Source organism: Callospermophilus lateralis, chromosome X (genome assembly GCF_048772815.1).
Source record: "Callospermophilus lateralis isolate mCalLat2 chromosome X, mCalLat2.hap1, whole genome shotgun sequence".
NCBI lineage: Eukaryota > Metazoa > Chordata > Mammalia > Rodentia > Sciuridae > Callospermophilus > Callospermophilus lateralis.
The window spans coordinates 30,204,662-30,493,019 of NC_135325.1; the positions used below are offsets into that span (position 1 = coordinate 30,204,662).

The 288,358-nt window shown below is 38.3% G+C and overlaps 1 protein-coding gene, 1 non-coding gene and 1 pseudogene across 2 annotated transcripts; 2 read left to right on the top strand and 1 right to left on the bottom strand.

The window, feature by feature from the left end:
• Nucleotides 1-3,959: 3,959 nt before the first annotated feature.
• On the bottom strand, nt 3,960-191,465 carry Efhc2 (EF-hand domain containing 2). Its single transcript, XM_077107530.1, has 17 exons — nt 191,342-191,465; nt 189,206-189,380; nt 187,099-187,222; nt 148,906-149,094; nt 112,699-112,849; nt 101,034-101,257; nt 97,846-98,097; nt 94,705-94,818; nt 94,193-94,331; nt 87,067-87,232; nt 79,336-79,478; nt 76,386-76,582; nt 72,866-72,996; nt 35,870-36,067; nt 34,041-34,133; nt 20,958-21,063; nt 3,960-4,067 (listed from the first exon to the last, which is right to left on the bottom strand). The coding sequence occupies exons 1-17, from the start codon at nt 191,463-191,465 to the stop codon at nt 3,960-3,962; spliced, it is 2,634 nt and encodes an 877-aa protein (XP_076963645.1).
• Nucleotides 123,777-126,341, top strand: LOC143639293 (3'-5' RNA nuclease TATDN2 pseudogene; annotated as a pseudogene).
• Nucleotides 191,466-232,268: 40,803 nt separating the features above from the next.
• On the top strand, nt 232,269-232,341 carry Trnaa-ugc (transfer RNA alanine (anticodon UGC)). The gene has a single exon. It is a non-coding gene; the product is annotated as a tRNA-Ala (tRNA).
• The last annotated feature ends 56,017 nt before the right edge of the window (nt 232,342-288,358 follow it).

Below are 288,358 nucleotides of genomic sequence, written 5' to 3' on the forward strand. Positions count from 1 at the left end.
TTGCAGAGCCACCGTGGAGTTTTTCATCAGTCACATTTTTTAGCCATTACCAGTTGCTTCTGAGCAGTAGTGCTGACCCCTGGATTCCTGTATATGTCACACATCAGACACATAATGGGTTCCCTTGGAAGGAATTTTACTGGGCACCAGGAACAGATGCAAAGAAGATGCACATTCTGGCCACTCTGTTGACAAAGGTGTCTCAGAACTGTTAGTTTTGGGGAAATGTAACTGACTTTGAGTGAAAAATGTATATATAAACCAATATGTAACCTGGTGGAAGGCAGCAGGTGGAGGTGAGCTGCAAAATTCTCTTAAACTAATCGCCCAGTCAGCACTGCCCTTTGTAATAATGATGTTTGCTCCAGGTTTATTATTTTGCTCAATAGCTTCATTGATCTTGCCTCAGTGGGCTTTCCATTTTTACACATTACATTCTCTTGGGAATTGAAAAGCACTGTGTCTCTGAAGATGCTCAGTCAACTTGAAAAGACTCATTTTTGCAAAGGTCTTAACCTGCCTTCAGCTTGAAGCAATTCAGACTTTGCCCAAGCAAACAGGAGGGCAGAGAAGTATTACTGGAGTATCTGTTTCTGCCATCATTTGGAAGCTGTTTTTCTGAAAGGTCATTTACAGACCAATCGTGAAGGGTGTTCAAAATTCAGGGATCTATACTCATAACTAAAGAGAATATACATATAATTGGGAACAGGGCAATTCATTATTTAATGGATTCTGCATTATTCAATGTCATAAATATTTTGTGGGAAGGCCTACTGTTCCATTAAATCTCCAACTATTAAACTTATAATGAGCAAAATCATAATGTGTGGAGGAAGGGAAAGTCGGGAGAGAAACACACAGAAAAGGCCATGAAATAACTCCCACTCAAATTAAGATAAATCCAAGTTGGAAAGGCAAGAATTACATGGCTTTTCTTTTTGAATTTGAGAGAATCTCATTTTATTCATCAATAATTCTCTGCTATTTGAAAGAAGGAAGGGCAAATTAAATATCTTAAACTCATGACTGAGGGATCCAGAAAGACGAGAAGCTTTTCAACCCCAAATAACAAAACTTCAAATAGCATAGCATTAAAAAAAATACCAAGAATGGTATATTTGACATTAATTGAATCAAAGGCAATACACAGAATAAAGTAGGCAAAATGTTCAAACTACTAGAAAGCATGAAATTTAAAGTGCTCTGCATTTCCTTTCTACTGTGTAAAAGTTTAACCATTTTGGTGAGTACTAAGTCAGCCAGTAGACTTCTCCACAGTACTTTTCAAATGGTTAGGTAACAGGTGAAAAAGGGAATAAAAGGGCAAATTAATACTGCAAATTAGTCATCTTCTGACAACATCCATATTTCACAACAGTGACTCAGCAAACTACTTAATGTGAACTTCAATGGCTTTTAATCTGTTTTGTAATGAAAAGACCTGACTTGATTTGGGCTTTCATATGACTTCATCAACCATTTCCACAGTTCGGAGAATACTAACAAACAATTAGTTCTTAGGACAAAAGTTTGCCTATATTAACCTTCAACCCACCCAGACAGCCATAGGCAGCACTTAACTTTTCCATTAAAATGAGAAAATGTCAGGAGCTAAAAATATAAGTCTATGCAAAGGTGTGAAACTTCTTTCCAAATTATTACCTTGGAACAATGACAATAGTTAAGGTTTTCTCTTTTTCAGAGGGAAGAGGCAGAGATCCCAGCCCTTCTCCCCACCTCCCCCAAAGATTTGAGTCACAGGATTTCTTTGTGCTGAAAACCAGTTATCTCTGCTTGAAACCTAAGCAGAATTGGGGGACCACCTGGAACCAAATGGGGCTGGGAGCTTTCCAGATGGATTATAAGACAATTCATTGATATTTACATAAGGAGAATAAATGTTTTTCCTAAGATAGCATGTCCCTTCAGTATCTTCAGACCACCAGCAAGAGAGGGAGGTACAGAAATTCTATTACATTAATAGTCTTTGTTTTTATGGCTTTGGCATTTATTAACTAGTGGGAGCTGTTTATTGGGTCATAAACTTTACTAATGGGGATATTATCTCTAAATTATAAATCTCCTTCAGTATATGGCTCCTTCAGTATATGGCTCCTTTACTAATGGGGATATTATCTCTAAATTATAAATCTCCTTCAGTATAAGAATAATTATTTAAAGTGTCTGTATGGCTGCAATGTATCATGTTTATTGGCATGATTCCTATAATGGCTATTTCATTGTTTTGTGGGCTTGAACTAGGAATGATCAGGGCAATAATACACATCTATGCAAGAGAATAAGTAAGTAGTTGTTACCCTCAAAACTCAGGAGTGTTCTCTTTCATTTCCTTCCCTTTCTTTTCTCCTTCTGCTTCTCAAATGAAGTAATTACAAGCTGGTATAAAGGCTAAATTATCTATATATCTCAACTCCTGAGGAAAAGATAACCAAGTAAAGAGTTGAATAGGTAAGTGACAAATGTGTCAGCTTGAAAAGTTCCAGGAAAGTGTCATCATTCTAAATGCTTGCTCTCTGGGGAATAGAAAATCTTAAAGTGACAAAATGGCTTGGCACTGTCAGTTGTCTTCGAAAAATATAAAAATCCTGGGACAGAACTCACATAGTCAAACTTAGGGTTTATGGGTAGATGCTTCTAGTATCTTGAATATACTGGTTTATTAGAAGTTCTGTGGAGTCTATTTTAACAATGGTACATGTATAATTAATTATCCTAGATGGCTTGTATAGAAAAGTCATCTATTGATTAGCTCAGTTTTAAAAAAAGATGAAAAATCCATTGTTGTTGAGCAAAATTGGTCCACCTGAGTGCCAAGAAACCAGCTCACTTCTAGGCAAGATGCTACAAATGTGGAATGAAAGAATAAGGAGACAGGCGGGGTCCCTGAAATGTCATCAGCATCTTGTCCTCTCAGAGCAGCTACTGAAAGGTGACTGGTGCAGTCCCTTCCTGACAGGGTTGTGCCATCTCTGAGAACACTGAGCAAATGGATTTATGATACCCAGCAGGCAACAATGAGGATTCAGGTAGACTGCAGAAGATTTCTAATACTAAGTTCCCAGAAGTCTATGGCCATGAGTTTTAATCAAATGTAGACTCTATCACAAGAATTCTGCTGAAGAAAAATAAACATAGAACCAGGGAGATGTAGTTTTAGAATACTTAAACGTCTGGGCCTGGGGGCTGTTGGTATGTATGTAAAATAAACCAAAACAGATTCTTGAAATCTTCAGCATTCACATCCTTAAATATTTTAGCATAATACACTTTTGGTCATACTATAATTATATACACATGCATATATTCCTAGGCTAACAAGCTGACTTTAGATTCAAAAAGGGCATTAAAAATACAAACACTGCATATGTTTCAATTTTTCACCCAAGTGTGTGTGTGCTGGCAGGGAGGAGGTTCCTTTTCTTCCCATAACTTTACTAATTTCAGAAAATAAATACATTCACTCTAGAGAGGTTTAAGACTTATTTTGATGAGGTGAGTTGCCATAAAACTTAATTATATAAGTAATAAACACATGTCAAAAAGATTTTAAAAATGTTTACTAGAATCACAACTTATTGCTCTGATATAATTTGATTTTAAATTGTCATATATAGCTGTCAAAAACTATTTTATTTTTATATTGCAATAAATCAAAATACATTGGATGGAAAAATTATCATAAGATTCTTTGGTATTCATAAATCATACATATGATAAAAATGTTCAACATTTCTTTAAATGGCATTTTTAATAGTGCTGGTACATTAGTAATATAATATGATGCTCTGAAAAACTAAGATGACAAAAGATTAATTGTGATTTATAGATTTCTATTCAATATGAACCTTGTTTCTTTTGCATTTAATAAAATTATATCTACTAAAATAAAATTGGCAAAATTAGAGAGGTACATCAAAGGAAGTTGATTCAAAGTGTCATGGTTCCTCCTCCTCTAAGCCAAACACATCCCTCAAAAGGTCTAAGTATCTAATGAATTTCACAGGAATAGGTGATGGCATTCCGAGCCAAACATCTTCACATTTCTAGGAAAAAACAAAGATGGATATAATTAGAGCCACATTTCAAAACACAGTTTTGAAAATTCAACATCAAATTGTTTCTTGCCATTTGGTAAACAGTTTATTTTCAAAACATAATTCTTTGCTGTCCACTTCAGGATCATGAGGACTTTGGTATATTAGATTCTTTCCTCTTTCTCTCTCTCTTTTTTTCTTCCAGTGCTGGGGTTGAATCCTGGATTTTGTGCATGCTAGGCAAATGCTCTACCACTCAGCTACATCCCCAATCCTAACTTCTGTATCTTGATCCTTCACTTGCTGCCTCTTTTAGAATTAAAAAGGTCCACACTCTGTCATGTGACTGCATACCCTCCCACAGAAGAGGAGGAATGTTTTCCTGTCCCTTTGATATGGGCTTGGCTACATGAATGGCTGTGGCTTGTGCACTGTTAGTGCTGGCCTGCTATACTTTTGCTACCACCATGAAAAGAGCATGGCCCTGGATACTGCTGGCTCTATAGAAAACCAGGCCTACTTGCAACCTGGAGCTCAGCCCAGTTATAGCCATCCAAGCTCACCTGACTTATAGGCCCATGGGCAAGAAAAATAAACATGTCTTGTGAACCACTAAAATTTTGGGAGTTGTTTGTTAGGCAGCACTACTGTAGTCATAGCTCCTGCTATACTTTATTAAGAACTCAACTTTTTTCCTGTTTATTTTTAAATGTTGCTGGGAATTGAGCCCAGGGCCTTGTGCATGCTAGGTGAACACTCTAAAACTGAGCTACATCCCCAGCCTTAAGAATTCAATTTTAAAAATTCAAACTGGTAGCTATACTGGGAGCTTGGGTCCCATTTCTTCAATAAGCTGTTAAAAGAGCACTGGATCACTCACAGTATCCTTTTAGGGATAGGCTACCTTATATATACAGTCATGTGCTACATAACAGTGTTTTTGCCAATGATGTACTGCATATCTGACAGTGATCCCATAAGATTATAATGGAGCTGAAAAACTCCTACTACATTGTAAAGTCATAGCTGTCATGATATTGTGACACAACACATTACTCATACATTTGTGATGCTTGTTTAAACAAACCTAGTTTGCTGCCAGTCAGATAAAGGTATAGCACATACACTAATGTACATAAGTATGTACAGTTAGTATATAGTGTTGGATAACGATAATAAATGACCATGTTGCTGGTTTATGCATTTACTAAAATTTTAATCATTAGAGTGTACTCCTTCTACTTAAAAGTTTACTGTAAAACAATGTACCATATGCTATGGTGGCCTCATATCTTGTGTTTACCATGCCTCTTGATTTCATTATTTTCTTTTGTGCTTGATTTAATCTCATATCACTTTATTCATTAGGGCTCTAGAGTAATAGGCTGTACTATATGTATACACACACATACACAAACAGCATATGGCCCAGGAATGTACTAGCAGTAACATCTAAGTTTGTGTAAAGCATACTCTTAGGATTCTCATACAACAGTAAAATCACCTAATGATGCATATCCCTATCATTAAGTGACATATAACTGTATGTGTATGTGTGTATATATGTGAAAACTTTTGCATATGCTACAATGGTCAATTAATATTAATATCAACAGAGGGAAAGTCCATAACTGCAGTTGCTTATATTTCTATTATCAAGGTTAATTGTATTATATAAAATGTTCTATTTCTTCTTTCGTTTTGTTTCTTGTAGTGCTAGGGATAGAACTGAGGGCCAGGTGCATGCTAGGCAAGTGCTCTACCACTGAGCCACACTCCTAGCCTACAAAACGGTTTTAAATCTCCACTGGTGTTACATTAGTATCCACAGTCACAAGGTGTCACAGAAACACAGGGAAAGGCTCAATAAGTCTATGTGATGGAATTCTGGAAGCACACTGAGTCAGCAAGGTTTCAGTTGGGCCTTATGGGATGAGGAGCATGTCTGCAGGGGGTTAAAGCACTGAAGGGTGCTCTAGGCATAGGGAATAAAATAAGCAAAGGCCTAAAGACCTCAATATCTATTTTCAAGAAAGAATGAGTAGCCCAGTGTGGTCTGTAAGGGCCTTTTGAGATAGTTCATACTTGAGACTGTGAAGAGAGGAAGCTACTGGTTGGTCTTTTCCAGAGGAACAGCAGGAATCTGATCAGAAACTGATTAGATAACTTGTTGGGTGTATGGCGAGTAAAATGAAATAGAGAAACCAATTTGATGGAGACTGTGACAGTCCTGAGGAAAGATGACTGCACCATAAACCAGAACAGGTGAATCTGGGCTGGAGAAGAGGGGCTATGTGTGAAATATTCTACTGCAGGAAAACACAGAATAATAAGAAGGTAAGATTTGAAATGGTGATAAAAGAAAGGGGTAGTAATATTGTTTGAATAATGTACCCCACAAAAAGATATGTTGAGGTCCTGACCCTCCATATCTTAGAGAGTGACTTTATTTGGAAATCAGGTTTTTGAAGATGTAATCAGGTAGATTAAGATGAGGAAGATGAGGTCATATTGGAGTAGGGTAGAGCATTACTGCAATAAGACTGGTATCCTTAAAAGAAGATGGCCACAAGACACAAGGGGAGAATGACATATGATGACAAAGGCAGAGATTGGGATTATGTAGCTGTAATCCAAGAAATACCACAGCTATGAGGAGGCAAGAAAGGATTGCCACACAGGTTTTCACCTGTTTTTAATTAAAAACCTACTCTGGAAAGGAACATAAAGATTCCCCAAAAAACTAGGAATGGAACCACTATTTGATCCAGTTATCCCACTCCTTGGTATATATGAAAAGGATTTAAAATAGCAACACAATTCACAATAGCTAAGCTATGGAACAGACTTAGGTGCCCTTCAACAGATGATTGGATAAATAAAATGTAATACATATACACAACAGAGTATTACTCAGCCATAAAGAAGAATGACTTTATGACATTTGCCAGTAAATGGATGGATCTGGAGACTATCATGCTAAGTGAAATAAACCAATCCCAAAAAACTAAAGGCTGAAACATTGCTCTGATATGTGGAAGCTAATGCACAATAAGTGGGGAGGGGCAAGAATAAAAGTTCAGTGGAGTAGACAAAGGGGAATGGAGGGAATGGAGGAGAATGAACCTGACATAACTTCCTATGTACATATATACCACCATGAACCTCACTATCATGTACATACATAAGAAATTAATTTAAAAATAACTGGATACATGACAGAACAATCAATAAATGGAAGGGAACGGAGTTATTGGAAAGGAAAGAGAATTAGACATACTAGGGACTAAATTAGAAGAATATGTATTCCATGCTTTTATAATTATGTCAAAATAGATTCTACTATCATGTATAACTAAAAAGAACCAACAAAAAATAATTCTAAATTTAGTAATAGTTGACAGTGTCCATATTAGTTTCCTAGGGCTGTGGTAATAAATTACAATAACCTGGGTGGCTTAAATCAACAGAAATTGATTCTTTCCCAGTTTAGGAGGCCAGTAATCTAAAACCAAGGTGTCAGCAGGATAGGCCCATGCCCCTCCCCTAGCTTGTAGAGGTTGTCAACCATCTTTGGAGTTCCTTGATTTGCTGAGACAGTTCTCTGCTTCTGTGTTCACATGGTGTTTTTTATATGTCTATATTCTTTATGTGGCTATCTTATGAGGACTCCAATCATTGGATTGACAGTCTAACCCAGTATAACCTCATTTTAATGGATGATATCTACAATGATCCTATTTCCAAATAAGGTCACATTCTGAGGGTAGATATGAATTTTGGGGCAGGGGAAATATGAAACCCAGAGCAATAGCATGAATAAAATAAGGAAAGCAGAAAGAAAAAGAGTTAAAAGAAATTTCAGTGGAGAAATAAGGATCAGAGGGAGGCAGTATGTTCAATTTTGGACATTTTTATTTCAAGTTCCTATAGGACGTCACAGTGAAGATTCTGGTAAACACCTGGAAATACAGTTCTCTAGAGTACACAGCTCACATCCAGACTATACAAAGATGTGGAAGTCACTGGAATATGAGTGATCTGTAAAATTATGGCAATTGATAAGATCAATGTGGAATCAGAACCCCAAGTACTGGCCTCTTTAAAGCCCCAAATCTTAATTTAAGAGATGATTTATGATGATGAACTAGTTGAATATTTTTGCAGGGTTATAGGAATCTTCTCAATATCTAGTACTAATAATAAGACATTTATTGGATATTTAGTATATGATAGAAGCTCTTTTAAGTGTTTTACATGAATCCCATTGTTTAATCGTCACAGAAAGTCCCCAAGAGGAAGATGATATTATGATGCCTATTTATAAAAGAGAGAAACAAGTCATAGAAGGACGAAATAGCTTATCTAAAACCAAACCATCAGTCAGTGGAGAAGCTTAGATCCTATCCCTGGCTGTAAGGCTCCAGAGCTATGCTTATCTACTAGGCTGCCCTCCAAGACAGCAATGGAGTGGGCCTGTTCAGAAGTAGCTAACCCCCATACCACATAGCTACATTTGGTTCTGTCATTTTCAGCAAGAAAAGTTAAGTAGAAAACAATATTCTTGAATTGAAACTTTTTTTTTTCCTCTCAAGAATGCCACCTCTCAGAGACTGAGCCCAGTCCAACAACTGGCGATGTAAAGAAGGAAATGACCCTTCTGAATTCTTTCTAAAGGGTGCTTTGTGTGATTCATATCATATGGAACTTAATGAAATGGGCTTCCTCACACCAAAAAGTAGTGAACCATTGTGAACATATTAAGCAATATATTTTAATCAATGAAGGCTGAGATCAAGACATTCAACTCCTATTGAACACATTCTCAAAAAGCTGATTACAAAATTTAGGGCAATTTTTGCTCTGAAGTGGTATTTTCTAGTTTAATCTTATTATAGGGGAATGGTACAAACATCCAGATTCAAAATTGCTATCTCCTGATAGGTATTTTATAAAGTTTTTAATATAAAATGAATAAAACACATATAACTCATTTAATTATGATGGGCTATTCAAGGAATGTATCCTCTTATGAAATAAGTCAGTACTAAAGGATCCTCCTCAGAACTTGTTAGTAAAAGTGGATTTTTTTAACATGGAATCATGATTTACATGCTAATAATAAAAGAGAAGAAATAGAAGAACTTATACTGGAATAATAACTCAGGAGTTGGAAATGAGAATCAAATTTATTAGCAATAATCAGACTTGGGCAAAATGAAACTCAAGTAAAGACCTAGGAGGTTTGAAATTAAGGGTAGCTTAAGATAATAGTTTATTTCTTTAAATCCTGACTGCTCCCTATAGCACCCTGAAAGCCTTCCTGACTACTCTAGCTCCACTATACTCTTTGTTTAGAATCAATATCACTTCACTTGATCATTTTTCCCTTTCTCACTGTTCTCCAGTTTCTAGATAAGAGTGACTTTTTTCTGTCTCAAATATTTGATAAATGCCATAGACACATTTATAGTGCTTCAGGAACCCAGGATCCATCCACTGCCAACCCCCAATTTTAGGGAGATGCCCTCAGGCTACCCAAAAATAGAGTAAAACAGGGAGTTTTCAGAGGCTCAGGCAATGGAGTAGGACATCAATAAAGTAGAAGGAAATGTACCTTTTTTCATAATTTTGCCTATAATTGGATCTACCTAAAGGAATTGCATGGCTGGTCCCTTTGTAAAAATAAAGAGGATTTGGGCAACATAATAAATCCCTGCTAGGAGTGGTGTGGTGGTACAAGCTACCTATTATCTCAGAGACTTGGGAAGCTGAGGCTGAAGGATCCCAGGTTCAAGGTCAGCCTTAACAACTTAGCAAGACCTCGTCTCAAGAATAAAATAAACAGGGAGATGTAGCTCAGAGATAGAGTTTAAGGATATAACTTAGAGGTAGAGCACCTGAGATCAATTCCCAGTCCTGTCAAATACACACACACACACACATATGTGTGTGTGTGTATCTATGTATGTATATATCCCCAAACTACCACCTATCAGTGTTGTTCTTTCTAATAAATCTGTAAGTGTTCCAAACATTATACAAGCCATATGAAAATCTAGGCAGTGAGTTAAAATACTGACCTTTTATTTATCCTACACTATAAAATACAAAGAAAACTCCAGATCACGTGGTTTTCCCAGAAGTGCATGTAAGATTTTATTTGTTTTTTTCATTGAGATTGAACCTGGACCTTGTGCATTCTAGGCAAGCACTCTACCACTGAGCTACATCCTAGCCCATGCATGTAAGTTAAGTGGGAATAACACTTAAGTGGGTAATTCTACAACAGGGGGATTCATCCACAGAAGTTGATCCCTCCCATTCCAGATGAAGATGAGCCTGCTTCCATCTCTGCAAGACAGGTCCTTGGTGATACGGTTTTGAAATCTATGTGTCATAGGCTCTGCCAGTGCTCCTTCCTACCCTCTTACACTTTCCACTTGGTCATACTCCAGTGTTCCTTTGGCGTTGAGATTCTACTTGGCCTCTGAGGCCCACTCTGACTGCCTCTGGGACAAGCCAAAAGTGCCAGGGAGTTATTTTCTTTCCCCCACTTTGAGAGCAGTCCTCAACCAATGACTGAAGTGAGTTGACAGATGAATACTGCAGCTCCTTTGCACTTTGGATGGGATAACTCTGAGGAATATGTTGGCTGCTGGATCCCAGCATTTCCTAGCAGCCCTAAACTCCAGTCATCCACACTTATACCTGGTTTGATAATGTGCTCTTTAAGTAGCTCCCTCCCTTCACTTTCTCAGTACTTCTAATCCCTTCCTAATGGTTCTTTCCTGCAAAACTGTATAAGCTCAAATCCTTGTCTTCAACATTGCTTCTAGAGGAAATCAGATGAAGACACTAAGCAATTTTGCATGTATCAAAATTAAGAGCATGTTGCCAGGCATGGTGTGCACACTTGTAATCCCAGTGACTTGATGGTGATTTACATGAGTACACACATGTGCAACTATTCCTCAGGCAACAGTTGCATATGCCTGTAATTCCAGTGGATCAGGAGGCTGAAGCAGGAGGACTGTGAGTTCAAAGCCAGACTCAGCAACTTATCAAGACTCTGTCTCAAAATAAAAAATAAAACAGGGATGGGAATGTGGCTCAGTGGTTAAGTGTCTCTGGGTTCAATCCCCGGTATCATAAATAAATAAACAAACAAATAAATAAATAAATATTTAAGGGCATGCCTTTGAAAGTTACAGCAGAGCTTGGAACAAAGCAACTTTCTGGCAAACTGACGGTGAATCCAGAGACTCCAATGTGACTTCCAGACAGTCCCCAAATCTCAGAACAAAATTTAATGTAATCTGGAGTATTGAATAATATGTGCCACATAGCATTTTCTAGAAGAGGGAAAAACTATGAAATACAGAATGACATTCAATGATATAAAATTGTGATTCTAAAATGACTGGGAATCATCATCTCTGAGAGGGTCCTATGACATATTCCAAGCTGGCTGTCACTAGAACCACTTAAGATGTCAAAGAAGTTGGCAATAAATTACTCGTTCATCAATGATAAAAAAAAAAAAAAACTGTAGCTGTCGATCTGTAAAAAATCATACACCCTTGAAATGGGAAGCAAAGATGGCACTGGATGAAAACCCAGTAAACAGCAGCTGCCCAGTGAGAATAGCAAAGCTGTGTGTGAGCTAATAGGCCCTGGATTTATTTGCTTTGACATTTTTAAAAGGAAATTTAATTGGATTATGTCTTCTTTTAGTTTCAAATTTTTCTACTGTAGTACTGGCCACCAGATGCATGAGGGGAAAAGATCGGGAGCCAATTAAATTCCACGCTTCACTGAAACAAGGTTATTTTTATTCTTCCCAACTGCAAGGCTGATAGAGTCATGTTAGTGACTTCATCATGTTACTCCCTTCTACTAGCTTGGAAAAGAATGTTTCTATGGAAAATATCTATGTATTGTAGAAAAGTCCAATAGTAGCATATATGAAATCAAAATTATGGTTTTCTTGGACTCCCTTCCTTCTAATAAGGGTGACATGACCTTAGAAATAATCAAATTAGGTACAAAAATATAAAAGCAATTAAATTTTAACAAAGCAAATTAAAATTCATTTTGGGAAGGGGATCTTGCAAATACTTCTTGAGATAATCAAGAGCATTCTGGTAACATAAGGAAAAGCTCATATATAAAACCAAAAGGTTGGGCTGGGGTATAGCTCAGTGGAAGAGTGCTTGCCTAGCACATGTGACGCACTGGGTTCAATCCTCAGCACCGCATTGAAATAAATAAAGTAAAGGTATTGTGTCAATCTACAGCTTAAAAAAAAGAAAGAAAATTTAAAACAACAAAAAATTTGCTAGTAATTTTCTGTCTTATTATGGGCAATAGCAATTTTTCACCTTCACTTCCCTATGCCCTAGACAAAGCTTCAATAGATGTAATTTACATGTAAGTGTAGCTAAGAAAGCTGTCAATTATAAACAGAAAAACCTTCCTTAGAAGTACATTACAGGTAAAGTAAGTTTTCAAGGAAACATGGAATTTTTGAACTTTAGCCTAATGTTCCAATGCTTCAGATCATATTAGATTCCAGAAACAGCATCTCCGACTAGGTTATTGCTCTATGTTAGGTAGTCAGCATGTGTTTACCAGTTACTTTTTTCAATCTAATGAAAATGGATAATAACCTTTTATTTCAATTCTTAAATTCAATCACAAATACTACAAATAACTTCTCATTTTAAAAGTTGGCACTAGCCCCTAACTATATATGCCTTACTTTTAGGAATGCCTCTTGAGTCTTAGCTTCCAATGTACAAATTAGGAATGATATTTATTTGGGCAAGATGTTAGGATAATAAAATGTCACAGGGCATTCTGTGCTCTAAATGCCAAAAGGAGATCCTCCATAAGTAGGATGTCCAAAGATTTATTCCAAGGTGTACCCAGTCACCCACTACTTTCCACTGCTAAGGCCATATATTATCCTGTTGTGAGAAAGAGGGAGCTTTAGAGCCAACTGCTAATACTTTTGCAGTTACAGTGCTTGTAAAATGAAGCCATGTCCAATTTTTCTCAGAAATGTCACAAGATAAGACACCAGTCATACAGTGCAAGTTATAAAGTTTATATGAGAACCAATTTAGTGTTATTTTTTAAAACGCGACTTCTGAGATTAACCAGACAGGCTCAAAACAGTGGGACCTATTCTGCCAGCTTTATAGCTACCATCTGCGAGCAAGCACAATAGAATGGGAATGGGGTCTCCAGGCTGTGATAGCACCAGGGCAACATGCTGACACCATAGATAGTCACATAATGGAGTGAGAGGTAAATTACAGACCCATGGGCTGTTGAGGGGCCAGACAGAGTGATGACCAAGGAATATCCCCCACCCCCAAGAATCCAGGCTATAGGCCACTGGATGTAGGCTACAGCCAATATCCATCTATGCAGGAAAAAAAAATCTGTTACCAAAGGGCAGCAGGACTAATCAAAGATAGATTAGCTATAACATAGTTCTCTTTACATTTTGTTTGTTTGCTATTGGAATCCACTTCTATTATCTGAGGCCACGTGACTATCACATGTAGGGAAGCTACATCTGAGCACTGGTCCTGACATCCAGTAGACCAAGCTCCAGGAGCTATTTATTAGTCTGGTCTGACTTTATACTCTGGCTAGGCTATGGGGCTTGTTCTCCTGAGATAAGGTCTTTATTCTGGTAACAGATTGAGCTGGGTAATTCTCCATTTATCACTCAAGAAACTTCACCCTGCTCCTTGCCCTGGGAGGATGACCTATGTGAATTACACCAGCTTCCTTAATTTCTGGCTTCTAGGGTTCAGCTAATGGGAGGTGGTATCAGGAGATGGGGGAAAAGGAGTGAGTAAGAGAAGAGAGATGTCACACTGACTTTCCTCCTCCTTGCCCTGCTCCTTCCCTTTTGGCCCTCGATTTGGTGGTGGCTACAGTAGCAGTAGTTCAATGATTATGTTCTCCAACTACTGCTCCAAATCCTTTGCTAGGCTCTAGTAATGCTGGTCCCTGCCTGCTTTCCCAGGCCTAAGCATGCTAAAAGCTTTCTACCATTGCTACTCTCTGAGTGTTCCACCCTCTTTCATCAAATCATCTCCATGACCCCTTTGAGCTGTGTGCATTTCCTGGTGTTACCTCACTGGAACAGGGACTCATCATGCTCAATCCTTGGTGAGGATGAAAGCTTGAGAGTCTATCGACTGGCTCCCTCTGATTGCTGAATGGTGCTAACTTCTAGATTCCTATCACTGTGCTATTTTGGAGATATGCCCTTCTGGAATTCCCTGATACCCAACTCCTTTTGATCCCATATCTGTGTACCAAACCACCTCTCAGCCTCAGGTTAGACAAAGCCCTGGTCCTGTTCCTGGTTTTTGTCCTCTCCTGGCCCACTCCATGTACTATGAAGGTGCTCTAGATCCTTACCTAAACATTAATCCTATCCATTAACACCTGATGCAGGCAGAATATGTTGAATCTAGCACTCAGGTTTCATCACTCAAGAAGTCCTTTTTCATTTCTCAGTGTGTTCTTTGGTACACAGAAGAGGTCATACTGAGAAAACATTCAGCCCATAAGTAAATCTATGAGTTCTGAGTGAAACTTCTAGAGAGCTGTCCATGTCATTTTTTATGTCATTTCTGGAACTTTAGCCACTGTCAGCCTGTCCATCTCATACAATGGACAAAGTGTGTGGCTTTCCAATCCCAGGCCTCCACCTACGTCCTGCTTCCACACAGAAACTCAGCTTGTTATTCCTTATTCTCAGAAGATCTTTAATCTCATCACTTTGTACTCAGTGCTAGGACACTGCCACAACCTGGTGAATCTTGCCTTGAAGCTCCACATGTCATTTTTGACTAGGGCAGACTCCCCAAATGTTGGTGATTCCTTAAAGTATAAGTGAGAGATTTTTTTTCTGCCCAACCAGGCCCAGGGACTGGCAAATCTGGTCTAATCCCTCCATGGCCTATTGTGGCATAATCACTCTCCTATTAGTTCCCTGCCATGCATGGAAGATCTGACAACAATGGAGGAGGCTGGCTCATACTACCAGGCTCCCAACTGACACCAAAAAACAACCAACAGGGGCTTCAAGAGTGGCTGGTTACTAAGCTGTGATGTGCCATCTAGAATCTCCTTGAGGAAGCACTTGGTGGCCTAAGTCCTGAGGAAGGACAGGGATTCCCCTGAAAGGATTACCTCAACTACAAAGATGTCTTGGTTGCAAAGAGCCATACTGTCTAAGGTTATTTCTTTTCTTGAACCAACTCACAGAATTTTTTTTAAAAGGCCAGGGGCTGGGGATATAGCTCAGTTGGTAGAGTACCCCCAGCACCACACACATGCAAAAAAAAAAAAAAAAAAAAAAAAAGACCAGGCTAGTTTGGCCCAACTCAGGATAACTCTGAAAGATGATTCTAGCTCCAGAGCTCTCTATGGGTCAGACAAGCTGTCTTTAGGTATATACTACACCTCAACTTCTCCCTCTGCTCACTCCTGATTCTTTCCCCTACTTTCCACAGGAGTTAATTCCAAGGATACTCTCAAGTAAACATCTGCATGTTAGGTTCCACCTGCTCTCTGGAGAACCCAACCTGTGACAAGATCTGATCCACAACTATCTGGAGGCATTATTAGATATTAACATTTAAGCATACATATATTCTTCACTACCAATTCTACTGTATGAACTATGTAACACTGTGCTTGACCCATTCATAACTAAGTATTTTTACATGAGATTATAGATTCACTCATAACATTCCCAAGCTATCTTATATCCTCCTGACGAAACAATGACAAGCTTAGCAATACCAGAGTGCTTCGGAATCTGATTAAGTTCTCATTATGGGTTATATTGATTGGGTAGCATTTGATACTTGTTTTCAGTTCTTTTTAATTGATCTAAAAAAAGTGGTTGGGCTGGGGTTGTGGCTCAGTGGTACAGCACTCACCTAGCACGTGCAAGACCCTGGGTTCAATCCTTAGCACCACATAAAAATAAATAAATAAAATAAAGGTATTGTGTCCAACTACAATTTTATACACACACACACACACACACACACACACACACACACACACAGTGTTCCCTTCCAAATGTCTCTGGCAGACTGATATCTTTCTAGGCTCAGTAAGCAGAACTGATGGGACCATATGAGTAAAATTCATCTCACCATAAATGAGTAATAATTAGGAAGAGCTTGCTGCTAAAGAACAGGCTCTTTCTAATGGGACATTTTCAGCCTATAACTGTTCTAACGCTTACTGTTAAGCACAGAAAACTCTCTATCTTAGCCTTGGAAGGGACTGCTCAGGGCCAACTACCCTGACTTGAGGAAGGTAAGGCATTTCCATTTTATAAACAATGACAGAACCTAATTTAAGCCCCACTATGGGAAAGGTATCACAATAAGTGCCTCATGTATATTGACTCAGTTCCTTACAACAACCTTATTGGAGAGATACTCTTATCTCCATTTTTGAGATGGGTAAACCTGAAAGGTTGACTAACTTGTACAAAGTCACCCAGTTAGTTGATGATGGAGTCAAGCATTTGAAATCAAATCCCTATGGTTCCAGACCTCTGCCCTACACTCTCTCTCTAAAGCACCTGAGGCTCAGTAACTGTCTCAGTTGACAGAGTTGGTAAGTCATAAAATGAGGAAGAAGTGACTGCAGGAGGAGTGAATCTTTGACCCTCCCATGCAAAGTGACTCCACCCCCAGTGTGGGTGGTGATCTTTTTGTGGGTCAGGAAATAAATTTAATGAGTCAGAAACAACATTCAAAAGAAAGAGGATGGGAGAGAGGAGAGAAAAAAACAATGGAAGAGATAAATGGAGGAAGAGAGAAAGGAAAAAAGAAAACAAATCTAACTATATATATAATGCCATAAGTAGTTACAACAGCATTCTTTCATGAAACTTTTGTTCATTATGTATGTGCATGCTGGGTTGTTGTGAAAAATACATGTAACTTACCCTGGGTTGTAGTATAGAAAATTGATTATATTTCATTCAAACTCAACAGTCATCAGGAAAATAAAAATTAAAGTAATAAGATACCACATTTTTGAGGCAAAAACATAAAAACAACAAAAATGCCTATTAATAGAGTGTTTAACAGATTACTGTATATCCATATATACCTAATAAACAATGGCTTAGGTCTATACATATTAAGCTAGAGGAATTTTCCATGATTAGGAAAAGCACACTACAGATAAATGTATGTGGTATGATACATTTTAGTGCAAAAAAAAAGATGAAATCTCAGAGGTGAATTGGATAGTGGATTGGGTGGAATGGAAGAAGAGAGAAGTAGAAAGCAAATCAAGGAACAACAAAGGCTTTTGCTAACTAGTGAAAATAAGTACATGTATCATTGAGGGTCCCAAGGGAAATAGAGGACAACACACAAACAGCGTAAATAGACAAGCTTAATAAATAAAGTGACTACAGTCATCATTCAGTATCTGAGGGGGATTTGTTACCAGACTCCCCACAGATACCAAAATCCACTAACAGCTCAAGTCTCTTACATAAAATGACACAGTATTTGTATCAGATCTTTGCACATCTTCCCACACACTTTAAATCATCTCTAGATGATTTATAGTGGTTAACACAATGTAAATAGTTGTTGTACTGTATTGTTTAGGGAATAATGACAAGGAAACAAGCCTGCATGCGTTCAGCACAAGCACAGTGTTTTTTTTTTTCTTGAATATTTTCTATCCATGGTTGTTTGAATCCATGAATGCAGAACCTATGGATACAGAGGGCTGACAATATTTTACAAAGTTGTGGGAAGTGTTTAGGAAAATCAACAGAGGATTCTCCAGTCCCCAAGAGTTGTAACAGCAGGGAGCCATTACAACTACCTGGGTCTAAAGGGGTACATAATGTTGGAACCTGGAGTGACAGCTATATGGACAGAATCTCCACACAGAATCTATGAATCTTGGTAGGAGGAGGATATAACTGGCAGGAAGGGAAATGATTTCCCTCTCTTCCCACCTTCAACTTTTCTGCTGGTGCATCCCATTGGTCAATCCAACTAGACGCTGAAAGCTAGGGAACACACTACTGTGGTCCATAATGGTCAGGCCCAGGACTGATTTGGGCAGGCTCAGAAAAGGGTAGAATGACCTAGACATGGAACTAATAGAATAAATGGATAACAACCAACATAGAATACTAGGATGTTAAATGAAAAGGTAGAACATCAACTGAATTCAACAGTTTATATATAAAATTTGCATTTCATAATTTTATACATAAAAATTTACTTTACAATTTTACATAATTTGTTCATATTTTAGTATTTTATATATACAAATAAAACAAATTCTATGTCTAAACATTTTTATATATAAAATTAAATATTCACATGGATAAGGTTTAAAAGATTACCAGGGAAAATGACAGTATTAATTTGCTTTTGTGGTGATATTTGGATATGGGTTCACTGAATCCAGTATCTTCAATAATAATTTAAAAGATATTTTTCTTCTTCTTCTACTTTGTTTTTTGGTGATGGGGATTGAATCCAGGGCTTCATGCATTCTGAATACACACTCTACCACTGAACTATACCCCCAGTCAATGTTTTTCTTTTATTGTTGGCAATAGACTAGACCTGAATTAAGAATCTGACTCTACCATATACTTGTTCTTTTTCTAACTTCCTCATCTCTACAATGGGAATAATAAAAGTACCTACCTCATAGGGTTTCTATGAGGGTTAAATAAGCAAAGAGTTTTTAAGATCTTAGGTCAATGGTTGGCACACAGTAAATGCTGTGTTTGCTGTGACATCAAAAGCCTCCTAATGGGTTCCCTGATGACAGAATAGCCAAAAATCTCACAATGGATCTGCCTGTCTTTACCTGTTTTCTCCAGTGTACCCACCACCTTGCCAGAGCAAGCTCCCTGTGAAGGGCACACCTGATCATGTCACTTTCTTTCTTAAAATTTGCCAATAATGCATATATAGACATATATATATATATATATATATATATATATATATATATATATATAATTTATTTATTTATTTATTTATTTATTTATTTATTTATTTATTTAAGCACCAGGGATGTAGTTCAGTGGTAGAGCTCTTGCCTAGCATGCACAAGGCCTGGGTTTGATTCCCAACACTGCAAAAATAAATGATTTATTTTAAAAAATGTTTAAGGACTTGGAAATGCTAACTGCCCTGACTGTCATTATATATTATATACATGTATCAAATTAATACAATGTACCCCATAAGTATGTATCATTTTAAAATAATTAATTTAAAAAATTAAAATGAAAAAATACATATTTGTTAGTGGTCTCCAGATAATATTCAGGACAACATTCAAACCTCACCAATTTGTAGGCAACTCCAGTCATCCTTCACTCCTCCCTATGTGCCTTCACTCCAGTCACACCAATTCCTCCTGGCTCTGTTCAAGTACCAGTCTGCCCCATGTCCCAGAGAGCTCTGTTGAGAATGCCTTTTCCATATCACATCACTTTCCTACCTTGCTACTGTTACTACTCATCACCTCCCCAAGAATACTTCCTGTCTGATTTAGAAGCGGCTTCTTGGGCTGGGGATGTATATCAATGGCAGAGCAGTTGCCAAGCATGCACAAGGCCCAGGGTTCCAACTCCCCACCCCCAGCAACACACATGTGCACACATGCACGCACACAGCTATATCAATCCATATTCCAAATCATGAGTGTACTGATTCCTCATCAGCAGTGGGTTCCTCAAGGATAGTAATGATGACCTTTATCTTTAGACACCAGCATAAAGCAGAGAACCTGCTAAGAGTGGACACTTAATTCTGATTTGTCTGAGGATTAAATCTATAAATGAATAAAATAAGTAACTTACCTGATTCGAAGTCACTCAGCTAAGTAAGTGACAGTGACAGAATTCAACTCCAGTTCTGTTCAACTCCAAAGGCCACCACTGTCCCTCAACCATCTGGAAGTTCTAAGGCTGCCCTTGAAACTCCAGAGTAGTTGCATGCCTGAAGGAACTCCCAGGGACACTAGATCAGCTCAGGCCAGAATGAACTGGTCAGCAGGAATAAATGCCTCCTTTCTGGCAGTATCAACCACATGACATTTGCTTTACCAAGGGCCTTTCCCAAGAAAATCAATTTCTGGAGCATGTTAAAATGTAAACAAACTACCACCCACTCACTCACTCCTTAAAGATAATTGGTCCAAAGCGGACTTAGAGAATTCAGACAATTCCACAATGTTGAGAGCACCATCTGATCACATGAACTTGTTTTCCATAACCAAGCAGTTTTCTACTGAGTTTTTATTTTAAATTTGACCCCGCCATAAAATGTGCACCTCCATCTTCTGTTGTTTCACATGGCAAACCTGTATGTACAGCCACAGTTATGCTGGGGATTCAAGACAGGCACCATTTGAGATTTGCTCTTGTGGCTTATAATGATGTTACCAGAATCCTCTGATAACAGTGTTTATATCTATTTATAACTGTAAACTATTATCCCTTTTTCTATATAATTGGATGCAACTGAGGTTAAAAAATTCAGCTGCATAAAAAAGTCATGCTCTTAGAGAACAGATGTTTGCTCAGCATGGAAAGTGAATTAGCCTTTAACATAAATACCAAGAAACACATAAACACTCTTTCCAAAAGCACTGATGTTGATATTTTACATTGAAAAATAATTTAAAGATACAGGATGTTAAAAATGCAAGATAGTGCCTATTAATAAATATTATTTGAGTTGTTTCTAATTTTGGCTATTATGAATAAAACTGCTATGAATTAAAAAAATGCAAAGGAGGTATCCACAGCTGGTTTTAAAAACAGGTGCTATTTACCTCTTTAAGGTACGATGGGGCCGACAATTCAGGCATTGGATTCATTCTCCAGTTCAGGGCAGAGAAAAATGACTCATAATTTATTTGATGTTCACTATCTTCAAACCTGCAAATAAATGACTTGACTTAGTCTGCAAAATTCAGGACTCAAATGCCAGTTTACATTCTCATGTATATTTCAGTATCTGATATTTTTTCTTATTTTTATTAGTTTATTATCTACTCACCATCTTCAAGAATATAAATTCTGTGGGAGCAGGGGTCTCACCTATCTAATTTGCCAAAGTATTCTTAGCACCTAGATCAATGCGGGTTCTTAGTAGTATTCAATAAACATGTGCTAGAGTTGTCAAAGAAACAAATTTCCATACTTAGTAACTAAGATCCTCATTATATTTTCTTAAGAATATTTGAAGGCCTTTTTAGTTTAATGATTGGCATCAAATGCTAGTAAAATAAAATGTCTTTATATTTCTTAATACCTTTTAAATCTTTAAAACAAGCCTAGATTAATTTTGTCTACTAGTATATTTTTGGGAAAAATAAAAGGTATCCTTATTATTTGTTATATAGCCATTAAAAGGGCTTATTTAGATCCGTATTTGCTATCACAGAAATATGTTTTGGGTATATTGTTGAACAGAAAGGAGGTTATAAAATGTACGTACAATTATGATCCTATTTTAAATTTATATTTATTTTAAAAGGCATAGAAAAAATCTGGTTCTAACAATAGGCTTACATAAGAACAGCTATCTCTGGAAAGAGAAATTATGATTTTGGCTTTTTCTTTACACTTTTATGTATCATGTGAATTGTTTTAAATTTATAATCAGAAAAAGTACATTTAAATTTTGAAAAAATTTAACAAATCATTATCATGCACCACAAATGTCTAGGTTCAAAATAACCAATATTTTTTAGACTACTTGCATGATTTATATATTTTTGTGACAACTATTTCTTAATTATGGACTCTGGCTAAAAATTCATCCTTAACTTTGTTTTTGCCATCAAGATACAATAATTTCAATTCAATTGCTATAATGACCTAAACATTGTCTAAATACTTCTTAGTACAATACCTCAATACCACTGATCCTAAACTTGAAAAAATTATGTCAGTTTTAAAAGCCAGTTATCTATTAATCATGTAATACCATTCTTGAAGGAAATGACATACATCACTAAGACATTCTTTTAAGCACTATGTTCCAGGCACCTGCCTTTAAAATAACACTCATAATAAGTCAGATTTTTCTTCGTTCTTCAAAACATGGTAAGAAAATAATAACTCACATTTATAAACTAATAAAAATCAGCACCAACAAATTAATGTTATAGTCTAATATAATAATATAACATAGACTCATCAAACTAAACAAAGTGGGATAAACAGAGTGATCTGAGGAGGGGAACAGAAATTCTGTAATTCTTTTCTGTACATTTCTTGGCCAAGGCTTCTGGGATACAACTCCAATTTGCCACCCCCTACCACTCTTTACCCTTTAAATTTTGTCTTACTCATCATTTCAACTCCTTAAAGGACATGCTCTGTTTATGGAAATATTTGTAGCCAAAATGTAGGACCATTATTTCTTTCATTTGTGTATATTTGGGGGGAAGAACTAAAACTCAATCAATTAAAGATATCTTCTGAGAAGCTTTCCTTTAGCAGGGAGCCTTAAAGAAAGCATTTGCTAACACTCTGAGTAGAAGCTGAAGTCAGAGAAGGAGATCATATAGAGCCTTTGACTTTTATTCTGAGGAAAACTAAGAGTCACTGGACCATACTGTACAGAACAGTTAGGGGACCTGCAATGTTCTGAAAGATCATGTCCCCTGGAAACTCATATGCTGAAATATAATCACCAATGTGATGATATTAGGAGATGGCATTTGGGGAGAGGTGTTCAGATCATGAAAACAGAGACCTCATGAATGAGGTTAGTGTCCTTATAGAAGAGACCACTGAGAGCTCCTTTGCACTTTTTGCCATGTGAAAACATAGCAAGAAGGAGCCATCTATAAGCTGGGAAGTGGTCCTTCTCTAAATACTTAATGTAAGAGCTCCTTGATCTTGGACTTCCCAGCCTCCTGTACTGTAACAAAATATATACTTCTACCCAGTTTATGGTATTCTGCTGTAGCAGCCTGAACAGACCAAGATAGGACCTAAGACATTTATAAAAGAGGACATTAACTGAAATACTAAGAGTAGAATAAAGCGGTCAAGGTGGAAGTGGAAGGACAGCTAGCAGTCTCTTGCACTAATCCACACAAGGAGTAATGGTAGCTTAGACTGAGGGTGGTGGCAATGGAAAGTGACAAACTCCGAATGTATTTAGAATGTGGAATTCCTAAAGGACTGTATATAGTATGTAGGAAAGGAAAAATTCAAGATGACTTCAAGGCTTTTGCTTGAGCAACTGAAAAGATAGAACTGCCTTAACTGAGATGAGAAAGATGCAGGATGTAAACATTGAGAATCAAGACCCCAAGTTCAGTTTGGGCTATGTTACACTTTGATGGGAAGTGAACAATTTGGGCTATGAGTCTGAAGTTCAAGGAAGAGGTCCATTTCAAGATTTAAGTGTGGAAGTCATTAGCTATATAGATGCTATTTAAAGGCACAAAACTGGGATACTGGGTGAGATCATCAATGAAATAATTGTTTCTATCTGTTTGTATTGTACAGAATTTAATTGTCAGTAAATTCCCACATGAGTTACTCACACAATCCTAGAGTTTAGAAGTGTACTATTTCAGTAATTGGGAAACCACTCAAAAGACTACCAACTAGAAATAGGATCACATCAGACTTCACTCCTCATATACAATCCAATAAGCAGTTCTTTGGGTTCTACTACCATAAGCATAGTACAGATCTATCTACTTCTTTCCATCTCTTTCACTTCTCCCAAATCCCAAGCCACTATCATCTCTCACCAGGATTTTAGCAACAGTTTACCATCTTGGTCTTGCTATTTCTATCTATATTGCAATAGACTATCCTTCACCAGAGTGATCTTTCTGTAACATAGATTTGCTCGATCACTTTCTTGCTTGAAGTCCTCCAATGACTTCCCAATATACTTAGAACACAAGCTGAACTCTCATCAGGGTTTACAAACTCAACTGAATCTGGCTTCTGCAGACTTCTCTGATCACATGTTCTCACCTGAAAACTCTCTTCTTGTTACAATGTTCCAGGTCTACTGGCCTTCTTCTGGTTCCCTGAACATGCCAAGATGGCTCCTAGAAATGTAAAGCAGTTGTGTCTTCTGGTCCCTTTGTCTGAACTCTCAATTCAAATTACAATTCCTAGCCAGGTGTGGTGGTGCATGCCTGTAATCCCAGTGGTTTGGGAGGCTGAGACAGTAGAATCATGAGTTCAAAGCCAGCCTTAGCAACTTAGCAAGGTCCTGAGCAACTCAGCAAAACCCTGTCTCTAAAGTACAAAAAAGGGCTGGGATGTGGCTCAATGGTTAAGTACCCCTGAGTTCAATCCCTGGTACCAAAAATAAAATTATAATTCCTTAGGAAGATCTTCCTGGAGTCCCTCTTATCTGAGTCTCTGTCTGAATTTGCACTTGTCCTGGATGACAGTGTTGGAACTCACAGAAAACTTCTGGAAGTCACCACAGGAAGTCCTATTATTTCTATTATTTGTTACCACTCACTGATATTTGTTCATATTTACCCAGCCCTTTTCCCTGTCTAGCTCATAATGTGTCAGACTCAATATGTCTAACCATTTGCCCATTTGGAAAGGATATTTCTGAATCAGATTACACTTGAGAAGGATCAAAAGCCATAAATAAAAACTGTATGTAGCTCACAAATGATGTATAAATTTTTTTTGACAAGAAATGAAAGATGTCATCTTACCCAAATCCCAGAGCTAGGCTTAAAGAAAGAGTTAGCTAATGTGGTAAAATGCTCCAAGTTTTTCTTTTCAGTTTTGTCTTAGAAGACCTTGATGTATGTGGGAATTTCCCCAAGGGGCAAAGGAGAGAAAAGAACAAAGAATATTTCAATAAAAGGGATAAAACCAGCTAGCTGATGTTTCTTGAAAAAAATTCTGTGCTTTTGGGAAGTGGACAGACTTGCAGTAAATCATAATGGATTGATCGCAAATATTTTTCTCCCTTTTCCACCAAATCCTACTTTTCACCTGAAAAGGAATAAAAGTGGGGATAAAAAGGAAGAAATACAATGATGAAGATAGCTGGAACAGATAAAAGTGGAAAAGAGATTTCAAAAATTTTTGCAAGATGAACTGGGTGCAGTGGTACATGCGTATGATCCCAGCTACTTGAAGGCTGAGGCAGGAGGATAACAAATTCAAGGCCAACCTGGGCAACTTAGCAAGTCTCTGTCTCAAAATATTTTAAAAAAGCCAAAAAGGCTGGGAATGTAAGTCAGTAGCAGGGTGCCCCTGGGTTCAATACCTAGTACCACTTAAAACAATTTTTTAAGGTGAAAAGCAGATCGAGGATTGGTAACTGACTTGGTAGAGCAGAGGAAAGGAAACTGAGCTCAAAGTGTCTATCTGGCAGGGGATGAAAGGGAAAGTATCATTGAGAGACCAATCCATGTGGCCTGCAAAATTCCTAAGAGACTCCTAAGTGCAACATTCAGGTGCCAATAAAGGCAGGGATAAAGCGTGGCATTGAAAACAAGGACTGTTGGGAATTCTAATTAAAGCAAGAGTGGAGGGACCCCCAAGTATCTTCTTCCACACTGTGTTTCTCCCTTTAGGAAGTAAAGGATAGCTCTATTTGACTAATTCTAAAGAGACTGCAGTCATGGAGAGATGGCATAATGGAGACAGAGAAGAACCTGAATTTGAGAGCACTCAGCCCCCTTCCTTCCCCTTTCCTCTTTCCAGAACATCAGTGGCCATGTTTAAACTCTCCTACCTTCTCTGATCCCACCCTCTTTTCTACTAGGGAAAGGAAAATATAAGATTCTTTTCTCAATACCGTAAATGTTTACAGAGAAATCTCCAGATTTCAGCTTCTGAGGATTCCCCAATGAAGAAGGAGCTTCAGAAGCTGATTGATTGTGCAATGAAACCCACCAATCAACAAGACTCCCCTGCCCAACCAAAGTGTCCAACATTAAGGACAGAAGTCAAAACAGTAATGGGGGGTGGGTGGGGGGAGAACAGGAGAACAAGAGAAACAGACAGTTCAGGGAGCAGAGGGCAAGATGTGAGCTAAAAGGATATATTATTCCCCTGAAAAGAGAACAGAGGACTACAAAAAAGGAAATATGTGGCCTAAAAACATGTGCTTGGAATTAAAAAATATGAGAGTGGTAGAATGATGCAGTTAGATGGTTTGGAACACAAAGTGGAGGAAATCCCCTGATAAATACATCTAATGAAAATGAGAAAATTTGAGACAGAAAATGTCCAAATGTGGGAGATATGAAATCTTAATAATAGGAGTTCTCATAAGATAAAAACGAAAATGGAACAGAGGAAATTATTAAATAATAAAAAAATTCTCAGAAACAAAGGGAAGAGCCTGCAAAGTAGAAGAGCCCATAAAGTGGTAACCACACTGAATTCACATATGAACACTTGAAGGCTGAGGCAGGAGGATAACAAATAAAAGGCCAGCCTGGGCAACTTAGCAAGCCTCTGTCTCCAAATATTAAAGTCCCTATCATGAAGTTCCAGAACATCAGAGATAAAGATCAGATCCTGAGAACATACAGAAAGAACAAGTAGTAATGAAAACCAAGATTATGCTAAATTCTCAATCATCACAACAGGAGATAGTATCTATAAATGATAAATCAAGAAAAAATATTATGCACATCCTAAATGCCTGCAAAAGCAGCTAGAGGGGTTAAAGGCAGCCATTGATATGGCCAGAGAATGCCATAGATGGAATAAGCTTATCAGAATGATTGGATTATTTTTATTATGTTTAAATTAAAAATGTAAGGGGTGTTAAAAGCAGGTGACAGATCCTAAAATGTGCTTTTCTAGGTAGTAAACATGGAAACATCCATCTTGGAAAGAAAGGAGTGCTACTAGTTGGGAGTTTGCTCACTTGGAATTAGTCTCTGAGTCTTCCTCCCTGCTCTCAAATTCTGCATTTAGCTTCTTCCATGGACCACTGATATGGTGAGATTTTTCCTGCCATCATTTGCTATTCTATACTCTGATACACACTATACCTGTAACATGAAGTTATGAGAGAGCCCTAGGATACAAGGGAGATCTCCTGTTCTAAAAACAGAGCAGGTTGGAAAAGAAATCAGGAGAAACAATTCAGAGATGGAGAAAGGTTTGAACATCAGGTAAATGAGGACAAGCAGGCTACTCAATGCCTATAGTTAGCCTCAAAGGTTATTACCCCTGTCACTCATCATGGAGGCCTCCCTCTGGCCCATGACTAAATACATCATTTGCCAAATCCCAGCCATCCTTTCAAAATAGTTTGGAAAAGCCTGTGAATTGTATAGAAAATATATTACCTTATTTCATTGTCATGTTGGGCTTTCACTAAAAAATATGATCCAGATTCTCCACCTGAGTTCCCTACTTTATTCCTCTCCAAAGAACATTTGGGTCTTGCTAAAACTCTGATCCACAGTCAAATAACAGAGATTTGCTACTCTGGAAGAAATTCATTTTAAAAGTCTTTGAAGGCAATTCCAAAGAAGAACTTTCTATGGCAACATTGTTGGAATCAGTGCAGAGCCTTCCAGGGTGACTGCCCTAAAGGGCAATGCTAATTCTGGCTTTTAAGTGTTTCTATGCTTGTTAAAAAGTCAGCCTCCTTACTTTCAAGTTCCAGTTCACAGTGCTAAAGTGTTTTCCTAAAGCCTCCATAAATTCTTCTTTCCCTTTGAAACTTCAGCAATCTACTATTACCTTCACTACACAAACCATGAGACATGTTTGTGCAAGAAGTGGGAGGGAAGGCAATTTCTCTGGTTCCTCTCTAAATAATAATGACCCCCAAACATGCTCCCTGATGCTTTGCTAGGTGGGAGTTCTTAGAAGTGAGTCTAATGGGACATTTGACTGATGTTCATGCTCCCCCTTCCAAAAATGATGAATGACTTGAAAACTGCAGAAGCCATCCATCTCCTTGCCACAGGGAATAATGCTGAGCTGCTTTATTTCTACCTTCTACAGAGGTTAAGAAAAAAGATTTAGTGGAGGCTATATTTTACTGAAGAGGAATCTGCTTCCTCTCTTTTGCAAAGGCTATCTCATTACTTTAGGGGAATGGGTTGGAAAGGAGAGAAGACAGAGAAAATCCATATTTGACTCACTTAGTTATGTTTGGTTTCAGATCATTACCAGCAAACCTGGAGGTGCACCCTGAGACACCTTGTAAAATTCTTCCAGGCCAGAAAACTTGAAAAAAAAAAAACTAGAGTTCTGGGCCACTGCATTGACTAGTCACAAAAAGTTTGGGCTGGCAAAATGGCATTGCTCAAGCTGCCAATGAGTAACTGGTTATCTCTAAATAGCTAGGCCTCTAAATTCCAATTGTGGATTCAACACAGAGCTCTTTGGCAAGGTGGGTTACAGCTGCCAAGTATGGACTGTGCATACTGTGCTCTGTTGGTCTACAGAGTTTGGGATTATGTAAAAGAACTACAAATTTGACTATAAAACACCTTACATCTGGAAGGACAAAATTCATCTGGGTGGGTAGGTATGCATGTGTGACACAAAGAAGAAGAAAGAAAGGGGGCATAGTGAAGAGAGAGAGAGAGAGAGAGAGAGAGAGAGAGAGAGAGAGAGAGAGAGAGAGAGAGACTGAGAAAGCAAGCACTCTTCTCTGAAAACTTTATCAGTACATCAGTCTGAAACATCAGCAGCCACATGGCTTAATGCTGTCCTTCAGCCTCATTGCCAGGTATTGTTGGGTGAAATTATATATGCGTCCAAACCCTGCTTCTGGGAGGGGTCGGGGGCAGGGCTGGGGAGAACATAATGAGATGATTTTAAAGCCCTGTTAACTTTTTCCATTTTAATAGATCTTTCTGGATGAGGCACCAACTCTCTTGGGAGGCCAGTTCTAAGGCATTCCATGGAACCCAAAGCCAGCTATAAAAGACTGGCTTGGGGCAGAGCTGATAGGGAAAGAGTTGCACTTGAATTTCTAGTTATTCCAAGTCTAGATTCAGAAGGCCTCAATTAGGGGAGGAAGCCACCTATTTATACTCCAGTCCCACAAGAAACTCAGGATGGAATGACCTCAGAACTCTCTTCATCTTTTATGGTTTGAGAGTCAGAATTTCTTGCCTATTAGTAGTGAGGAGCATTTACATTCAAATTAAGGCTCAGAGGGGTTGAGGAAATACACCAAGACCACATAACCAGAAGCAGCAGAACTAGACTTCAGAGTCAGGTCTGGTGGATCCCAAGCCCAGGGTTTTCTCCTCCATGAACAATATATCAGCACAGGATAAGTCTGTGAGGCTGCAAAGATGAATGAGACATAGTCCCTACCCCTAGGAGCTGAGATAGAAACAAAGATTGAGGGCATCTTAGGGAGTTTTTGTTCTAATTCCATTTGAGACTCACTTTGAACTTAAGCATGTTCTTGCAGTGAGAGACTCTCCTTAGACCTCCATGTTTGCATTTATGAAATGAGGAATAATGGCGACCATCAATTAAAATACACCTTTTAATATGCTCAAGAATGTACAAAATATTCTTAGGTCCTTAGCACTATCTCAAGGCAAAGTGTCACTCCTATTATTAATGGGTAATAGACACTGCTACAAAGAACATTTAAGTCTGATGTTCTGTGCATTAGTGAAATGAATTTGTGTAGTGTGTAAGGTGACCTCATACTAGCTCTCACCCATACAAACTGATGGGGACTGGAGCAACTGAAGGTGAAAGGATTTTGAGGTCCGGATCTTGGCTTGAATTGTGCTAATTAGGAAAGGGCCTAGCTGAATTACAATAACAATGGGAACGGAGCAGACAAGAAATCTTAGTACCAAAACACCAGGTCAGGAGAAACAATTGGGTAACAACCAGTGGGTGAAAGAAAGTACCCAAATCTTCAGTCATACAGTCTTTCATCTTGTGATCTGAATCCATGCAACAGTGCCACTTGACAACTGCCTGGGTTTATCACAAAGCAGGTAAATCTACCCTTGGGCAGAGTGTGCACTGAACAAAATCAACAAACTCCATGCCTGCCTCCCATGGGAGACTGCAGACGTCAGAGGGGGTTCTGGCTTAGCATGCCATGAGGAGGCTGTGCAGAAAGAGACTCTGGTCAAGGCTCTGTAAAGCTCTGTGGAGTCTGTGGGGAACAATAAGAATGCAGAATATAAATGTAAGCTGCAGGCTGATGGGCCCATTAGGAATTAGGGCAGTCTTTGAAAGGAATCTGAGGAGATGATGCAAAACACCAAGCATGTGACCCAAATCATGGCAGGGCATATTGGAAGGAGAAGGGAATGGGAATGAGACATTTTCTAATCTGATTAGTCTGAAGTTTCCCCTGAGTGTGGAGAAGGGTCACCGCACAATTAGAGGCAAAGTTAGACTGAACATGGTCTGCTTAGCAGCGGAGAGGGGTGAACTCCTCAAAGCTAAGCTGGGCAGGGAGGCAGATGTGTTTAGAGACAGAAACAACTTTGAAAGCAAGTTGCAGAATCTTTTTTTTTTTTTTGCATTTAATGTCAAATTGTAAAGGCAAAGACAAAACAGTCTGCTGAGAGAATGGGAGGATGATGACTTGGTGGCCTCAGCACTGGCTAAGAAACCTCTAGGTCCTCCAGAGGCCAGGCTCCCACATTACTGGACTTTCTAGGACAACTCGTCCTCAGGCCCATCAAGAGATAATCTAATAAACATCCCAGCTTCCTGACTAGAAGACAGCTTAATGTGTGAAAAGCATCCAGATCCAACTATTGAAAAACAAGGCTTCCTTCATAAAGAAGGACACAGGATTCTCCCAGTTCATTTCTAAGTCAGACTGTGTGGTCTATGGTCCCTGACTTCAACTTCTCTCTTGGACCCTAGTCAATAGTTAGCATCAGGTGCTGTGTTGGGTACTTTATATACATTATCTCAATTACTCCTTTGAATCAGTAGGAAGTAAATACTGTTGTCTGTTTGTGTTAGTCAACTTTTTTTGCTGTGACCAAAATACCTGACAAACAACTTAAAGGACGAAAAAGTTTATTTTGGCTTCCAGTTTCAGTCCATGGTTGGCCAGTCTATTGCTTTGGATCTGAAGTGAGGTAGCACATTGTGGTGAAAGGAGGTGGTAGAGGGAAGCTGCTCAACTCATGGCATTCAGGAAGGAAGGGTGGGGAAGAGGTCAGGGACAAGATGTCTTGTCCCCAAGGGCATACCTTCAGTGACCTACTTCCTTCAAAAATGCCCCTCTTGTCTTCAGTTTCCACCTCCTCCCAATAGTCCATTTAAATTATTCATCCCTCAGTGGACTAATCCACTGGTGAGGTCAGAGCCCTCATGATCCAGTCACTTCTTAAAAGCCCCACCTCTGGACATTACTACATTGGAGACCAAGACTTCAACACATGAGCTTTTGGGAGACATTCCGAACCAAATCATAACACTCTTTTTATTTTTATTTTATTTTTTTATTATTAGTTGTTCAAAACATTATAAAGCTCTTGACATATCGTATTTCATACATTTGATTCAAGTGGGTTATGAACTCCCATTTTTACCCCGTATACAGATTGCAGAATCACATCGGTTACACATCCACGTTTTTACATACTGCCATACTAGTGTCTGTTGTGTTCTGCTGCCTTTCCTATCCTCTACTATCCCCTCTCCCCTCCCCTCCCCTCCCATCTTCTCTCTCTACCCCATCTATTGTAATTCATTTCTCTCTCGGTTTTTTTCCCCTTTCCCCTCATTTCCTCTTATATGTAATTTTGTGTAACAATGAGGGTCTCCTTCCATTTCCAATAACACTCTTTTTAGAGGTAAGAAATCTGAGATTTAAGCAGGTCAAAACTCTTGCTCGAGATCACATAGCTAGTAAGTAAATTCAAAGAATATGAAAAACAAGGTAGGGGAGTAAAACTGCCAAGATGTGACAATTCATTGATTGTTTACTGGTGGTAAATTAAAGGGGTTAGAAGCAGGTGTTTGCATCTGAATGGATCAAAAGTCAAGTCACAACTCTTCATTATAAGGTAAGGGATAAAAAGAGAAACATAAATAGTGTTGTGAGAAATCTTAGGACACAATCACTTCAATCATCAACCAAGCAAATGTGAGAGGGATTCATGGATATGGTGGCATTTGAAATGGGTCTTGAAGGAAGAGCTGGCTTTCAGTAGGTGAAGAAAATTAGGAGCTATTTCCTATGAAAGAAATAGCCAGAGAAAAGGCAAAAAAGTAGGAAAACATGAGAAATATGTATAAAATGCTATATGGCCCAATTTCACTGGCATATCGGGAAAATGAATGAGTGCTTTGGGAATGTGATAACTACAGAGAATCCTTACTCCTAGGCATGCGTACTTCATCTCAGGTCTTTTACACCAGGATGACTTACTTATCCTTCATACTACTACTAGAAAATAAAAGAAAATGAGCTAAAACTAACAAACAAACAAAACAAATAGAACCGATAGTCTAGAAAATTACTCCAGGTCAATCTAATGCATATACACACACACATCCAACAGGCTTTGCCCTTCTCTTGATTCTCCTCCTGACGCTTGGACCCTAGTTCTCCAAATGGGAATTTGTTTTTATCTGTTCCTTTGGTTTCTCCTTTAGTCTCAGACAAAGGACACCCCACCTAATCCCTGCTTGAGAACAACACTCCAACTGGAAACCCTAAATCCCATGATGGAGAAGGAGGAAAAGTAGTTTAAAACTAAAGATTTGGGGCTTAGGAAGCAATGAGATACTACAAAAGGTTTGTGAGTAGAAGAGTGACACAATGATATTTTTGCTCTTAGAAGATATTTAGTTGTAGTCTGTAAAGGTAGATTTAAAAATTTAGACACTGGTGGAAGAAAGACCAAGGTGGAGGACCTGAAATAGTCAAGAAGAAATGTAGATCAGAACAAGTGTAATGATAATGATAATGAAGAGGACAGTGGGTATAGGCAGCAGGAAGGAGGTAGAACTCTTAAGACATCCTAATATATTGGCTATTGACAATTATTCAAAATTGATAGAAGTGGGCTAGGGTTTTAGCTCAGGGGTAGAGCACTTACATAGCATGTACAAGGTCCTGGGTTTGATCTCTAGTACAAAAGAAAATTTGTTAGAATCAAGGCATGTACATATAAAAGGTTCAGGAATCAAGTCACAATGCTGCTTCTTCTAGACTGTAAGACTAGGCAAAATACCTTATTTCTCTAAACCTCAACATCCTCATGTGTAAGACAGGAAGGATAATAGTTCTGACCACACTACGTTATTCTCAAAAAATAAATAAAATAATGCATCCAAAGCAATGATTACAATGCCTAGCATGAAGCCAAAAATGTCAAAATTATCTCTAAGTCAGTGGAGGAGCTGGAGCAATACCATAGGAAACATAAAAGATGACCAGAATCTGAGGAATGGGACAGGTGCTGCCAGAAAGTCAGAAGTCATGTTCAACAGAAGCAATGTGTTTTAGAAAGCAATTCATTATGCTTTCCTTTTATGGCATCATAATCTGTAAATTATTTTATATATAGTGCTCCAGCAAGTCCTATGCTAATAACCCTAGATCCTTTTACCACATGTTTTTAGTCATCAGGAACTACTGCTTTGAAAAACCTACCCCAAATTTTACATCTAATGTTCTCATAATCAATCAAGTTGTACATTTAATTTTGTCTCAGAAACCTATATATATGTAAGTGTGTGATAATGTCAAAATGATAATAATTCATAATAGGCTCTCTAACATTTAAAATCATGACGAACTTCTCCTTTTATAGTATTTAAATGGAAGTGGCTCTTCAATGATATAATCAAAATAGTTGTGGTCAATTGAAGGGTAATTAAAGGGAGATGTAAAAGCAGAAATTGTCTCTAAAACAATAATATGCAGAAGAATTCCATCATGGGGATATCTTACTTACCTGGATAGTAAGTTTCCTAGAAGATCATCACTCAAAGGTAATCTGGAGGACTTGCACAGCCTTTGGATGTCTCTGGTGGGTAATACATGTTTTCTGCATTAAAACAAAATGTATTGACTTTTACATACTTTGTGTCTCTCTGGTAAAATTGCATGTTATAAGAAAAAAATACAAATGTGATATGTCCTAAAAATATGCACATGAAAGTAAGTATGAGAACTTGTATTGGAGTTCATAGTAAGGAAAAACAGTCATATTGCATTTCACCAACTTTTTCCATTTTAGAGGTCACCAGATTCTGTCCTTTTGAAGGCCTCTCCTTCAAGATTCAGATTCTTGGTTGGTGATAGTACTGCCTATTAAGGCTGTAACCACGAGTGTTGCTCTTAGTAATCGATCTGCATTCTTGACCACTAGTCAAAAACAGTTTTGATATCTGAAAACATCTCCTAATTTGACAGGCATCTAGAGCCTCCAACACAAGTATGATATGACTTGAGGGCATTTTTCTGGTCTTTATTTTGGATCCAAACCCAGCTGGGGCCTTAACATTCACTTTGATTTTGTCCAATGCAAGTCAAAACGACTCTAGAGGAGGCCCAATGGTCATTTCAGTAGTCTCACTTGGCCGATGTTTTCCCAGGCACCATGCAAAATGAGAAACAACAAGAAAGAAAGTGGGCTCTTTTCTTTGCAATGAGAATGTTGATATCTCCAATCAGAGGTTGTTGGATCTATAAGAACCCCATGCTGTCTGATTAAGCAACCCCAATACTCCCAAGAAGTTTTCATTTAGCACAGGAGGGTCAGGTTCCTCACCCTGGGGAAGGGGCACCACCATGGTTGAAAGTAGAACCAGAATTATGCAAAGACCAGTCCAAAGATCTTCTGGGAGGTTCAAGGAAGCTTAAAGCTTTAATGAAAAATAATATTTCAGTAAGGATGCATTATAGATTAGAGAAACTATGGCACCTTCAAAGATACTTAGGGCATGTAGCTGGCCATTTGGGTGTAGACTTCAAGTCTGGGGATGAACAAGGGTCAGAGGGAAGAGAAATGGCAGTGGTATGTAGTAAAAGGGCTAGAAGCTAGAGTGAGAACTAAGATTTTTCTAACTCCAGATAAAATCAATAATTTTTACGTCTCCCCACTATATCAGATCTATGGATAAGATGAAATCCAAAACATAGTGAGATGTTTGGATCCATTTGTACATAACAATGGTTTAATAAAACTGTACACACACATGTTCAGTGTACTAGAAATAGATTGTGCTAAACATCATTACTTTTAAGAAGAAATAATTTATTTTAAATTTTATTTATTTATTCATTTTAGTTGTTGATGGACTTTTATTTTTTATTTACATGTGGTGCTGAGAATCGAACCCAGTGCCTCACACATTCGAGGCAAGCACTCTACCACTGAGCTACAAGCCAGCCCCAAGAAGAATAATTTCAAAGAAATTCTGTATAAAGTTTAATTATAAATTCCCTGCCCTGTGTATTATAAAAGTCACATTTATAAATCCCAATTAGTACTAAAACAATGTAAGAAGATATCTTGGAATTAAAGCTGCTAATGTCTTGATTTACTATGCTTCAGTTGAAAGCTTCTAGAAGCAAATGAAAATAAAAGGGGAGAGCCTATTCTTTTAAAGCATAGGGCCTCCCCTGTCCCCTAAGTATTTAAGGTGGCTTTACTAAAAGGTAGAGTATGATGAGACATATCAATTTTCTTTTTGCCCTTTTGGATGAATATAAATTCCTTCATTACTCAGGTTCACATAAATTTAAATGATTTATTAGAATCAATAAAACGAAGCTTACTTTTCTCGATCTTCATACACACAGTTAAAAATGAGTCTGTCAAAATTTTCAAACATATTTTTCTTGAGCTTTTCATGGGCCCGTGCAATTAAGATATTCACATCTGTACTCATGTCCTCAGGCACACGGTAGTGGCGTGCAATGGTGATAACCTCCTGGTCTATAAGCCTCCCAGATGTTACATTCATCAATAAATCTCTGTAAAGGAAATAGGAAAATGATATCTAAGAATATTTCACCTCTCCTTCTATTAAAAGGATCCAAATTTCATTTCATGAAACTTTTACCAACAGTATAGAGGTAAGAAAATTAACGTCTTTTAACTTAATTCTTATACTTCAGGAGCAGCAGGAAGGTACAAATGCTAGAATGAGAAATCATCAGTACTATGGTTTATAAGAAAAATGGCATTTTTTCCAGAGTCAAATTTCTTTCAGGTAACAGCCTACAACCAAGAAGTAAATTGTCCTTGAATGGTCAAAATACCTGTCACTAAGTTCATGACTTTAAAAATGTCTATTAAACTTCCTTACACAAAATAGTAACTGACTTAGGTTTCTGGTTTCCCAGGATACAAAATTTATGAATCAATAAATCAGAACTGTGTTTTGGGGATGGGGAAAGCAATTATGCACATTTCTGTAATAAAAAGTAAAAACTTAAAAATAAGAGGAAAGTTAAAAGAGTTATGTAAGGATACATTTGTCTGACTCTTTAGAAGGCAAATGGCATTGAGATTATTCGGCAGAGATAAAAAATAAATAACAACAACATATTAACAATGGAGGACCAAAGCATAACAAGACTATTTTATTTTCAGAGTGTCCTGTGTGAAGCTATAGACTATGTAGCACACATTAGGAAGAATTATATAAGTGATTAAAATGCAAAAATATTATGGTGGTTACATGAATTAGCTTCCATAAGAAAAACTTTCTTACTTGAAATAATTCAACTCCCAAAACTCCCAAATAATTCAACTCCCCAAAACCCCAAATAAAGGAAGAAAATAAAATTTTATTCTAGATTGGTTTTTCAGAAGAATGGCTTTTAGTTCTTTTAGATAATTCTGGCCATTATCACTATCATTTAAGAATTCTAGCTGGGTACAATGGCACATACCTGTCATCCCAGTGGCTCAGGAGGCCGAGGCAAGAGGATTAATTACAAATTCTATCCAGCCTCAGCAACTTAGTGAGGCCCTAAACAACTTACTGAGACCCTGTCTCTAAATGAAATACAAAAAAATAAAAAATAAAAGAATAAAAATGGCTGTGGGTCAGTGGTTAAGCACCCCTGGGTTCAATCTCCAGTACAAAAAAAAAAAAAAAAAAATCTAGGTTCCCCTAGAATTTCTTTAGATCGAGTCTAAGAAAGACCATAATGTTCTTTCCAAAGGAAATGCATTTTACCTATATCTACTTCTCAAGGTTTTGAGTTTTTTGGTTTGGTTTTATATTTTTAATGGGAAATGAGGGCCAAATTCAATCAAGGGGAGCCCACAATTTCAGAGAGTCAGGTCAGATAATCAATCAGGAAATCTGACAAGGGGATCATTCTATGGAAAACACTATAAAAGATACTCTGGCATCTGAACTTTTCAGTCCATACTCCAAGCATACAGATGAGATCTCAAAGCTGCAAGATTGTAGAGCCAATTGAATGAAATGAGTAATAGCAATAGCAACCTCTACCATTTACTGTGGTCTTGCTATATTGCCTGGTCATCTGCTGCCAGGTACATTTAGCATGGATTGTCTCATCTGACCTAAGAGGTAAGGTACTATTATCATCCCCATTTTACAGATGAGAACATTGAGACACAGAAATGTTAAGTTATCCACCCAATATCACAAAATCCAGAATGAAAATGCCATCTGGCTTCAAAGCCCATGCTTCTGTATATTCCTCTATCCCCCCGTCCTCCGTTGGGAAAGAAGATAGAATAGAAGTGGAGTGGAGCTCAGGTGAAACTTCCGAAAGGCAGTGGATTTTGAGCTGATTTTTTTTTAATGTCTCTCTCTTCCTTTTACTATCCATGCTATAGTTTGAATGTGTGTCCCCAAAGTTCATGGGTTGGAAATCTAATCCTCCAATTCATGTGTTAATGATTAAAAGATAGACTTTCAGGAGGTAATCAGGATTAGATGAGGTCATGAAGGTAAGGTAGGGCCCCTATGATGGCATTAGCAGCTTTATAAGAAGAGGAAGAGAGACCTGAGATAGTAAGCTTGCTGTTGTGCCATGTGATACCTCCCACCATATCATGATGTAGCAAGGCCTTCACAAAATGCCAAGCAGATGCCCACATCATGCTCTTGGACTTCACACACTCCAGAATCATGAGCCCAACATGTGTCTATTTATTGTAAATTCCTGTGTCTCAGGTATCTTGTAATAGCAACAGAAAATGGAATAAGACAATTCATTACCTCTCCTTTGAGGACTATCCTTAGCCAGCACAAAAAAGTAAGAGAAAATAATTTCAGAAACACTGAGTCACCAGCCATCTCTGACAAGGTGGGTAACTGATCATAGAAGAGGTGCTACAAGGAAAGCCCTGGCTCATTTGCAGAATTGGACATGGAATAATCAGTCATGATCATACATAAAACGAAACACTTTACAACTATTAATGCTATGTTGATTGGTATTTGTTTGTATAAGATGTCTAGGCAGGGACTGGGGTTATGGCTCAGTGTTAGAGCACCTGCCTAGCATGTGAGGCAATGGGTTCAATCCTCAGCACCACATAAAAATAAATAGATAAAATAAAGGTATTGTGTCCATCTACAACTGGAAAAAAAAAGAGATGTTTGCGCTATGTTGATATAACATGATCCCAGTGAAACTCAATATATAGGTGCATATAGAGTCATAAGGAGAAAGAAACACAGGGAAGAGATGGACCAAAACATCAATAGCAATATCCTTCATTGCCAAGATTTCTTTTTTTAAAAGGTATTTTCATTTTTCTCAGCTTTTGTAACAATCAAATATTACTTTCATTATCAGAAATAAAACCTTTTAAACAGCTTTTTCCTTTTGCAAGTAGACTAGTGTGTGAAGAGGAGCAAGCGGCACACACCCAAGGACAAGGAAAAAAAATGTGCAGCAATAACTAGAAACTTTCCACGCACCTTTAACTAAACTTATTATAGTACCACCAGATCATAAAAGTTTATTTTCCTTTTCATTGGATAAACTGAAATTATCCTGGCTTCACTGCAGTTAAAATTTATATCTGCTGGGATTTTGTATGCTTGGATTTTAAACAGCTCAGTATTCCACAGCATTACATGGCATTATGTGAGAGCTTCTAACAAGCTATGCCATACTTAAAACTGTCATCAGTCCTGCAGGGCATCAGAGGACTTGCAACAGCTACCCCTGTGGCTGCAATACCCACAGGAGGCAGATTGCTGAACCAGGGATCTCAACCATGGCATCTTAGTCTCGCTTTGCAGATCTCAACAGGCTGCCACTACTTTGCCCTGCATTTGCCATGTGTGCCTTTTTTAGGACTTACTCCATTTTATCTAGCTGGGCATGGTGGCGCACACCTATAATCCAAGCCACTTGGGATCCTGAGGCAGGAGGATCATGAGTTCAAAGCCAGCCTCAGCAACTTAGCAAGGCCCTAAGGGAGACCCTATCTCTAGACAAAATATTAAAAAGGGCTGGGGATGTGGCTCAGCGGTTAAGCACCCCTGAGTTCAATCCCTGGTACCAAAAAAAAACAAAACAAAACAAAACAAAAAAAAAACCTTTTAATAGGCCTCAAAGAATTAGGATCTTTTTAAAAGTAGTACACTCCATTTTTATTGTGACAAAGTACACATGGCATGAAATTCACCATTTGTGACATTTATGACATTGGCAATGTTGTGCAACCACCACTTTTATCTAGTTCCAAAACATCATCTCAAAGAAACCCCATGCCCATTAAGCAGTTACTCTCCTTTCCTTCCTCCCCACAGTCCTCTCTCCTACCCAGCAACCACCAATTTGTTTTCTACCTCTGGATTTGACAATTCTGGATATTTCATATAAATGGAATCATATGTGGTCTTTAGTGACTTGCTTTTCTTCCTTAATACATGTTTTCAGGGTTCATTCATGCTGTAACATGCTTAGGTATTTCACTCTTTTTTATGACTGAAAAATATACCATTATATGAATGCACTACATTTGGCTTATCCATTTGCTCTGATGGATATTTGGGTTGTTTCTACCCTTTTTTTTTTGGGGGGGGGTGGTACTAGGGATTGAACTCAGGGGCACTCAACCACTGAGCCACATCTCTAGCCCTATTTTGTATTTTATTTAGAGACAGGGTCTCACTGAGTTGCTTAGTACCTCACTTTTGCTGAAGCTGGCTTTGAACTCGTGATCCTCCTGCCTCAGCCTCCCAAGCCACTGGGATTATAGGCGTGCACCACTGAACCCAGCACTTCTACCTTTTGACTATTGTCAATAGTACTGCTATGAACGTGTGTAAAAGATTTTGTTTGAACATCTGTCTTCAGTTCTTTTGGGTATATGTACTCTGGAGTAGGATTGCTGGGTCATACAGTAACTCTACATTTAACCCGTTGGGAAAATACCAAACATTTTTTTGCACACTTCACTTTTGCTTTGTAGCAATTGCAAAAACAAAGGTCCAAATTCCATCAAGCATAGACATTCCTCACTTATAACTTCAGAGTGAACTGAAATAAGATCTGATGCCATCATCTGATCTCAGTACTTCTTGCTCACTCATTTAAGGGGAATAAAAATGCATTTAAAAAGTGGTTATGAATTGTATTGATCATGTGCTTGCTGGTTGATATTAGCTAATATTAAGGATTCAAAGGTCAATTTACCTTTGTCTTTACCCAACATATTTTATACAGTATAATACTGTATTATAGCACTATTAGTTACTTTCATAAGGGATACTGCCATGATTTTCTCTGTTTTTGTAATTAAAGTCATAAAACTGAAAAAAATGCCAAACTGCTCTAGGTTATTGAGGTAACTATGCAGAATTTTGAAACATGAAATGTTAAACAGTTTTATAAGACATAATTCCATTAAAGTCATCCAGTCAAGTAATAGTGAATCAAAACTTCCTTTTAAAGCTCTGAATCTCACGGTATTTTCTTACATATTGAATCATTCAAAGTCTAAGCAATGTCTTTCAAATAAACTTTAAAAATTAGTTTTGGCACAAACAAGACCTCAAGAGCCTAAACCTAGGCCCAAAGGCTTACAAGAAAATCTGGTTGAGCCTAAATTAAACCAAGCAGCAGTTTTGATCACAACTAGGTAGCACTCTTTCTCATTCCGTTCCATTTGATATTCATTGAATAAAATGTGTTTTCCTTCCTCTAATCAGAAGCCACACACACCTGCTCACATCCTACACTCCCTCAGGCTTTCTCTTACACCTGTGGCCTAATCTGAAACTGCTGCCTTACTGTCACTACATCCTAGTATGGCATACTATTTGATTTGTGCACTGCCAGAGAGCTGTGTTGGAGGAAGGAGAGATGGAAAGATGCATCCAAGTGGGGCCAATACAAATGTCTAACCAAACAGACTTTGTTAAGGGTTCAAAACTGGACTCCAACTGGAGTTCAAAGCCGTTTACAAATTCTTCAGCTTCATCAGAGAACAGTGCCATTACATATAGCCATTTGAACTGTGCAATGTCCATCTTTAGAAAGTGCATTTATAGACTTTTTGTATAAGTGGTTTTCTCTGGAGTTGTGTAACATAGTGGCCTTGCCAGAGAGTCCAAGGAACTCCAGAGGAAAGGAGGCAAAGGGGGTCACTGTAGACCATAAGAAAATCATCCATTCCAGCCAAGACTGAAAACCTGTTTTCAATTGGGAGGTGATGTGGTCTAGTGAGGAAAGTGTGAACTTTCAAATTACACAGTCCTGGATTAAAAGTCCAGTTTCATTATTTCACTAGTAAATGGAAACTATGGTAAATTACTTAACTTCTCTGTGCCTTAGTTCCTTATTGGTAAAATTGGTAATCATCATATGTGTCACAGAATTTTCTTTTGCCATTGGAGCCAGGATGATCCTACTAAACATCATGCCATTATCCTGTTCAAAACCCCCTGAGGGCTTGCCATCTCTCTCAAAGCAGAACCCAAAAGCCTCATGATGGCCCCTCCTCTTCTGTCTCTCAAAACTCATCCACTCTGACCCTCCCATCTTTCCCCTCTGAATGCACCTCACTGCTCTCCTTGCTTTTCCTCAAACAAGCCAGGCATGTTCCAACCTCAGGGTCTCTGCACTTGCCATTCCTTCTAGCTGGATGAAACATTCTTCGGTCATTTACCTCTTATAGGGTGTCTTCTCACCTGCTTGGATATCAGTTTCTCCATAAAGCCTTTTGTTCAACTCCTTCCTCTACAACTTTAGCCCCTTCCCTGCTTTCTTCTCCTCAATGCCATTCATTATACTTTAACCTGGTCTAGAATGTCCTTATTTTACATATCATCTTCATTATTTCTCCACAACTAGAATGTAAATTCCACAGAGGGCAGGGCTATTGATTTATTTTGTTCATTGCTAAATCCATAATACCTTAAATGGCTCCTGGCACACAGTAAGGCCTGTATAATAAATAGTTTTCTGAACAGATCAAAATTGAGGATGAAGTTATCAAGATATGAAAAGCATTTAGCATAGTGCCTGGAACTACAAATGCTCACTAAATGCGAGCATTTCTCTATAATTCTCATCATCTCACAATGAAGTTAATTTCAACTGAAGCTACTTAAAGCGTAGCTTCTCTTAATTAAGTTTATCTTAGAGGAATGTGAAATGTTTTTGATGACTCTGAAATATTTGAATTTATCTTCAACATATAAAGGGAAAATGGTCCACTTGTTTTAAACAGTCATATTCAGGAGTAAGTCTGAAGTGATAAAGTATCAAGCTCCAGGTGGGCATTACTTTATACACTGGATCAGTCTCAAAAGCTCCACAAATACTCAATTTTTAGAAATCAAATGTAATGCCCTCTTTCACTCTCTGTTACATATAAAGAGATGCTGTCTTCATTTGGGTCATATTTAATTGGCAAAGGAGCCAAACATCTTAGCAGCAAATTCCTCTAATTTTTATCAAGTTCTTAATGACAAACAAACACAAAGAACCTTGAAATAAATCCTTTTGAAATGAAAGAAGCTTATGATAGTATAAGTAATTACTGCCAAATTCATCTATTTTGAAAAATGACTTTTTGATAAATTTTCTAAAACAGAAGTACAGTCACATTGAAAATCATTGACCCTGTTCTCTTACTCCAAATAAATGTACACAGTTCTTGTTTTCTGTATTACTACTCTCATCCTCATTTCACATCAAATACTACAACTTTTCCTGTTTTGACATGTAGTGGAATGTATATGGTAATTTTAATTTATTTAGTTTGAAATTCAGTATGTCTTGGTACACTCAACTTCAGGGCTGTTTAAAGGTAGCCAAACAAAAAGATATTCTCATGCCATTAAGAGTGATTGCTATAAAACATTAACAGTCTTTTCTTCATAGAGGCAAAATTTTAGACATCCTTCAAAACATGCATCTATAATTACTCTGCAATTTGGTATAGTATGCATTTAAATGAACTAAAGCAATAATGAATTGTTTTTTAATTTTAAATTGTGTCAACACTTCTTGGTAAAGCAAATGCAAGTCTGGATAATGGTGACTAACTTGCAATGTGGGCAGGAAAGAGTAAATATTCATTTTGTTTTCAAGCAAAGTTCCTCATTTTCTATCACCTTCCTTTTCATTAACACCTACGCTGTGTTCAGGGATCATCTGTCTCCAAGCAAATTACACTTGTTTGGCTTTTTGTGTTTAACTGTTTCTTGCTTGGTTACCAGATGTTTTAGAGGCCTACAAGACCAAGTGGAGCACTGCAACGATAAAGGGTCCTTATGTGCAGGGTGACTCCATACAAACCCACCAGTACTTACTGATCACAAATGGGCTAAATACCAGATGGGCCCTGTGCCCTCTGGGAGCTTATAATCAACTTAGTAATTCAAGACTTAACTCATTTCAAACAATTATGAATAATATAATCAGATTCTTCATACTTTTGAAACACATTTTAAAATATCAAATTTATTGGCTTTACTGTATTATAAAAGTAATACATTTCCAATTATGGAAAATTTGGATAATTCATAAAAGTGAGATAAAAAAGGAAAGAGGAGCTGGGGGTGCTGCTCTGTGGTTGAGCTCCTTCTTTGCATGTCAGAGGTTCTAATTCCATATCAGCATCACACATAAAAAAAGAGAGAGAAAGAAAGAATGAAAGAAAATGAAAAGAAAAACCATACACACTTCTGACACTCCAAGTATAACTAAATAAATACCCTGATACCTTTCTTTGAGTTCTATTTTCTATACAGGGGTTTTAGCCATTTTTTTTAATAGTTGTGAACTTATTTTATAATCGACTTTTTTCACTTAATACAATATTTTCATGTTGCACATATTCTTCTGAAACCAAAATACCAAACCGTACTTCTATTATTGGATATTTCAAGGTTTTATTTCAAATTTTTATATAAATAATGTCATAATTAGCATCCATTTACATAAACATTTGTCTGTATTTACAATTATTCCCTTTAGGCCATGTTTCAGATGTACAATTAGTAGAGCAAAAGAAAAATTCTTTTTGGGGGCCAGTAATTATTTATTAATTTTTAAATTTTTAATTAATGTATAGTAAGTATACACACACACATAATATAGCAATATAACTTGGTCAGTATCATTCCCCAGTTTCTCTTTCCCTGCCCTCCTTACTCCCTCTGGTCCCCTTGCTCTATTCTATAGGTCTCCCTTCCATTTTTGTGAAATCTCCCCACCTTATTTTCCCCTTTTCTCCCTCTAGCTTCTACATATGAAAGAAAACATATGACCCTTGAATTTCTGAGTTTGGCTTATTTCCCTTAATATAACACTCTCAAGTTTCATTCATTTTCCTACAAATGACATAATTTCATTCAACTTTATGGCTGAGTAAAACTCAAGTGTGCATATATGCTACATTTTTTTAAATCCATTCATCCATTGATGGACACCTAGGCTGGTTCCATAGTTTGGATGTCATGTATTCCACTGCTATATATATGACTATGCATATATTATTGTAGTATGCTGGCTTCAGTTCTCATGGTGCTAAGTTACCTTTACCCTCCCATATGCAATGGATATTACCCATATTCAAAGTGTTTCCCAATTTGACAGGTAAAAGTGATGGTTTGTTTTAATCACTAATGATTTGATAACTAATAAACATCTCTTCACCTTATTTGTTAAGACATTATATTTCTTCTAGTGTGTTCTGTCTACATGGGTCCCTTACCCATGTATCTATTTATCCATCCAACAAACATTGAGTATTAAATTCCAGGTCAGTTGATGGAGTAATAAGACAGCAATGGAATAGATTTGATCTTCAGCCATCAATCCCTGTATCCTAGAGTTAATGACAGACAAGAAGGAAAGCAAACTCAACAGAACAGAAAAAGGGGCTACAATAAAGATCTGGCTATAAATTCAGAGAGAGGACCTGTCATCCAGTCAAGCACATGTCTATGCCATGTAGGATGCACTGCAGAGGTGGTAGTGGAGCAGACCTTGAAGATGAATGATAATCTGTTAATCAGAGAAGTGGAAAACAAGATGGGAAGGAGGAAGACGGGAGGAATAGGAGAAAGAACCATATCCTTGAATACTAAAGAAGGCAAGAAGATGGTACATTGTAGGGAGTGGAGGCTGCACAGAGTATTAATAACAGAAGCTATTGTTATTAAGTGTTCAGTGTATGCCAGACATTGAACTGTTTCACATGTATGAACTTATTTAATCCTTATGATAATTCTTTCATGATTATATTTATATTATTATTTTATATCATTATTTTTATCTGTGTGCTCAAGGGCACATCAATAGTGAGAAGATGAAGCCAAGATTTGAACTGAGATCTCTGGGATTCTTAGGATGACTAGAACTTAGCAAAAACAAAGCAAGAGATAAATAGGGAGCTGGCAGGTGGGACCCAATCATGACAGGCACACATGTGGCCCATGCCCCCCCTAGTTTTCTTTTACTGATGAAGGGAATATCTTGAAGGATGTTGAGCAAAAGAGCAATAGGAACAGAGTTTGACATCAGACAGAGCCCTAAGGAGGAAATGGGAAGGTGGGTCTGCCATTGAGGGCTCACTGGGACGATGGAAAGAACAGGACAAGAACTAAGAGCTGAGAGTCATCAACTAGGTCTCTTGTTGAGTTTCTAGGAAACAATGCCATCATGGAAGCTAGCTTTGGACAGTGGAAGAAACACCCTTCTACTGAGATGAAAAAGGAAGAGTGTAATGTTATAGGTGTAGGGGCAGGTTGGAAGTTTATATCTCAGGATCTCTCTATTCTCTGCTTATCTGGAGATGAGGTTTTTTATTATGAATGGGAGGGAAATGATGAGGTTCAGAGCTTAAGAGTGAGAAAAGTTTGAGACATCCATGTGGGGGATGGGAAAAGGCCTTGCTGAGTCTTGACTCCATCCGTAACTATTTCTTCATTCTTTTTTTTTTTTAAGAGATAGATAGAATTTTTTTTAGTATTTATTTTTTTAGTTTTCGGTGGACACAACATCTTTATTTTATTTTTTATGTGGTTCTAAGGATCGAATCCAGGGCCCCCCACATGCCAAGCGAGCGCGCTACCGCTTGAGCCACATCCACAGCCCCTATTTCTTCATTCTTAACTACATGCTAATTCATCAACTGTTCATCTGAGAGTAAAATCATGTTTCATCCTTATCTTTGATAATTAGGTAAATAGAGGTTTATAATATTTTAAGGCAATTTCAAGTTAATCCACATAAAATTCCAAATGGAATTGCAGAACCTAGGAGCAAACCACATTTTACTGCCATCTGTGTCCTTGATTTCTTGTTCCCTGGTGATCCTTTCCTTTCAGCATATAGCCAAGTTCATGTCACCCAACTTAAAGGGGCATCAAATCCTAATCTTTGACCTTCTGACCTGCAAAGTCATCCCAGTGGTGATCCATCAGCCTGGCAGACCCTGTCTTTCACAGAAGCTTTATGACATCAAAGAGTCACAATGGTGGTATTTGGCAGTTGTCTAACCCTCTCTTGGCAAAGTAAAATCCCTAGGGTTCCTGAGCAAGTAAGGAAGAAGGGGAAGAGAAGAGGTCTCAAGAAAAATTTAACAGAAACTATACAAGAATAATTCCTGATCCAGGCTGAGCATCCCTAATTGGAAAACCCCAAATCCAAAATGCTCTGAAATCCATTTCACATTTGGGTGTTTTTTTTTTTTAATTAGGGATTCTCAACTGGTAAAGTCTATACAAATATTCAAAAATCCCCAAAACTCTGAAATCTGAAACACTTCTAGTCTAAAGCATTTTGGGTAAGGTATGTTTCACCTGTAAGATGGCAATTGAGACTCAAGGAATTAAATGAAAAAGCAAAACAGGGGATCACATGTCAACATGGAGCAGATAGATTCTGTCATAATAGTTCCAGGGGCAATCAGGGAAATTACATTTATGGTCAAAACTTCTCCTAGGCCTCTCCCCAGCCAGGCCATCTTGTTTTATGTTTCAATTTTTTACGTATTGATGTTGTTATTTTCTATTTTTCCTTTGCAATTAAGACTATATACTTGGATTGCTCCTAGATTCTGCAATTCCATCTGGAATTCTAGGAAGATTAACTTGAAAATGTCTTAAAATATTATAAATCCTTATATACCTAATTATCAAAGATAAGAATGAAATATGATTTTACTCTCAGTTGAAATATGAGGAATTCAGCTCCTTATTCCCCTACTGTCTCTTCCTAAGTCTTGGTTACTTATCTGTGGTATAAACCATGTCATTTGTCTTTAAAATTTTTTTTAACACGCCAGGTGGTGATGGCACATGCTTATAATTCCAGTGGCTCAGGAGGCTGAGACAGAAGGATCAGAGTTCAAAGTCAGCCTCAGCAAAAGTGAAGCACTAAGCAACTCAGTGAGAACATGTCTCTAAATAAAATAAAAAATAGGGCTGGGGATGTGGCTCAGCAGTCAAGTGCCCCCGAGTTCAATCCCTAGTACAGCCTCCCCCTCCCCAATTTTAACAATATCATTCACCACTTTGAAATGTTTTACCTTGGAATTTACATGTGTGTGTATATGTGTATCAAATCTGCTTAAATGTTCAATGTTGTTCTAACTTTTTAAGATTAGTTGCCCCCCTTGAGTTCTTCATTTTGATTTTTTTTCTTGATGTTCTAAAGTGATGCATTACTTTGGGCAATTTACGAAAGAAACTATTTTCAGTTTTTCTGAAGATTTTAGAACATTTCTATTGACCCATGTACAAAAAAACATCTTGTCCCCAGTTTGTTTACCCTCAAAGCACTGAAGATTTAATCCAGTGCCTCCTTGCATTACCTGCGGTCATAGCTTTTTGGTTTTTAGGTCACTGGTTCTTCTGCTGCTGCTGGTGTTTTTAAGCTTTGTTTTGTAAGAGTCTCTTCTATGTTCCTCTACAATTTTACCAAGCTCTATTTTGTGATCTCTTTTCATATATTTTGCTTTGAATAGTGAACCCTCTCAATTTACAGACACTTTTCTTTCACAATTAGAAAATAATTTTTTAGTTGGCCATGGGCACAGTTCAGTAGTAGAGGGCATGCCAAGCACAGACAAGACCCTGGGTTCTAGCACCTCCCCAAAAGAGAAAAGGAAAAAAAGAATTACTTAGAAAATGACCTTTGAATGTCACTTTAGCTTCATTTGTTCAGTTTCCTCTCTAGCTGTATTTCTGTTCTCTTCTAGCTCATTGTTGCAATCCCTTTCTTATTTTGTTCTATTTGGGAGTGTTTCTAAAGATAGTTCTCTGGTTTACTATTGAGTCTTCTCTGGTGTCCAGTCTCCTATTAGTGCCTTCTGCTTTCAAGTTTTGATTCAGAAAATATGTGTTTTATAGGTTTTAATACACATTTTCCCTGTTTTGGTCTGTTTGTTTCTCAAAATGGCCTGCTCTTGCTGAAACTATGATACATTTTGCTGGAATCATAACATAACTAGTTTCTAAGAATAAACAAACAAAAACCAATTTTCATCCAACAAATCACTCTTGGAATCTGCATGAGAATTCACGTTTAGTTTTTCACTGTTCATTCAACTTTACAAAGAGGTCCCTAGAGCAGTCTGGCTCGGTGTGTGGCTGTGGATCACAAATCCCACAGTCTCTGTCACAGATGGGGGACAAAAACACATGTGCCTGTGTATATGCAGAGAACAGTTAAGGAAAGGGAGGATTTAACACATTTATCTTAAATAAATGTGCCAATATGAAAAGATGGCACATTTATTTGCAAAGGGGAGAGAGAGAGAGAGAGAGAGAGAGAGAGAGAGAGAGAGAGAGAGAGAGAGAGGGAGGGAGGGAGGGAGGGAGGGAGGGAGGGAGAGAGAGAGAGAGAGAGAGAGAGAGAGAGAGAGAGGGAGGGAGAGGGAGGGAGAGAGAGAGAGAGAGAGAGAGAGAGAGAGAGAGAGAGAGAGAGAGAGAGAGACTTGATTTGAAGAATAAGAAGTCACATTTGGGTTGGAAGTTTGGTAAGGAAAGAAGAGGATAGGTGGCAGAGTGAAAGTGAGATTTTTGTCACAATTCACTAACCAGTGATAGGAAAATCCCAAAAAAGACTCTCAATGCACAGTGTCCCCAGAGTTGTATAGTTCATAATAAGCAAGACCTAAGCAGTGGCCCTTTCCTGAGACCACTTTGTAGTTTCTTGGGCTTATACTTAATAACAACTTGTCATTAAGGCAACTGTGTCTTCTACATGAAGATACAATTCAGAAAAGGAAAAAGTATAAGTCCATCAATGAGTAAAATGATTTACTTCCATACCAGAATATGAAGTAGAAAATTTTCTGACATTTTCATCATGGTTTATTTTTGGATTTGTTCTGGGTCTTCTATGAAGAATTCTGAGCTTGGGGGAAGGCAGCTCTGGGCTGAGGATTAAATCACTTATCTGAATTAGAAGTCACAGACACAACCTAGGCAAACCACCCAAATGACCAAATTTTGACAGTGGCTGGAACTTTTTAAACTTTGCAATGTCAGTAAGAAATCATTTTCAGTCCAGATAATATAATGGGAACTTGTTCCTGGCTCCTTGTTTTAAACACTGTGTGCCTGAAATCTATGTAATGAATCCTAGCGTGTAACCACAGAGCGTCAGCCCTAAATATAGCAGTTTTAAAAGTAATAAAAGAAATCCATATGCTGATAGCTTCCTCTGTAAAGCATATATGGCTCTAAATCAAAAAATAAAGTAAATATGCCCATCTATTAAGTGTTTTACATTTCTACTTATAAAAATTAAAGAAAAAAATGAGCATGAGTCAATTAAGATAAAACAAAATGAGGAAGCTGCTTGTGAATCACAACCCTAACTTCCCTGCCACTTCAGGTCCCAGCCATATTCCCTGCTCAGGGAGGGAGTGAGCAGCTCTGGCAGGTGCTGGTGCACAGTTCCTTCCAGGTCACAGAATTGTCACTCACAGGCTTCAATTTGCACCACACTGATTTTCTGCAACAGCAACTAGCCACAGCCATGGCCATGTCATGTCTAAGCCTGCTACAGGAGCAAATTAAACCTGCCTGGCAGCAGCAGGGAACCTCAGGACACAGTGAGCTTTGTCCACAGTGAATTCTACCCCCTCTGTGGAATACTGCATCACTCCTTTCCATACTCTCCCCATATCTGGACCTTTTCCCAGGTGACTCTGTTGTTCCAAACTCTAAAGAGGTACATTTTCTTTTCTGTTCCTTGACAATGGGGTCAGCCACAAGACTTATTTTGGCCAATAGAAGGATGCAGAACTCTAAGCATGTAGATTTCAAGGTCTTCCATGTTTTTCATTCCCTGTCTGTACTTTTGCCATACTGTAAGAATAACATTTCTGGGTTTTAGCCTGCTGCTCTTTGGAGGAGAAAGACAGTACAAGGATTCAGCTTGACCTGACTGTAGCCATTTTGAGGCATAACCACCATGATCATCCTGAGTAATCTTAGTCTGTTTTCTGTACATAGTTTCCCAGCATACTATAAATAGACAAAATCATTAGAGTGCTATGTGGGAGCTTTACCATGGGATGGTGGTGCTGAATATGCCTGACATCCTTGATATTAGCTTGAGATAAACCAGGTACATTCCAACTTGGATGAAGTCACTTTTGTTGTGACCATTATATAAACTTCCCTCCTCCTGATCCACATTGCAGGGATCCACCTATTTTGCTGCCACCCAAGACTGTATGTAACTCTCCAATAAATTGCACTCAGTGCAACCCTGAGTCTCTCTTCCTCTTTGGTCTCATGGTACCCAACAACTGGTTCCACCACACTGGAACCAGGTTGTTCTGGAATAGATAGACATGTAGAACAGAACAGCCCCATCTAGGCCCAGGCCAGATCAAATGACCCCTAGCCAACTTCTGGACCTGTGAGCTAAGTAAATGCTTCTTTTGTACAATACTAGGATTCTGAGACCATTTATTAAACATTGAAACTATGCCAACCAGTGATTAATCCACTCTCCCAAATCCCACCCTTGCATTCTTCTTCATTCAGAAGTCAGCAAGAAGCATATTCACACCCCAGATGAAGCTGAACTTCAGGAAGCTGGGCACCTTCATGTTCCTAGCACAATTGTTTTGACTAAACAGTATTCTGGTGGGAAGTTAACATTTTTCTTCTAAGTAATACTATCAGGAATAGCCATCTGAGGCTCATCCCTGGGTATCAGGGGCCCAAGATGCTGAGACCACCTACCATAGGGTCATCTTTGTGAGCAGCCAGAGAAGAATGTCTTTATTGGGCTCTGCATTAGGATTCCTTCTTGGCAAAAGGATTAGTGTTGCAGTTAAAACACCATGAATCCTGTAAGTGATCCTGGTTTCCTATTTTTTAAAATAGTATTTACTTTTAAAAAATATTTATTTATTTATATGTGTTGCTGAGAATCAAACCCAGTGCCTCACACATGCTAGGCAAGCACTCTGCCACTGAGCTACAACCCCAGCCCATGGTTTCCTATTTTGTGCTGAATCCTTGGAAGCTCAGAGCCAGGCCTGTGGCTCACTGCTAGTAAATACCCCTGACTTTAGAGCCTGTAAATACACTGTCAGCCCCACTTTTAGGCCCACCATTCTTTTCTACTTTTATGTTTTCTTTTACTTTTGTTATTTATCTGTTGTATGTTATAGAATTGTCCATGTCTTTGTAACACATCTCAAATTCATTTCTGAAATAAGGCAAAATAGCAATAAATAAAAAATTAATTGAAGGAGTATATACCCCAGGAAGTTTTTTTTTCAAACCTACCCCAACTGTCCCCACCCCAGAAGTCATCTTTCCAGAAAGGTAGACTAAAGGAAGACAATTTTGAGAAGAAAAAAGGTATCACAATTGGTGGAGGCAACTGCTAGGCCATCCAGGGAATACACATGCTTTCTAGACCCAGAGTGTAACTTTCCTGTGGCCAGTGGAAAGGGAAAGTGAATAAAACAAGTGTCCCTGGTATGTTCTGGCTTGGTGTTTCACATATGTTAATTTATTTAATGTCCCCAGTAACATCCTCAGTTATTCTCATTTTACAGATGAAGAATCTGAGAATTACAAAGCAAGTTCAAGCTAGTTAGAATCTAAATCTTGAATTTATATAATGAAATTGTTAGACTGCCTAGTGTAAATCCCAGGTCTGCAACTTAATACCTGGTCCTGGGTAGTTTCCTTGACCTCTCTATTCTTCAGTTTCCTCACCTGCAAAACGAATTATGATAGTATTCACTTTTTAAGACTGCTATGTGGAATAAATAAGTTAATATACAGTGGCATTTTCTGCAGCATTTGCCACATAGTAAGCAACATATAAGTGTTAGTTATTATTATAATTATTAGTAAATGGTAGAATGAATTGCCCTTTGAGAAAGGCCAAAGTAAGTCTAGGAATGCCCTATTAATTGGATCCTAACTATTGAGTGAAAATTGAATCCAAACAAAGGGCACTGCCTTTGATCATTCATTTATTCTTTAATTAATATGCATATGGAAATAAAAAGATATGCTGAGTGGTACCAAGTAAAATGCAATGAGTTCAAAGAGTCAAAGATTTCTGTGAGCTGGGGGTGGTCAGAACATCTTAAGAGAAGAAATGTAATCTGGACCATATCTGTAGAAGTAGGCAGGAGAAAACTGGATAGCAAAGGAGACCATCTCCAAAATGGTATAGGAAGCAAGTGACTCATCTTTGAACCTCTTGCCTACCATGAGACCTGTCACAGAATAGGTATCGAATATATGTTGACTGAATGAATGAATAGTGAACTTACATGGTTCGACACCATAATGAGGCACACCTTCTACACATAGAACCTTGGGTTGCAAAATTTACTTGAATGAAAATCAGTAAGGCAAGGTCTGCCTGTGGGAGCCTAAATGTCATCCCTCCTGCCCCAAAGTGTCCTCTTATTTTATATCCTACTTTATACATCATAATTCTCCCTTGGAGGAACTACAAATTAGCATTTACTTACTGTTCCCAATTTATTAAACAAACTTTGAGATTTAATTAAAGAAGAAGGCACAGGTGGCACTAATGGGGTCATTTGTTAGCATCTATGTAGCCACATAGCTGCTTGATTTTATTCATAGAAACTTCCTGTAGAAAACAGACCATTAGCACATTGTATTCTGGATGAAATAGTAGTTTCACTGTTAATGATTACCCACTCCCACAAGAATATAATCACGGAAAAAGAAATAAAATAAATACAATATAAATATATATGTATATATAAAACCTCCAAAAAGACTTGGTCCTTTTTCCACTCTTTAGAAACATAAGAAATACTCTATCTGTTTTGGCACAATATTATATGGTTTATTTATTCTTAAATGCCAAGAATTTTTTCTAGCATCCCATAAAACTCAAGGTTATAAGAATGGATATGCTTCAAAAATAGAAAGAGAAAAGCCTGAGAGTGATTAAGATTTTTAAATAGTGGAGCCGATTTTAACTAGGCCTACATGATCACAGCCAAATCCACTTCAGCATAAGTGTTAATAATAATGTGACATTCCCTAATAATAATGTGTCTAGTCAGTACTTTCCCCAATGTAATTTTAGAGAGTCTTATGGCATGGTAGAGAGATTGTGTGTGGCAAAATGGCAGACGAGGTGGCAATTAAAACTCAAACTCCTGGCTGAGCTTGCAAAAAAGGAGAGAAATTTCCCCAGGTTTTCAGGCAAAGGAGGAGCTGACAGCCAGACGGGAAGGTGTGCAAGCTAATAGGGAGCAGCTGTGGGGACATGGGGATCAGCCCTTTAACAGGTAGGAACTTAAACTTTAATGCTCTCTCAGGCACAAGGCTAAGGCCACCGACAGGAGCAATTTGGAACTCCTACATGTGAAATCTGTGCCAGAAGCTAGAACTGTAAAAGGCTGCAACTGATGTGAAAGAAGGATTAGTAAACTCTACCCATTGGCCAAGAGAAATGACAATGAGGCTTTTTAGAGCTTTGTCTCGAGGTATGAAAAATATTATCTGAGAGAACTCTAAGCCAACATTTTACATAATATGAATTTGAAGTACAAATTTATTTTACCCACACACTATATAAAGCTCCAAAGCAACAAATTAACATCAAAATTAAATGAAATTTGGCCAGTTTATAAACCAGGCTAGAGAGGCAAAAACAAAACTACTCTGAAAGTTCTACTTCTGGATGCTAAAATTAGTGGGTGAAAGTTTGAGGAAAATTAGGATGTGCATAGTCTCAAAATACCTCTCTCAAGTTATTTATTAATTACAAAAGGACTTTACAATTGAGAAACCTGATAGTTACCACATTAATCAAAGGATCAAGGTAAACATCACCAGCAGTAAAACACTGACATTAAGAACCCTTTAGTGTGACCCACAAAGAAGAACAAAACATCATTTCTGTGGTATTCCTTCCAAAAACGCATTATCTCAGGCTAACCATGAGAAAATATCAGAAAGCTCCAAATTGAAGGACATTCTACAAAATAAATGATCACTACTCTTTTTAAAGTATCAAGGTTATAAAAACAAGGAAAGGCTGAGGAACTGTTACAGATTACAGAAGACTAAGAAGAAACAATGACTAATGCACTATGTGATCCTGGGTAGGATTCTGGAACAGAAAAAGAACCTTAGTGTATAATGGTAACTGCCGGCAAGGATGTAGGGGAAAAGGTACGCTTGTACATTGCTGGTAGAATTGCACATTAGTACAACTACTCTGGAAAGCAGTATAGAGATTCCTCAAAAGACTTAGGAATGGAAACACCATATGACCCAACTATTCCATTCTTTGGTATTTATCCAAAAGAACCAAAATCAGTATACTATAGTGATACATGCATATCAATATTTACAACAGCAAAATCCACAATATTCGAGTTATAATGTCTAGCCACAGATGAATGGACAAAGAAAATATAGTCCACAATGGAGTTCTACCCAGCCATAAAAAATAATGAAATTATGGCATTTTCTGGTAAATGGATAGAACTGGAGAACATCATGCTAAGTGAAATAAGCCAGACTCAGAAAGTCAAGGGTTGAATGTTTTCTCTCTATGTGGAAGCTAGAGAACAAAAGGGGAGGGGGTCTTGTGAAAACAGAAGAGAGAGCAGTAGAGTAGAAGCAGAGGACCAAGGGTAAAGGAAGAGGGGAGGCAAAGGGGAAGAATTGGGGAATAAAGTTGGCCACATTATGCTATGTGCATATACAAATATATCACAATGCATTCCAATTTTTTATGTAACTATAATGCATCAATTAAAAAAATAAATAGAAAGACAACCAATAGAGTAGGGAAGGGGCTTGGGGAGAGGGAAGAGGGGAGGTAAGGGGATAGTACCAGAGATTGAAATGGAGAAAACTACTGTATATGCTTTTTTTTTTTTTTTAGTTGTTGATGGACCTTTATTTTATTTATTTACATGCAGTGCTGATAATCAAACCCACTACCTCACACATGCTAGGCAAGTGCTCTGCCCCCGAGCCACAACCCCAGCCCTGTATATGCTTTTATGAATATGTCAAAAGAAACCAAAAAACCCCACTATTATGTATAACTATAATGTACTAAAATAAAAAATAAAATTTAAATTTAAAAAAATCAGAAAACTTCAAAAAAGGTTTTTATGTTACAATATTGTCCAAAGTTAATTTTCTTCTTTTGATAATTATGCTATGGTAAGATATTAATATGAGGATATGCTGGGGGAGGGGTATATGGAACTCTATGTACTACTTTGAAAACTTTGCTGTAAGTTCACAATTAGTTCAAAATTGTAAAAAAAAAGTTTATAAAAATAACTACTCTAAAGGGCCAACCCAAGCAACAAAGGAACACTGCAATGAAAAAAGAAAGTACAATTTAAGATGAGCTCATAAAACATAAAAGGAAATAATCCTCCATGAATGAGAATCAGCAGATGTAATAGAGGGTTACTGGTACCCCTTGAATTTGGGACAACAGAACAAAAATCAGTAATAAACCATGACATTATTGTGTTTAAAATTATTAAAGAGATAAAACAGAGAAGCCATTAGAAGAGTATGTGATGCCATGGAAAAGCACAGAAACATACCAGTAAATATAACAGTAAAGTTATTGAATCAATTAACTAGATGAAAGACTTAAGGAAAATGTCAAGAACACAGCAAATAATGGAAAACAAATAAGAACAAATGAGAGATGAGAGAGACAATGAGAAAAAGTGAGAGTTTAAGAAGGAAAACAGAAAATGGAAGAGATATATGACTCAGAATATTCTCAAACTCAAGAATTACAAATAGTCCCAAGATATATTATAATACAACTGCAGAAAGCCAAACACAGGAAAATGCAACCAAGAGGGAAAATGGCATAAGATTACAAAGGAATAATTATATTAATAAGAGACTTATGATGTCCATAATGGAGGATAAAATAGAATAATGTCTTCAAAAGCTCAAAGGAAAATAAGTATAATTCTAGAATTATTTACCCATTTAAACTTCAAAAGAGAAAAATAAATTCATTTCAAAAAATAATTTTATTCCCAGAATTATAAAGCAAGTCTCAATAAATATCAAAGAATCAATATCATGCAAACCATGTTTTATACCTAAATGTAATGAAAAGTGAAGAACTAAAAGAAAGCCAACCTGTACACATTTAGAAATTTCAAAACAAACTTTTATATAATTATTTCTCCCAAAAGAAATTATAATAATACTAGAAAATATTTTATATGGAGGATAACAAACACACTAAAGGTAAAAATAGTACTTGGAAGGCACATTCAAGCCTTAACGTACATTTCTTAGAAAAGAAAGACTGAAATCAGTGAAACAAATGTCCAATTTAAGAAGTTAGAAAATAAAATAAACACAAAGAAAGTATGAAGAAGGAGGTAGTAAAAACAAGAGTACGAATTAATAAAATAGAAAACAAAGTTTTAAAAAAGGGTTAACATGTTGAAATCCATTGCTCTAAAAAATTAGCAGAATAAACAATTGTAGTAAAATTGATTTTTAAAAAACACACAAACTATAGTAAATTTTAAATCAGATTAAATGGAAATTCTAAAAACTATATAAATTTTAACAGCAACTTGAAAATAAATAGGGAGTTGGAATAAAATGTAATACCCTTACATAAAGTGAGTCATTAATCTACCCACTAAAGACAGGAAGGATCATATGGTTTGACAGGCAATTTATGCAAACCTTCAAAGTATCGACAATACCTACCTATTACAAACTGCCATAAGAAACACAGAGTGAATGTTGTGAAAATCGTTTAAAGAGCTATTATAAAACACTGCTATTTAAAGTAGATGAACACGGTAGGAGAAAGAAAAAGTACAGGCCCATCTCCTTTACGAACAAAGATGTGAAAATCCTAAAGAAAATATGCGTCTACCAAAAATCTATGACAAGCGAAGTACTTAATAGTGAAATATTATAAACATTCCTTTGAAAGTCAGAAAAAAGATAAGAATACCTCCAAATGTTATTTATCTTATATGTTGCATTGCAAGTGCTAGCCAATATAATAACAGGGGAAAAAATGTCATAAGAATCAGAAAAGAAGATGCAAATCTGTTATTTTTATAGTTTTTATAATATGGACCAAAATAAAATTTAAGAGAATTTATGGGCTCTAAGAACTCAAAGAGAAAATGAGATCAACATAAAAGAAACACTAAAAAAAATCAATAGTATTCAGACACACCATCAACAATCAACTAAAAATGTAATTTTTAGGTAAAAAAAAACCATTATTTACACTAGCAACAAAACAACAAAGTATTATAAAACAAGATATACTATATTCATAGATGAGAAGTCTCTATGTCAGAGTGACAGAAATTCTGCCCCCAAATTAACCTATAAATTCAACATTATTTTAGTCATAATTCAACTTTTTATAGAGCTAGAAAAAGTAGTAATAAAATTGATATGAATGATTAAAAGTCTAGAAAGTCAGAGAAGATTTGAAGAAGAAAAATTAGAATTCACCCTGCTATCTATGATCATGAACTAATCATGATGTTATAGTAACAAATCAAAAGAGGTGGCATGGTCCCAATAGAAAACAGACAAAATTAACAACAAGATATGACCTTCTTTCCCAAGACCATGGTTGATTTATTTTATTTTAATTTATTTTTAAGTGTACATGCAGTAAGTTTCACTCCTTGGTTCTATAATTGTGATGGAAAAGTCATCTAAACTCATAAAACCTTCTGCCTCTATTTGGCTCAATTCAGGTGAAAGAAGGAAAGTTTCCTACTATACTTCCAGATGAAAGGTCTAAATACAAAGAATATTTTTGCATGTTCTGCATTATAATTAGATGTATGAAAACAGATCTTTTCACAACAGCAACTTCCAAGGTGTGGCACAGGATTTTAAAGGATATCAAATTGTCCCCTAAAAATCAAAGATTAAATACTTAGTTTATTTTAATTCCTTGGAATGCATTGATGAACTGCTCCAGTTAATATTGCTGTTAAACAAATTACCCTAAAAATAAAAGGCTAAAACCTTGTTCTGTTCATGGATTCTGTGGGTCAGGAATTCAGACAGAGCACAGAAGAATGTCTGAGGCTTTAACTTGGAAAATTCTGCAACTGGGGACTTGAATCATTCATGGCAAGGGCCATCAACAGATCTCAGCTGAGTCTACCAATTAAATTACCATCTATATATGTTTTATTTTTTAATATAGACTGAACTTCTTCATAGCATGATAGCCTCAAAGTGGTAGGACTTTCTATATGGTAGTTCAGGGTTCCAAAAGCAAGTGTCACAGCACACGATACATAATTATCTACATCTTTTCTGACCTGACCTCAGAAGTCACACAGCATTACCTGTCCCATTCTATTGGTTACATATGAGTGACAAACTCACTCAAGATTCAAGGGGAAAATGTCCCACCTTTCAGTAGAAGGAGCATCAAGTTAACATTATAAGTGAGTATAATGAATGAGAAATACTGTTGCAACCATCTTTGGAAACTACAATCCACCATTTGTACATGGTACACAGTTTCCTTTAGTTAACAATATCATTAGCATTCACCTGTTAACTGGGATAATAGTGAGGATTCTTCTGGTCTCAAGATATGGGAATGTATTGCATATGGAAATTGCTGGAAATTAATAGGAAAAATATTTTTTAAAAAGCAGTCTTTCATGGGGCTTGGTCTATGGCTCAGCAGTAGAGTGCTCACCTAGAGCATGTGAGGCCCTGGGTTCAATCCTCAGCACTACATAAAAATAAATAAATAAAGGCATTGTGTTCAACTACAACTAAAAAATAAATATACTAAAAAAAATTTCAGCTTCCTTTGCAAGGAGAATTTATAATTTTAATAGTCAAAACTATACTACAGAAGAAAAAGAATGGTAAGACATTGTCACTAATTTACTAAGAATCTGAAAGTTATAAAAACTCTTCCATTTCAAAATTATATTTTAAAGCTTTAGGGTTTTTTTAATATATTCTGGACCATAATATGAGTATTTCAAATATGTGTTTTAAGAATATAAGATAAACCTCAATCCTACTTCACTTCACCTACAGAATAATTTGAGATGAATCATATACTTAAAGAGGAAAACCAAAATTATAAAACAGAAAAAAACACAGAAAATATCTTGGTGACTCTCAGGTAGCCAAAAGCTTCTTAAACAGATTACAGAAAACAAAGATTGACAATTTGGACTTGGAAATATAAACTAGTACAACCACTTTGGTAAATGGTCTGGAAGATTTTTTTAAAAACAAAACATATACTTATTCTATGGTCCAACAATTCCATTCCTAGGTATGTAATTAGGAGAAACAAAAATGAATAAAAGATGCCACAAAATGTACATACTGACTAATTTTATTTGTATGAAATCCTAGAACAGGAAAATAAATCTATGGAGAAAAAAATCAGAATGCTAGGTTCTTTTTTTTCTTCCTTCTGGTATTGGGAATTGAACCCAGTGGTGCTCTACCACTGATCTACATCCCCAGTCCTTTTCATTTTATGAGATGGAAGTCACTTTAAGTTGCTTGGTGCCTCACTAAGTTTCTGAGACTGGCCTAGGACTTTCGATACACCTGCCTCAGCCTCCTAAATTGGTGAGATTATATTTGTGCACAACCACATCTAGCTCAGTTGCTGCTTCTTGAATGGGAGATGTGGGCAGTGATTGACTGGGATGGAGAGTGTTCAAATTTTGTTTGGTGATGGTGATGTTCTATGTTTTAATAGAAAGTTGGGTTGTACAGATATATGCATTTGTAAAACTCAGCAAATGTATACTTAATGTTTGTGTGTTTTATTGAAAATAAAAAAAATAGTTGTAGATGGACACAATACCTTTATTTATTTTTATGTGGTGCTGAGGATCGAACCCAGGGTCTCACACGTGCTAGGCAAGCACTCTACCACTGAGCTATATATCAAAGGAAAAAAACTATAAATAAGTGGCAAGTGCACTGAAATATTTAGAGGGAAGTAACTATCTGTGATTTTCTTTGAAATGTACCAAAATTAAGATAAATTAATGGAAGGATGAAGGGATGTATAAATGGAGAGATGTGTGAAAAAGTAAAGGGAAAAAAAAGCTGGGCATGGTGGTGCATACTTGTAATCCAAGTGATTTGGGAGGCTGAGGCAAGAGGATTGCAAGTTTAAAGCCAGCCTCAGCAACTTAGCAAGAATGAAGGTATAGAGCAGTGGTACAGTACCCCTGGGTTCAATCCTCAGTAACTAACACACACACACACACACACACACACACACACACACACACACAGAGCAAATAAAGTAAGATGTAAATCTTACATGGTACAAGTAGATATATGGGTGTTCATTGTTTGATCCTTTCAATTTTTTTTTTTAACTTCAATTTTATTTTTTTATTGGTTATTCAAGACATTACAAAGATTGCAGAATCACATCGGTTACACATCCATATTTTTACATAATACCATAATAGTAACTGTTGTATTTTGCTACCTTTCCTATCCTCTACTATCCCCCCTCCCCTCCCCTCCCATCTTCTCTCTCTACCCCATCTACTATAATTCATTTCTCTCCTTATTTTTTCCCCATTCCCCTCACAAACTCTTATATGTAATTTTGTATAACAATGAGGGTCTCCTTCCATTTCCAAGCAATTTCCCTTTTCTCTCCCTTTCCCTCCCACTTCATGACTCTGCTTAATGTTAACCCTAACCCTTTCAATTTTTTTTGACATTTAAAAATCTTCATGAATTACTGGGCTAAAATGAATGAACAAGATTTTGGGTCTAATCTCATTAGAATCTGAAAATTATAAAAATTCCTCTATCTCAACATTTAAAGTTCCAGAATTTTATAATTACATATTATAAAACATTTGGACCCACAATGTAGAAATTCTAAGAAAATATATTTAAAAAATTACTTGACTCTCATGAATAATTAGAGTAGAACATCAACTGCAACAATCCATAAAGTGCTCTATTATGATTCTGAGCCTCTTGACTTTTGCCCAGAACATTCTGCCAGCATCTGCCATTAGCTCTTTATGAAAATTGAAGAAAGAAATAAAAATGTTATTTTTGAAAAATGTTCAGAAAGCTCTTTGCCCAGGCTTTTTGGTTTTATTTGTTTGGGTTTTATTTCATTTTAATTTATTTTTGTTTGTTTGTTTGTTTATTTCTACAATTGCTCATTGTCAAAAACAAAAACAAAAATGAGGCCCAATCTTAAGTGTGTTGCCCCCGAGAATTTCTTTAATATATGTACATTCCTTGAAATAATTATACAAATATACATGCACATACAACCTTTAAACTTTTGGCATAAATAGGATCATATTATACTTAGTTCTGAATTTTGATTTATCTAGAAAACAGCATGAAATATAATGTGGTAACTGTCAGTGGTGTTTACCAAAATTTGATTTCCCTTTTTCTTCTGAGCACAGTGTGGGGTCCTGTTACTAGTACTGGCCAGTAAACTGAGGGTATAAATAATATGTATTTCTTCCCAGGTGAGAATTTGCTGTACTTAACCCTCTGAAGTTCTCTCCTTTCTCTGGCAAAGTAACTGGCAACATTCAAGGTAGTGACTATTCTCAGCTTCAGTCCCTGAGGAGATACTATGAACAAAATTCCTTTGACAAACACAATGGCTACATAGATTGAGCAAGAAATAATCTTTTGTTGATTTAATTCCCTGGGATTTTGGAATTGCCTGTTACTGCAGCATTAAGTAGCCAATCCTGACTGATACAATGAACATTTCTTCAGGTATGCATATTTGTTCACTTCAGGTTTTCTAATGGCTAAAGAATAATGATGCAGTAGACTATATCCAACTATTTCCCAACTGTTGGGCATTTGATTTGTCCATTTGCTATATTTGCTATTACAAAGTTTGCTGCAGTAAATATCATGTATGTATCTGCATGCAGCCATGCTTTTGCACCCCTTTGCAACACACATACGTCAATCCATTTGTCACAATTTTCCCAATAAAAATTTTTTAAAGTTCAAGTACTAAGTAAAAGTGTTTCAGTACTAGATGCTGGCAATTGCCCTCCCAAATGCTGAATAATTTAAATTCTATCAATAGAAAATGAGAGTATTACCTCACACACTCACCTGGAGTCAGTTACATTATTATCTTAAAATTGTACCAATATAATATGTATAAATAATGTTTTATTGTTGTTTCAGCTTGCATCATTATTGAGCAGGTTTTCATTTAAAAACCATTTGTATTTCTTCAGTGAACTATCTATTCTTATCTTTGACTCATTTTTATCTGTAGATTTTATAGGAGGATTTTTTAAGTCCTTATGTTAATCCCCCAGAGTTCTTATGTTGGTTGCAAATATCTTCTCTCAGTCTGTCCCTTGTTTATTTTTTTTTGGTGGGGGGGGTACCACAGATTGAACTCAGGGGCACATAACCACTGAGCCACATCCTCAGCCCTATTTTGTATTTTATTTACAGACGGGGTCTGAATTACTTAGCAACTCACCATTGTGGAGGTTGGCAATCCTCCTTCCTTAGCCTCTGAGCTGCTCTGATTACAGGCATACACCTGGCTGTCCCTTATATTTTAAAGGTTGTTTATAGCATCTTTTGCTTTAGGGAAATATAAAATTTTTCTGCAGGCAATCTTTCCCTTATGGTTTTTGGAAACTGCTCCATCAAAAATAAAAATATATAAAACATTTTCAAATTAATTGTCAACAAAATCTCTGTTAATAACCCATTCTTTATTCAGTGATTTGAAATGTTCTCCGTATCTTAAAGTTCATAAAAAGGGACCTTCATACTCAATGGGCCTACTTCTCTCCTCAACCCTGAGAAACAAAACCAAATCTAACAACAGCAATAACAAAAACCTACTTTGTAATATTGATTGCAATTGTTTCAAATCTACAAATTAATTTGGACAGATTAGAATTTTTACAATATTGTCTTCCCATCCAGAGAAATCATAAAGTTTTAAAATTGTATTCATTTCAATCTTACACATCTCTGTCCAATTTATTACCAGGGCTTTCCTAATTTTGTAATACAGTGAATAATATCCCCTTCTGCAATACATTTCCTAATTGGTTACTGCTGTGTATATAATTTTATTCTATTTAGCTACTTTTCCAAATACTTTTTAAGAATATAACCTTTATTTTTTATTTATTTATTTTTTTTAATGTGGACTGAGGATCCAACCCAGTGCCTCCCCTGTGCTAGGCAATTGCTCTATCACTGAGCTACAAACCCAGCCCCCAAATATTCTTAATAGTTATATTTTTAAATTGGTTATTGTGAATTTTCTAGGCACACAGTCATGTTTGGTTTCTAATTTTAAAAAATCAGCCTTTAGTTCTATTCGGGGTTATTTATGCAGTGATTCCTACATGCTTATTTCCATAATACCTAGGGTAACAAAATAATAAAATTTTATGGCTAAAAGAGGGTTTTATAATGATCTAAGCCCTGGATAAAACAATAAAGATTATAGAGACTGGGAAGAAATGCAAAGTGGTTCTATTGAATGAAGACAGGTGCCACTCACCTGCAACTGATTACTGTCATGGGAAAATATAGCTCCATTTCTATTTTCCAAGAGGTACTAGATATATAAATTTTCATGTTTGAACTCCTAACTTTAAAACACTAAACAAAATAAACAACAACAAGAAAAAAAAAACAATTGCCAGTTTTCAATCTTTAATCTTGTATCTTATCCAACACCTTCATTTAAAGCAATTTATAGGGCTGGGGCTGGGCTCAGTGGTAGAGTGCCTGCCTGGCATGTGTGAGGCACTGGGTTCGACCCTCAGCAACACACAAAAATAAATAAATTAATTAAAGCAATTTATACTCAGAAAGTAGCCAAGTGTAGGGAAGGGCTTTGAATCTTGTTTAGCTGCTTGGTAAGTCAAAACAGCATTTTCAATTACTAAAACTAGGTAGGTGTGTTGCTTGGTTAGGTCGCAAACAAGGAGTTTAATCCTTAATGTCAATATACATTTGTGTTCCCTGTTTAGCTCATATTGGTTTGGATTTACTGTCTCTAAAACATTCACAGCAAATGAAAACGGTCTCATTTATTTTAGTTTTTCCCAGTTTTATTAAAGTATGATTACAAAGTAAAAGTTGTGGGGCTGGGCCTGTGACTCAGTGGTAGAGCAATTGCCCAGCATGTGTGAGACACTGGATTCGAACTCCAGCACCACATAAAAAACTAAAAAAAAAAAAAAACAAAGGTATAAAAAAGTAAAAATTATATATATTTACATTGTACATTGTTTTGATGTATGTATGCATTGTACAGTGGTTAAATCAAGCTAATTAACAGATCCCTCATCTCACTAATTACCTTTGTGTGTGTGTGTAAGATTCACTCAGCAATTTTCAAGAATACAGTATTATTAACTATATTCACTATGCTGTACAAATAAATAGATCTCCAGACCTTAATCAACCTAACTGAAACTTTTGTACAAATGGTACCTTTAAAGTAGCCTTTCTATATTTAGGTAAATTCCCATACTATGTTCCCTGCCACCCCAAGAGGGACATCAGCTCAATTTCCTGGCCTTCCATGCAATTAGAAACATGCACATGACCCAGAATCCACTAATCATGAAGTTTTCAGAAAATGTTGATTGAGAAGGCAATAACAGGAGAAAACCAACTCAATAGGGTCCATGTTTGGTGTCAGAGGGGTTCAGCTCTCAGAGGTGGCAAGAGGCAAAAGTGGCCAAAAGTGGTGGTAGTGATGGTTGCAAAAAAAAAAAAAAGGGAGTTCTTAGCAATAATGCAAGTGTAGCAAGGACTCATGGGTAGGGACAGTGGTAACAGAGGTCATTTTTTCATCAGATATTTCTACAGCCCAGTTCTGGGCTTTGTTCCTAAAATTCAGTCTCAAGCTTATTTCTCTGGTCTTTCCAAAGATACTGTGAACCACCCAGAATCCTTTTTTTTTTAAAGAGAGAGTGAGAGAGGAAAGAGAGAGAGAGAGAATTTTTTGATATTTATTTTTTAGTTATCGGCGGACACAACATCTTTGTTTGTACGTGGTGCTAAGAATTGAACCCGGGCCGCAAGCATGCCAGGCGAGCGCGCTACCACTTGAGCCACATCCCCAGCCCCCAGAATCCTTTTAATAAATTCCTTTTCTGCCTAACTAGCCAGAGAAGATTTTGCTTTTCTAAAACTAAGCCCTCACCACTACAAACAACACCACCAGGCAGTGATAGAAGTAAATAAAAAACCTTCATCTTTTTTGATTCCCAGGCCAGCTTTCTTTCTACCACATCACATTATTTATATTTAATGCTTTTAGGAAGGCTCAAAATGCTGTTCTCAAAGATATGCTATGAGTACTGACAAAGCAGATGCTTTGATTCATGATAAGAACCTATGTTTGAGTGTGTTTAGAATTTATGTGTTTGTTTATCTTTGTTTTTGCTTCTGTTCATACAGATTCATAGACTAGTGGCTTCCTTAAAAGATGTTAGCCTACAATAAAAACACCAACAGCAATGTACACAGAGTACTCCAAATAAAGATAGAGCAGAGCCATTCAAAGGGAGAGATAACCATCCTAGATAAATCAGAATGAGATCACTACCATGTTCTAAACACTAAATTTACAATCTGCTTCCTTGAAGTAAGGACAGTAACATGTTAGATTATATTAATGTTTCCCAACCTGGATCCACAAATGATGTTTATTATTTTCCATGTTCATGGCCTCAAAGTTTTTAAGAGATTCTTTTCCAACTTCATTTATTAATGTTTTAGATGACTCCATCACAGGTAAAAATATAGCTTACTGAAATACTGAAAATGGCATGTAGATTCATATAACTATTCTTGATGACACCAGGTTACCAAATTGGGATAAAGTGTTTTCTTTGTTTTTCTTTCTTTCTTTTTTGAGTATCTACCATGCACTAGTCAGTGGACTACAATAAGAATTTTACAAACTGTATCAAATTTATTATTCATCACAACAGCTCTATGTAGTAGGCATTATTATCATTATTTTCTAAATGAAAAAAATTGTTCAACAACTTACCCAAGGCTACCAAGCTGGTAAATGAGAGAGCTGAGATTTAGATCTGGGTTTGCCGACTACAAAACCAGTGATCTGATCTATTTATAGTACACTACCTCCCTCAGGAAGAATTTCAGTTTTATAAGTGAGAACATTTCCCGAGGCTCTAAATCTTAGAAGGAATTTATTATATGGATGTTCATAGAAGAACTACTGACCCATGATTAATAATAGAGGTCTGAGGAAGAACTGTGTAATAATTCACTGAAGCCTGATACACTTCGTTCTGGAGGGATCTGGGAAAGACACAAGGGTGAAATGATTATGGCCACTGCCCTCTAAGAATTTTGTCCAAGTAGGGAGAAGAGATGAGCACTCAGAGGACCAAAATATGCACAAGTTACATGGGGTCAAATGTCAACTCTGATGGGCAGATCAAGGCTCAGAAAGGTGGCCAGAGGGGGGGACAGGCCATGTCTTCCCTGGCATTGGGCCTTCACTGCTGAAGCTACATGTAATTTAGAGTCCATTCAGAGCCTGCTCTGGAAAGCCCCACCTACCCATGTTCCCAATTTTGTGAAATACTAACCCTGCCAAACCTAGACCCTGCCCTGCTCCCTGATGAAATGTGCCCTCGCTCTGAGAAAGACCCTCTGCTCTCTTTTGATAAATCAGAAGCTCTCATAGGTAAATCTCAGACTGTAAAGAAAGGGTTGCAGAGAAACAGATCTAGGTAGAGGCAGAGTGGGTGACCTCACAAAGCCAAAGAAAAATTTTCTCTGCCCACGTGAACAAAGCAGAACCACTCTCTACTGTTTCTTGACCTATCCCTGCATCCATCAAGTCCTAAGACCAATGTCTCTGAGAGGCCTATCTGTTAATCCATTGTGCAGAGGTAGTTTACTGGCTCCTATCTTTGAGGTTTTACTGAGAGAAGAAAGCGAAATGCCAGGGCTTGGACAACACAGCAGGTCTGGGCTCTGAGGCACCAAGAATATACTGAGAGGGCCAGGTAGCTACACTGGACAGAAGCCTAACAATCCACCTTTGCCTGTCTCTACTCTTCTCTATGATTTCAACACACAAATTTGAAAAGGGAACACTTTATAAGTGTATTATAAACCTATAATTTAAGAGTTTCAGAACAGCAAAATATAGAAAGGCCCACAGGGACTAATAATACAGATCAAAGAATGAGATGCATGGTGGTGAATGTGGCTTACCCAAGTCACTTGACTGGTGAGGGTCAGGTCTATCTTTCCCTGACTCCAGTAAGCCAGAGACAGATGGCCCTTCTCTGACGCAAGATAATCAATTATTTATTTGTTTGCTGCAAGCTGTAGACTGAATGTTCCTTGAGAAATAGAATCATTCATTAAATTATTCAACAAACATCTATTGTACTTGGCAGGATCATGGAGGCAGGGAAATAAACAAGTAACAACTCAACAGGGGGCTTCCAGTGGATGGTAGATATAAAACATTTTGGCACATTGCTTGGCCCATAGTAAGTGCTCAATAAATGGTGGCTTCTACAGACGTATCCTTCTAGCAAGATATAAATAAGGAGGAAGAGGTAGACAAGGACCAGATCTCACATGATATGCTGAGAAGCTGGAATTAGTCCTGCAAGCAATGGGGAGCTGATGCAGAGTTCAGAGCACAAGAATGACCTAATCAGACTTCAGGAAGGTCACTATAACAAAACTTTGCAGGATGAGAGTTAAGAAAAGATCAGTTCTGCAGCTCTCCAGAGAGTCAGAAGAAACTGTGTTGCAAATGAAGCTGGGAATGGATGGTAAGCAAAGTTTCCAAAGGGTTCAATTCCATATGATGGATGGGAGAGGTGGAGATAGGAGGGAGGGGAGAGACAAGCTGAACCCAGGCCCGGGTTCTGGGAACACATATAGTAAACTTTACCAAGATACCATCCCAAGCTGCAATTATCTGAAAGAAGAAAATGAGGTCAATTTAAGGGAAGTTATTTCAGGATACCTAAGGAATATTCAAAGGGGAGAGATCCCAGAGATGTCAGTATTTTCAAGTCTATCATTCTGGATAAGGGTCTGAGAATGAGGAACTAAAATGGAGACATCAACCTATTGGTGAGAGCCAAAGCAGTCAAGCTAAACAAAATGTAGCCACTCAACTAACATTTATTAACACTGCGATAAGATTAAAGCAGAAAACAAGAGACAGAAGGTCTCCACTCTCCAAGAGATTACCTTCTGATGAGAGGAGCCCCCCCCCACACACACAAATAAAAGAAAGAAAAATATTAGCTAGAGCAAAGGATAAGATTAGAATATGATATGAAAAGTAACTAGATATGTAGTTCCTTTGTCTTTGTATAGGCAAGGGTGTGGGGAGCAAAAGAGAGGTCTGAAGACAATGTGCAGGGACCCACACTTGTGGGCCAAACACAGTGGCAGACCCAAGCCCAGAGAACTCAGTGAGTATCCAACCCCAAACATGTTATATGATCCAGGACATCTTGACTCCTGGTCTATACTCCCATTTGGAGACTGCTACAGTTTATATGTGATTTGCCCCTCAAGTGCAGATGTATTTAGAACCCTGGTTTCCAGTATGGTAATGTGAGAGGTGGTAGGACCTTTACCAGGTAAGGCCTAATGGGAGGTGATTTGGTCTCTGGGGGCACTGCCCTAGGAAGTGATTAATGTAGCTCTCATCATGAGATGGGGCAAAGAACTGGTAGCTGATTATCAAAGAAAAGGAAATGGGTAAAAGGACTTAAAATCAGCATACTTACAGTGACCAGTGACGCAGCCACATCAATGTTTATTTATAGCAGCTCAGTTCACAATAGGTAAACCAACTTAGATGCCCTTCAACAGATGAATGGATCAAGAAAATGTGGTATATATACACAATGGAATATTACTCAGCCTTAATCAAGAATGAAATTATGGCATTTGCAGGTAAATGGATGGAGCTGGAGAATATCATGCTAAGTAAAATAAGCCAATCCCCCAAAACCAAAGGCCAAATATTTTCTCTAATATGTGATGCTAATTCACAATGGGGGCGGAGGGGGGCTAGGGGAAAATAGAGGTACTTTGGATTAGACAGAGGGGAGTGAAGGGAGGAGAGGGAGTATGGGGGTAAGAAGGATAGCAGGATGAATCAGACATTCTTACCCTATGTGCATGTATGACTACAGGACCAGTGTGATTCTACATCATGTACAACCAGAAGAATGAAAAGTTATACTCCATTTATGTATGATGTGTCAAATGCATTCTACTGTCATGTATATATAACTAATTAGAACAAATTTTTAAAAAGAAAAGGAAATGGGTAGACAGCAATAGCCTGGGGGGTGGGAGAGGATCACACTTATATAATACAGCAATCACCCCCTGGATGGATCTCTTCCTGCCTTTTGGTCATGTAAGCATGAGAAGAAAGGAAACCTAGGGAACCTGAAATCTATAAAGGGACAAGATATCCCCACTCCCTTAGGTATCATCTCTGGGCTCCCTCCTCTCTGGAGGAGTGTGTGTGTGTGTGTGGGTGGGTGGGTGTGTGTGGGTGTGTGTGTGTGTGTGTTGTGTGTCTGTCTCTCTCTCTCTCTCTCTCTCTCTCTCTCTCTGTTCTCAGGTATTTAATCTTTAACAACAGGGGAATGAGGGCCTGATCCTGAGATCCTGATTTTCAAGACCAGTATCAATTGGACCTGGTTAGTTCTCATGAGAGGGTTATTATGAAAGAGAAAAGACTGGTCCCTTCCCACTCTATGGCTTTCTATTTTTCCATGTGATCTCTCCTACATGTGCTCCACCATGATGCTGTATCTGATATGAGATCCTCACCAGAGCTGAAATGATACTGGTACCATGCCTTTGAACCTCCCAAATTGTGAGCTACATAAATCTCTTTTCTTGATTACTTTAGATAGGATAGAGAAAAAAAAAAAGCCCCTCTGGGGATGAGTCCTAGGATTAACATGGAAAGGATGATGATGGGGACCTTCCCAGCAGAGGGAAGTGCACATGCACAGGCATGGATGCAGAAAAAGAGCTGAATGTGCTTGAGAAACTGAAAAGCAACCAAGGAGGCCAAAGAACAGGGCTGGAGAAAAAGAAGTGTCGATGCTGGAACTATAAACAGAATCCTATTGGCTGCAGTCAAATATTCGGATCTTATTGTAAGGACAATGGCAAGCCACTGGAGGATTTCTTCAGGCCAGGCATAACCTAAGGTGATTTTAGTCTTAAGGAATTTCTGGGATGGGGCGCTTTTTCTTTCTGAGCATGCAGTGCCTTCAGGCCACCCCTCCAATAGCAATGTGGTAGTCCTTTATCCCACCCACAATTAAGGTCAGGCCTCCATCTGCAGAGCAATTTCTCCTGGTTGGAGATCCTGCCTGGCCTAAATGCTTCCCCCAAAGCCCCCATGAACTCACTAAAACGTTTCCAATAGACTTTGCAAGAGTACTGGGAGAATGGATGCTTTTGTAAAAGGACACAAAATAATAAAACCGCTCCCTCATTTCTGATGGAAATTTCTTGTTTTCTCCTCCACTGCTTTCCATTAGTCCATGGCCTGAGTAATTAATTATCTTTGCTCTTTACTCTGCCTCCATTTATTTTCCAAAACACCATGAATATGTGTATGTGACTATGAACAATAACAAAGGACTATAAATTCTTATTGATCCCAGAAGGTTGGGAATTCTAAACAATAAAAATATGTCCTCTGACTGCTTCTCTCCAAAGAACATTTTAGAGACACAAAAGAGCTTTGTTAAAACAACAAATGAGCTCTTGGGGCACAGTGGGCCTCCTGGTGGCTCCAGGCCACCAGGTAGTGATGCAACAGGCAACTGTAGACACAAAGTTGGAAAGACCTCCCTGCTACCCTTGCCTGGGCTCGCTTCCTCATTTCTCAGTGCACATCTTGACTGCATCAAGCCCAGTTTACTATATAGCTTTCAGCCACTATTGTTTTAAGAAGCCAGAATTCTCAGCCTAAAGAGAATGTCCCCTTTGTCCTCCATCCATGATTTAATTTACATTCTCCTGAAGGCTCTGTTCACTTTGTTTTCAAGCTAAGAAGTCCCACAATTGTACTTAGACCCTGAATTTGAATTTCTTTGTGTTTCTGCTGTTTGGAAGTTTGCCTAGGTCAGTCACTGACTGAACAATCATGGGATTCAGCTTTACCTTAGAGAAAACCTTTATTGTTCATGATTTTTTTTTTTATGAAACGTCCAACTACGGTCAGATTTTCCCCTTCAATTCCTATGTTTTTGTCTTTTAGAATCTATATATGAGAAAACATATACACAGATACATACACATCACCTTTTCTCTTGCTAATCAGTAAAGTTTTCATTATCTTTTCCAACTTTATTGCATTCCTAGGGATATAGCCCTTCTCTGTCTCCCAGATTTTGGAGGGAACTCTTAGCTGAACGTTTTTCTACATTTATCATTCAGATGCACCATTCCCAGCATTCCTTGGATCTTTCAACACCATGATTTACAAGACAATGTGAGCATCTGACTTCCTAGTCTTTCTTCAGTCTCCGTTCCTACCTAAAAACTTATAATATAAAGCTTACTAGAATATTAATAGCCCAAATTTGACCACAAAGTAATACAAATGCAAAATGCCAATTTCTAATAAAAAGCCTATAGTCAACTGACTAGGAGACACTAAGAAAGCAACTGTTCTTTGTGCTCTTCAGACAATCTTGAGCTGGAAACAGATTGTTGTTAGCAGAATATTGCTTACCTGAATGTATTATAATCCAAAACCTTTGTGTGTCTAGGGTCAGCAGCTGCAAATACCTGCTTGATATCTTTTGATTTCGATTCTAAGTCTTTCAGTTTTTGTAGGGCAAATTCGATGCTGCTAAATGGAAACTAGAAGAGAAAAATGAAAGGAAAAAGACATATTTAAATATACCTGAAACTTCAGGAGCCCAATATTTATGATGGCCAGCAAAGATACTGTACATGGTAAACCCAAAATTAGCTAGAAATGCCTTTCTATAGAGACCAACACAGAGAAGAGATGGCTAGCTTTGTTATCTCTTGAGCTATGCCTTTAAGACAACAAGTGTCATTAGCCTAGGCCCCAAATCTGAGAGAAATTAGCTTAAGAGACAGCAGGCTACAGAGATAAGAAAACAATCTGCTTCTACCTCAGCCTCCTCCCTATAACCTTGGACATGGGCCCAATATTTTGGCAAACCCTAATGCAGAGAATGGGGATTCAAAATTGGATAAGTAGAACCTCATTTTCTCCAAATATTTAGAATGCCCCCCTACAACCCCAGAAACTTCTGGCTACCCAGGCAATGCACTGATCAGAGCACAGCTAGTTGTCAAAGATCCATACAGGCAGTGTAATACTCATGCAGAAAGCCTACTGTTCCTGTCTCCTACCCTATGATTAGCCTTTTGACTTAGGAAGAATATTTCTTATTCAATTCAGTAAAGCACAAGGTTATAAATAATTACAGCTAAAAGATCAAAAATGAGAAGATGAAATTTTAGAATAAAAACATTGGTGGTAATTTAGAATAAAGCTCCCTCTCTTCCACCACAAAATGATCCAGGTGGTTTGGCACCTACTGCAGGCCCCCACTCCCTCTCCTTTTTTGCATTTCCTTTCATCTATTTCCATGATAGGATCTATTAGCTCTTTTGAAAAGACTCCTCTCCTCGGACTGGTATTAAAGAGTATATTAATCTTCCTCTGCCTAGTATGCCCTTGTTAAGAGTAGTTTTAAAATAATGTAATTTTCACTTGAGATGCTGATACTAGATAATGTCCTATCATGCTTTTATCATTCTGAAAGAAGAAAAGCTCTTTATTCCTTAAAACTATATATGTTTTGACTAAGAGTGCAACTCAGTGGTAGAACACTTGCCTAGCATGCCTGAAACCCCAGGTTCAATCTCTAGCATGAGGAAAAAAGAAAAAAGAGGGAAAAAAAAACTATACCTACCTTTTTACATACAGGTAAACTTTCAATGGGGTTATGCTCCAATAAACCCAATATAATTTGGAAACATCGTAAGTAAAAAATACACTGAATAACCCAGGCACACACCTGTAATCCCAGTGGCTCAGGAGGCTGAGGCAGGAGGATTGCAAGTACAAAGCCAGCCTCAGCAATGGCAAGGCGCTAAGCAATTTAGTGAAACTCTAACTCTAAATAAGATACAAAATAGGGCTGGGGATGTGGCTCAGTGCTTGAGTGCCCAAGTTCAATCCCTGGTACCCTAAAATAAAAATGTGCACTGAATATACCTAGCCCAGCAAATATCCTGGCTTAGTAACACAGCACACTATAGAGAATGGGTTGTTTCCCCTAGTGATCAGAGTTGACTGGGAACTGTGGCTTATGGCTACTGCCCAGCATTGCCAAGAGAGGATAGGACTGCACAGTATTAGCTCAGGGAAAGAGAAAAACTCAAAATTTGAAGTACAGTCTCTACTGAATGTATATTGCTTTTATGCCACGATAAAGTCAAAAAACCCTAAGTTGAACAATCATAAATTGGGAACTGTCTGTATATTTTAAATTAAGGCATAGGTTCACCCTCTATTTTGAAATAGAATGCTAATTTATAATAGTTACAACAACTGAACTTTCTATAGGCCACATAAAGTTAAGCATGTCACACATTATCATCACATCTAATCTTTCTAGCAAATTTATGAAACAGGCATTCTTGTTACTCTTATTTCAAAGATGAGGAAAATGAAGGTCAGGGAAGATACATGGCTTAGGTCTCTCAGCTACAAAGTATGGGGTCTGATTTCCAATCCAGGCCTGCTGGTCTCCAGAAATTTAACTCCCCAATTATAGAGTTTCTTACCTGAGTTCAGTATTTTATATAGCTGATGGTTCATGCTTTTATGGTAACCCAAATCTCTAATATCACAAATGGAGAGATGATGTGGCAGCCAGGCTGCTCAGGCCTCCTATCAAGAGAGACCCCATGGAGAAGAGCATCACAAGCCAACAGCCTCCAGCTGCCACAACTTCTAGATCTACACACGGTCCAAATGCAGTATCCCTAATGATGCCACAGTCTCCCTTGGCTGTCTCACTCAGTAATGGAACACAGCAGGGGGAGCAGAGCTGGGCACTCCTGCCTGACTCTGAGTGTCTCAAATGGGCAGTCTTTGCTCTGGGCTCTCCCTCTGCCTGGCTGAGACTGTTTCAAAGCTGCATGGCCCAGATGAGGTTCTTCCCATCCACCCTTCCTTCCTAACCTCAACAGGAATTAGACCTGAATTCTGGTCTGAAGACTCCATCCACCCACTGTCTCCTTCTGCTCCCTCACTTTGTCCTTCAGAGGTCTTCCCCCCAATACACCTCTTGCATTTATAACTCTGTCTTCTGCTTCTCAGAAGTCCCAAATTGATATGGAAGATTGGATACACATGTATTATAAGGAAAGACTGATGCTAACAACTTAACCTTGAGCATTTTATATGTAAATAAGACAAAACTGGTACTGTAGTATATAAATGGCACATAAATATTGTTATGTAACAGGTGAACTTTTAAAATAAAAAATTTCCAGACAGATTTTTTTCAATATTAGGCAATGATTCCCAAATACACGTTTGCACACTGAATAAGTCCACATTCAAAATTAAGATTTTTTTCCCAAATGTTATTTTTACTGAACAGAACTGCCATAATAGCACTTTTAAGAATGGTAACCATCTGCCACCTTAATTCAAATTAAAAAAAAAAAAAAACTTTTTGAGCTCACTAGGGCCAATTCCTCCTTAAATTCTTTTTTAGGCCTCAGGTGGCCACAGTTATAGGAAGTTGCAACCCCAGAAGCTATTGAGTTCCCTTGGGGTTTCTGTTTGTTCCGGTCTTGGCCTTCTCTGTTGGCCTGTGCCAATTAACTGGGATGGCACAGTGTGTGGCACCGGATTGTCTTCCTTTCCTATACTTGCTGAATTTCTTTCTGAAAACATTGTTAGTGTCAGCAGAAAATGCAGGAAACTTGATTCAACCCTGGGCCAGCCTCCTGCCTCTTCCTGGAATCTGTGATGCTGGGCAGTGGAGAGCCAAGCGTGTAAACAGAGGAGACAAGGACCTGGCCTCTGTGATGGGACCTGTGGCCAAGTTGCACGGATCCATTATTCATGCCCACATGTGTGAATGCACAATGTAAAACAGTGGCAAGATGAAGAAGAAAAGCCCCTAGAGAAAGAAAAACACACATTGCAGAGGGCTGAGAGGCAAGTGAAGAATTATACAAAGTAAATTCACCCTGTTTGTATTATTCTCCATGTAGTTTAAGGTGTACTCATCAGCGTTGAGCAAAAGAAATAGGTAGCCATTCACGTTCAGTTTGGCTCCAACATGCAGCTCCTCAGACTTGATATAGTCTGATAGTTCACTTTTAAAGATTTCTTGTCCAGGCCTCTTAACACGAATTCTTTTCAAAAACATCCCACCAGTGAGCCCTAGAGAAAGAGAGAAAAGTTCATGGGTAGTCTTTATTCTTAAAAGAACCATGTGGTTTGCCTTTAGAGTTGCTTCATCCTCAAACACAGACTACACAACTTACCTGTGAACTCATATTGTCTATTATTTTCAGACTAAAGGGAGGAATGAGGCAGTGGACAAAGAAATAAGACTTCCTAGGTGAGTGTGTTAAAGAAAAACATGGGATAGTATTCTAGCCTTTTTCTTCTTTCTCCCTTCCTAATCAAATAAACACATAGCAAAGACCTGCTACATAAATATTCCTGCAGCATACTGGGAGTGTGTAACATCAGAAGGTTACTCATCTTTGGAGCACATTTGAATAGTACCATTTAGAAAATGCTCACTTGTGCTTATTTCTACTTATTTATCTTGCACTTATTCTGACATGCAGATTAAGGGTAAATTGTCCCATCTCTGTGAAGGAGATTTTTTAAGTATTTGAATACAACTGTGGGGGTCCCTTTAACTTTTTTTACATATTTTTTAAAATTTAATTTAATTTATTTTGAAGTACTAGGGATGGAATCTAGGGCCTCAAGTGTGCTGGGCAAACACTCTACCACTATATCCCTAACCTCCCCCCGCTTTTTTTTACAGGTAAAGTATCTTTGCTTCTTTGAGTAATTCATCATGTGTTTTACTTCCCAGAATTCTCAACAACTCATGTGTTCTCTTCCAGGCATTGGTTTTTGACCTCTTGGAAAGTAGCAAGTGGAGTTGCACAGGAAACTCTGATACAGAACTGAAATATACAGACCTGTGAATACAGTCTGAGACTAGATGAGATTTTGTGGTCACTACTACATCACTATCAGATCCTCCTACCACATTCTGACAACACAAGTGGTGGACAGACACAGGCCTTGAAGCCAAGTAGAGCAACATCACATCCTGGTTCTGTCACTTGCCTGCTGGATGATCTTTAAGAGTTATTTAACCTCTCTGAACTTCTGTAAATTCTCATTGGTAAAATGGAAACAAAATTTGTGGGGGCCCAGGAAAGTATACCTCTCAAATTACCTATTGTAGGGAACATGACTGGTAGAAGACCCCAGCTGTCATGTTCTGAAATCCATCCTCGAGTGTATGCCGAGGTCATACTTCCCACAGGCTTCTGCCAACAAATGACTACACAAGGCAGAGATGCTAAGATTGGCCCATTCCTATAAAGACAAGGGCTCTTCCAACTAGCAGCTTTGGCTCAGCCTTGCAGAAACCTTCTTAGAATTCCACTGCAGTCTAAGACCTCCCTTCTTCTTTCCCTTGGTCCTTTACCAGAGTCAGAACTGTACTACAGTCTGATGAGACTCCCAGTCTCCTCTGGCTCTCTCCACATTTTTCCTCACTAGCATTTCCCCTAAATGAATATCTTGGAGATAATCCTGTCTCAATATTTGTTTCTTGGAGAACTACTACTAAACTTAACCTCTTAGAATTCTTAAAGGACAATAGCAGGTACTGAGTGATGGCCACTACTATTATAAGCTTTTCATTGACTAGTATCACCCTTTCTGTTTTATACATGCTGCAATTTACTTGCCACATTTTCCCCACTCTAGATGCATACAATTGATTTTTTGACTATTCAGAGTATGACTTATATTCATCCCTATTCAATTTCATATCGTAAGATTTTCTACTATTCAAATCACTGTGGAGTCTTGATTTAGTTATACAAATTATTCATTACTCGTTGGTGCGCTAAGGGCTCATACCAGCTCACAAGAGCCAATTGTTGAATTTTCAAAGATTTTGCAAGCCAGTTTTTTAAACTGTTGGCTTCTTAAAACTGGCTATGATTGGGGTATTCACATCAAGGAAACTGACAAACAGTACAAATCAGGACTTTCAAATTTTTTTTCAGAGTCAGTTAACCAGCACATCACTGATTATTCTTCCCAAATGTGTGTTTTCAGCACAGATAAATGATGTAAACATGTTGAGACAAAAAACAGAGTCCTGGGCTGGAGCTGGGGCTCAGTGGCAGAGTGTTTGCTTCACACATGTGAGGCACTGCGTTCAATCCTCAGCACCATATAAATAATATGTGTGTGTATGTATATATATGTATATATATGTGTGTGTGTGTGTACGTGTGTGTGTGTATATATGTATGTGTGTGTATGTGTATGTATGTATATATATATATATATATGAGAGAGAGAGTGTCTTTCAGTTCCATAGTTTGGTAAATCAACAGCTCTCCTCAGCAATGGCCATATAATCAGCACAGTGTGGAGAGCAGTCCATTAGGCCCGAGTGCAAATAGCATTAATAGACAGAAGGGCCAGAGAAAGATGGATCCTGAAGATTAAATTTATATATCTGGAATTCTTGTCAGAGCATCAACAAAAATCTGTTAGGCAGTTCAAGAGTATATACTTTCTCTTGGCTTGCTGGCTGAGAGTGGCACTGGTGGCAGCCAGACCTTGATTTTGAAACATTTGGGTTCCATAGAACTACCTCATGAAAAAGAGGGAATAGTGGCAAAAGGGACTTATCCCAGGCCCCCCATCTCTGAGACAACCATAATTGCTCCTTGTTTATCATTTTGTATATTTCAGCTACCATTTTAAACATTTTTTGCCAAAAGAAACCTATTGATTTTTTAAAAAAACCTACTACCAGGGATCATATAGGCTACAGACTTGAATCATATTCCCTAATCTTCAAAATGAAGAGGCAATTAAATGTTCTTAGGAAAATACTCTGAGAGTGTGTCTCTTACCTGAATTCCTCTCTATAGGTTCAAACACTGAAAGTGTATCATCACTGAGAAAATATGAAATAACAAACATCCTGTCCACATCAGCACATTTGTCTGTGATTAGTTTTGCAAAAAACCGGAGTATATTGCTTACATTGCCATAGCTAAACAGAAGAGAAATAAGAGAGCATTATACAAGTAGTCTTCTACATATCATGTTGGTTGGGGGGTGGGCAGCAACAGGCATGCTATGGTTTTAAAAATAGGAGGTTAAACTGTGCAGAGAGTCCAACCATCTTATTAAGGTTCTCAATCTAAATACAGAGAGATTGCCTCAGTATATTAAAACACATCTTATTCATTACATGTCGTGGGTAAATGGATCCAACACACATGTTGTAAACATGCTGCTCAAACCAATCACATTCATCAGTTGTTCTGTAATGACATGCCTGTCACCAATCACAGTAATCATGTCAAACAGAACGGCAAGCACCTGGCTCCATTGCCTGAGCTAGTCCAGAAGGTGTGCTCTGTCCATGCCTGGGACAACCTCCATTTTTTTACTACTCACTATCTGGCACCCATGGCCCTTCTGCCTTGTATTCTATATCCCCAACCCTCCCTGACTTCTCCTCCTATCTCCCCAGCATCACTCCTGATTCTATTGGGAGCAAAATTAACTTTTCCCTTTCAAATGCTACAACAAATAGCAGTCATGCCTCTTCCTTTTTTAAAAAATATTTTTTAGTTATAGATGGACACAACATCTTCATTTTATTTATTTATTTTTAGGTGGTGCTGAGGATTGAACCCAGGGCCTCATACGTGCAAGGCAAGCATTTTACCACAGAGCCACAACCCCAGCCCAGCCTCTTCTTTTTTTATAGCTTATCACCTGCATTGCAAGTAACCACTGCAGGTCTATTTTCCAAGGGAAAGCAATGTGTCTCATTAACGACTACCTAATATAGCACTTTTTACATTATAAGTACTATACTCAATAAATGGTTAAAGAAAGTTATACCCATACAGACTAGGGGTTGAACTTAAAACTTTGTGCATGAATAAAATAGTAGGCTGAACATGGGATCAAACTGTAGAATTAAAAGTTCCCAGAGGTGATTTGTTGGTCACTGAAGAAGTTAATTTATGGTTTCTAAGCAGAAGCATGTCTGTGCACCTTTGCTAGTGAAAGGTGGACCTCGTAACAAACAGTAAGCCTTGGGGAGGTCTTCAAAAATCAAAATCACTGCCTGAAGGAGCACAAAGTCAAATCAAGCCTTTGTCGTTTCCCTGTCATGACTCTAATCAGAGAGGTCCTTACTTGAAGAGTCTCCTATGCCAAAATGCACTCTTTGTAATCACAGTGATAAAAAGCATAGTAATATTGGTTCATTGAGGCAGAAAGTGCTTTTCTCTGTGCCTTTCTCAAATTATCCAAGAACCTGGGCTGAGAAAGCATGGAGCCAAGATTCTCTGCTTGGGGCCTCAAGTGAGACAGAGTGCAGCCATTTGTAAAGCTAGTTCCAAGGCAGCCTGGGCAAAACATCCCAGAGGCCATTGATATTTTCTTAGTGCCTAGTTCTCAGGCCTCAGGAGGACCTCACATAGTGCTGGGGCCAGTTATGCTTTGTCAACTATCTTCTCTGGCACATAATTGAACTTATAATTAACAAATACATTTACCAGCCCACTCTCATGAAAAACCCATAACTTTTCAGATACCTGAAATATTCAAATGAGGTCTAGTCACTGGGCAAATGAATACTACTGTTAATGTAACTTCATAGAACTTACATAAATTTACAAGTGTATATGTTAAGTGTGAACTTTTCAACATGCCCAATTTTCACTTAAATCTAGTGTTCTGGCGATCTCATCAATCAAGAATACAATCTCAATAAAATCTTAAGACTAGCGGTTCACAAAGTTTATTGTGTATAAAAGTCACCTGGGAAGCTTGTTAAGTATGTAGAATCCAGAGTCCCATCCCTAGAGATATGGACTCAGTATCCAGCTGACTCTGGAAACCTGAATTATTAGTACGCACCCCAGGAGATTCTGATGAGGTGGTCCCCAGAGTACACTGTAAGAACCACTGCAAGAGTCTTCATATACTTCCTTGACAAAGAAGCTAATTATCAAACTTCTCTGAACATTCTTTATCACAATATTCTGCCCTTCCAGCTAATCTTCTATTCAGACCCAATTTTGTGTTATATAGACTTGTACTTTTAGTTGGTTGTTTTCAAATTGTGTTTATTCCCTTTGTTCCAAATATATAAATTCCTAGATCCAAGAGTCATGTCTTAACTTTTACTATATAACACAATTTTCTATAATCACCACCTTGAATTTGTCTCCCATTTTCTTTTAAATACACTTCCATTAGGGCTGCTCTACCTAAACTGTTCTTATAGAGGCTAACAATGACCTCCATAATGCCAATTCCAATGCTTAATTTTTCCTTTGTCCACATCTAACTTGACCAATCAGCAGCAACTGGCACAAATGACCACTCCTTCTTCCATGATACTCTTGCTTCGCTTGACTTCTGGAATTTTTCATTCTCTTGGGTTTGCTCTCTCCTACCTCTTTGTTCCTTTTCTGTCTCCTTTGCTGGTTATTCTTCTTTTTCCCAATTAATTTGGGGTATCCCAAGTTTTATTCATGCACTTGTCTCTATGTATCTATTTTCTCCCTTGATGATCTCATCCAGTCTGAAGACTCTAGTACAACTTGGCATCATGACTTAAAATACTATGTACATACGGATGCCTTCCAAATTTCTATCTAGCTCAGACCTCTTTCTTGTACCTCATCCTCATACATCCAACTGCTTTTCAATATTTCCACTTGATAGCTAACAAACATCTCAAACTTGTTCTAAAACTGAACTTCTGCTCTTGCCCTCAAACTTACTCATCTACAGTCTTTCCTATCTCAGTGGCTGGCAACTCCACCCTTCCAGTTGCTCAGGACCAAACCCTGAGAGACAACATTAGCTCCTCACTCCTGTTATACCTCATATCTCATCTGTCAGGAAATCCTACTGGCTCTACCCTCAAAATATTTCCAGAATCCACTATTTAATTTCATCACTTCCACTGCATTCACCCAGATCTGAGCCACCATAACTTTTCTCTTAGACTACAGCAGTAGCCTTATAACTGGTCTCAATTCTACCATTATCTTCTACAGTCTACTCTCAACACTGTGTTTGAGGGATTCTTTCAATATGCAAGTCAGAACAAGTCACTTCTCTGCTAAAATGTCCCAGGGATTCCCTCCTTCTCATTCAAAGTCAAAAGATTCCTTATAAGGCCCTCTGTGATCCCATCCCATTACTTCTCTTACCTTATTTAGGTGTATTCTGCCTTTTACTCATCTACTCCATCCAGTCGACCTTCTGGATGGTTCTTGCACATCCCAAGCATGCTTTTTGCTCAGGACCTTTACACTGACTGTTTCTTTTGCCTGGAACACATTTTCTTCCCTCGGGTGCATCAGAACACACTATTTAAAACTACAACCAGGGATATTCATCAACCCCATACTCCCAAATTCCCTTTATTTTCTTCACAGCAACTTAATACTTTCTTTACTTTTCCATGGTATTGAATACATTATATATACTAAATAATGCCTTTATGTATTATTTATTATCTTTATCTTTTACGTACCTCTTTCAGCTAGAATGAAAGTTCTAGGCAGGCAGGGCTTTGTGTCTGTTTTTGTTGTCTTTTTAAAAATAATTTTTATGTTATTGAATTTTTTTATACCTTTATCTTATTTATTTTTATGTGGTGCTGAGGATCAAACCCAGTACCTCACACATGTTAGTAGGCAGTGCTCTACTGCTGAGCCACAACCCTAGATCTTTGTGTCTTTTTGTTCATAGAAGTATCACAACTATGGCAAATACCTAGATTGGTCTTTGGCATGCAGCAGGTGACAGGAAATATTTGCTGATCAAGAAAATGAATGGATCATCCCGAGCTACACATCTACTAAAAGCCTCAAAAGTAGCTAGAGCTATAGAGTCTTGTGGTTGGGAAACACATGAAGGCTTATTTTTATTGATGGGGAAAAAAATCTAAAGAGGGGGAAAATGGCTGATGGGGATAGCATATGGACAATATCTGGAACAAATGAGAAACTAATATTAAATCATGAGGGTTGGGGTTGTAGGTCAATGGTGGTATACTTGCCTCACACGAATGAGGCACTGGGATTGATCCTCAGTACCATATAAAAATAAATAAATAAAATAAAGGTATTTTGTCCATCTATACATTAAAATATTTTTAAAAAGATTAAATCATGAATTCTGGATGCTATATAGTCATGAATAGCATAAGTATGGGATATTAACCTTCCTGGTAGGAAGCCATCTGTCCCTTCCTTCCATCTTTAAGAAATGGATTAGTGGATATTTACTCTCTTACCCTGTCCACTTATTCATCCTCTCCTCTTTTTGTGGTGAGGAGGTAACTGGGGATTGAACCCAGAGGCATTCTACCACTGAGTTATACTCCAAGTCCTTTTTATTTTTTTTAATTTTGAGTCAGGGTCTCACTAAGTTACTTAGAGCTTCCCTAAGTTTCTGAGGCTGACCTCAAACTTAGGATCCTCCTGCCTCAGCCTCCTAAGCCACTGGGATTCCAGGCATGTGCCACCACACCTGGCTCCATTACTCTTCGTATTGAATAAAATATTGACCTGCCCCTAAGTATGCAGTCAGCATTGTTCTAACTCTTGGGGAAACAATGAAGCCAGTCCCTGACCTCAAGAAACAATTCTTGATTTGGGAGAGCCCATAAATTGCATAAATGAGTAGTCTTCACACCTGTAATAAGTACAGCTTTTGCAATAAGAAAGGCATACTCCAGAAAAGAGATTCAAATCCAAGCTCAACTAAAAATTAACTTTTTGAGTTTGGGCAAGTTGCAGAGCCTCTCTGAGCCTCAGTTCCCTCAAGTGGAGAATGAGTGCAGTAATTATCTACTTTCCAAGGCTGTTTTGAGGATAAAATGATACTAAGTATTATAAAGTATTTAGTAGACAGTAACCACTAATTGCTTAATGGTATAACAGAGTAGTAGTAATATTATTAGAGAAATAATCAGCATAATACTGTGGGCACACAGAGAACAAAGTTACTAAATCAGCCTGGTACAGTGACAAAGAAATTATTCTGGTTCTCCCAAGTCAGACTAGACAATGTGCCCTGCAGGTCATCACAGTGATGTTTACCTGGACAATAAAGATGATCTCCATGTCTATCAAAAACCTCATAGGCTTTAATTTGAAATGATATCCTCCAATGACTCATAGTAGATAGCATTAACCTCATAACAATAGCACCCAGTAAATTTGTTTGATAGCAATAAATAAATCAATATATGTCATGAATAATTTCATGTTCCAATTCACATTTTCTTTATTTGCATTAAGAAACTATCTTTATATGGTTTGTGAGATCATCTTCCTTAGGTTCTCACAGTTTTGAAACCTTGGGTCATTCAAACTCATGCATAAGTCTCCAGCCGAATGTGCCAGTTACTATGGAAACAAGGTCACTGTGTGGGAGGAGTTTGATAGAAGTGTATTCCTAGCACAGAACAAGCAGTGGACAGAAAGAAATGAAATTAGGGATATTTGTGCCTATACCACAATTCTCTAGCCACAATAAAGTGACACAAACAGAATGCTGTCTGCAGTCAGGGTTCTGTAGGCAACTGTACCCAGTGCAGACAGAAAGAGAGACTAAGTCAACTACCCACAAAGAACTGCTTTACCCCTGGGTTCCAGAAGCAACACCCTAGATAATATTTCATCATGTTTACTTATAATAAAACTTCTGTCTCTTTTTACAATAGGGACATTTTTCCTGCGCACCTCCTTTGGGTGGCAACCCTTAAAAACATCAGTTAGCGGGAAATGTCCATCAAATAGTCCTACCCTGGAACCTCATTGTACACACTGTTATCAATAAGAGAGGAAGGAGAATAAGTTAGTGTCTCTCTTACGTGATGATCAGTGGTTCTCAAACACTGATGTGCCTCAGAATCCCCTGGAGGGCTTGTGAAAACAGAGTGCTGGGCCCCACCTCCAGAGTTTTCCATCTCAACTGGTCTGGAGGGAGAGGCACAGAATTAGCAACTCTAACAAGTATGGGGACCACACTTTGAGAAGCACTGAGTTTAGAAAATAAAAACCTGGGTTGGGGCTGTGGCTCAGTGGTACAGCACTCGCCTGGCACGTGTGAGGCACTGGGTTCGATCCTCAACACCATATACAAATAAAATAAAGGTATTATGTCCACCTACAACTAAAATAAATAAAAATAAATAAATAAAACCCTAACTCCTTAAAAATAAAAGATTATTTCTTGAAAGACAAAACATCACATCATGGCAAGGGCATACTTTCCACCATTCTGTACAAGTCTCAAAAAGATTTCAACCATTTTTACAGATATAGCACAACTATTGTTCTCTCTCCTTCAAATGTTCAACAACAGCATCTGACCTCATTCAATTTGACCAAATTCAGGGTGCTGTCTTATTTCCTTCTCCTAATCTTAACTGCACATTCCCTTTATCATTGTTCTCCCCAGGATCTCCTGACCCATTATTTCCCTCATGCAGAACTTCAGCTTTTAGCCAGCATCCTATTGAAGCAGCTGCGGTATTTCCCCACCACTTTTCCCCCGAATTTCTTCTCCACAGTCTGCTCTCCCTGCAGAAGAAAAAAAGTAGCCCTAGGCAGTGCCTAGATTCTACATGCATGACTCAGGAGCAGATTTTACCTCATAGAATAGTAGGGATACTTTGAACATCCATCTTTTGAAATTATATGCAGCCATGTGAGCGATCTGTTGTTACTGAACTTACCCAAACCTCTCAAATCAAAACAACAACATTAATTATTTTTCAAAATAACATTTTGAAAAACACTTATATATCATTGAAATCTCTATAACAAGGGCTGGCAAACTATATAGTCCATGGGCCAGATCCAGCTAGCCACCTGTGTTGATATGATCTTTGAGCTAAGAGTGGTTTTTACATTTTTAAATGGTTGAAAAAATAAAAAGAAGAATATTTTGTGATATCTAAAAATTACATGAAATTCAAATGTCAATGTTCATAAAAACAGTTTTTTTGGAGCACAGTCACACATGTGTTTACATTGTGTCTATGGCTGCTTTCATGGCACATCTGGATAGTTGTGACAGGCCATATGGCCTACAAAGCCCAAAATATTTACACTGACTCTTTTTAAGTTTGCTGACCCCTTCCTCTACATCCTTTCCTAGGGATTATCTTCAGGAGAGAGACAGACAGGCAGATAGATAATAAAAGGCACCACAGATTGGGGATGATATGACTTTAGGATTCCCCAGATGATACTGTAAAATAAACATTCATGTAGGAACCTGGCAATACCTATAAGTTAATCAATTTCACTAAAAGACTACAACAACATGTCCTTGAACTTGAAATTAGATGAGCTTTTTTTTTCCTTTTTAAAAATTTTTTTAAATACTTTTATTTATTTATTTTTATGTGGTGCTAAGGATTAAACCCAGTGCCTCATGCATGCGAGTCATGTGCTTTACCACTAAGCTACAACCCCAGCGCTTAGATGAGCTTTGTGTCACCTCTTTTTATCATGAGGACTGTCATAAATCCCAAACAGATTTGGAAAAGATAGGACTCAAATCATGGTTCCCTCAAGCACCTGTCTTCTTCCATGAATTTCTTGAAGTTCCTCTGGTGAGGTGTGGGCACAAGGCCTATGCAGGAACGGAGAGAATCCTCTTCAGACCCAAAGCCCGTGTAAGGTGGAAATTTCCTTTCTATTTTTGGAAGAGGAGGAGCCTTGCACGAAATGGAGGTAAAGTTCTCTATAACAAAACAAAGGAAAACAAAACATCAAATATTTTCTTTTGCCCTGATTATGGTTGTTTTGAAAGGTTTGTTATGATTTCAAGATGAACATGGAGATCTTTGTAGACTATTTTAAACTCTTTCAAACAAAACACGGCAAAATCCTATGAGAGTAGGTTCCAATCATGTTTACAAAAACCACAGAAGTCACTTAATAATTGCCATTGGTTCAAAAGAAAAAATAAGAATCTGTGTCAAATAAGTAAACATTTATCTTTTGTCATCACATCCCCATTTGTGAATATTTTTGTTCTTCCCCTGATTTTTCCAATGATATGAAAATTCAAACTTGAAACTTTATGCCCCATTCCATATTTTAACCTGTAATTTATCCCTCTCCTATCTTCAAACAACACTCACTAATAAAATTCTTTTCCAAATAGGTCTGACTCTTGACTATTTTACCTTTCCCCTTTCCCACCCGTCAGTTCTTCCTCCTAGACCCACTTTTCCAGCCCCTTCCTTTGCCTCCAACAAACTCTAGGACATGACACTTCACAATCTAATTCAAAAATAAACACAAAATAAAACCTCTTTCTTCTCACCCACCAGTGCTCCAAGTTACTCTTGTTCCTGCCCAAGGAAAGACTATAATTTTATTCAAATGGTGAATAAAGTGTAAAGAAGCAACAAAATAAAACAACAAAAAACTTTTTAATGCCCAACTGCCTACTCTCTCAAAGGGAGTGCTGAGTGGTAAATACTGCTGGTTTTCTTCACTTATCATATGAGGAAAGAGACGTAGAGAGAAACCTGGGGACATATCTGTAAAAGTCTAGAAGCTCTTAGGTATTCATTTACACTGTTGTGCAATCTCCAAGAAGCAACTGTGCTTTCCAGAAAAATAGCATACTGACCAGATATCCCCAAGTCACTGTGTTTGCCCCATCACTAATGGCAAAGAAGATACCAGGATCTTTCCTCAAAACCAAACCACAGAACCTACTTTCCATTCTTTCCCAAACTTGAGTATGCCATAGGTATTTTGGTTGTATATGATAAGCAAAGATTTCCTTCTATTGTTCTAATAGAAGGAAAATTACATTTTAATGCACATAACCATAAGAGAAAATGTGCATCAATTTACTATCCAAGACAACCTAACTCTAAAATTTGAGGTGTTTTTGCTTTTGTTTTACTGAATTATCAAAAAACTAAGGATTTTGAGCCATTCCTAACTCTGATATGAAAACATTTTCAGCTTTCTCTTTTCCTCAGACTTGCTAGTAGTCTTTGTGTGAAATTTCCCGAAGCACAATCCCTGCAAAAGAATACCATTCCACCCTAATAGAAACTGTTCACAGCAGACATGTTGACAAAGAGAAAAGGTGCAGCCAGTCGGCCAATATGGGGGAAACTCTCCTGTTGTTATTTCTGTGATGACTAAAGCAAAGTCTTAGAAATAAAAAGGAAAGTTCAAGTCTCAGAATTAGATAGAACTATAGTAGACTCTACCATTGCTCACCATTACATCAAACACACCACCATCTGATATTTTCATTTCAAGGCAAGCACCATAGAGATAACAAAGAGCTCTATGTGATTATTAGAAAATTGGGACATAAGAGGTTTTATACAACAGGGGACATATACATACAACTTTACATACTAACCTAAGCGGTCTAAACCAGGAAGACACACACTTAATCGCAAAGTAATTAAGAATGTATTCAACAGCTACCTTCCCCCCACCCCAGGTTTTATAACACACTGTTGTTTTCTCAACTACATAGTTTTGGCAACAGATTTAAGTAACAAAAGAACCAATTTAGAGTTTTCCTCTGCACCCACAGTGCCATCTAGTGTATAAAAGCTGAGAACTGATCCACTCCATCACCCCTGACTTTTGTAACACCACATACATCAATTTTTGGAAACCATGGCTCAAGACCCAACTTTAAACCATATTTTTCTGGGTAACACGTATACATTCACAAAGCTGTGAACTTCTGCCTGAATGACGAGTTGGATGTCTCTGGTTTTGCAACATCCCAACCTCTTGCATGGTTCAGGTATTTAAAAATATTTGTTGAATAAATGTAAAGTATCCATTTTTATACAAAGTATCCCCAAATGTCTTCTGTAACTGGTACTTTACTAGATCCTGAGTCATTGCCTGTCTTTCAAATGTTCTGACTTCTCTGTTCCCAAATGACTTGCAAAAATACATAAGACTGAATGCCTATCCATGATTGATTGTATTCCAATAAACTGCAGAAAGATGAGGTATAAAAAGGAGTCTTACTGTTCCTTCATAATGATTTTCTATTCACCTTCTCAGTTGGAAGCACTTCTGAGAAAAGTCTTCAATTACCTCAAAGTTTATCTTATGTTCTTATAACCCAGAGATGGACCCAGGCTCTGGGAGACCTACAGCTTATTTGATTTGGAAGAAGCTCTTTAAGATAAAGAATATCGAGGCTGGGGCTATGGATCAGCGGCGGCGCATTTTCCTGGCATGTGTGAGGCACTGGGTTCAATTCTCAGCACTATGTATAAATAAATAAAATAAAGGTCTATCAACAACTAAAAAAAATTTTTTTTAAAAATGAAGAATGTCAGCTGCAAACAGTGGCATGAGCCAGCAGTCCCAGCCACTCTAAAGAGGAGGATTCAAAGTTCAAGGCCAGCCTGAGCAACTTAGCAAGACACTGTCTCAAAATAAAAAATAACAAGGGCTAGAGATGTAGCTCAGTGGTAGAGCATTTTCCTAGCATGGGTGAGGCTCTGGGTTTCATCCTCTGGTACTGCAGGAAAAAAATAAAAATTAAAAATGACAAATTATTGAGACAAAATTAGGCCAGGTCTTTGGGTTGGGACCCCCGTAAAGGAAGAACCTTGAAGATTTAGCTTCAATAGCTTCAAGGTAAATTCATCTCTCTTTTACTCAAGGCCTAGGTCAAAGTATTTCAGTGAAACATTTACTTAGGGGTCAAATGATCAGTGAATCACACAATGTTAGAGCTATAAAATCCTTAGAAACCCTCTAACCCTCAACCATCTTCTCTTCATAGGGAAGGTAAAAGAAGCAAAATTGTTAGGGTCCATCAAGGTCATCTGGTGAAATCACAAGCCAATTCTATCCCTGTTGCTACAAGTTAGGATGGCAAATTTGCTCAAGTGATCATTAAACATTTCATTTTAGATGTTCTGCTGCTTCTAGTGCCAAAAGCTCAGAGAGAGCTAGAAATGACTTACAAAATTAAAGATGCTTTAGGACTTTTGGTCAGCCTTAATCTGAGTATAGCCTACTAAGTGTTCAAAGGCAATAGGGATGAATGATCTTGTTACTAGTTGGGTGATATCAGCCACTAAGAATCAATGACAAGAAAATGCTCTTATAGAAAAATAAATAATAACCCAAGGCAGAAATTTCTAGGTAAGAATGATTTACTTTCAAATCCCTGTTCCTTTAGTGGAAGAAATACCTGCTGAAGCCACTGGAGCTTTTTCCAACCTTCAGACTATAAGACTGACATATTTCCACCAGCTTGTCTGTGTTCAACCACTTCAAACATTGAGGGAGTGACCTGCTATAACCCAGCAGGCAAGCCAGGACTAAAGGGATGACCACACTGCCTAATGGAGGAGTAACACTGGACTGTGATGGGCAAGAAATCAATGAAATCTCCTTCTCCTTAGAATCCTTAAAGTATGTAAGAATCTCATCTTTTCAAGAGTCAAATGTCTGTTGTTCTTCATTGAAATTATTTAATGCTTATGCCAACTGTTATGGCATTTGACTGCATTTATTAATCCTTAAAAATATTTTTACCAACATGTCACAGCCGCTAATGAAGAAAAATAAAGATCATTGATTCAATTTTTTTAAATGTCAGAAAGAACTATATCTAAATAACATTAAGTATATTAATTTAACTTTATCCCCCAAAATCAGGAAAAGCAAATGTAAAGATGATCAGAGAATATTGATCCATTCCCCTTATACTCAATCATAGATATAATTTCTAGTCATTAGTTACACTGAGTACACTGTTGTAACTCAAGAAATGTTGTATAATAATAATGTCTGTTAAGCAGGATATTTTAACATATGTTATGAGAAATATAAAAAAATCCGTGTGACTATGAAATGCATCATAATTTTGAGTTTGCATAATTTTGTGTTTAAATGCAAAATGCTCATGTTCGCTTTAAAGAAACAAACTACTTTTTTAACATAATAGAGTAAGTCTATAGTGAACAAAAGCTGTAGACACAAAGAAATTAAGCACTAAGACTCAACTGAACCAGACTACAGACATTTGAAGCTGATACATTTACCCAGGATAACTCGATTTGGAGCACACAAGGGATTTACAGGGCCTCTGAAAATTCCTGTAGAAGCTGCTAAGACACAAATGATGTACCAATTCTCTCCGGCATGATATTCATTTTCCCAGATGCAAATTTTATATTCTCAAAATCAAGCTGACAAATATCAACCAAATGCTGTGCTCTAAGTTTAAGGAATTATATGATGTTTTAGAATCTTTACCACATCCTTTATATTAGGGTAATCTTTCAATCTTTCACCATGACCTTTATATAAAAGTAATCTTCAGATGTAAGTTATAGATTTCAGTGGCCCATCATCAAATTTTCAACTTGCATTGAAGACTTATTGATTCTAAACAGGTATCTACATTTATCAAAGGCCAAATTCTTTTCCCCAATGATCTAAGGGTCACTAGCAGCTTCTACACTTGCACATTCCTGTCTTAACCAGTTGTTTTGACCCCAAAACAACTATGCTCAACCATTTCCACTAAAGAGGACCAATTTTAGAAAATAAGAGACCCCTAATTTGGTTCCTGTAGGAACCACACATTTGACTTACGTGGCATGCGGATGCAGCGGAACAAGCTCCCTTAATGAACCTAAGAGTAAAACTGAAAATCTTTTTTAATCTAACCCCATTGTATATTTTGTGTTCCTTCTCTTTCACTATAAAAATTCCCAGGAGGCCAGGAATGCTACACAATAGGGACACCAAGACACATAAGGTGGGCTTTTGTCTCTCTACAAACAAATCACCCAGTTTTTTTTTTTGTTTGTTTGTTTTTTGTTTCTTAGTTTTGTTTTTTGTTTTGTTTTTGGTTTTTTTGTACTGGGGATTGATCTCAGGGGCACTTGAAAACTGAGCCATATCCCCAGCCCTATTTTGTATTTTATTTAAGGACAGGGTCTCACAGAGTTACTTAGCACCTTGCTTTTGCTGAGGCTGGCTTTGAATTTGAGATCCTCCTGTCTTAGCCTCCCGAGCCACTGGGATTACAGGCATGAGCCACCACACGGGGCAGCACCCGATCTTTTAAGAAGCTGTGATTCCTTCTGGCTTCCATCTCACTCTTCAGGAAAGTGTGTTTATATGAATGCTCCAAGCTTCAGAGGGAAGCATGGTCACCCTTTCAAATCTGTGGCTTTTGCATGCTTGAACTAAACCAGCACAGATTGAAAATATTCAGGGAAAACTGTGTCTGTATTGAACATGTTCCGATATTTTTTTCTTATCACTGTTCCCCAAACAATATAGTATAACTACTACTTACATAGCATTTATGTTATATTAGATATCATCAGTAATCTAAAGATGATTTAAAGTAGCCCAACATGGTGACATGTAGTTGTAGTCCCAGCTCTTTAGAAGGCTGAGGCAGGAGAATTGCAAGTTCAAAATCAGCTGAAGCAATTTCACAACATCCAGTCTCAAAAATATCAACAAAATAAAATACATAGGAGGATATGTGTAGGTTCTATGCAAATACTATATGCCATTTCATATATAAGAAACTTGAGCATCTTGAGATATTGGTATGGGGGGAATTGGGACCAGTCCTCTGTGGATACTGAGGGATTACCTATAGGACTAAGCATCCCTATCCCAGCTCTAAACCCCGACCTGGGAGGTCAGAAACTCTCATCAGCTCCTAGCAGCATACTTGGAGCCTGGGTAGAGGGCCTAGGAAGGGGGCAGAGCTGGTCAGCATTCCTTCCTATTATTATTAAATTCCTAAAAGTAGGAGTTTAATAAATGAGGGCTTGGGTTTCGGATTTTACATCATATCCTCCACCTGTTTCTAGGACTCTCATAACACCATGTATCATACTGTAGGTCCCAACTTCCCTTCTAGCCTAGAAACCCCTTCTCAACCCTTCTCTATCTCCTGAGTCTATTGCACTGACCTGTATATAATAGGTGCTTAATAAATAACTACTTTTTATTCTGAACTGAACTAATATGATTGGAATGGAATTGATATCTATGAAGGGAGAAGCTAGAAACCTGGCTGAGCCTTATCAGGAAAGGTGAAACAAACTGGCACAAGAGAATTCCCTAGAGAATTCAAGGAAATGTTTCTATTGTAGTAAGCAAGAATTGAATAAAAAGCACTTAGATTTCCATTTTATTTGACCAACTTAAACATTTACCCCATATCACAGTGAGGCAGACAGCCATAAGGGAAAAAAATAGAAACCCCTGGGATCAGGAAGACAAGTTCAGATCTTGGTTCATTCTTTGCTTGCTATATGACTGGAAAAATGAGTCCCTTTAAGTCTCAATTTCTTTGCCTTTAAAAAATGGGGATAATGAGGGCTGGTTGTAGCTCAGTGATGGAGTGCTCACCTTGCATATGAAGGCACTGGCTTCAATCCTCAGCACCACATAAAAATAAAATAAAGGTCTTGTGTCCATCTACAACTAAAAATAATATTTTTTTAAAAATGAGGATGAGTCTACCCATGAAGGATTGTTGTTAGGAATATGTAATATAACAAATGCCCCAGAGATAGCAAATGCACAGTAAACAATAGCAATTATGAGCTTAACATCTGAAACTCAGAAGTAAAAGCATAGCTAGGAACAAAAAGTCAAAATTGGAAAATATTCTCTAGTTAGCATAAGTATCACTTACCAACTCCATATTTAGCCTTAAAATAAGACTTTGTAAATTCATCACAGTCGCAGAGGAGCACTTTCCTTCCCCACACATTGATGTAGGTTCCTATAGTCAGGTCACTATCTTTGTAATACTCTTGGTCTAGTTTTCCTAGCTAAGAAAAACAAAGGAACATAGCATTGGCACCATGGACCTTAAAAAGAACTAGGTACCCCTTCCCAAAGGGGGAAAAAACACTTCAATTATATTATTTATAATTTAAAAATCAAATCCAAAAGTAACCAATCAATGTTAACATTTGAAAGCATTATTTTAGCACTATAGTACTTGCAAAGAGCAATGCAATACATGTATTTCTGTATGCATGCAGGCTCATTATTTATATGATAAATGCCAGTACAATGTATTTATTTGTGTATTCATTGATTTCATTAATACTCTCACAGGGATGAATATGTAACTCACCCCACTGTTCAGGTTCCAGGGAAGACACACTGAAAACAGTAATAAAACATGAGGATCCTTACCTTGTATTTATCTAACAGGTAGCCATCCGCTCGCTTCTCTGCCAAGGCACCGTACACATTGAGAACTGTTCGGTCTGTTATCTGGCCTGGTTGATAGATCCCGGGTGGGCCATGCTGGAATACAAAATCAAAGCAAGGCGGATGGCTTCTGAACACAGAGACAGTGTACTTCAGGGACTCATGTAGGAAATATGCAGTATATGGTTCTTCTCTACCATCAGAGGAAGACACATAATCCACCACGCCTCCCTACACTGCCATAGCCCTTGTGGGCTGGCCTACACTCCATGCATTCTTTAAGGCCCTGATAAAGCCCTGTTTTGCCCTCAACCCTTCCCATTCTACAGGTAGCCATCTACACACTGAGAACTGTTCAATCCATTACTTGTCCTCAACCCAAACTTCACCAGCACCTACCACAGGGTTCTACCACTTTCTCTGGTTCTCTAATGTTTTAATCAGCAGACATCTTTTCTCTTCATTAAACTACAACCCTCCCCAAGGAAGAACCCCTGCCTCCTTGGCTTCTTTATTCTGATTAGCACCCTGCCTCATCCTGAGCTCAGTGAATAGAGTACCTGCTGGCCCACAGAGTTAGCATAGTGAAGTGGAAGGAGCAATAGACTTGGATCAGCCTCTAACAGAAAACCCGGCCTGTGGCAAGACAGGGAACTGCCCAGTCCTGCATTCTGGGCTCCAGGTGGTCCCAAGCAGTTGTGTGAGCTGCAGGAAACACCTTAATTAACTATGTGAATTGATCGAGATCAAAAGCATCACTTATGGACAAGAAATCTGAATCTTTCCTGATACATGTGACATAAAATGGAAGTCTAAATGTGTGAAATTTATGATGCATGTGGCATAAGTAGGTCACATAACGTAGAACAGTACACTTGGGTGCAAACTCTCTTTTTACCACTTACTAGCTACAGGACTTGGGACAATGTATTTATCTTTTCAGAACTTGAATTCCTTCATCTTTTTCACTACTTCCTTTCTGAAAAGAAGCTGTGAGTTTCAAGGGAATATCCATGTGTTTTGTATCTCTCCCCCCAGGAACCAAAACTCCATGAAGCAGGACTTAATCCATTTTCTTTCTCACTGTAACCTCCAAGGTAGCACACAGTCGGTCCTCAATAAATATGTGTTGAACAAATAAATGAAATGAAGTAACTGACCCAGCTATCCCTCTCCTCAGTCTATACCCAAAGGACTTAAAAACAGCATACTACAGGGACACTGCCACATCAATGTTTATAGCAGCGCAAGTCACAATAGCTAAACCGTGGAACCAACCTGCATGCCCGTCAGTAGATGAATGGATTAAGAAATGTGGCATATATATACAATGGAATATTACTCAGCAATAAAAGAGAATAAAATCATGGCATTTGCAGGTAAATGGATGGAGTTGGAGAAGATAATGTTAAGTAAAGTTAGCCAATCCCCAAAAAACAAATGCCGAATGTTTTCTCTAATATAAGGTGACTGACCCATAATGGGATAGGGAGAAGAAGCATGGGAGGAATAGATGAACTCTACATAGGGCAGAGGGGTGGGAGGGGAAGGGAGGGGGCAGGGGGTTAGCAATGATGGTGGAATGTGATGGTCATCATTATCCAAAGTACATGTATGAAGACATGAATTGGTGTGAACATACTTTATATACAACCAGAGATATGAAAAATTGTGCTCTCTATGTGTAATAAAAATTGTAATGCATTCTGCTGCCATGTATTTTAAAAAAATAAAATCAATTTTATAAATAAATAAATAAATAAAAGAAATGAAGTAACTGATGTCAAGGCATACTGCAAATGTCAGGTATATCATTATTATTTTATATTTAGCCTATCTGCAAAGTCATTCTAAAAATGGGCTTCCCTGGCTCCTCCTGGCCACCTACTGTGCATACCCCAGAGGCCCCCTCAGGAATGAATTCTGCCTCCCGCTGCCTCCAAGCAACGCAGCAGGACTTTCTGGCAGCAGGCTCACAGAATCTGGGAGAACCTTCTGTGAGGACCAAATGGCCAGCGGTTGTGTGCATAGGAAATGAGTGTTACAGTAACCTTTTCAGGAACACTAAGAACTAAGTTAAAAATACTTTATCTAAATTAGAAATAAAATATAACATGGAGGAGTGTTAACACCTTAAGTCTTAGATAGTGTTGTCTACTATCTTTTCTTATTCAATCCTTACATCTACCTCAGGAGGGAACCACTGTTAACTGCATTTTAGAGATGGGAAAATAAGCTCAGAGAGGTTAAGTGACTTGCCCAAGGTCACATAGCTATTAAGAGGCAGATCCCTAATTCTAATACAAACCTGCCTTTGTGCTGCTCCTGCTGCACCCAAGTTACAATAGCTCTCAAATGACCAAAAGTATTTGTAGAAAACAGTCTGACAATGCTTTTTTAACAAAATATCTTTTTAAAATTTTTTAGTTATAAATGGATACAATATCTTTATTTTGTTTATTTATTTTTATGTGGTGCTGAGGATCAAACTCAGTGCCTCACATGTGTGAGGCAAGCACTCTGCCTGAGCCACAACTCCAGCACTGAAAATGCTTTTTAATAGTAAATAAAATGCAAAAGCTGTTACTGACACTAACTAGTGGCTAGTTGGTAACTAGTCACTACACTTGGAAGAATCACTCACTTCTGTGCATATACTTATGTACGTGTGTGTGTGTGTGTACACATGTACACACAAACACGGGTACATTTGTATGAGTATTCACAACCCAGAACAACACCATGGGTTCGCCTCAGGAGAGCTTCAGGGGCCACACACACGATGCCCCATCCAAGGCCATGAGCAAATCTTTTACTAGGGAGTCCTTTACTTTCATTTGACTGATTGTGAACTCAATGGCAAATATGTGCTTTCTCTTAGATTTTACTTTTTCCCTTTACTTACCTTAAATCCAGAATGTTTCAATTCTAATGGGTCAGATTCTGTAGATTACTTTCATAGATGTATATTAACAGAGGACACAAGATGAAAATTTTCTAAATTGCACTATTATAAAAGGGTAACTGTCAATACACAGTCATAACACACAACATTCCCAATAGTGACTCAGATCTCTTGACCCACAAGCAAACTTAGAAAATGGTTGTGTATCCACTGCTGACCTTGGGTAGCTTACTCCTCCGGAGGAACCATGACATAGCATCTCGGCCTGAGTTGTGTGGTACCACTTCTTTGATTTCCACAGTATCGTCAGACAAGAAGTAATGCAGAATGAGTTCTCTCCGGTCCCCAAACAATGAGTCTGAGTCATCCCATAGGCAGAAGAATCGCAAAACCTTCCCATCATATTGGAGGAACTGTTTCAGAGTGTCAAAGGACTCATAAGGACGAAAGGGATCTACACAGTCTAGTTTCTGCAAATGGAGAAAATGTCAGAAATAGTTGCAGGTTTTGCATAGTCACTTCTGGGATGGAAGCAATAAATTGACATAAAGATACATTTTCTATTGACTATTCTATGATATTTTTAAAGATTTCAACTGGCTATGACTTACATATGTATGCATCTATAACAAGTTTTACCCTTAAGTATACTGACAAGCATCAGGAAGTTTTTCCTATTTTATTAAACATTATTTTAATACACCAAATTATCCTTCTGTAATGTTTTTTAAAACTGATTTTTCTCAAAGACTTAAAGCTTTTGTTTGAGAATGGACAAAATTAATCTATGGTGACAGGAATCAAAATAGAATTACTTCTAGATAGGGGATTTGATCAGAAAGGGGGACAAAGGAACTTTCTGGAGTGATAGAAATACTCTACATCTTTTTTTTTTTTTCATTGCAGTGCTGGAGACTGAACACATGACTCACATATGCTAGACAAATGTTCTACCACTCTACTACATCTCCAGTCCCAGTCCAATGGATTACTCAGTTGTATGCATTTTCCAGCACTCATTGACCTGTATGCTTTAATACTATGAATTTGATCCTAGGCTAATTATAACTCAACTAAATAAAATCATATGTCTTTTCACTGGAACTTCATATCTGTGAATGCTTCTGACTCATTCAGATTTTTATGAAAGTAAAAAAGAAGATATATTCATGATTGTATTTTGGAAATGGAAGAGGAGCAAATGGAGAACTTCTGTTCCACACAGAAGCCTATGTCACTTATCCTCAGCCCCAGAAACAGAGAGCTCTGCAGTATTCTTTGGTGTAGCTCTCCCCTCCATTTGCATGTTCTCAGCCCCATCTTGGAGCAAAACTGCCTCCATTCTAACTGATGAAGCTAAATAGGATTGTTATATAAGGAAGTATTCATTGGCAAGGGAAGTATTGTCCCAAATTGGGTTATGTAATCATTTTGGAAATTCTTGAAATGTTCTATTTGTCCAGGGCAGTCTAAGTACAATCTTACCCCCCAAGACAGGGGGGAGATACAATGACTTTCCAGAGAGTCTTCAGTCTTATCCTTGATATTTAAACAAAATTAGGGAACCACCACTTTCATAGATTAAAAAAAAATATTGCGGGGGAACTAGATGATCTCTTAGAAATGCAGTATTGATTATATACCATTGGGATCCTTTTCAGTTCAAGTTAAATTGTCTAATTTTACATTTCAAGGCAGCAAACACTAAAGAACTAAATGCATAAAAGTCAATATAAAAGGTTATATTGACTAATTGTCCAAGGTTTCTATATTCACTGAAGAGTTTTCTCCCTGAGGGAATAAATGCTAAAATGATCCTCCTAATCAGAAAGAAAATTATTTAAAACCATATCTTGGCTGTTCTTGGTATTTATTCTCAATTCCTGGCATAATACTTCTTTTTTCTTTATAAACTTATAAAATCCTACAGTGCTTTTTGAAATTTCATATAAGAGATCACCATTCAAAATTGCTATCATGTAATACCAACTGGTAGTGAATGAGTTGAGCCATTTGCAAGGGGTGGTAATTCCAATGAGTCCATTTCCTTCAGGATCTCTCTGGTGCTTCTAATGACTTTGTATTTATCTAGACTCCTTTGTCTAAGACATTTGGAAAAAATAAAAATGAACCTAAACCAAAAAAAAATCTCTTTATATGCTGATACACCTTCATTTTATCTTAGATATTGCAGAATCAGTTTTATATAAATTTTATTTATTCATATATATGTATATGTATGTATAATTCTCAGGAGGTTTGTATGCCTATAACATTAAAGGATAATTTGGCTAGTACTAGGAGACAGGTATAGATGAACAATCCTACATGCAGCTTTTAACAAGAAATCAAAGGAGAATTTGATTTTAAATTTTGTTATATTTCTGTAAGGAAATGAATTATAAGTTTTAAAACAATAAAAATCAGATGAAAGGAATCTATAGGAATAAAAATGAGACTAGTGGTTGTCCCTGGGTAGGGAGAGGAACGAATTAGAAAAATGTGTAAGAGAACTTTCTGGAGGGATGGAAATATTCAACATCCCAATTTGGGTGTAAGTTGTATGGGTATATGCATTTGTTAAGATTCATCCATTAGTATATTTAATGTCTGTATTTCACTGTGTATAATCATATGTCAATAAAAAAGAAAAGGGAAACAAATGATAATAACAAAAATCAAGGTAAGACTTAAGAGATTTGCATTCAGACCCAGCAAGAAGACTAGCTTGGTATGTGACTTCCAATGACACTTCCCCTTTTGGGTATTTAGATGCTTTTAGAAAACATAAAATTTGGGTCAAAGAATCATTTAAAATCTGCAGAAATATAACAATAATACTGAATCTTCACTCCCTATAGTAACTGGGATCAGACTTTGAAGAAAAGCATCTTTTCATAATAAGGAGACAATAGAATCATGGCCCTCTTCACTATTTCAGGACATTTCAGCATTCAATGTCACCATAAGAAGAGATGGGAATTCTAAGGAGGAAGAAAAAGGTAGACCCACAAGGACTGATATAGTAAGTAAGTAGCAGAGAAGCAAAGATTTTTCCAGCCAGTGTTAAGTAACTAAACCCAGGAGGGACAAGCCATAGAACTGTGGGCCCAACTTAAATTCTCTAAGTGATCACAAAGGGAATCGTGGGCTCCTAGAAACTGTTCACCTAAGCAGCTCACAGAATGCTCCTGCCTGGAAAAGAAACTCCACAAAAAAAACTGGGATGTGTGGTTAGTTAAACAATCATTCCTGTTCTGAGGCCAACTCTTAGCCTTCCCTTCAACCCAAAGGAGAACGGGACAACTCGAGTAATGATGACCCCAAAAGCTCTTTCACAGCTGCATCAGGAACACCCTTTACTAACCCTCCAAGACAAGAACTCACAGACGCATCAATTTCTTACCTCTCTCCGCACCTTCATGTAAGGATCTTCTGGACAATGTCCGGGGGGATTTAATTTCACTCCTATTTTCTTCAAAAAGTTTTTTGTGAATGCATCACATTCATAAATCTTGAATGTCCGGCCATAGAAGACAACATCTGTGTTGATATTGAAATGATATACAGTATAAAACTGATCATCATCAGGGGGTGGGAGAGAAATCCGATGACGGCGGATAAAAGTCCCTGTGGCATTAAATAAAAGACAACAGTTGTATCATGCAGCAGCTAACAAGAAGTTACAGTACATCTTAGCAAAAATTCTATATGCCTTCCAACAATAGGGCAAAGGGCTTGTCCTAGGAGGCATTTAGTACATTCAAACTCTAAGGGAGTCAGAGGAAGCTGAGACCTCAGAGGTCCAAAGTTCTTTTTTAAAAAAAAATTTTTAGTTGTAGATGGACACAATATCTTTATTTTATTTATTTATTTTTTTATGTGGTGCTGAGGATTGAACCCAGTGCTTCATGCATACGAGGCAAGTGTTCAATCACTGAGCCACAACCCCAGTGCAGGTCCAGAGTTCTTTGACCAGCCTGGCACGTCAGTAGAGGGGTCTGAATGGTGTCAGGGAAGATATTTTAATAAACCATAAATACTGGGGTGGGGCAGGGTATGAAAAAAGAAGACTATAAGAAGAGTGACCAAAAATGCCACATTGCCATCATGTCTTCATAGAACAAACAGGTTCAATTTCAGCCACTAACACTCAATGTACGCAACTAACCAAGGCATTAAGGCCCCAAAGCAGAGTGCTCATAAAAATACATATTCTTAGCTCAAAAAAAAAAAAAAAGTCAATAAGCTGAGTATGTTGGGTGCCAACATGGTGATTTACAGCTTCGATAAGTATGAATGACTTTAGGCTAATGTGAAGCTTCATGATTTCTTTTCCCTCTATCAATTTAATCTTTCTTCTTCCTCTACAGCCTCTGTCCACCTCCATCCAACCACTGCCATCAGGTGGAGGTCACAGGAGGCTTCATAGTTTTATCCAGCACTCTGGGTTAAATCTTGTTTTTGTTTAACCAGGGACTGAACTCAGGGGCACTCAACCACTGAGCCACATCCCCAGCCCTACTTTGTATTTTATTTAAAGACAGGGTCTCACTGAGTTGCTTAGAAAGGTTTTTAATCTCATCGCATCATCCCCTTCTTTCGGATGCCCACTTGCTTCTGAGTAGAGAAAAAGGGCAGTTTATTACTTAGTAGCAGTAACAGTAGCAATAGAACATCTGCATTTTTTGCACCAGCTTCCTAAGCCCCAATTCCCACTGGAGGACACAATATGAACCAGAGAACAGCAGCACACCCAGTAGGTTACAGGACAGGAGAGGATGCTAGAGCTTAGGGACCCCGAATCTGCTACAGTGAGCGATAAACAGCCTTATTAAACTGAACAGGCAGTAAGCACATTTGCCCTTTATTCTGGAGGGTGACACTACCTCTATCTTCTGAGGCTAAATGCAAACTAGCAAAATCTTCACTCTGCTCTACAGGGAGAGACTGTCTTTGTCTTCCAAAGCTGTTTGTATATATAAATGCCCCTGAAGAGAGTCCAGAACAAGGAGCAGTCAGTGCCTCAGCGAGAGGTATAAAAATGCAAGATACCCATGGAGAATTGTCTCTTAACATGTATAACTGACTTGGGCCTGAGAACCATCTCCAAGAGCGAGCAGAGCAACCTGAGAATCTCATGGTTCAATAATAGTTGGCTTGTGTAACCTCTGTATGGAGGTATTTTAATATAAAGATGTCAACCTATCTTCTTTGTATTTTATGTGGTACTGAGAATGGTGCCTTTTCTAAAATCTAGAAATACTTAGAAATTATTCATTCCTTATTCATTAAGGAACACTTAATTAATATCTTTATGTGCCAGGAACTGTGCTGGGCTCTGTTCCATTACTCCACTTATCATCTTTTCACTCTGTTGAGGGGAAATTAACTAAAATCATTTTCATCTTCTTTTCTTTGTAGCAATTTTTAATTACTTGGTACATTAAATTAAGATAATAAAACTATAAAATTAGAACTGGCCTAGAATATTTTTAAATGTACTACATAAAAGATGATATAATTTTACTGCAAAAATTATTCTTCAATTAGCCTTTAATTCATGCCACTGAAAACAGTATGCAAATTATTTAATCATTCAAGATTAGACATTTAGAACAAATTGCATACTTAAACATCTATAAAAGGATGGGCATTTCAGGTATTTTCAGGATCCATTACATACCTTTTTAAAAATACTTACATTGTGACAGTTTTTAAACTATATGAGATTAACTCAATAGTGAGGAGCTTCTTCAAAAATTCCATCTATCTTGCATTTGTAGTTCATTATAAAAATTCAAATAAGCAAGTCAGTGATGGTTTTTGTTCTGTAAGACTCTGAAGAGAAATCCTATATTTTTCTACATATGAAGAACTAGCCCACCCACTGGGCTTTTAAATAATAATAATCACAATCATCATCATAGCCCTAGGATAGAATTTCAGTTACATTTTCTCACTTAATCTTCAATAATCCCATGACACTTAATACATGAAATATGAATATTCAGTTTATGAATGAGAAAACCAAAGCTCAGAGCACTTTGAGTGCTTAAGTTGCCAAGGCCAAGGTCATGTCCTAACAAATGGCAGAAAAAGATCTTGAATTTGAGATTTCAGACATGAACTAAATACCATTACTTTCCATAATTTTCACTGAAATGTATATCACTGTACTGTAGCCATAAATTACTTAAGGGAAGGAAAGGAGCCATAGGCAAAACAGAATAAAAATGGGCAGAAGAGCCAGCTACCATGAAAAGGAGAGAGACAGATTATGGAGCTCTTTCAAAAGAACAGCCTATCTCTGTTCTAAGGGCAAATTTCCAGAGAGGGCCACTTGTCCAACAGCAATCCCCACTGTAAGGACAGCATCACAGCCTTACCTGCCCAGGAGGCTGCATATCTCAGGCTCCCATACTCCTCTCACCAGATGTTTCTTAGGAGAGGCCAGGGAAGTTATTTGTAATAACAAAAGAATCCTGACCATTCATGGGTTGGAGAGGAAAGGTAGGGGTAACACTACACAAGAAATTTTTTGTTAACCAGGATTCCAACATCACAATCGCATGTTAATCAGAAAACTGATGTGGGCCATTTGAAATGTACAGTTGCACATGAGAGCTTTCAATAATACATTCCTGGGATCTCTCAACTATGTCCTTTGAGGATTAAAAATTCTATTTATTGTAATTTGTGTGTTTTTAGTCTTCCATGATAAATGGCAGGAGTTTGTTCTGGAATGTCAAAGAAATGGGCAGGATGCCACGTCTTTGGCACACAACAAAAAGCAGCTGGATCATCAAGGTAGATAAGCCAAAATAATGTTACAAAATGGAAAAAACAACTAAAGCACTATGTCTGCCCTTTAAGTTTTCCGATGATGTCCATCTTCTTAAGTGCCCCTAATGACAACTGGGACACATGTCCAGGCATCAAGTGCCCCCTTTCCAGCTTGTCCTCATCTTCGTATTTTACATCTCTCTTCCTTTTTAAAAGCCCTGTTATTTGACTATATTCTGCAAGCTTTAACTTTCTTTTTTTTTTTTAATTAATTTTTATTGTAGGTTGTTCAAAACATTACATAGTTCTTGATAAGAGCATGAGAAGAAGATTAACATTAAACAGGGATGAGAGGTGGGAGGGAAAGGGAGAGAGAAGGGAAATTGCATGTAAAAGGAGGGAAAATATAAGCTTTAACTTTCTAACATTCCCCTATGATTTAGATCAAAGTGGCCATATAACCATTTCTGTTTAGTGTGTTTTCAAGTCATTCAATAGGGACCTGCCTTAGATTTGGCTCATAGCACTAAATTTAGTTTTTAGGAACTCACCTTCCAGAAGTAAGTTTCCAACCTCTTACGTCTATCTTAATTGTAAGTATGTTTATTTCATTTTTGTATCACTGCAGACCTTGGGTACATCCAAGACTAGAGGGAGGCATTTCTTAGGTGAATAAATATACAACTCGAATGTTCTCTTATCACCATGTCTACTAAATTTGTATCAAAAAAAAAAAACCCAAAAAAACTAAGAGCCTTAATAGTGATCAGCACAATAGGGTACCTTACCTCCCTTTGCCCTCACTATATTACTCCACTAAAATCACTATTCCAGTTTTTCTATTATTTTTCAAAAATGTTATCTTTAGAGTTTTGGTTTCACAAGAATAACTTTTTTAATATAGATAATCTAGCCCTTGCCTTTAAGCAAATAAATAAACATTTTAGAATTCCATATCTCTGATCATAATGAAAACTAATAACCCTATGCATTTCCCCCCTTAGCCACTGAATAAGCACCAAAATGATAGCTGGGCAGTTGCTCTAGTGTCCTCTTGCATTACCACCTTCTTGCCTAGTTTTCTTAATACAGACTCTATGATCTGCTCCCAAATATCTCCCAACTCCTTACCCCACCCTTTACCACATTTTTATCTTGTGTTCTACCTTTTTCTTGCATCTTTATCTGGGGAAACTGTGTGTGTGTGTGTGTGTGTGTGTGTGTGTGTGTGTGTGTCTGTGGTCCTGGGGATTGAACCCAGGTACGTTCTACCACTAAGCTACATCCCCAGCCCATTTTTGATTTTTGAGAAAGGGCCTTGAACTTGTGATCCACCTGCCTCAGCCTCCCAAATTGCTATTATTATAGACATGTACCACCATGCTTGACTCTGGAGAAACATTTTAGCTACCACTCAAATGCCATCTTCTCTAGTGAATATTGGTTTATCCTCCTCTGATCCCTCAAGTACCTGGTACCATTTATGATGCCTGCATTGTTTTATAGCCTTCTCCCTTCCCCCCTTCCTCCTTTCCTTCCTTCCACAAATATCCATTGAGCAGCCACCATGTACCGAATACCTATCTTCTCAGACTAGCAACTCACCTCCACTCTTAAATTCTACATTATTCCATTCCATTACTGCTCCAATGTTCACCCTCCACATTGCCAGATTTAGTTGATTGAAATATAGGATACTCAGTTAAATTTGAAATCCAGAAAAATAATGAATGCATTTTTAGTATAAGTATATCCCATGAAATCTTTGAGACATAGTTACATTAAAAGATTCTTCATTGCTTCTCTGAAATTAAAATATAACTGGGCGTCTTTTATTTTATCTGACAGTCCTACTGCAACCCTTCTTCTTTATGAGATATAGCACTTATATATGGTGTATACCTAATATGAATGAATGGTATACAAAGGGCTGATTTCTATTTTGTGATTACATTTGCTTCATTCAAGTAGAGTATCCCAGAGGATTAAAAAAAAAGAAATACTACATAATTGAGGAGCCCAAACAAATCATAAGTGAATTTATCCAAAGATGTACTAGGAACCATATAAAAGCCAGTTCTTGACCCCAAGACTCCAAAACAAAAAATTCTGGGGTGGGCTAGGATATTCTGATGATTGCTCCTAACTGAAAATTAACTGGTTTGGACCATGCTGGAAGTCATGGCATGTTTCTATTCATTATCTTTTCGTTAGCATAAATTAGTTTGGATTTAGTAGCATTAGACTGACATTTATTCTGTTAGACAGGTAGAAGTTAAACTACTGGGTTTACCTCTGACATTCCTGGCCTGACATAAAATTATTTTAACTACATTCCAGCAGAAGAGCAACATATTCTATAAATATAACATATCTACCCAAAAGAAAGTGATGTCCTGGCAAGAAATGAAAGCAAGCCTTGAATTGAAACAGTGACTTACTTGACTCATAACACACAAATCTCTTTGCCAACAAGAACTTGTGAATATTAAAAATATGTTTTTCTGATTAGAAGCTGCTTGTAACTAAATGCCTATTTTGGCACCATGCTAATGGATGCATCTTTTGTTTCTGGCCACCCTTTAAAAAAATTACATGGTAATAGAGACAATTAGTTGTTTTTTTTTAACATATTTATACAAACATGGAGTATATCTCCTACTGAATTGTGAGATTCACTGTGGTGTATTCATATATGTATATAGGAGAATTATATCAGATTCATTCCACTGTCTTTCCTATTCTTAGCACCCCATGTGGGGAGGGGCGCTATAATTCATCTATTTGCACTGATTTTGGAATGGTCAGGTCTATGAGAAACAGGTGCAACCAGCCTCCCAGTTCATTGGGAAAATAGCAAAACCCTGTGAAGTGACAGGAACACCATCAGTGCACAGCACCTAAACTTGACCCCTAGCCTCTTCCCAGAGCCCACAGGTACATGGAAGGAAGGCAGGTAAAGACCACTCAAACCACACACACACACACACACACACACACACACACACACACACACACACAAACTACCTAGCCCATCCCACCAAGGTCTGAACCCCAGGCTCATTAAATTTGTTTTCCCCTATTATTTAATTTAGGAAAGCATTTAAAGGCTTTTTCAAACTATTCACTGTCCAGACAGAACTTTTTTAGCAAGAATCATGGTATTAAATATTTCAAGAGATACTGGTTTCTTTCTAAACAAAGTTTGACGACAGAGTGGTTATTCGTGTTTGCTTTCGACAGGATTTGCTACAGCCCTCCAGGTTTCTCCACTCTGCTGACAAACTCAATGTCGTTACACAGTGTGATTACTGTGTATTCTGTCCACCACCCTTGAGCTGCAACTTCACACAGAGAAATGTCCTGATCACACACAGTAAACCGATGAGAAATTCTACAATTTTCTGCCAAGATTTTAAAGTAGTCTTTCTACTCAGGGTTCTTCTTTGTCTTTATGAATAACAATCTTTCTTTCTTACATAAAAATTATTTTCAAGTACATCATTATGACTATCTTCAACTTGTCTTTGGAATTTACCTTTGTGAGATTTGAAATTGAGGCTGAGAGAATTGAAAATCTTATTAAGAGCCTTTCCAAGATCATCCTAGAGGTTGTATTTCATATTTCTTCTTGGCTGGTTTAATAAAACAAAAAATGCACTGGACAGGGGCCAGTGAGCTATAGGAATATGAGTTTTCACTTAAAAAGGAATAATAATAAAAATATAATCCAGGTTTGGGATATATATAATGCAGGTTTGGGGTAGTGTGTGGCCTTCATTGTATCATTTGGGCAAATTTGGTGTTTTGACTGGGAAAGTAATCAGAAAATAAGCAGTTTGATCAGAAAAGATCAGAGCAGTGTCTAAATGAAAACCTTTAAGAAAAAAAGGTTAAAGCAATATTGTCATCCACCTAAACAAATACACTTGAGTAAAACAGATTCTCACAGAAATGAAAAGTTGTAAATTATCTCTTTCTGTACTTAAAAATAATTTTATAAACATTTTAATACATTCTTTACAAACTTTAAAAACTGCCTTATATATGTTAAAAATGACCCCAATGTCTAAAACTATAGTCCCTTAAAAAATAAAATGTCACATTTTAGCCTTAAATTATGTCAAAACCTTTTTAAATATGTTGGGCTGAGGTTGTAGCTCAGTGGTAGAGCACTTGCCTTACAGGTATGAGGCACTGGGTTCAATTCTCAGCACCGCATATAAATAAATAAATAAAGGTCCCTCAACAACTAAAAAAATATTTTTTAAAAAAATATTAAGGCATTTCCATATTTCCTAGACCATTCAGTCAGTTTTGGAACCAAAGAACAATGAGGACAACTTATATGGCCTTCTTCTCCCTCTACTAGAAAAACCAGCAGAGATACTAAATCAAATCCTCTTCCTCTTTGCACCACTTCGGCAGCAGTACTCCTTCAATACAGTGGAACAGACATGATCTGAGTACTCATGATTCCTAATTCACATTTTTAGTCTTTATTTTTATAAAAAATTCATCCTGAATTTCCACCTGCCTAGTGGATATCACACATAGATGTCCTAATTCCTTCAAAGGCCTCATGCCCCCAAACAAATGTACCAGAGCAACAAACCCCAATCCTGCCCCATACTCTGTGCTCCATACTCCTGGACTTTTTACAAAGGTATCATCATCCCTTTTACTAGAGATCTCTGAAGCAAACAGCTAGAATTCTGGTATAGCTCAGTGGTAAGAGTTCTTGCCTAGTAGTCACAAGGCCTTGGGCTCAATCCCCAGCAACACACACACACACAAGCAAATTACCCCCTAAGCCTGTTTTCTTTTTAGTAAATGTCACAATGGCAAAACCAACTTTAGATAGTCATTGGAGGATTGTACGAGATAATTATGGTAAAGTACTTACTTTATCATTAGATATTTCCCTTCCTCAATCTCTATATTTAGTCACCAAAGGTATATCAACTCTGCCAACCAAAGGTCTCTCAAATCTTTCCCCAGCTTTCTAATCCTACTTCCATTGTCTTGGTTTGGACACTTAGCATTTCTAGCCAGAACAACCATAAAACTCCTGGACTAGTCATTATGCTCCCTTTCCTCTTCAATCTGCTGGTCTGTAAACTCCATGAGATCAGAGCATGATGGGTCTTAATCATCTTGTCCTTTCTCCCAAAACCCAGAATAGTGCCTAGCACAGAACAGGTATTCAACAAACACTTCTTGGCAATGCCAACTGGCTTCAAATTCATCACCCCAAGCACCAGACACAATAAAGCCATGCTGTAAGAAAAGCCTCAGTCTTATGAGCATTGAGGAAAATCCTTTGCACACTGAAATAAGGCTATATGACAACCTTTTCTCAGAGGCCCCTGGCCTCCAAATTCCTGTTTCTGCTCCCTTGAACTCATTATAGTACACCACTGTGGAAGCATCAGGCTTAAATAAGTAGTTAGTAAGCAAAAACTTCATTCAGCACAGGCACAAATCATAAGATGTGTTAAGTAATGACAAAAAGGAAGTAAGTAGGATATGTATGTGTTAAAAACAGAAAGGAAGGGATGGAAGGACCAAGAGATAACTAATTTTCAGTAGGTATTAAATATACATGAGGCACCTGGGCTCTAAATATTCATGAGACACTAAATATACAAGAGACACTAAATATTCATGAATACTCAATATTCATGAGGCCTTAATTTGGCCACTCATTCATTAGCAACAACAATTCTGGCCCCATGGACCCTCTGTCCAAGAAATACAAACAAAACCCATGACTATTCATCACTCTTACTGGCGAGCTACAGCTGTGACCAAACACTCATCTCTCCAATAGAGCGATGATGTGCCCATGGACCAGGGCATTTTCTGTCTATGGTTCTCCTTGCTTGACCCTCAATTCTGGTCTCCAAACCACATTTTCCACAACTGAGGTTGTGAAGGAGAAGGGGTGGGGAACAAACTATTGCCTATCTCAGGATTAAGGCAGTGTAGTCATTCTACCCACTTGAACTTAGCCCACAGTATGTAAATCTACCCTTTCCCCTGTCTTCTCTCTGTGCAGTTTTATTGTGGGGTGGGGGTGGGGTGCTGCTGCTGGGAATGGAATCCAGGGCTTTGCCTATATTAGGCAAGTGTTCAACCACTGAGCTACATCCCCAGCCCTTGTTGTGCATTTTAAATTATGTAATCTATTGTATGATTCATGCATTTTAATTTCGCCCACAAGTTTCTGATCTGTGGCCTCTGGGGGAGCATGTATGCATGCTTTTTAGAGGCCACCGTTGCATCAATATAATATCCTAGGCAACACCATGGATGGATACCACATAGAGGACATGGTAGAAGATGCAGGGAAACCATGGTTGGCAGTTATTCCATCCTCCAATCAAGAGATGAGAGTAGCTCGGATTAGAATGGTAGTAAATAGGCCCAAAAGACATGGATAAGTTCAGAATACATTTTGCTAGGAGAATGAAGAACAGGAATGGTAGGTAAGTATGAACAAATGGAGAAAGTAAAAGAAGTAGAGATTGTAGTAAGAGAAAATAATTCAGAGTCTGAGATAATGGAGATGGGACTATTCCAAAAGACAAAGAAATGACACTGCACCCAAGGACTGTGGTTGTTCAAGGAACAAAGACCCTGGAAGAATATTTACATTAATGATCCAACCAACAAAGAACATTTACATCAATGATCAAACCAATACTCAACTCCCCTGCAATGCCTTGACTAAACCATCAGTGAAAAACAATACCTGACTGTTGAGAGCCAAGCCGAAGGGGCCCCAGCAAACTTTCAGACTGCCAGCTGATGAGCTGAAGGGGCCCCAGCAAACTTTCAGACTGCCAGCTGATGATTGGCTCACAGCGGCCCCAGCAACATCTAGCTGATTGGCTCCTCTGCGGTGATGCTCATTGGGCTGTTTCCCTGCCCTTTCAGACCACGGAGCTGCTCATTGGGGGACTTTTTTGGCTCCGCCCATGCGACCCAGCCAATCGGCCTCAAGAGCAGGAGGATTGTGGGAGGAAGAGGTTGTTGGGGTGTGTGGCTTGTGGGAAGCCGGTGGTGGCAGTTGGGCTCTGAGGGTTTTTTCCTGAGGAGCTGTTTTGTTTATCGTGTGTAGTTCTAAAAATAAAGTTAGTTTCTTTTGACAAGTGGCTCCTGAATTGTGCCCAGCCAGACTGCGGCACCTGACCCTTGCCCAGGGGCATCCATTTATAGCAATGAATGTGACTCTTTACTCCTCCACTCTACACCAAACCCCCACCCTTAATTCCATCCAAGGCCAACCAGGGCCATCCACTACAACTTCTGGCAGCTCTCTGCTTGTAAGTTCTTTCTCTTTCTGACCTCTAGCTTCCATCCTTGAGGATACAGAAAATGTGATCATCCTTCCTCCATATGATACTCCCTTAGATATCTAGAGACATTTATTAGACACACTTGTGTCCTCCTGTTACAGAAAAATATTGTTTTTCAGTATTCTGTCTTACACATGACAAACTTTCAGTCCTCACACCATCATGGTTAATTACTGTCCCCTGAAGGTATCCGGAATTCAACATCATCCCAAGGGATGGACCCATAGCACAACCAGAACTAATTGGTCACTTCCCTTGATATCTTCTTCCATACTCTAATAATGCAGCCTTGGATTAGTTCCTCTGGTGGTGGCCATGTCACAGAATTAAACACAAACATACACACACACACACACATACACACACACGTATCTGTAGCTGAAGTCGAGTACAGAAAAAGTGGATGCTATACACAGGGTGAAAGAACAAGGACTTTCTGTTAGGGTACCATCAATGTTTTGTTAATTACCATAAATGATGTTAGTTAACAGGAAGAAGAGAGGGTAGTTTAAACAAATGACAGCAAATTCAGGAAAGAATATCAATCTAAAAGTGGCAACAGAGAATAGCTTTCTCTTCTCCATTGATAATGTTGTGCAAAAAGCGATTGTGGCCGTGACAAAGAGACCAAAGGATTTGAGGACAAAGTCAAAGACATATGAGAATTTGCTCATACTGGAGCAGCACCTGAAAGGATACAATACGCCACATAGCAGTGAGAAAAATGATTGAAGTATGTGGGGTAGAAGGCTGATTAAGTCACTATGACTAATTAAACACTAATAGCATCCTTCTATCACCATTGCCAACAAGTTAGATACCTAAGGATTAGCATGAGCTTTTTAAAAAGCTAAAAGAATGACTGAATATAAAGGCAAGAGTTAGAAGTGAAAGAATCATAATGCTGCTTAAAATAGATACCTTGAGGCAGTCCGCTATTTTTCACCTCTGGTTCATTCACTTGAATTGTATCATCTTCAAGGTAGAAGTAGATTTTATAGTATCTTATTCTATAGTTTTCTTGGTTTTTATCAGGCACTTCATCTTCCACATAGGCATCAAAAGATAATACCTGTTGGAATCATAATTAAAAACCATGAAAGAAATCAGCAAACTTAAAAAATCAATAAAGCCCATAACTGTCAGTATTAAGAAAAGGGTTGAGGAGATTTTTTTCAAGATATTCCACACATCAGCAATGAGAATGGATATACAATCAAGGTTACAGTACATACAGATTATTTTATAATTTCATCACCATCTGGTTAGAACAAAGGAATGTTATTCAAGTAATAAATCCACCAATCAGCCCTACCATAAACTTAACTAGAGTTTGTCTTTGGAATTTCACAGTGGGATTCTAAATGTATGTGTTAGACAAAATATTCTTTCTCACATGATGAATATAAGTTTTGTGATTTTTCCCATCAAAAATAACACAAAGCTACTTTAGTTCTGGGCTAAAATTATCCTGACTCTTGCTCCTACTGACTGTTTATCCTGAGGTAATTCAAACAGGCAGATCCTAAATTCTTCCAAAGCAAGGAGACTTCACCTCACACTTTTCCAGGAGCCTCAAAGAGCCTAGTTCAATGCTGGATCCAGACTCATCTCATCTTACATTGTATGGCCGGGGGCAGGTGGATTCTAATGCTCTTATGGCAAAAATCAAAAGATAGTAAAAAAATATCTGGAATACCCTGGAAAACTGTGCCTTTCTGCAAGTGAAACAATCCTTTTCTCTCCTGTTGAAGCAGATATCTGTCTGCCTTTTCTTCAAGATCAGGTGAAAAAGTCTTTATGCTTAGGTGCCATGTGGTATAAATATGTATCTTTAACCTTTGGAATCACCCCCAACAGGGCGACCTGCTCACACATTGAGGAGGACATGGAAATCAAGGACACTTGTGGGAACAGTATTATTTACACTACCATTTCAAGTTTAACCTGGAACTCTCAAGGAGTCTGTGCTCCATTTAAATATTCCCATTGTGGGGCTGGGGTCATGGCTCAGTAGTAGAGTGCTTACCTAGCTTGTATGAGGCACTGGGTTTAATTCTCAGTGCCACATAAAAATAAATAATTAAATTAAAAGTATTGTGTCCATCTACAACTAAAAATATTTTTAAAAATATTCCCTTTGCCTCTCACTTTTGTTCAAATTTTATCATTGAACTTGTAAAAGTTAATTATGCATATAACTCCAAGGTTATTCAACATAGACAATATGTATATTAATTTACTTTCTAGGGGCACTCAGCTATCCTAAATAAGAATAAACATTCCAGGAGTAGTTAGCAAATTTCTATCAGAAGCAGCTAACAAAATGCCTGATCAACACAAGAAGCTTTGTTAGTCAGCATGTTAGAAATGAGTTTAGTTAGTAAACTGATCATATTCAAAACACACAGATCAGTTACCAGTGTTGACCAAGCCTGTCCTTATAGGAACAGGTTCTAAGAATCTAAGGATCTGGAGAGCCCAGGGGTCTATAACCTTCAACACAGCTCCTATAACTTCATTCAAATGGTCCTATATTCAGTGGCTTTCTTGGGGAATTCATCTGGCCTGATTACAATTAGTTTAGCAAAAACCCAGTGCTAGCAGGGTATCACATTTGTATTAAGAGAGAAGTTCAGGTAAGATGCTATTTGATGGGTACAGGATTTTTTCGTTCTGGGGTAATGAACATTTTGGAATTAGAGTTGATGGCTGTACAACATTGTAAATGGACTAAATGTCACTAATTGCACACTTTAATTTGGCTAATGGTTAATTTTATGTTATGTAAATTTTACCTTAATTACAAAAACAATGTTAGACACTGAATTGTGTTGGTCATTTTATATTATCTGAAATATATTTGGAACACCTAAAAAGACAGAGATCTGGGGCTTCATTGAGATTTCAGCACAGTAAGTATGAATAAATTTGAAACCTTTTTTTTCCTTTGTAATCAGGTAGGAAAGTGTGAAGAGAATATTCTTAGCTCTCATCCACCCCTACATATTGAATGCTACTGGTATAAATTTGTGAATGACTAAACAGGCATAGGCCAGTTGACAACAATTATCAAGTACATAATCATTAAAATATTTACCGATGAAATGATGCATAAAAAGAGAAGATATTTAAGGGGGAAATACAGAGAGAAAGACTGGGCTTCAATATGCCCAGAAGATGAAAACACTGATATTTCATTTTCTGGTACCATGAGAATACAGGGCTGCCAAACTCTAACATGAAAGAGAGAGAACAAATCTGAGAATGATGGAGATAAAAAAGGAAGAGGGAAAGGAAATTGTAAAATGTGGCAAAGTAGAATGTGAGAGAAGACACCAAATAGATTTAAAGTGATCTCGCAAAGATAAATGACCTAATTGCAATGGAACCTGCAAAGAATCCAGAAAAAGAACCTAAAATAAAAACTATTAGAAATGAAAATTTATAGAAACATAATTATAATACAAGGTTTTATCATAATTTATAAGTCAAGCAGAGACTAGATAAGAAAGGTTCTAGAAGATATAATTGGCTGCAATTTTCTTAAAAACAGAATGTCAATGCTCTTTGGCAGGGTGTGTGATCTTCAGTTCCCCACAGGCCTCCACAGGCCTTACAGTATTTATTAGACAAGGTTACCTGCCTGATCCCCAATGCACTTGGAATTTTGATCTTAGCCTAGAGGACATAAAATATGAAATTGGTTAGCTTTCAATAATAGGTACATGGTTTCCTCATTATAAAGGGGAAAACATTTTCACATACATATTTCTGAATTCAGAGTCTTTTTACAATTAAACCCAAAAGAAACTCAAAGCAGTCAGGAGTGCATTTTGATGGGCAAGTAGTTACAACTTAATGTATGGTACAAATTTAGCTTTTGCAGAGAAAGAATTAATCATATTTTCATGTCAATCATTTGCTTTGCACTGCATATCCCAAATAGCTGGATTTTAACATTAATTTAGATTTCTGGTTTTTATTTAAAATGTTGTAAAAAGATTCTTGTCCAGTGTGGCACTAACAACAACAGCAAAAAATAAAAACTGTGTGTAGAAAGTTTTCTGTTACAAGCTAGTCCACGCAATCATAAGGCTAAAGCAAAAGCCTAATGTCTCAGAATACATCACACAGTTTTTAAAGATGGGGAGGTTGGTGTGACCAATGCATGAATGATAAAGACTATTACTCAGAAGCCAAACATGTAAGTGTCAAAAACTCACAGCTGTATTTTTAGCAAAGTTGTTAGGAAAGAGGATGAAACATCAGTAATGTTAAATGAGTATTCACAATTTACAAAGAGTTCAACATCACAAATCTTGTTTAAAATGTTTAGGAAGCGAAGTTCAGTGACGTAGGCCTGTGCCTGTGCCTGTAGTCCCAGCTGTTCATGAGGCTGAGGCAGGAGGATCTCTTGAGCCCAGGAGTTGAGACTCAAAAAAAAAAAAAAAGAAGGAGGAGGAGGAGGAGGAGGAGGAGGAGGAGGAGGAGGAGGAGGAAGGGAGGAAGGGAAAAGAAACAAGGGTTGGGAAAGTAGCTCAGTGGTAGACTGCTTGACAGAGTGCTTGCTTAGCATGCAAGAAGCCCTGGATTTGATCTCAGTACCACAATAAACAAACAAACAAACAAACAGTTTAGGCTTTCTGTTAAAAAAAGGGCTCAGACTTAAATTATGAAGCACTCTTAGAAAAGATATGTAACAGTGAGAATAAATGCATGCTCTTCTAGGTTAGTAGATAACAAAATTTTGTGTACATTTAATTCAGTGTTATTTATTCTTTCTGAAAAAAGCTATCATTAAATCAATGGTTTCTCTCACGACTATAAACATCTTAGAATCAAGGAAATAAATGATAATAAATTTTGTGTTACATATAGAAGATGGCTCCTTTATACATGGCAATGGTAGATTTATAGAAATTTACTACATCAATTCACAAAAACAAGAAATTTTAAAAAACAGAAATTATGTAAATTGTCACTGGTCACAAAGTAATACAATTAGAAATGTACAATGTAACTGTTAACAAAACTTGTCACTTCTAATAACTGCAAGTGAAGATAAATTTAAAACCGCAAAAAGTACAAAATCTAATAAAATTTAAAATCTTATAAACTTATAGGATATAGGCAAGCCTGTAATCTGGGGATAAATTAATAAATTTATATTATTATACAAGAGAATTTACAGCTTGAGAGAGGAAAAATTGCTAACCTTGTTTCTTAGCTTTGGATGCATATTAGCAATTAAAATTAAAAGACCAGACCTAAGCCTAATTAAATTAAATCAGAATCATTGAGGAGAGGAAGGAATTAAATATTTTTAAAAGCTACTGATGGGGCTCAGGACATGCTGCCCCAAAATATGACACCTTGACATTTGAGAAGTCAGAAGAAACAGGATTGTTTCCTGATCTTCCCTGCTGTTCTCCCAAGAAGCAGGTCATAAAATCTGGGAAGGTCACTTTCTGACCTTTTCCCTCCCTCTTTTCCTGAAGACCCTCATGCCACAGGAGTCCTCCCTATATCCAGAAAAGAATGCCACACAGGGATACAGAAAAGATTCTGAACAAACAGGTCCTGCTAGGTTCCCCTCAATTTATTACCATTAGTTTATACCTTTTGTTCCCAATATACTTCTGCATGACTGTCCATAAAAAAATAGTTCTCTCATTTCTTTGGGTCTTCATCTGAAGGCTCCCATGTCAGATGAAATTTTATTAACTAGATTGCATGGTTTCTCTTTTTAATCTGTCTTTTGTTAGAGATTTCTCAGCCATGAACCATACATGGATAAGGAAAAGATACTATTTTTTCTCAACCATGCTCCCCAGGTAATTCTGAAGAGAAGCCAGAGTTCAGAACCAATAATTCAAAGAAAAACTTTTGAATATGCAAAAAATTGTTATAAAGATAACAAGTGGACCCAGCAGTTCTGGAGGTTAAGGCAAGAGGATCGCTAGTTCAAAGCCAGCCTCAGCAACTGCAAGGCGCTAAACAACTCAGTAAGACTCTGTCTCTAAATAAAATACAAAATAGGGATGGGGATGTGGCTCAGTGAACAAGTGCTCCTGAGTTCTATCCCCCATAACAAACAAAAAAAAGAAAACAAGTGGAAAGCAAAAAAAGCACAGATGAATTTGCAAGGAGAAAAACAACTACAATAAACAAATCCAGGATATTTTAAAATAATTTAGCTAAGATTCCAGGAAAGCTAATCAAGAAAGAAGATAAATAAAATCATAAATGAAACAGTGTGTGACACATATAATAAATTAGAGAAATTATCTTAAATTAAACCTGAAAGTAAATTTTAAATTCACAAATAAGTAATTTTCTATAATAATTATGACTCATCAAAAACAATGAATAAGCTAATAATGAAGGAAGATTGAAAAAATTATCAAAGAACTACTCTAACAAATGATCCAGCTGTGATGATTTGCTAATGAATTCTTTCAAACTTTTAAGGAAAAAAATCACCACATTATATAATTCCCCCTGGATACCAAAAAAGAAAGCCACAAGGTGAATTCTAATGCCTAATAGATGTGCCGTAAAAAAAAATAAACTCTATAGCAGCAGTTCTCACATTGGCTGTACATTAAAACCACCTGTAGAATTTTTTAAAAATCCTAATGCTTGGGCCACACCCATGTACACACACACACACACACACACACACACACACACACACACAAAATCAAGTCAGAATCTCTCTGGGTGGGTTCGGTATCAGTGATTTTTTATAGCTCCCCAGGTGATCACCAAGTGCAAGCCAGGGTTCAGAACTACTGCTACAGAGCAATTTCACTACTTGTGATTTTATAGAAGAACCTAACAAAAATACAAGCAAGCAGAATTAATAGTCCACAAGAGTTATAAACCACCTACACAAAAAGTAGCATTTTCCTCATATATGCAATGATGTTTCCAAGTTAGAAAATAAGAGCAAATATGTAATGATCTCATACCATTTCCTATCACATTTTAAAATGCAAGGGTAACTCTTGAACAAGATTACAAAGCATCTGCTTTAAAACAACATCTTAAAAAACCAACATTATATTTAATCAAATTATGTGTCTACCATAATCAGGGACAGAACAATAAAGCCCCTGCAATCATCAATACTTAATACTGTTTTTAGAAGTTCTGGACAATGTAAAAAGATACAAAGTAAAAATATTGGCAAGAAATAGACAAAAATTATCATTATAGGCAGATAAAATAATGGCACATGCAAACACTAAAAAATTAAAAATAAATGAAAAGATGTCAGTGTAACCACAACTAAGTCAAAAATATTCTTATGTACTAGACAGTTAGAAAATGCAATGGGTAGAGGAATACTTTCCCCATTGTATTTTTATAATAGAATAAAAAAATTATGAAACCACTTAAAAGTAGTTTTAATTAAAATTTTGTGACCCAGATAAAATATATATATATATATTCAGAAGACATAAAAGAACTTGACTAAAAATATAAGTGAAGTATATTCTGGATATGCAGACTAAAAAAATTCAAATTGATATATCACTGGTGTTTTCAAGGGACTTAAAACTAAGTCCACCTAATAAACATCAACAAGTCAGCCTATTAAAAATAACCATTAGGGCTAGGGATATAGCTCAGCTGGTAGAATGCTTGCCTTGCATGCACAAAGCCCTGGGTTCAATCCCCAGCATCACAACATAATAATAATAATTATTATTATTTAAATTAAGGGAAATGAAGTAGACCTAGTTACTTAAGATTTTATACCTTAGCATAATACTTCAATTATTAAAATAATTCAATGCCATTGTAACAAGAGACACACTAGTCTGGAATAGACTATTAAGTACAAGAATTTAACACACATTCAAAAATAAATCACATATCAGTAAGCAAAAAAGTATTAACTTGGAAAAATATAGAGATCCCCAACTAAATTACAACCCAAAACAAAATAGCAGGTGGGTTATCAGCTTCAATGTAACAAATCATCTACTTTCACTTCCCAAAAGAATATTCTAGGTTTAGGAGAAAGAGAAAAACAAGAAAGAAAAACTAAAATTCAAGTTAAAAAAAAGTTCCAACTTCACCATATTAAAATACAAACAAAAAAAACATAAGAACAAAAAATTGGAAAATATGACAAAAAGTTTCTTTTATAATTTGTACATGTGGTATTGACTGAACCCAGGGCACTCTATCACTGAGCTACATCTCCAGACCTTTTTTATTTTGAGACCAGATCTTGCTGAATTGCCCAGGCTGGTCTTGAACTTGCCATCTTCCAGCTACAGCTACAGCCCTTTTTATTTTGAGGCAGGATCTCAATAAGTTACCCAGGCTGGCCTGGAATTGGTGGCCCTCCTGTCACAGACTCCTGAGTCAATGGAATTATAGGTATGCCTCACAGCACCTGGTTACCTGGTTTATAATTTTTTTTTAAAAAAGAAAGAAACAAGAAATGAGCATAAACAAAACTCAAGAGAGGGTCAACAAAATGTTCACTCTAAGAAGTTATCAGGTAAGTACAAATTAAAAGTACAATGAAGCATCAAGTTTGGATTTCTCCCATTAAATGGACTATTTGTCATGGAGAAGCTCTCTCCCCACCCCTCTCTTTGGTGTTTCTTTTTTGAGACAGGCATCTCACTGTTACCTTGGCTGGCCTTGTACTCCTTGGGTTCAAGCAATTTTCCTGCTTCAGCACCACACCATGCTCAGCTTCAGATGGAATTTTAAATTACTGCAATCCTTCTGGGGCATTGTGGTGCTATGAGGAACCATTTAAAAATTCCTACACTTCCTCTCAGGAACTCCATTTCTGGGCATGTAGCCCAAAGAAATAAGCCAAACTGGTAAAACTTAAATGCGCAAAGATGTTCTTTGCGACATTTTTTTCACACTCTTATAGAAAAGACTTAGAATGAGAGGACCTGAAGCATTAACAAAAAAGGAAGGGTTTGGTTAATTTATGGCAACTGCAAGGACCCCTAAAATATAAAAGCACTAGTTTGATGTTTTTGAGAGCCACGCGGCAATAATACAGAAGATATGCACTAATGCTAAATGAAAATAACAGAGCTAAAAAATAATTATATATCACATTTATGTTTTTTAAAGTATGTATACTATGCTTTAGAAACTATAACTAAGATTTTTAAAAAGACTGTAGGTGTGGAAATGCCAGAAACAGTGGCAGTGATACCAGTTCAGGTGGAGTTCTGGCGGGAAGGTGGGATTCCAAGAGCCGAAGACAGAAAAGACAGGAAGTGGAAAGTAACGGAAGTAGGGGAGGGGCAGGTGGAGAGGGTACTGCCTGAGGGGAGTTTCCGACCTAGCAGGCCAGATGGAGGGATGATTGGGGCCAGCTGTCTGGTTCTGCTTCCAAACTGGTTCAGTCTTGTCTTCCTGATTGCTCTTGGCGATCAGAGCCTTTGGGACAGTAGTCCAACACAGAAACCCCCTATGTGTTGTTCCTAAAAATTCCTTGTGGTCATTTAAGGACTTGGGCATCTCAGAAGTTTCTTGTAATAGGAACTCAATGTTACACTTTTGATATACCGGAAGTGCTTTGACAGGAAATTGCGTCATCCAAATCGGCATCCAAAGTGCATGGCAATCTGGGAAGCATGTTGTGGGCTCCAACGCCAAGCTGGGCTTTTCGTGAATCCTAGATCGCTGTGGTTTCTCCACAGTGCTTTGGAATCACGGTGAAAGGACTTTGGCATCTATGGTACACTGAAAACTGTTGAAAAAAGGAGAAACGTGTACTAAGGTGTCAGAACCACAAAAATTCCAGTACCACAGGAGCGGTCCTTAGGTAGGAGACCCTAGCAAACATCTACCTCAGGGAACTCAGTGAGGTGGTTCGGAGGGCCCCCAGGAGGGTAGCCCAGGAGAAGAACTGTGTGAATTGTACTTAGAGGTTTTCCTGGGGCTGATCGCGCTGTGGAAATTTTTCCTATCCCTTCTCAGGTGCAGGTGTGGGTGGAAACGCCTCCCAAAAACTGCTTGATTCAGGGCCTGAAAGGCTTTTAGTGTGTGGGATCCCCTGTGTGTCTGTGGGCCCATTTCTAAAAGAAATGGCTTCTCTAGAGGAAGCCTATTTCCTTCATTCTAACCCGAGATCCCGTAACTCCATGTACTCTGACCTTGCTGCTGAAGCTGAGGAACAAAATAAGATTGAGAAACCCAACAAGTTCCAGAATGGGATGGATAGAGTTCAGGAGCAAAATAAGTTAGAGGAACCAAACAAGTTCCAGAAAGGGATGGGGAGAGTTCAGGAGCAAAATAAGCTGCAAGAACCAAACAATTTCCAGGAAGGGATGGGAAGAGTTAAGGAGCAAAATAAGATAGAGGAACCAAACAAGTTCCAGAAAGGGATGGGGAGAGTTCAGGAGCAGAATAAGATTCAGGAACCAAACAAGTTCCAGAAAGGGATGGGGAGAGTTCAGGAGCAAAATAAGATAGAGGAACCAAACAAGTTCCAGAAAGGGACCAGCAGAGTTCAGGAGCAAAATAAGATGGAAGAACCAAACAATTTCCAGGATGAGGCGGGCAGAATTCAGGCGCAAAATAAGATGCAGGAACCAAACAAGTTCCATAAGGGGACATATAAAGTTCAAAAACTAAATAAGATGGAGGAACCAAACAAGTTCCATAAAGGCAGAGTTCAGGAGCAAAATAAGATGCAGGAATCAAATAAGTTCCAGAAAGGGAAGAGCAGAGTTCAGGAGCAAAATAAGATGCAGGAACCAAATATTTCCAGAAAGGGACGGGCAGAGTTCAGGAGCAAAATTCATTGCAGGAACCAAATAAGATTCAGAAATGGACGGGCAGAGTTCAGGAGCGAAATAAGATGCAGGAGCCAAGTAAGTTCCAGAAAGGAGCAAGCAGAGTTCAGGAGCAAAATAAGATGGGAGAACCAAATAAGTTTCAGAAAGGGATGGATAGAATTCAGGAGAAAAATAAGACAGAGGAATCAAATAAGATTCAGAAAGGGATGGGCAGAGTTCAGGAGCAAAATAAGATAAAAGAACCAAACAAGTTCCAGAAAGAGATGAGCATAGTTCAGGAGCAAAATAAGATAGAGGAACCAAATAATTTCCAGAAAGGGATGGATAGAGTTCAGGAGCAAAATAAGATGGAGGAACCAAATAAGATTCAGAAAGGGATGGATAGAGTTGAGGAGCAAAATAAGATGGAGGAAATGAATAAATTCCAGAAAGGGTTGGATAGAGCTCAGGAGCAAAATGAGATGGAGGGACCAAACAATTTCCAGAAAGGGACAGTCAGAGTTCAGGAGCAAAATAAGAGAGGAAACAAATAATTTACAGAAAGGGATGGATAGAGTTAAGGAGCAAAATAAGATGGAGGAACCAAATAAGTTCCAGAAAGGGACAGGCAGAGTTCAAGAGCAAAATAAGATGCAGGAACTGAATAATTTCCAGAAAGGGGCAAGCAGAATTCAGGAGCAAAATAAGATAGAGGATCCAAACAAGTTTCAGAAAGAGACAGGCAGAGTTCAGGAACAAAATAAGATGGAGAAGCCAAATAATTTCCAGAAAGGGATGGATAGAGTTGAGGGGCAAAATAAGATGGAGGAACCAAATAAGATTCAGAAAGGGATGAGTATAGTTGAGGAGCAAAATAAGACGGAGGAACCAAATAAGATTCAGAAAGGGATGGATAGAGTTCAGAAGCAAAATAAGATGGAGGAACTAAATAAATTCCAGAAAGGGATGGATAGAATTCAGGACCAAAATAAGATGGAGGTACTAAATAAATTCCAGAAAGGGATGGATAGAATTCAGGACCAAAATAAGATGGAGGAACTAAATAAATTTCAGAAAGGGATGGATAGAATTCAGGACCAAAATAAGATGGAGGAACCAAATAAGTTCCAGAAAGGGACAGGCAGAGTTCAAGAGCAAAATAAGATATAGGATCCAAACAAGTTTCAGAAAGAGACAGGCAAAGTTCAGGAGCAAAATAAGATGGAGGAGCCAAACAAGTTTCAGAAAGAGACAGGCAGAGTTCAGGAGCAAAATAAGATCAAGGAGCCAAATAATTTCCAGAAAGGGATGGATAGAGTTGAGGGGCAAAATAAGATGGAGGAACCAAATAATTTCCAGAAAGGGATAGATAGCATTCAGGACCAAAATAAGATGGAGGAGCCAAGCAAGTTCCAGAAAGAGACAGGCAGAATTCAAGAGCAAAATAAGATGGAGGAACCGAATAAATTCCAGGAAGGGATGGATAGAGTTCAGGAGCAAAATAAGATGCAGGAACCAAATAATTTCCAGAAAGGGATGGATAGAGTTCAGGAGCAAAATAAGATGGAGGAACCAAATAATTTCCAGAAAGGGATGGATAGAGTTCAGGAGCAAAATAAGATGGAGGAACCAAATAATTTCCAGAAAGGGATGGATAGAGTTCAGGAGCAAAATAAGATGGAGGAACCAAATAAGATTCAGAAAGGGATGGATAGAGTTACAGAGCAAAATAAGATAGAGCAACCAAATAAGTTCCAGAAAGGGGCAAGTAGAGTTCAGGAGCAAAATAAGATGGAGGAACCAAATAAGTTCCAGAAAGTTACAAGTAGAGTTCAGCAGCAAAATAAGATGGAGGAACCAAATAAGTTCCAGAAAGTTACAGGTAGAGTTCAGCAGCAAAATAAGATGGAGGGACCAAATAAGTTCCAGAAAGTGATAGGTAGAGTTCAGCAGCAAAATAAGATGCAGGAACCAAATAATTTCCAGAAAGGGATGGGTACAGTTCAAGAATGAGGCTCTTCAGTGATTTACCGAAAGGCTATCTATGGTATCACAATAAAAGCAACACCAAAAGAAAAGGGAGAAGCTTCCCCTAGTACAAAACCAAGGGTACTACAGCGTCCCAACTCTGGAGGAAAACCAGGCAGGAGTGTTACCTTCTTTGCGTCTCAGAAAAAGAAAGAGTCAGTCCCCAAAATGAACAGCATCAGTGATAGGAGAGTGATTATAACTCCTTGTAAGAAATTAAGTGAGAAGCCTCTTGGTGACCAAAGGACAGTCATTTTTGAAAAAAACTCTCTCCCCTTAGAAATTCAGGGTGCCAATAATTCCTTCTCAGTAATTCAAAAGCCTAAGGAAAAGAAGGTGGTAATCTACCACCCCTCTTCAGAAAGTGAATGGTCTGATGTGGATGAGAACTCCACTATCAGATTCTCTCAGAAGGAGCCATTCTCACTTAGTTTACCAGTAGTTTCAGACCCTCCATCCTTCAAGAGGGGTTGTAACATACACCAGCCCAATTTGTATTACAGTCTTTGGAATGATTACACCAGCTGTTGGATCAGCAATACAAAGATTTCACGTTATCCCTCCACAGACAGCAGTAGTACCACTACCATATTCCAGGCTGGTAGAGGCAGACAGAACTTCCTGGGTTGTGATTATTCCTTCCATCCAATGAGCTCCCAAGACACTTATAAGAGTCTGCAAATGACAGAAGGCAGATCCCAGAATCTTTGTTCATTCCATTTCTCCAGAAATTCAACAGCAGACATAAAGGGGAAAACCTATCAAGATGAAGAGCTGCTAAGTCCTTATGGAGCACATGCATTTAACTTGCAGCCAAGGAGCCCCTGGCAACCACGCCTAGTAGATGGTTTCATTGATACCCACTGTCACTTGGACATGCTCTATTCCAAGCTGTCTTTCAAAGGGACCTTTACCAAGTTCAGAAAAATTCATAGCAACTCCTTCCCTAAGGAATTTCAAGGCTGCATCTCTGACTTCTGCGATCCTCGTACTCTAAGGGATGGCCTGTGGGAGGAACTATTGAAAGAAGACCTGGTTTGGGGCACCTTTGGCTGTCACCCTCATTTTGCACGTTACTACAATGAGCATCAAGAAAGAAATCTCTTGCATGCCTTGTGGCATCCCAAGGCTGTAGCATTTGGAGAAATGGGCTTGGATTACTCCTACAAGTGCACCACGCCTGTCCCAGAGCAGTTCAAGATATTTGACAGACAGCTGCAACTGGCTGTGTCCCTTAGAATGCCCTTGGTGATCCACTGCCGAGAGGCTGATGAAGATCTGCTGGGCATCATGAAAAAATGTGTGCCTTCTGACTACAAGATCCATAGGCATTGCTTCACCGGCAGCTACCCAGTCATTGAGCCCTTGCTGAAGCACTTTCCCAATATGTTTGTAGACTTCACAGCAGTCCTGACTTACTCTTCTGCCTGGGAGGCCTGAGAAGCTCTGAAAAAGATCCCACTGGAAAGAATTCTTGTCGAAACTGATGCTCCCTACTTTCTCCCTCGCCGGGTTCCCAAAAGTTTCTGCCCATATGCCCACCCAGGCCTGGCCTTTCACACAGTGCGAGAGATTGCCAGAATCAAAGATGAGTCTCTTTTCCATGTCTTGGCCACCTTGCGTGAGAATACCAGTCGCCTCTACAGTCTTCAAGTAGAAAGGACACAGTCAAGATTCTTCGAGAAAAGGAAAACCAGCAGCCTGACAAAACATGAATTGGATTTGAACTCTGCCTATCTCCTAGATCAAGTCTATTGAAACCAAGAAAAGAGAAGTTATCTTCCTCAAAACCTTCTGACTGGTAGGGTGGGGTACATTTGGATGAGAGAAGGGCTAAAGAAACTGCCCTTAATGTTATTTTGGATTTTCTTCCCAGGCAAAATGCTGGTCGGTAAAGAAAAGAGTTCTCTACAACCTGTTTTTAAGCAGTTGGTGAACAGTCACATTTCTACTTGTCTAAAAAAAAAGTAACGTTGAATTGTTAAAATGTACATTATTACAGAAATTCTATAATCTATAGATTGTTGTTACATTTATAAATTCAATGGCTGTTAACTTGAGACTTCTTATTTCTAAAGATAAACCAAACTAGCATTTTTGTCTTAAAGGAAACAATAGTCATGACATGTCAAGGGGGCAATGGAGGTGCTTAAGAGTGACGAAAGCCAAATACAATTGAGTCTTAGCCACTGAAGAGATGAGTCTTGAATCTAAACTAAATTCCTAACAGTTGTATAACTTTAAAGCTCTTCTGATGACCAATATATAATAATAATAGCTGTTCATTTAAATTGCCCTGATTTTTAACAAAGTACAAATGTATACGATTTAGAAATACTGTTCTTCAGAAAGACTCCAAAAGCACCAACAGAAGAGCTTCAGCTGCCCACGTGGCAAATAGCAGTCCTCCCTGTGAAATTAAAATGAACTCACATTCTAGGGAAAATATATGAGTTATGAAACTTAACTTTGTGAGCCGAATCACACACCTAAATCCAGGAATCCCGTTACTGGATAGGCGTGCATGCCATTTTAAAGATGGAAAGTCTTTTTTTTTTTCCCTTGAAAATTGAAGCAGTGAAAACAGACTCAAGAGTATTTTAGACTTTTCTAGTTTGCTTTATATTCATTTATCAGATCCAGAAAAATTAGCTGGCTCATCATTTAGTTCTCAGCTGAAAAGTCACTTCTACAAAGAAGCCCTCCCTGACCACTAGTCCAGGAGAGAGAAAAAAAGTAGTTCATCCTGTTTTAATTTAAACATAGCACTTATATCTGAGAGCCTGTTAATTTATCTGTATGTTCATGGGTTATCTTCCCTCAGTAGGTTATAAGTTTATAAGTCTTGTTCAGTACTGAATTCTTGATGTTAGCACCTGGAACAGACACTAAGCAAAGATTTTTAAATTCATGGATAAATAAGTAACTGACTTCATTAACACTGGGGAAGATTAGTGAAAATATTTGGGAGAAGGGTGATATTATGAAGAGAATAGAGAAATAAACCATCATATTTCCAATACTCCTCTCTAATTTAAAAGCCAAGTCAAAGATTAAAGGGCATCTATAGCCCACTGATAGATGACATTCATGTTACAAAAAGAAAATCCAGCCTTACCAGGAAATATGACAGTTCATATTTCCTATAAAAAAACAGAATGTATCTTGGATTTCTCCTTTGTTGAGAATCCAGTCTTCAGAGAAAAAGAAAGTTTAAGTGTAAAAAATAAGTTATAGCATTTCATTTTCTTTTACTAAAACAAAAGAAGTTAATGCAATGTGAAATGTATGACTTGATTATACTTTTAAGATAGAGCCTTAAAAATCTAAGCCACCAGTATTTTGAGCTAAGAAGCTTTTCTTCTATTTAATGTGTACTTTAAATAGACATTGCTCAAAGTCTGTCCCATAGAGGGCTTAAGCTTGTTTTTAAAGACTAGCAGAAAACAGGGTTCTATGGTCACATATTTTGGTAATACTGAGTTGTACAAAGTTTCAGAGTCTGGTTTTGCTTTTTTTTTTAATTTTAGGATTTCACGTGTCCTTTGATATACTAGTAGGCAATATAAGTACTCAAGATGGCATTTCTCAATTATTGATATATTAACATGAGGTATAACTCAGCAAGCTCAAGTTCTGTAGGAACACCTGCTTGAGAAATGCCACTTCGGTCACATACTCCTGGTTACATGCCCTTATCACATTTTGTGCATATCTAGTCATCACATTCTCACATTACAGTATCTTTTTTTTTTTTTTGGCAATGGGGATTAAACCCAGAGTCACTTTACTACTGAGCTTACTGAGCTATATCACCAGCCTTTTATTATGTTTTATTTTATTTTTGAGACAGGGTCTCACTGAATTGCTTAGGATCTCGCTAATTTGCTGAGGCTGGCCATGAATTTAAGATTCTCCTACCTCAGCCTCCCAAGTTACTGGGATTATGGGCATGTGCCACCATGCCCAGCTCCAATATCCTTTATCATTTACCTTTATGTTATGCAAGTTCTATGAGAGAGCAAAATGTCATTTAACTGAGTCTACCAAGTAGACATTTCAAAGATGAGTATAGATTACACTTAGGGCTGGGGATGTGACTTGGTGGTACAGCACTTGCTTAGCATGCATAAGGCCCTGGGTTCAATCCCCAGCATCACAAAAAATGAAACAACAAAACAAACCACTTGCATTTATAAGTATATATTCAACAAAATAAACAGGATCTACAGGTATAAAGAAAGTAATTTTCCTTTCAAAAAAAAACAGATTTTTTTACATGGTAAAAGTACTTTTTGAACCTGCTTTTCTCTCTACATTTGTTTATGGGCTTTTTCTCTAACCAGTACTGGAGATGAACTCAGGGACATTCTATCACTGAGCTAAACCCCCAGCACCATTTTTTTTTGGACAGGGTCTCATTAAATTATAGACACTGGCCTCAAACATGATTTTTCTGCCTCAGTGTCCCAAGTCACTGAGATTAGAGGCATGTGCCACCATGTCCAGCTCTCTCTACATTTTGTGGCAGATGCATATACTGTACTTTGCAGTGTTCCTAACACACAGAAGAGTGCCTCACCATTATTCAACTTATATCTTCAGGAATGGGAGTAAGCAGTGCAGTCCTGTCTAACTGGCCTAAATCAAAAGTCACAATCTGTAGCCGGGCGTGATAGTGCACGCCTGTAATCCCAGCTGCTTGGGAGGCTGAGGCAGGAGGATGGCGAGTTCAAAACGAACCTCAGCAAAAGCGAGGCACTAAGCAACTCAGTGAGACCCTGTCTCTAAATAAAAAATAAATAAATAGGGCTGGGGATGTGTCTCGGTGGTTAAGTGCCCCCGAGTTCAATCCCTGGCCCCCCCAAAAACAAGAGGCCCAATCTTCATTTCATTTATCTATTCTACATGAATGGGCAAAAGAATCTATTCATGTTACTAGCAAAAATAAAAAGTTTATGATCCAAATGTGAGAGAGATTTACACTTTGTAAATGGTGTTCTATTGCACCTCAAAGAATTATTATTTAGTATTTATCTGTGTGTATGGTACTTGGTGTGTTTATTCTTCTGTTCCAGATATATCAGAGCACAAGAAGGCAGCCAGTAATCTAGAAATTCAATTTGTGGACCCTAGGCCATTGTTTGCACCAGAGTCACAGGGCCTCTCAGGCCCATTAACAGGCTCTTTGAACCTTAGCAGTCTTTTTAGGGTACATCGCAATATTCCACTTCACTTAAGTTTTGGAACGGCAGAGCTGGTGGTATGGCTCAGTGATAGACTGCATGCTTAGCATGAAAAAGGCCCTGGGTTTCAGCACTAAAAACATTTTTTTTTTTTTTTTTGTAAAGGCAGCTAGTTCTACCTTTAAAGCTCAAAAGGAGCAAACTTTATCTTAAAAGACAGAGGGATTTTGTTTTCACAGTTTGTTTTATTCATATCTAACTTTCAAATTCATGCCTGCTTACTGTAGAATTTTTGAGACTCCTAAATAGGACAAAGAGGGGAAAAATAGCCAATAACCCTACCACTTAGAAACAATCACATCAACATTTGGAGTAACTCTTTGGCAATTTTCCTGAATATTTCCATACTTATTGGCCAATTCTATTCCTTGGGTCAATTTTGCTAGTTAATATTTATTATAGTATTCATAATTAGCAAAAGCTATATGTTTTACTTCCCCTGAATTTATGATTAAAAATACACTATTCTTTGTACTTTTGTTTTCATGAGCAAACAAGCAAGAGGTTTGTTAATTCTGTTGTTTTAAACAGTCAACTTTTTGATGTTTATGTTTATTCAAATCTGTTTACCACTTTATAAAATTGAGCATTTAAGTTCATTAACTTGTTTTTCTTTCTCCTTTCTAATGTCTGATTTATGCTTTTCCTAAGGTCTTTAGCTAAATCTTAATTTATTTTTATTTGGGAAAGAACAAAGCATTCAATAGCATAAATAAGTTTATAACTGTTGTATACATAGGGTTTTTTTCATTTTGATAGTTAACTTTTATTCCTATAAAAATTAATATACATGTACATCACAATATGAAAGGAAAGATGAACAGAAAAAAATGTGACATTTCTCTTACCTAGAACCCAGTTGCTCTTTTTCTTTACATACTTTTGATCATATAGCTATGTTAAATTGAATATTCTTTTAAATTGATTATAAAAGTAACTTGTGCCTATACATAACTAAGAATTTATATGCCACAAAAGTCTCATCGCAAAGCAATATAAAATGGTAATGTTCTGATGGATTTTTACTTATGGTCTTTTTAAAAGACATAGTTAAAAATACAAAATATGTATGTTTATTAAACAGAGTTAAATCAAGAACGATGATATACAGATAAATTTGAGGTTTTTTCCTCCTCCTGATAAAGAGTTTAACTCTATTCATTGTAATTTTTAAAATGTCAGTTCAAGTATTAATTCCAAAAATTAATATCTACTAAAACTCGATGAAATAAGAAAAGTAACTTGTTTTTTCTGTGTCCCTATCTTGAATTTGGTGCCCACTTCATTATTATTCTATCTTTCAATAAATGCTTTGAATGTTTAGATTGTTTTGAACTTTATTTATATTTCATGATTATCAATTATTTTTCATTCCACTGCTCACTACTAATCCTTTTATTTCATGATTTCCTCGTGGTCGAATTTGCTTTATCTTAAATTGGCTGGCATATACCATCAAACAACTTTCTCAAGAAAAGTACATGGATGGCATGTGTATGATAGATTACATAACTGAGGTCATCATTCTGCTGCTTTCACTAATGAATAACACACTGGAAAGAAAAGATGAACAGAAAAAAATGTATGACATTTCTCTAGGCTTTCTGGGTCACAAACTTATGCCTAAAAGTTATATACATTGCTTCACTGTCTTCTGATATTTAATATTGAAGCATCTTCTTTGGGGTTTTACTTTTTTGAACAAGAATATTTAATAATTTATTGGCTTTACCCTTGAAATTAAAGTTTGCCAAGAGGAAAGTACACACTTTACAGATTTGTATCTTAATTTATTTATTTATGATGGTACTGGGATTGAACCCAGAAATACTCTACCACTGAGCTACATCCACAGCCCATTTTACTTATTTTTTAATTTTGAGATGGGGGTCTCACTAAACTTCTGAGACTGGCCTCCAACTGTGATCCTCCTGCCTCATCCTCTGGAGTCACTAGGATTATAAGCATGTACCACCACACATGTGCCACATCTACATCTTTTGTAATACAGAGAATTTTGTTTTTAATGTTTTCTTATGGTATATTTAATCAGTTTAGCTGTTTGTAATCTAGCCTGTAATATTTTAGAAATAATTATCTTCATGTTAGCATTCCATGCTGTGCTCAGACTTTCATTGTCTTGTTCCTCTTACATCTTATTTTTTATTATGCATTTGGGGAGATTTTCTAAAGTTTGACTTTCTTATCACTCACCCCATTTGTAATCATCTCCCCTGTTGTAATTTTTTTCTCCATATAATTTTTTTCTCCATTTTTTGGTTTCCTCACATTTCTTCCTTCTTCAGCAAGCTCCCTCTCTGCCTTTTTGCCTACAGGCTCACTCAGCAATATTTTAAATTTATTCTCTTGTTCTGTTTTCTCCTTCCAGCTCTCACTTCACAAGGTTTACTTTCACTGCTTACTTTGTATTACATACTTCTTTTTATTCAACAGAAAACACAAAGCACATTGTTATAAAAAATATTCATTTCCTAGAGAAAACATAATTTTGAAATAAGTGTTTTTCTTCCTTTGCCTCGTGAATACTGTGTTCTCCATTTATGTGGCAAAGTCTTTTCAAAAACTTTATGTTGGGGTTCTTTGTTCATTCTTGAACAAAGAGCAGTCTATCCAGGCTGATCTTCTCCAACTAGGGTGCATGAGGTCTCTTTTACTGTTCATCCTAATGTTTTTAGATTCCTCATCTCAGTGGGAGACTGACTGGTTGATATAAATTCATATACAGCATGTGAAGAGAAAGTAGGAGGAACTGAAGCCATGGATAGTCCCCAGTAGGAAAAACTTTAAATTTTTCCATAGAAACACTTCATAAATTGACCTGACCTCCATTCCAAGAACAGACTGTCCAGTCCTTTGTGTGCCATTGCCTGCTGTGTCAAGAGGAAAAACCCCAATGCAGGGCCTGCTTTAACCTCAGCGTGATTATTCCTTGGTCTCCTACTGGCACTCGTAAGACATCAACAGGTTGTGGGAGTAAACCAGCTAAAAGCCCTTGCAGGTTATCCTGACCCCCGTTCAATTCTTTTTGCTCTCTCAGGAAGTAAAAATTTCAAGTTGGTTTTGGCATATTCCTTCAGGATAACCCCGTCTGCACTGTGTCAGGTAGAAATTCTTCAAAGTTTGCAGCATGAAGATGAAACCCCTTCCCTAGCCTTCAATATTAATATAGTTTCTCCATGTTCTAAAATTTTGCAGTCATTTCCATTGGAATTGTGAGGTGGGAGTACATCTAAATACCAATGCTCAAGTTATAATCTCACTCCAAATTCTCTTTTTTTCCTCTCACTTCATTTTTGATAAATTTATGTTCCTATGGATACTGTGTTTAAATAGGAATATCTTATTTTAAGAAAATTCAACTCATACAAACCTGAATCTCATTTAGCTTGTTTAACTAAGAGATGGTCAATAAAGGTAAGCTGAATAAATGAATGACAAAAAAGGACAAATTATAGAAGGATGATTTCCAAAGGATTTTTTTGTTATAAAAATATCATAAATCTATTTATAATTTATGCTCAACATATCATGATTAAATCTACAGTTTAAGATGAAATGTACCTGTATGGGTGGCATAAGCATTCATTAAATTATTTGTGTGCTGTTTCTTAAGATATGATTTTGTAATGCTTAAAAGGGGAAAGGGAAGTGGCTAAAATGCTAGAATATTATTCTTGTAGCTTTATCACAAATTAACTATAAACTGGTACAGACCACTTAAACTCTTTGTTCACTGGTTAACCTTTCAGCAAAAATTAGAAAATCAACACTTGCTAACCACAGGATACTGCAGCACTATTTAAAGGATTAAGAAAATTATGTATATATAACAGTTTTGGAGAGAAGATGAATGTATAAAAATACTGAATAATATATAAAATCAGTGTAGGATGCAAAGCTGGAAGCTTAAAAATACTGTCAAAACCATATCTAAAATAGTCTTTTCCCATCCTTATGGAGTCTATTCAGCAAGGCAATTAAAAAACACTTGATATTACTAAGAGAAGAGGTTCAAACCCACTGTTTAAAATCAGACTTCCTGGAAAAAATGATACTAGGACTAGAAGAAGGGTCCACCCTATCCAACAGAAATCACATTGCTAATGATGGAGTTTGAAAAACTGAATAAAGAAAACTGTATGTTCAACATGGAATATACAAAAGAAATAGCATCAACCGTATAAAAGATAGATTTTATTTATGTGTTATAGACATAATTTTCCTTTATTTGTTGTAGTTTTGTGTATATATGTGTGTATATATGTATTTTTTCCTCACAGGGAAAGATTTGAGAACCAAGGCAAAAATGCAGCTTGATGCCATCATATTGAGATATGATTTTTAAAAGGCTGGGTTCCACGCAAAAGAGCAAGAAGAATAATGCTTAGATATAATGCCCTTTATATTCTCCAAAGAATTTATTCCTTAATTCTAGAAATTAAAAACTGGACTGCCCCCCCCTTCCCCAGTACATTATTCTATAGGTTCCAAAATACATTATTCACTGCCCACAAATGCATCAACAGCCGAGGTTACACAATGACTATTTGGTGCTGAAAAGCTCCTTTACAAAATAGTGCAAACCAACTCAGTTACAGAATAGCTGCTAAATTCAAAGCTCTTTGTGGTGGACACAACACTCAATAACACAGTCTCTCCAGCTGTAAGGATTGTACAGTCACATGAGGGGGTAAGACTAGTTGCAAATAACTGCAAGATGGGGTATGATGCCTTCAAATAATTACAGTGCAGTGGACATAAAGCTAAAAGTCATTAGGAAAAGCTCTTTTTTTAAGAAAAAAAAATCCACTGAGTACTTACCATTGAATGCCTGCCATGTGTCAGGCACTGTTTTAGGTTCCAAGAATTCAAAGCTAAGTAAAAATAACCAATACTAAGTACTTAGAATGGATCAGACAGTATGTTAAGTGCTTTTATGCCATCTCATTTATTCCTCCTATAAAGTAGGTAATATTGTGAACTTTGGTTTATATTAGTTAAGGTTTGAACTGGGATTACACTCCTGTAATCCCAGCTGCTTGGGAGGCTGAGGCAGGAGGATCAGAAGTTCAAAGCCAGCCTCAGCAACTTTGTGAGATCCTAGGCAACTCAGCAAGACCCTGTCTCTAAACAAAACATTAAAAAGGGCTGGGGATGTGGCTCAGTGGTTAAGTGCCCCCTGGGTCTCATCCCTGGTACCAAAAAAAAAAAAAAAAGAGGCTAAGTAATTTATCCAATGTCTCAGGGTAACAGAATGGTGAAGCTGGGATTATAACTCAAGCTGCCAAGCCCCAGATGCTTAGCCACATCCCCTGAACTGACAGAAAATCTTCATTCACTTTTGCTCTGTGGAGAACACTGAGACAAATAATAGTGATTTATGAAAATGCTCCAAAAGGAAGGAGGAGTGCCAAGCTATCAGAAACCATCAAGAAGAAGGCATCACAGGTGACATCTAAAATGAGCCTTCAGCCATGTGTGGTGGTGCAATCCTGTAATCCCAGTGGCTCAGGAGACTGAGACATGAGGAGTTCAAAGCCAGCCTCAGCAACAGTGAAGCACTAACCAACTCAGTGAGATCCTGTGTCTAAATAAAATGCAGCATAGTCCTGTGGATGTGGCTCAGTGGTCCAGTGCCCCTGAGTTCAATCCCCAATATAAAAAAAAAAAAAAGAGAGAGAGACAAAATGGACCTTCTATGGATGGAAAGGGCAAGGAAGTACAAGTAGGGAAGGGCATTCTCTGTAGAGGGAACAGCATGTGCAAAGTTACAGGAATATGGGAGTGTTCAGCACTTGGGGTATTGCAAGCCATTCTGTGTGGCTAACAGCTGAGTAGCAGAAAACAGGACAATAGAAAAGTGCAAGAGCTAAAAGATAGGCGGTCCCTAGGCCTCTCTATGAATGATTTGAAAGGATTCTAAACATTTTAGAAAGTTTATTATAGCAGGGTGGGTAGCTGAGAAAGGGAATCAGATTGAAGGTAAGGATGCCACTGAAGAGGCCACTCCCAAGTGAAAGATGATAACAGGATAGAAGTATTGGCCTTGGAAAGAAGAAGACTAACGAAAGGAAACTTCAGAGAGGAGAGAGGTCTTGCTCACTGATCAGTGACAAGGAAAGGGTAATAGTAGTTTTCCTATTTGTTTAAACAACAGACATATAATTTAATGAGTTAACACTTAGATATAACTCAAATAATAAGTCAGTATGCTCCAGTCTCAGTATGGTAGTATATTCAATGAAAAGGCTGTCTCACCTTTTCTTAGGCTTCTGAAAAACAATCTAAAGGTTATCCAATTTATGCTCCACATCTACACTTCTTCCACAAAAATGTCTCATTTCATCACCAAGAACTGTTTGATCTCTCCCTCTCCCCTCCCCCCTTCTTCATTTCCTACATCCCCTAAAGTCTAAGAATCCAGCTGGAAAATTCAGAAGAATCCTTTGAGGATGGAGAAGGGGATAAAGTGAAATGAGCAGACAAATTTTTGTTCAGACAGGGCATGGCCAAAGGAGAAAGCTGGAAATGCACATTAGTAATATCTTCATTGCATATCCGTGAGAAGCAAAGCTTTAATTAATAAAACTGTAAAAGCCAACTAGACCAGAATTGAAAATATGGTTGTGATTTACTATTGGTCCATAAATGCCAAAATAAATGCCCTAGAATACCAAGTGGAAAAAAACCAACAAGCAGAAACAAAAATAGAATAAAATACCCTCAAAACAGGTTTTAATCCAGCCACACAGGAGGGAAAGACTAGGATAGGTTGCAAAGTAAGTAGAATTTTGATTAAACATAAAAAGTACCTGAACAAAGTTTCTTGAGATGATTATGCTGTAAAATCTGTGAGTACAGTTCTAAATAAAAGGAATGTGAACAAAACTGTCATAGTCTATTACGGATTACTGTTAGTTCAAAAGAATGAAAAATAGTACACAGAGGAGCTGGGTGCATGCCTGTAATCCCAGCAGCTCCAGAGGCTGAGGCAGGAGGATCCGGAGTTCAAAGCCAGCCTCAACGACAGCGAGGCACTAAGCAACTCAGTAAGACCCTATCTCTAAATAAAATACAACATAGGGTTCAGGTAAGGAATTAAGAAAAGCCTAAGTCAAGGGATGAGAATTAATTCTTCATGACTATCTACTCAGGGCTGGGCACTTAACATGTGTTGCCCATACAACGCTCATGGCAACTCTAAGGTAGGTTTTGTTACTTCCACTTGACAGATGAGGGAACTGAGACTAATAGAAGTTAAGCATATGGCCAAGATGAAATAGGTAATAAATGGTAAACTTAGGTTCTAAACCCCAGAATCTGACTGACTACACCAAAGACCTTCCCATTAAGGGGAAGGCCAGTAAGTAACAGGAAACCATGTTCCTATGATACCCTACCCACTGTGCACGGAGTTAATGTAAGACTATTTAGGGAGGTATATGCACTCTAGGTCTAACCCTAGGAGTAAAGGAACAGGAAAACACTATCCATGGTAATAATATCATTGATGATGATGATGATGATGATGATGATATTCTCCTAAGAAGCAAAGTCAGCAATTGCAAGGCCTGAAGCAGGAAGATGAAGTAGGGAAAGGGAAAAACATTAAATAGGGTACTCACAGTGGAAGATGAAAAACAATGGGATGAAAGTAAACAGAATGAGAATAGAGAGAAAAGTACAATAAAAGAGAAAAAGAAATGGAAAAAAAGGTTGAAAGATGGAAAGGACAAGGTTGAGAGAAATGGGATGAAACACAAGGGGTTGGAATGAAGATAAGCACTTCTGTTTACCTCTGAGTAATATGGCAGCTATCCCCCCTGCCCACCATCACCCGATCCCTGTTGTCTTACAATGAATAACCTTGCCCCCTCAATTATTAATTGTTGAGAGCCACAGCAGAAGGGGCCCCAGCAAACTTCCAGCTGATTGGCTCACTGTGGCCCCAGCAAACTTCCAGCTGCCAGCTGATTGGCTCCTCTGTAGGGATGCTCATTGGGCTGTTCCCCCCGCCCTTTCAGACCACGGAGCTGCTCACTGGGGGACTCTTGGCTCCGCCCTCACGACCCAGCCAATCGGCCTCAAGAGCCGGAGGAGGGGGTGAGAGGCTCATGGGAAGCTGGTGGTGGCAGTTGGGCTCTGAGGGAATTCCTGAAGAGGTCCTGTGGTGGTGTGTTCTAAAAATAAAGTTCGTTTCTGTTTGACAAGTGGCTTGTGAATTGTGCCCAGCCAGACTGCGGCAATTAATACCTCTGATAAAAGTAGCATGTGTCCCTGGAGAATCCTCTTTATGAAAAGAACTATGAGTATACTAAATAGCACAATGAATGTGCTAGTCAGAATAGGAATTCAAATAAAGGAGTGTAATTAAAATAGATCAAAGTATACCGTCAATTTTAATATCTTACTGTGTTTTAAAACCTCTGAAGGTTAGAAGATTAACTTATTTGAAAAAATGTAACATGTTTAAAAATAAAGCAGGATTTTTTTTTTGTACCAGGGATTGAAACCATGGGTGCTTAACCACTGAGTCACGTCCCCAACCCTTTTAAATTTTATTTAGAGACAGGGTCTCGCTAAATTGCTGAGACTGGCTTTGAATTTGCAATCCCCCTGCCTCAGCCTCCCAAACTGCTGGGATTACAGACGTGCGCCACTGCACCCAGCAGGATTTTCAATCCAGAGAATGAAAGGCAACTACATAAATACCCAGAAATCTTCCATGGTGCACTATTATGTGAATTTGCTGCACTTGGTTTCTGTACATATTCTCAAAGCTGTACCTCAAATCTTGAATCCCAAACAGTAAGCCAGACTCCGGAAGGACATAGTGTAAGGTTCCATTCATATGAAATGCAAGAAAAGGCAAAACTAAACATAGTGACAAACATCAGAACAATAGGGGATGGACAAGTGAAGGGGGCATGAGGGAATTTTCTGAGGTGATAGAGATGTTCTGTATGATCTGGGAATGGTGGTCAACACAGAGATGCATACATTTGTCACAACATGCTTAACTGTATGTTCTGTATGTTTAAAATTGGTATATTTTATTATATATCTTTTATACTTTATATTTTATTTATACCTTATAATAAAGTTGATTTTTAAAATTAAAATAAGATTTACCACAATAATGTTGATGAAAAGAGTCAAATAAGAAAATCATAAAGAAATACTTATTCTGTGTCCCGATTGCAGTGGTTATTACATGGATCTATACATGTGATAAAATTTCATAAAACTATAACATGAAAAACTGAATGCATGTAAAAATTGATGAAATCCATACAAGCTTTGCAGCTTAATTAATAGTACTATACCAGTGTTGATTTCCTGGTTTTGATAATATACTATGGTTATATAAGATTTTATTATTAGGGAAAGCTGAAGAAAGGGTACACAAGAATTCTGTACTATGTTCATGACTTCTGATGATCCAAAATGACTTCAATTTTTTTTTCTTTTTCTCTTTTTTTTTTGTGGGGGGGGGGTACCAGGGATTGAAGTCAGGGACACTCAACCACTGAGCCACATCCCTAGTCCTATTTTGTATTTTATTTAGAGACAGGGTCTCACTGAGTTGCTTAGCACCTCTCCATTGCTGAGGCTGACTGTGAACTCACTATCTCCTGCCTCAGTTTCCTGAGCTGTTGGGATTACAGGTGTGAGCCACCACACCTGGTTAAAATATTTTTTTAAAGAAAAAATACAGGTCTGGAGTTGTGGCTTAGTGATGGAGCTCTTGCCTAGCTTGTGTAAGGCCCTGGGTTCAATCCTTAGCACTGTGTAAAAAAGATAAATAAAATAAAGGTATTGTGTCCATCTACAACTAAATATATATATATAGAAAAATGCAGTTAGATTTTATGGCCAGTATTTGTATTATCAAAGTATTACAAAGGGGTAAGCTTACCACAGGGCAGAATCCTGCAAATAAATGTAAAATTTAAAAGGTAAGTAATTTTTTAAAATGTTTAAAAAAAAAAAACAAACCTGCAGCTGGCCTAAATTCAGAGGGGGAAAGTACATACATAACCATGACTGTTATAGATCAAACATTTAGGACAAAAAATGAATCAGCTTAAAATTTAAATCAACAAATGAAATAATGACTATTAGCATCAGATCAATATTGGCATAAGATCCGCCATTTTAGGTTGGGAGCCATTTTATCTAGGGACTCCTAAGTTTTTATTAAGAGCCATTTTATCTAAAGATCCTGAGGTACTGCTGCTTAGCCTCCCCTAAGAACATGTGCCTGCTAAAGGGTGGACCCCTCCCCAGCCCATTGTGTATCCCCTAAGCTTGCCTGTGAAATTCCTCGTGGGCTATAAAGCTGCCCTCTGAGTGCCCACAGGCTGCTGCTCTCCTCAGAGGGACAGCCTTGTCAGTTTGCTCCATGCACTAACAATAAATGTCTTGAGTGGGATTCCGTTATGTAGTGTGGTCCTTGGACTTGGTGTGGAGTTTGCGATTTGTCCTTTCAATGACTATTAGACCCTAACTTGTGAACTCAAATGTTACAAATGACAAGGATTTATGTTCATAAAAAGAAAAATAAGTGTGCATAGATAATGACAGTATAAAGAAGCAGCAAGAAGGTAGTCACCTGCCAGCCAAGGAGATAGGCCTCAGGAGAAACCAACCCTGCAGGCACTTTAACCTTGGACTTCCAACCTTTAGAAATGTAAGAAAATAAATTTTTATTGTTTAGGCCACCCAGTCTGTAGCATTCTGTTATGGTAAAATATTACAAATTAATATGTTAAGCTATTATTTAAATGTCATAAAATTTGTTAAGCTGCAATTTAAATGTCATAAAATTTACTAGTTCTAAGTGTATACAGAATTTGGTAGCTTTTTGTAAATGTATAGAGCTGTGTAATGATCACCACAATCTAGCTTAGAACATTTCTATTGTCCTTCAAAAGTTCCTTCTCTTAGCTAGTGCAGTGGTGCATACCTAGAATCTCAGCTACTCATGAGGCTGAGGAAGAAGGTCACAATTTCAAGGCCAACTTGGGCAATTTAGTGAAACTGTCTCAAAAAATGAAAAAGGGCTGGGGATGTAGCTCAGAGGCAAGGTGCTCCTGAGTTCTATCTGGAGGGAAGGAGGAAGGAAGACTGGTTCTCTTTTGCCATGGCTGGCCCCCAACAACTACTACTTTTTCTTATACTTTGCTTTTCTAGGATTTCATGTAGATTGAATCATACAATATAAAAGTATTCTGTGCCTGATTTCTTTCATCTAGTATGATGTTTTTAAGGTTCATTTATGTTTTAACATATATTAGTAGTTTCTTTTTATTGCTGAATAGTTTTCATTGTATTGGATACATAATATTTTATTTATCCATTATCAATGAATGGACATTTGGGTCATACTCTAGTTGAGATATTATGACAAATTCTGCTATAAAAATTCACATGCAGGGGGGGGGGGATGGCACAGTCCTGTAATCCCAGCAGCTCCAGAAGCTGAGGCAGGAGGACCATGAGTTCAAAGCCAGCTTCAGCAACAGCGAGGCCCTAAGCAACTCAGTGAGACCCTGTCTCTAAATAAAATACAAAGTAGGGCTGGGGATGTGCCCCAGTGGTCAAGTACCCTTCAGTTCAATCCCCAGTACCCCCCATTCAAAAAAAATTCACATGCATGTTTTCGTGTGAACATCTCTTTTAATTTCTATTAGATAAATATGTAAGAGTGGAATTACTGGGTCATGTTGTAAGTATATGTTTAATTATTTAAGAAACTGCCAAACTGTCTTTCAAAATGGTGGTACCATTTCATATTCCTAGCAGGAACATATGAAGGTTCTAGTTGTTTCACATCCTTGCCAGAACTTGGTGTAGTTAGTCCTCATCAATTATAGCCATTCTAACAGGGGTGTACTACTTTTTATCAGTACAGCTCAAAAAGATTAACTGTGGCTAATAAGAATAAGCCATAGGCTCACTGACTTAAAAAAAATGTTTAGGCCTACAGTAAGGGCCTTAAAATTTTGTCTAGTTGTTAAATTCTAGATTTCAGAAAAGGGGAGAGGATGGACTCTCTCTCTTCTTTAGTAAAAGATTCATTCTGAATCTCATTCTTTTATTCTAAAAACATTTATTCCAGATTTGGGGATTTTTTAGTTTAAACGCCTTTTGAATTTCAAAAGAAGATTAAAGAAACCCACATTGTGTAATGAAATTAGAAACTTTATCACTTTAACATAAATTTGAAGACTGCAATTTGGTGTTTTACTCTTGTGATAAAGGCAGAATGTATAGTTGAGAATTTGAGGCTTGACATGTTTGATTTTAGGCAAACGTTCTGATTTCCTCTCTAAAACTAAACAGCTAACAATTTATATAATTTTTGTGATGTTAACATGTTAACTTCAATCACACTGTATTATGATTATACACATTGGTGTCTTTTTAAATTTTTAAAATGACTTTTATTTATTTATTTGTTTACTTACTTACTTACTTATTTATTGGTACCAGGGATTGAACTCAGGGGCACTTGACCACTGAGCCCCAGCCCCAGCCCTATTTGGTATTTTATTTAGAGACAGAGTATTACTGATTTGCTTAGTGCCTTGCCTTTGCTGAGGCTGGCTTTGAACTCATGATCCTCCTGCCTCAGCCTCCCAAGCCGCTGGGATTACTGGCATTCACCACCACTCCCAGCCATATTGGTGTCTTTTATTAAATGATTTGAACAATAGTCAGATAATCTGAAAATCACATAATCCTAGGGAAAAGTTTCCATTTGAAACTTGAAATATGGTTTAAAGGCTTAATATTTGACACATCTTTCCACTTGTTCTTAGAAGTTCAATTATATTTAAAACTGATTATATTTTATAACACTCCTAATTAGCTTTAGGCAAAACTTCAAAAATCTGTAATTATGTATTGTTCTTTGTTAACCATGTAAAATTCTAAAATTCCAATATACTGTACTTGTGTGTGTGTGTGTGTGTGTGTGTGTGTGTGTGCATGAGCGCACTAGGGATTAAACTCAGGGCCTCATGCATGCTAGGTAGGCAAGCACTCTATCACTGAGCTACATCCCCAGCCCAATATCTGATTATTTCTTAATCCCTCTGAAGACAAATTTCAAATTCTGGCTGATACTGGATAGGAAAGAGAAAAACAACCTCTGATACCTGGAAGCCAGCTTGGCACCCACAGCTGACCTTGGTGTTCTATTATACAAGAACAATCAAGAGATCACCAACATCACACAAGACCAATCTGTGACTTGATATATAAAGACAATATCAAGACCACCTGTCTGAAAACAAACAGAAAATGAATGCTGCCCAAGCCACAAAATACCTAATGTCCCCCTCTCCTAGTTAATAAGCATGACAACTGCTTTTTTTGTTTCCCAATTCCAGTGGTAGGCTCACTCTAGCCTACTCTTTCTGTAAAAGAGATTTGTTAAGATACCCAATCAGAAATTTTCTTGCTTCCTGGTAGCACCCAATCCAGAACAAAACCCCACTTCCTTAAACCCACCTTAAAATTACCCAACACAAGTCCACATCCTATCACAAGTCTTCTCTAGCACCTGCTTCCTTACACATCACACAGTTGCTCAGGGTGTGTGTTTTCCCACACTGCAAAGAGTGATAAACCCACTTGTTCAATTAAAAAAAAAAATCAAGGTGACTGAAAAGACCAAATTATTTTTATATTGTTCAAAGCAGAGATTCATATAGTACTACATAAATAATCAGCTCACTACAAACTCAATGTCAATTAGTACAAAGTTATTAAAATTCTAATTCTATGGTCAGTAGTTTTGAGTATAATTATCATGTTTACAAGAGAGGGAGAAAATGAAATATTTTTAAACACATGCGTATCCCCATAAGATCAACCTTTATCCTGGCACTCATTATAATAGGATCATTTGTGAAATAGCAAACAAATTAGCCTAACTAGCTGCCATTGACAAATGAAAAGAAATGAGAATATAATTGCAGTCTATGTAAATGGTGCTTAACATCCAGATAAAGTCATGAAAACATTTAGGCATTTGTGTATTTCTAAATATTTTGAGTTTTTATAAAAGTAGATAACCATAGGATCATTTGTGATAGAAACCACAGCATATCATAAACTGCTGAATGCCAAATTTCAATTAATGATGAAGCAGTTGGTGCCTGATGTAATTCTAAAGAGCCCCAAGCCAAGAGATCCAGGGTCTGTGCTCAGTTCAAAATGAATGAGATAAACTTGACTTTAGACAAGTGTTAGGCATAGACTACTAGAGTTAGTCTAACTAGCCAAACCCTGTGTTATAAAAAGTGAAGGAAACTGTGGCTCAGAAAGGTAAAGGGACTAAGCCACAATCACATAGCTATTTAATGGCAGGTCATGATCAGAACCAGTGGCTCCAACATCTAAACGCAGACTCTGACCTCTGCTCCACTTATCCTTGCAAATGATTCCTCATTTATACAATGAGGACAATTGTCTAGGCTTGCTTCTTCCTTGTGGAAGTACTGAAATGATAACCGGGAACAGTTGGTGTGAGCGATGCATTTTGTGCTTGGACAATGTCTGTGTTCTCACCGTGTTCTAACCCGATATGGAGTGGTTTTGTTCGTACCATGATATATCATGGCCTTCTTTAATTCGAGTGAATTCAATGACATCACTAGCCCTTTCCAGGTGGGCACAATATCAAGCAAAATTATTTTAGTTGTTTGTACACTGTCCCCCTCCACTCCAGTGCTAGGGGTTTTAAGCAGGTTCCCATGTTTCTCAATGGGAACCATATTGGCATTACAGGTAGAACAGTTCTTCCAAGTGTTGGGTCACTGTTCTCACATTGCAGGATGTACAATACACACTTGGCCCCCAGCAGCACCTTCTAATAAGGGCTAGCCCCAGGATGAGGTGGTTTAAAATATCAAAATTAATGCAAAAAATTTATAGTTAACAAAATGTCAAAATACCAAAAATGTTAAATAAAGATGGGATCAGTGTGACTGATTTTTCCTTTTGCCTCAGGCTCCAATATGGCTTACCTGGCACAGTTGCTGATCCTGTCTTTACATAAAATATAGGTATTTTGTTCACCATGAATTTTCTGCATTAATTTTTAATGTGCTACACTCAAATACCTAACTTGATTGTTAAGTTCCAGGACATCCCTGAAATGGTGCACCCAAAGCAAATTCACATGCTTTACCCTAACTGAGCCCTGCTCCTAGTCATTGTGACAACTCAGAACATTTCCATACATTTCAAAATGCCTCCCCAGATTGAGAACCTCTGAAATAGGGGTTGATTTTTCTCATATAACAAGCCCAGAGATAGGCAGCCTGAGTCTGAAATGTTGGCTCCATGATGCCAACAGGGGTCTATGTTCTATTTATCTCTGCTGTCCTTACAAGATGGCTGCCAGATCCAAGGAGTTATGCCCTAATTTCAGAGGAGAAAATAAATGAAGGGTAAAGGGCAGGAAAATCATACCAGCAGAGCCTAACTCTTTTCATTAGTAAAACAGTAACTGTCCCCAAAGCCTTACTCAATAAACCTTAACAAATATATCTTTGGCCAGAAGTGACTCACATGGCTAGCCCTAGCCACAAGGATTCTGGAAAGGTGAACACTTTTAAGCGGGCACATTTCCACCCTGCATAAAACTGTCTGTAAGAATGAAGGGTGAATGAATGAAGAATAAAGAGCAAGAAGCATCCACCATGAGGATCAATCATGCAAAGTAACAAATACTGGCTCTTTCTGGTGATTGCAAACAGCATTTTCTCTGGTGGGCGCTCTTTCTCTGAGCAAGGCATTCTTATGGTCACTTTCAGAATTATGGATAAAAAAATGGAATGTTATCCTAGATTGGGTTCTATAAAAGCTGAACCTAAAACCGATTAGGCACATGCAATTTCCTAAGGGCACACTTTGGAGAGAAACCTGTTAGGGAGTGAGGTAAACAGGAAAGGACAGGGAAACGAACCAAGCAAGGATGCATTCACAGATCAAGTTAAGTCTTGGCTAATGCACGCGGGGGCATGGACCTGAATCACAGCACAGTCACATTTTCAGGCAAGGAATCAGTCAGTCATTGGTTGCCCGCTTTGGGGGAAAAAAAAAAAGCCAGCGTAACTTCCCAGGTGTCTCTAGGAGCTGAAACTCCCATCTGTCAAGAGCAAGTCTCTAGAGAGGATTACAGGTGCAAGCTGCTTATCAAAGCATCTGCTGAAGCTGGGGGATGGGAGTAGTGCCCAGCCCCCATGTGAATCTGGGTAGCACCAAGAGCACATACTACAAATATTAATTTTAATATACTCTTCAAAGAATTGCCTTTATTTTCATTTTGTATTGTTTGAGAGCACAGCCCTAGAAATATTGCTAGGATTAAGAGCTATTGGAAAAACTGGCAACAAGTTGAAAGTGTCTCATTTTTAAGAAAAACAATTAACAGGTGTTGACTTGTTTTGTTGAACCCACTAATGGAGAAAGCACTTTATAATTTGCTCCGGGTATTAACTAGGATCTAGTCTGTAGCTCACAATCCCGTCAGGGCATGTAAATATTTCATAGTCTTAGGGTCTCGTTTAAAGCTCAATGAATATTTAATTGAAGTTGACCAACAAAATAACCAAAAGAATTATGTTGCATTTAGTTAGATCTGAAATGAACAAGCTCTTCATTTTCTCAAGTAGTCTGAAGCTAAAATCATTTCAACTTCATGAAATATTCTACATAATTTTATAAGTAATTAAAGAGCTGCAAAATAGGCTTGAAAGGCACATATTAAATATTGAGAAAAACATGAAATTTCAACTTTAAATGCAGGAGAATGGTTTAATACATTGTGGTCTACATTACTTATTCAGTAGTGGATTACTTAAAAATAATGTCAATATCCTCTTTTCGATGTAAGATAAAAATAGATTTTTTTCTTTGACCCTTGCAAATTCAATATCCTATAAGATTGAGACTAACAGAAACCCAGGCCTAATCACCCCAGGTCAATCAGTCCAAAATCTGTTTTTGACCTCTAGATCCTGCCCTGAACCAGGAACTGAAATAATAATAATAATAATAATAATAATAATAATAATAATAATGAGAAGTATTGGCCCATGTTGGAAGTAGATGGTTTCCTAGGAAAAAGGCTCCCTGTGCCCTGTTAGATCTCTATTAAACATCAGAACTGGGCTTTGAAAAAAAAAATATGTGTGTGCTCTAATTGATGTACCCTATCAGATGAAATTGAATGTGTCACTTCAACCATATTTGAGGACATTTTAATTAGAATCAAAGGATTGCCAACCAATCCACGTTAAAGACTGCTAAAAAACCACCTGGTAAACTAGGCATACTATGATTTGAATGCTTCATCTAGTCCTGAATTATTTTTAATTATAGGGACTAAAATAATCTAATAACAGGTTCTTTTTTGGAGAATAGAACATGGGGTTCTGATACAAGGTTTTCTGCTAAACACAGCATATCCATATAGCTGCCTTCTGGGAAAAAAACTGGTTAGCCTGGGTTTCTTTTCCTTTGATCTTAGACCCTCTTCAAGAGACTCAAGAGCTGGGGGTGTAGCTCAGTGGTAGAGCATTGCCTAGAATGCTCAAGGCCCTGGGTTCAATCCCTAGTACCACAAAAAAATAGACACTCAAATGCATTTCCTTTTTTAACTCTGTGTGTGTTTGTGTATGTGTTCTGTGTGTGTGTGTGTGTGTGTGTGTGTGTGTGTGTATTTTCAGACTCTCATCTAATAATGGCAGTTCTTCCCTTCACTTCTACAATTCTTGCCATGTCACCCTTGCCAAGTCACCCTTTAGTCCTTAGGGAATCATAATTAGTACAGAGAAAAGAAGATAAGGTAAATTTCTCTTCCTATTTAATTCCACATTCAGAATGAAGCAAAATTACTTAGCTAATGGCAACTCACTACGCAAAAATAATAACAGGGTGACCAGACTTAGTCTTCAGAGAGACAGATTATCCTGTACAGAGAAAAAGAGGAGAATATGGTCGAGAAGCACTAGCCAGGCATTCTGCAACCCACGTGCCTGATCAGAAACAGCAGAGCAAGGATAATTAATCTTTGTTTAGGGTATTTTTCTCTTGAATTTGTCTTTTTGCCTAGAGATAGCCAAGAAATAGCTATGGTCATAAAGGATTCAAAATTTCAGCTAGACAGGAGGAATAAGTTCAAAAGATCCATTCTAAAGCATGGTGACAGCCGTTAGTAGCAAGTTGAAAATTGCTAAGAGAGTAGATTATAAGTGTCCTCACCACAAAAAAAAAAAAAAAGATAAGTATGTAAGGTAATGCATATGCTAATTAGCTTGATTTTGCCATTCCACAGTGTATACATATTTCAAAACAACATATTGTACTCCATACATAGTCATCCATCAGTGCTGGTGGAGAATTTGTTCCAGGACCCCCATGGATACCAAAATCCAAGGATGTTCAAGTCCCTTATATGAAATGGGGTGTATTTGCATATAACCTTCACACATCCTCTCATATACTTTAAATCATCTCTAGATAGCTTATAATACCTAATAAAATGTAAATGCTATGTAAATAGTTGTTATATGGTATTGTTTAGAGAATAATTACAAGAAAAATGTCTATGCATGTTCAGTATAGAAGTAATATTTTTCTGAATATCTTCAATCATAGGTTGGTCGCATCCACAGATATGGAAACTGCGCACACAGAGGGCTAACTGTATACAATTTTTTTAGTTGTAGATGGACAAAATACCTTTACTTTGTTTATTTAGTTTTTTTATGTGGTTCTGGGGATCGAACCCAGTGCCTCATGCATGTTAGGCAAGTGCTCTACCACTGAGCCACAACCCGGCCTCACTGTGTACAATTTTTACATGTCAATTAAAAAATTAAAAGAGAAACACCCAAAGTAAAGGAAATCATATGTATAAAAGCCAAAAAGAAAACAAAGAATTAGGCTTAACATTTATATTGAAGACTCTTATTTTCTCAAATCAACATGTAAAATTACAATTACATTTTTCCCAATGCCATGGGACTTACCTGTTTATCAAAAGCTACCCAGGATGGCACATTAATTCCTTCTCCTTTAGGATATGCTCCATATTTAGGCTTTATCTTTTGCCCAATAAGTGGTACTCCACCTATTCCAGGTTTCTCATCACTTACTAGCATCCTTACATTGTTGCAAAAGCCCCAATGTTGGGATTTATGGAACTTCTCCTTTCCCACCTGAGAGAACAAGAGACAACATAAAATGGTCAGAGTTACTCTTACTGCTATCTCATTTATTTTTCCCATCCCAAAATGCACAGAGTGGTCAATAATTATGATCAATCTTTATCCCTAAAGTTGTGTCACATTTTAAATTCAATTCATTTTAACAAATTCAAAACTTTGAAAAGCAATAAGAATAAACCTAATGCGCCATGCTATTTAAAACATTTCAAAATAACAATTACCACAAGCAAGCATTTAGAACATTGCTAATTGGTTTTTCCTACTTATTTGCCAAGAATGCAAACAGAAGAAAAGAAAGAGAAAAAATACCCTCTACTTCAGAGTAGAAATGTAACTATTTTCTACAGAAGTCTAAACATTATTTTCACCAAAACAGAAAACAAAATCTTGTCCTCATTAGAAGAAATCTAACAAGAAATTCCTCAAAGCTGACATTCTTCTAATTGTAAAGCTTTGCCTCCCAGCTCTTATGGTGATGTGGATAGAAAAACAGCACAGACAATATCACCAACGGTTGGCAAGGGTATACGAACCAACATCACCTCTCATGTACTGCTGCTTGGGAAGTCAAAAGACAGGGATGGCACCTTCTAGCAAGGAGAATTGTGTATATGTCCCATGGCCTGGCAAGTCTACTCCTAAAAGTCGCTTGCCCCTGAGCACAAGGAAATGGATATCAGATGATATGTTGCAGCAGTGTTTGCAAGGGGAATAAACAAACAAACAAAAAATCCAAATGTCTGCAGATGGAAGAAAAGATATCCCAATTGTGTTCTCCTTATAAAACAGAATATTAACACAGAGGTTTAAAATTACATATATCAATACAGACAAATCCCAAAACATGTCCAGGAAAAATTAAATGGTACAAGGGAACATATAATTGGTAATTCCACATATACAAAATATTATACTTATGGCCTATACATGCATGGAAATGGTAAACAGCAAATTCAAGATTATATAATATACTTGATAATATATGAGATGCAATATAATCACATATGATATCATAGAATGAATGTGCCACATAGCCATGCATAAGAAATAAGCATTTCAGATACAACTGAAGCCCCCTCTGAGTTCATGACCCTGCCTCTCTCTCCAGGAGGTAATGCTTATCCAGAATTTGCTGCCAGGATTGTGTATAACCAGGGCAAGAACCTCTTGCAAAGCATGATGCTTTGGCAGGACAGTCTGACAGGAGAATCAAAAATATTTCATTTCCTTTTGCAGTGAAGATGGCTGGAATAAATGGAGGAGGGTCTGGGCAGCCCTGTCCAGGGCAGCCAGGCTTATAACAGCTGCCCTGGGCAGGTAACTGTTGAGAGCCACAGCCAAAGGGGCCCCAGCAAACTTCCAGCTGCCAGCAAACTTTCAGCTGCCAGCTGATGATTGGCTCACAGCAGCCCCAGCAAACTTCCAGCTGCCAGCTGATTGGCTCCTCGGCAGTGATGCTCATTGGGCTGTTTCCCCGCCCTTTCAGATAACGGAGTTGCTCATTGGGGGACTTTTTTGGCTCCGCCCACACGACCCAGCCAATCAGCCTCAAGAGCAGGAGGAGTGGGGGAGGTTGAGCGGCTTGTGGGAAGCCTGTGGTGGCAGTTGGGCTCTGAGGGAATTCCTGAAGAGTTCCTGTGGTGTGGCCTGTGTGTTCTAAAAATAAAGTTCGTTTCTGCTTGACAAGTGGCTCCTGAATTGTGCCCAGCCAGACTGCGGCAAGTAACAGCCCAACTCTAAGGCTGGGGGAGGAAAGCTAGAAGCAATGTTCAGGATGATAAGCTATTGCCTGGCTCTGCTCCTTGGAGAATCAATTGCTAATACCTCCACCATCCCTACCCATCCTATCCCCCAACATATGCACACTCACACATTCAATCAGATTATCACTGTCAGTCCTAAATCGCCAGAGAGCAAAGCAAAAGTTTGGTTTGTCAAAATGAATGGTGGAATAGTATAAAATTTTATAAAAATAAAGCAAGTAATTTTGGGTAATCACAAACTCACCTCAAAGCAACAAATGTTTCTTAAGCACTTATTATAGTACTGGCTTTAAACCACATATACTAGTTAAAATAAGCACAAGACTCAGTCCTGCCTTGAAGAAGAAACATACAATCTTGCCAATGAAGTAAGATTTAGATACAGAAAACAGTACAGCTACCATTTTTGACCACTTACTATGAGCAGGATTTCTTACTAAGTATTTTACATATTTTATTTCATTTCGCTGCCACAAAAACCATTTGATCTCATTATTACTACTATTTATGCCTTTCTTTGCCTTGTTTCCTCATTGGTAAAAATAGTAATGAGGAAACAAGGCAAAGGAAGGCAGGCAAGCACACCCAAGGCTACACAGTAGCTAGTGGCACCTACATCTGAATCTAAGTTCATGTGAAACTAAACTTTGGTAAATTTATCTGAACACCTCTGCCTGGAGTGGTAGTACTGAAGTTGTGTGGATAACTGGATACTACCTTGGGCCTGGAGGAATGGGATGAATTAAACAGGAGATGAGAGGCAAGGATGTTCTGGGCAGGGTTATGAGGATTCAAAGCAGAGGAACTGACTAGTGTGAGGGTAATAGGGAGGCAAGTCTACTAAAAAGGACAAGTTCAAGTTTGGAAGAAAGGTGAGATAGAGTACAATACATCAGGAGGTCTATGTTATGGAATACCTTAAACAGTCTCTTCATCAGGCTGCCAGAAATATTTACTAAGCCAGTCCCTATTTTCAGGGAACAATTGCATAAAGATTATTAAGTTACCAGCCAGTCTCTACTACTTATAAGTCTGTTCCGTGGATCCCAGTTTCCATCATCACAACCAAAAAGCCCTTACCATTGCTGAAGGCCTCACTCAGCTACCTGAACCTGACAAAGCTCCAAAATGTGTCTAATTGTATCCTCCTCTATGGTCAGACCATATCTCACAGCTTAAAAGACACCTTGATGTTTATTCAGTCATGTCCCTGGTCAAGCTGAACCCACACACAAGACTTCCTGTCCCCAAGGGTCAGCTCCTGTCCCACTACACAGTCGTCCCTCCCAAATACATGGTGAGCATCCATAGGGTGCTGAGTTATGTGGACTCTGGAGACACTGCCTCAGGCAAACCACAGCTCCCAATCATGGAATAGAAGCCAGCACTATGGCCCTGGATTTGGCAATGGTTTCTTAGATAAGCACAAGCAAGAAAAGAAAAATAAAAAGTTGGACTTCGTTAAATCTTAAAATATGCATCAAAGTATACTACTATCAAGAGAGTAAAAATACAACCCACACAATGGAAGAAAATATTTGAAAATCACATAAGTGTCTAGAATCTAAATATCTAAAGAAATTTCATAACTCAGCAAAAACAAACAATCCAATTATAAATGGGTGAAGACCTTGAATAGGCATTTTTCCCAAGAAGATATTCGGAGGGCCAACAAACATGAAAAGATTCTCAGTACTATTAGTCTTTAGGGAAATGCAAGTTAAAATTACAATGAGAGCAGGGTGTGGTGGCACACACCTATAATCCCAGAAACTCCGGAGGCTGAGACAGGAGGATCACAAGTTCAAAGCCAATCTCAGCAACATAGAGCGCTGAGCAACTCAGTGAGACCCTGTCTCTAAATAAAATACAAAATAAGGCTGGGGATGGGGCTCAGTGGTAGAATTCCCCTGAGTTAAATCCCTAGTACCAAAAAAGAAAGAAAGAAAAAACTACAATGAGATATCACTTCATAGCCACTAGGGTGACCATAATCAAACAAAAGGAGAATGACAGGTGTTGGTGAGGATGTAAAGATGTTGAAACCTTCATACATTGCTGGCGGGGATGTAAAATACTCTGGCCACTAGGGGAAATGGTTTGGCAGTTCCTCATTCAGATAAACACAGAATTAGCATATAATCCAGCAATTTCACTCCTGGGTATACACTCAAGAGAAATGAAAACATGTGTCCACAGAAATGTTCACAGCAAAAACAAAACAAAAATGTACATGGCAACATTATTCACAATAGCCAAAAGGTAAAACAATCCCAAGTTCATAAGCTGATAAATAAAATGTGGTCTATCCATACAATGGAATATTACCCAGTCATCAAAGGGAATGAATTCCTGTCATATGCTATAATATAGATGAACTTTAAAAGCGTGATGCTACTAAATGAATGAAGCCAGATGCAAAAGGTCATATAATATATGATTGTACTTATGAGAACTATCCAAAATAGACAAATCCATAGATACAAGAAGTAGATTAAGTGGCTTCCAGGGACTGAGAAGCAACTGCTTACTGGATATAGGTTTTCCTTTGGAGTAAAAAAAAATTTATTGAAACATTTAGAATGGTTAAAATGAACATTTTTATGTGTTTTACCATAATTAAAGAAAAACAGCCAGTGTAAGATTCATATACCACATGATGACCTTTTAGGGACAGGCAGAATCATGAGGCCCTTACTGACCACAAGCCCTTTGTCATGTATATATATATACCACAACCTGTATGCGCACTCATATTCATTTTTGTCCAGGGTGGCCTTAAACTTCTGGACTCAAGCATTCTTCCTACCCCAGCCTCCCAAACAGCTAAGACCACAGGCATGCACCACTGCATATCACATTGTTCAAACTCTGGGATGATTATGTGTATTCTTCCTTTTTACATGTCCCCTCACCATCTTGCATATACAAGAAGTCCATAAAACTTAAATGACACATTAAATGGTTGCCAAATTGAAAATTGTGGTCTGCATCAAACAGCCAACAAGAAGCCATTAAAGTTTTCCAAGGGATACAGAAGAAGAGTGAGGCAGCACATCTGAAGACAGATGTGCACAGGGAGGATTCAAAGGAGGATGGTCTAAAGGCAAAAGAATTGTTTTTTGTTTGTTTATTCTTTTTTGGGGGGGGGCGGATACTGAGGATTGAACCTAGGAGTGCTTAACAACTGAGCCACATCCCCAGCTATTTTTTTATAATTTATTTAGAGATATGGTCTCACTGAGTCACTAAGTGCCTCACTAAGTTGCTGAGGCTGGCTTTGAACTTGAGATTCTCCTGCCTCAGCCTCCGGAGCCACTGGGATTATAGGCATGCGGCACTGAAGCCAGCTAAGGCAACTGCCCCATGTTAACCCAAAGATCTTAAAGAAGCTGATTAAATCATAGCATGCCTACTGAAGCTAGGTGTAGCCCAGTGGTAGATCACTTAGTGAGCATACAGAAGACCCTGGGTTCCATCCCCAGCATGGAACAAGAAAAAAAGAAAGAAAAAGTAAATCCCTGTACATAAACATTTGGGCCACAATAGCCAAGTATGGTGTTCCAGGTGATAACAGAGGGGATTTCAAAGTTTATGCTTCAGTATCCTCTCACTTTTGACTATTTGATGATTATTTGATTATTATCATGCCTGGAGATAAATTTTAGTGTTCAGGTGACTGAATCTGCAAAGAGATATCAAATACATAATGGATCTTTGTAACTGAAAACAGGTCTTAAAAATCTTAAGGTAGCACCTCCTGACCCCCTGGATCAGCTTCCACAGTAGGGAAGTTTAAGCATCCAGGAGGACAGGAACTGGGGATTGGGGGGGGGGGGGACATCCAGGAAGCAATGTGGCTCTCAGAACCTGTGTCAGATCCCTCCACAACGTTCAGGAGACCAGGAGCAGAACAAGAAAGAAGGTGCAGGCACTGGAAATAAAGGCAAAAGGGCTAGAGACAGTGGACTGAAGATACTGAGAAGGCTCTGACCAAAAGAGGGGGTGAAGTGGAAGAAAACCACACCAGAGTCCTAAGTGCCTCTCTTCCCAGTACTGGTTTGCTGTGTCTCTGGTCCCATAACCAATAGCTTTAACCTCTCCCTCCCCTGGGCTACTCTCCTTAGACACATTGAGACACTCAAATCTTTTACTTTGTAGAGGAAGAAGGCCTCCTTCATCCGTGAGTCCTGCTTCCATTAATGTCTTCACTTCTTCCCATCCTCCACCTTCACATTCCACAAAAAAGTAGTCTGCTGTCACTGACAGTCCTTTCTCCTTTCATTCCCTCCTGCACTTTAGACTGCCATGCTATCTAGGTGTTCTTGAAGAACACCATACTATTCTACCTTGAGACAGGTCTAGAGGACCCCTAACTTGAGACACAAGGTAAAGAGATTAAACAGGGGCTGGCCATAGAGGCTTAAAGGATGCTGGGATTTTGTTTTGAGCAGGGGATAGAAAAGATCACTATGGTTACAATACAAAGAATTGGTTTTATTGCAATGGTCCAGGCAAGAAAACGATGGTAGCCCAGATCAGAGTGATAGAAGTAGAAATAGTGAAAGTGATAAAATGCTGCATATATTTTGAAGGTAGAACAAAAAGGATCTACTGATAGATTAGATACCGAGCAACTAGAATGAAGTTTTATCCTGGCATATGAAACAGTGGGAGAAAACTCAGGTGAGAGGTCTGGAGGTAGGAGACAGAGAAGTGCAGGATTCTACCTTGCACATGTTGACTTTGAGATATCACTCAGACAAGCAAGTAGAAGTGTTGATTACCAGGTGGATATGTGAGTCTGAAGTTCAGCAAACAGGTGAAGGCTGGGTATAAAAACTTGACATACACCAGTTGATGGCTAGTATTTAAGGCTGTAGTCCTGGATTGAATGACAGTGCAGAAAAGGTGGCCAAGACTGAACCTTAAAACATCTTGGTGTTAAGAAGTCAGGGCTAGGGATATGGCTCAGTTGGTAGAGTGCTTGCCTTGCATGCACAACGCCCTGGGTTCAATCCCCAGCACCACAAAAAAAAAAAAAAAAAAAAAAAAAGAGAGAGAGAGAGAGAAAGAAATCAGGGAGATGGGGTAGAACTATAGCAAAGAAGATGAACAAGGAGTAGCTGGTGAGACAGGAAGAAAACTAGGAGAGTTTAGTGCCATGGAAACTGTAAAGAAAGCATTTGAAGAGGAGGGCATCATTAACTGCATCAAATGCAACTGTCAAATGAAGATGCGGCTTGAGACTTGACCGTGATTGGGCAACAAGGAGATAGTCATGACCTTGATGAGAATGGTGTTTGGTAGAGTCACAGGGACAGAAATATCTTCTGAACCATATGGCTTTTTGCATAGCTCTAGTAAGGTATTGCAATTCAGAACTTGGGTTTCTAGTATTTATAATTCCCTTAAAATAACCCAAGCTCAGAAAAATGTAAGAAATAAATAAAAGATCTAAACGTCATCTCCTCTTGAAGTTTACCCTGACTGCTAAGGGAGAACATTATGTCCCTGGTACAGATCTTCTAATAAAATCTTGAAAATCGCCCAGAAGGTTGCCCATTGTGCCCCAGTTGTATACCAGCACAAGATATAGTATGTAGAACACAGGACAATGTTTAAAAAATAAATAACAGGTAAGTCCCTTGAAAGAGAAGCAGTGGTGCAGACAGAAACAAAGAATCTCAAAGGTTTGATCTTGATTCACCCATTGAACAAATGAGTCCCCATCTGCCTATCCATAATGCCTATGCATCTATCACTGTACTTAGAATATTATATTCTAGTTCTCTATTCATGTGCTTATATTTGACACTAGACTTTGCACTTTCTTAGAATGAGGACTATAGGGCCTGGCATATAGTAGGAACTCAATAAATATCTGTTGAGTGAAGAGAACATAAACTGCCATTTAGTTTCAAACAATCTCACCTAATATTTCCTTGACTCCATTGCCTGGCTTAGACCTCCTTAAATCTTATGTAAACATTTGGAATTCTGGGAAATCAAGAACAAAACCAGGGAGGAAAAGTGTAAACACATCGACATAAGGGCTAGAGCAGGAGATCTGGCTTTGTAGGCCTAATATTCACATTTCAGCTTTACCACATATGGCCCTGGGATTCTGGAACTGTCACTTTATTTCTCTAGAGGCCTCTGGCTTTGCCATTCTCTAAAGTGAAAATAATAAAACCTGTTTGATGGAACAGCAGTTAGGACTAAGTGAGAAGATATCTGTGATTGTGCCTGCCTGTTAATATTTTTCATTTTCTCAAGGGTAAAGATTTGGAATTGGCTTTTAGCAAAAACTGAGTTAGAGCTCCAGTGGAAAACAGACCAAGTATTATTCCCTAAGTAACCAACCTGAGTGCTCATATTTTCTTTTTTACAAATAGATTTTATAAAACATTTTTTAACTTTATTTTTTATGTGGTGCTGAGGATGGAACCCAGTGCCTCACAAGAGCAAGGCAAGTGCTCTGCCACTGAGCCACACCTCCAGCCCTATAAAAAAACATTTTTATGAATAATACATAATGACCTTTTACATGACTTAGAACTTAATTTTCTACATTTGATTCAACAATTTTATAGATTTATCTCTACTTTTACGACATTATTGGTCATATTAAATTTGTTTCATGAACAAGTATGAATCATCCAATTTTCAGTCCCTGCTCAATGAGAGTCACAGTTTTAACACTATCCTTCTTAGTTCCATGAAAGCAGAGCCACAGTCTATCTTATTTCTCATTCAGCATATAAAAAAGGCCCAACAGAGATGCAGTCAATAATTGGTGAACTTAATATACTTTCCATTTTTAAGATTTATTTTCTTTGGCAACCAACTGTAGCAAACAGTGGACCCCATGCATATAGATTGAGGCTACAGGAATTCAAGGGATTACAGTATCGAGTAGTAGAAGCTAGAGACAAATTCGTGGAGAATTTGAGTCTTAAAATGAATTTTGAAACATTTAGTGCATTTGTCTAACAGAATAAGAGAAAAGGTGCTGGGGCATGTTGAAGGACAGGGACCAGATTCAGCTAGATTCAGGGTCATTTCCTACAGTAGCAGGAAATAAAATTTGAAAAGTAAATATGGAAATCAATCCACAGAGAGCCTTAAATGGTAAAATTATATCTTATGGAAGATGAGACTCATTTCTGCAATTTCTAAAGAAGGCCGAAGCAGTGGATTATACATGAGGAGCCTTCAATAAGGCTAGCCCTTCCTGTCCTGGTCACCACCATAGCAGCCAGAGGTAAAAAGGTGGATGGAAGGAACAAGGGTAAAAAGTTTATCTGCTGCTTTAAGGAGCAGCAACATACTGCAACCCCATACACACTTACTTACACACACACACTTACTTACACACACACACACACACACACACACACACAAACACCACACCTTGTCAGTACATTTTTGTCCAGCATGTTACAATGGCTAAGAATACCACATGACAGGGTCTTTTTATTTTAAACACTAAAATTCACCAATGCTCAGAAAATTCAGGAACACCCAAAATCTATGAAATTCAGAATATTGTTCAATCAAGTCCTTGCTAAACTTACGAACAAATTCTCAACCCAAAGAGTATTATCCAGATACTTATTAGATATTTACAATTCTCTTTCTAAATGAAATAAGCCAGGCCTGATCCTTTCAAAGAATACTTTTAGCATGAAAGGAACCGTTATTGAAACCTTTCCAAAATTCTTGGCTTGTCAATTCACACATTCAGACTCAAAACAACAAAAAAAATAATAGTTGCTTTTTAAAACTTAGATAATACCAATTTCTATTTTATTCTAATCAGCACAGCATGAAAAATTCCACTCTTGCACTATTAGAATATTAACTTGAAATTTTAATTCAGAATCCTGTACCTTAGAAATTAACTCCTCGGGGACTTGTTTAGTATGCAGTAACACACCATAATGCACCTATTTCAAATGTTTAACACCCTCTTCCACACATACTTGAGATTTGCCATTGTACATCATAACTTCTTAGCATTACATAGCAACCTGCCTTTTACGTGAACTCATGCTCTCTCTCATTCCAAGGAAATTAGGCAAATGTCTTAACAAATGATAAAGTCAGGAACATGCTATCTCCAGATCAGTGCTCCTCAGTATCTCAACTCTCTGGTTCCCATCCCACTTATGACACTACTTTTGGAAAGGCAGAAGCCAAATGAGACTCTGCTTCGCATCAAATTCATAACTGATACCACCACCCCTTTCTTGTTGCTAAAGATTAGAAGAGCAATTTTATCACATGCTTGGATTGATAAATGAATCATCAGTAAGTTGTCAGGGCCCCTACAGAAACCATAAACCCAAACCTAAGAGTAGGCTACTATCATCAGCATCAGGAGTTGGGGATCCATCCAGGCATGGTAGGTGGGGCACACCTATAATCCCAGCAGATGGGGAGCCTGACACAGGAGGTTTGCAAGTTCAAAGCTAGCCTCAGCAATGGCAAGGTGCTAAACCACTGAGAATATGGCTCAGTAGTTCAGTACCTCTGAGTTCAATGCCAGGTACCCCCCCCCCGAAAAAAAAAAAAAAAAAAACAAGGAGTTGGAGATCTATTTGATCATTTGCAATCTCTTTTGCAAGAACTCCAGCACAACAGCCTTGTTTCTTTCTAGTCTGTACTCCAAAGCCCAGATGCTTAACATGACAGGCTCCTGGCAAATGCAGGAAGAGCAAGGAGCATTATATGAACTTGACAGCTCACTAGGACCACCAGAAGCTAGAAGCCTATCTTTACAGTTGCAAATATCATTTCCTTCCTTAATAGCTAATCACTATAGCACTGTTCGAAGTACTTTAGAAGCATGAAACTCTGAATTTTCAGAGAAAATCTCTGTGTCCCTTCTATCATTATACCCATTTTATAGATGGGGATTTTGAGACACAGAGAGTTTAAGTAATTGTCCAAGATTACTCAAGTATTGAACTCAGGATGCACACCCAAAACCTGATCCCTTAGCATTAGGTCTCACATTCTTTATGCTCTCTAGGAGAAAATAGATCTCCTCTTGTTTAAGTCATTAGGGTTGAATTGTTATTTTTTGCATTTGACAAGCATTAATAGCAAAAATAACTACCCTAACCTAGAAGGGAAGAAACTGATCAGGTAATTGGCTCTATATTCAATCCCTTAAAAGCAGGGCAGGTATGAGAAGAGAGTGCTGTAAGAACCCCTCTACAGCAACCAGCAGTTAATGGAAATTGGGGCTTGAAGACAAGCAGTTAATATGTAGTTAGGGGCTGGGGCTGTAGTTCAGTGGTAGAACATTTGCCTGCCATGTGTGAGGCTCTGGGTTCCATCCCCAGTACCTCCAAAAAGAAAAATCAATATTTCAGTAAGCATTAACAACACTAATTTTTCTAACTACTTTTTTAGGTTAATGGAAAGTTCAATACAGAATTATCTAAAACCATCATTTTTTGATATGCCTGCCTGATCTAGTTCTGGAACTAGTTTGTTTCTCTTCCATGAATAGTGTGGGGTTTTTTTTCTCCCTTCATATCTTATTTATTTTAGAAATTCACTTTTTTCTTTTCTTCTTTTCTGTACTTTTATGGAGAAAAAGAAGTCATTCAGCAGATGCTGTGAACTTCCAAGAGAAAATAACAACAAAATTGCCTCAGGTAAAGTGGGATCTTAGAGCTCAAGACCATAAGAGCGTGAAAGCTATCATTACTTATTAATAAAGCTAAATCACTCCAAAAATAAGCCCAAGTAGGCAAATAAAAAAGCATGTCAAAGAAAACCTCAAATATCTTCAAGTTAATTTTCCATTTTCCAAACCTAGCTTGGAAAAATGTTGTGCTTTTGACTCTTAACTATTGAGTTAATGTAACAATAAGACTGATTTGATACGTTTAATAATGTATTTCAATCAGTAGAGTGGAAAATAAAATTTAAATCACTAACATTTAGAGAAAAGTACAGCACCTTCCTTTTCTCCCCTCTAAATAATCCAACTCAAGGCACAAATCAATAAAGAGAATTCTAAAGACTTCCCTCAGAGTCAGTTAAAATCACTGACTCAATGTAGTTGATTACTACATTCATCCCCCAATTCCTTCTCCCTTATCAGTCTCTACTTAAAACTTCCAGAAAAAAGCTAAATGCTACACTTCTTTCCTTAGCCTCCTTTCAGAAGTCTATTTTCAAATTCTAAAAAAGGTTTTTGCTCTCTTGAGCCCAGGGACAGATACAACCCAGAGCCCCTCATTCACCTCTACTTGCAGTGAGAGGTATACATGATGCCTGGAGCTGCAGCAGCCACCTTGGGATCACTAGTAAGAATGTGGGGAGGATTGCAGAGATGCTGAGATAAAGTTGAGCCTCTGAATATATGCCAGCAACCACTTACTCTAGACTTCCTACTAGTAAAAATTTCTACTTGTTTAACACTCTGTTGATCAGGTATTCCACTACTTGCAGTAGGAAGCATTATAAATCAATGCATGCAGTCTCTAAAAGTGTCTTTATTTATTTATTTGCAGTGCAGGGAATGGAAGGAACTCAGGGCCTTGAATATGCTAGGCAAATGCTCTACACTGGGCTGCAAACAAGCCCTTGACCATTTTAAAAGAATAAAATTACTATGTAATATAAAGGATAATTTTGTTTATTCATTGGGAAACATAAGGAAGACAAAGAAAAAAAATTTGTTGTTTTTTTGTTGTTGTTTTTGTTTTGCAGTATTAGGGAATGACCCAGAGGCACTCTACCACTGAACTATAATCAATAAAAGAGAATTCTAAAGACTATTTTTTGAGACAGGGTCTTGCTAAATTGCCCACACGAATTCCTCCTGCCTCAACCCTCAAATAGATGGGATTACAGGTATGTGCCACCACACCAAGTAAAAAGAACCTTGACAAAGAAAAATAAAGTTGGAGAAATTATTGACCTTGATCTTAAGGTTTATAGCTACAGTAATAAAAATAGTGTGGCATTGGCAGAGGGACAGACATGTGCATCAATAGAACAGAATAGAGATCCTGTTGGGTTGAGGTTGTGGCTCAGTGGTATAGCACTCCCCTACCATGCATGAGGTACTGGGTTCGATCCTCAGCACCACATACAAATAAAATAAAGATATTGTGTCCACCTAAAACTAAAAAATAAATATTAAAAGAAAAGAATAGAGAACCTGTAAGGAAATCCCACAAATATACTTTTTTACAAAGATACAAAAGCAATCAATGGAAGGACAGCCATTTCAACAAACTGTGCTGGAACAATTGGGCTTCCATAGGCCAAAAAAGTTCATGTCCTAAATCACACCTTAGAAAAAAATTAACTGAAAATTATTCACAGATTTAAATACAAACTATAAAACTAAGACAGAAGCAGTAGCACATTCCTGTAACCCCAGCAACTCAGGGAGGCTGGGGTAGGAGGATCCTAAGTTGGAGGCCAGCTTTAGTGACTTAGTGAGACCCTGTCTCATAATAAAAAATAAAAAAGACAGGTGGTGTATCTCAGTGGTAGAGTGCTTTTCTATCATGCATAAGGCCCTTCCTTGGTTCAAAACCCAGTATTATAATTTTTTTTCTACCAGGGATTGAATTCAAGGACACTTGACCACTGAGGCACATCCTAAGCCCTATTTAGTATTTTATTTAGAGACAGGATCTCATTGAGTTGCTTAGGGCCTTGCTAAATTGCCGAGGCTGGCTTTGAACTCACGATCTTCCTGTCTGAGCCTCCTGAGCCACTGGGATTGCAAGCCACCAAGATAACTATAAAATTTTTAGAAAGAATAAAGCAACATGAAAGTTTTTAGGATTTGGGAATAGGCAGATTAAACACAATAAGCATAATATATAAAAGGAAAAGTTGATAGATTGGACATCATCAAAATTAGAAACTTACTCTGGAATAGTAGTCCACTTGATGCTTTGATTATAGCCCGGGCTGCTCTGCCACTTGAACTTCATTTTTAAATGGAGGAGCTTCTTTCTCTTCCTCTCCACCTCCCTCGTGTCCCCTTCTCCCTAATCTCCCCTCCTAATTTCAGGGGAAACAGGATTACCTTTCTTCTCTGTCCTAGGCCAAGTTATTGGTCCTTGAGCACATACCCACCATAGCAAAGAAGTAATTCTAACCCCACCCCCAACCCCCAACCCCCACCCATGTTTCTCCTTTATTAGCAAATTACTTGTGGGATGGCTCCAGGAGATCTAAAAAACTCTCCCAAATTATCAAATGAATTATAACCCACATCAGGATACCTAGAATGAAGCCCTTGAGTCACCTCATTAAAAACCCTCTGTTCCCCCAGATGGGCAAAATCACAGCCTTTGGCACAGGATTCACCACCACCACCCCTCCCCCACGCCCTAGCCTCACCCCCTAACCCCACCCCTTAACCCCAACCCCCATCTCCCAGCCCCCACCCCCTACCCCCACCCCCATGTTTCTCCTTTATTAGCAAAGTGATAAAACTTTCTCCTTTTTCTCAAAACCTTATCCTCATTATTGGATTGCATTAGGGACAAGAACCAAGCTTTGAGTAACAACTCCACAAAAGATCCTGTTAGCAGGATGCAAAGAGAAGCTACAAACTGGGAGAAAATATGTGTAAACCACATCTCAAAGAATTTTCAAGGGCTCCGGCTGTGGCGCAGGGGTAGCACACTTGCCTGGCATGTGTGAGGCTGTGGGTTCGATTCTCAACACTGCATATAAATAAATAAAGGTCCATCAACAACTCAAAAAATAAAATAAATTTAAAAAATAATTTTGAAAATTCAACATTAAAAAGCAATTCAATTTGAAATAGGCAAAAAACAGACTTTCCACCAAGGTATATATACAGATGGAAAATAAGTTGAAAAGATAGATGTTCAACTCATTAACCATCAAAGAAATGCTAATTTTTAAATGCTTCTATTAGTGCATTATAATTTTACATGGTAGTGGGGTTCAGGTTGACATACATGTATTGAATATAATTTGCTCCATTTCAGTCTCCAGTACTTCTACTTTTCTTCCCTTCCTCCCTCCACCTGTTTCCCTTTTTCTACTTTACTGGTCTTCCTTCTGTTTATTTATTGTTTTTTATATATATTTATTTTTAGTTGTAGATGGACACAATACCTTTATTTTTTTATTTATATGTGGTGCTGAGGATCGAACCCAGGGTCTCTTATGTACTAGGCGAGTGCTCTACCCCTGAGCCACAATCCCAGTCCTATTTATTGGTTTTATAATTAGTGCTTTACAGATATACATAAAGGTGGAATTCACTATGGTATATTCACATATATACAAAGCATGATTTGGCCAATTTCATTTCATAGTTTCTCACTTTTTATGTTCCTCTTCTCTCCCCCCTCAATCCTCTTCCTCGGCTCTACTGATCTCCCTTCTATTTTCATGAGATTCCAACCGCCCCCTTTTTTTTTAGAAAAACATTTTTTTTCCTAGAAAAAAAATCCAATTAAGCCCACAACAAGATATCACTACTCACCTATCAGAGAGCTAAAATAAAAATAGTGATGACACTAAATGCTAACCAGGGTGCAGGAGAACTATATAGATACATACACACACACACACACACACACACACACACACAGCTACTGGGAATATAACAAGGTAATTTGCTCTCAAAAATGATTTGATAGTCTTAATAAAATTAAACATGCAGTTATCATATGGCACAGCAATTATACTCTTGTTGCTCAAAGTTCAGTCCTTGTCCCTGATGCCATTCCAATAATATGGACATGGTTTTGAGAGAAACGAAAAATTAAGGTTTATTGCTTTGCTAGCAAAAGAGAAACACAGGGCACTCTTGTCCCAGAGGGTGTGATTCTGCCCATCAGCAGGAACAGGAGGCTTTTAAAGAGGTGACTCAAAGGCTACATTCCACATGTTCTCTGTTGGAGTTGTTATTCACTTATTAATTTGGGAGACAGTCATTTTTGAGATCTTCTGGTACCATGCCCAAAGTCTGGATTACTTTATTCCTATGGTGGTTATGTACTCTGATAATTGTGTTACAGTAAACCCTCTTTCTCTTAATCTGCCTAGGATTAGGGAGGGGGAGAGAAAGGAGCAGGGAGAAAGGAAGAGAAAGAAAAACATCCATTTTAAAAATCAGTTGCAGTGGCACAGCAGCAAGGGCTATATTCAAAGCATAAAGTGGGCCACAGTTACACTTTTTTTAAAAAAATACTTTTCTAGTTGTTGATAGACCTTTACTTTTATTGATTTATACATAGTGCTGAGAATCGAACCCAATGCCTCATACATGCTAGGCAAGCGCTCTACCACTGAGCCACAACCCCAGACACCACTGGTATACTCTTCGGTCTTTATCTCAAAGAAATGAAAACCTATGTTCACACAAAAACTTTTATGTTAATATTCATTGCAGCTTTACTCATGATAGCTAAAAGCTAGAAATAACTCAGATGCCCTTCAACAGGAAAATGATTAGAGAAATGGGTACATACATGGAATGCTACTCAACAATAAAAATGAATGAACAATTAATACATAAAACAACTTGTTTAATCACCATGGAATTATGTCAAGTTGGGGGAAAATATTCCAATAGTTACCTACATTTTTATTCCATTATGTAACATCTTTTTTTAAAAAAAATTTTTTTGTAGTTGTAGATGGACAGAATGCCTTTATTTTATTTATTTATTTTTATGTGGTACTGAGAATCGAACCCAGTGCCTTACACATGCTAGGCAAGCGCTCCACCACTGAGCTACAGCCCTAGCCCTATAACATCTTTTTTAAAGACTAGGTCAAGTAAAGCTGTGGGAGTGGAACAGAAATATATATAACTGGTTGTAGTCATTAGTTGTAAACATCACTGCACTTAGGCCAGTCTATTTAACATTTTTGGAATAACAATTTTTAGAAATGGAGAACAAATTAGTAGTTGCTGGGGTCAGGAATTGTGCAGGGGTGGGGAAATTGATAGGAAGGAAGTGGGTGTGGTCATAATTGGCAATAGAAGGAATCCTTGTAGTGACAGAACTGTTCACTGTGATGGTGAAGCCAGATTTAAAGATAGGTAGTGTAGTTAGGTAAATCGGGTTAATATCAAGTCCAATAAAGAATATGGAGCCCATAAAGAAAATGGAGTTCGAACTGAGATCTTCTCCCTTTTATATCTAGGGTCTTCTTTTGTCCTCCCACATTCCTGTCCTTTATTTCCCTCTATCCTGCAGTGATGGGGGATACAGGTGGGAATGCCAAAAGGTGAGAAACAGGTAGGCCAAGGGGGTGGGGAGGAAAGATCTGGGCAGGAATGGCCTAAGGTGGTTTGATTAGCATCTCCCTGTTTTGCTGGGAGCTACTTCATTAATAGTTCTTTAGGACAGGACAGGCCTTGGGGATATTAACATTTCAATTCGCCAGGTGTTGTTCTGAGGGTCCACACAGGTACCCTTTATAAAGTATTAGTCATGAACATTAACGCAGCTGAGCAATAAATGATTAAATTCTTACCAAAATTATATGGAAATAATCCCATAAATGGTAAAACAAATATTTCTGCTTCAATTTGACAGGGCAACACATTTTAATTACTAAAAAGTAATAGAGAAGAAAGGATAGTCTAAACTAAGATTAAACCATGTGATAGGCCTAACCTGTCCCTAAAAATCTCTTTTAACCATACCCAACATAATGAAGAAAACAAAGAATCTGGCCTTTGACTGGTCATGCTGGACACTTTGTCACAGTGAAGTTGCCAGATGAAATTGAGACCTGGGTAAAGAGGGAGTAAAGTGGGGCATGGTGACACACACCTGGTGGCTCAGGAGGCTGAGGCAGGAGGATTGCAAGTTTGAGGCCAGCCTCAGCAACTTAGTGAGGCCCTGTGCAACTTAGTGAGACCCTGTCTCTAAATAAAAGGGGCTGGGGATGTGGCTCAGTGGTTAAATGCCTCTGTGTTCAATCCCTAGTACTAAAAAAAAGGGGAATAAAAATGAAAAATGTCCACTTTTTATTTTATTTTTTGCTCTGGGGAATCCTCCTTCCCTTAAAAAAAAAAAAAAAAAAAAAGTGGCTCTGCTACTTCAGCAACTGTGGATAAACTCCCCAGGAAATGGCTTTAAAAATTCCTTCACATTCATGCTATTAATATATTTGTAGTCCTATTGTTGGAAGACTTGGCCTCCTAAGGATTCCTGAACTGAAGAATATACATAGAAAAATCTGTTACTTCCTGAAAAAGCTAAATAGGATGCCAACAAGGAAGAGAGAAATGCCCTTTGGCATGGCACAACAAGCCACAGAGAAGCTTCCAGTCCCAACTTGCCTAGGAAATTCTTCATTCTTCCCTGGATACCTTGTATGAACCAAGCATCCTAAAAGCCTTAAACCTTGTTGAAGCCACAAAAGCAAATGACTTTCATTCTTCTTTATATTCACTGCTGCTAAAATAATTATTGTTTTGTTCCATAGCAGCAGAAGAAGACAGCAGGGAGACCCTAATTCCAGAGATGATTTTTCCCAAGCTGTGTTTGTCCTTATCTAGGTTTTAACCATGGTTGCCACCGGTAGAAAGGGACATCTGACAATCTCCTATTCAGGGCCTGTCTTGTATAAGGAAGGTGCTGAGCACCTGGAGGGTGACTCTTTAGTCAGGTTTTTTGCTGCTGTGACTAAAAAACCCAACCAGAACAATTATAGAGAAGAAAAAATTTACTTGAGGGCTTATGGTTTCAGAAATCTCAGTCCATAGACAGCAGATTCCATTCCTTGGGGCTTGGACTGGCTCTAGACACAGACTCTACAACCATTCCTTAGGGCTTGAGGTGATGTAATCACTTGTCCCTATCTCCATGCCAATCTAATAATGAGGACACAGTTTTGAGAAAAAGAAAAAAGTTTTATTGCTTTACTAGAAAAGGAAAAACACAGGGGACTCCCCCAACTCTCCCAATCAGGAGGGACAGGGGGGTTTTAAAGGAATTCTTCAAGAGTTAAGTTCCAGGTGAGCTCTGGCAGGGGGCCCCCAGGGCCCACTGATGGTGTGTTAGGATTCGCTTGTTCATTTGGGAGATATTTACTTCCCAGATCCTCAGCAGGCATCTCCTTTCTGTAGTGTGTGTGTTCAAGGGCAGTTAACTAGGGGAAGAAAAGATAGCACTGTCTCCCTAATCTTGTTGGGGAGGGGGAGAAGGGGAAAGAGAGGAAAAATTTTTTAAAAAATAAGCCTTAGAGCAATGAGGGCTACATTCAGAAGGTGAAGGGACCACTGTTACAGTGAGGCTGAAATCATGGGACATGAGTGTGGCAGAGGGAAGCAGCTCACAAGACGATCAGAAAGCAGACAGAGATTCCATGTTCCATATATGAAGTATATACCCCAAAGCCAGGCCCCCAATGCCCACCTCCTCCAGCCACACCCTACCTCCCTTCAGTTATCACTCAGTTCATCCCATCAGGGATTAATTCACTGATTGTGTTAAGACTCTCATAATCCAATAATTTTGCCTCTAAATCTTCTTACATTGTGTCACACATGAGCTTTCGGGGGATACCTCACATCCAAACCACAACCAACAAAACAATCAATCAGTTTCTAGTTCAGCTAAGGATTGCTATAATCACACCTAAAGAACACAAATCACAACAAAGGAAATAAAGCAATGAATGATGTGGACAATATGAGCATTTAGGATTATGCAAACAGAGGGTATTATGATTTGAATGTGTCCTCCAAAATTCACACATGGGAACTTAATCCCCAAAGTCATATGTTAATGGTATTTGGAGGTGGGCTTTTGGAGTGTAATTAGGATTAGATGAGGTCAAAAGGATGGGGTTCCCAAGATAGCATCAGTGGCTTCATAAAAAGAGGAAGAAAGCTGGGTATGGTGGCACATGCCTATAATCCCAGTGGCTCTGCTCCAGAGGTGAGGCAGGAGGTTCATGAGTTCAAAGCCAGCCTTAGCAAAAGCAAGGTGGTAAGCAATTCAGTGAGACCTTGTCTCTAAATAAAATACAAAATAGGGCCGGGGATGTGGCTCAGTGGCTAAGAGCCCCTGGGTTCAAACCCCAGTACCAAAATTTAAAAAAAAAAGAAGAAGAAGAAGAGGAAGAGAGACATGAGCTATTATGTTATTATGTTTGATCTGTCTCACCATGTGATGCCTCTGCCTTGTTATAATGCAGCAAGAAAGCTCTCACCAGATGCCAAGCAGATGCCATACCAGGCTCTTGGGACTATCTAGACTCTGGAACTATAAGAAATCAATTTCTTTTTTTAATAAATTACACAGCATCAGATATTCAATTATAACAACAGAAAATGGACTAAGACCATGGTTCTTGCTGAGATGAACAGGAAATGGTTTAATGACAAGGAGGGATTAGAAACAAGTTGGGAGGAAAGACCAAGGGTCTAGATGGGAAGAGGAAGAGGCATCAGGCAAGTGAGGGGACAGATGAACTAATAATTGAATGGAAAAGTCCAAAATATATTCAAAGGACACACAGTGAGCCAGCTGGTTTAATTGGAGTGTTAGTCTTGTTTTCCACAAAGGAAAAAAGGATATGTTAGAAAGAACAATATTGTTGGGATTTTTCCAATAATGTTACACTCATGTGTTACTTGTATAATTTTAAAATACAAACAAAAAATTAAGGAAAGGAATGCTAAGGTCAAGGAAAGCATCCAGATTCACAAGTATTAAGTCTGTGGCTGGTGTGGAAGCTTGTTGGTTCCCAATAGCCCATAAAGTGAGTCCTTTTCCCTTTCCCACCTCCAAAAATAGATGGTAAAAAATCAAAATAACTTCTCAGCACCCCTGGTAGCAAAGGATAGCCATGTGAAACATTTTAGCATATAAAATGGAAGAAAGGAACCTATTTGGGAAATATTTTGTTTTCCTACATAAGAATCATTTTCCCCTCCATCTCCTTCCTGTTTATCTTAAACATGTTTATGAGTAGTTATTTGTAACCATGAAGTCACAAATCTAAGAAAGAAGAGCCAATACTCTGAAGATGGCAGAATGGAAAGATAAAAAAAAAGCCTGAGTCCTTTAATGACATTCATCAGCCACTTCCTAAACCTGAAAGTGCTATACTTCTAGCATTCTTATGACATGAGAGAATTTATTTGGCTTAAATAACTATTTATCAGGTATTCTGATACTTATAGCCAAATGTATTCTTTGCGACAGAGTTATAAAGTTCAGTACACAATTTTAAGTGACCAGATAAGTATTTGATATGTAAATCACAGTGTAGGCCACTCTAGTTTCTGAATCCAAATTAACATCAGAATATTATGCCATTTCCAAAGGATGAATGGCTGCTTCCAGAGGTGACCCAGTTTGAAATAATATAATTTCAAGGATATTTCAATAGTTAGTGGGAATAAATCAAAACTATCCTGTGATATGGTATAGTGGACACCTGTGGTTTTGTCTGCATAGCAACCCCACCACCATTAAATCTATGAGTTAATCAGCTTCCTATTACTGTAACAAACACTGAGATAGTAAGCATATAAGATAAAAGGTTTACTTTGACTCAGATTTGGAGGTTTCAACCATGATTGATTGACCCTGTTATTTTGGGGCTTGTAGTTAGGCTACACATCGTGGCAGGAAGTCTATGTTAGAGCAAGCTGCTCACCTCATGGTGGCCCAAAGAAGGAGCTGGAGTCCTAATATTCCCTTCTGGCACAATCCCAATGGCCAGAATACCTCCCACTAGGCTCCATCTCTAAAGGTTCTAACACCTCCCAATAGTACCATGGGCTAGAAACCAAGCCTTGAACTTACAATCTTTTGGAGGACACCAATCAAACCATAGCAGAAACTTTTTTGAAATGTAACTTATGTATCATAAAATTTACCCATTCAAAATGTAAACTTCAAAATTCAATGGAGTTTAGTATTGGAGTTGTGTGATCATCACAATAATCTAACATTAGAATATTTTCTTCATCCCCCCCAAAGAAATCCCATACTCTTTGATAGCCATTCCTCATTTTCTCTCCTCACTTATACAGTCCTGGACAACCAACCACTAATGTACTTTCTTTCCCTATAGTCTATTCTGTACATTTCACAAAAAAATGGGATCATATAATATTTGACCTTTTGCATATTGTTTTTAACATAATGGTTTGGAGGTTCAATCATGTATTGATGTATTGGTACTTCATTTTTTTTTTCTCTTTCTACTTCTTTATTTATTTATTGGTACTGGGAATTGAATCCCAGGGGTGCTCAACCACTGAGCCACATTACCAGCCCTTCTTTTTCCCTTTTACTACTACTACTACTACTACTACTACTACTACTACTACTACTACTACTACTACCACCACCACCACCATTATTATTGAGACAAGTTCTCGCTAAGTTCCTTAGGGCCTCACTAAGTTGCTGAGGCTGGCTTTGAACATGGGATTACAGGTGTGTGCCACCATGCCCACACTTCATTACTTTTTTTTTTTTTAAGAGAGAGAGAGAGAGAGAAAAAATTTTTAATATTTATTTTTCAGTTTTCAGTGGACACAACATCTTTATTTTATTTTATGTGGTGCTGAGGATGGAACCCAGCGCCCCGCGCATGCCAGGCGAGTACGCTACCGCTTGAGCCACATCCCCAGTCCCACTTCATTACTTTTTATGGATGAACAATCCATTGTATGTATAAGCCACATCTTATTTATCTACCTATCAGCTGAAAGACATTTGGGTTGATTCCATTTGGGGGAAATTATGAAGGATGCTGAGCTAGAAAGATAGCTCAGTGGTACAGTGAATACTAAGTATGCACAAGGCCCTGGGCCCAATCTCCACTACCCAATTTTTAAAAAAGATATGATAAAAATTATGAACAATGCTGTTATAAACATTAATGTGCACATTTTTGTGTGTGTGAGCATATGTCTTCTTTTCTCTTACATATATACCTAGGAGTTCTGTGTCATAAAGTATTAACTCTGTGTTCAACCATTTGAGGAATGACCAGACTATTTTTCATAACAGCAATACTACATTCTTACCATCAATTCGTGAAGGTTCTAATTTCTCTACATCCCCCCAACTTGGATTATCTGTTTTGTTATAGTCATCCTAATAGGTATGAAACAATATCTTTAGTTTGCATGCCTGTAATGAATACAGATGTTAAACATCTTTTATTGTGCATATTGGCTCTTTATACATTTTCTTTGGACAAATGTCTGTTCAAATTCTTTGCCCCCCCACACCCCTTTTCCCTTTTTTTGGTACATGGGGTTGAACTCAGAGTTATTCTACCACTGAGCTACACCCCAGCCCTTTTATTTATTTGTTCTTTAAATTCTGAAACAAGATCTCACTAAATTGCCCAGACTGGCCATGAACTTGTGATCATTCTACCTTGGCCTCCCAAGTAGCTGGGATTATAGGCATGCACAACTGCACCCAGCCTCCTTTTTTGTTTGGATTATTATCTTTTTATTGTTGAGTTTAGGGAGTTCTTTATATATTCTCAAAATAAGTCCCTCATAACATATACACTTTGCAAATATTTTCTCCCATACTATGGACTGGCTGCCTTTTCATTTTTTAGATGGTGTCTTTTGAAGCATTAACTTTGACAATTTATTGCAGCATTATTTGTAATAGCACAAGAGTGGAAATAATATAACTATACATCAAAAGGGTATGAGTTGAATAAACTATTGTAAGTTCATACAATGGAGTAGCCCTATAGCTGTGAAAAGAAATAAGAAAAATAGCTCTCTCTACTTCTATGAAGTGATCTCTAAGATATACTCTTAAAATGAAAAAGGAATATGCCAGAGAATGTGCAGAGTATGCTACCATTTCTATAATAAAGGGGAAGCATGTAAACATATTTAAGAATTTGCTGATGTAAAAACCAAGGGAGAAAGGAGACAGGAGAGGAGTAGCCCAAAGCTAAATATTTTTTTTAAGTAACTTATAGAGGGAGGGAAACAAAGTGGTAAGGTGTCAGGGACATGGATAAAAGCTAGATCTCTCTGAAAGCATCTTACTTTCTAAATTTGACTTTGAACCAAAAAAAAAATAATTTAATTAAGAATCAAAAGCACAATGAAATGAATGAAGTTAATTGGGTTTCAATTTGGTAACTTAACTACACTCCCAGCAATCAGTTAAATGAAATTAAAACCCAGCAATTTGACAGTACAGTAGTAGTGGGATATACTGTAAAAACAGAAAGAACTACGAAGAAATCTTGAACTATTTTTAAAACTCAAATTGCTAATAATGTCATTATTATTATTTTTTAAATATTTTGTTTTAGTTGTAGTTGGACACAATACCTTTACTTTATTTTTATGTGGTGCTAAGGATTGAACCCAGGGCCTCACCTGTGCCAGGTGAACGCTCTGCAGCTGAGCCAAAACTCCAGCCCCTAATGTCATTATTATTAGTCAGAAACTATCATGTGCATATATTTTTTATTTATGGTAAGATGGAACAATGAATAATTATGTTCACATCCTTGTGAATCAACATTTTCAATGCAAATAAAAGATAAATATTAAATCAAAGAAGTTAAATAAAAATCCTATAATCCTTAATTTGCATTGGAAATATGTTTGAACTCATGTTATATTTTATCATTGAAAATATATACATATTTTCAAGCTGGGCACAGCAGCACATACCTGTAATCCCAGCAGCTAGGGAGGCTGAGGCAGGAGGAACACAAGTTCAAAGCCAGCTTCAGCAAAAGTGAGGCACTAAGCCACTCAGTGAGACACTGTCTCTAAATAAAATACAAAATAGGGCTGGGGATGTGGCTCAGTGGTTGAGTACCCCTGAGTTCAATCCCTGCCACCACCACCCCCCAAATAAATAAATATATATTTAGTCTCTATTTAAATGAATGGAAATGCAAGCCACAGACTAGGAGAAAATATTTGCAGCCCACATATTCAACAAAGGACTTTTGTGCAAATTTTATTTTGGAGGTTCTGGGGATTGAACCCAGGGCCTTGTGCATGCTAGGCAAGTGCTCTACCAACTGAGATATACCCCTAGCCCACAGTTTTTGGTTTTTGTTTTTTTGAGATAAGGGAGATTGAACTCAGGGTCTTGCACTCACACCTGCTAGGCAAGTGCCCTAGCACTGAGTTACATCCCCAGGCCCCCAGAATATATTTTTTAAAACCATCAAAACTCAATAGTAAGGAAATAGCCCAATTAAAAATATTTAGAAGACATGAATAGATATTTTACCAAAGGAGATATACCAAAGACAAAGAAGTCCATAAAAAGCAGTGCAACATGATAACTATTAGAGAAATAAAAATTAAAATCAAGATACACTACACGCCTATTACAATAGCTAAAATCTAAAATATTGACAATATCAATTGCTTACAAGGATTCAGAACAACAGGAACTCATTCATTGCTGATGGGAATGCAAACTGGAAGATAGTTAGAGGATTTCTTATAAAGTTAAACAAACATTCACCATATGGCCAGTTCTGACTTTATATGAAAGTCAAGTAGCCTGTCATTCCTAAGAAAGCAATGACCATTTTGCTGAAGTTTTCAACTTCTTATATGTGTAAGCAAAGCTTTCCTTGTTTAACAGGTATGGAGAAAAAAGCCAGAAATTTCATTTCAATTGAAAATAAAACTCATATGCACTTATCACAAGTCTGATCCAGAATTGACTATTTATGTGGCAAAATATATGCATACATTTCACATTGGAAAGGTAAATATTATTCTTTCAGTTTCTTGAAAAATAGCACTCTTAGGTATGTATGCCTATAAAGAAATCAAGATTATAATTTTGTAACTGCCTATATTGAGCCGAATCACATCAGTCAGATTTTAAAAACTTTTAATTTTTATGTCCTGTATAAAACTGTCTTATATTATATTTTTTATTCATATTAATTTCTCAAATGATTTTAGTAGCTTTGTTATTTATCATTGCCAACTTTTTTCTTTCTTTTTCTAGTACTAAGGATTGAAACCAGGGGTGTTCTATCATTGAGCCCTTTTTTATTTCTTCTTCTTTTTTTTAGTTGTAGATGGACACAATACCTTTATTTATTTATTTGCTTTATGTGGTGCTGAGGATCAAACCCAAGGCCTCACACCTGTGAGACAAGTGCTCTACCACAGAGCTACAGCCCCAGCGCCTCTTATTTCTTATTTTGAGACAGGGTCTTACTAAATTGCCCAGGCTGGCCTTGAACTTGCCATCCTCCTGCCTCAGTATGCGGAGTAACTGGAATTATAGGTGTGGGCCACCATACACGGCTGAGGTAGGATTTGAATCCCTATGTGTAAAGCCCAGGTTCCCAATACAGCATATTTCTTTTTTTTTCCCCATGGGTACCAGGGATTGAACTCAGGGGCACTCGACTACTGAGCCACATCCCCAGCCCTATTTTGTATTGTATTTAGAGACAGGGTCTCACTGAGTTGCTTAGGGCCTCACGGTTGCTGAGGCTGGCTTTGAACTCACGATCCTCCTGCCTTAGCCTCCCTAACTGCTGTGATTATAGATGTGTGCCACGACATCTGGCAATATAGCATACTCCTTGTTTCCACCCTGCCAACATGTTTTCATGTTGTAAGTAGGTTGTCTAAAATGAATTTACAACCTTTATTTAAATTACTTCAAGTGAACCTACTTTTTGAAAAAATAGATCCCACCATGGATTAAAACAGAAATAATAATCTTAGTTTATTTACCAGGAATGAATTATGCTGATTTATGAGGTTTTTAAAAAAAATGTATGAAAAGGGAAAAAGTATAAACTAAGCCTTACTACCTGTTTTGTTGTTTCTCAAATACTGGGTAAAAGTCATTTTTCATTTTAAACAGGAGAGAAAACTGCTCTTGCTCATATCATATGCTATTTATCATTCCTCATTAGCAATCCTAAACTATAAACTAGAGAGGACATTTAGGTCTACGTGGTTAAGGTAAAAAGGAAAAACATTAAGTAGGAAGTTTTAGGATAAGAAGAAACAACCTGACATTTCCTCAACTCACACTTGCTTTAGAGTTGATGCCTTTTGTGGGAAAGGGTAAGTGTAGTTGAATAAGTCACAGTGAAGTGAACAGATCCACAGAAAACTCTCATTCTTGACTCAGAGACAATTACTATTATTACAATTACTGTTAATAATAGTAATTAGAACTAATCATGCTAATGTACCATGAGTTATAGAAAATAAATTATATTTATACTTTAATTATATATGTATATATAATTTTATATAGTTTTATATTATATAATCATGTGTGTGTGTGTGTGTGTGTACACACACACACACACACCGTGGAAGTGTGTGGTTCTGAGGATGGAACCCAGGGACTTGCAAATGCTCGGCAAGAGCTCTACCACTAAGCTACATCCCCCATCCCTATAGATATAATTTCTATGAAGAAATTCCCTGAAGCTTAAAAATCATTTCAGGATTAAAAAAAAAAACCCCAACTCCTGTGGAATTAAAAAAAAAAAAAACAGTTGAGATTTGGAGTGATGACAACAACTTGGAGGCACAGTGGCACATGTTGCCTATAATCCCAACTACTCAAGAGACTGTGGCAGGAAGCTCCCAAGTTGAAGACCAGCCTGGACATTTTATTGAGACCCTGCCTCAAAATTAAAAATAAAAAGGGTTGGGGATGTGGCTCAGTGGTATAGTACCCCTGGGTTCAACCCCCAGTACCATAAACAAAGGTGACAGTTGCCCAAGACTGTGAGTGTACGAAGCACCATTGAACTGTATATTTTTAAGTGGTAATGGTTAATTTTGTTATGCAAACTGTACCGCAAAAAATTTTAGAAATCTCAAAATTTTTAAAAGATGAAGAAAGTCTGGTTGAGCTCTGTCAAGGCTTCTAGAAGCATAGAGACTAGACAGGGCCTTGAAAGAAGTTGGAGATTCGAGAGGTATGATGGAGCATACCTTTAATCCCAACTATTCAGGAGGTTGAGATAGGAGAATTACAAATTCATGGCCAGCCCTGGCAATTTAGTGAGACACTGTCTCAAAATAAAATAAAAAATAAACAGGGCTGGGACTACTTCAGTGGTAGTGTACCCCTGGGTTCAATCCCCAGTATAAAAAGGAGAAAAACATTTTTAAAAAAAGTTGAAGACCTGAATTTAAAACACCAAGGCAAGCCATTGTGGTGGTGCACACCAGTAATCCCAGCGGTCAGGAGGCTGAGGCAGGAGAATCAAAGCCAGCCTCAGCAATGGCCAGGCACTAAGCAACTATCTCTAAATAAAATTCAAAATAGGGCTGGGGATGTGGCTCAGTGGTTGAGTGCTCCCGAGTTTAGTCCCCGGTACCAAGAAAAAAACAAAAACAACACTGAAGCAAGAACTGGTAGAGGTGGCTCTAACAGGATTTTTTTTCCAAACACAATAACAGCTATGTTTTAGTGCAGCCCAGCTCACATACACCCACATGCAGAGGTGCACATGCACATGAAAGAAAGAAACAACAATTCATGAAACAATACTTACTCTTCCCAAACACAATATACTCTGATTGTGTTCTATTTACTCTTTTGTTCTTTCTACCTGTTTCTCCTTTTTTTAAAAAAATGAAGGTCATGATTCATTAAATTTCTATTTTATTTTACTATTGTGAATTTCAATAATGTTCTTTCTTCTTAAAGGAGCATTTGCTTCACTATAAATTAGATAATGAGGGCTGGGGATGTGGCTCACTGTGGAGTATTTGCCCACCATACTGGAGGCCCTGAGTTCCTTCCCCAGTACCACAAAAATAAATAAATAAATAAATAAATAAATAAATAAACAAACAAACAAACAAGCAAGCAAGCAAGCAAGAAGAGGGAAGAGTGAGCAGTTCCTTACTCATTAGAGGCATATCAGGACCAGCTATATAACCATCTGCCCAAAGTGCTATAGAAAAGATTTTTTCAGGTTTGGCTAGAAAGATCCCTTTTAACTTTAATATCCTATCATTTTGACAATATGCCTGAGATTTTCTTAGTGGAATACAAATCCAACACATAGACTGTTAGAAAAGGCAAAAAAAAAGTTAGGAAGACTCTATAGTGTAGTTGCGATCTTTCCCTAAGGTTTTTAATTAATTCATATCAAAATAATTTTAGGGTTGGGGATGTAGTTCAGTTGGTAGATTGCTTACCTTGCATGCACAAGGTCCTGAGTTCAATCCCCAGCACCACAAAAACAACAAAAAATAATAATAATTTTAATGTCACAAGTGGTACAAATGCTCGTATTTTAGAAAGCATGATACTTTTTATATTTCAAAGACAGAAACAGAGGTTGTGCATCCCCCAGCTATAGAGAAAAATCAATCTATTACTCATGACTGATGACTAGCAGCTAAGTAAGGAGGAAAAACAAGTTCCTTTTTGATTTCTATGAAAAAGCAGTACCAGCTAGCTCATGTTGGAATTTTAAACCCCAAACTGTCAAGTAATTATGCTATCTATAGGAAGCCAAGTTTTTTCATTTCATAATTTAATTCAGCAAGCTTGGGGGTGAGGAGATTAAAGGCCAAATATGGCTTTACTGATTTCTGACCATTCTATACCAGAGAGCATCCAATCTTATGACTATTTACAGGTCTGTAAAATTATATTAATCTTTGGTAACACATAGCACATATAATACAATGATTTCTAAAATGTAGCCACCTGCTTTGGGAACATACTAGGTAACACAAAAAATAATGATTTGTTGAATGAAAGCCCAAGGTATCTAATAAATGTACTGTTATTCTCTAGTTCACACACATCCCCATTGGTCTCAGACACAAAGTAAGTAAATACATAAATAATAATAAAATTAGTTTAATAAATAAATTATTGTTTTAAATATACTTATGAGTCTGGAAACACATTTACCCATATACGCATGCTTGATTTGTGGCAGAGCTGGCTCAGCAGAGGAGTGGAGAAACAGGAACCTTTTCCAAAAATAGTTCTGGATCAACTGAATATCCATATGGGAAAAAAATACAACCTGACCCCTACCTCTTTTTGCGCGTGCGTGCGCGCGCGCGCACACACACACACACACACACACACACACAAATGTATTCTAGTTAGATTGTAGATCTAAATATGAAAGGTTTCTAGCCAATAACATGACAAATATTTTCATGATCTTGGTGTAATTATTTCTCGAAAGAAAACAAAAGGAAGTATAATAAAGGAAATATCATCAGAAACATCATTATGGGGCTGGAGGTGTAGCTTAGTGGTATGGTTCTTGCCTAGCATATGTGAAACCCTGGATTTAACCCCCAGCATTGCAAATAAAATAAAATGCAAACTGAAATTACCCCACCCCCAAAAAGGAAAGAAAAAGAAAAATGAAATCCCACCATTAAGAGAGTGAAAAGAGCCAGGTGCGGTGGCACACACCTGTAATCCCAGTGGCGCAGGAAGATTGCAAGTTCAAAGCCAGCCTCAGCAATTCAGGAAGGCACTAAGCAACTCAGTGAGTCTCTGTCTCTAAATAAAATATAAAATAGGGCTGGGGATGTGGCTCAGTGGTAGAGGGCCTCTGGGTTCAATCCCTGGTACCCCCCATCAAAGAAAAAGAGAGTGGATGAATGTACAAAAAAAGCCATGAAAATGTACAAATTACCTCTAAAGACAGCCACGGATTTGTAGACAAATCTAACAAGACATTTCTATGGATAAAAACTTCAAAAGCAAGCAAAATCTAATTATAATGATAGAAGCCAGGACAGTGGTTACATTTGGAGAGTAGGGAAAGAATAAAAAACAGGATCATAGGTAGAGTTACCATATAAAACACAAAATGTTCAATTAAATTTGAATTTCAGATAAACATAAATAGGTCCCATGCAATAATCATGTATTTTGTGGGGCGGGGGTAGCAGGGATTAACTCAGGGGCACTTGACCACTGAGCCATATCCCCAGCCCTATTTTGTATTTTATTTAGAGACGGGATCTCACTGAGTTGCTTAGTGCCTCGCTTTTGCTGAGGCTGGCTTTTGACTCAAGATCCTGTTGTCTCAGCCTCTGGAGCTGCTGGGATTACAGGTGTGCGCCACCGCACCCAGCAGTATTCATGTATTTTTATTTGCTAAATCTGGCAACCCTGGTCAAGGTGGGGTACTTTTTGACTACTGGTAATATTCTGTTGATGTTCATTCTGTGATCAACCATTCTACATTTTCATGTATATGTGCTATTCTTCACAATAATAAAAGTTTAAAAACCAAGCAAAAGTACACTTAGTACAATGTGGCAGATTTTTAAATATCTCATCCAACCACTGTGTTTCCTTCCCACCCTTAATCAACATGTGAGAGCTGTGATAATTCTGCAGGTGGTGGGCACCTATAATCAGAAGTGTTGCTAGGCCGAAAGCTGTAGGCTCTATTTTCATTTTTTTATTAAAAGTTATGTTTAGACAGCATGCTTCTTTATTTCTGGAATCTTCTTTTGTATCCTGCTTCTTGGGAGCTTTTCTTATTGGCATGGCTGGCTTCATCTTATCAAAGAGCAATGCTATGCTTGGGAGGCCAACCTTTAACCATTAGCCATGAAAGCACAATCCAGTGTTCAAGATTGGACTGATCAACCCATATGTGGGGATCCAGATCAGAATTCAGTGGCCCGAAGCTACAAATAAAACTGGGACTTTAGGGCCAGCAAGTTAGATACAGACACTGTTCAGAATTCATAGTCGGAAAACTTCAATCTTCCCACGGTTTTATAAACTTACCAGAGGTTTACACAAATACCTCGAGTGGCTTCATCTAATATCCCTCCCATCAGTGGGATATGATTTATTACTTATCTTCTCCTGTAGACCCAACTGGCAAACCCAAGTAAAGAAATAGTAACTCCATGCAAACAAAAGCCTCTAGCATTTTCACAGTGTTGTTTAAATAAGGTGCTATTTATTGCCAAGAATTCTTCAATGCTCAGCGTTTTTTTTTTTTTTTTCTGTTGTTCTGTTTTATATCTTCATCTTGCCCTCCAAGATTGAGTGTGTGTCTCTATAAATTTTGGTACTAAACTTTACAGATTGGTAGAACACTTTCACCTGTCACCTACTCCCCTTAATTGTGCCAGGTTTCTTCAATTTAATAACAAACTATAATTAATTCTTCCAAGCAGGGTACTGAGGATAACAATTAGGCTTCTGGGCTATGAAGAAAGGTTGCCTGAAAGAAAACCAGTTTCACCACTGAGATTGTAGCTCTGTGCCTCAGTTTTTAACTGTAAAATGGGAATAAAATAGTAACTCTCTAATCCAAAGGACCATTAGGAGCATCCAGTGCCATGTAAATTGATTAATGCACAGTGCTGGCACATGTTAACTACTCAATGTTGTTTTTCATGATCACCATCACCGGCTACTTTTGGAGGTTCTGCCACCTATAAGGAAGGATCCTACTATATAAAGTATCTAAAGTAGGGAAAGCATCCAGATGCAGAAAGTTTGGTCTCAGTTGCACCCAACCCAATGCCAGGAGGCCTCCCTTAGGTCCAGGGAGGTGTCATCGCCCCATCCCAGCCTAAACCCCGGGCTCTGATCGGGACCTCTGACCTGGGACGCCCTGGCTACTCACATCGCGTTTGAAGCTGTTGCCCGGCAGCAGCGGTAGAGTCATAGCTCTCAACTTCCCAGTTTCTAGGGTCCGACAGGCAGGGGTCGGCAGGCAGCGGCCGCTGTGGCGGCCTTGTTTAATCCCCACGTTGCCTGGAGACGGGAGGAGGCGTCACGGAAGGAGGAGGGGCTGGGGCTGGCCAGGGTCTCCGGGAGGGGCCGGGGTTCGGGGCGGGGCGGAAAGCAGCCCCGCGCACCCCTCCCCCTCCCAACCCCACAAATGGCCGAAGGCAGGTCTCCCAGGTCTCATCTCCTAGACCAAGACAAACTCACCATTCCCCGCCCTCGCCGCTTTCTGGCTTAACCTTTTCCATATAGAGCTCAAAGCCTTCCATGCATTTCAGTTTCTCCCATTATTGCCACTTTTTTTTTTTTTTTTTTTTTTTTTTTTGCCATTTGACTATTAAATTTAGTGCAAATGCACAGAAAAGTTCAGAAAATAATATGACACCTGTGAACCCACTGAGCTGTCACACAAGTTAATGCTTTTCTATGTTGCATTTACATCAGCTTTTATTTTGTAATTAAAACATTCCAGATAATGTAAAACTACACACACCCACACGAAAACCCATTCCAGCGGTAACCGCCGCCTTCAGTTCCTCCTCTGTGCATTTTTATATTTGAACTGAACGCTTGTAAGGTCCAATCAGCGGTGGCCAGGAGCGGGGTCAGGTGGCACAAAATGCAACCTCTGTCACTCCATCATATACCTAAGATGCCCAGGCCATCGACCTCAATTCCTCCACCCTAGTTGCTCCCTGAGTCCTACAGGTTGGACACAGTGCTGTCAGTCACTCCTCTATTTCTGTTGACCGCCCCCCCACCCCCATCGCATTATTTCTTGCTTAGTTCCCTTCTTTAAAAAGAAAAACAAGATCTCATTGATCTTGCCTCCAGAACCATCCTTTTTGTAACTCATAATGCAACCATCGCTCTTCTACTTCAAGAATCTAGCTTTCCAGCCATCTTCAGAGAGGTAAACCCCTTTGTCAAGGGGATGCCTACCAACACGCTCCATCCCTTCCTTGCCCCTTCCTCTGATCCAGCTCTGAGAAACCTCTGGCTGGTTCCAAAGCAGGCTCTGTTTCTTCCCTCCTGTATTGTGCAAATGACACCATCTTCTAAAAACACTCTTCCTCCTATATTCCACCTGAGTAAGCCCTTCTTGTCTTTCAGTGTGAGAGAGAGACATGGAAGTTTTTGCTATCTTAAGGAAATGCCCCTTCACCTTCTTCCTGCTCCCTCCTCCATCTGTATTAGGTGTCCACTGTAATTCAGACTTTCATTGTACTATATTGCAATGAGCCTCTTTAAATGCCTGTAAGTTCTTCTAGACCTTTGAATTCATCATCAATACCATAATTTTTTTCTGTGTTTATAAAATTTACATATTCACAGTATAAGTTTCTGCTACCTTATTTTGTTTTGGCGCTGGGGACTGAACTCAAAGCATTGTGCTCTGCTACTGCACTATACTCCCAGCCCCTACTGCCTCCTTTTTTCCCCTAGGATCTGTTTTTGAGATTTCTATATATTGGCATGTGTAGATAAGAAGTCAGTCATTTTAAATGTGTTGTAGTTTCTAACATAAATCACTTATTCATCTGCTGTCATCTATTGATGACAATTAGGTTGTTTCCAATTGTTCACTAGTTAACAACGGTACAATGAACAACATGCTCCTTTGGAGATTACTTAAAGGTGGAATTACTCACATACAGGAGTACATGACTTTCAACTTGACTAGATTTTGCTAAAGGATCCCTAGATTCAAGGACCAATTAGAATTAGTCCTCTTTCCCCCTCCATCATCAAGTTTTATAATTTTGGATATCAATGGGTATCATCAAGTTTTATAATTTTGGACAGACACCTGAATAAATGTTATACCATTGTCATTTATATTTGTTTCTACCTAGTTCCTAATGCAGTTGATCTCCTTTTCCCCAACCTTTAGTTACCTTTTTTTGTGACTCATATATTCATATTGTTTGGTAATTTTTCTATTTAATCAAATGTAGTATTTATTTATTTATATTTGCCGGATACTAATTCTAGGTGTAACAAGTGTCTTCTCATTGTGGTTTGTCTTTTAACTCCAGATATAGTGTGTTGGGGGAGGGGCTGTTTGTTCGTTTTTGTTTTTGTACCAAGGTTTGAACCCAGGGGCACTAAAATACTGAACCATATCCCAGCCATTTTTTGTATTTTATTTAGAGACAGGGTCTCCAGGATTTACTTAGAGCCTCTTAAATTGCTGAGGCTGGCTTTGAACTCTGCAATCCTTCTGCCTCAGGCTCCCAAGCTGCTGGGATTAGAAGCATGCACTACCATGCTCTGCAAATGTTCCTTATTGTACATAAATTTGTCGTCTTATCCTATTCAAATGTATCATTCTTGCCATTATAGTTTATATTTTGTATGTGAATCCAAAATCTTTTACTACTTTCAAAGAACAAAGTTATTCTCCTAAAAGTTCTTACAAGCATTTTTAAAAGTTCATTTTCTGTTACTTTCTAAATTAGAATATTTTGAACTATAGAAAAGTTCTAAGAACAGTCCAAATAACTCTCATGTACTTTTCATCCAGATTCATCAATTCCTCAATCCTTACCATGTTTGTTTTATTATTCTCTCCATATATACAGTTTTTTCCATCGTAGAGTAAGTTGCAGACATTAAACTTTCTTTGTAATCTAATATCTGATCAATTTTTGTAACTATTCCATGTGCAGTTGAGAAGAAAAGTGTATTCTCTATTAGGTTCTAAAGTTCAGTGTAGATCATTAAGATCTATTTTATTCATTATGTTGCTTATCTTTTCTATATTTTTACTTATATTTCTGCCACTTGATCTTCTTTGCACTAAAAGTCTTCTATTAGCTATGTAGGGTATTTCTACCTTTATCTCCTTTCATCCATAGTCTCTTCTTTTTAAAGATGGTTAAGAGGCGAGGGATGTAGTCCAGTGGTAGAGCACTTGCCTATCATGTGCCAGGTCCTGGATTTGTTCCCTAGAACCACAAAATAAATAAAGGTGGCTATTTCATGCCTACACTTTCAGTGTGAGATTGGCTTTTAACATTATTGTGGTTTTGGGCACACTTAGTTATTTGTTTGTCTAAATTCTACTTTGATCGAAATCAGAATTGCAACTCCACTTACATACTTTTTGAAAATATCTACTTTGCCATGTTTTATTTTATTTATTTATTTTGTGGTGCTGGGGATGGAACTCAGGGCTTTGAACATGTTAGGCAAGCATTTTAGAGCTGAGCTATATTCCCAGTCTTCCCATTTATTATTTTCATTTACCTGGTACATCTTTGTATGTACCTTTATTTTTAGCCTGTTTGAATTACTTTGGCTATATGTATCTCCTACTTGGATCTTGCTTTGCAAGCCACACTGAAGATATTTTTCTTTCAGTAGATGAGCTAAGTCTATTCATTTATTACCAAGACTAATATTTTGTCTCAACTTCAATATTATTTTGAGTTGTAGTCACCATGTTTTACATTTATTTATTTACTGTTTCTTCTTTTTTAAAAATATTTATTTTTTAGGTGTAGATGGACACAACACAATGCCTTTATTTTTATGTGGTGCTAAGGATCGAACCCGGGTCCCGCCTGTGCTAGGCGAGTGCTCTACCGCCAAATCACAATCCCAGCCCTGTTTCTTTTTTTAAATATGTTTTCTTTGCTATTATAATTTCTAAATTTATCTGAGTATTTATGAAGGCTTATATTTCTGTCCTAGTGTTTAGCTTTGTACTTACAACTTTTTTTGAGATAAGGTACAAACATCCTCAATTTTACCAAATAATATCAAATTCTTTTTAAAGTGCTTATAGGTGATACATTAAACTTTATTTATTTATCTATCTATTTAGATAGATTGAACCCAGGGGCACTTAGCCACTAAGACACATCTCACACCTTTTTTATTTTTGATTTTGAGATAGGGTCTCACCAAATTGTTGAGGCTGGCTTTGAACTTGCAATCCTCCTGTCTCAGACTCCTGAGCCACTGGGATTACAGGTGCATGCCACCATGCCTGGTGAAATTTAATTTTAATAAGTATATTTTTATTTCTATAAGTCTCATTTGTTCTTTTAAAATCAATATTTTTTTCCTCTTAAATACGACTTGAATCTTTTCTTGCAATTTCCTTTGCTTATTCTCTTTCTTTGGTATTGGGTATCAAACCTAAGGCCTTGTGTGTGCTAAGCACATACTCTACCACTGAATTATACCCATGTTCCTTACTTTATCTCTTTGATCATTTTAAAACATATATTCTTCCCCCCATATTTATGGGGAATTGGTTTCAGGAGCCCCCAGGAATATCAAATCCTATGATGCTGAACTTCCTTATTTAAAATGCATAGTGTTTTCATGTGACCTACCTGCATTCTCCTGTATCCTTTAAATCACCTATAGATGACCTATAATACTTAACCAAAAGTAGATGATAGAAAAATAATCATTATACTCTTCTAATATTCAATAGTACAGTAGAATAATTATGGTTGACAATAATTAACTATATATTTCAAAAAAGCTAGTAGAGCCCAGTATGGTGGTCCAAGCCTGTAATCCCAGTGACCCTGGAGGCAGAGGCCAGAGGATCACAAGTTAAAGGCCAGCCTGGGCAATTTGGCATGGCTTAAAATAAAAAATAAAAAAAAATGACTGGAGCTGTTGTTCAGAGGTAGAGCACCCCTGAGTTCAACCCCCAGTGTCAGGGGTGAGGGCCGCTAGTAGAGAGGAGTCTTAACTATTCCAACACAAAGAAGAGATACATGTCTGAGGTAATGGACATGCCAATCACACTGATATACACTGTATACATAGTATACATGTATTGAAATGTCACAATGTAGGCCATAAATATCTACAATGATTATTAAAATGCCAATTATTAAATATGTCACTTAAAAATGAAGTTGGTAAATAGTTGTACAGACTTTTTTTCCTTCTCATTATTCCCTAAGCAATACAGTATAACTATGTTCAGTATAAATGCAATTTTTTTCCTAATATTTTTTAGTTGTTGATAAACCTTTATTTTATTTACTTATTTATATGTGGTGCTGAGAATTGAATCCAGTGCCTCACTCATGCTAGGCAAGTTCTCTACCACTGAGCTACAACTCCAGCCCTATGAACACAATTTTTAAAAAATATTTTCAATCCATAGTTGATTGAATCCAGAGATATGGAGTGTCAACTCTTAGTCATTAATCATGAATTCTAATCTCTTATGTTCATGAGGCATTGTCCTGGGGAGCCACCTCAGAAAACACGCTAAGTCCAAATTCAAACAAAAGAGAGCTTTAATTACCTGGTTGGGGACTGTCACCCACCCATAAAGACTGCTGCTCTGTGGGAAAACAGCAATTTCCTGACCTGTGTCTTGGGAATTTAAGGACAAAAACCACAACTCAGGAGCTTTTCTCAGCGTCATGCAAGCAAGCAAGTTACAGAAGCTAAGAAAAGAAGTTAGCTTACAACTTAGTTAACTGTATCTCGGGTCCAAGCAAGTTTTAGACAACCTTATACTGAGTTTCAGCTGAGCGGGGGCGATAATCTATTTCAAAGTCATGTAGACCCATAAATGTACTCAAATCCAGGATGTAGCTCACCACGACCACCACTATATCCTGAGCAGGGTAGATCCTGTGGGGTACGAAGTACAGAAAAACAATTTCTTACAAGAAGACAGCTTTCATTTCTGGTTCTCAGAAATGGGTCATGCAACTGTTATTTTTATAGAAGGCAGCAAAATAGAGTCTTGGGCCTGTGTATGACAGTTCTTGATTTATAATTGTTTTATCTCACTTATCAAAATCTTATATCGATAATCCATATTTTTATTAATCTGTAACCTATGATTTATACTCTTACTGATTTTATTGATTAGTTTACATCACAACATTCCCCACTGGTTTTATGAGACTAAATCAAATCATTAATTTATTTAAGTTTAGTTTTAACTAAGTTTACCATGTCATAATTATATTTTTTAAAGACCAGCAGCTTGATAGTCATTCAGTCAGTGACTATCTTTTAGAAGCAGGCGTCCCATCTTTTTCTGGCCTCAAGAGTTTCAGAATAGAGCTGTGTGCAGGGTGCATGTCTGAAAGTGAAACAGAACAGAAAGTAAAAATCAAGAGTACTGAGTGTATCTTCTGTTGCAGCTGTCTTCTTGATTTGGGAGTGATGAATCCAGTGTTGTTTTCTGGTGACTTTTACAGTAGTTGGGGTGGTCAGGATGACTGGAAAGGGTCCGTGCCAGCGAAGCTCTAAAGTAGATGGATGATGGCTTGGCTGGAATGGGTGAGTGAAGGTCTCTCCTGCAACTGGCTGTTGGACTATCTTTGCTAAAGCCTGAGTCTATTGGGACGCTTGCTAGAGAGCCTGTAAGGACTTAAGAAGTGAGTGGTTACTTATTTTAGGTTTTTATCTTTCAGTCTGGGAACCAGCAGGGGTGGTCTTTTAAATATTATAAACCTTTTAGATAAAGGGTGTATAAAAGGAAGGAGGTTGACCCAGTCCTTGTTAGGCTCCACCTGTAAGGGTCTTTTTTAAAGTTTTATTTATCTTTTTTATTTGTTTTAAATTTGAAGGCCTATATATAATGTAAGTCTGAATTAATTTTAAAAACTTTAGATAAATTTTGAGTTAACTGAGCTATAAAAGCTGGGCTGTTATGGGACCCCAGGGCTATTGGGAGGCCAAATCTGGGAAGTATCTCTTGAATAAGTTTCTTAGCTATATTAGTTGCTGTCTTTGTTTTTGGTAGGAAATATCTCAATTTGTCCAGAATAAGTGTCCATGAGTACCAGCAAATACTTATTTTCCAGATTTTACTTCGGCAAAGTTTACTTCTCATCTTTTTTTGGTGTTTCTCTTTGTAGTCTGGTTCCTGTAAATTGGCTTACCTTTGGGTTAGGATTTACTTGAGCACATGTCTGGCACCTGGAAGAAACTTGTCTTGTTAATTGAGTTAACTTTGGAATGTAAAAGTCTTTTTGTAACAATTCAGCCATTTTTGTACTACCCATATGGGTTCCTTGATGTAATTGCTTAATTAACAATTTCCCCAATGTCTTTGGCATCAGGATTCTTTTGTCCAGTAGAATCTTCCATTCGTTTTGATCCTCAGTTGTTTTTAAGATTTTTCCTAGAATTTTCTCTTGTTCCATATACATGGGGGAAGTGGATAGAACACCGTTAGGTAACACAGGCAAAATCTGTAAAGTCTTTACAGGTTTTAAAGCCATCTCTTTGGCTGTTTTATCAGCAAAGGTGTTTCCTCTTGCCTCTGGTGTCTCTGTGTTCTGGTGGCCTGTGCAGTGTATAACAGCCACTTTCTCTGGCAATCAGAGGGCTTTTAACAAAACTAGAATTTCTTCTGCATGTTTGATATCTTTTCCTCCTGAAGTTAATAGTCCTCTCTCCTTATAGAGAGCTCCATGTACAAGAAGAGTAGGTAGCAAAGGCATACCTACTCTCAGTATAGATATTAACAGTCTTTCCTTTGCCATACCTGAGGACATGGGTAAGTGCAATTAGTTCTGTTTTTGTGCAGAAGTTCCATGTCCCAGAGCTTGAGCCCACATAATTTTATTTAAAGTAACTATAGCCACACCCACATACCTGATTCCATTTTGGACATAACTGCTGCCATCAGTGTAGAGTGTCTTGCCTGGGTCTGGCCAGGGTGTGTCCATCAGCTCCAGCTGGTCATTCTGGAGTGACCCCAAGATTTCCTGGCAGTTGTGCAGCAGTTTGGAGGAATCATCGTCAGGAAGAAGAGTGGCTTGGTTTAAAGCTGAGGTTTTTAGGAATTTTATTCTGGGCTGGTCTAGAAGAAAGGCCTGGTATTGGGTGGTAGTAGCATTGGAGAGCCAGCACCCTGGAGGGTTCCAAAGTAAGGTTTCCATAGCATGTGGGGCTACCACCTGCAAATCTTGCTTATCTGCTTCCTTAACCAGGATTGCTGTGGCAGCGATGGTTTGGAGGCAGTTTGGCCATCCAGCCACAACATAGTCCGGTCTTTTAGATAGATACGCCACCAGGTATTTCCATGGTCCCAAAGTCTGAGTAAGCACCCCTTACTGTACAAACAGTTGGAATGGCTTTAGAATATCTGGGAGGGCCAATGCAGGTGCAGTGACTAGGCCTTGTTTCAGTTGGTCAAATACCTCTTATTCTTTCTCAGTCCAAATCAAAGAGTCCTCTTTCCCAACTTACTAACATACAGGGGCTGGGCTAGTTCAGCAAAATCAAGGATCCAAAGGCTGCAATACCCAATGGTCCCGAGGAACTCTCGCACCTGATGCTTAGTCTTAGGGTGAGGAATCTGCATGATTGACTTAATTCTGTCCCACAACACAGTCCTTTTTTTCTTTTTTAGATTGTAGCCCAAGTAGGTGGCTGTTGAGGTGCATAATTGGGCCTTCTTAGTTGACATCTGGTACCCCAAGGTTTCTAAGGTTTTTAACAAGTCTCTGGTGGCCTGTTTACATTTAGTCATAGTTTTGGTTGTTATTAGATCATCTACATATTGTAAAAGTACAGTCTCAGGGTGTTGCTGCCTGTAAGCCGTGAGGCCGGCTTAGGGCCTCATCAAATAGAGTTGGAGAGTTTTTAAATCCCTGTGACAACTGTGTCCAAGTCAATTGTCCTGAAAATCTCCCTTCTGGATCTGACCATTTAGAAGTAAATATTGGTTGGATTACCTTACTTAATGGCAAACTGAAGAAGGCATCTTTGATGTACACTTGGTGAGAGGAAGACAATGAATTGAGAAGTGTGTAGGGATTTGGTACCATGGGATGAATGGTTTCCACTCTTTTGTTGACTTCTCTTAGGTCCTGTACCAGTCAGTAGCCTTTTGTCTCAGGTTTCTGGACAGGCAGCAATGGCGTGTTCCAGGCTGATTGGCAAGGAATCAGGATGCCCGCTTCTCGTAACCTGTGGGTGTGAATACGCCTTTTTTTAGCTTCCAGTCTGATAAGATGCTGTCAGACTTGTACAGGGGTGCAGTGCTGGGGAGCTGCACTATAATAGGTGGCCGATGTGCAGTGAGGCCAGGAGGATTAGTTTCTGCCCAGACCCCTGGGGTTTCTTTTTGGAATCTTGTGAGGAGGTCAGAAGGTGTCTTCTGCTAAGAGCAGGTATTTCTCCCCAATGGGACAAGTATATATAATAGCTTTTGGCCCTTTAAATGACATGTTGGCTGTGCCTTTTTGGAAAGAAATGGTGGCTTGCAATTTTTGTGGCAAGTTTCTGCCCAATAAGGGATAGGAGCATTCTGGCATCACAAGTAACAAGTGAGTTATTGTCCCTTTTTAAAGTTAGTTCTCATTAGATATTGGCCCTTTAGTTTCTGTTCCTGGGGGCTATTGTTGTTTAGGGAGTAGAGCCCTTGGGGGTTGTTGTCCAGGAACTTGAGGCCTTCGGGTGACTTGAGACTCTGACATAGCTATCACCATGACCCATGACTCTTGTCAACCTTTTAATTTTTTTTTCTTTCTTCAGGGGGGTCTCTACTATTGTAGACCCCTTGGGCTATTTCCACCAATTTTGACAGCATTTTTCCCTTAAATCCTTCCTGTTTCTGTAACTTTCTCCTAATATCTGGGGCGATTGAGTCACAAAAGCCATATTAAGAGCACTTTTATTCTCTGGGGCCTCTGGTTCCATCAGTGCATACACACGATAAGTCTCAAGAAGGCACTCCAGGAAAGCAGCCGGGGGCTCATCTGGTCCTTGAATTGTCTCGCTTACCTTTGCCAAATTGGTGGGTTTTTCTAGCGGCTTCTTTGATCTCTCCTAGTGGAGCCTGGCAGTACTGATCAATCGCCTCCTTTCCTGTCCAATCGGGATGAACTGAAGAGAAAATGAGTTCCATGTGAGTTGGATCATCACTGGGTTGGCCACTAAGGCCAAGAACAGTTTTCCAGGCCTCTCTCTGGATTCGATCATGTTTTTCTGAAGTGAAAAGAGTCTGAAGGAGTTGCTGGTCATTATCCCAGGTTAGCTGGTGGGTATAGAAAATAGACTCCAAAAGGGAAGTAAGACCTTGGGGTTTTTCAGAGAATGATGGATCTTGATTTTTCCAGTTATAGAGGTCACTAGTGGAGAAAGGAACATATACCCTGAAGGGGTTCTGTCCAGCACCTTCTGTTCCCAGGGCAAAGGGAGCCTGAATTCTGAGGGGAAGTGTAGAAACCAGCAAAGTGGAGGAGTCAGGCACAGTTGGAGCAGGGGCAGAAGGATGATAGTTAGAACTGCTTCAAGTGTGAGGGGGCCTCATAGGAGGGGAAGAGGCACCTTGAGGATGAGAAGAGGCAGCCTCAGGAGAGAGAGAGGCAGCCTCCAGTAGAGGAGGAGGAGGTGACACCATTGGGGCAGATGGATATGGAGGGGCAAGGTCCTGATCCTCGAAACTCTCCAGCAAGACCTGTTTCTTTTTCTTTTTTTTTTTAAGAGAGAATGGGAGAGAGAGAGAGAGAGAGAGAGAGAGAGAGAGAGAGAGAGAGAATTTTTTAATATTTATTTTTTTAGTTATCGGCGGACACAACATCTTTGTTTGTATGTGGTGCTGAGGATCGAACCCGGGCCACACGCATGCCAGGTGAGCACACTACCGCTTGAGCCACATCCCCAGCCCAAGACCTGTTTCTTGCTGGAGAAGGTTTTGTTAGCTGAATAGTTTTATCCTTCTTAGCTTTATCTGAAAGACAAGATCTCAACCACTTTGGTTCCTCTAGGAGGATCTTGATCCAAACCTGTATGCATGGGATTTGATTTGGATGGCCAGGCCACTCAAAAATGGCTCTTTGAACTATGTAGGCAGTCAGGAGGTTGGTGGTGCCTTCTGGGGGCCATCCGACCTCAAACGTGGGTGAGTCCAGCTCACAGAATCTACTGAGGGAGCATGAGGCTCCATAATCAGCTGCTTTCTTGGAGAACTCCTGGAAGTTACACAGAAAACACTCAAGGGGTGTATAAGACAAATGTGCAGTGGCTGATTCTGACCTATAAAGAGACTAAGACCAACAACAAAACACACAAGAAGGGGTAAGATACCACAAACAAATTTAACTGACAACAAATCTAAATGAGGGCTTCAAGCCTCATAGAATCTTAGATTCATTGATCCAATTGTTTTTCATTTAACCAACATTTATTGAGTACCTATTCTGATGTGCCAGGACCTTTTTCAAACACTGGAATAAATCAGTGATTAGAATAGAGTGAGACTCCCCACCCCACCCAGTTGGGGGATCAAACCCAGGGCCTTGTGCAGGCTCTGTAAGTGCTCTACCAGATTACAGTGACACTTCTAAACACCCCAGATTCCAGATAATCAGTCTTTTGTAAATTGAAACCTGTAACTTCTTGCTTTCTTTTCCTTCCATGACACATATCTTCCCATTCTGCCTCCCCTGTCACATCTAGCACAAGGAACATCTGAAATGGCATATAACTCCTTTTGAAAATAAATTTAAAGTCAATTAGTTCTGAGAATTGCAAGACACCCCTGAAATAACTGAAGACACCTTGGGGCATGTCAAGACCAGTGCTGGGAAGCACTGTTATTGATGTTCAGAGTCTGTGTTACACACCCATGGATCAAGAAAGCACAGGGGAGGCCAAAAGAGCTACCGCTTCTAAGCAAGCTCATACTGGCCTAGGAGCAAGGAAATATTTGCCCAGTTGGAGGATTTCTTTTGAGGAATGAGGTCATCCTGCAATCTGGAGCCTTTCCACAAGATGCAGCAGGAGGGAGTACCTTTGACGGTATTTTTGTTCAAACTTCTTTTTCTCCTCCAGTGAAATCTAGCCTGTCAGTTCTCCCATGTTTTGATATACTCAGAAACATCACTGCCCCATTCTTCTCAGCTCCTGAAAGCTGACATTCTTCTTCATTATTTTGTGCTTACTTGGGTTATAGCCACATCGTAAGTCCTTGTCTTGTGCATTTAAAGAGAAATTAGCTCTACTTCTTCATAAAACTCTTAAAAAAAATAGAAGAGACACCAAAACCAGACAGAGTCCTCATTAGAAAACAAAACTACAGACCAATATCTCTTATCAATAAAGAAACAGAAATCCTCAAAAAAATACTAGCAAGCCAGATCCAGCAATATATAAAAAGGATTATAGACACAGACCAAATGGTATTTATTCTAAGAATGCAAACTTGGTTTAGCATCTGAGAAGCAATCGATGTAATATACCATAATAATAGAATAAAGGAAAAAAATACCTGTTCACCTCAATACACACAGAAAAACATTTAACTAAATGGAACAATTTTTTTCTATAAAAGCAGTCAACAAAGCAGGAATAAAAGGAAATTCCTGAGGCCAGGGGTACAGCTTAATGGTAGAGTATATGCTTAGCATGTATAAAGCCCTGGGTTTGATCCACCCTCCACCCCTCCCCCTCCAAAAAGGGACTTTCTCAACCCAATTATGGAAATTATGAAAAAACATAACTAATATCACAGTGAATAGTGAAATATTGGAAATCAATGGCAAGATAAAAACCAAAAACCACTTTAACACTTGGAGGTTAAATAATACACTTTTGAATGATAAATGGATAGCAGAAGAAATCAGGGGAGAAATTAAAAAATGCTTAGAAACAAACGAGAATAGTGATATGACATATCAAAATCTCTGAGATAGTATGAAGGCAGTTCTAAGACTAAAGTTTACAGCCCAGAGTTTGTACCTTTAAAAAAGTACCAAAGATAACCAAATAAATAATCTAACATTACACTTCAAGGCCCAAGAAAAAGAAGAACCAAAATCTGCAGAAGAGCCAGGTGCTGTGGCGCACACCTATAATCCCAGTGGCTTGAGAGACTGAGACAAGAGGATCCCAAGTTCAAAGCCAGCCTCAGCAATTTACTGAGGCCCTAAGCAACTCAGTGAGACCCTGTCTCTAAATAAAATACAAAAAAAGCCTGGGGATGTGACTCAGTGGTTGAGTGCTCCTGAGTTCAATCCCTGGTACCCCCCCCCCACCAAAATATCTGCAGAGGACAGGAAATTATTAAAATAAGAGCCTAAATAAATGAAATTGAGAATAAAAGAAACAATACAAAGGCTCAGTGAAACAAGGAGTTTGATTTTTGAAAGGATAAACAAAATAGATAAACCCTTAGCCAAACTAACCAAACAAATCAATTTAAAACAATTTTTGGGGGGTACTGGGAATTGAACCCAGAGGCCCTTTACCACTAAGCCACATCCCAGACCTTTTTATTTTTTATTTTGAGTCAGGGTCTCACTAAGTTGCTTAGGACCTCACTTTGTTGCTGAGTCTGGCTTTGAACTTGTGATCCTCTTATCTCAGCCTCCTCAGTTGCTGGGATTACAGGTATGTACACCACACCATCCCAAATTAACAAAATTAGAGATAAAAAGGAACTATCACCATAGACACTACTGAAATCCAGAGGATCATTAGAAACTATTTTGAAAATCTATCCTCCAATTAGCTAGAAAATATTGAAGATTCTGACAAACTTCTAAAGACATATGACCTACCCATATTAACCATGAGGATTTAGACAACTTAAACAGATCAATACCAAGTAATGAAATCAAAGCAGCTATCAAAAGGCTTCCAACAAAGAAAAGCCTAGGACCATAAGGATTCACAGCTGAGTTCCACCAGAACTTTAAAGAATACCTAACACTTATCCTCCTCAAATTATTCCAAGAAATAGAAATAGTGGGAACACTTGCAAGTACATTCTATGAATCCAGTATATCCTGATACCAAAACCAAAAACACATCAAGGAAAGAAAACTTCAAACCACTACCCTTGATGAACATAGATGCAAATATTCTTAATAAAATACTGGCCAATTATATACAAAAACATATTAAAAAGACAGTGAACCATGGTCAAGTGGGTTTCATCCCAGGAATGCAAGTTTTGTTCAACATGCACAAATCAATAAATGTAATTCACCATATAAATAGAGTTAAAGATGAGAATCACATGATTATATCAATAGGTCATTTGATGAAGTACAGCATCCATTCGTGTTTAAAACACTAGAGAAAGTACAGATAGTAGGAACATACCTCAACATTGTAAAAGCTATATATGACAACATCATACTGAACAAAGAAAAACCGAAAGCATTTCCTCTAAAAAGAGGAACAAGACAAAGATGTCCACTCTCATCACTCCTATTCAACATAGTCTTCAACTCTAGTGAGAGTAATCAAAAAAGAAAAGCAAACTAACAGGATACAAATAGGAAATGAAGAAATCAAATTATCTCTGTTTGCTGATGACATGATCCTATATTTAAAAGAACCAAAAAATTCCACCAGAAGGCTTCTAAAGCTAATAAACAAACTTGGTAAAGTAGCAGGATACAAGATCAACACTCATAAATCAATCACTTTCCTATACTCAAATAATAAATCTGTTGAAAAAGAAAATAAGAAAATTTCCCATTCACAATGACCTAAAAAAAACAAAACAAAACAAAACAAAAAAACCTTGAGAATCAATCTAACAAAGAGGTGAAGGACCGCTACAAAACTATTGAACCCTACAGAAGGCAATTGAAGAAGACCTTAGAAGATGGAACATGTTCTTGGATAGTCAAGATTGATATTATTAAAATGGTCATATTACCAAAAATGATGTACAGTTTCAATGCAATTCCCATCAAAATACCAATGACATTTTTCATAAAACTAGAAAAAGCAATGCTGAAATTCATTTGGAAAAACAAGAGACACAGAATAGCCAAAGCAATCCTTAGTGAGAAGAGTGAAGCTGGAGGCATCATAATACCAGACCTCAAATTATACTACAGAGCTATAGTAACAAAAACAGCATGGTACTGGCACCAAAACAGAAATAAAGACCAATGGAATAAAATAGAAGACACAGAGACAAATTCATATAAATATAGTTATCTGATAAGAGACAAAGGTGCCAAATAAACATTGTTAATAAGACAGCCTTTTTAATAAAGAGTGCTGGGACAACTGGATATCCATATGTAGAAAAATAAAACTTAGGGGCTGGGGTTGTGGTTCAGCAGTAGAGTGCTCACCTAGCACATGTGAGGCCCTGGGTTCAATCCTCAGCACCACATAAAAATAAATAAATAAAGGTATTGTGTCCAACTACAACTAAAAAATAAATATTAAAAAAAAGAAAAAAAGAAACCTGAACCCCATCCTTCACTCTGCACAAAATTTGAATCAAATTGGACCAAAGACCTAGGAATTAGGCTGAAACTCTGCAAGTGCTAGAGGAAAATGTAGGTCCAATACTCCGGCATGCCAGCACAGGAACCAACTTTCTTAACAAGACTCCTAAAACACAAAAAATGAAATCAAGAAAAAATAATGGGATAGCATCAAATTAAAAAGCCTCTACAATAAAAGGACACAAGATATGAAGAGAGAGCCTACAGATTGGGAGAAAATCCTTGTCAGCTACTTCTCTGACAGGGAATTAACATCCTGAACATTTAAAGAACTCAAAAAATTTAAAACCAAATAACCCAATCAATAAATGGGCAAAAGAACTAAGCAGACACTTTTCAAAAGAATAAGTATAAATGGCCAACAAATACATGAAAATATATTCAATGTCTCTAGCAATCAGGGAAAAGCAAATCAAAACCACATTGAAATTTCATCTCACTCCAGTTAGATGGCAATAATCAATAATACAAATAATAATTAATGTAGGGGAAATATACATTCATACATTGTTGGTAGGACTGCAAATTAGTACATCCACTCTGGAAAGCAATATGGAAATTCCTCAAAAGACTAGGAATGGAACCACCATATGACCCAGCTATTCCACTCCTTAGTATTTATCCAAAAGAACTAAAATCAGCATATTACAGTGATACAGGCACATCAATGTTTATAGCAGCACAATTCACAAGAGCCAAGTTATAGGACCAGTCCAGGTGTCCATCAGTGTATGAATGGATAAAAATAGCCCAGGTGCTCATCAATGGATGAAATTATGGCATTTGCTGGTTAATGGGTGGAACTGGAGAACATTATGCTAAGTGAAGTAAGCCAGACTCAGAAAGTCAAGGGATGAATATTTTCCTTCATATGCAGAAGCTAGAGCAAAATAAGTGGAAAAATGGAGGGATCTTATAAAAATAGAAGGGAGATCAATGGAGTAGAGGAAGGGGATAGAGGGGGAGAGAGTAGGGACAAGAAAAGGGGGTAACTGCAGAATGAAATTGACCAAATTATGCTATGTGCATATATGAATGTACCACAGTGAATTTCACCTTTATGTATATCTTATAAAGCCCAGTTTTAAAAAACAATAATAAATTAACAGAAGGAACACTTGTAGAATAGAGGAAGTGGAATAGGGGGAGGGAAAGAGGAAGTATTAAGCACTGAAATGGAAGAAATTATATTCCATGCATGTATGATTATGTTAAAATGAACCCCACTATTATGTGTATCTACAATGCACTAATAAAAACGTAATAAAGAAGATATACAAATGGCCAATAAGTATATGAAAACATGCTCAGCATTATTAAGGAAAATCAAATTAAAACCACAATGAGATATCACTTTTCACCTGTTATAATGGCTATTATCAAAAATATAGTTTATCATCAAAATGATAAGAAGTAACATCTAGGATGTGTAGAAAAGGGAACTCTTGTATGTTGTTGGTGGTAGTGTAAGTTAGAATAGCCATTATGGAGGGCTGGGGTTGTAGCTCATTGGTAGAGATCTTGCCTGGCATGTGTGAGGACTGGGTTCAATCATCAGCACCACATAAAAATAAACAAATAAAATAAAAATATTGTGTCCAAAAAAAATTAAAGAACAGCCATTACGGAAAACAGTACAAAATTTCTTCAGAAATAAAACTACCATATGATCCAGCAATCCAACTTCTGAGTATATACCCAAAGGAAATGAAATCAGTATGTCAAAAAGATATCTCTATTTGCCTGATCAATGCAGAATAATTCACAATGGCTAAAATATGGAATAAAACTATGTGTCTGCATAACTCAGCTTATCGTTGCTGTGACCAAAATACCTAACAAGAATCACTTAAAGGAAGAAAAGTTTATTTTGGATCCCTGTTTCAAAGGTACCATGGTCAGTTGACTCCATTGCTCTGGGTTGAAGGTGAGGTAGAACATAGAAAAGCTGCTCTGTTCAGGACAGCCAGGGGAAGAACCCACAAGAAAGATGTACCCTTCCAGGACACACCCCCAGTGACCCACCTCCTCTGACACACCCACCTGCCTACAGTTATCACCCAGTCAGTCCATTCAAATCATTAACCAAGCAAATGAATTAATCCAATGATTAGGTTACAGCTCTCAAAATCCAATTACTTCACCTCTGAATAGTTCTACATTAACACAGGAGCTTTGGGGGAACATCTTATATTCAAAACTTAGCCGTGTTATCATGGATGAATGGATAAAGAAAATGTGGTGTAGGTGCACCATTGAATACTCTTGGCTTTAAAAAAAAACAATGAAATTCTATCATTTGAAACTAGGTGGGTGAACTTAGGGGATATTATGTTAAGTGAAATAAGCCACATACCACATGATATGAAAGACACATACCACGTGATCTTATGTGAAATCCAAAAATGTTGAACCCATAGAAAAAAAGAGTAAAATGGTAATTAACAAGGGCTCGGGAGAGAGGGAAAAGGGTGGGAGAGTTGGTCAAAGAATACAAAATTTCACTTAGGAGGAATAAGTTCAAGACGCTATCATCCAACATGATAATAATAATTAATAACGATGTAAAAATTCTTGAAAATTGCTGAGAAAAAAATGGTTAGTATATGAGATAACAAATATGTTAATTAGCTCAATTTGGCAATTTGATGGTGTATACAAATTACAAAATACGTTGGCTTCAGGCCTATAATCCCACCTATTCTGGAGGCTGAGGGAAGAAGATCGAAAATTCAAGGCCAGCCTGGGCAACAAAATAAAACCCTGTCTGAAAATAAAAAATAAAAGGGCTGGGGATATAGCTCAGTGGTGATTCATATGCTTAGTATGAGTAAGACCCTGGTTCAATGCCCAGCAACAAAACAAGTGAATAAATAAAATTTTAAAACAATTTAAAAATTGCCTATGAATCAATAATTGCTGAATTTCACTGATGGGTATCTGAGGGCTTAGCATCCTCTTCTGTTTTAGAAAATGTTAGAAAGTTGTCAAAATAAACAGTCAAAAACCAAACCACTAATTACTCATATCTAATAAACCATTACCACATGGAGATAATGTTGTCAGATTTCATAATTTTTTAAAAAGAATTCAGAATTATACTAATGTATAATCTTTGGTGTTTGATGATCCAGTTTTAAATCACAAGGCACAAAAAAATAATTACACATGGAGTTTGGATTCCACACACAGCGCCCACTTTGTAATATCCAATTCAGAATTAATGGATTCTGAGACCATCTATCACAAGACTTATCTTGAGCATATAGTTATCATTATGCATTTTTTGGGGGAGGGTACTGAGGATTGAACCCACGGGCACTTAACTAATCCCCAGCCCTTATTTTGTATTTTATTTAGAGACAGGGTCTCACTGAGTTGCTTAGTGCCTTGCTAAATTGCAGAGGCTGGCTTTGAACTAGTGATCCTCCTACCTCAGCCTCCCAAGTGGCTGGGATTATAGGCATGCACCATGGCACCCGACTGTGCTTTTTATTTTTAAAATCACAACCAATTTCAAAAAAGTTCAAAGAATATCGCTCATGTACTTACTATGTAGCCTTAAGAAATCTTAACATGTTGCCATATGTGCTTCAAAAAAAAGAAAAGAAAATGCTATGCATATTATTAATGCCCTTTTTTTTTGCCTCTCCTTGATCCCATTCCCTCTCTCTCTCCAAATAACACTGTCCTGAAGTTTGTGTCCATCCTTCCTAGCCAACTTTGTAGAATTTCACTACAGCTGTTATTTATCCAAAGAACAACAAATGTGTTGTTTTCCTTTTTCTTGTCTTGAAATGAATGGTTTTATGCAGTCACACAAATTCAATTACATTTCCATTTAGCAAAAACAAACATTTAGAAAATAACTTTTAAAAGATCATTTAGAATAACATCAAGAAATAATTTGTATCTAGGAATAAACTCAAGAAAGGACAGGCTAGGGGGCTGGGGTTGTGGCTCAGTGGTAGAGCGCTTGCATTGCATGCATGAGGCCCTGGGTTCCATCCTCAGCACCACATAAAAATAAGTAAATAATGATATTGTGTCCATCTACAAGTAAAAAAAAATAAATTTTTTTTAAAAAAGAAAGGATGGCAAGACATTTGGGGAGAACAATAAACTGTATCAAAAGGCATTAAATAAGGTCTCAAGAAATGGAGATTAGGCTGGGGGTGTAGCTCAGTGGTAGAGCACTTACCTGAGCATGCACAAGGCCCTGAGTTCAATCCCCAGGACCATAAATGAATACAAATAAATAAATGGAGATAGTCATTATGTTCATGGATTGGAAGATTTAAAATTGTGAAGATATCATTTTTTCTCAATGTCATTCCAGTGATACCCCAAAAGGGAAACATCTAGAGAGGAGGAAAAAAGCACATAGAAAGATACATTTACATAAATACATATAAATGTAAACATATTTATAATATTTATATAAATATAAGGGATAAAATAAATACATTCATTTAAACAAATGTATATATAATGTATAATGTATATAATGTGCATATAATGACATATAATGTATAATGCATATTTATATAAATGGCATATTTATATAAATTTCAAAAACACACAAAAGCCAGCAAAAGATTTTTTGTTACATAAGCATATGCAAACTAATCAAACCATAAATGGAAATAACTGATAAAGGTTACAATTGAGGAAGAGGGGACAGAAACTCAAAAGTAACAATAATGTTCTTTTTCTTCTTATTTATTTATTTATTTTGCAGTACTGGAGATTAAACTCAAGGCTGCTCTACCACTGAGCTATATCCCCAGGCCTTTTTATTTTTTATTCTGATAAATGGCCTCGCTAAGTTGCTGAGGCTGGCTTGGAACTTGTGACCCTCCTGCCTCAGTCTCCTGAGTTGCCTGGGATTACCAGCCTGTGCTACCACATCCTGAAAAGTTTGGCAGTCTTTCATTTTCTCTATTCTGTATCAGTTTAGGCAACATCTAGTTCCACAAGTTTGATATTAGTGTTCAAGAGAGTTTAAAGGTGTAATATTAGAAAATATGTACTTGATCTTCTTTCCCATTTCCTGAAATCCTTGGAATCTGTGAAGTGATAATGTCTGTTGTACAATAATGATCGACTGATGACTGGCAGCCCCTAGGTAGCTTCAGGATGAAGCTTATTACCCTAAATCCCCAAGGCAGGATTAGAGGACTGGAACTTTTGCCCCACCCCCAACCTTTGCAGGGCGGGGAGAATTGCTGAAGATTTAAATTGATCACCAATGATCAATGATATAGTCAATCATAACTATGTAGTGAGGCCTCCATAAAACCACAAGGAATATAATTAAGAGGGCTTCCGGGTAGCTGAATATACAGAGGATCCTGGAGGTTGGTGTCCCCAAAGAGGGCATGGAACTTCTACGCCCCTTCCCTGACTCCTTGCCCTATGTATCTCTTGTCTCTAATTCCTCAGCACCCATTGTAATATCCTTATAATAAACCAGTAGCATAAATGTTTCCTGTGTTCTGTGAGCCACTCTTAGCAAAATAATCTAATCCACAGAGAAGGTTGTGGGCACCTTAATTTGCAGTCCAAGGCTCAGAAGCACACCTGGGGCTTGTGATTGGCATCTGAAGCTGGGCAGTCTTAGGGACTCAGTTCTTCCTTAACTTGTGGATTGGAGGTTATCTTCAGGAAGATAGCATCAGAATTGGATTGAATTACAGCTTGCCCGTTTGGTGTCTGCTAGAGGATTGTTTGCTTGCTTAGCAGGTGGGAAGATTCCCCATACATTTGGTCACAAAAATTTTTCTGTGTTGATTGTTGAATGAGAGTATAGGAGAAACAGAGCTTGTTTTCTCCTATTTTCTCAGAAAAGGAAATGTTAGAACAGAAGACAGAATATTTGGCAATAAGCTACATATAGATGACTGTCAAAACTGAAAATGAGTTCTCTTGGAGGAAATTATAAAAGATGCAAACCATAGAAGTACCAGAGAATAAACCTTGGAAAACAGCTCCTTTTACTACCACTATTCCTTACCAAAGTCAAATAACTATATAGAACAGACAAAATTAGAAAGTCATGTGCTCAATTCCCTGTTTACTAGCTGGGTGATCTTCGGAAAACCATCTAACCTCCCTGTGCTCTAGGTTTTTTTGGTTTTGTTTTGTTTTTTAATATATATATATATATATTAGTTTTGATAGGCCTTTATTTTATTTATTTATATGTGGTGCTGAGAATTGAACCCAGTGCCTCACACATATCAGGCAAGTGCACAACTGCTGAGCCATAGCCCCAGTCACAGTTTTTAAATCTATAAAATAGGTGGTGGTGAGGATTACATGAAAAATAAATGTAAAGCACTTAGCATTATGGCAAGCACATAATACACACTCAATAAATGTCACTTTGTTTTTAAATGCTGGATTAGAAACAAGAAGATCAGAGACTGAGAAGGTTGTATTTACATACATAATTGTATGTGTTAAAACTAAAGAAATGGGGCTAGAGATGGAGCTCAGTGGTAGAGTGTTTGCCTGGATATATGGAGCTCTGGGTTCAATCCTCAGCACTGCAAAATAAATAAATAAATAAAAAGAAAACACTAAAAAATGGTTTTTCTTAAGATTTTTTAAAATAAAAGCTCTCCGTTAGAGGAACTATTCAAAGCATATGATTATATGGAATATAATATTTATAAATTTTCAATTTCCTGTGCTCTGCTAATTTTGGCATAATCTGAAAATCCAAAACAAAACAAAAATAACAAGGTTTAGGACATGTAATTTTAAAAACTATTCCATCTGTATTTACTGGCAGGCTTCATTAGAGATTATGATAGGGAACAGACTAACAAATTAATCCTCTTCTTTGCCTTCCAGTTACCAAATTAAACGTCACTTTACTCATTACTTTGATCTATTTGTCTTCTAAGTAGAAGTGCTCTTTCTTTTTTCTTTTTAGTGAAAGAACCATAATAGTAAGAAAGCAATGATTCAGAGAAAATCTAAGATTTAAATTAGAAAAAAAGACTGCAAAATAAATGTTAAAAATAATTTTAAAGAAATAAAAATTTGAGAGGATGATATATCACCTACAAAGATGAGGAATAATTGAACTAGGACTTCTAGAAATGACAAACGCAATCACTAAAATTAAAAAAATTACATTTGAAAAGAAAATTTGTGACTTGGAAGACATATGTCAGGAAATTTGTCAGAATATAGCGAAAAGATATTAAGAGCTGGAAAATGTTAATGAAAAATAAAAAGGCATATAGAAAAACATGAAATAATCCAACATATACTTAATAGAGTTCCAAAAAGAGAAATTAGAACATAGAAAAAGCAAACTTCAGTACTTAAATGAACAAAGACTTTCCAGAATGGTTGAAAGACATGTATCCTCAATTACAAGGAAAACAATAGATCGTAATCCAAAAACTGAAAATAAATTTCAGCCATAAAAGCTCCCAAAGAAAACTTAAATATGTACAGCAACAAATCACCATAAACATTGCGGAGAAACAAAGACAAGTCAAATGAACAAAAATAAATGAGACTGGGCTTAGGATGTGGTACAGCAGTAGAGCAGTTGCCTAGCATGCATGAGGCCCTGGGTTCAATCCTCATGACCACAAAAAAAAAAAAAAAAAAAAAAAAAAATTGAGGCTGTGATTGTCATGTATTGCTGGTGGGAATGCAAAATGCTATAGTTGCTTTGGAAAATTGTTTTGCGATTTCTTATAAAGTTAAGCATATACTTATCATATGACCAAGATATTTCACTCCTGGGTATTTATCCTACAGATATAAAAACTTAAATGCATGAAAACCTGTGAGCATACATTCATAACAACATGATCTATAATCAACAAAACCTGAAATAACATAAATATCTTTCAGTGAAAAAAAGCATAAACCCACTAGTATATACATAAAATTGAATACCATTCAGCTATAAGAAACATACAATGAATACAACACTATGGATAAATCTCAAATGCATTTTTCTAAGTGAAGGAAGCCCAGCTTAAGATTCCATACTGAACCATTTCATTTATTTATTTGTTTATTTTTCATGGCACTGGAAATGGAATTCAGGGCCTTATTCATGTGAGGCAAGTGCTCTACCACTGAGCTATATCCCCAGCTCCTATGATATTCTTTAAAATACAAAACTATAATAATGGAGAAAAGATTTGTGTTGCCAGGGGCTAGAAGTGGGGGCAATGGTTCTATATGCTGATTGTGGAGGAGGTAACACAGAACCATCCAGGCACAGTGGCACATGTGTGTAGTCCCAACTACTCAGGAGGCTGAGGTGGGAGGATCACTTGAGGCCAGGAGTTCAAGAAAACCTAGGCAACATAATCTCGATAATTTATTTAAAAAAAATTTTTTTTTTAAATAAAACTGTACATCACACACACACACAAGCCTATTTTACTAAATGATAACTTTTTTGGTTAATAGATTTATTAAAATACATAATTAATAACTCACTCATTTAAAGTGTACAACTCATCCCATCTGATTCAAATGTATATGTCAAGGTCATTGTACTGTCATGTGTAACTAATTAAAACAAATAAAAAAATTTTAAAAAATAAAGTATACAACTCAAAGGGCTTTCATTTTTTCCTCTTTTTAATTGATGAAAATTGTATATATTTATGGTATATATCATGATGTTTTGAAACATATATGTATTATAGAATGGCTAAATTGAGCTAATTAACATATGCACTACCTCACCTATTTATTTGGGATGAGAGTACTTAAAATCTAGTCTTTTATCAATTTTCAAGTACATAATACATTGTTATTAACTACGGTCACTATATTATACAATACATCTCTTAAATTTATTCCTGCTGTCTAACTGAAATTTTGGTTTCTTTGACTATAATTTTTAAAATAAAAATGGAGGGCTCAGTGGTTATAAGTTGCCTAGACTGTGTGAGGCCCTGGGTTTGATTTACAGCACCACCAAAAACTAAAATAAATTTAAAATATGACAACATGTTATTTAAAAAAAAAAGTAAAAATGGAAAACCCAGGTCAGGTATGGTGGTGCATGCCTGTAATCCCCGAGACTCAGGAGGCTGAGGCAGGAGGATCACTAGTTGAAGGCCACTCTCAGCAACTTAGCAAGATCCTGTCTTAAAATAAAAAGGACTAAGGGATGTAGTTTAGTGGTAAATCTCCCCTGGGTTCTATCCCCAGTACCAATAAAAGAAAAGTGGAAAACCTAAATAAATTACTACCATTGAAGATATGTAAAAAGTAATTCAAGATCTATAGTTAAAAAGCCATCAGGCCCAGAAAGTTTAATGGGAAATGTTTCCTAGCTCTTTAAAGAACAGATGTTTTCTGTTCTTATATGTTAAAGTACTCACAAATACATGGTTTCCAACTCTCTATGATGCTAACTAGCATAACCCTAATAAAGATACCAGACAAAAAGAGTGTTAAGAAAGACAGAAGGGGGTTGGAATATAGCTCTGTGGCAGAGGCTTTGCCTAGCATGAACCAGGCTCTGAGTTCTGTCCCCAGCATGAGGAGGGGGAATTGGCTGGAGAAAAAATGGAATGAGGAAAGGAAGGGAGAGAGTAAGAGAGAGGTTGTGGGGAGGAGCCAACAAACCCCAAAACCATGGATTGATCTCACTTATGAGCATAGATCCAAAAATCCTAAATAAAATGTTAGAAAATTAGAATCTAGCAACATACTGAATGATACATCATGACAAGAAATAAGGGGAAACTCTCCAAAGAGTATTTTCAGGCTTTAGAAGAAGTTAATAAAAGATGGGCTCAAGGCAAGGTGATAAAGCAACACAATAAGACAGATGTAGGCTAAGGAAAAATGCTATGTACATGTGATGTATTTAAACAAGACCTGTTTTTCTACTTCTGGCAACACACAAGATATCTTCTAAATCCTCTCTTGCCTTGCACCACACACACCCACCCACACACACACACACACACACACACACACATGCACACCTCCCTGATAAAAATATAAGGGGCCATGACCCATAATGGGGTAGGGAGGAGGAACATGGGAGGAATAGAGGAACTGTAGATAGGGCAGAGGGGTGGGAGGGGAAGGGAGGGGGCAGAGGATTAGCAAGGATGGTGGAATGTGATAGACATCATCATTCAAAGTACGTGTATGAAGACAAATGTTGGTGTCAACATACTTTATATACAACCAGAGATATGAAAAATTGTGCTCTGTGTGTAATAAGAATTGTAATGCATTCCACTGTCATGTATTTAAAAAATAAAATCAATTAAAAAAAATAAGGGGCTAGTCTGCATAACTTAGTAAGATCCCCATCTCAAAATAAAAATTTCAAAAAGGGTTGAGGATGTAGCTTGGTAACAAAGTATATGCCTAGTATATTTAAAGTCCTAGGTTCAATTCCTAGCACTAGAGCCCTCCCTTTAAGTATATAGCTGCATTCAAAGGAAGTAAGGAAACTGCCAACGTCGGAAACTGTAGAGGATGCATCCAACCACAGTGGTAATCAGGCAATGATGATTACCTACCCAATGATGACTGCACTATCCCAGGTTAGATAGTTTCTTAACCTCACTAACTAGGAGATTACTTAAGTCTGTAGGCTTACAGGGTCAGGAGAGAGAAACCTCAGGCAAAGAAAGACTGGGTTCCTCCAGGGGCTACACTGTCAGTAAAATGGCAGACTAGAAGCCAATCTCTTGCCAGGAATGGAGATACAAAGAAATATGACTGACTTCCCCTCACACAGGTCAGGGTTCAAATATCAAGTCACCCCTTGCACATTAACTGTTCTGACAAAGTTTAAAACTAATCCCTATATTGCCAGACCCAATGGATACTTTCCCACCTTCATTTATTTATTTATGTATTTATTTTGCATTGTCCTGAGGTATCTGACACTGTGGTCCACTAGCTCCTCCTTGAAAGTGTCCAGCTTCAATGGCCTGTACTCTGTGGGTTCTCTTCTCATGTCCTTGGATATTTTCCTCGTCTTCATGTCCTGTTTCTCTCTCAATCCATCTGGTTCTCATCTTTGTAACTCTTCACATGATTTCTTTGATTAATTTTACCTGACCACATGGATTTAACTATAGGTACTTCTGAATCAATGCCCTAGCCCAGAATTGTCTCCTGAGCTTTAGAATTGACATGCTATTCCAAAATATAGTAAATAGTTTAAACTTCAAGGAATGACGGTAAAGGAAGGGCTTTCTGAGCTTCCTCTGTAGCAGATCCTAAGAACCTCATGTGAAAGGTGTCCTCCCTAGATCCACAGGACCAGAGCATCCTTATATTCCAAAATGGAAGGACACCACAAGGAATCTGAATGAATAGCCTTGCCAGTTATCCTCCAATTTACTATGCTTAGTCCATAGTCCTTTCTCCTATCAAAGTTTATGATTCCCCATGCTTCATCAAACCTAGTTTAAAAACGCTCAGGTTTCAGTGTTTCTTCAGGGCTTCGTTTTCTTACATGACACAGGGCTTCTGTGTCATGTAAAACTTATATGAACTTCTTTAATTTTTCTTTTTGTTGCTGTCTTTTGTCAGCCTCATATATAGAACTCTAGCCAGAGAAACTAGAAGAATCTGGCTAGTCTTGCTTCTGGGGGCCATCTGGGTAATATACTTCAATTGCAAACCTGACCTGGTCATGTAATGGAGCACAATGAGTTTGCTCCTCTGTAACTGCAAAACCAACAAGCCTAGCCAGGAGACAAGAGTAGGGAGAGCAGCAAGTAAGGAGAGAACTATAGACAATTCTCAAAGTATTATTCTCTCTGAACGAAGAAAGCATGGGGCTTTTCATCACATGTTTTTTGAAAAATGGTGGACACAAATGCCTCTGAGCAGAGAATTTAGTATGATGAGGAGCAAAGTTGACTTTAGGTCACCTAAAAAGAATGAGTCAGAGTGATTGGTCAATTTGGGCTGATTTCTTGTTATTTTCTCTGAAGGCCCTTATCTAAAAACAAACAACAAAAGCAATCAAATTGCTGGGCATGGTGGCAGTGGTGTATGCCTGTAATCCCAGCAGCTGGGGAAGCTGAAGCAGGAGGATCTCAAGTTCAAAGCCAGCCTCAGCAATGGTGAGGCCCTAAGCAACTCAGTGAGACCCTGTCTCTAAATAAAATACAAAATAGGGCTGGGGTTGGGGCTCAGTGGTTGAGTGCTCCTGAGTTCAATCCCCGATACGAAAAAAAAAAAAAAAAAAAAAAAAAACAATTTTGAAGCTGCATCATGTGTCATTTAGGGGATGTAGCTTAGTGGTAAAGCACCTGCCTAGCACATGTAAGGCCCTGGGTACAATGCCCAATACATTTAAAAAGGAGTAATGTAAAGGGGTGACAGCTCCTCTGACCTTCCCATGAGCTCCTAAGGGTTTAATCCTGAAAATACCTACCTAGTGGCTAATAGTCATTTCTCTTTTGCAACACTTCTACGGTACCTCCTTTCCTACTAAGCCCCCTAGTATGACTTTACTGGCTTGGAGTATCAAGGAAGACTTTTTTTTTTCCTTCATGGCACTGGGGATCAAAGCCATGACCTCAAACATGCTAGGCAAGAGCTACATCCCCAGTCTTTGGGAACACCTTCTTGAGCTGGTGTTTGGACATTTCTCAAGTATTTCCATACTGACTGTGCCCAGCAGATTTTTCACCAATAACCCCAATGAAGCTTGTGGTGAGCAATAGCAACCACAGTTTAAGGGAAGAGACCCCATATTTTTTAGTACTGCATCTTAGTATATCACAGAAGATCAACCAACAGGCATTTATTATCTGAAATGAATCTGAAACACACAGAGTAAAATTTTAAATCAAATAATGACATATTGATTTTATAAAAATGAGAAATGCTTTTTTTTAAAGCAAGGGAGACATCAAAGCACAAAGAAACAATCTACAAATCCCCCAAAGAGAGTCCCACCACATGGAACTAGCCAATGTCAACAAATCCAATGAAGGATTTCAGAGAATATAATAACCCAGACACCCTGAAATAATTTCATAAAAATAGAATTGGACTAGACATACTATATCTATTAGAACATATGAAATTTAATAATACTTTAATTTAACTTGAGAATAGAAGTGAAGAGAATCTGCAAGAATTTTCTGAACTGTTCATGAACATTTCTTCACCACAAGCAATATTAGTGAGCATTTAAAAGTAATTCAAACTCCCAGGCAAATGATCTGCATTTGGCAGAGCAGTTAGCAATTTCAATTATTGCGTAACTTTGGGATTGGTTAGGGAGCTCCCAAGAGAGCAGAAAAGTTTGCACTCAGAAACAAAATGTATTGAGTTAAGCAATAGGGAGTTCAAAAACAATTATTATTAAGGGTCTTACTGTTTTTTTCTTAACTTTGCAAAATTGGTTTTCATTACTTTCACTCTTGGTTCAATAAAAAAGCTTTTAAATTGGCTCTTTTTAGAATTTAATAAGCTCCTTAAAAGTGATGCAAATATTTCTTAAATCCTGAAATAAGCTTTTCACTGCATTCAGATGTGCCCATCTGAAAAGGTTGATTACAATCAATGGAATTTAACAGATGGACCTAATTGAAGGATTACTGAGTGGGCACCTTACAGCATAGGATTCAGACAGCTACTGCCCCTGTTTTTCAGGGATGTAGAATCTGGTAGAAATGTATTTATTCCTTAAATGTTTTTCACAAAAGATGACAATGTGCCTGGCACAATGCATTGCACAGTGGTTGTGATGCTTACGTCACACCAAAGATAAATGGAGAGTTAAGAGGTTCCCTTGGACTGATACAGTTATGGAGCACAAATGAGCCTCTGTCATTATCCCTCCCCACTCTGTTCCCTTAAGAACAATTAGATGATCTGCTCCTTTTCTTCCCTTAGTACCATATACATGTATGTATTGTGGCATGACTTGTATTACCATTCTCTCCCTCTGATGGGACTATGGGTATCTGGAGGGAAAGGCTTATCCTTGGACATCTGAGCAGTGTCTGGCACTAAATATTTGTTGAATTAATGGACAGAGGGATGGACGAAAGGATGAAGGACGGCCATTGGAGAATTGCCTTAAAGGATGAGGGGATTCCCAATAGACACTAATGATGGAAAGAACATACATAACAAAAAGAAGAACAAGAAGGAAGGTCCAAGACTCATTCAGGAATTGACAGAATAGTTAGACTGGCATTAGGGGTTGGCATGGGATAATGTTGAGAATGTGAATTGGCACCAACTGAAGAGAGGCTTATAAGTGAAGCTAAGGAGTGAGGATATTATTTATTAGGCAGAGGAAATCTAATTGATAGAATGGTAGATGTTGTGGTTTGGATATGAGATGTCCCCAAAAGCTCTTGTGTTAAGGCAGACATGTTTAGAGGTGAAGTTTTGGATTGTCAGGCCTAATGGGCCTAATCAGTCTATCCTAGTTGAATGGACTAAGTGTGGGTGGTAACTGTAGGCAATTGGGGTATGGCTGGAGGTATGGGTCACTGTGGGGCATGCCCTGGAAGGGTGCATTTTCCCTGCAGCTCCTCCCCTCTTCCTGGCCACCATGAGGTGAACAGTGTTCCTCTGTGACACCCTTCAGTCATTATGTCTTGCCTTACCTTGGACCCAGAGCATTGGAGTCAGCCCAACATGGACTAAACTTCTGACACTGTGAGCCAAAATAAACTTTTCCTCTTCTCAGTTGTTCTTGTCAGGTATTTTGGTCACAGTGATACAAAGTTAACTAACATGGTAGAAGAAGGTAAGTTGAGGCAGGTGGACAGATCAGGAGACTATCACAATAGAACAGGTGAGGAATAACAAGGGATATTTGAAGGGATTATGAAAGACCAAATAAAAAAATAATATGAAAAAGAATCTTCAGGCCTAGGAAACAGATTGGATTTGGAAAATAAAGGAGGAAGGCCCAAAGATAACTGAGATTTATTTCTCTGAAATACCAAAAATGGTAGCACGAATAACAGAGACAGGCAAGTCACAAGGGGATTGCATCTGGAATCAGTATTACCACAGTTTTTTTTCAGTTGTCTGGTTTCACGACTTCAAAGTAAATGGTTTCTGTTTTAAGTTAACTTATTTTTAAGATACTTAGTTTGCTTTCCATTGCTGTGACAAAATACCTGAGAAAATCAACTGAGAGAAGAAAAGATTTATTTTGGCTCACACAGTTTCAGAGATTTCAGGCCATAATCACTTGGCTCCATTGATTCTGGGCCTGTGGTGAGGCAGAACATCATGACAGGGAAGGTGTAGCAAAGCGAAATGGCTCATGTCATGACAGCCAGGATCAGAGAGAGAGAGAGAGGAAGGAGTCAGGGATAAGATAGACCCTTCCAGGGTCTCCCCCACCCACTGACCTACTTCCTCCAATTAGGCCCCACCTCCTACCATTTCTTCCTCCTCCCAATTATGAACCTATCAATGGATTTAACCATTGATAAGATCAGAGTCCTCATGATCCCATTGCTACCCCAAAGCCCCACTCTGGACATTGATGCATTGGGGACCACGCCTTCAACACATGAATCTTTGGGGAACATTCTAGATCCAAATTATAACAGATCCTTTTGAGGAATTCACAAGGAACCAGCCAATCATTAATTCTTCCAGACTCAGTACTCTACTGCAATTGGTTTCCATACCCTGAACCAAATGGTCCTGCTTTGTAGATGCTTTCTAGAAAAAGTTCTGGAGCAGTTAAGAGCCTGGACTCTGGAGCCAGGCTGAGATTCCACCCCGCCTCTGCCCTTATGAGCTATGTGACCTTGGACTGCTTATTTAACTTATCCGTGCTTCCATTTCCCCATCTTTAAAATGGGAAAATATTAACACCTATATAATAATTTGAGGATTCAATTAAATAGTAAATACCTGCTGGTTATTAACTATCAACTACAGGGAATAGGAAGAAGAGAGGTACAGGGGCTGGGGCGTGGCTCAGTGGTAGAGCACTTGCCTAGCACGTGTGAAGCACTGGGCTTGTTCCTCAGCACCACATAACAAATAAAATAAAAGTATTCTGTCCATCTGCAACTGCAGAAAAAGAAGAAGAAGAAGAAGGAGGAGGAGGAGGAGGAGGAGGAGGAGGAGGAGGAGGAGAGAAGTACATGAGTAGCATAAAAGTGAATGAGCATATTTAAGGGGTGGGAGGTAGAAGGAGGTAGAGAAGGGATAGAAGAACTAGAAGGTGGCTAAGGGAGTGCAATGTCTTAGAAAGCAAGGAAAGAGAGTCTCAAGAAGCAGGAAAACAGGGCTGGGGGTGTAGCTCTGTAGGAGAGCAGTTGCCTAGCATGTGTGTGGGCCTGGGTTTGATCCCTACTACTATCAAAAGAAAAAAAAAAACACCAAGAAACAGAAAGTCAACAGGTACAGATTCTGCCTAGGATTAAAGAAGAGAAGGCCACTGTATTTGTGAAGTTGGGGGTCTTTGCTGATTTTTAAGAGATCAACTTTTGAGTTTTCAACTTTTGAGTTTCAAAAATCTGGGACTCGTATTGTCATACAGTAATCATAATACAAATTCTTAATGATGATGATTAGTAAAAATCAAGAGTAATATAGTCCTGAGCCTCAAAGTTCAGAAGAGAGACTTCTTCACTAAATCAGTTATAATATTTAGATTCTCTAAGTTTTGACAGAACATGCTGGCCTATTTGTTTGTTTGTTTGTTTGGTTTGGTGGTGGGGACTAAACCCAACCACAAATGTGTGCTAGGCATTTGCACTACCAGAGATTTTTTAAAAAACAAAAAGCAGGTTCTGCTTAGATTGTATATTTGAGGCATATCAAAAGAGGAAGCTATATTGAGAGAGTGTCTAAGAGTATAAAGTAAGAATAACTTTTAAGTAAGGTCATAAAACATCCAAATTCAGTGTTTGAGAGTGTTTCAGGGTCCCCCAAACTACCTTCAGTTTCCATGATTTGCTAGAACAACTTTAGGACCTAGCATATAATTGTACTCATGACCACAATTTATTATAGTGAAAAGGACACAGAAAAAAAATCAGCAAGGGAAGACACAAGGGGTGAATTCTGAGGAAGATCAGACACAAATTTCCCAGAGTCTTCACTTACTGGAGTCTCCCAGGATGCATTGAATTCCCTCAGCAATGAGTTGTGACAGCCAAGTGTAAAATTCTAACTACCAGGTAAGCTCACTAGAAACAGCACTCAGGGATTTTACTGGGGGTTGGTCAGGTAGGCACCCCCTGCATGGCACATCCCCAAATTCCAGATTCCCACAAGGAAAGCAGGCGTTCAGCATACACTATATTATTTGCAAGAACAATTTAGGCACAATGAGTCACTTCTATTGGTTCTAGAAATGGTGGGAAGCTGGGGGTGTAGATCAGTGGTAGAGCACAAGCTTAGCATTTACAAGGCCCTGGGTTCTGTCTCCAGAACCAGAAAAGAGAGAGAAGAGACAAGAGTTGGGGGGGAGTGGGGGGAATGGAGGGAGTGGGGGTTGGGGGGAGTGGGGGGGCAGGGAGAGAGGAGGGAGAAGAGAGGGAAGAAAAGAAATATATACAGTGGGAATTCTCCTGAAACTTGAGTTCCCAGATGTCAGCAAGGGCCAACCTTGGAAGCAGGACTTTCTAGACATAAGCAGCAAGGCATTCTTGTTTTGTTTTGTTTGCTGCACCGAGGATGATATTTTTCCCATGAATATTTTCTTCTCTCCCCATGGGTTGACATCATTTTCCCGGACTCTTAAGATCTAAAGTAAAGGCCTATGAGTACAATGAAGTGACACACATTGGGATTTGAGGGGTGTGTGTGTGTGTGTGTGTGTGTGTGCGCGCGCACGCGCGCTCACGCCTGCCTGTGTGTTTGTGTGTGCATATGTGTGTGTTCTTAAAATAGTCATCATAACTAAAAAAGCCTAAACATCGTGAGTTGCAGGGGCCTGTCTGGAATCTTTCCTTTATGGCTAATACATTTTGAAGCCCTTACCCGGATGAGTAATTACAAGAAAGTGTGGTGCCTACTGTCAATGTTCTATTTTTAAGTATTCCCCAGCCATTCGAATTTGCTTCAGCTGCCCTTAACATCCGTTTTCTATATACAGGTACTTGGTAAAAGAACAAGAAACACACCTCTGAGCAACATTTTTTTTTCCTCATTTCAGTCACATTTTTTTTCTTCACCTGTTGTGTGTCGAATGGTGACTACATTTTTAGTACTGAGTTTGCTTGTAGGTCTAATTCATACCTTTCTTCATTTACTGTGTGGTTGATGTATCAGCAACACCCAGTCCTATAGAAAGCAAGGCCAAAGCTCCCATGGCAAGGAAATAGTCGAAATCAATGATAATCACATTTTATTCAATTAAGACTCTTACTTCCTGAGAATTCTTCTCTGTTATCTGGTGCCTGAATTTTACAATTCAATTACCTTCAACATTTAGTCCTAGGAGTTTGCTCTTCCTGCATCTTCTCTTCTTCCTATCTTTGTCTCCCCCCAACTTATTTGCACTGATTTTGTATTTGTTTTATATTTATTCATGGAATAAACATGTATTTAATATCTATCATATTAACTATTTCTAGATATTGAGTATACAAGTAATAAAAAAAAACAAAGTCAACATCTTCAAAGAGTTAAAAATATAATAGGAAAATCAAATGGATTAAAAAGTATCTCTAGACGGACATCACAATGCACATCTGTAATCCCTGCAGCTCAGGAGGCTGAGGCAGGAGGATCACAAGTTCAAGGCCAGCCTCAGCAATTTGACAAGGCCCTAAACAACTTAGCAAGGTTCAAAGCAACTTATCGAGACTCTGTCTCAAAATAAGAAATAAAAAGGACTGGAGATGTGGCTCAGTGGTTAAGTGACCCTGGGTTCAATCCCAAGTACCAAAAAATAAAAAATAAAAAACATATCTCTATAGCTATAAAACATCAGGTATTCAGGATATGGAGTAAATAGAAGGGATACAGATTGCATGAGCCAGAAAAGGTTTCAGATACATGAATTTAGTTTTGAAAGATAATTAGAAATTCATCAGAGAAACCCCAATATTCTACATTTACAGTAACCCAAAAAATAAAAACAATGGCATGTTCAAGAATTTCCAGTAGTTTAGCTTGTCAAAAGGGTGGGGAGTTGGGGAGGCAAGTGGCAGTAGATCCAATTGAAAAGGTTGTCAGAAGTCAGATCAAAAGCACCTGCATACCATGTTTGTGAATTTTGATAGTCATGTAGACAATGTTTAATATTTGAAGAACTGTAAGCAAGAAAGATACATATGTTTTTTTGTTTTTTTGAGGGGGGGTTGTTGGGGTTTTTTGGTACTGAAGATTCAACCCAGAGGCGCTTAACCACTGAGCCACATCCCCAGCCCTATTTTGGATTTTATTAGAGACAGGGTCATGCTGAGTTGCTTAGGGCCTCACTAAATTGCTGAGACTGACTTCGAACTCATGATCTTCCTGTCTCAGTCTCCCAAGCTGCTGGGATTACAGGCGTGTGCCACCACACCTGGCTGTATGGGGTTTATGTTAGGAAAAAGTTATCCCCTGGGACAGATGGAAGGGGGTTAGAATAGAAGACATTGAATTCATTTGTAAAGATGTTGGCTAATTCCCATGGGGAATTTATAAGGGCCTGACTTAAGGACAGAATTGTATTCAAAAGAGAAAGATCATAAACTGGAACCTCCATTTGACCCAGTTATCCTACTCCTTGGCATATACCCAAAGGACTTAAAATCAGCATACTACAGTAACGCAGCCACACCAATGTTTATAGCAGTTCAGTTCACAACAGCCAAACTATGGAACCAACCTAGGTGCCCTTCAACAGATGAATGAATAAAGAAAATGTGGTATATATACACAATGGAATATTACTCAGCCTTAAAGAAGAGTGAAATTATGGCATTTGCCAGTAAATGGATGGAACTGGACACTATCATGCTAAGTGAAATAAGCCAATCCCCAAAACACAAAGCTGAATGTTCTGTCTGATATATGGATTCTAACTCACAATGGCAAGGTTGGTAGAAGTTCATTGGATCAGACAAAGGGGAATGAAGGGAAGGGGGGGATGGGAATAGGAAAGACAGTGGAATGAATCAGACATTACTTTCCTATATTCATATATGAATACCTGACCAGTGAAACTCCATGTCATGTACAACCACAAGAATGGAATCCTAATAAGTTATACTCCATGTATGTATATGTTAAAATGTACTCTATTGTCATGTATAACTAAAAAGAACAAATAATTTTTTTTAAAAAAAAGATCATGATTGGCTTGGGCCAATGCTTGTTCTCAGAGTTGTTTCGAGGATCCTATGGATAATCCATGCACATTGTCAAGCAGACAGTGGTCTGTCACAGGATAAGTGTTTTGTGATACCTCCCTTTCTACTTCCCATATACAACATTTTAAACCTTTATTTACTTCTTCTTACTTGTGTGTCACATGATGCTCATGGCAGAGCATCTGGGTGGGATGTGGGTGTGAATGAGAGGAGCTAGTGGTGGTGAAGACAAGTATTAAACAAAATTGCAGGAAGCCTTTGGACTGAGACCTGCATGAAGCCCAGACAGATCAGACTGAACCCAATGAAGTCACACATGCAAAATGCCACATAATCTAACTGAAACCTTAAGAAAGTAGATAGATCTCAAAATAGACCAGTTGTCCCCAGCCCTCAAAAACAGGAGATTCCAGTTTACCTGAGTCAGCACAATAAAGAAGTCCTTTCAGCTCTAACCACAACAAAAAAGTAACAGAAATAACCTGATGTTAACTAAGCAGGTTTTCAGTTTATTTTTTTTTTATTGTTCTGTTTTCTTGTTCCCAATAACAAAATCCAATGTTCTGCTATTTCCCAGTGGGAGCTGAGACCAAATTAAGACTTGTGAATTCCATACTGAGACCAATTCCAAAGGGACTAAATCCATTTATGATGGGTACAGAAAGTTACTTCTTTCTTTCTAACCAAGGCACAGAATTCTATAATACAGTACAGCTAAACTATACTTTTTTATAGGGGGCGGGGGCGGGTACCAGGGATTAAACCCATGGATACTCGACCACTGAGCCACATCCCCAGCCCTATTTTGTATTTGATTTAGAGACAGGATCTCACCAAGTTGCATAGCACCTCATCATTGCTGAGGCTGGCTTTGAACTCATGATCCTTCTGTCTCAGCTTCCCGAGCCGCTGGGATTATAAGTGTGCACTACTGGGCCTGGCCTAAACCATACATTTAGCCAAACCTCTACTGATGGGACTTGAAGGTTATTGTCACTATAACTAGCATTTCTATTACAAGGTTCTGAAATTCCTATCCTTGTGCATTTATCTTTGAATGATTGCACAATTATTTCTGCATTGTAGAGTCCTGCAAGTAAAATCAAGTATATATTTTAAACTCTCATAATTAACATTGGGTATTTCCATTGCTCAGTGATTCCCAATTGAGTGAGAGACAGCTGCCTCTCTGAGTTACTTGGGAAACCTGATAAAAACCACTGGTGCCCATTCCCCCAGGCCATTGTGACATGCTCACTCTCTTTAGACCTTGGGGCACAAGAAAAGGGGGACAAGTGATGTGGGTAATTCTCTGGTTGATTTCCTTCCATGCTTTCCTCTCTTGAGAGCAATTGCTTTGGCTCTTCTAATTAGGAGATGAATGCACTGGAATGAGTGAAGTTGGTTACAAGCCCTGCGAGAGAAAATGTTCCTTTAATATTTACAGTCCCTGTGTTCTTCAAGAAGCAACTCATTTTTCCCTTAATGTCAACTTTGTTTATCGGACACCTCCCAGTTCTGAAGAATAGTACTGGGCTGGGTGTAGCTCAGTGGTAGAGCACTTGTCTAGCATGAAGAAAGCCCTGGGTTCCATCCTCAGCACAGTGAAAAAAAAGTAATAGACAAAACAGTATAGTTGTTCTCAGCAAGACAGGAACATGGAATTGGACATAAAAGGCAAAAGAACTGCTGACCCCTTTAACCATCTTCAGGTGAACAATTTAATCTTTCTGTAACATTCCTGGAAAAAAAGTTTAACCTCAAGGGGCACTTTACTAGAATTCAAAGGCCCAAGATGTAAAAGAAAAGACTAAACTTTAGAAACTGAGATTAATTATCTAAGAAGAGGGAAAAATGGAAGGCGGGAATATCTTTAAAGCTTCAGAGCCCAGGAGACACACTGGTATGAGGGGCGAGCAAAGCTCTTCTGTTTGCACCATGGTATGAGCCCGTAACACATAGATTTGAACTGAACATGAAAGCAGATTTCAACACTCCTTAAAGCAAGCTCCTGTTATAGTTAAAGCATTTAGATACATTATAGAGATAATTGAAATTCCTTTCCCTTTCAAATAAGAATCTATATTAAAATTATCCTAAGTTGTGTCTAACTCAATGTGGCAGCTCCCCTATTTTCAAAGGTCATGTTAACTCAGTAGATTTTTAAAAAGGTTTTCTATTTGCCTGTTCTTCCTGGATGATTCTCAAAAGCAACTCCAAGCTCTGCACAGCTGCTCAGGGCAGGTAGGGGCAGGTAAGGCCATCCTGAGTCTACATTAACCAGGAGAATGAGATGTACTAAATGTGTTTACAATTTTTTTAAAAAAATTAGTTGTTAATGGACTTTTATTTCATTTATTTGTTTTTATATGTGGTGCTGAGAATCAAACCCAGTGCCTCATACAGGCCAGGCAAGGGCTCTACCACTGAGCCACAACCCCAGCCCTACAATTTTTATTATAATTTAAAATAAAAGGGTTGTATCATTTATGGTTCAGGCAGAAGACAGAAATATGAGCAGTTAATTGAGAAGATAAAATTTGGTATAGATATTTGTCCAGACTTAGGATTGCCACATTACTATTTCTCCACATTCTTTTTTTTTTAATAGAGTAGTAATCCTAATGGATCTGAAGTTTTATTTTGATGCATTTCCAAGTAAATCAGAGACTTTCCTTCTGAGAACTTCAGCCTGAATATAATCCACTGGAGTTCAATATTTATTTATTTATATATAAAATCTATATAGAATGAAATGCACAAAACATCAGTGTTCAATCACTGGGTTTTGACAAATGCCTACTACTTTGTAACTCCAATCCCCTTAAACCTGTAATCCCAGCTACTTGAGAGGCTGAGACAGAAAGATCACCAAGTTCAAGGCCAGCCTGGACAACTAAGTGAGACTCAGTCTCACAATTTTTACAAATAGCCTTGGGGATGAAGTTCCAAGGCAGGACACTTGTCTAACCTGTGTGAAAACCTGGGTTTGATCCTCAGCACTGCAAAGTAAAAAAGATACCTAGGTAGGTAGGTAGATAGAAAAGTAGATATATAATAGATAGATAGATAGATAGATAGATAGATAGATAGACAGATAATAGATAGTAAGAACAGAATGTTTCTGTTTTTTTGGTGCTGGAGATTATACCCAGCACCTATTGCAGGCAAGCACTCTATTACTGAACCACATCCCTAGCCCCATAAAGTTCTTTTATACCCTGCCCCAGTTAATCCCTACCCCCAGTCTTGTTTCCAGAAAAAAACACTACTCTGAATTTCTTCCACCATACACAAGTTTCACCTGTTCCAGAACTTCATATAAATATTATTATGCATTATATACTTACAGCACACATGAGAAAGTATGTGTCCCTCAGATGTTCAACTCCAGGGAGTATAATGGACCAAGGGCCCCAGCTACTAAGTTCCAAAATCCATCCAAGGGCTGGGAATGTTGATCAGTGGTACAGCACTCGCCCTGGGTTCCATCACCAGAATGGCAAAATCTTTCCTGGCACTGGTTCATTAGCCATGCCTCTCTGGCTCCTCCCACCAATGACTGACTGAGGTGGAACTTTGAGACAGGCCAGTTCCTTCCAGGAACAAGATTCCTTTGGCAGCTGGCTTTTGTCTTTAGGACAGCCTGCAGCCTTGCTGAACCTTCCATATAACGCATGACAATAGAGGATGCTGCCACCAGACCTCTTTCCTTCACTGGAGGTCACAACAGCATCACAGCCTTTGGGCTCTTACAACCATTCCAAATTCTGCTCCCACCCCTTTTCTTTTCTGGCCATTTCCCTTGATAAAATTCTTAACCACTTAATTTTGTGTTGTCTGGGCATCTGCTTCTCAGAGGGTCTATGTAGGACAGTATTCTTTTATGCAAAGTTTCTTTCACTCTACATATGTCTACATTTGTATTCTCAGAACTAAATACTGCACTTCTACAGAAACACTGAAATTCTCTAAATACACCGTTGGTCAGGACAACATTTTCAGCATCCCTAGGAATAGCCTTTATACTAATGGTTTCAATCATTCCCATGGGTGATACTGCTGAACTTCCTCTCCACTCTCCTTCATCTGTTGGAGTTTTTGTTCATTTGTTTGTTTTTGTGGCGCTGGGGATGAAATTCAGGGCCTCCTGCTTGCTAGGCAAGCACTCTACCACTGAGCCACACACAAGGCCCCTATACGATTGCGTTTTGAACACAAGAAGAGAGTCTGATAGGTAAGCCTGGCAACTTTTCCTTCTTAATAAAATAGCAAGGGAAGTGATATGTGTGCACAAAGATGTTTGGCTCTACTTGTTTAGATGCAAAAATGTGAAAAGATTTCTATATAGGCTCTAGATTCAGACTGCCTAACCCAAATCCTTGCTCTACTACTGAACTCTTATCAGGTAGGAATGCTTTAGGCTGCAAGTTACAGAAAAGCAGACCAGCAGTAGCTTAAAGAACTAGGAATTCATTTTTTCTCACATTATATGAAGTCTAAAATCATGCAGCTCTAATCCCAGCAGGGTGGCATATGCCTGCAATCACAGTAACTTGGTTGGCTGAGATGGGAGGATCACAAATTCAAGGCCAGCCTCAGCAACTTAGTGAGACCCTAAGGAACTTAGCAAGACCTTGTCTCAAAAGGAGAAATAAAAAGGATCAGGGATGTGACTCAGTAGTAGATCCCCCAGGTTCAGTCCCCCTTACTACAAAATAAATGAATGAGTGCTGGGGATATGGCTCAAGCGGTAGCACACTCGCCCAGCATGCATGGGGCGCTGGGTTCGATCCTCAGCACCACATAAAAATAAAATAAAGATGTTGTGTCCACCGAAAACTAAAAAATAAATATTAAAAAAAATAAATGAATGAATAAAATAATGATAAGGAGCTCCTGGCATTAGTTTGCAAGTTCAACACAGCTCTGCAATTCCCTTGACCTTCCCCTTATACTTGCAAGATGATGAGATGGCAGCATCACCTTAAATCACCTCTTTGCATTCAAGACCATAAGAAAGGCAAAGTATTTGCTGGAAGCTCCCAGCAGTCTTCTGCACTTGTCTCATTGGCTTCTTCTAGCTGCAAAGAAGGCTGGAGGAAGATAGAATTGGGTTTTCTAGTCAAATGGTAGAGGTGGACAAAAGAAAAAGATTTGGAAGTGGCATTTGTTTTGATAATCAGTATAGATACTGGAGCTGCTTACCACCAGGACAATCCTGGGCAAGTTCTCACATGGGTTTCCCCATTAACAATGAGATAGGGTTGGGGTTGTGTCTCAGTGGTAGAGCACTTACCTGGCATGTGGGAGGCCCTGGGTTGGATCCTCACCACCACATAAAAGTAAATAAATAAATAAATGGAAAAAATCATTGATAACTAAAAAATCTTTTAAAAAACATTGGTATAATTATAGTATTTACTTCATAAGTCTTGCTTTGAGGATTAAATCAGTTATAATATATGAAGTGTTTAGAAAAAGGCCTGGAAAATAGTGAGTCCTTAATTGTGGTAGATATTATTTACCATAGGGAAAAATAACATAACCTCAATGTCAAAGGAGAAATTTCATAAATCCACCCAATGGGGATACTATGTAGCCATCAAGATGCCAATCAATCCTAATCCATGCCAAAAGATCTACCACATATTGTTCAGTAAATATAACAAGTTATTGACAACACATAAATGTCCTTTTTATATAAAATTATACACACAAACTGTACATAGTGTAGGAAAAAAAAACATTATTTCTTACGGATCAGAGATATCCTAGAGTTTTTCTACTTCCTGCTTAAATGAATCTCATATAGTCTTCAGACCAAAAGTTGACATTGTTCCCTGAGAAAATCATTTACTAAATATTTTTTCTAAATATCCCAGAAGAATTTAAGAAATCAAAATGTCTAGTTTACCATTGAATAACTTATTCCCAGAGATGTTTGATTCAATAAGTATGCCCTATTTTCTTTCTTTCTTTCTTTTAATTTTTATTTTTTTATGGTGCTGGGAATCTAACCCAGGGCCTCACACATGCTAGGCAAGCACTGTACCCCTAAGCTATACTTCCAGGCCCATGCTGTATTTGATTAAGAATTTAGATTTTTTATTAGCAAGAAAATCAGTTATTTAAGTGAAATACCTTATCTTTTTTGATAAGTTATGCCAATTACTTGGAAAACAAGTAATCCATAGAGAATAATACATTTGTTTCTTTTGTTTTATTTTGTTTCTGATGCTGAGGATGGAACCCAGGGCCTGACTCTACTAGTTAGCTATGCTTCCAAGAACGGGACATTTGGATTTGCATATTCAAATACTAGAACCTTAAGATTTTTTTTTCCTCAAATGCTCCAAGTAATGCAGGAACACTTTGTTTTCTCTTAAAGTGTCCTTATATGTATGTCTCAAAGGTGACTGGGGGCTGCAAATAGACTTTCTCATCCTGTCATTGAGCCCTATTGCTTCTTTGGCTCGTTTCAATGAAATTTTTCTGTTAATAAAATAGAAGTGTTGACCAAACTAACAGTAACTGCTCAACAACCTGTAAATTTGAGCTTCAATGTAAAGGAGCACTATCTTCAAGGATTTATTTTAAAGTTTCACTCTCTCAATAAAATATTCAGCATGATTTGGGATATCAGAACCCCTATGGAATTTGTCTATTTTATAGGTCTCTGAATTATTCATTGCTCAGGGGTGGAAAGACTAGGCAAAACTCAAAACTAGTTTAGACTGGAAAGCATAATTGTAGATAAGATTTTAATGACACATGCTAATTGTTAAGAGACCTGGGAAAGCCTTGTAGCATATTATGCCACACACAGAGTAAATGGCTAGAATACACAGCATCTGGAACAATCAGTGTGCTCTCTGTTATATCCCTGTCCTCTGTAATGACTTTTATAATTTTGTTTAATTATAAGGAGGAAAGATTTATTTTGGTTCAGAGTTTTAGAGATTTCAGTCCACAATTGATTGGCTCCATTTCCTTGGGCCTATATCAAAGTAGTATATCATGGTGGACACTTGTAGTGGAGCAAAGTGGCTCATTTCATGGCAGCAAAGCAAAAGAGGGCAAGAGAAACAGGCCATGTTCCCACTATCCACCTTCAAAGGTACATTCCCAATGACCCAAAGACCTTCCAATAGGCCTCATATCTTAAAGGTTCTACTATTCTCAATAACACCACAGTCTGGGGAAACAAGCCTTCCACACATAAGCCTTTGGGAAACATTTAAGATCTGTATTAGTCAGTTTTCTGCTGCTATGGCAAAATACCTGAACAAAAACAAAGAGGAAAGATTGATTTGGGCTCTTTGTTAAAGAGGTTTTAGTCCATAGTTTCTTGGCCCTATCACTGTAGGCTTGTAGTGAGAAAGCAGAGAGAACAAGGAAGGAACTGGGGACAAGATATACCTTTCCATGGCACATCCCCAGTGATGTACTTCCTCCAATTAGCGCCCACTTTGTACAGTTTCCACCACTTCCCAATAGTCCATTTAATTATGAACCCATCAATGGACTAGTCCATTGATGATATTAGAGCCCTATTGATCCAATTACTTCCTAAAAAATCTCACCCCTAAGTATTGCCACATTGGGGACCAAACTTTCTATACATGGACTTTTCAGGGGACATTCCAGATACAAACAAAAATAAGATCCAAACTATAGAATCTCCCTATAGATGGTGAGAACATCACTGGTTTTCTGAGCAATTATAAGTCCAAGAAAGACTCCTTTGGTTTTAAAAAATAATAAAAACAACACCATTATTTCCTCTTTGTCCAACATAATGGGCTTTCCTCTGGAAAAATGGTACCTGGATTCCCTGCCACTCTCATGTAGTGGGGTAAGGTGATCAGAGTCAAGGATCAATATCAGTAAAGGCTCAGTGCTGAACACTGAGGCAGCCATCCCCCCAAGGCATGGGAGAGGTCCATGGTCCTCAAGTGTCTATACATCATTTGCCCTCACCATTTCTACTTTTCATGTCAACCTGACCTCTACTTCCAACACCTTCATTTCTTAGCCTAAGGGCAATCTGACCAGCAGAGCCAGCTTTGTCATTACCAGGAAATTAGTGTTCTCCACCAGCTCAGTAGCTGTTTGACTCAGCTTTTTCACCACTGTGACCAAAAGACCTAACAAGAACATTTTTTGAGGAGGGGGGGTTACTGGGGGTTGAACCCAGGGTTGCTTAACCACTGAGATACATGTCCATTCCTTTTAAAAATATTTTTATTTAGAGACAAGCTCTCACTAAGTTGCTTATAGCCTTGCTAAGTTGCTGCCTCCAATGTGTTGCTCCTGCCTGAGCCTCCAGAGCCACTGGGATTACAGGTTGTGCCACCATGTCTGGCAAGAACAATTTTAGGGGAGGAAAAGTTTATTCGGTGTTCACAGTTTCAGAGGCCTCAATTCATAGATGGCTGACTCTGTTGCTCTGGGCTTGAAAAGTGAGGCAGAACATCATGAAGGAAGGGTGTGGAGGAGGAAAGCAGCTCTGGACATGTTAGTCAGGAAGCAGAGAGAGAGAGCGCGAGCTCCCCTCACCAGTGACAAAATATAAACCCAAAGGCATACCTCCAAGGACCCACCTCCTCTGGCCACATCCTACCTGCCTACAGTTACCACCCAGTTAATCCAGCAGATTAACACACTAATTGGGTTAAGGCTCTCATAACCTGATCATTTCTCCTCTAAATTTTCTTGCATTGTCTCGAACATGAGCTCATAAATAAACCATAACAGTGACCTTTCAACCAGTGAGGGACAGGAGCAGATGATATGTAAATTCACCATTTTCCTTACCCTTCAGGTGGGATAACTCATTTTCCAAAGTTCTCCTGCAGGACTGAGCCCCACTTTCCCAGAGTGGCAACTTGCTCAACAGTGTGCCGCTTCTTAACTTGTCTTTTTTTGCTTGCCTCACTTCCCTTACCAGTGTTTCCTAGGATCACCTCCCAAATAAACTATCTGCTTTCAAATCCTCATCTCAGAATTTCTTCTGGAAGAATCCAAATGAAAACACAGGTACAGATGCAGAGTGCAGGGTGGAAAGCAACCCATAGGCTTCTGGTGAGGGAAGGCAAGTACAGGGTTTCTGGAATCATGGCTGGAATAAAATCTCTGATTGTCTATATCCAAGTTCTTTGGGCCAAACCAAGTTATATATTATCTCTGGGTCTCAGTTTACTCGCTTATAAATCTCTATCTTGGGTTGTTGTTGAGTATTAAACAAGATAACAGGTATAAAGGGCATGGAACATAGGATGAACTAAAAAAGGGATGAGATTATTACCACAAAACCCCTCAACTCCCCATTCAGACTGTGCAAAGGAACAGAAAACCCTATCTTCCATATGAAAACAGTTTCCCAAAAAGAACTCTCTTTCACACTCACAAGCACAGCTCCAATTTCTCCCACATATCCAAAGTGGAAATGCTCCCCACTCCAGCCTGATTCCTGAAAGGCATCTGCCATAACATTTAATAGATGAAAATTCACCAAGTTTCTTGAAGAGTTAATATGTGACCTCACTCATCACCTAAAACCAAGCAGATGGTTCTCAGCTGTATACATCACTTGAGATTTTTCAACAGAAGCAGCCATTTACATCAGGGGAACAGTAAAGCCTATCCAATCAAAGTGGTAATCAGGGAATTTGGGGAAGCAAGGCAGAATATGTCATGTCCCCAAGGGACCCCAGCATACACTATCATCTCATCTGATCCCTAGATGAGTTGGAACCTGTATTTTGATATCCACAGCCACTATGGGACCAGTTACCTGTATTACTGCTCTGGTGTATTTTAATGGGAAAATTACCACCATCTCCCTTAAGGGATGAATAATAATGATGCTTCCAATTTGCATAGCACTTTTACCCCTGCAGGTTTGTCAATATCTATTATTTTATTTAGTATTCAAATATTTCTCATATCAAGAAATTAGTCCCCTTTTTCAATCAGAATTTCTGTAAACTGCACTGTCTCTCTAATGATTATATCCCCTGGGATATTTTTTTTTGTCAGTTCTGAGGATCAAAACCAGGGCCTTGCTCATGCTAAGCACATGCTCTACCACTGAGCCACAGCCACAGCCTGTCCCCTGGGATTTATAGACCAAATAAATCCTCATCCATGTTAACATTTTTCAATAGCTGTAGGCTGCAGCTGTGGCCCTTTCTCTTCTCTCTTTTTGCAATTTTGATCATCATATTCACTTGAGACCCATTGCTAGGTCAAGGTGGGATGGGATTAGAATGCCATAAAGCCCCCATAAAACTGCACTGGTGATGTCTTCCCATAATAATACCTTATTCATCCTTCTTTGCTCCCTCCCCCCCGCTTTTTTTGTACTGGGGATTGAACCCAAGGTTACTCTATCACTGAATCCTTCTTATTTTTCATTTTGAAGCAAAGTTTCACTAACTTTGCTTGACCTTGAATTTGTGATCCTCCTTCCTCAGCCTCCCAAGTTGCAGGAATTACAAGTCCACATGTTCCTGTGCCCAGCTCCAGTTTCTTATTATTTTCATGTCTTTTCTCTGGCTTCAAGAGAAAATGAATACTCTAGGTTAAAATTGTGGCAACATCACTGTAAAAAACGGGATTTTTCAAGTCTCAGTTCTGCAAGATCTCTTTTAAGACAAAACAAAGGGGCTGGGGGTGTAGCTCAGTGGTAGAGCTCAGACTGTGCCGGCTCTGGATTTCATCTCAACACCATAAAAAGAATGAAAAGAGTCTCAACCACCTTGCACCTTTTTGTCTTTTCTGGTTTCAGTCTATCTCTGGTTGAAGGCATGTTAATCCTTCTGTAAAATCAATCAATCAGTCTATCAATTAATCTGCAAAATTTCCACAAAATTAAAAAATACCGTTAACTTGGATTTAGTTAATTTTCTACCTTATAGGTCATCCAAACATCTTAATTTGACATTCTTGACACTTCAGAAGACTTCCTTGTGACTGTTCACACACACACACACACACACACACACACACACACACACACCAGATACATGACCATTCTCCACACCATCCCATTCTAGCTCAGAAGCTGGACTCCATGTGACCATGTCATAGCCTATCTCCCACCAAGCTGTGTCCTAGATTCAGCTTCTGCCTCAATTAAGGAAGCATGGGAGACAAAGCGGCACTTATTTTTAAATGAAAAGGCCTCCTGGCTTCCCTTACAGGCTGCCTTGAGTGTGCTGCCCTGATCAAAGCAGCTTTGAACAACTCTTCTGCTCTGGCAGGCCTGGGAGAGAACTTTGCCCATCCTAATGTTAATGGGAAACATTAAAGCATTAGCAATGTGCGAGGGGCTCAAGTTCGTGTGGAAGAGACTCAAAAGTTGTTTGTCTTCATTCCAAGAATTGTTGAAGAACATGATTAAAAACAGAAGTGACATGGTTCTAAATCTTTTTACTTATTCTAATTTTATAGGCTTTCCCTTTTCCATTTCTGTTTGTTTGCTGGCTTGTTTATTTATTGCTTCTTCTTATCCTTGTCCAATTTTAATACTTCTCTTTTTGCTTTCTTAATTAATTTTCCCCTTATGTTATCTTTTTTTTAAAAAAAAATTCTCTTTGGTCTCGTTTTTTCATTCACTTCCTCTTTTTATTTATTTATTTGTCTATCGATTTATTTATTTATTTATTTATGACAGTGGAATGCATTACAATTCTTATTAAACATATAGAGCACAATTTTTCATATCTCTGGTTGATTACAAAGTATATTCACACCAATTTGTGTCTTCATACATGTACTTTGGATAATAATGATCATCACGTTCCACCATCATTTATAACCCCATGTCCCCGCCCTTCCCCTTCCACCCCTCTGCCCTATCTAGAGTTGTCTATTCCTCCCATGCTCCTGCTCCCTATCCAACTATGAATCAGCCTCCTTATATCAGAGAAAACTTCACCATTTGTTTTTGGGGGATTGACTAATTTCACTTAGCATTATCTTCTCCAACGCCATCAATTTACCTGCAAATGCCATGATTTTATTCTCTTTTAATGTTTAGTAATATTCCATTGTGTATACATACCACATTTTTAATCTATTCATCTATTGAAGGACATCTAGTTTGGCTGCACAGTTTAGCTATTGTGAATTGTTCTGCTATAAACATTGATGTGGCTGTGTCTCTGTAGTATGCTGTTTTTAAGTCCTTTGGGTATAGACCAAGGAGAGGGATAGCTGGGTGGGTCAAATGGTGGTTCCATTCCCAATTCTCCAAGAAATCTCCATACTGCTCACTTCCTCTTTACTCCCAGTCTTTCAACTGCATTCCCTGTTTCTCTGTATCTTCTCTTTTTGTGGCAGTTCTGGGAATTGACTCCAGGGCCTCACACATGTCAAATGCTCTACCCCAGCCTACACCCCCCAGCCCTCCTTATTTTCCTTTTGAAGAAAAGATACAGAGGCTAGGCAAGTAGGTAAATGGTAGAACACTTGCCTAGCATGTGCAAGGCCCTGAGTTCAATCCCCAGTACAAAGAAAAATAAAAGAGAGAGAGGGATGTTATGGTTTATATGTGAGGTGTGCCCCCCAAAACTCTTTTATGAAAGTTTAGAGGTGAAAAGATCAGAGCCTTAAACTAATCAGTGCATTAATTCCCTGATAGGGATTAACTGGGTGGTAACTGTAGGCAGGCAGGGTATGGCTGGAGATGGTGGGTCTTTGGGGGCATGCCTTTGGGGTATATATTTTGTCCCTGTTAAGTGAATCTTTCTCTGCTTTCTGGTGTCAATCTTGAGCCACTTTTCTCTGCCACACTCTTCCTACCTCATCTCAGCCCCCAAAGAAAGGAGTCAGCTGTCTATGAACTGAAACCTCTGAAATAAAGAGCCCCTAAATAAACTTTTCCTCCTCTGAAATTGTTCTTGTCAGATCATTGGTCACAACAATGAAAAAGCTGAGTTAAAAAAGGGAGAAAACAAAGAAAAATAGGGACTGAGGGTGTAACTCATTGGCAGAACTCTAGCACTCCTAAGGTCCCTGGTTTCCCTAGCCCCCAAAAAAGATTTTAAAAAAATAAAAAGTAATCACTAATCCATCTGTTATTTCTACCATTTCTCACCCCCTCTAAAATTGATTTGAAGAAAAAAAAATGTTTAGTATAGACCCAGACTGGAAACAATTCAAATATCTGTCAACTAGTGAACAAATTGCCATAGGTCCATACAAGAGAATGTTACTAGCAATGGAAAAGCTAAATAATTATTGAGCAAAAAAGAAACCAGACATAAAAGTAAATATATTATATAAATGCTCTTATATGAAGTTCAAGAATAGGTCACGCAAATTTGCAGTGATAGAAATCTGAACAGTGGTTGCAGGGACATGGAGTATTGAATGGAAAGAGGGATGAGTCCATTTTTGGAGACAAGGGAAAGAACCTTCATCTTGATTAGAGTGTGTTTGTGCTTGTCAAAAGTCATCCAGCTATATGCTTTAGATCTGTGCATTTCAGTCTGTGAATCATCTCTCCCCTTTGAAAGAAATCTTTTAAAGGAAAAAAGGTGATAAATTAATTTTGATAATCATATAGTATGGCTTATAACAAATCATTTTTCAGTAGAATAGCAATCACTAGGGATTTGTATGAGTGCAGGGGGAGGGGAGTGGAAAAGGAGGTTGGATTTTTCAGTGTATGCTGCATGCATGTATGAAAAATCACACCGGACCCCATTAATATGTGTTAATAAGCATCATTTTTTCAAAACATAAAAATCATTATTATTGTTTTTATGGTACTGAATATTGAAGCTAGGGGTGCTTTCCCTGTGACTGAGCTACATTTTAGGCCTTTGCATTTTTTATTTTGAGACAGGATCTTGCTAAGTTGACCAGACTGGCCTCTAACTTGTGATCCTCCTGGCTCAGCCTCCCAAGGAGCTGGGATAACAAGCATGTACCACTATGCCTGGTGATAAAAAAAAATTTAATGAACAAAAGAATAAAAAAGATAAAATTATTTTTCAGGATATTATTTAATAACATAGGGTAATGCTTACATGTGGAAAGGTAGGGAACAAAATTGAACATGAGAATGGCACCATTTTTCATAGGAAAAATTTTATATAGTATATACATGGAAAAAGATGGAGGAGTTAAAAAAAATAAATAGACAATAGCATTTTTTTCCATATGAGAGTTCTTACTTTCCATAATGTTTGGTCCTGAAGTTTATGGAAAGCAGGATCATTTTTTAAAAAGGCAATAATTCTTTCAGAAAACCACATAGTCTACCTATTTGTTATAATCACCTAGAAGCTTATATTGAGTTGCATAGAAAGTGAATGGACCCTAAGATCCTCCTTGGTTTTCTTCCCAAAGGCCCTCTGTTTGGGTTGTTGACATTTTGTTTGGTTCTGTCCCTTTGTTCATGTGGCCAGAGCCCTATAAGCATGCCCATCAGTGGTCCCACCCACCATTCATTCGTTTAAGTAAAATGGGGGAGGGCTGGTACAAGGGATTGAACTCAGGGGCACTTGACCACTGAGCCACATCCCCAGCCCTATTTTGTATTTTATTCAAAGACAGGGTCTCACTGGGTTGCTTAGTTGCTTAGTCACTTTTGCTGAGGCTGGCTTTGAACTCCTGAGCCTCCTGCCTGAGCCTCCTGAGCTGCTGAGATTATAGGTGTGTGCCACCACGCCTGGCCCTTTTTATTTTTTTTTTTATTTTGAGACAGGGTCTCACTGAGTTGCTAAGGTACCTCACTAAATTGCTGAGGCTGGCTTTGAACTCGAGATCCTCTTGCCTTAACTTCCCAAACCACTGGGATTATAGGTGTGCACCACCATGCCCAGCTTCATCTAAGTAATTTAAGAAAATGTTAAATAACTGTAGAAGAGAAGAAATCCCTATGGAATGCAACTAATAAATCCACATTATTTTTCAGTAAGCATTGCTGGGAATGGCAGGGCTTTTGTCCCCCCAGATAAACTTTAGCTGCAGAAGGTGCCTTCTTCAGGAAGCCTAGCACCATGGCATAGGCCTATAATCCCAGCAATTTAGGAGGCAGAGGCAGGAGGATCACAAATTCAAGGTCAGCCTTGGCAACTTAGTGAGACAGACCCTCGTCAACTTGTGAGAACTCAAAATATAAACAGTATAAAAGGGGTTGGGGATATAGCTCAGTTGGTAGGGTGCTTGCCTTGCATGTACAAGGCCCTGGGTTCAATCCCCAGCACCCCCACTCACAAACAATATGAAAGGCTGGGGATGTAGTTCAGCCATAAAGCCCTTCTGGATTCAATCTTCAGAAAAACAAACAAACAAACAAAAACCTGTAAGGAGTGATAAAGGGCTTGCTTCACTGATACTTAGACATTTTTTTAAAAAAAGAAGATGGAGATCATTGTGTGTGTGTCTCTGTGTTCGTGGGGATTGAATCCTGGGGTGCTCTAATACAGAGCTACCTCCCCAGTTCCCCCTTTTTTTCTCTCTCTCTTTGAGACAGAGTCTCTCTACATTGCTCAGGCTAGCTCTGAACTTGTGATCCTCCTTCCTCAGCCTCCCAAGTGGCTGGGATTACAGGCGTGCATGCACCACCATGCCTGGCTGCAATCATTCTTGAAATAAACAGACTAGGGAACACGATTAAAACAAAAAACAACTTTTTTTTTTTAAGTACTGGGTATGAAACCCAGGGCCTCATGCATGCTAAGCACTCTATCACTCAACCACTCAAAATAGTTTTATGAGGTTTTTAGTAGATACCAAACAAGGGGAAAGTGAATTAAAAAAAAACTTAGAAAGGACTAACTACATTCTCCCATTCTGCCTCAGTTCCTTAATTCACCTATAAATGTGTCTTTAGGAGACAATGAACCCTAATTTTTCAGGAAATACAGGAATACTTCTTCTTGATTGATTAGTCCTGTTCCTCTTCAAAGAAGGGTAGTGTCAGAGTGGATACCATTTACCTTTACAATGCCTGGAGCTCACATTACCTTTGGGTTTGGTGATCAATTTCCTTCATTCTAAGTCAATTTGAGCCTTATTTCTGTTCGCTGGCTGGAAATAACCTGATACAGGTGTTCCCTACTTAATATAAATTGGTTTTTGTATCATCTTTTGCTCACATACGTACATAATTATTTATGTTGCATTCCTTGGCAACCAAGATTCTCAAAACATATCACACACAGTTAATCATGTTGATAATCTAATAATAAGACCCCAATAGGATTAACCTAAAGTTCTAAAATTCATAGGACTTGGTAAAATCTGCCAAAGAGGTCAGTCATTTATTTATTCATCCATCAAGCAGTTATTGACAACCTACTATGCATCAAGCATTAAATAACATGAAGTCTACTGCACCCTAATTCTGTCCCTTTAAATTATATTTGAGCACAAAGAAAATAGGGCAATCTGTGATTATGCATATATTCATTACAAACTACTGCACAAATATTTGGCTCATAACTATGAGTTAAATGGTATGACATTTCTATGAGAAAATTAATTACTTGAACATGTGTTGTATAAAATATGTCAAATCATTTATTTGGATGTTGTAGATTGCATATTAGTTTTTCACCAGAGGAAATACATGAGAAATAAACACGAAATGCATGCTCTATACATTGTAAATGTCATGTTATGCCCAAGGGCTTTTTGCAAGTGAACAATTTTTTTCCAGATGAGAAAAGTGGCATCTGAAAGATCACAAGATCATAGATCCAAAGAGGGAGTTATTTTGCAATGAGTTCTTCATGCATTTAGAGGTTGCACCTATTGATAACTTGTCTATTTAAAGATCATGCTTCTTACAAATAGCTATGTGTAAAGAAAGGGTAGATTAATCATTTCAGATACCAAACTGTCAACTAAAATAGTTTGGAATTCTAACTGCATAGGAATATAAAAATTAAGATTTATGGTGTGGTATGTGTACCTACGTTCTGATGCTTTTTATGGTTTCAACAATTTTGAAGCAGAAAGACCTATATAAAGATCTATAAGTTAGAGGTTGTAATAAATGCCACTTGAGATAAATGTATAATAGTACAATAAATGATGGTACAAGATACTACATTTTTAAAAAGATACAAGTAAAGTCAGATAGTGATACAAATAAAATGAAGCCTTTCTTTTTTATTGAGGGCCAAAAACCTGCTCATAAATAGAAGAAACTTCCCAGTGAAGCATATGGACTTTGCTCTGAATGCTCCAGAGGGAATATGCTTATTTAGTCAGGCAAAAAGCAGAATTTTCTCCATATTAATATAGGTACAGGATAAGAGTAACATCCATCACATAAATTAACCATGTTATAGAAGATTTTCTTTATATTCTCTTTATATTCTGCTATAACCATGTTGTAGCAGGTTTTCTTTATATTCTCTTTGGTCTTAGGCCCCCAAATTCATCCTATAAAATATCTAAGCTTGCTTAATTAGAACATCTAATGTTGAACTTTGCATTCACTAAGTGGTATTTGTCACAGAATTTGCAAATGGCTTACTTTATTTCTAATTTTCTTGGTTTTATTACAACCATTGTCTAGCCTGGAATTCTTTAAACACATTTGCATTGAGTTTGTACCTTTTCTCTTGAGCATTTAGGTGCATTCCTTTGCTCTGATTCAGTCTTTTCCATGGGTAAATACCACTGCTATAATTGCAGAGGACAAGATGAGTTCACCAAGAGTAATGTGTGCACAGCCTGTTGGTATTTTGCTTTAGGAGGCAATGACAAGAACTTTTCTATGCAGACTTGGACAGAGCCCATGATTTGAGCTACTTTAAGCAGTGAAGGTGGAAGTCAGAGTTATATATATATATATACACACATACATATACATATACACACACACATATTTATATTTATGCAGGTAGGTCGATATATATGTACATATGCACATTCATGTTTTGTGTGGTGCTAGGGATTGAACCCAGGGCTGTGTGCATACTAGAAATGTATGTAGCTAGAAATGTAGCTAGTCCAAATTGAAAGGGTTGCAAATAGAAAATACACATCATATTTCAAACACATGCATGAAGAACTTATATCAAAAATTATATCAGGGGCTTTTCCACTGAGCTGCACTCTCAACCCTATAATAATTTTTTTACAAGGATATGTATAGGGTAGAGAGGAGGAATATGTAAAGAAATGTTCTCTGGTAAAGTCAGTAACATATCTTCTAAATCTGGCATCCAGAGTGAATAATTTCCTGGTATATGGGTTTCTCTATGAGAAAAATATAAAAATTATTTTCCTAATTCTTTAGTTTTAAAATGAACAATAACAATTTCAAAGACTATATATTTCAGTTTTAATGATTGCACTGGTCTGAATGTTTGCATCCTCACAAAATTTTTGCTGAAATCCTAACACCCAAGATGATGCTGTTAGGAGGTAGGGTACTGGGGAGGTGATCAGGTCATAAGTGTGGAGTCCTCAACAATGGGATTAGTGCCCTTGTAAAAGAGGCATAGGCAGCTTATTTGCTCATGCTGTGTGTGAAGATACAACAAGAAGGTACAATCTATGATCAGGAAATGGGCCCTCATCAGATAGACTCTGCTGGCACCTTGAATTTTGGACTTCCAAGCTTCCAGAACTGTAAGAAATAAATTTCTGTTGTTTATAAACCACTCAGTCTATGGTATTTTGTTACAGCAGCCTACACAGACTAAACTAACAATATTGTTCAAATACACTAAAATATTTCATGAATGAATTAATATTTTCACTAACCAACAAAAACATTAAATATCAGAGTTCATACTTGATTGAGCGCTTTACATTTAAAAAATAAGTACAAACTCAAAGTTGCAACATAGAGAAAAAAGAAAGAATTGGTCTATCTCATGTTCTATTTCTTCCTGTTTATAATCATTGCTATATTATTGCTTATTTATAAGCTAATATTTAATGTTAGGAATGTGTAGTGCCACACTAATTACAGACTCAAACTGCACCTAAACTAGCTCTAATAATTTTGAACCATTACAAACAATCTGCAAATAAACTTGTATACCTGAATCCCCATATTTGGGGTGGGCGCAGCTGACAGCATGAGGAAGAATCCCCCAAACTGACTTTCATATAGACTACAATATCTATTAAAAGTTAAGTAATGCCGGGATTAGTGGGTTACAGGCACACACCTGTAACCCCAGCAGCTCAGGAGGCTGAGGCAGGAAGATCCTTCTCCTTCTTCCTCCCCAATTAGGGACTGAACCCAGAGTCTTGTGCATGATTGGCATGTGCTCTATAACAGACCCACATCCCTAACCCAACTTTCAGATCTCAATACTTTACTACAAGCTATAGTGGCTGAGACAGTGTAGCATAGCCAAAAGGATAGACATTTTCTGTTTGTGGTGCTGGGGATGGAACCCAGGGCCTTGTGCATGGCCAGGCAAGCACTTGACTACAGAGATTCACCACAAGTCCTTATAATCAACTCATTTTTTGGGGGGGAGGGGGGTATCAGGGATTGAACCCAGGGCCACTTAACTACTGAGCTACATCCTCAGCCCCTTCGAAAATTTTATTTAGAAATAGGGTCTCGCTGAGTTGTTTAGGGCCTTGTTAAGTTGCTGAGGCTGGCTTTGAACTTGCAATCCTTGTGCTTCAGCCTTCTGAATGACTGGGATCACAGGCATGCATCATTGTGTCTGGCTGCCAAATAATTTTTGACAAGGGTACCCAGACAATTCAATGGGAAAGCATAGGCTTTACAGCAAATGGTGTTCAAACAACTGGATATCCACATGTAAAAGTATTAAGTTGTACCCCTAAAGCTCACCACACAAAAAAAATAATTACAAATGGACCATAGACTTAAATGTAATAGCTCAAATTATAAAACTTTTTTTTTTGAATTGGTAAATATATGCTGGGGCTCTTACAGTCCTGGGATTGAACAATCATTGACCTAATTAACTCCATCTTGCTTGTTCTTTCTCTGACTTGTTCTTCTCTGTCAGCCTAAGGATCCTGAGAATAACCTGACCACCATAAAACATCTTGTGATCATCAGACTGATGTCATCCTCACATAACTTCCCATGTCCACCCCTCAACAAATTTCTATTAAAAGAAAAACCTGAGGGGCTGGGGATGTGGCTCAAGTGGTAGCACGGTCGCCTAGCATGTGTGAGGCACTGGGTTCAAATCTCAGCACCACATAAAAATAAATAAAGATATTGTGTCCACCTAAAACTAAAAAATAAATATTTAAAAATAAATAAATAAACAAAGGTATTGTGTCTAACTACAACTAAAACATATATATTAAAAAAATCTCCATGCTTTGGAATCATGAGGAAAAGAGATAAAGGATGTGGAAGTGAAAATGTATTTGAAGAAATAATGGCTGAAAAAAAACAAATGCTGAATGTTTTCTCTGATATAAGGAGGCTGACTCATAGTGGGGTAGGGAGAGGGAGCATGGGAGGATTAGATGAACTCTAGATAGGGCAGAGGGGAGGGAGGGAAAGGGAGGGGGCAGGGGATTAGCAAGGATGGTGGAATGTGATGGACATCATTATCCAAAGTACATGTATGAAGACACAACTTGGTGTCAACATACTTTATATACAGAGATGAAAAATGGTGGTATATATGTGTAATAAAAATTGTAATGCAAAAAAGTGCATGTATAAAAACATGAATTGGTGTGAACATTCTCTATATACAAAATTATGAAAAACTATATGTGTAATAAGAATTGTAATGCATTCTGCTGTTGTGTATTAAAAAAATAAAATCAATAAAACTAAAAAAAAAGAAATAATGGTTGAAAGTTTTCCAATTTTGGCAAAACACAAACCCACAGATTCAAGAAGCTGAGAGAACCTCAAACAAGATAAATTCAAAAATCCATGCCATGTCATATGATAAATTTTTTAAAAACAAAGTCTTTTCTGTACTGGGGATAGAACCCAGGCCCTCGCACCTGCTAGGAAGTGCTCTGCCACAGAGCTACATCCCATGCCCTTTTTATGACTTTATTTTGAGACAGGGTCTTGCTAAGTCACCCAGGCTGACCTCAGAATTCTGATCTGCCTGCCTCAGCCTCCTAAGCAACTGGAATTAAAGGTATGCTACCATGGCTGACTAAAGGAAAAGTCTTAAGTTAACAAAAGAGAAATGACACCTTACTAATAGGAAAAACAATTCAAATGGCCATGTGATTTCTCATTAGAAACCGTGTAGGCCATAAGAAAGTGACCAGATATTTTTCAAGTGCTAAAAAAAATGAATTACTAACTCAGAATTCTATATCCTGTGAAAATACTCTTTTGAAAGAAGGGGAATATCAAGACATTCTCAGATAAAGGAAATTTAACAGAATTTATCACCAGCAGAACTACCCTCAAGGAACACCTAAAAGAAATTCTTTAAAAATAACAGCAATGAGAAAAGAATGAATCTCAAAACATCAGTGAGGAATACAAAATAAGAGAGAGCGTAATAATGATATGAGTAAATATAATAGATGTTTTCTCATCTCTTGAGTTTGTTTTTGTTTTTGTGGTACTGGGGATGGAACCCAGGGCCTCATGCTTGCTAGACAAGTACTCTATGATGGAGCTACAATCTCAGCCATTTTTCAAATTTTTATTTTGAGACAAGATCTTGCTTATTAGCTCAGACTGGCCTTGAACTTGCAATCCTCCTGCCTCAACCTTCTGAGTATGTGAGATTACAGACATGTGCCAGTACACCTGGCTCTTCTTTGACTTTTTATTATTTTCATACTGGGGAATGAACTCAGAGATACTTTGCCACTGAGCTACATTTCAGCCTTTTTAATCTTTTTTCTTGAGGCAGGGTCTCACTAGTTGTTTAGGGTCTAGCTAAATTGTTGAGTCTGGCCTCAAACTTGTGATCCTCCTGCCTCAGCCTCTTGAAATGCTGAGATTACAGGTATGGGCCACCACTTCCAGCTCTTCTTTGATTTTTGAAGCAAAAAAGATACCATTATATAATGTGCGCCTAAGGGTATAGAAAGGAAATATATAAGACAATTATAATTAGGGGAGGGGGAAAGATTTACGGAGAAGTAAGATTGCTATACTTCACTTAAACTGGTAAAATGTGGACACTAATAGGCTGTGATAACTCACTGATGTGCAATGTAATACCTAGGATGATCACACACATACACACACAAAAAAAAAGCTATACACTTACAACACTATAGAACCTGGGGGCAGGGGTTAGAGATACTATTGTTGTCTGCTGGGTAGAGGCCAAGGATGCTGCTGAACATTCCAACATATGTGGGACAGTGCCCTACAACAAAGACTTGTGTCAATAGTACTGAGGTTGAGAAACTCTGGCCTATAGCCTTACCAATGCTGGATATTGTTTTTTTGTGGGGGGGCAGTGCAGGGGGAACTAAGGATTGAATCCATGGGCACTCAACCACTGAGCCACATTATTATTTTTTAATTTTGAGACAGGGTCTCATTAAGTCGCTCAGGGCCTTGATATGCTGCTGAGACTGGCCTCAAACTTACAATCCTCCTGCCTCAGCCTCTCAAGTTCCTGGGATTACAGGCTTGTGCCATCACACCAGGCTTGCTCTGACATTTTAAAGAGACAGTTCTTCCAGGCTGGGGGAGCTGATTTTGGGTATAGGAGCTGGCTGAGAAGGTGGAACAGCATGCTTTATGCTTGTCCTGGGTGGCTTTGGCCTTGGATCCACATAAGGAAGCCTTAACATTGGCAAGTGCTCCCAACCCAGCATTCCCAAAGGCCCCCAGCTGTGCCCTACTCCGTGTCAGATAATGCCTGCTGTTATTGCCTCATGATAGTAGCCTCTAACTTGTGATCCTCCTGCCCCAGCCTCCTGAGTCCATGGGATTATAGATCTGTTCCATGGTGCCCACTGCCATTCTTTTTGATAATATTATTTTCTTTTGTTTTCCATTTATATTTTTCACTTACACCCTATCTATATAGCTAGTGTAGGATTGGAAGGAAAGGCTTCCCTTCACTCTCAGAAGTTTCCCTGAAATGAACTCATTACTGTGCAAAAGACAGGACTGCTTGCTGCACAAATGAAAACCAATTAGAAAGGCTAGGCAGTGATGGAGAAAGAACTTATTATGATAATGAGCTAGCCAACTGGAAGATGGGGGTTGTTATGGTTTGAATGTCGATTGTTCCCCCAAAGTCTCATCCATTAAAGACCTGGTCCCCATTGAAGCAATATCCAGAGGTGAGGCTTTTAGGAAATTATTGAATCATGAGAAATCTAACCTCATCAGTGGATTAATCCACTTGATGGATTAATAATTCAAATATATTATTGGGAAGTATGATCTAGTTGGAGGAAATGGGTCACTGGAGGCACTCCCTGGAAGGAGTTTTCTTATCCCTGGCCCCTTCCTCTGTCTCTCTTTCTGTGCTTGGGTGGCTGTCAACTGCCATGAGCTGAGCAGCTTTCCTCCTCCATACCCTTCTGCCATGATGTTCTGCCTCGCCTGAGGCCCAGAGCAAAGGAGTCGGCCCACCATGGACTGAAAGCTCTGAAACCATGAGCCAAAACAAACTTTTTCTTCTTTAAGTTGTTTATGTCAGGTATTTTGGTCACAGCAATGAAAAGTTGGCTAACACAGGGGCTATCATCTTAAGAATTAATGTACTTAACAACCACAACTAAGTGCTAATATGGGACATTTAAGGAAGTGTGCTTTTAGCCACAGAGAGGTGGGCACCGGTCCTGCAGTGCTCCATTTCTTTGACACATATTCTGATGTTATCTGAATGTCAACAGATGTTCTAGGTTCTGTAAATCTAATCCAAAGATTACTGATTAGGAAGTCTTAGATGGATATTTCTCCCATTCTTTTTTTTTCTTGCAATATGGACCCTATCAGTTAATATTTTTGATATTTAGGTATAGCTCCTCTTTAGAACTTAGAATGCAGAGCTAAAGCAAACAAAGCCAGTTTGCAAAGGACAACTTGCAAAGGACAAGTTAACCCATCAGGTGGCTTCAATTTGGCAAGAAACACATTAAACAGGAAGAAAGACTCACAATGTATTACATGCACAGAGGCAATCACAGAGTATAATTACCTACTAGTCCAACATGATTCAGAAGCTTATATACCTCTTTTCTATAGGGAGGGTGAGAATGAAGAATGTAGACAATTTTGAGGAGTTATGAATGATTACTGAAGCAAAGAAGGTCCTGGGGACAGAAATTTGCTTGTGGGAAGATTCTCTGGAGTGGATGCCTGCAATCTCAGTGACTTGGGAGGCTGAAGTTAGAGAATCATAAGTTCAAGGCCAGCCTAGGCAACTTAGTGAGACCCTGTCTCAAAATAAGAAATAAAAAGAACTGGGGACCTTTTAATAAATAATTTTTTATAAATAAAAAATTTAAAAGGGCAGCTCAGTGGTAAAGAACCCTCCAGGTTCAATCCCCAAAGGGACAGACATTATTTCATAATAAAGTCCATTCAGGTGTGGTTACATTTTTCAGCCTTCTTTTCTACTATAAATAATGAGCTTTGGGGATGGAAATAGAAGGCAATCGTGGTCCCTTTTGGGGGTTATCTTAAGGAAGATAAGAAAATTCCAGAGACAGCCCCTCCCTGTACTTGGGAAAGAGAAAGAAAATAAGGTTGGGCCTTTGATCTGAGGCAACTTCTAAGGTCTCTTTGGCATATCACATCTCCAGTCTTTGGGGTACTGTTTTCTGATGTTCTACAACCACCACCACCTTGTCATTCTTGTTAATTTTACTGATCTAGTGGTTTGAACACTAGTTTATTTTATACCTCTTCAGGAGAACAGGGTTATTTTTCCTCCTTCTCCTCCTCCTCCTCCTCCTTCTTCTTCTTTTGGTACCGGGGATTGAACTCAGGGGCACTTGACCACTGAGCCACATCCCATCCCTATTTTGTATTCTATTTAGAGACAGGGTCTCATTGAGTTGCTTAGCACCTCGCCATTACTGACGCTGGCTTTGAACTCTCGAGCCTCCTGCCTCAGCCTCCCTAGCTGCTGGGATTACAGGTGTGTACCACCTGTGTCTGGCTGTTTTTCCTTCTTACTTTAGGTATTACTTAAACTTGTTTTAATGAATATGTATTATTGCTGTAATTTATGTTAATAATTACAGATTTTTTTAAATACCATAGATAAATAAAAAAAGATTTCTAATATATGTTCAAGTAACCCACAAAAATAACGAACCAGCAAGCAGCTTGGGAGGCTGAGGCAGGAGGATCACAAGTTCAGAGCAACTCAGCAAGACCCTGTGTCTAAATAAAATCCATAAAAGGGTGTGGAGGGGAGGTGGGGATGTGGCTCAGTGGTAGAGCACTTGCCTGGCATGTATGAAGCACTGGATTCGATCCTCAGCACCACATAAACAAAATAAAGGTATTTTGTCCATCTACAACTAGAAATGTTTTTTTAAAAAGGGCAGAGGATGTGGCTCAGTGGTTAAGTGCCCCTGGGTTCAATCCCCAGTACAAAAAGAAAAGAAATAGAGGTAGAAAAAGCAGAAACAGAAACAGACAACAAGCAAATAAAAACCCCATAGGAAACAAATAAGAAGAATAAAGAAAACAAAACTAAAAAACTCAAGTCTTCATATCATTTCTTATATTAAATGCAAACAGTGTGATTATATACATTGGAGGACAGAGATGGACAGAGTAGATTAAAGCATGTGACCCAACTATGAACCCAAATGCAACATCGGTAGGTTGAAAGTTAAAAGAATGAAAAATATATGCCATGCAACCATTAATCACAAGAGAGCAGGATTTGCTATATTCATATTAGATAAAGCCATCTTCAGAGCAAGGAAAATTACTGTGGGCAGAGAGAAATTTTACACAATTATAAAAAGAACAATCTGCTAGAAAGACATAGCAATCCTAAATATGTATGTACAAACCAGCATAGCTACAAAACACACGAAACAAAAGCTAATACATCTGGAAAAAGAAATCGAAAAATCTACAATTACAGTTGGAGACTTCAATACTCCTTTATAAACAACTGATAAAACTTCTAGGCAGATAATCACCAAGGATATACACACCATCAACCACCAGGATCTAATCAACATTTATAGAACATTCTACCCAATAACAGCAGAAGACACTTTCTTTTAAAGTGTCCATGGAACATAGAACAAGATAGTCCATATCCTGGGCCATAAAACAAACTTTAACAAATTTAAAAAGATTAAAATCACAAAGCATGTATTCTCTGACCACAAAGGAATCAAACCAGAAACCAATAAGAGAAAAATAAAAGGGAAATATCCAAGCACCTAAAAGTGAAAGAACATACTTCTAATTAATATATAGGTCAAAGAGAAAGTCTCAAAAGAAGTAAAAAAAAAGAATAAAAAGCATTATTGAATGAAAATAAAAATATAGCACATCAAAATATGTGAGTGCTAAGAAGGAGATTTTTGCATTGTAGGAAAATATTTACATTATAAAGAGGAAATGGTCAGGCTTAGTCAGTGGTGCATGGCTGTAATCCTAGCTGCTAAGGAGGCTGAGGCAAGAGGATCACAAGTTTGAGGAGAGCCTCAGCAACTTAGACTCTGCCTCAAAATAAATAAAAAGGGCTGGGGATGTGGCTCAGTGGTAGAGTGTCCCTGGTTCAATCCCCAATACAAAAGCAAAAACATTGTTTCAGGGGCTGGGGTTGTGACTCAGCGGTAGAATGCTCACCTCTCAAGTGTGAGGCCCTGGGTTCAATCCTCAGCACCTCATAAAAATACATAAATAAAATAAAGATATTGTGTTCAACTACAAAAATAAATAAATAAATATATTTTTTAATAAAAACATCGTTTCAAAAATCTCTAGTGAGTGTTATTTTGAAACCTACTTTTAAGTGTTTGTTTTAAGCCAGACATGGTGACACATTGCCTGTAATCCCAGCAACTCAGAAGGCTGAGACAGAAGGATCACAGGTTCTAGGCTAACCTAGGCAACTTAAAGAGACCTTGTCTCAAAATTAAAAAAAAAAAAAATAGAAAGGGCTGGGATGTGGCTCAGTGGTAAGTGCCCCTGGGTTCAATCCTCAAGGCTGCAAAAGAAAATACAGGAAATGAAATCAGTCACCTGATCTCCTTTAAATACTACAGAAGGGCTGGGGTGTGGCCCTATGGTAAAGTCTTATCTAGCACATGGAAGTCCCTGGGCTCAATTTCCAGTGCCTCAAAAATCAAAGCAAACAAACAAGCAAACAAAAACTGTACAAAAATAAAAATAGGCGCTGTATTAAGTGTGCATGTGTATGGTCCCACAATTTGGGAGGCTGAAGTAGGAGGAGCTTGAGTTCAAGGCCAGCATGGGTGGGCAACATAGGGAGATTAACTCTTATTAGAAAAAAAAAAAAGGTGACACAGATTCAAGCAAAGGAAATTCCATTTCTCTGTGAGGCAGCCGTGGCTGTCCACTGATCCCCTGATGTTTACCCCACATCCGTCTGCCAACATATCCCTGCCTTTTGAGTGCAGAGGGCTAGCTGACCTCAACCTATCATCTGCCATTTGCCTGTTTGCCCACCTGCCTTTCATCTACCCATGGCCCACTGTCCAAGGTCCACCCACCCATTGCCTGCCATTAGCCTGCAGACCATTCACAGTCCACCAGTGGATCACCCGCTGCCTGCTGCTGCCTAGAAGTCCATTGTCATAATACTTGCAGGTTTGGTTACACCCAGCTTCTTCCATCTTGGGACATTGGCCAGGGCCTGCAGGTTTGCTGCCGCCACCGTCACCATCTTGGAGTATGGCCACCTCAGTCTGCGGACACCAGTCAGTGCTTGGAGATATATTGTCAGTGTACCTGCAAATCTGGTTGCACTGTCTTCCTGCTGGGTGTGCTAATGGCCACCATCTGGCTGCCTCTTTGCAGAGTCTCTCCTTTGAGTGAGCAAATTCCCTGGTGGTCTTTCTGCAAGTTGGAACAGCATTGAGATGATAGGACTACAGCAAGGCGGAGCCTGGGGAATCTGAAGCCCAGGTCTGTCCGATTGCACCTGGATTTGCATGGGCCAGTGTGGGCCTGGCAAGCCTGTGGAAAGCTAGAGACGGGGGACAATTCTCTGGGGGAAACACAGGTTGGAGAAACTGGAGAAAACCAGGCTCTCTCCAGCTCAGTGAATCCTGAAGTACACAGAGACAGAAGGGGCCAATACAACTGAGATAGGAAGACTGGAAGAGGGTATGAAGGCATCTTGCTATAGACTTGCCCACACAACCAGCCCAGTACCCACTGGATAGGAGCTACCGTCAAACTTCAGACAACCCCACCTACCAGTGGAAAAGGGAAGATGAGAAAATTTGTGAAAGCCCAACAGAAGCAGTCAGTCAATTTTTCATTGAGACTTTCCTTTTTTCCCCCTCTCTCTCACATCTCTACCATCTTTGAATCCAAATATTTTTCATGCATCAGTTTATTGAGGAATGATATATCTAAATAGTATATTATAGTTTTGTTGTGTATTCTTATATTTTTGCTTTTTAAAAATCTGTTCATAATTTTTCTCTCACCTATCTATCTCCCTGGATTCTCTTTCTCGCTTCTCTCATACTAACAGCCAACCTATTTTAATTCCTCCCTCACTCTTACTATAAATTTATATCTCTATCTTCTTTCTTTCCTTCTCCCTCATAAACCTTACATCTTACACTACTTCTGTTCTCTCATTGTCTAGTATTTGAAATGGTAAACCTTTTAGGAAATTTAATGTTTTTATTGAAGACAATAATTGAACAAATCATTTCTATTTATTGTGACAAAACTGTAGATGCCTTAATAGGAGGTATTTGTTTTAAAGTTTTATATTGTTTGTATCAGATGCTGTTAATATTGGTCTCCCTCTTAAAGGTAAGGTACTAGAAGCCTTCAGGGACAGTATAAAACTACAGGGTAGAAACTATACTGCCTAGGATCCATACCCCTAGATGGGAGGACACACAACAAACATGAAAACAACAAGGGAACAGATTACCTCAAATAAACCAAGATGTTTCAGCAATAGAATCTATAGACAATACAGTAGAAGAAATGTCAGAGGAGGAATTTAGATGGTGAATAGTTAGGCTGATCTTCAAAATAAAGGATAGTATCAGAGAGAAAATACAGGAAATGAAAGATCACTTCAATAAAGAGTCAGAGAGTATAAAACAGAATCAAGCAGAAATCCTCAAAATGAAGGAAACAATAAACCAAATTTAAAATTCAATGGAAAGTATCACTAACAGACTAGACGACTTAGAAGATAGAACCTCAGGCAATGAAGACAAAATATATACTCTTGAAAATAAAGTCGATCACACAGAGAAGATGGTAAGAAACCCTGAATAGAATTTCCAAGAAATATAGAGTAACATGAAAAGACCAAATTTAAGATTTATCTTAATAGACAAAGGCATGGAGACACAAACCAAAGGAATGCACAATTGTTTCAATGACATAATATCAGAAAATTTCCAAAATCTAAAGAATGGAATGGAAAATCAACTACAAGAGGCTTACAGGACTCCAAATGTACAAAATTACAGCAGACCCACACCAAGGCACATTATAATGAGAATGACTAATATACAGAATAAGGATATACTTTAAAGGCTATGAGAGGAAAAAGTTAAATTGCATATAGGGGGAAAACAATCCAGATTTCAGCTGATTTCTCAACCCAGACCCTCAATGCCAGAAGCTCCTAAAATAACATATATCAAGCTCTAAAAGAAAATGCATGCCAACCAAGAACTTTCTATGCAGCAGAATTAAGCTTCAAGTTTGAAGATGAAATTAAAACCTTCCATGATAAACAAAAGTTAAAAGAATTCACAACTTGAAAACCTGCACTATAGAACATTGTCAGCAAAATATTCCATCAGGAGGAAATTAAAAAAATGAAAACCAGCAAAGGGAGGAACTGCACTAAAGGAAAGGTCAATCAAAGGAGAAACTAAGTCAAGTTAAACTAAAATGACTGGGAATACAAATGATATCTCAATAATAATGCTGAATGTTAATGGCCTAAACTCATCAATCGAAAGACAGACGCAAATCAAAGCTACCCTAAGATTTCATCTCACTCCAGTCAGAATGGCAATTATCAAGAATACAAGCAAGGGGCTGGGATTGTGGCACAGTGGTGGAGCACTTGCCTAGCATGTGTGGGGCCCTGGGTTTGATCCTCAGCACCATATGAAAATAGATAAAGTGGAAATCTTGTGTCCAACTTCAACTAGGCGATAAATATTTTTTAAAAAGAATACAAGCAAATATAAGTGTTGGTGAGGATGCGGGGGCACAATCATACATTGCTACAAATTGGTGAAAGCACTCTGGAAAGCAGTATGGAGATTCCTCAGAAAAACTGGAATGGAACCACCATTTTACCCAGCTATCCCACTCCTCACTTTATACCAAAGGACTTAAAATCAGCATACTACATTGATGCAGCCACATCAATGTTTACAGCTGCACAATTCACAATAGCTAAACCATGGAAGCAACCTAGGTGCCCTTCAACAGATGAATGGATAAAGAAAATGTGGACATACACACAATGGAATATTACTCGGCCTTAAAGAAGAAAGAAACTCTGGCATTGGCTGGTAGATGGATAGGACTAGAGAATATCATGCTAAGTAAAATAAGCCAATCCCCTAAAACCAAAGGCCAAATGTTTTCTCTGATAAGCAGATGCTGATCCATGGAGGAGGGTAGGGAAATATGAAGAAACTTTGGATTGTGCAGAGGGGAGTGAGGGGAGGGGTGGGGCTGTGGGGATGAGCAGGACGGTAGAATGAGACAGACCTTATTACCCTATATACATGTATGATTATACTACTGGAGTAACACTGCACCAGGTACAGCCAGAGGAATGAGAAGTTGTGCTCTGTTTGGGTACAATATGTCAAAATGCATTCTCCTGTCACATATAAACTAATTGGAACAAATTTAAAATTTTTAAAAATAGAAAAGGAAGATTAAAAAAATATGCCAGGTGCAGGGGTGCAATCCTGTGATCTCAGCTACTCAGGACATTGAGGCAGGAGGATTGAAAGTTTGAGGCCAGTCTCACCAATTCAATGAGACCTGTAGCAAAAGGAAAAATTTAAAAGGGGCTGGTGGTGTAGCTCAGGGGTAGAGCACCTGTGGGTTCGGTCCCTAGTACCACCATACAAAAGAAAAAAAACCTACATAAAGAAGAGCAAAATAAATGACAACAACAACAAACACAGGATTAGAAACAATAAAAATAAAAGCAGAAATCAAATCAATGAAATTGACAGCAGAAAAACAATAGAGAAAAATCAATAAGCAGGGAGCTGGCTCTTTGAAAAGAGCAATGAGACTGACAATCCCCTAACAAGATGACAACAAAAAAGAAAAAGAAAAGGCACAAATTACTAATATCAGAAATGAAATAGCATAACATCAAAGATTCTGCAGACATTAAAAGGATCATAAGGGAATACTGTGAACAACTGTACACACATAAATTTGATAACTTAGATGAAGTGAACCAGTTCCTTAAAAAGCACAGTAGTGTCCCAGGCACTGTGGCACATGCCTGTAATCCCAGTGGTTCGGGAAGCTGAAGCTGGAGGACCGAGACTTCAAAGCCAGCCTCAGCAAAGGTGAGGTGCTAAGCAACTCAGTGAGACCCTGACTCTAAATAAAATACAAAATAGGGCTGGGGATGGGGCTCAGTGGTCGAGTGCCCTTGAGTTCAATCCCCGGTACTAAAAAAAAGAAAAAGAAAAGCACAGTAGTGCAAGACTATAGTCCCAGTGACTCAGGAGGCTGAGAAAGAAGGATCACAAGTTTGAGGCCAGCCTCAGCAATTTAGCAAGGCTCAAAGCAACTTAGTGAGACCCTGTGTCAAAATACAAAATAAGAAGGGCCAGGGATGTGGCTCAGTGGTAAAGTTCCCCTGGGCAAATTTCTGCAACTTACCCAATATGAAATAGATAATTTGGGTAACCTTATAATTATCACAGAAATTGAGTTTGTATTTAAAACTCCCAAGAATGTAATCCCCAGGTCCATATGAATTCTACCAAATATGAATTCTAGGTGAATTTTATCAAACATCTAAAAATGAATGCATGCTAAATATTTTCCAAAGAAGAGAAGAGAGGGAAACATTTCCCGCTGTTGAGTTAAATACTAATCCATGCCTAGGAAAGCTCGCAGTAATCAAAGGGCTCTCCAGAATGTGATAACAAAGGAAATGGAGAGGGAAACTGGCCGCTTCCCTTATGTCCTTTCTTTAGGAGAGGATCTAAACAGAGTGGTCTGGTTGTAAAGTAAAGGAATGTACTCATCAAACACCTGAAGAACTCCACCTGCACAGTGGCATGCAACCTAGCCTATCTGTTCCCCCTGCTTGTAGGCACAGTGTGGCCCTCCACTGTATCCCAGCCCTCCGCCACTGAGGAGTAAGGAATACAATGTCCAAAACTTCTCTCTTGAGTTCTCCAAGTTCTTCCTTTGGGATGGATAAGCAGTACACTGAGGCATTTGGAGCCCTGGGGCTGAACATCAAATAATTTTATGAGGACAACATTACCAGAAAAAAAAATCAAAAACAGAAAAAAGAAAATCACAGAGTAATAACTCTCATGATTTATAGGCACAAAAGTACTTAGTAAAATATTAGCAATTAGAATTGAGTAACATATAAAAATAATTATACATCTTGAACAAAAGGGATTTATTCCAGAGACACAAGGCTTGGTTCATATTTAAAAATTACGAATGTAAACCACCATATTAAGAAGCAAGATAAGAAAAATAATATGATCATATTGAGAGAGAAAAAGTATTTTCTTTTCTTTTCTTTGTTTTTAATTTTTTTTTGTGCCAGGGATTGAACACAGAAGCATTTAACCACCAAGCCACATCCCCAACCCTTTTTTAAATTTTTTTTTTAATTTAAGGATAGGGTCTCACTAAGTTGCTTAGGATTTTGCTAAATTGCTGAGGCTGGCCTTAAACTTGCAATCCTCCTGCTTCAGCCTCCCCAGTCACTGGGATTACAGGTGTGCACCACCACACCCAGTCAGAAAAAGTATTTGATAAAATTTAGCACTCAAGGAGGATTTTATTGAAAATATTGGAAGAAGGAACTTCTAAAGTCCTGTCTTTCCATCAAAGCAAAGGGGAAAAAACAGGCAAAAACTGAAAAAATAACTTCTTAAAACTCAAGAAACTAAATCAAAAGCTTGCAATTATTGTAGCGGTGCTTAATCAAGAAAAATAAGCAGAGGATCAACAGGAACAGCTGAGAGAACTGCATCAAGTTTGCCTTACACCAGCCAAAGCTCATGATCTCAGAAGGTCAGATCAATCCCCAGAACCATAAGAAAAGAAGAAAGGAAAGAGGTAGGTGAAGGGAGGGAGGGAGGGAGGAAAGAAATAGAAAAGAATAAAGAAAAATCTGACCAGCACCTTAAATCTAAGGACAAGACCTCTACCATGCAGAGAATCTAGCCTGGGGTTCAATTGCAGGGGCCACCAGAGTCCCCTTCCATTGATGAATTCCAGTTGTGCATTTCTGAGAATGCTGGATTCCTGCCTCATAAATCAACAAGTACAAGAAGCTCAACCTGAGCTGAGAAACAAGCAAAGTGACCCAATATCCTGACTATACCCCCCAGCAAGCTCAGCCCAAGGGGACTGGAGAGGGTTCTGTAGGTACCAGGAAGAGGCAGGACTCACTGAAGTTCAAGTGTGAGGGGCCTTCACATGGCATCCCTGCCTTTGTCAAGAACCCAGGTGCCGTAGCAGTGAAGATGAGGAATGGCATCCAGCAGGTGACAGTCAGGACCCAGTCAATGTTTATGTTTCTGCCACTCAAAGACCACAACCTGTCCTGTACCCTGGGCACCCTGGGGCGGAATGAGTCACTCAAAGCTGCCAATTGCCTCCAAGGAATCCATCTACCTTCTTCCTTTAGCACTGTGTGCTTACTGATCACTGAGGTCAAAGGCCATCTGGCCCACAGGCTGCCAGCCAGGGGTCAGACTCAATCCTGCTGTATGTCTAGTGCAATGGCACCTTTAAGTCCCATATGTGCCTCTAGACCATGGAGAAATAACTGTTCATCTACAACATCTTCAAAGATGTGTAGATCTCTTTTGAAGGGGATGAGGAGATGGCTGGTTTCCAGGCTATGAAAGTTCTAGAAAAAGACCCCCAATGGCTGGTAATACTGCCAGATCCCGGATGGGGTGAAGCACTTCAAAGGCTGGGTGCCCTTCGACTATCTCAAGAAAAAGAACTAAAGGAAGGCATGGGGTTCTTCAATTCTCAGAGTGCCACTATAGCTGTCCACTGGAGAGTGGTGACATGCAGACAAAAGGGAAAGGACAAGATGAGAGAGTGTGGTGGAAGGACAACATTGAACTCTGCAGAATGGGTGACCTCAAAGATGATCCCCTCCAGGGTGTCCCCTAGCAGGAAGGCAGGGTGTGATGGAGGCCCACATTGAGCAGAGAAGAAATGAGCAGGGGAGTCCAAGTGTGGGACAAGAGATAGGAAGCTGAGACCCATGTGTGCCTGCCCCTTGGTGACTCCACAGATGAACTCTGCACCATTTGGGACAGGCTATGTGGAAAAATCCCAATTGTGCCTTTGCTGCAATTCTGGAAACGATGTGGTTATGGGGATCCCCCAGTGTCCTGCCCCTGCTTGGCCCAGTTTATGTGGCTGGCATGTACCACTGGAGGTAATCCTTTTTTTTTTAAAAAGAGAGAGAGAGAGAGAGAGAGAGAGAGAGAGAGAGAGAGAGAGAGAGAGAGTTTTTTAATATTTATTTTTTAGTATTTGGCGGACACAACATCTTTGTTTGTATGTGGTGCTGAGGATCGAGCCCGGGCCGCACGCATGCCAGGCTAGTGTGCTACGGCTTGAGCCACATCCCCAGCCCTGGAGGTAGTCCTTATATCATCCTAATTTGTATTTGTAAATTGTGTTGGTTTCCAAGGGATTGTCACCACTGGCAACAGATGGGTACAATGGAAGCCATTGGTCTGGGGTTTAGAGGTGTCTCATGTGAGCTCAGCCCATCCCTAGCCAGGCCACTGTCAATATCTGTTAGTTGAAGAAAAAGCAGTTCCCAAGTGCCCATAAAAACCACCTTTCTTAGCTATCTCTGCCCTGACCTTGGGCAGAAAGCCTTCCCTCCTCAGGGCACTCCAAGGAGACAGGGTAGATATAAACTTCAGGCTGTTCATCTGCATAGATTACCTAGGTGTTTCTGGGTAGGCAGTTCCTTTGCATGTTTCAGGAGAGGTTTATTGGTTAGGGGCTTGTGTGATGCCTTTGGCTTTGTTCTTATTTTAGAGGTTGGTTGGGGACCCAAGGGGGTCAGCCTCACATGGGAAAGGGGTGGGAAGTGGATGGGGCTTTTCTGATATACTCTTGTATGAGGGGTTTTGTTTTGGTTTTGATTTTGTTTCATATTCTTCCCGCTTCATAAACCAAAGTAGATAGCTGACATCATACACAATGGTGAAAAGCTCAATGCTTTTTTTTTTTTGAGGGAAGCGGGCATTGCTGGGGATTGACTCCAGGGCCTTTTGCAAGGTAGGTGAGAGCACTCTACCACTGAGTTGGACATTGCCCAAGCATGGCACTTACAGAAGGGGTTTAGGGTTGGGTAAACCCCAGGCCCCAGATGCAGCAAAGAGGAAACTATTCTTTTGGTTCCTGCCCAATGTAAGTGGGGCAAAAACTCTCCCTAGGAGGGAGGAGGGTGTTGTTGAAAAGACAGACTTTTGGAGAGAAGGCAGCTTCCAGGTCGCTACACGAACACCATTGTGCACACTTACAGTAGAGAAGCATCCATGGCCCCCATCAAGGGCTGAGGAGACCCCAGATAGGTCCCTTTGGTCAGACTGGAGCAGACACCTCCAGTCACCTCCTTTGACCTAATGACAATGCTACAGGTGGCCAAGAAGTTGGAGGATCCCTGTGCTAGGAGTTAGACTGGTCTTACTGAGGGATGGTACCCCAGTAAAGAAAGAAATGAAAATTCCATGCAGGTCCTTTGTCAACTTTAGGTAGTGTTTTTCAATTGTTGATATTTCAGAGGGGACCCTCCAGAAGCCCAGCCACCTTCCCTAAGGATTAACCCTTTACTGGAAGTAAATTTCCACACATGCTCTCAATTTGGGACAGATCAGACCAAGCTGCCAGAATCATTGGAATAAGACCTGCTGTTTTCTACCAAGGAAAGGCCCTCCCTCATCCCAGCTCCTCCCCAGGCAGATCAGTCATGAACAGGAACCCAGCAACTCAGTGCCTTCAAAACCCTTCCATCCATTCCCTCCCAGATCCCAGACATCTTGCCTGAGGAGCCCCAAGCCCTTGTCCCTCACTGTACACTGATAGCAACTTTACCAACTGCTTGTGGTCTTTGTTGAAGGGGTGCAGCGAGATGGTTTTGTTTCCTTTGGTTTGGTGACTTTGTTTTAAGCTGAAACTATTACTTTCTTTTGCTGAACAGATTCAAGTAGAAAAGGACATTGAGTTAATCTGCTAGATTGCAAAATCAATGGTAATAGTTTAGTGTCTTCATATTAATGTTATTTGTCCTGATTTGAGCAATAACAATAAGGAAATGGTTGATTATTTTTTAATTAATCCATTTTAACTAATGTGGAATGGAAAATAATCAAGAATACAAAGTAAATCACTTAAAGATGCAAAGTATACTTTTCTCATTTTTAAACAGCACATATTTATTAAAAGGAGAAATGTCATTAAAAAAAATAAAGAGAAAACAGCTGGGAATGCAGCTTAGTAGTAAGGCCCTTGACAAGCATGTGCAAGGCCCTAGATTTAATCCATACCACCACACAACTAAGCTAAAACAAGAAAACAAACAAACAAACAAAAACAAAAAAACCCAACTTATACATGAATGTTCATAGCAACATTATTCATAATAGCCAAAAAGTGAAAAAAATCAAATATCCATCAATTGATGAATGGATAAATAAATTTTGATAGAGTCATACCAAGGAATATTATTTGGCCATGAAAAGAAATGAAGTATTAACACATGCTACAATATAGACAAGGTTGAAAACATTGTTAAGTGAAGGAAACTGGACCCAAAACAGCCACATATCTATCATATGATTCTATTAAATGAAAAGTCATAATAAATAACTTCCTAGAGACAACAGATTAGTAATCACCAGGGGTATTAGGGAATCACTGTTTAATGGGGTCTGGTCTGGGTTTCTTCTTGAGGTATTAAAAGTATTCTGGGGAGGCTGGGGTTGTGGCTCAGTGGTAGAGCACTTGCCTAACATGCATGAGGCACTGGGTTTGATTCTCAGCACCAAATAAATAAATAAATAAATAAAAGGTATTGTGTCCATCTACAATGAAAAATATATATATTTAAAACAAAGTGGGACTGGGGATGTGGCTCAAGCGGTAGCGCGCTTGCCTGGCATGTGCGGAGCACTGGGTTCGATCCTCAGCACCACATACAAATAAAATAAAGATGTTGTGTTCACCGTAAATATTAAAACATTCTCTCTGTCTGTCTGTCTCTCTCTCTCTCTCTCTAAAAAAAAAAAAAAAAAAAAGTGTTCTGGGGTGGGAGATGATGGTGTATGCCTGTAATACCAGTGACTCAGGAGGCTGAGTCAGGAAGATTTCAGGTTCAAGACCAGCCTCAGCTACTTAGGGAGACCCCGTCTCATAATAAGAAATAAAAGGACTGGGGATATAGTTCAGTAGTAGAGTGCTTGCCTAGCATGAGTGAGCCCCTGGGTTCAAGCCCAGCACAACACACACACAAAGAGTGTTCTGGAATTGGATGGTGATGATAGTTATATAACATTGTGAATATAATAAAAACCACTGAATTTTATACTTCAAAATGGTTAAAATATGAAAACTTTTTATGTGAATTTTATCTCATAAAAATTAGAAAAATTCAATACCCATTCATGATAAAAAAAATGCTCAGAGAACCAGGAATAAATAACTTCTTCAACTTGATAAAAAATACCTTCAAGAACCCCATTGCAGGGCTGGAGTTGTGGCTCAGTGGTAGAGCACTTGCCTAGCAAGTGTGAGGCACTGGGTTCTATCCTAGCACCACATAAAAACGAATAAAAGCAATGAGTGCATGCACAACTAAAAAAAAATACATTTAAAAAAAAAAACCCATAGCTGACATCATACAAAATGGTAAAAACCTCAATGCTTTCTTTTTCTTTTCTGTTCTTTCTTTTTTTTTTTTTTTTTTTTTTTTTTTTTAGGAAAGGAGGCATTTCTGGGGATTGATTCCAGGGCCTTTTGCGGGGTAGGTGAGAACACTCTACCACTGAGCTACATCCCTAGCCCTGAATGCTTTCCTCTTAAGATCCAAAGCAAGGCTAAGCCTCCAGGCAGCATAGACTAAGGATCCTTGTCCCAGGCCTCACCCCACCTCAATCAGCAGAGCTCTTGAGCTTAAAGACCTCCCTTTCATCCTGCCCTATTGCAGTTATCAGAGTAGCTGACTTCCCCCAAGTATAAACAGCAGGATCCTGTTTTTCAAAAATATTGCTCAACCAATTCCGAGAAGCACGCGCAGAGCTTTGGCACATGTGCAATAAGCTTTATGGGCAAAGCACAGGAAACTGTCAATCATCCCACATTTAGCATAAACCACTCCTAGCAAAAAGCCCGCCAAAGGCGAACAAAGAACTCAGAAGTACATATAAGTCCCAACCCCCTCTGAGTTCATGAGCAGATGCTTTTATTCTGTCCATGCTGTGCTATAGCAATATATCTTCCTTCAATAAACTCTCTTAAATGTTTCTTTTTGACTTGGTGAACTCTTCTCACTTCCAGCACATTGGCCATCACCCAAGTCCAGAGAAGTATGTCAACTGCCATCATTTTTACTCAGCATAATATTGGAATCCTAAAAAGTGTAATAAAACAATAAAAACCATACATCTCAGGAAGGAAGAAATAAAGCATCCTTATTTTTATCTACATAAAAAAATTCTAGGAGATCTAGTTGGACATAGTGGTGCACACCTTAATCCTAGCTACTCAGGAGACTGAGACCGAAGGATCACAAGCTTGAAGCCAGTCTCAGCAACTTAGTGGAATCCTGTCTCCAAAAACATAAAGGACTGGGGATGCAGCTGTGGCTCAGTGGTAGACTGCTCTTGGCTAAATCCCTAGTAACTCCCCACTCCCTTCCCTTCCAAAAGCAGAGAGAGAGAGAGAGAGAGAGAGAGAGAGAGAGAGAGAGAGAATTCCAGAAATCTACATAAAAACCTCCTTGAAGTAATAAGTGAGTGATAGTAAAACACTGGAAACAACCCAAATGTCCTTTAACAGCTAAATGATAAAACAAACTGTTATACATCTACAACATGTGATACTTCTCAGCAATAAAAAGGAACAAACTTGATACAGCATTTTGGATGGTTCTTAAAGGTATTATGCCAAATGAAAAGAGTCAATGTCAAGGGTCACATACTGTATGATTTTACTTAAATAATGTTCTCAAATGGGTAAAACTATGAAGATGGTGAACAGGTTAGTAGTTACCAGGAGATAGGGATGGTGGGTGGGAGGGGAATGGGTGTGACTATCATGAATTAGCAGGGGGAGAGATGTTGGTAGTTATAGAATCATTCTCTATCTTGATTGTGATGGCAGTTACACAAATCAATATATGTGCTAAAATAGTATAAAACTGAGATAGGAATTTGGGGATAAGGGAAGAAAGGAGTCTCAAAAGAAAATGTTCATGAGCCATTGAAATGCAGAAAGTGCCCATGAAAAAAATTGCAACTCTCGAGTGACTCACAATGCACACTTGCCTGCAAAAAGTAACATGAGACCAATGTGCAAACACAAGGAAAACTGATGTGAAATTGTGTAACTGCACCCTGATTCCACTTCTATACCTGCCTTTAGCAATTGTCCTTCTATAATAAATATTAATACCCCATGCCAAGTGGGTTGCTGTTTCTCCCTCTAGAAATATCCTACTTTGAATATGTATGTCTTGCTTTTCCCCAAAAGTTTTTTACTCTCAAGGTAGCCCTTATTATCCCTTGAATGTGCCTCTGCTTTCCTAAGTAAACCTCTGTCTATGTCCCTGACTGGCATGTGCTGAAATTCTTTTCCACCACATATACTAAGAACTCCAAGAGCAACACTGGTCTTGAGTCAAGATCCCCCTCCTCTGAGGGAATTCCTCAAACACCTCCTTGAAGGCTTTTCATATGACAAAATTATACACATTGTACCAATGTCAGTTTTCTGAATTTGATATCATATGATGTATCTAAGATGTACTCACTGGGAGAAACTGGATAAAGAGTATATAGGAATTCTGTACTACTTTTGCAATTTTCTGTAAGTCTATAATGACTTCAAAATATAAACTTTTAAAAATTGTTAAATAGCTGAAATGAAAAGTAATGACTTAAATATTGAACTTAAGAAGGTAGCAAAAGCAAAGCAGCCTACACCCAAAGAAAGTACAAGAGAGAAAATAATAAAGCAAGTAATAAAAGAAAAGAGAGACAACAGACAGGATCCACGAAGTCAAAAGTTAATTTAATAAAAAGATAATACTATTAAAATCTTTTTAAAAAATATTTTTTAGTTGTAGATGGCACAATACCTTTATTTAGTTTATTTAGTTTTTTTATGTGGTGCTGGGGATAGAACCCAGTGCCTCACATGTGCTAGACAAGGGCTCTACCACTGAACCACAATAAAAATCTTAATGTCAACAAATTTAAAATTTAGACAAAAAGGCAAAACTCCTTGGAAATATAACCAACCCAAATTGACTAGGAGAAAAATAGAAATCCTGGGTAGTCCTATAAGTGCTGAAGAATAAAATCAATATGTAAACATGCCAGGCCCAGATGGTTTTATAAGCTCTACTGAGCATTCAAGAAATCTTTCCAATATTGTAGGAATTCTTCAAAGGGAATAGCAATAGAAAGGAAATTCTCACTTTCCAACTATTACAAAGCCAGTACAACTTTGAATCAAAAACAGACAAGAAAAGTATAAGACTTGGCTGGGGTGTAGTTCAGTGGCAGAGTATTTGCCCAGCATGCATCAGGTTCTGGGGTCCATCCCTACCACCTATAGATAGAGAAATGAAGGAAGGAAGAAAGGAATGGAGGGAAGGAGGGAGTGAGAAAAAAAACAAAAGAAGGAAGGAAGAAAAAAAGAGAAAGAAAAAGAGAGAGACAATAGCCTGCTGTCACACACCAACTCAGATATAGAAACCCTGAACAAAATGTATTCAAATTGAATCAAGCAATAGAACAGATAAACATCACAACTAAGCTGTACTTATCCCAGGAAGGCAAAGTTAGTTTAATTTTAGAAAATCCATTATTTCTATTCATTGACAAAGATAAAAAGTTATCTTTTTATTATTTTATATTTTTTAGTTGTCAGTGGGCCTTTATTTAATTTATTTATATGAGGTGCTGAGAATTCAACCTAGTGCCTCACACATGCTAGACAAGCACTCTACCACTGAACTACAGCCCCAACCCCCAGAAAGTTATCTTAATAAATGCAATAAAAATATTCAATGCAATTCAATGCCTATTTGGAATACGATTGCCAAACAATGTAGGAGTATAAGATAACCCAATAAAAGTTATTTACCAAAGATGCAATACTAGCCTAATACCTAAATCTGAAACATGAGAATTTTACTTTAAAAATCATATCAGAAACAAAATAAGGACTATAAACACTACAAATCTTGTCTAGTTAAATAAGTTGAGAAGAATAATTTATAACCTTTTTAGGTTATAACAATTGGAAAGAGGAAAAATGTCAATATTTAAAAATTCAAGGGCATAAAACCTGGCTTCAGTTCAATGAAGATATTTATGTTTATTTACATTTATATTGGTAATAATACACCCTTGTCATGTTGCTTTCTAAGGGATCTAACAATGCAGAAGAGCTTAGAGTAAAAAGAGCTATGTCATAGTTTGTCATATGTCTTGTGGCTGTTATAACAAATTACCACAAGTGGTTGACTTAAAACAACAGAAATTCATTTTCTCACAGTTCTGGAGACCAGAAGTTTGAAATCAAGGTGTCAGTGTATGCAGAATATGCAGTCAGGTAGATTCTTTATCTTACACACTCAAAATATGAGATTCACAGGCAGCTAAAGATAAAAGCAAAGTGTGAGAATATGTTAAAGCAAAGTAAAATGAAGCTTCCATGGTTGGGAGGGGACCCAAGAGGGTTGCTAGTGAATAGCTATTGTCTAGGAGTTTTTCTAGATCTATAGGTTTAAGGAAGTCAGCCCCAACACAATCCTAGATAAAATACTCAGTGTCCACAAGACATTCATGCAGCCTTTAGTCCAGTGAAAATATGACCAGGCATTTTTCCTTCTTTGGAGAGGCTGTGGACTCCAGGTCCCATACATCCTCATTTAAAAATAAACTTTTTGCGAATTTCTCAGCAAAAACCTGCAGCTATGTTTGTAATCTGCTGCTCAGGAAGTTGCCCTGGGGCCCATTTCCCTATCTGCCTAGTCTTATCTCTTCCTCCTGACTTCATCAGCAGAGCCACAGTTCCTCTGGAAGTTCTGGGGGACAATTCATTGTTTGCCTCTTACAGTTTCTGGTGGTTACAGGTGTTCCTTGGTTTGTGGCCCTGTTACTTTGATTTCCACCTCCATGGATACCTTGCCTCCTCTTCTCTGCATTTCTCCTTTTGTATGTCTTTTACAAGGACACCTGACTGTGGGTTTAGGATCCACCTAGATAGTCCAGGATAATCTCATGTCAGAATCCTTAACTTAGAATGGGGGTGTAGCTCAGTGGTGAAGCACTTCTCTAGCATGCACAGGACCCTGGGTTCCATCCCAGCACAAGCAAACAAACAAAAGAGCCTTAACTCAGTTACATATGCAAAGACCCTGTTTAAAAATAAGTTCACATTCACAAATTCTAAGGGATTCAGACATGCATATAGATTTTGGTGGGGCTACCATTCAACGCACCACAAGTGGTTAGTAAATCCCTCAACTGTCTCTTGAATTTCAGTAAGACAGAGACTATTTGCGGCCAGGTGTGGTGGCGCATGCCTGTTATTCCAGCAGCTCTGGAGGCTGAAGCAGGAGGATCGCGAGTTCAAAGCTAGTCTCGGCAACTTAGAAAGGCACTTAGCAACTCAGCAAGACCCTGTCTCTAACAAAATATTTTAAAAGGGGCTGGAGATGTGGGTCAGTGGTTAAGACCCCCGGATTCAATCCCTAGTACCACACACACACACACACACACACACACACAAACACACATACACACACACACACACAAAAAGATAAAGACCATTTATAACATAAAGACATGAGCTGGCATATAGGTCAGTAGGGTACTTGCCTAGTATTCATGAGGCCCTGGGTTCAATCCTCAGCATCAAAATAAAATAAAATAGACATTTTCATAGAAAACAAGACAAATCCTTTTTTTTTTTTCCTTCTGGTATTGATTTTGAACCCAGGGGCACTCTACACTGAGCTACATCCAGCTCTTTTTATTTTTTATTTTGAGACAGGGTCTTACTAAGTTGCCCAGCCTGGCTTTGAATTTGCCATCCTTCTGCCTCAACCTCCCTAATAACTGGGGTTACAGAGGTGCACCATCATGCCCAGCACAAACAATTCTTAATAGATCTGTGTGTGTATGTGTGTGTGTGTGTGTTTAATTTGAGAAACTGATTTAAAATTTTTATGGTAGAGCAGAGTAAGAATAGCCCAGACATTTCTGGAGAAGAGCTACAAGTCATATTAACTTCTAGTGATTAAGGCACTATGACATTGGCTCAGAATTAGACAAATGAACCTACTTATCACAATTGGTGGCCCAATAAGGCACTGAAATATATAGAGACACGTGATATATGACAGAAGCATTGTTATGAATTAACAATTATATATATATAAGTGCATGTGTGTGTGTGTGTGTATATATATATATATATAATCTTTAGTTCACTTCATGAAAAAAAAATCACTTCCTGGCTCAGTCAGGATTTGAATATAAACAGCAAAACTTTAACATATATAGAAGATACAAGAGAATATCTGATAATCTCATTAATCCAAATATCCATCAATAGGAAGATTTAAAAAATCATATGCTTGTATAGTAAAATACTTGTGGACATGAATATACTTCTCAGATCTGCCTTCAAGAAAAACCTGTGCAGGGTGCGGTGGTGTACATGTGTAATCTCAGCAATTTGGGAAGCTGAGGCAGGAGAATGGCAAGTTCAAGGCCAGCCTCAGCAAGTTAGAGAGATCTGTCTCAAAATGAAAAGTAAAATGGTCTGGAGATGTAGCCCAGTGGTAGAGTGCTCTTGGGTCCAACTCCCAGTACCAGAAAAAAAAAAAGGAAAGAAAAAGAAAGAAAGAAATGATGAACCTCTGACCCTAGCTGCTGTTGGCAATCCACCTTCAGCTCTTAGACTTTAGGGGACTGCCATAGCTACAGAGAACTGTTTCATCCAAGGTCACTTCTTGCTTGGGTGGCCATATTCAATGATCAATCAGCCCAACTCAGAACAACTGCAAATGTTCCAAAGAGCCATTATGGCAGTGATTGGGCTGAGCTAGAAGGCTTCATGCTCATGTGTGACATCTCAGTCTTTCTCCAAGTGACTTCTCTCTTACCATGGGGTCAGCTTGGACTTCCTCACAACATAGTAATCTGATTTTTTACATGGTAACTTGCAGCATTCCAAGTAGTAAAGGCAGAAGCTATAGATCTCTTACTTTTTAGACTTGAAAGTTATCCAGCATCATTTCTGCTACATTTTATTAGTTAAAATAAGTCACGAAGTCAGCCCAGTCCACAGAGAGGGAAACAGCCTCATTTCTTGTTGGAGGCATGACAAGGTCACATTGCAAAAGAACCTGTGGAATTGGAAATCTCTTTTCCCCCCAGTACTGGGAATTGAACCTAGTGTTGCTTTACCACTAAGCTATATCCCCAGTCCTTTTCTTTCCTTTTCTTTTTTGATACAGGGTTTCTCTAAGTTGCTCAGTGTTTTAGTCAACTTGTTTACCACTGTGACTGAAAGACCTGATCAGCTCAATTGTAAAGGAGGAAAAGTTTATTTGAGGGCTCACGGTTTCAGAAGTCTTAATTCAAGACTGGCTCGGCTCCATTCCTCAGGGCTTTGGGTGAGGCAGAACATCATGGCAGAAGAGTATTGCAGAGGGAAGCATCTCATATGATGATCAGAGAGCAGAGAGAGAGACTCCACTTTCCAGATACAAAACATATACCTCATAGCCTTGACTCCAATGAACCACCTCCTCCAGCCATACCCCACCTGCCTCCAGTCACCACTCAGTTAATCCCATCAGAAATTAATTCACTGATTAGGTTAATGCTTTAACCCAATCATTTCTCCTCCAAACCTTCTTTCATTGCCTCACATGTGAGCTTTTGGGGAACACCTCACATCCAAACCATAACACCCAGACTGGCCTCAAACTTGAGATCCTCCCACTTTGGCCTCCTGAGTACTGGAATTATGAGTCCCACTTCACCCATCTTGGGAGATATTTTTGTGACCATGTTTAGAAACACAATTGATCATAGACTTTTAAAACTTCAGGACTTATCACTCACCAGACCTCAAAGCAATCAGCTCCCTCTACAGTTGTGAAGTCTACAAGCAATATAATTGGTGCCCGCAGTCCCAGACTCATACACATGATGCTGATCACAAAAAAAGCAAGTCACAGATGAATATATACAATATTTTACCATTTATAATGAAGTTTAAAATGTCAGACTGAAAAATATACTATTCATATCCATACATAAAAATGTAGGAAGACTATAAAGACAAACAAGGAAATGATACAAATTATCTTAGGAAAGGACAGGCAGATGTAATTTTTAAGACTGGTTAAGAATATAGAAACCTTATGGTCTTGATAATAATCTATTACTTCAGCTATGTGATAGATATATGGGTGCTTCTTTATATAATCTTTTATACGTACAAAATCAATCACACTCAATTAAGAAAGAAAATAGGTTGGACACACTGGTGCACTCCTGTAATCCCAGTGACTCAGAAGGCTGAGGCAGGAGGATTGCCAGTTTGAGGTCAGCATGGGCAATTTAGGGAGATTCTATCTTAAGTGAAAAAAGTATATAAGAAAGGCTAGGGATGTAGCTCAGTGGTAGAACACTCCTGGACTCAATCTCCAGTACTCCTCAAATAAAATAAAATAAAATAATAATATAACAAAATAGAAAAATAAAAACAGAGTAATTTAGTTCATAGTAGCCTCTGGACTAATGGAAAGGGATATGACAAGGGAAGGTTATAATGTCCAGCAGTATTAAATTCTGTTTACAGGAGCTGGGAGAGTAGTTCTGTGGTAGAGCACATGCTTAGCATGAGCAAGTCTTGGGTTCAATCACCAGCTATTCCCCAAATTTTGTTAAGTTAGCTTGATGAGTATTTGCTATATTTTCCTTATAAATTTGTTATATACCTTCTATTATTTGTGTTCATATCTGATAATAAATTAATGTGTTCAATAAATTATTTATTGAGCACATAATATATGTGAGTCACTGTTCTAGGCACTTGGGATACACTAATGAACAGAATATAACACGAATCCTTGCCCTCATATGGCTTGCATTCTTTTTTGTTTTTCTTAACAAACACCAGAAAATGGTGAACTCAAGTGGAAGCAGTAAGAGTGGTCAACCCCAAATATAGGAAATAAAGAGAGACATCATATGTAGAGAGTTTGAAAACAACAGTTACATAACCGAAAGTTGGTTTTCCTTTTATTACCACCATTTGCAAGCCATTCTAAACAGTATCAGTGATAAAGGATTCCTCTGCATTGGGACACAACTCTCCTACTACCTTCTCTGTGACATCAGAAGCACTCATTGCTCAGTGTATCCATTATGTTTTCTTGTATATGCAATTTTGTGAAAGTTAATGATACAACATACTATATACAGTTTCACAATGTAACATGGCTTTATATTTTCAAAACAAATTTAGGGGGTGTTGTTTAAATTTTTTGCTAAAGCTATGGTGAGGGTGAGGGAAGAGGAAAAGTGGGGTGGAAGGTAAAGAGAGAGAAGAAGTGGGAGGTACATAGATGCTATTGGTTGAGGGGAGAGATTCTGACTGTCAGATGTGGACTATGGAATCAGCAATGAAGGCAATGGTACTTTAACAAGGATTTTTCCCATCTGGGAATAATTTTTCCATGTGGGGGCACCTTGTAGTACTCAGAGTATATAAATAGAGACGAAGTCTAATCATCTCATTCTAGAAAGGTCACAGGTAAGCTTGCAAAGAAAGAACTATGTAGCTTCTTCTTCCAGGAAAAAAAAGATGATAACGTTCAATTTGATCTCAACCAGAAGTGGTAAGTATAATAAAAGTTCTGTCAAGTATGGAGAAAAGCGAACCCTATACACTGTTGGTGGGAATGTAAGTTAGTTCAGCCATGATGGAAAACCACATGGAGGTGCCTCGAAAATTTAAAAATAGAACTACCATATGGTTCAGCAATCCCACTCCTGGGTATACATCCAAAGGAAATGAAATCAGTATTTTGAAGAGACATCTGCACTCCCATATTTATTGCAGCATCATTCACAGTAGCCAAGATATGGAATCAACCTAAGTGTCCGTCAACTAATGAGTGGATAAAGAAAATGTGATACACACCACGGAATACTATTCAGCCATAAAAAGGATGAAATCCTGTCATTTGTGATAACATGGAGAAAACTGGAGATCATAATATTGAATGAAATAAGCAGGCACAGAAAGACAACTACTGCATATCCTCACTTATAAGTGGAATCTAAATGTTGATCTCTTAGAAGTTGAGAGTAGAGTGGTGGTTACCAGAGGCCAGGGAGTGTAATGGGGAAGAGAAGGATGGGAGAGGTTGATTGATGAATTTTAAATTACAATTTAGATAGAAGCAAGAAGTTCTATTTGTACTATGGCACAGTAGGGTGACTATAAATGGTGATAATGTACTGTCTATGTCAAAAAAAAAGAAAAGATATTGAATGTTTTCAATGTGAAGAAATTATAGATGTTTGAGGAGGTAACTATGTTCAACCTGATTTATACATTACACAGTATATAAATGTTTTTGAAACATCATGTGGTACCCTATTAACATATACACTTTTTGTTTTTATGTATTAGCTAAAAATCGTTTAAAAAAATTTTTTTAAAATGAGTTGTGTTTTATTGGTGGGGAGGGCATCGTAATTGTCATGGAGATATTTTAGTATAAGACACATCTCTTCACAATTGTAGATACCTGAGATGGTAGCAGATACCATTCTATCATGCCTTTATGACAAAGAAGTAGGTTGAGATGGAAGGACCACTCACTGTGTTCGTATCATATTTAAGTATAAGACTACTCAGATAAGTGAAAGGGGGGACATGTCTGTAGTTTTTCATTATCATTGTAATAGCAATATTGGAAGAGCCTATTTACTCTTAAGGCTGTTGAATCTTCTGTCCAGTATTTTCAAGAGTCACTCAGAAGCAAAGATGACATAAATATTGCAATATTAGTCACACATTCTCCTTTTGGAGAATCAGTGTGGCATTCTAAAGAAGTAGTTTTTGAGAAAACTGAGTGTCCCTGTATGGAACCATTGAAGTCATTTGTTGTGACAGGAAATAGGAAATGGAATAAACTATATTTCGATGAAGAACACTTCTCAAAGAAGGAAGACAAGGACTGTAAAAGATATTGTGCAGGATAAAATCCACTCAGGGCCCAGTTCTTTATGAAAACCTTGGCTTGGTTTTCAGGAGACTAGTCCATGATTGTAGTAAAATTTATTGTGTGAGTTCTAGGCAGAGGAGTTTCCTCCAGATTTATGCAAACATAGAGTCAATGACAGGAGAATGTTTCTGAAATTTTGAGGCAGCCTTGAGCAAAAAATGCCTAAAGTAGATAGATAGTACTTGCTTCTATCTACCTCCTGCTTCTCCCTTCTTCTAGAAACATCTTCCACATTAATGCTAAATTAACCCCTCTATCACTTCACCCAAGTGCTCCCAGTGTGGTAATGAGTTATACTCATGACCTTGTGACTCATATGACCTCATACCGCTCATTCCCTTTGTGTTAGTCAAGGTATTATGTATGGTATTATGACCAACACAAACAACTTAGAGTCTCCAAGGCAGAAACATCATGGCAGAAGGGCAAGGAAGCGGAAAGCTTCTCAAACTCTTGGCAGCCAGGAAGAAGCAAATGAGAGAGGAAGAGAGAGAGAGAAAGAGAGAGGGGGAGGAAGAGAGAAATGAAGGAGCCAGAGACAAGGATATAGTCCCCAAAAGCATGCCCCCAGTGACCTATTTCCTCTAACCATGCCCCACCTGCCTATAGTTTCCACCTCCTCCCAGTAGTTCATTTGAATTATTAATCCATCAAATGGATTAATCCACTGATGAGGTTAGAGCCCCCAGGATCCAATCACTTCCCCAAAGCCCCACCTCTGGACATTGCTGCATTGGGAATCAAGTCTTCAACACGTGGACTTTCAAGGAACATTCCATAGCTAAACCATAACCTTGCTCTTAATTGGAAATGGTAGGAGCAGTCCCTCTCACAGAACAACCTTGTGGTGCAATCCAGTATAAACCACCATCATATCTCACTTGGATTATTGCAGTAGGTCTAACTGATGTTGCTACCTGTACCCTTGAATCTCAAAAGTTCATTCTCAACCCAGAAGGCACAGACAAATGCAAATCTAATGTCACTCCTTCACAAGGTCCTTTCTAGTAGCTGCCCATCTCATACTCAAAGTCAAAGCCTTTACTATGACCCCCAAAGCTCTCCCCATATCCCCTTAGTTCCCTGGCCTCATCTCCTACTCTCCTTCTCCTTCCTCACTCTTATCCATTCTCAGACCTGTGCTTGTTCCTCACACATGCTAAGCACATACCTGGCTCCTGTCCTCTGTTTCCTCCAAACTCAGTGTTCCTCCCTCAGTTGTCCACATGTCCCATCCCGTCTTTCCTTCTCTTCTATGCTCAAATGTCTTCTTCCTAGTAAAGTCTTCCCTGACTCCTCTGTTTAAATTGCCACCCCCGACCCTCAGCCCTCCTAGTCTCCTACTCTACTGGATGTGTTTTCCATAGCACTTATAGCTTTCTAACATACTATAAAATATTCCTTTTTACTTGTTCCATGTCTGGATTCCTTACCCTACACCCAGAATCAAAACTAATTATTGTCTTTTTAAACTTATTTTAAAAAATTTGTTCTTTTTAGATATCAATGACAGCAGACTGTATTTTGACCTATTATACATACATGGAGTAGAACTGATTCTAATCGGGATCCCATTCTTGTGGTTGTTCATGATGGGGAGTTTCACTGGTGGGTGTTCATATATTTTCTTGTTTTTCTCACCTTGCTATTCCCAACATCTAGAACAGCAGTGGGCCTGTACTTTTATGAATTGGGTAAATGAAATTTGGAAAGATGAGAGTTGTAGCTGCTATCATCCGAAATTCAGTCTTTCTGTAAACAAATAATACCTCCATGCATTCTCCATGCTGGTGATGGTGTTGGGATGAGGAAACTAGCCTCTGTCCCTGTCCTCGCAGGAGCCAGCCCTACCTCTGCATTTACAGTTTTCTATTTGAGCCAATAAATCCCGCTTTCTGCCTAAGGTGGTTCACGGTGAGTTTCTATCAGTTGCAACCACAGGAGTTCTAATTTATGAGTCTTCTTTTCATAGACATATTATGATACTGTGAAATATATGTTTGGTCTTTGTTCTCATTTCTGGGCATAATTCCTAAGATCCTTGGTATCTACAAAGTAATAAGTGTCTTTTTGTATGCTAATGATTTGCTGATGGCTGGCATCCCCTAAGTAGCCTCAGGATGGGGTTTGATCACCCACAAAAACCCCAACATTCAAGTAAGGAATAAATACTAAAGGCTAAATTGATCATCAATGGCCAAAGACTTAATCAACCCCGCCTATGTCATGAAACCTCTATGGACTACCCAAAGTGACTGGATGCAGAGATCTTTCAGATAGCCTTCTAAGAAGGTGAGAAAGAGCACATACACATGTCTAGGAGGTGGCACATCTGATCTACTTGAGGATGCAAGCTCCTGAACTTAGGACTCCTCTAGCATCCCTATCCCTATGCATCTCTTCATCTGTATTCTCTGTAATATCCTTTATAATGAACCAGTAAATGTGTTTTCCTGAATTCCTGAACCACTCTAGCAAATTAATCAAAGCATATGAGGGGGTCATGGGAACCCAAATTTATACCCAGTAGGTCAGCAGTTCCAGAAACCTAGACTTACAACTAGTCTCTGAAGTAAAGGAGGGCAGTCTTGTGGGACTTGCGCTCTTATCCCAGGAGATCTGGCACTATCTCCAGGTTGATTGTTTTAATATTGAGTTTGTTAGCAGAGTCCTAGGCCAGAGGCTTGACTCTGGAGTTTCCAACAAATCAGGTTCAACCACTCATTCCCCCGCCACCCCCCCAAAAATGGAAAAATTGTGAAAAGCAGGAAAGGAAACTGAGTCAAAATGGCCATATTGGGAAGGCAAAGTGAGATCAAGGGTCTCAACCCTGTCTTTGAAGAGATGACAATGGCTTTGAGGTTATATCGAAAGGGAAATGAGGATATGGGTTTGGGGTTTGCATGGCTGGAGGGTTTGAACAACTGACAAAGTGGGATCTTGATTAGGTGTGGTATGTTCCATCATCTCAGAATTGCTCCAATGAAACTTTGTCTGTGATAAGAAGGTGTGGTGACGCACGCCTGTAATCCCGGCAGCTAAGGAAGCTGAGGCAGGAGGATAACGAGTTCAAAGCCAGCCTCAGCAACAGTGAGGCTTTAAGTAACTCAGTGAGACCCTGTCTCTAAATACAATACAAAATGGGGCTGGGGATGTGGCTCAGTGGTTAAGCACCCTAAGTTCAATCCCTGGTACCAAAATAAATAAATAAATAAATAAATAAATAAATAAATAAATAAATAAATAAAAATAGGGCTGGGGATGTGGCTCAGTGGTTAAGTTCCCTTGAGGAGGAGCAGGAGGAAGAGGAAGAAGAAGAAGAAGAGGAGGAGGAGGAGGAAGAGGAGGAGGAGGAGGAGGAGGAGGAGGAGGAGAGGGATTGCTGTTCCCTAGGAGGTAGTTTCAACTCCCAAGGTGTTTTTTTTAGTGAACGTAATACCTTTATTTTATTTATTTATATGTGGTACTGAGGCTCAAACCCAGTGCCTCACACATAGCAGACAAGTGCTCTACCACTGCACTACATCCCCAGCCCCTCTCAAGGTGTTTATTGATCAGATTTTTTGTTCCTGGAATCCAAGGTGGCTCATAGTGAAAGAGACACATGCAAAATGGAGATAGAAATGCCAAGTTTTTTTTTAATCCTGCTTTTAATTACCCATTGGACATTTGCAAACAAAACTGAAGAGTCTAAGTCTTTATTACAAATCAAATTAGAGATCTCCCTGCTGATGGCCACGTTGCTTGCTTGTGGGTGGGGATAAACTCCCACATATATATACAGTGCCAATTTTCTCTTTTATCTAGCAAAAGTTTCTCTGAGCTATCTATATCCTCTGCTCCTGCTCTGTTGCATTTTTCACCCTCAGCTTGTCCTGACGTGGCAATGGCAGTTGATTCCACGCTAAAAGCCTTCTGTTGCTACATCATTTTCAGTTATTTGAAATCTCTGTATTCACCAACCTTGTGCAAAGCCAGAGACACAGACAGGGCAGGGGGTGTGGCATCCTCTCACCCCCTCCATCGTCAATCAGCTCCGTAGCAACCCACACCTCAAATGCCTGATCTATGGACACTTGCTATATTTGTTTGTGTTGTTCTATCTCCTCTCTCTACCACAGTTGTCCCTAATCCTACCCTACCAGTAAGAAATTGATCACAGAGGATGAGGAAACCCAGGGCTTTGTGACACATCAAAAGTATCTTCATAGCCCACAAAAGTGTCTCAACCTATTGGTTAGGAAATAGTAGCTTGGGAAAGTAGCATATACACCATTTATTTGACAAAACAGCCAGCAGGCCAAGTAAAATGGATTAAGAGAATTTAAGAGAACTATTTACATAGTTTATTTTCCCTATATTTTTATTGGTGCATTACAGTAGTATATAATGGTGGAATTTGTTGTTACATGTTCATACATGCATATAATATAACAATATAATTTGGCCAATATCATTCCCCAGTATTTCCCCTTTCCATCTCCATCTTCCCCTAGTCCCTTTCCTTTCCTTTACTGATCTCCCTAAGAAGTTTAAAAGTCAGAATAAATATACATGAAGTTATAATGGGTCTACTTTGTAACTTTTTAGCCAACAGGATGACACATACCATCGCTTGGCAAATGCCATCATTCTTTCATCCAGTCATTCACTGAACAAGAATCAACTCCCTAGGTTTGAGGCAGATATTGCCAGGTGCTGGGTCCTAAAGAAGATCCCAGTCTTGGATGAGAGATGCAATAATAGAATAGTACTGAAGCACGAGGTGAAAGATCTCTTGAAAGGCCTGTGGAGAATCACTTCTTTTAAAATCATTTTTGGCTTTGAACCCAAGGCCTTGCACATACTAAGCACACCCTCTACCACTGAGCTACATCTCCAGCCCAAGACATAGTTCTTGAATGAATAAGTGAATGAATGGATGGGTATGCTGAGCCATGGGTGAAGTCCTATAAAAGATACCTCCTTCTCTTCAGACACATCCTGGTCACCTTTAGGGAAAAATTAAGGGCAGAGCTGGACTTCTCCCCTAGATAACCATTCTTAGACGTGTTGCTGGGGTAAATGAAAGGGTGTCTCTGGTGTTTGCCACATCATTTCTGAGGAGGAACACACATGGTGATACTGCTATGGCAGTGGAAGGACAATTTGTTTAAGAACCCAATAGAACTTAGAGTCCAAGTTTCTTTATTGGTATTAATAGCCCATAGCACAAGGAAAACAGACTCTAAGACTCAATTAGCATGCAGGATATTTATTAAGAAGAACTCTTGGGATCAATAACTGTGAAATGGACAAGAAGGAAGCAGGGATGGCCATAAGGGAAGTTGGGCTGCAGGGCAGACCCAAATAGCTTTGGCCTACCCTGGGGAATTCTAAAACCAGATTGTCCTGCAAAGTTGTCTCAAGTTGGGCCAAGGTGATCGATCCTTTACACCCCGCCATTGATCAGTCATTTTATATGGGTAGCCTCCAGGATACTGAATTTGGGGCAAGGTGGTTCCCTGTAGCTAAGGCAGGCCCAGAAGGGGTTGACAGTTGAGGGACATCTGCTCACAGTACTCCTATGACCAAAAGGGGGAAAAAAACCATCTTGAAGATATACTAAGACAGTATGCTAGGTTGGTCACTTCATATGCCATGGCTAACCTTTGAGGTTATTTTAGAATGCTCAACTATGGGCATAAAAGCAATTATATTAAAAGAAGCTTTAAATGTTTGAGGGATAGATATACAAATTACCCTAATCTGATCATTATAGTGTGTACATGCATTGACATGTCAAATGTACCCCATAAATAGGCACAAAAAAAATAAAAGGAAGAAATATTTATTTCAGCTTATGGTATCTGAGGTTTCAGTCCATGGTCACTTGGCCCTTTTGCTTTGGGCCTATGGTGAGGCCAAACATCATGGCAGGGAGCACATGGTGGAATGGATGGGAAGCAAAAAGAGAGGAAGGGACCAGGGTCCCAATATCCCCTTCAAGGGCACATCCTCAGTGACCTAACTTCCTCCAACTAATCTCCTCAAGATTCTACCACCTCCCAAACTGCTATCAGTTGGGATCACATTAGGACCAGATCAACATATGAGCTTTTGGGGGACATTTAAGATTCAAACCATAACATCTGTCAATTGAAAAACTGAAAATTATATGTTAAGAGATTTTTTTCAAAAGAAAAAAGAAACTTTAGTCATAGGAACAACACTGCATACAGTTTGCCTTGGAATTCCTTAGCTGTTATCTTAGTCCAAACACCCTAAACACACCTGTATTTGTAGTTTGCTTTCCCATATGGCACCCACAGAGAGAAAGAAGGCCAACCGAGTGCTGTCAGAACTTTCTTCAGTTATAGTTGCTATTGAGAATCCACAAACAGACATTCCCTTATTTGTGTGATAAATTTATGAATTGTGGGATACAACATGGAAATTTGTGGCTCCAACAACAAACTAAAAGACTTGTCTCCAAGTGATAGTCACTCCAACAACATTTATTAAACTTTGGGTGCTAAGTGCTGTGTTAATACAAGAACTAGCAACACATATTCTTACAAAACCCAGAGGCAACAAAGGACTCATATAATCAATAAGATGCAAACCATATTAAAGTGAAGAAGCCAAGAAAAATGTGGGGGGATCTTGAATTTGGGCACCTCCTGCATTTATCCTCTCTCTCTCTCTCTCTCTCTCTCTCTCTCTCTCTCTCTCTCTCTCCCCTCCCTCCCTCCTTCTCCCTCCTATTTTCTACTGGGATTGAACCCAAGGGTGTTTTATCACTAAGCTACATCCAGAGCCCTGTTTTCTTGTGACAAGGTCTTGCAAAGTTGCCAAGCCTGGCCTCAAAGTAGAAGTCCTCTTGCCTCAGCTTCTTGAGTATTTGGGATTAGAGGCATATGCTACCACAGCCAGAATGTTATCTCATTTTTAATGCTCCCAACAATTCTATGAAGTAGTTATTTTATCCTGTTTCATTGATGAGAGTAACTGAGGAATTTATGGTCACACAGCTAGCAAGTGGAAGCATCCTAACCTCCTTAACTCCAAAATCTAACCTTTTTCCCTTTCAACTTGCTAGCTCCCATAGCATCATGCCAGAAATACAAAAGAAAAAAAAAATCCTGTTGCTGGCAGGGGTTCCAAGGCAGAGCAAGTGTTTCTGGGATGAGGAATCAGGGAAAATTTATGGAATAACTGATGTCTGAGGCAGGCTATGAAGTATGGGTAGAATTTAACTAATAGGATTATAAGTGTTCTGTGTGGAGAAGATAGTATGCTCAAGGATCCCAAGGTATGGAGAAGGCCCAAGTACCTGTCAGGAGTGTTTTCCCTCAGGAAGCCTAATCACGGTGGGGAGGTAAAGAGATAATATCCTACAGAGGACTTCAATATAGTCATAAAAAAGGCCTTAGCCATTCCAGGCATAATGGTGCAGACCTATAATTCCAGTTACCCAGGATGCTGAGGCAGGAGGATCTCAAGTTCAAGGACAACCTGACCAATTTAGCAAAATGCTGTCTCAAAATAAAAAAGGGAGAGACAGGAGTTGTGCCTTAGTGGTAGAGCACCTCTGGGTTAAATCCACAGAACTGAAAAAAAAAACAGGGTGACTTTTGAGTGAGCTGGTTCTTTTTAGGTGAGTGCAATTCCCAGAGCAGTGTGCATATGAAAGCTGTCCTCCACCAATATTTGTTGCATCTGGGGAAGCAAGTACCTCAGTTCTGTAGGGAGAAATGTGAATGACCACCACAAAGTCCACTAAGGGATGTGTGTGCCCTGGGCAGTAAACAGGTTGATGTGGTCAAACATAAGAATTCAGGATTACCCCGCACCTGCAAGGTAGGTGGACCTGCGACCCACCGGCAGGTCAGGCCCAGCAACCTGCGGAGGGGCACAGCTGCCCCATGCGTCTGCAAGGTAGGCAGAACCGTGACCACCGACAGAACAGGCCCAGAAGCCCGCCAGACACATCGCCCTGGTTGGGGGAGGGGCAGAGCCGCCAGGCTCCTGCAAGATAGGCAGACCTGCGACTCATCAGCAGATCAGGCCCAGCAACCCGCGGAGCGGCAGAGCCACCCCCCGCGCCTGCAAGGTAGGCACACCTGCCACCCACCGGCAGGTCAGGCCCAGAAACCCGTGGAGGGGCACAGCTGCTCCATGCGCCTGCAAGGTAGGCGGAACCGTGACCACCGACAAAACAGGCCCAGTGGCCCGCCAGACACATCGCCCCAGTTGGGGTAGGGGCAGAGCCGCCACCAGCGCCTACTAGGTAGACAGACCTGCAACCGACAGACAGAACAGGCCTAGCGGCCAGCGGAGGGGGAGAGCCGCTGCTCGCGCCTGCAAGGTAGGCAGACCTGCGACCCACCGGAAGAACAGGCCCAGTGGCCTGCAGAGGGTCTGAGCCACCGCCCGCGCCTGCAAGGTAGGCGGACCTGCGACCACCGAAAGAACAGGCCCACTGAAAGTATAGGCCTAGCGGCCTGCCGGCATGGTAGGCATATTGCCCCAATTGGAGGAGGGGCAGAACCACTGCCAAAGCCTGCGAGGGAGACTTTGCAACTATACAAGAGCAATATAAATATATAGGGGGAAAAATCAATAACACAACAGTTTCACCAAGCAGAAAGAAACGCGATCAGTATGAAAAGACAAGGAAAGAAAGGAACACAAGCAATGCAGGTCAACTCAACTTTAGAAGAGGTAATATCTGCAGCAGATGGAATGTCAGATAAAGAATTCAGGATACACATGCTTCAGATGTTCTGGAGTCTCAAGGAAGACATTAGACAGCAAAATCAGACAATGAAAGACCACTTCGACCACTTCGACAATGAATTACATAAACAAATCCAAGAAGCAAAAGATCAATTATACAGGGAGATAGAGGTTATAAAAAACAAACAAACAGAAATCCTAGAAATGCAGGAAGCAATAAACCAACTTAAAAACTCAATTGAGAATACTACCAGCAGAGTAGAACACTTAGAAGATAGAACATCAGACAATGAAGACAAAGTATTTCAACTGGAGAAGAACATAGACAGCTCAGCAAAGCTGTTAAGAAACCATGAGCAGAACATTCAAGAAATATGGGATAACATAAAGAGACCAAACTTAAGAGTCATTGGGATACAGGAAGCTATAGAGGTCCAAACCAAAGGAATGAGCAATCTATTCAATGAAATAATATTAGAAAACTTCCCAGACTCGAAGAATGAGACAGAATCCCAAATCCTAGAAGCCTACAGGACGCCGAAGGTGCAAAATCATAAGAGATCCACACCTAGACACATTATAATGAAGATGCCCAACATACAGAATAAGGAGAGAATTTTAAAAGCTACAAGAGAAAGGAAGCAGATTACATTTAGGGGTAAACCAATCAGGATAACAGCTGATCTTTCAACACAGACTCTGAAAGCTAGAAGATCCTGGAATAACATATTTCAAACACTGAAAGAAAATGGGTTCCAACCAAGAATTGTGTATCCAGCGAAATTAAGCTTCAGGATGGAAGATGAAATTAAAACCTTCCATGATAAACAAAAGTTAAAAGAATTTGCAGCTAGAAAACCATCTCTTCAAAACATCCTCGGCAAAATATTACAGGAAGAGGAAATGGAAAATATTAATGAAAACCAACAGCGGGAGGTAGTACAGTAAAGGAGGGGGGAATAATCAAAGAGGAAAACAAACCATGTTTAGTAACATAAATAAACAAATATGGCTGGAAGAACAACCCATATCTCAATAATAACCCTAAATGTTAATGGCTTAAACTCACCAATTAAGAGACACAGGCTAGTAGAATGGATCACAAAACAAGACCCAACAATATGCTGCCTTCAGGAGACGCATTTGATAGGAAAAGACATACATAGACTGAAGGTGAAAGGTTGGGAAAAATCATATCACTCATATGGACTTCGGAAACAAGCAGGAGTGTCCATACTCATATCAAATAAAATAGATTTCAAGCCAAAGTTAATTAAAAGGGATAAAGAGGGACACTACATACTGCTCAAGGGAACCATATACCAACAAGACATAACAATCATAAATATATATGCCCCAAACAATGGTGCAGCTATGTTCATCAAACAAACTCTTCTCAAGTTCAAGAGTCTAATAGACCACCATACAATAATCATGGGAGACTTCAACACACCTCTCTCACCACTGGACAGATCTTCCAAACAAAAGTTGAATAAGGAAACTATAGAACTCAATAACATAATTAATAACCTAGACTTAATTGACATATATAGAATATACCACCCAAGATCAAGCAGTTACACTTTTTCTCAGCAGCACATGGATCCTTCTCAAAAATAGATCATATATTATGTCACAGGGCAACTCTTAGACAATATAAAGGAGTAGAGATAATACCATGCATCTTATCTGATCATAATGGAATGAAATTGAAAATCAGCGATAAAAGAAGTAAGGAAAAATCATGCATCACTTGGAGAATGAACAATAGGTTACTGAATGATCAATGGATTATAGAAGACATCAAGGAGGAAATTAAAAAATTCTTAGAGATAAATGAAAACACAGACACAACATATCGGAATCTATGGGACACATTGAAAGCAGTTCTAAGAGGAAAGTTTATTGCTTGGAGTTCATTCCTTAAAAAAAGAAAAAACCAACAAATAAATGATCTAATACATCTCAAAATCCTAGAAAAAGAAGAGCAAAACAACAGCAAAAAAAGTAGAAGGCAAGAAATAATTAAAATCAGAGCTGAAATTAATGAAATCTAAACAAAATAAACAATTGAAAAAATTGACAAAACTAAAAGTTGGTTCTTTGAAAAAATAAATAAAATCGACAGACCCTTAGCCACGCTAATGAAGAGAAGAAGAGAGACAACTCAAATTACCAGCATACGGGATGAAAAAGGCAATATCACAACAGACACTTCAGAAATACAGAAGATTATCAGAAATTATTTTGAATCCTTATTCTCCAATAAAATAGAAGATAGTGAAGGCATCGATAAATTTCTTAAGTCATATGATTTGCCCAGATTGAGTCAGGAGGATATTGACAACCTAAACAGACCAATATCAATTGAGGAAATAGAAGAAACCATCAAAAGACTACCAACTAAGAAAAGCCCAGGACCGGATGGGTATACAGCAGAGTTTTACAAAACCTTTAAAGAGGAATTAATACCAATACTTTTCAAGCTATTTCAGGAAATAGAAAAAGAGGGAGAACTTCCAAATTCATTCTACGAGGCCAACATCACCCTGATTCCTAAACCAGACAAAGACACTTCAAAGAAAGAAAACTACAGACCAATATCTCTAATGAACCTAGATGCAAAAATCCTCAATAAACTTCTGGCGAACCGGATACAAAAACATATCAAAAAAATTGTGCACCATGATCAGGTAGGATTTATCCCTGGGATGCAAGGTTGGTTCAATATACGGAAATCAATAAATGTTATTCACCACATCAATAGGCTTAAAAATAAGAACCATATGATCATCTAGATAGATGCGGAAAAAGCATTCGACAAAGTACAGCATCCCTTTATGTTCAAAACTCTAGAAAAACTAGGGATAACAGGAACATACCTCAATATTGTAAAAGCAATCTATGCTAAGCCTCAGGCTAGCATCATTCTGAATGGAGAAAAACTGAAGGCATTCCCTCTAAAATCTGGAACAAGACAGGGATGCCCTCTCTCACCACTTCTGTTCAACATAGTTCTCGAATCACTGGCCAGAGCAATTAGACAGACGAAAGAAATTAAAGGCATAAAAATAGGAAAAGAAGAACTCAAATTATCACTATTTGCAGATGACATGATTCTATACCTAGCAGACCCAAAAGGGTCTACAAAGAAACTATTAGAGCTAATAAATGAATTCAGCAAAGTGGCAGGATATAAAATCAACACGCATAAATCAAAGGCATTCCTGTATATCAGCGACAAATCCTCTGAAATGGAAATGAGGACAACCACCCCATTCACAATATCCTCAAAAAAAATAAAATAGTTGGGAATCAACCTAACAAAAGAGGTGAAAGACTTATACAATGAAAACTACAGAACCCTAAAGAGAGAAATAGAAGAAGATCTTAGAAGAGGGAAAAATATTCCCTGTTCATGGATAGGTAGAACTAACATCATCAAAATGGCGATATTACCAAAAGTTCTCTATAGGTTTAATGCAATGCCAATCAAAATCCCAACGGCATATCTTGTAGAAATAGAGAAAGCAATCATGAAATTCATATGGAAAAATAAAAGACCCAGAATAGCAAAAACAATGCTAAGCAGGAAGTGTGAATCAGGCGGTATAGCTATACCAGACTTCAAACTATACTACAGAGCAATAGTAACAAAAACAGCATGGTACTGGTACCAAAACAGGTGGGTGGACCAATGGTACAGAATAGAGGACACAGAAACCAATCCACAAAATTACAACTATCTTATATTTGATAAAGGGGCTAAAAGCATGCAATGGAGGAAGGATAGCATTTTCAACAAATGGTGTTGGGAAAACTGGAAATCCATATGCAACAAAATGAAACTGAATCCCTTTCTCTCGCCATGCACATGAAGTCAAACAACAACAAGTGCTGGCGAGGATGTGGGGAAAAGGGTACACTTGTACATTGCTGGTGGGACTGCAAATTGGTGCGGCCAATTTGGAAAGCAGTATGGAGATTTCTTGGAAAGCTGGGAATGGAACCACCATTTGACCCAGCTATTCCCCTACTCGGTCTATTCCCTAAAGACCTAAAAAGAGCACACTATAGGGACACTGCTACATCCATGTTCATAGCAGCACAATTCACAATAGCAAGACTGTGGAACCAACCTAGATGCCCTTCAATAGACGAATGGATAAAAAAAAAAATGTGGCATTTATACACAATGGAGTATTACTCTGCATTAAAAAATGACAAAATCATAGAATTTGCAGGGAAATGGATGGCATTAGAGCAGATTATGCTAAGTGAAGCTAGCCAATCCCTCAAAAACAAATGCCAAATGTCTTCTTTGATATAAGGAGAGTAACTAAGAACAGAGTAGGGACGAAGAGCATGAGAAGAAGATTAACATTAAACAGGGATGAGAGGTGGGAGGGAAAGGGAGAGAGAAGGGAAATTGCATGGAAATGGAAGGAGACCCTCAGGGGTATACAAAATTACATACAAGAGGAAGTGAGGGGAAAGGGGGGAAAAATATAAGGGGGAGAAATGAATTATAGTAGAGGGGGTAGAGAGAGAAGAGGGGAGGGGAGGGGGGGAGGGGGATAGTAGAGGATAGGAAAGGCAGCAGAATACAACAGACACCAGAATGGCAATATGTAAATCAATGGATGTGCAACTGATGTGATTCTGCAATCTGTATATAGGGTAAAAATGGGAGTTCATATCCCACTTGAATCAAAGTGTGAAATATGATATATCAAGAACTATGTAATGTTTTGAACAACCAACAATAAAAATTAATTAAAAAAAAGAATTCAGGATTAAAGGATGAGGTTGGGAAAGGAAGTTGGAAGGAGTGGACATTGAAGTCTAGACTTAGTGTAGGGAGGAAGGGTATAAATTTTGCTGTTGTAGTTGTTTTCTGCTACTGTGGATTGAATCCAGGAGCATCCTAGCACTGAGCTATATGCTCAGTCCTTTAAAAAAATATATATATATATAGGGTATATATAAAATATATATTTATATATAAAATATATATTTATAAAATATATATTTATATAAAAATATATGAATATATGTATACATATATAAAATATGTATATATGTATATATATATGTATGTATACATATATAAATATATGAGTGTGTTTGTATATATGTGTGTGTATATATGTGTGTGTGTATATATATTCATTCATTCCCGAGCTGGGGATCAAATCCAGGGCCTTATGCATGCTAGACAAACCCTCTACCACTGAGCCACATCCCCAGCCCACTTAAAAGATTTATTTTGTAATTCCAGTGGCTCAGAGGCTGATGCAGGAGGATCATGAGTTCAAAGCCAGCCTCAGCAACTTAGCAAGGCCCTAACCAACTTGGTGAGACCCTGTCTCTAAATAAAGGTAAAGAAGGCCTGAGGATGTGGCTCAGTGGTTAAGCACCCCTGGGTTCAATTCTTGGCAGAAAAAAAAAAAGATATTTGAGACAGGGTCTTACTTGTCCAGGTTGGCCTTGGAATTGCTATCCTCCTGCCTCAGCCTCCCTAGTAGCTGGGTTTACAGGAGTATACCACTGTACCAGGCTGGGTCATTAAGTTTTACATGGGGTAGAGTCATAGCCAGAGGTTGCACCATCGTATTGCATGGACCCTCTGAGGATGGGGAGAATGTAGAAGAACCAATCAGTATTTGCTGTATGGTCAAATAGAAAGTAAAGACGGGGAAAGTGAACTGGTGGTAATAGGAGTGGGAAGGAAGAAATGGAGTTGGCAGAAGCATTGAGGCCATAGACATCTTGTGCTTAAGCATTTTCTACAAGTGGCCTATGAAACTGAAAAAGAGATAATATCTTATCATGATTCAACCAACCCGTGGAATACTACCCAGCATTTTATCATAAATTGTATATGAACAGGGATTTTTGTTGTTTTCCCAGCATGTAGAATAATGCCCAGCAAACAGCAGGTGTTTATGCCTGACAGTGTTTCTGTGACCATGCTGAGTTACAAAAATTTCACAATCTCAATGGCTTATAGCAACAAACATTTATTACGTGCTCATAGTCCTACAATCAATTGTAATGACTCTGTTCCAGGTTGTGGCCTGGATTCAAGTCTGCTCCATGTGTCGTATCTTAGGAGCCAGACTGAAGAACATGGAGGACATCCTACTCTTTCTGTGGAGGGCAGGGGCCAAGAAGGCAGAAGATCTGCAATGCTTCTGCTAGGATCTGGCACACTATTCCTTCCACCACTCCTGTTCCATTGGTGAAAGCAATTCATGTGAGCAAACTCCACATCATTGGGTCAGGGAAATGCTCCTCCTTTGGGGAGCTGAGGAAAGAATAGTGAATGTCTGCCAAACAACAGTGGGGAATCCACAATGTGCTCAACAAATATTCATTGAATTATTGCGTGACACATCCCATGAAGTTAAAAAGGCAAATTGCAAAGCAGTACATACACCAGGATCTAATTTATAAACACACATACTCAAACCAAAGCCATGCATTGATATATGAACATGTTTTTTTTCATAAATTTATAGAAAATGATGCACTAAACAATCACCAGTGGAAGTTCAAGAAAGGGGAGCAAGATTGTGTAGGAACCTAAGAGAACATTTGCTTTTTCATAATTTGAACATTTTTACAAGAAAGTATTTGTGCTTCATTTGTAGGCTTTCTTTTTAAATCACTGTAGAAAAGAAGAATAAAGTAAAATGAGACAATGTCCATTGTGAAGCTTCTCACACAGTCTGGATTGGAAAAATGTCAAATGAGTCATCTGGAGGAAGGAAGTTAATGTCATAGTAAGAGTGACAAATTAATAACAAAATGTGCCCTAACTCTTATAATTGTTCAGTTACTGCTCTGACATTTAAAACATATTACAACCTTTATGGTAAGTGCCTTTATCTGGCTTATGAAATGATTATGAAATTACTTTGACAGCATCCTGCATGTACCTTGTATAAAGAGGAACATTTACTTAACCCATGCCATGTGCATAGTCGATATTCAGTGTTTGTTGCACTTCATAAGCACAAATCCTAGCAAGTCTATTAATAGTTTGTTATTTCCAGCTCACATCGAATATCACATCTCCTTCATAAAGAGTAATATCCTCTAAATGGCATTCTTTTTCCTGAGGATGCTGCCATAAGCCATATTGTAAAATAAATTGGTCGTTCAACTTTCCACTCCTTTTCTCTCTGGAATCTAATGTCTTACCAGGCTAGCCACAGATGTGAACTTTCTGAAAGACTGATCGATCACCTTATCAAGTAACTTCTTAAAACATCCTACCAGGACTGTGATTGGCCACCTTTCATAGCTAACATCTCAGCAACCATTCGAAGGGTTGAAAAGGGGGCTAGAGATTTGGCTCAGTGTTAGAGTGCTTGCCTACCATGCATGAGGCCCTGGGTTCAATCTCCAGTACTGCAAAAATAAAAATAAAAAAAGTTTGATGAGTGAGGACTTGGAAAAGTGGGCAAGTCAGTCAACCCCCAGCCCTCCTGGATAACTCACACATTGCATCCAGGACTTTGGATAAGTGAAAAGAATAAACATCAATTTCTCTTCTCCCTCAAAATAAAAGCAAAAACAAAACAGAAAAGAGCTCACTCTAGTATGTTTGCATATTTGTAGTGCTTGGGATGGAACCTAAGGTCTAGCATATATGCTCGAAATCACTGAACCACATCCTCAGCTCTAAAATTTGGTGCTTTAAAGGAATCTTTAAGGTACTTTTGACTTACCATTAATCATTCTCTGTTTGGGGTATGATTTTCAAATTTGCAGGTAGGTTCCAAAATTCAAGTTTGTTAAATTATCCACGGGTGAGTTCTAGTGGGACTGGTTCATGATAATCATATTTCCAGAAGGCTTACTTACCAACCAGACCATGAGTTCATTCATTTATACCTACCAGACTAAATGCCTCCCAGAGCACAGGTTTCACCTTCTCTCTCTACTCCCTTCCCAGGGAAGAAAGGCTAAATTAAGTCCAAATGATTGGTTGACAAACACTGGATTCCAGAAGAGGGAATTGTACAGTTTAAATAAAGGTTATTGATTTGAGGTACCACGGTAAGCTCATACCTAATGAAAATATCTGCTTGGCTGATTTTATACCTGGGTTAGTGCATTAGAGCAAGCCTTTTCCTTGATGGTGCCCGGGGAACCTGACAAACTATCCTTATCAATGCCTCATTAAGGGTTTATTTCTAATGTTTGTCTGTGGCTGTTAGGGGCATCCCTTATCACCAACTAATCTTGATTTCCCATTATACTAGTGAAAATGAACACTTTCAGTTCAAAGTGTTAGAAACTATGAACTGGAACTAGGTTAAGCAAAAAATGTAAGTTATTTCCTCATCTTTGAATCAAATATAGAGATCAAGGGGATGAAATGCACTGATTGTCCAGTCTTGGGTTCTCAAATCATCCCTACCTCCAAGAAATCCTAAGGACTGAGGAAGGACAGAATTCCTCCAATGGAAAAGAATAAAGATAGGATGTTGGGCGGGCAAACAACTGTAGCTGTCTACTACATCAACTTTGTGATTAAAATTGTTGGCCACATTCCCCTCACCAACTTGAAGTCACTTTCAGTGGTTAGGGGAGTATCGACACCAATCACTAGTACAATGGTGAATATTAATTATTTCTGGGGAAAAAAAAGACAAAACACAAAATAGAATACTGGAATGGACCAGGGGCTTAACTTCATTCCAATCCTATTAACACCTGCCTTCCTGTTTGCTTATTAGCCGATTTTTTTCTTTTATCTCCTTCCTAATATCCCAGAATCACAGGACCCAGAGGACAACATGGTAACTTAACATGACAAATGAAATTTATGGAAGCTTTATGTGCTCCAGGTTAAGGATTAAAATTTCAAACTTAAAATGTTCGTGGGTTCACATGCTTTTTGCCTGGTGGAGGTATGAGAGAAGAGCGGGCAGAGTCATGAGTGTTAGGTCCGTGGGACTTAGAATAAAGCAGCCTGGGGTGGGGAGGGAAGGAACATCAATCAGGCGCCGGCTGAATCACCTATCAATCAGTGAGATCTCCTGATTAACGCCTGTCAATCAGCAGGACCCCCTGGCCAATCCTAGAGTTCAGCCAACTCTCCTGACCAACTCCAATGGGACAAGGGACCCTAAGAACACCTTTTCCTGTCCCAAGCCCTTCCCTTCCCGCTGTAAGCCCCATAAAAGTCCAGTCCAGTCAAGCTCCAACACGGTTTCTCCTCAGACCCTTCTCCTGTCCAGTCTGTAGGTCTGATCGAGTTCCCCTGGGAGTGATATCTCAATAAAGCCTCATTCAGCAGCCCTTTTTAAATCTGCCTCCTTTGGTTGCTACCTGCCTTACCTGATCTGACAATGAGAATCAAGGAGCTTGTGCCATGATATAGGAGACAGACTTACAGCTGAAAGGGGGAGGCGGTTAACATTAATTCAATTTCTATTGCTAATAACACACTACTACAGACTGGATAAGTTATAAAGAAGAGAGGTTTAGGGGCTGGGGCTGGGGCTCAGTGGTAGAGTGCTTGCCTAGCATGTGAGAGGCCCTGGGTTCCATCCTCAGCAGCATATAAAAATAAATAAATAAATAAATAAATAAATAAAGTAAAGGTATTGTGTCCAACTACAACTAAAAAGTAAGTATTTAATAAAAAAAAGAAGAGAGATTTATTTTGGTTCATGGTTCTGGAGGTCCAAAGTTAAGGAGCAGCATCTCACTGGTCATCTTGGTGCAGAGTTCTGAGATGGCACGGTACATCACATGGCAAGAGACAGAAAGAGTGTGTGGGCTTGTGTATCCTCTGAGATTTTTCTCTTTTTATAAAGCCACTGGGAGTTTAGCATGGGGCTCCACCCTAATGACCTCATCTAATCCTAATCATTTTCCACAAGACCCACCTTTAAACATGATAGCAGGATTAAGTTTTCACCATCTTAATACTTCACAATGGGGATTAACATTCATCCATACAAAGGCTTGGGAGACACATTCAAACCATATTCAAACTATGAGCTATTGCCTTCACTAACTGTGGCTGGTATTTGGGACTGGAAGAGAAGGAGCTCTGCACCAACAGGTGTAAACTTAACTCTGACCTAGGCTTTGCCAATTACTAGCAATATAGCCTATGGCCATATTATTGAAAGGTAACAGTAATCACCATTTGTTGAACTCTTACTCTGTACCAAGCACTTTATATATGTAGCCTTCAAGTTTTGTAAGAACCTTGGAGGATATTTATTATGAAATACCTCAGTTATCAAATGTTATCAATGGTAAGATACATCATCGATTTAGTAATAGCTTGATAGGGTAAAAAATACAGGACATGAGCAATTTTAAGACACATCTCAATTTCAAATATTAAAATAAGTGAAAATAAAAGGCTGCTTAGAGCACAATAAAATGGTGTATTATCCCATTTTACTATGAGAAGTTTGAGGCTTAGGGAGGTTATGTCATTTATCCATCCAAAGTCACACAGCTATTCTGGAATCTAATGCAGGTCTATCTGATTTCCACTTACCAAATCATACCTCCAGGGTCACAGTTCCTTGGTCTCCTTGTGTATCATGGGAACAATAATAAACACCTCTCAAAATTATCATGAGCCTCAAATGGTGTTTGTAGACATGAGCGTGCCTAGAGGTAACTGGTGCTTGTTTTATTAAGGATCTTAAAGGTTCATGTGTTCAATGTTTGGTCACCAACCTGTGGCACTATTGGGAGGTGATGGAACCTTTAGGAAGAAACTTGGGTCATTGGATGTGTACCATTGAAAGAGACCTCAGCCCTTTCCTTTCTCTCTCTCTCTCTCTCTCTCTCTCTCTCTCTCAACACCTCTCTTTTTGCTTAAAACCATCATGAGGTAAGATATTCCTTTACCATGTGCTCTTGCCATGATGTACTGTACTATCACAGGCTCAAAGCAAGAAGAGCAAATGTCCATAGATTGAAACCTCTGAAACTGTGAGAAGATAAATCTTTCCTCTTTTAAGTTAATTCTTTTGGGTATTGTATCACCATGATGGAAAGATGACTAATAATGCTTCTTATTTTTTTAACACTAAAACAACCAAAGAAATGTACCAAGTGAGTTTAAAACAATTAAGGGGTCTTGGCTTTGGCAAGATAGGAGATTTTAAATTAAGGTAATTTCCATCTTGAGCAGAAACTTCTTATGAAAGTCCTACTAGATAATTAGAAGTTTGAGGCAGGAGGATCACAAATTCGAGGCCAGCTTGGCAATTTAGCAAGATCCTGTCTCAAAAATAAAAATCCTGCTATGGAAAATGTCAGTCCTAGGATATAGAAAGTCCATATTATAAATTCAGGCTTCATCAGATTGAGCTGTAGGTGCCAAATATCTCATTAAGGTTGCTCAAATAGCCAAGAACTTCCTTTGCTCAGACTCACCCAAATTAAACAATGAATTTTTCCCAACAGTATGTGACAAGAATAAATCTCATTAAAATGTTAAAACATAACTAAACATAAGATCAAAAGAAATGATAAAGTCTGAGCCAAAGATGGTGAAAATTCTGAATCAATTGGGTACTTTTTTGTCTATCCCTTAACTTACCATTCCTAATCTTTTTTTCTTTCTTCTGTTATTCCCATGCTTCATTTTTAAAATATTTATTTCTTTTTAGTTGTAGTTGGACACAATACCCTTATTTATTTATTTTTATGTGGTGCTGAGGATCGAACCCAGGGCCCCACATTTGCTAGGTGAGTGCTCTACCGCTGAGCCACAATCCCAGCCCCCATGCTTCATTTTAAAGAGGAAATGTTCACTGATCTAATTCCATACTGAAAGTCTTTCCTTAATATTAAATACCACTGCTCAACTGACTCAGTCTCTACTATTCATTGTTGATTACTTTCCTTCCCAGCCTTCTCCTAACTTGGCTTTAATGATGTTTTCTTTCAGTGTGTTTAAAGCAACTGTATGCCTTTCAAAAGGGCAAAAGATAAACTTTTTCATTAGAAAGGTCATGTATCATAGATTGCCAACAACACATGTCCCACATTTTGAATTTTTCTTGTTGTTGTTGTTCTGGGCATGTGCCATTCTCTCATAACAACACTTGTCATTGAATTTAGGGCCCACCCAGTTAATCCAGGATGATCTCATCTTGAGATCCTTAACTTAATTATATCTACAAAGAGCCTTTTTCCAAATAAGGTTATATTCATGGGTACTGGTGGTTAGGACTTTGACATATCTGTTTTGAATGTATATATGTGCTGAGGATCAAATCTAGGGCCTTATAATGTGAAGCACAAGTTCTAGCTTGTTGCCAAAAGCTTGGTCCTTGTCCCCAATGCCAATTCAATAATAAGGACACAGTTTTGAGAAAGAGGAAAAAGAAGATTTATTGCTTTGCTAGCAAAGAAGAAACACAGTGGACTCCTTTGGGAAGGCTGTGATTCTACCTATGAGTAGGAACAAGGGGTTTTAAAGAGGTGATTCAAAGGCTGCATTCCACATGTTCTCTGTTGGAGTTGCAATTTACTTGTTAATTTGGGAGACACTCATCTCTGAGACCTTCTGGTGCCATCCCCAAAGTCCAGATTACTTCGTTCCTATGGTGGATTTGTAGACAGGGACAGATAACTCTGGCTAAAATGGGGAAGAAAGGTAATCCTGTTTCCCCTGAGATTAGAGATGGGGAGAGATTGGTTAGGAGCAGGGAGAGAGGAAGAGAAAGAAACATGTCCATTTAAAAAATTAATCGCAGTGGCAGAGCAGCAAGGGTCATGTTCAAAGCATAAAGTGGGCCACTGTTACACTGCCACTGAGCTACATGCCCCAGCCACTAAATCTGGATTTTTTTTTTAAGACCTGGGATCTTCTGGGTGCTTTGGTGCATACCTGTAATCACCTATAAGACAGGAGGATCACAAGTTTGAAGCCAGCCTGGGCAACCTAGCAAGACCCTGTCTCAAAATAAAATATAAAAAGGGCTGGGGATATAGTTCAGTGGTAGAGTGCCCCTAGGTTCAATCTCCAGTAGAGCAAACAAAAATAAAGAGATGGGATCTTTCTATTGTTGCTCATGCTAAAGTCCTGGGCTCACATGACCCTCCTGCCTCAGCCTCTCGAGTAGCTGGGACTACAGGCATGAGCTGTCACACCTCTCTTCTTGTACATATCTTCTGGGATTACAATCCAATTCACTACACCATACAACGCACAGAAATGTCCCTTTTAATCTATCAACCCCTTAAATCCTATAACTGAGTGTTTTTCCCCGCGTTTTTTTTTTCCTTTTGCTTTTCTGTGCCTTTTGTTGTAAACATATATCATGATGGAATAAGAGAACAGTTTAAATGCATAATTATTTAAAGTTTCCCTTTTTTACTATTTGACCATCACTTAGGAGTTTATCAAGTTTCTTTCATTTATTTCTCCTTAGCTGTTCCCAATAACACTGTGTGTTTACTCTACAAACATTATCCTTCAGGTTGGGGGTGTAGTTCAATGGTATTGCTTGCCCAGCATGTGTGAGTTGCTGGGTTTCATCCACAGCACTGCAAAAAGTGAAACAAAACCAAATATTATCACTTCAGAGGTAGAGAATCTTAACCTCAGAAGATCTATCCAAAAAATCTCCTGTC

Excerpts from the sequence above, each read along its gene's own strand:
- Efhc2 (XM_077107530.1), bottom strand. The coding sequence starts at position 191,465 with ATGGAACTCATTTTCTCTTCAGTTCATCCCGATTGGACAGGAAAGGAG. Across the intron at positions 94,819-97,845 it reads GGAGGAGTAAGCTACCCAAG|CATGGCCCACCCGGGATCTA; the intron begins GTCAGCAGTGGA and ends TTTGTATTCCAG. Across the intron at positions 87,233-94,192 it reads TAAGGCTAAATATGGAGTTG|AGAACTTTACCTCCATTTCG; the intron begins GTAAGTGATACT and ends GTTTTGTTATAG.